At 35.6% G+C, this 281,014-nt stretch overlaps 32 protein-coding genes, 1 long non-coding RNA gene and 2 pseudogenes across 43 annotated transcripts; 15 read left to right on the top strand and 20 right to left on the bottom strand.

Annotated features, from left to right (window-relative positions):
* Nucleotides 1–14,396: 14,396 nt before the first annotated feature.
* Nucleotides 14,397–17,703, top strand: LOC113730858 (DAG protein, chloroplastic). Its single transcript, XM_027255814.2, has 5 exons — nt 14,397–14,892; nt 15,876–15,973; nt 16,884–16,949; nt 17,032–17,211; nt 17,409–17,703. Exons 1-4 carry the CDS (start codon nt 14,528–14,530, stop codon nt 17,202–17,204), a joined length of 702 nt encoding a protein of 233 aa, XP_027111615.1. The 5' UTR covers nt 14,397–14,527; the 3' UTR covers nt 17,205–17,211; nt 17,409–17,703.
* Nucleotides 17,704–18,896: 1,193 nt separating this feature from the next.
* LOC113728535 (uncharacterized) lies at nt 18,897–20,198 on the top strand. The gene has a single exon (XM_027252933.2). The coding sequence runs from the start codon at nt 19,032–19,034 to the stop codon at nt 20,061–20,063; it is 1,032 nt and encodes a 343-aa protein (XP_027108734.1). The 5' UTR covers nt 18,897–19,031; the 3' UTR covers nt 20,064–20,198.
* Nucleotides 20,199–27,620: 7,422 nt separating this feature from the next.
* LOC113728440 (uncharacterized) lies at nt 27,621–28,768 on the top strand. 2 transcript variants are annotated; one of them, XM_072078852.1, is made up of 3 exons: nt 27,621–28,160; nt 28,290–28,343; nt 28,523–28,768. In XM_072078852.1, the coding sequence occupies exons 1-2, from the start codon at nt 27,716–27,718 to the stop codon at nt 28,331–28,333; spliced, it is 489 nt and encodes a 162-aa protein (XP_071934953.1). In that variant the 5' UTR covers nt 27,621–27,715; the 3' UTR covers nt 28,334–28,343; nt 28,523–28,768. The 2 variants fall into 2 exon arrangements, with proteins under 2 accessions (XP_071934953.1, XP_027108645.1); XM_027252844.2 differs by lacking the exon at nt 28,290–28,343.
* A 5,251-nt stretch (nt 28,769–34,019) lies between these two features.
* LOC113728474 (transcription factor DYT1-like) lies at nt 34,020–35,731 on the bottom strand. Its single transcript, XM_072078851.1, has 4 exons — nt 35,382–35,731; nt 35,022–35,198; nt 34,724–34,900; nt 34,020–34,514 (listed from the first exon to the last, which is right to left on the bottom strand). Exons 1-4 carry the CDS (start codon nt 35,556–35,558, stop codon nt 34,443–34,445), a joined length of 603 nt encoding a protein of 200 aa, XP_071934952.1. The 5' UTR covers nt 35,559–35,731; the 3' UTR covers nt 34,020–34,442.
* Nucleotides 35,732–37,442: 1,711 nt separating this feature from the next.
* LOC113730857 (small ribosomal subunit protein mS78 (rPPR3a)-like) lies at nt 37,443–39,119 on the top strand. Its single transcript, XM_027255813.2, has one exon. The coding sequence runs from the start codon at nt 37,657–37,659 to the stop codon at nt 38,800–38,802; it is 1,146 nt and encodes a 381-aa protein (XP_027111614.1). The 5' UTR covers nt 37,443–37,656; the 3' UTR covers nt 38,803–39,119.
* Nucleotides 39,120–41,125: 2,006 nt separating this feature from the next.
* Nucleotides 41,126–42,619, top strand: LOC113728534 (small ribosomal subunit protein mS78 (rPPR3a)-like). Its single transcript, XM_027252932.2, has one exon. The coding sequence runs from the start codon at nt 41,237–41,239 to the stop codon at nt 42,356–42,358; it is 1,122 nt and encodes a 373-aa protein (XP_027108733.1). The 5' UTR covers nt 41,126–41,236; the 3' UTR covers nt 42,359–42,619.
* A 462-nt stretch (nt 42,620–43,081) lies between these two features.
* LOC113728533 (small ribosomal subunit protein mS86 (rPPR1)) lies at nt 43,082–44,260 on the top strand. Its single transcript, XM_027252931.1, has one exon. It carries the CDS (start codon nt 43,082–43,084, stop codon nt 44,258–44,260), a length of 1,179 nt encoding a protein of 392 aa, XP_027108732.1.
* Nucleotides 44,261–51,111: 6,851 nt separating this feature from the next.
* On the bottom strand, nt 51,112–54,708 carry LOC113730856 ((3S,6E)-nerolidol synthase 1). The gene is made up of 7 exons (XM_027255812.2): nt 54,431–54,708; nt 54,070–54,334; nt 53,522–53,900; nt 53,206–53,424; nt 52,677–52,815; nt 52,309–52,563; nt 51,112–51,505 (listed from the first exon to the last, which is right to left on the bottom strand). The coding sequence occupies exons 1-7, from the start codon at nt 54,611–54,613 to the stop codon at nt 51,227–51,229; spliced, it is 1,719 nt and encodes a 572-aa protein (XP_027111613.2). The 5' UTR covers nt 54,614–54,708; the 3' UTR covers nt 51,112–51,226.
* Nucleotides 54,709–60,174: 5,466 nt separating this feature from the next.
* LOC113730855 (uncharacterized) lies at nt 60,175–67,609 on the bottom strand. The gene is made up of 3 exons (XM_027255811.2): nt 67,310–67,609; nt 64,342–64,510; nt 60,175–63,384 (listed from the first exon to the last, which is right to left on the bottom strand). Exons 1-3 carry the CDS (start codon nt 67,421–67,423, stop codon nt 60,515–60,517), a joined length of 3,153 nt encoding a protein of 1,050 aa, XP_027111612.2. The 5' UTR covers nt 67,424–67,609; the 3' UTR covers nt 60,175–60,514.
* A 2,687-nt stretch (nt 67,610–70,296) lies between these two features.
* On the bottom strand, nt 70,297–75,291 carry LOC113728532 (BTB/POZ domain-containing protein At3g22104-like). Its single transcript, XM_027252929.1, has 4 exons — nt 75,225–75,291; nt 72,581–72,732; nt 70,967–72,070; nt 70,297–70,722 (listed from the first exon to the last, which is right to left on the bottom strand). Exons 1-4 carry the CDS (start codon nt 75,289–75,291, stop codon nt 70,297–70,299), a joined length of 1,749 nt encoding a protein of 582 aa, XP_027108730.1.
* A 5,749-nt stretch (nt 75,292–81,040) lies between these two features.
* On the bottom strand, nt 81,041–88,454 carry LOC113730853 (uncharacterized). 2 transcript variants are annotated; one of them, XM_027255809.2, is made up of 6 exons: nt 88,042–88,454; nt 86,432–87,491; nt 86,149–86,327; nt 82,525–82,561; nt 82,143–82,210; nt 81,041–82,001 (listed from the first exon to the last, which is right to left on the bottom strand). In XM_027255809.2, exons 1-6 carry the CDS (start codon nt 88,128–88,130, stop codon nt 81,503–81,505), a joined length of 1,932 nt encoding a protein of 643 aa, XP_027111610.1. In that variant the 5' UTR covers nt 88,131–88,454; the 3' UTR covers nt 81,041–81,502. The 2 variants fall into 2 exon arrangements, with proteins under 2 accessions (XP_027111610.1, XP_027111611.1); XM_027255810.2 differs by having other exon boundaries at nt 86,149–86,324.
* Nucleotides 88,455–91,874: 3,420 nt separating this feature from the next.
* On the bottom strand, nt 91,875–95,259 carry LOC113728531 ((E,E)-alpha-farnesene synthase-like). Its single transcript, XM_072077363.1, has 6 exons — nt 95,209–95,259; nt 93,645–93,906; nt 92,962–93,167; nt 92,749–92,892; nt 92,388–92,636; nt 91,875–92,210 (listed from the first exon to the last, which is right to left on the bottom strand). Exons 1-6 carry the CDS (start codon nt 95,257–95,259, stop codon nt 91,914–91,916), a joined length of 1,209 nt encoding a protein of 402 aa, XP_071933464.1. The 3' UTR covers nt 91,875–91,913.
* A 342-nt stretch (nt 95,260–95,601) lies between these two features.
* Nucleotides 95,602–99,393, bottom strand: LOC113730852 (protein HEAT-STRESS-ASSOCIATED 32-like). The gene is made up of 5 exons (XM_027255808.2): nt 99,084–99,393; nt 97,342–97,533; nt 97,048–97,258; nt 95,980–96,203; nt 95,602–95,889 (listed from the first exon to the last, which is right to left on the bottom strand). Exons 1-5 carry the CDS (start codon nt 99,204–99,206, stop codon nt 95,779–95,781), a joined length of 861 nt encoding a protein of 286 aa, XP_027111609.1. The 5' UTR covers nt 99,207–99,393; the 3' UTR covers nt 95,602–95,778.
* A 3,729-nt stretch (nt 99,394–103,122) lies between these two features.
* On the top strand, nt 103,123–107,902 carry LOC113729576 (protein DESIGUAL 2-like). The gene is made up of 3 exons (XM_027253853.2): nt 103,123–104,503; nt 104,728–104,933; nt 105,235–107,902. Exons 1-3 carry the CDS (start codon nt 104,405–104,407, stop codon nt 105,461–105,463), a joined length of 534 nt encoding a protein of 177 aa, XP_027109654.2. The 5' UTR covers nt 103,123–104,404; the 3' UTR covers nt 105,464–107,902.
* A 6,820-nt stretch (nt 107,903–114,722) lies between these two features.
* LOC113730850 (oxygen-evolving enhancer protein 3-2, chloroplastic-like) lies at nt 114,723–116,128 on the bottom strand. Its single transcript, XM_027255805.2, has 3 exons — nt 115,640–116,128; nt 114,987–115,282; nt 114,723–114,884 (listed from the first exon to the last, which is right to left on the bottom strand). The coding sequence occupies exons 1-3, from the start codon at nt 115,938–115,940 to the stop codon at nt 114,786–114,788; spliced, it is 696 nt and encodes a 231-aa protein (XP_027111606.1). The 5' UTR covers nt 115,941–116,128; the 3' UTR covers nt 114,723–114,785.
* A 1,479-nt stretch (nt 116,129–117,607) lies between these two features.
* On the top strand, nt 117,608–121,555 carry LOC113730849 (thioredoxin-like protein CXXS1). 3 transcript variants are annotated; one of them, XM_072078849.1, is made up of 4 exons: nt 117,608–118,528; nt 118,941–119,063; nt 119,831–119,874; nt 121,187–121,293. In XM_072078849.1, the coding sequence occupies exons 1-4, from the start codon at nt 118,427–118,429 to the stop codon at nt 121,209–121,211; spliced, it is 294 nt and encodes a 97-aa protein (XP_071934950.1). In that variant the 5' UTR covers nt 117,608–118,426; the 3' UTR covers nt 121,212–121,293. The 3 variants fall into 3 exon arrangements, with proteins under 3 accessions (XP_071934950.1, XP_071934951.1, XP_027111605.1); XM_072078850.1 differs by lacking the exon at nt 121,187–121,293 and adding an exon at nt 120,612–120,946; XM_027255804.2 differs by lacking the exon at nt 119,831–119,874 and having other exon boundaries at nt 117,690–118,528; nt 121,187–121,555.
* Nucleotides 121,556–124,055: 2,500 nt separating this feature from the next.
* LOC113730848 (transcription factor bHLH115) lies at nt 124,056–127,873 on the top strand. Its single transcript, XM_027255803.2, has 5 exons — nt 124,056–124,371; nt 125,860–125,922; nt 126,709–126,786; nt 126,975–127,137; nt 127,276–127,873. The coding sequence occupies exons 1-5, from the start codon at nt 124,232–124,234 to the stop codon at nt 127,540–127,542; spliced, it is 711 nt and encodes a 236-aa protein (XP_027111604.1). The 5' UTR covers nt 124,056–124,231; the 3' UTR covers nt 127,543–127,873.
* An 820-nt stretch (nt 127,874–128,693) lies between these two features.
* Nucleotides 128,694–131,771, bottom strand: LOC113730847 (sulfite exporter TauE/SafE family protein 2-like). The gene is made up of 4 exons (XM_027255801.2): nt 130,861–131,771; nt 129,987–130,118; nt 129,730–129,879; nt 128,694–129,578 (listed from the first exon to the last, which is right to left on the bottom strand). The coding sequence occupies exons 1-4, from the start codon at nt 131,662–131,664 to the stop codon at nt 129,270–129,272; spliced, it is 1,395 nt and encodes a 464-aa protein (XP_027111602.2). The 5' UTR covers nt 131,665–131,771; the 3' UTR covers nt 128,694–129,269.
* A 6,046-nt stretch (nt 131,772–137,817) lies between these two features.
* LOC113730845 (cysteine-rich receptor-like protein kinase 10) lies at nt 137,818–142,444 on the bottom strand (annotated as a pseudogene).
* Nucleotides 142,445–147,332: 4,888 nt separating this feature from the next.
* On the bottom strand, nt 147,333–150,727 carry LOC113730846 (cysteine-rich receptor-like protein kinase 25). Its single transcript, XM_027255800.2, has 7 exons — nt 149,827–150,727; nt 149,187–149,324; nt 148,942–149,063; nt 148,597–148,807; nt 148,198–148,435; nt 147,860–148,010; nt 147,333–147,722 (listed from the first exon to the last, which is right to left on the bottom strand). Exons 1-7 carry the CDS (start codon nt 150,629–150,631, stop codon nt 147,492–147,494), a joined length of 1,896 nt encoding a protein of 631 aa, XP_027111601.1. The 5' UTR covers nt 150,632–150,727; the 3' UTR covers nt 147,333–147,491.
* Nucleotides 150,728–155,457: 4,730 nt separating this feature from the next.
* LOC113730844 (cysteine-rich receptor-like protein kinase 15) lies at nt 155,458–159,194 on the bottom strand. The gene is made up of 7 exons (XM_027255799.2): nt 158,233–159,194; nt 157,758–157,901; nt 157,490–157,617; nt 157,135–157,345; nt 156,542–156,779; nt 156,100–156,250; nt 155,458–155,921 (listed from the first exon to the last, which is right to left on the bottom strand). The coding sequence occupies exons 1-7, from the start codon at nt 159,035–159,037 to the stop codon at nt 155,604–155,606; spliced, it is 1,995 nt and encodes a 664-aa protein (XP_027111600.2). The 5' UTR covers nt 159,038–159,194; the 3' UTR covers nt 155,458–155,603.
* A 4,885-nt stretch (nt 159,195–164,079) lies between these two features.
* Nucleotides 164,080–168,448, bottom strand: LOC113730843 (cysteine-rich receptor-like protein kinase 10). The gene is made up of 7 exons (XM_027255798.2): nt 167,361–168,448; nt 166,301–166,426; nt 166,056–166,177; nt 165,750–165,960; nt 165,157–165,394; nt 164,649–164,799; nt 164,080–164,555 (listed from the first exon to the last, which is right to left on the bottom strand). Exons 1-7 carry the CDS (start codon nt 168,220–168,222, stop codon nt 164,229–164,231), a joined length of 2,037 nt encoding a protein of 678 aa, XP_027111599.1. The 5' UTR covers nt 168,223–168,448; the 3' UTR covers nt 164,080–164,228.
* Nucleotides 166,861–168,251, top strand: LOC140036638 (uncharacterized). The gene is made up of 2 exons (XR_011840199.1): nt 166,861–167,128; nt 167,289–168,251. It is a non-coding gene; the product is annotated as an uncharacterized lncRNA (long non-coding RNA).
* A 12,225-nt stretch (nt 168,449–180,673) lies between the features above and the next one.
* Nucleotides 180,674–188,490, top strand: LOC113730841 (probable UDP-3-O-acylglucosamine N-acyltransferase 2, mitochondrial). Of its 3 annotated transcripts, XR_011840197.1 has the most exons (11): nt 180,674–181,100; nt 183,251–183,455; nt 184,400–184,476; nt 184,604–184,653; nt 184,882–184,946; nt 185,055–185,106; nt 185,174–185,244; nt 185,395–185,461; nt 186,715–186,786; nt 186,972–187,200; nt 188,139–188,490. XR_011840197.1 is itself a non-coding variant. In XM_027255794.2 (10 exons), exons 1-10 carry the CDS (start codon nt 180,905–180,907, stop codon nt 187,026–187,028), a joined length of 912 nt encoding a protein of 303 aa, XP_027111595.2. In that variant the 5' UTR covers nt 180,674–180,904; the 3' UTR covers nt 187,029–187,308. The 3 variants fall into 3 exon arrangements, 2 of the variants coding, with proteins under 2 accessions (XP_027111595.2, XP_071934949.1); XM_027255794.2 differs by lacking the exon at nt 188,139–188,490 and having other exon boundaries at nt 186,972–187,308; XM_072078848.1 differs by lacking the exons at nt 180,674–181,100; nt 188,139–188,490 and adding an exon at nt 181,116–181,140 and having other exon boundaries at nt 186,972–187,308.
* Nucleotides 187,988–188,539, bottom strand: LOC113730842 (protein NDR1-like; annotated as a pseudogene).
* Nucleotides 188,540–189,764: 1,225 nt separating this feature from the next.
* On the bottom strand, nt 189,765–190,702 carry LOC113730840 (NDR1/HIN1-like protein 26). The gene has a single exon (XM_027255792.2). The coding sequence runs from the start codon at nt 190,613–190,615 to the stop codon at nt 189,938–189,940; it is 678 nt and encodes a 225-aa protein (XP_027111593.2). The 5' UTR covers nt 190,616–190,702; the 3' UTR covers nt 189,765–189,937.
* Nucleotides 190,703–196,385: 5,683 nt separating this feature from the next.
* Nucleotides 196,386–198,349, bottom strand: LOC113729737 (peroxidase 27-like). Its single transcript, XM_027253983.2, has 4 exons — nt 198,096–198,349; nt 197,772–197,954; nt 197,462–197,627; nt 196,386–197,080 (listed from the first exon to the last, which is right to left on the bottom strand). The coding sequence occupies exons 1-4, from the start codon at nt 198,318–198,320 to the stop codon at nt 196,662–196,664; spliced, it is 993 nt and encodes a 330-aa protein (XP_027109784.1). The 5' UTR covers nt 198,321–198,349; the 3' UTR covers nt 196,386–196,661.
* Nucleotides 198,350–206,219: 7,870 nt separating this feature from the next.
* Nucleotides 206,220–211,508, top strand: LOC113730839 (uncharacterized). Of its 3 annotated transcripts, none has more exons than XM_072078847.1 (6): nt 206,220–206,618; nt 206,868–207,039; nt 207,349–207,558; nt 208,033–208,144; nt 209,973–210,213; nt 210,773–211,508. In XM_072078847.1, exons 2-6 carry the CDS (start codon nt 207,022–207,024, stop codon nt 210,852–210,854), a joined length of 663 nt encoding a protein of 220 aa, XP_071934948.1. In that variant the 5' UTR covers nt 206,220–206,618; nt 206,868–207,021; the 3' UTR covers nt 210,855–211,508. The 3 variants fall into 3 exon arrangements, with proteins under 3 accessions (XP_071934948.1, XP_027111592.1, XP_027111591.1); XM_027255790.2 differs by having other exon boundaries at nt 206,226–206,618; nt 207,343–207,558; XM_027255791.2 differs by lacking the exon at nt 206,868–207,039 and having other exon boundaries at nt 206,222–206,618; nt 207,343–207,558.
* Nucleotides 211,509–211,671: 163 nt separating this feature from the next.
* Nucleotides 211,672–215,145, bottom strand: LOC113730838 (probable pyruvate, phosphate dikinase regulatory protein, chloroplastic). Its single transcript, XM_027255789.2, has 3 exons — nt 214,593–215,145; nt 212,633–213,272; nt 211,672–212,417 (listed from the first exon to the last, which is right to left on the bottom strand). Exons 1-3 carry the CDS (start codon nt 215,061–215,063, stop codon nt 212,314–212,316), a joined length of 1,215 nt encoding a protein of 404 aa, XP_027111590.1. The 5' UTR covers nt 215,064–215,145; the 3' UTR covers nt 211,672–212,313.
* A 4,260-nt stretch (nt 215,146–219,405) lies between these two features.
* On the bottom strand, nt 219,406–220,325 carry LOC113728528 (uncharacterized). The gene is made up of 2 exons (XM_027252926.1): nt 220,194–220,325; nt 219,406–219,960 (listed from the first exon to the last, which is right to left on the bottom strand). Exons 1-2 carry the CDS (start codon nt 220,323–220,325, stop codon nt 219,406–219,408), a joined length of 687 nt encoding a protein of 228 aa, XP_027108727.1.
* An 11,868-nt stretch (nt 220,326–232,193) lies between these two features.
* Nucleotides 232,194–236,689, bottom strand: LOC113730837 (gibberellin 2-beta-dioxygenase 8-like). The gene is made up of 3 exons (XM_072078846.1): nt 236,240–236,689; nt 232,782–233,108; nt 232,194–232,676 (listed from the first exon to the last, which is right to left on the bottom strand). Exons 1-3 carry the CDS (start codon nt 236,687–236,689, stop codon nt 232,446–232,448), a joined length of 1,008 nt encoding a protein of 335 aa, XP_071934947.1. The 3' UTR covers nt 232,194–232,445.
* Nucleotides 236,690–256,919: 20,230 nt separating this feature from the next.
* On the top strand, nt 256,920–260,944 carry LOC113730836 (chaperone protein dnaJ 50-like). Of its 3 annotated transcripts, none has more exons than XR_003458410.2 (10): nt 256,920–257,138; nt 257,228–257,290; nt 257,402–257,468; nt 257,812–257,871; nt 258,510–258,560; nt 258,741–258,821; nt 259,304–259,416; nt 259,682–259,799; nt 259,880–260,089; nt 260,472–260,944. XR_003458410.2 is itself a non-coding variant. In XM_027255783.2 (10 exons), the coding sequence occupies exons 1-10, from the start codon at nt 257,014–257,016 to the stop codon at nt 260,573–260,575; spliced, it is 909 nt and encodes a 302-aa protein (XP_027111584.1). In that variant the 5' UTR covers nt 256,922–257,013; the 3' UTR covers nt 260,576–260,944. The 3 variants fall into 3 exon arrangements, 2 of the variants coding, with proteins under 2 accessions (XP_027111585.1, XP_027111584.1); XM_027255783.2 differs by having other exon boundaries at nt 256,922–257,138; nt 259,963–260,089; XM_027255784.2 differs by lacking the exon at nt 258,510–258,560 and having other exon boundaries at nt 256,921–257,138; nt 259,963–260,089.
* Nucleotides 260,945–262,039: 1,095 nt separating this feature from the next.
* Nucleotides 262,040–269,934, top strand: LOC113730835 (tyrosyl-DNA phosphodiesterase 1). The gene is made up of 16 exons (XM_072078844.1): nt 262,040–262,210; nt 262,338–262,517; nt 263,336–263,617; nt 263,750–263,914; nt 264,277–264,337; nt 265,094–265,170; nt 265,259–265,516; nt 266,117–266,206; nt 266,800–266,934; nt 267,592–267,741; nt 267,942–268,045; nt 268,771–268,824; nt 268,929–269,019; nt 269,246–269,323; nt 269,417–269,552; nt 269,644–269,934. The coding sequence occupies exons 1-16, from the start codon at nt 262,187–262,189 to the stop codon at nt 269,739–269,741; spliced, it is 1,983 nt and encodes a 660-aa protein (XP_071934945.1). The 5' UTR covers nt 262,040–262,186; the 3' UTR covers nt 269,742–269,934.
* Nucleotides 269,935–271,153: 1,219 nt separating this feature from the next.
* On the top strand, nt 271,154–274,276 carry LOC140036637 (protein translation factor SUI1 homolog 1). Its single transcript, XM_072078843.1, has 5 exons — nt 271,154–271,316; nt 272,261–272,306; nt 273,476–273,681; nt 273,762–273,815; nt 273,895–274,276. The coding sequence occupies exons 2-5, from the start codon at nt 272,270–272,272 to the stop codon at nt 273,937–273,939; spliced, it is 342 nt and encodes a 113-aa protein (XP_071934944.1). The 5' UTR covers nt 271,154–271,316; nt 272,261–272,269; the 3' UTR covers nt 273,940–274,276.
* A 3,897-nt stretch (nt 274,277–278,173) lies between these two features.
* Nucleotides 278,174–280,550, bottom strand: LOC140036636 (uncharacterized). The gene is made up of 4 exons (XM_072078842.1): nt 280,302–280,550; nt 280,053–280,170; nt 278,711–278,814; nt 278,174–278,616 (listed from the first exon to the last, which is right to left on the bottom strand). The coding sequence occupies exons 1-4, from the start codon at nt 280,315–280,317 to the stop codon at nt 278,552–278,554; spliced, it is 303 nt and encodes a 100-aa protein (XP_071934943.1). The 5' UTR covers nt 280,318–280,550; the 3' UTR covers nt 278,174–278,551.
* Between the last annotated feature and the right edge of the window lie 464 nt (nt 280,551–281,014).

Below are 281,014 nucleotides of genomic sequence, written 5' to 3'. Positions count from 1 at the left end.
AACAAACAATTCAAAGGCAAGTTAGGTGAGTTCCATGAATTAAATTTCTTCATCAAAAAGCAAGGACAGTGACACCCTTTGCATTTGTTTCTTGGAATTTCGCGTTTCTTTGCAAAATCTAATACACAATCTACGGGAGAATGAAATTGACTTTGACATGTTGAAAAAAAGACATCGGTCAGCGATTCATTTTCCACAGCTTCAAAAATGCATGAAATTTGGAGAGGACCTTTAACAACCATATATGCACATATATATGCAACTGTGACGTTTCTTTTTCTTTCTTGTGTACTTTAGTACATTATAGTTTTAGCAAGAATTGGTTGGAGTTTGATATTTTGTTCTGTGCCAAACAAAAAAAAAAAAAAAAAAAAGTTTAAATGTAGAAATATAAGAGTATCACCTGATGATATTTCATTTTTGACAAAAAGAAAAACTGATAATATTTTCACTCAAACCCTCTGGAATATGTATATAGATGCTATATACGCAAACCATACCCAATATTTCCCCAGGCTACACAAATAAATTTTGGCAAATAATCCTCTATCCAAACAAACCCGTATATTTCAAAAAAAAAAAAAAAAAAAAGAACTAGGTGTTGTATTTGAACAACAATCTTGATTAAAATTACAAGAGCGGAATATTCTTGTTTCTAAAATAAAGCAACTATATATTGGAGTTAACCAATAAACCTAAAAGTTTTCATCAGTTGAAGAGAGCTTATACTGATGAGGGATAAGGTAATTGTGGACCAAAAATTTTCAAGTTACCCAATTAGGCATATATAATAACTAACAGATTACGAGTTCGGATCACCAAGAAAGGACAAATGGAGAACCAGTATTGATTTTTTTTTTTTTGTTTTTAAAAAAAGAAAGAAAAGCTATTAGAGAAAGACGATTTCCACGGTCAAGATTGATAAATTTCTGACTACACAAGGGTCAACAAATAAATATTTCTACGCTGCTTTGAACAGTCCATCCGCGGCTGCTGCTGTATGTATACGGTGGCAGCTGCAAGTGCAAATTCCCAACAAGAGTTCAGATATAGATAAAATAAAACATGCATTTTAATTTCTTATTTTGGTTTATCCTTTTCGGGAAGAAAAAAGAAAAAGTTGTGGTTATTACTTATTATGACCGGCAAGGGTGTGGCTTGTAGAGTCAAAGAAAATCAACGCGTAGGGTCCAGATTGGAAGCCCGCGTGACACGACACGTGGGTCCATCCTCCGTGGGGTGAGTCAAGCGGCTGACTGTGACTTGTAACAGTATTCGATTGCCCATTGGCCATAACATATCCTTTATCCTCAACTCGCCAAGACCCGTAATCTAATTGGGCACGTAATTTGCTGGTATAATTCTAGTACTATAAGGGAGTGACCTCGTGTGATTAGGGTTAAATATAAATCAAATTACTTCATGTTCAAATTGAATTTGACTTGGTAGGAACGTGTTTAAATTATTTTCCAATTAATCAAGCCAAAGACAAATAACAATTTATGTTGGGTAAAGTTTCAATTTCGATTTGGATTTGACTCGATTAGTACAAACTTTGAAATCAATATGCAAGTTACTTGAGTTTTTTTTTTTTTTTGATAGAAAAGATCATTTAATTCAAACAAATCTGCATTAATGGTATAAAATACATCAAACAAACATGACACAGATACATATAGATCTGAAATTAATAGATATAACATATATAAGAAAATAATACAAATAAAGATAACATTGATACTCCTATATATCTTCCATTCGGATGAATCACTGATTCAAACCATATTCATTTTTCTCAGAAAAAAAAAGTGAGATCGGTCCTAGTTCATATTCATTTTTATTACTAAAAGTCTGACCATTTAATACACAAAAAAATAACTACACGTAAATCACATTGTGATTTTATGCTAAAAAATAGTCAAAAATTTAGGATGGGATCGAATTTTGTTAACTTGAATTTGTAAGGGATAAAAAGCTAACATTTTTAAAGTAAATGATGAAAAATTTCATCTGATTAAATATGAAGAAACTTTGATGATAAAAGAAGTAGGTTCTACTTATTTTGATGACTAAAATTTTTTTAAGAAAAAATATAAATCAAGAATACACTCATGAAAGAAAGGTACAAGCTTTTTTTTCTCCTTTGTCTTTTTTTTTTTTTTTTGTGTTACAAAAGCAAAACAAGTGTTGGGACTTGAAATTTATGTTTATCATGTCATTTTCTCAACATATGTCTTATGGATTGACTTCTATTATGTAAGGAATGCCTATAAATTATTTTTCAGCTTCTTATGATGTGTTCTTTCATGGTTCTTTTTAACAACGTAATAGGATTTAGAAGGCTAATAGGTTCTTTTTTCTTCTACTTTTATTATGTCATGCATTGGTTCGTGAGGGTAGTACGTTGTTAATGACTATAAGAATGTTGTACTCGCAAACTCTCAGCCGCTACTGCCTCTGGCGTGGCATTCGTTTCTTAAACCATCTTGGAAAAAATGGTCGGCCGTAAAAGGGAATAAGTGGAATGTTATATAAATAATTTGTAAGGATAAACTTGGAAGAATATAAAATGTAGGAGTTTAATATGTTTATTTTTTATATGCTTATAAAACGAGTAATTTTGACTCTTCTAGAATTACACCATTCAAGTCAACATATAACCACTTTTCTTCTTTATTTAACTATATAAAATGGGAAATAAACTTCACTTTCTTTGGAGTGCAGAACTATAGTTTTTTTTTTTTTTTTTTAGCCATGAGTAGTGGTTCGTTGTACTTGTTTGAATTAACATTTATCATTTATCAAAAAATGACACTACAATTGGTTCTAGCCCTTGGAAAGTAGTACAGTCTTTATGTCAAAATCTTTCTACACTTCTTGTTAGCTTTATTTAATTTTTCACGCATAAGAAGCTAATGCTAATTTTATTGATTAGTTTGCCTTTAAATCTGTCAGCTTAAACTTAATATCTTATCCATTTATGAACCATACTTCCACTCAACAAAGATTCTATGTATGGCACAACAAAAACTTTCCGAGGAAAGAATTAGGAGGTCATTAATTGTGGAGATCGTGTCAAATTAATGCGGGACAAGCAACATTAGGGTCAGCAGAGGGTATTCCTGTGAGGCTAGCTCTGACTAATCTTATTGTTTATCTAGCTAGGACAAAATGAGGTATTGACCCCCCAAAAAATTGCAAACTGTTCTGAGTTCAAGACAGAAATAAGGGTCACTTTCTTCTGATGCAAAAGGGAATTAGGTCACAGCCATCCACTCTTTGGATGTTTCTATTTGTCATTTTTTGCACTGCAGAATGTTCTCTCCATAGAGAAAATGACCGCTTGACCCATGACGTTCATGTCATGGTTTATGACTCCTCTTCCTACCAATTCTGTTACACCAATGAGTTGGACCGAGTTGTCATTAATGATATTTAGGAGCACAATTATGGGATTAAAATAAGTGCATCGCCTCCTACTCAGACATTCACCTGCTGGTCAATTCACAAACTTCCACGCTTGTCCCTAGCTCCAACTTGCAATTGGATAATCTATGTTTGTTTTTAAGTAAACATGATTTGATCAAAACTTGATAATCCCAAGGATTAGGCCTCATTTGGTTGTTAACTTAGGTTTGGCCATGTCCACCGGTCCTAGACGGGTGGATTTAAAAGTTAGTTAAATGGGCTAAAAATGCAATGAACCCGCAGTGCTCAAACAAAACTTAATTGCCATACAAGGACAGGATGTGAACGTAGTTGATATAAGTTTTGAGTTTTTCCTCATAAATATAGCAATGCTAGCTTTTTTTTTTTTCTTTTTCTTTTTTGGGGCAAGACAATGAAATTCTCAAAGAATTAGCTTCCTCTATTCAAAGAACTTCTAAAGAATTAATTGTCTAATTATGTATTAAATAAACCCCACCCCTTCCATCACGGGGAAGATAATTTGTTTTGTAGTAAGAATACATCCTTATTTCGTCATGATGATTGATCAAGAAGTAATGGCATTTCATGGTTGCGCGTACTAACGTATAATTCACGAATGAATTAGTAGAGTAATGCTAAACCATGACCGCCTAATTAACTTGGTGAACTATTAAATGTAGTGATTACACGGAAAACCAAACTAATCCAATTTGTAAAAACTGACAAGACCAAAAACGATGACAATCTTCAAATAGAAAAATACATGCTACTATTATTTCTTCCGCGAGGTGATATTCATGCGTAGTTAGACCACTCACTTTATGATATCATTCTGAGGTAATATTGATGTCTAAAACATAAAAAAAAAAAAAAAACGAAAGAATAGAAAAAGAAAAAGTCTGAGAAAGGACGCCAGACAAGGTTTGGACAGACCTACACAGAACCACGGCATCACGTGTCAATCAGGCGACTTGGTAAAGAATGAATACCAACTTTCAATTTTGCACTGATGATAAAGAAACCAGCAGCGTCTTAAGTTTGTTGGTACTATATTTTTGCCCTGCTCTTCAGTCTTGTGAGCGGTGATGAGTTGAACAGGTGTTACCGAGTTGCAAAATTCATTCCAAAATTTCATAACTTTATTATTGAGTTGAAGTGGTCGATATGGTCCATATGTTTTTTGAATTCAACGTGCATTCTTGGACGTCAATTTAAGGTACAAAGACAGACTGGGAAAAACATGAAAAATGGGCGCCGCCCATCATCCAATGCCATCATCATGTTACTGTGAAGCCCTTTCACACTACTTCCATAGTAGAGTAGACTCCTTTCTAAGCTCAAGAAAACAAATATAGGTTGTTTTGTTTTTTTCTAAGCTGCAGAAATCAGCCTGCTCTTAAGTAGTTGGAAGTTGCCAACACCTCCTATCACTTTTTTGGCATGGATCGCCTAGAAGCTTCATCTAATTAATGGGAGGATATATAAATTTGTCCTCAATTGACCTGCTTTATTTGCAAATCAACTTCAACTGCTGCAAAAGTGCTACCCCAAGTCCTCCTTTCTATACCAGGACTAGTTGGTTTTGCATCCTGTTTATTGTCCCCATTCGTTTGATAATTGACAAAAGTTGTTAGTTAAATTAATTTCATCCTACAAAATTCAGCCATCAATCTCATTTGATTACACAATTAATAAAAACATCAAAGGCATGACTTGAGTAAAAGCTAGGTCTTGCTAGCTACAACTTAATCTAGCTCATCTCGAGGATGTGTGTTTTTTAAAAAAAGAAGAGGGGAATGACTGTAAATAATAAAATTTTGGGTTCAAAATCTTTTTAAAAAAAAAATTTCTAATTTAGCTTGTCATTCAAAAACACTTGATCAAGATATGGAATTCAATTATTGTATACAGTATAATGTTTGTAGACGTGTGGAAATCGCACGCTCAGGCTCAGTGAATGAATCATTAAAGGGAAATCAACTCCCAAACTTCCTTTCTTTTCCTCAGCCGTCCAATCCCCATTATAAGTAGCTTTGAATACTTAATTCATGTCAGCATCAGCCACCAAAGAACGCTTGTTAAAACCCTTGTAAATTTTGTAATTGCTTACCTACTCCGAGTGTGTGTATAGTAGCCAACTCTTATCTTATTAGCCATCAGGATATGACCCCCCTGTATATTTCTATGGCCTGGATTGACTTTTATGGCACGACAAAGTTTTCAACCTGAAAATAAATAAATAGTAATATTGCCAAGTCACTCATCATTTGACTTGTAGACTTTGCAATTTTTCAGCAATTTGGTGTTCTCTCCTCGTGGGTTGACATGGATAATTGACTTGTATTTATTAGCCCTCCTTGTTTCATCTTCTTGTAGCCTACCTTGCCTTAGTTTCCACAGCTGACAAGTACAACGAGACTGAAACACAGTGCATTTCCTGTACCTAAGGTCCTAAACGGCTACATTAAGTTTGTCCAAATTTTAACAGTTGAACTTTTTTTTTCTTTTTTCAAACATGTTTGAATTGCTATTTTTAGGAGTTTTTATATAAAAAAATATATATACTGTATTGATGTATGTAAAGTAAAAAGATGATTAAAAAATATGTTCACGAAAAATGTAAAAAATTTTCTACAGAAACCCCAATCCAATCAGAAGCTATCCTTGTGGTGTAGTTAAAATTGTGAACATTCCATAATTGTAGTAACTTATGATAAAAGAATTCAGTCATTGCCTATGAACAAAGTAAATTACCAAATTCTCATACTTTAACGTCGGTTATGATACTCTTAGTTGGACTAGCTTATGCGATGCGTGGACAAGATGACTACATAATCAATTACTACATCCAGAAATCAAACAATCAAATCAATTGTGAAAAAACAAGAAGCAACAATCAACTTAGTAGTCTTTTCGCCGGAACAAAAATACTAATTTAATGGTAACCCCCATTGTACTTGCAGTATATATGCCTGAGCTTCACATCTTCTTACTTTTTTCCCTTTTCATGGAGGTGTGGGAGGGGGGGTTGGAGAAGATTTTATCCTCGTGAACGATTTGTGATGTTTGATTTACGAAAATCCCAGATTACCTATTACCATTACTTGATATTATCCTTTTCTTGGTCGGATAAATAGAGGGAGGGAGATGAAAATTCAAAAGAGGGGAAAAAAGAAAATTCTTGAACCTACAAGAGACAGGGAAGATGATCCAAAAACATCACACAAGTTTATATTCTCTTTCTTGTGGAACTAATTCACATATTCTTATTTGGTCCCTATGCATTCCTTTACTCAGAGGATGTTCTTTTTCCATGACCATGACATCCTTATTACATCATTTGGTTTGAGAAACATCTTATTTATATTATAGCTAGCTATGCCAATCCCAATAGAAGAATTGGGGGGCTGGAATCAGGAGAGGGCTTACATCATGGAGGACCATATTGTGTTTTAGTTTCCGTGGAAGAATGATGGAGTTGAGAGATGGGTTGGATGGACCTACTCTTTCTTTTCTGTTGCTTTTCTTCCTTGGTCATAAATCATGATTGCTAAATAGAACAAGTCGCCATTGCTACAAAAACTTGTAATAGCTCCGCGCATGACACATGTTTTCTCTGCTTTCTTTGAATTTTGTGGTACATTTGTTTTCACTTATGATCATGATATGATCGGTCACTTTGTCTTCAAGTCTAACTTTAAATAAAGGTTAGCGGGAATATCCATTGAGGATATAAAACTCATTTCTTTTATTAGCACTAGACATGAGATAATATATATCTCCTTTTTTGTTAACAAGTGAAAAAAAAAAGTTGATTTAATTGTTTTGAAGGAAACCGGGCCAACTTTATTCAAAGTTGATAATAATGTTTCATTGCACAGGAGTAGGGGAAGGGGAAGTAGGGACTCCAATAGTTGCGTTGCAATCTTCACCTTGCTTGCTCCTTGTGATGATCCAATAGAAGATTACAATACACACATCTTAACAGGAATCATATCAATGGTACTCTTTAAACTTTTCATTTTATTTGTTTTAGCAATAAGGTCTTTAGGGGCTACCGATACAATTGTATGGTGACAATTCATGCTAAACCAAGTGCATAAAGAAGAGTGGCCTCTAATGGTTTAAAGATTCATGCATTTACAGAACTTTCGATGTAGCCAACTCCATTTTTAGGACTTCTTAGGAAGTTTAGAAATGCATTGATAATTCATGAATTGTCACAATTTGACTTCAAAGCTTCAGCTACGTGAATTTTCTGACTTGTCCAATTCTGTCCAATTCTGACTTCAAAGTTTGCATATTAAGAAATTACTTGGAATTAATTAAAATAAGACAGGTAGACGCAACTGAAGATAAATATAAGCACGAATAAATTTGTCAATCTGGAAAAAGGTAAGTGAAGTTTTTCCAGAACCCAAATTGTTCAACGATAAAATTTCGTAGAAACAAATCCTCATGATGCATTTATTCAAAAACATTAAAAATATCACCACCAAAAAAAAAGAATATTTTGGAAAAAATTAGTATATAATTTTTGCCTATTATAAGATCTTGGCGTCTACGTTTTCACGTCCAACTCAAAGGGGCGAGGAAGGTGAAACTGCTCCTGAGAATTCTTTATGCGGTCAGTCTATGTTGAGTTTGACATATTATGTCATGTGTTCTGACTACGAAAATAGGGTAGCAGCCTTATCTACCCAACAATATATATGCAGAAGGCAGGTTTGACTTGTATCCCAATTAATTTAGAACGAAAAAAAAAAGTGTATGTGCAACAGATTACCTAACTTGAATAATTTTATCATATATATTATCCTCATAAATTAGGCCAAGATTTTGAAGCATCAACATGCATATATAACAAATGGTACGCAGATGTTTCATAGGCTGACTTTGTTGTGATGTAAGAAACGAAGAACAATTACAACAACAAAAAAAAAAAAAAAAGGGACTCAATATAAGAACATTAGGCTTGGATGGCAGAAAGAAGTATATCAAATTAGGAGCTACCAAATTCATCACCTTTTTTTTTTTGGATATCCTAAAGGAATTTAGTTGGCGTAGTTCGAAGAACAATAATAGTGCTGCAAATTAATCGAACCATGCATCTATTTTAGGAGGATACGGGAACTAAAGGCAATAATCAAATGTTGAGATAAAATCATGTCTGCCATAGTGTTGTTTATTCTATCCTCAACTATGCATATAGAAATCCATTGAAGTCCAAATAGTATCCAAAATTTCGGCATTATCAAATAGATTAGATCCTTAATTAATAGATAATTAAAGCAGTGGTTAATACATGATGCTATGCTTCTTTTTTTGTTGAAAATGAATTTTAATTCGCCAATGACTCCAATAAATCATTTAAGTAAGCAAAAGTTTTGTTGAACTGCTTATAAAACCTAGGGTCCGTTATTGCTAACTAGTGGTTAAATATGAACAGATTCATCACTTTTGAAAAGAGTACTTTGCACGCTTGGTTGGAGTCAAAATAATTGTGTGTGTTTTTGAGAGGTTGAATTATCATTGACGTATCAAGTTAGGCCTCTTTGCTTGATCTCATTCGGCTGGATTTCCACCTAATCTTGAAAGGAATCAATTTTCTTTAGGTAATTAGTCAATGGCTTAATCCTTTTTGTAGGCATTAGGCATTGCTGCAGTCTAAAACCTTTAGACTTGCGTCGTTCGTCAAAAAAAATATATGTATATAAACGAAAGATTTGCTCAAGTTTTCAACGCAGATTAGCAAGACACGCAGGAGAAAAAAATTGGTGTCAAAAGAAATGATGACAGAGATGGTTTCCGATCAGATCAGCATCACGGATCTTAATCTTTCTTTGCTTGTCAACCCATAACAAAACATATTAACTGCTAGTGCACCTTTTCCCTCTGAGTTTACGCGCACATAAACTGACATTAATCCAACATTACTATTCTAAAAGGGAAAAAACAAAATTGGACACTCCACTGTTTAGGTAATTGTGAATGAATTGAATCCACTGTAATAGTTGTTAATAATGATGATTCTAACTGTTTGGATAATTTTTGGTCTCATATGGTATAGAGATAATGTTGACTCGTACTGTAACATGCAAATAATGAGTATAGCTGTTAAAGTACTCGTCTTTACACCGTTCGTGTGTTAACATAAAAGAATATGGAGCAACAAAGAAAGTTTTGTCAACTGTGAATGATGATCAGTGACAGTAAAGGAATAATCAATGTAGGAAAAAAAATAATTAGTAGACCTCTAGTAAAAGAACCGTTAGAATTAGAGTCGAGAGATGGATCAAGCTATTCGATACCTGAATCAAGTTTGGTTTGATGAGAGCTCTTTCGAGTTTGATTTGCTAGCTAATTAAACTAAATTTAAATAGTATTTTGTGTTTAATAAAGTTTCAAATTCAACTTGAACTTGGCTCGATTAGTATAAGAGGAAAATTTACATATTAAAAGTTCAAAACTGCTCGAGTTCAATTTAAATTTAGTTTCATAAAATTGCGTTTGAGTTGGATTCGAGAAGTAAACAAATCAAATTTGAACAAAATTGAAAACTCGTCAAAATAATCAATCAAACATGAATATAAAGACATTTGGTTTGTTTAGTCTCGTTTACGCCCATAATTAAAATCACACTCCGACTAAATATTGTCCTCTTGCTGTAGTTAAAAACAAAAAGATCGTATCTTTGGTAGAAATTTCCACAGAGCCAAATTGAGTACCATTGCACTTGCTGGACTAAATTTTTGGTAGGTCCTGAAGGCTGTTACCAGTGCCTCGTTCGTTGTGGGCTCTTGGGTTTTATATGCGGCAGCCACCACCCAATTATGAAAACTTTTCCTCTTGGATCAGCAGACTTGTTTCTCTAATTGAGCCAGATCAAATGGTACTGCACCATTCCTAATTGAGCCTGGGTCATTGGTACTACAACACAACCAACATGGCGTCTGTCTTTCTGCGACCAAAAATTTATGAAGGTACGGAGGTGGAGTCCAATTCTCGATGGGGTATCTAGTTGATTTTTTTTTTTGTAGACAAGATCATTCAATTTAATAAATCTGCAGTAATGACAGAAATATATCAAAATCAAATAAAATATAACATAAATATATATAGATCTGACGACAGAAAATATCAAAATTAAATCAAATATGACGCAAATGCATCTGAAATTAGTTGAAGTCCCAAGTTGAAGAGGGGTTAATTTTTGCTTAGATATCTAAAGAATGGCTAAACTGAAGCATGCAAGTTGGGATTACACTACTGTTTGTTTTTGGATCATACTTTGGATGAAGTCCGCCAAATTTTGTGTGGTGATTTCTCATTATTAGTTTTTCTCTATGTAATTAGGGCCTCCTTTTAAAAAAAAATAAAAATAAAAAAGAGTACCATTTCCGTAAAACTTCCAGTTGCCTAAATAATTAAGTCCTCAATACACCTTTCTCTTACAAACTTCAAGGGTTGAATGGACAAACTTGTTAGATTAAATTGAAGACTCTAATTTTTGGTGGTTGGAATATCCACAATTAAGGTCAAATTATAATCCGTTCATGGATCTTTTATTGGCAAAAATGCACTTTTCATCCTCATTGTTTGGAGTGTTGAACAATTTCATCCCTAAAGTTGAAGTCAAAACACATTTCATCCTTATAGTTTTATAATTTTGACGAATTTCGTCCTTAAAGTTTCGTGCAAACACATTCCATCCTCATAAATTCATAAATTTAACTAATTAAGAACAATTGATAGATTGCCAAGTAATTTGAATAGAATATTATCACTTGACCACAACATGCACATTAGTAAAATGCAAAAAAATATTGGATCAACAAAAACCTCAAAAATTGTTTTTTAATTCACTTTCTTATTAAAAAAAAACTAAAAAATTTTCAGCCCCCATTATTCTCTTCTTAATCACAAATTGAACAAAAAGATTGAGAGGAAACGAAGTCATCGAAAGAAATAACCCCATTATAGCCAATTGGATAAATCTTTCAAACAATTCCATTGCAACCAATTGAAGAAAAATATCAACGTGAAAGAAAGAATTGTTTAGATTGTTTTTTATTTGCAAACTTTTGTTTTGTTGATCATATACATGTTTTTTTAAATTGTCTATCGATCATCTAATCTATTTTTTTTATCTCACATATATTATATCACAAATTGAAAAAAATAATCTCTTACGCAAACACACTCATTATTATTTATATAATTTAATAAACAATCAAATTAAATATTAATAATACAATTATTAACAGGGCATGCTAGTCATGTGATAATACTCTGTCCAAATTGGTTAACAATCATTCAATTTTCCTCAATCGGTCAATTTTATGAAAATATGAGGATAAAATGTGTTTGCATGAAACTTTAGGGATGAAATTAGTCGAAATTATAGAACTACGAGGATGAAATGTATTTTGATTGAAACTTTAGGAATGAAATTATCCAATACTCCAAACATTGGGGATGAAAATTGCATTTTTTCCATCTTTTATTTGCTAGCCAAAAAGATTTATTTATTAAGAAAAAGCCAATAAAAAGAAAAGGAAGAAGAAGAAGTATCACAATCCATATGGCCTCATAAGTTATGGAATTCCTTTTCTTCTTCTTCTTCTTCTTCTTTTTTTTTTTTTTTTAAAAAAAAAAAAAGCGAATTGAATTCCTCTCTATAAACCAAAGGGATTGAATTTCTCTCACCGAATAAAACGATCTAGACTATCTTTTTATCATTATGTTTGTAAAAGATCTTGGGATCATTTCCTCTTTTTCCCCCTTTTCTTCTACCTATTATATAAAAAAAAAGTGGAGTTACTATAGTAGCTCCAATGATTGCCAAGTGGATCCCTCTCAATTTGACACATGGCCCATTCCTTTTTTTTTTCTTCATTTTGCTTTGTTTTTTCTTTTGTTCACTTTATTTCCTTTCTCCTTTTTGATTAAAGATAATTAAACAAATCCTCATGTACACTGCAGGTTTGTTATTTAGTTTCCACTTTGTACTCCATTTTTTCCCCTATCATCCTAATTAATCATTTATTCTATTTTTTCTCTATTTGATTAGTTGATGCATTTTCTTTCATTTTTGTCCATAATTAACTAAATGAATGATTTCATTATCGGAGATCAAGAATGGGTTTGATATTTCCTTTCTTCCATAGTCCAATAATTATGATTCATGATCTTCTACTTTTAATGTCTCTTTTTGGTATATACTATTTGATATTTTTTTTTTGTCATTTTTTGCGTCTTGATCAGCAACCTTTGCTTATTGCTTTTCTCATCTATTTCTTCTTCATCTGACTTTCTTTTCTGTCCAAAATAGGTATGTGATGCTGTGAATATTTTTCCCCAAATCTAAAGAAACATTTTTTTTAGTTTTTTATATTTTATTTATTCTGAAACTACTTTTTGATCCTTTTATTTTTGGAAAAGGCTGACAACAAGACGGGTGGTGATTACATGAAGAATTTTTAGGCTAACAATGAAAGAATTGTAACTACTTTTCCCTCATAAAATAAATAACACCATTATGCAATTCATTCTAATTCTAATTTTTTATTTATTAAAATTGTTATTTGATAATAGGGTGATAGTACTACAGTAGAGGAGAAAAAAATCTAATAAATGAAAATCCAAGGTAAACGATGATCAGGAAGAAAAAAATGATGCCTATTAAATTAAAAATTAACCAGAATCTCTTAATTTATGGATAGGTAATTATATTTTAATTTATATAAAGTTTATTAATTGTGAAAAGTGCTTATAAATTGGATAAGGTGGATGACGGGTAAAATAAATGTTGGGGCTAGCAATTTAGAATGTGAAGATAATATTTTATATCTCTTCATTCAACATTTTGAATGACTAGCTTGTATCCATAATAGGTAGTTTATTTTCATGGTTTTAATTTTAGCAAATGATAGCTTGGAAATAAAAGAAGTGCAAAATTAGATTTCAGAATCTTTTACTTAAACTGGTTCTACATGACTTTGTACTCTTATCCCTTTTTATTGCCCATAATGATAGATAATGTAATTAGAGTTTGAGATGATTGTTAGGCATAGAACTGGACATATCATTACTATTTGGCAAAAGAAGTTAATAATATTTTGTCGATTTGACTAGCTAAAACAATTGCAGTTTTCAAAGGAATGCATTTGGTGGTGGAAATTAGTATTGAGGCTTTTAGCTTAGAGTGTCACTCTACAAAATATTATTAGAAAATTCTATTTTGATTAAGAAGACATATTTGCAATCAAACAAATTGTTGGATTTGAATTTGCATATGTAGATTTACAAATATGGCAATTCACGTTTTTATTTAAACTCGTTATACGTATTCTATAACTATTTGGTTAGATAATGTTTTCATCTATTTGTAATGCTATTAGACATGATTTAAATGGACAGATTAACTCGCTATTTCTCTCAAAAAAGAAAGAAAAATATGTAAGTTTGTATTTTTTTTTATTGATGTTGAAGATAGTGACGGGTTTTTGTGGCTTTCTATATTTTTTCTAATTATTAAAATGTTAGAAACATTATGACTACTCTTTATTTAATTACAACTAAAACTATGTTGCTATTAAACCGATAATGCACTCATAATGGATTTGCTTTCTTTTCTTTTTTGGTATCATTACATACACATAATATTGGATAAAAATTCTTTTTCCAAATCACAATGAATTGGGGTTAACTTTATATATAAAATTTCTTTTCACAGTAAATTTTAATTATTTTTATAATTAATTTTTTTCCTATATTTCTATTCAATATGTACTAAAACATTTGTTACGATGTATTTAACTAATGTTCTAGAGGGCCTGGCTGTGCTTTGTACAGCTGAGGTACCTCTAGCTTTCATGATAGGAGGGGCCTTAACTCGGCTCGAGTCGAATTGCTATACTCCTTATCTTGATATGTTTTAACCACAAAATTGGACCATTTGGCTTGTCTATTAGCGATTGAGGCACAAAAATATCTCTGCCCTTTTCGGTTCTTTATTTCCCTATTCTGCTGCTACTATTATACCTTTCCTACCTTATCCTTTTTCCCAGTCATCTTCTTCATTTCCTTGAACCCCATGGCAACTCTCAATCTCTCTAACCTGACCAAAACCCTAAACCCCAGCTTCCAATCCCACCCCAAAACCCCGACTTTTCTGCAATCTCTCCCCAACCCATTTTCTTCTGTCTCCCCATCGTTTCTCCCACTCCAGAAATCCATCCAATTGTCAAGAATCCCGCTTGTAAAAGCAGCTTCTGATAATAATGACTTCTCTGCTAGGAGAAGCAACAGCAGCAGCAATGAGCCGAGAGAGACTATTATGCTACCTGGCTGTGACTATAATCATTGGTTGATTGTCATGGAGTTCCCGAAAGACCCTGCTCCTACTAGAGAACAGATGATTGATACTTATCTTGAAACTCTTGCCAAGGTTCTTGGCAGGTAACTCTATTTTTTTTCCTCTCTCTCGAATTTTTCCACCCTTTTAGTTTGGATTAGATCCTTTTTTTGGGGCCTGATAATGTTATAGCTTGTGTTTTTTTGGCATGGCTATCTTAAAAACAGCATTTGTGTGAGTTGGTGTTGACGGTTTCACCAATTTGGATGGGGGTGTTGTTTGTGCGGTTATTTGATTTTGTCTGGATGAACGGTTGAAATTGTGTGCTTTTGTGCAAATGGGATATTTGGAATGCTGAATGACCTCTAAGAATTGATGTGAAAGATTGAATCTTTGGTGAGAAAGTTTGAAGCTTCTTTTTGGTATTAAAGGGGAGGATTTTGAATTTAAACAATAGTCTTGTATTGCCTAGCTACATAGCTGAAATTTGTTTAGAGTTAGCTTGGTCTGAAGTTTGGCAAAGATCATAAATCAAGAAAGAAACATCGTATCCGTTAGGAAATAATGTACCTCGTTGGGCTTTAATCTGTATTTGGGGAAGGTTCTGGTGAATTAATCTAGACTGACTCTGCGTAGCATGTAGGACGTTATGTTATCTACGTATGTGATTGTTGTTCATGATAAAATTTTGGGAAAGACTATGACTTTAAATATGAAACAAGGGAAGGAAGGAGATGAATACTGTCTCTGTTGATTGAAGTGCAAGTTTGTTACCGATCTTTAGTTGTAGTCCAAATTAATTTCCCTTGCAAAGAAAGAGACCTTACATCTCCTTTTCTGTCAATTGATCTTGATCTGCAACATTGGAAAGAGCAAAATGTTCCTAAGTTCCTAACATCGTTTGGGGTTACTTATGTGAATGAATCAAGAAAATGTCTTGACGCATCACATCTAGGATGTTGTGGTAAAGATGCTACAAGAATACTATAATGAACATTTAAGTAGTTTCATCAATGTGGTTTTATGTGAAAAATTATGTTTATCTTTTGAAATTTCTCATATGTTGGGTCATCTCTCTGTTTGTCAGCATGGAAGAAGCAAAGAAGAATATGTATGCCTTCAGTACGACCACATACACTGGATTCCAGTGCACTGTAGATGAAGAAACATCTGAGAAATTCAAAGGTTATTATTGTGTGAGAATGTAAAATTTGAGTTTACAATGTTATTTTGCAGTGGTCATGATTTTTTTGGGGATAATTTCGGAAACCTCCCTCGAGATTTCTAACAATTTCACCTAGTATTCTTGAACTTTTCAATATTACACTTACCTCTCTTGGCCCTACAAAATGACCATAATAGCCTTAATATATTAATTTTTTTTCATGCAATTAAACAATCCACTCCTAATCTTGTTCATATGAATACATCACACAATAAGACATTTAATGAAAACCAAAATAGAATTCCCTTGTGGAATAATCGATTATGTCCTAAACAGAATTATAACACATTAAAAATTAATTTTAACTTTGCTTGGAGGATCTGGAGATGAATAGAAAAAGATGTAAATTGGGTTTACAAAGGATAGGGATGGTATTGGTACTCCAATATTGGAGGGATAGGATGTTGTATTGATGCGGTTGTTGAAATTTTTTGAGTTTAGCTATGCAAATTTTTTAAATTTCGATCGAGGCTTTAGAATTTAGGGATTGATGGTGGTAATGGTCATGATGATAATGGTACTAATTTGAGATGTGGTAATATGAAAGGTTTAAAACAGTAGATACAAGGGTTGACAATGAGTTTGAGATTTTGTGCATGTTTAATAGTTTTTAAATAATTTTACAAGGTTAAATGAACTTCACAATTTCATGAGGCATTTTGGGTTATTCATTCAAAAATTTGACCATTAAATAGTTTTTGTTACGAAAACGGTAAACTCAGGGAGGTATATGTAATTTTTCAAACCTCAAGGGAATTAGGTGAAATTGTTAAAAATCTCAAGGGAGGTTTCTGAAATTATTCCTTTTTGGTTGGGTGAGGATTTCATCATCTTGATGTACTTGTCATCTTCTATTTTCATATTTTGTAGGAATGCCAGGGGTTCTGTGGGTCCTTCCAGACTCTTATATAGATGTGAAGAACAAGGACTATGGAGGTCTGTTTTAGGAATAGCTGTTCTGCTTTAGTGATTCATTTTATTCCGGATGCAGCCTGAAGTTTTTATATTTTTGTTTTAGGTGACAAGTATGTAAATGGAGAGATAATACCTTGCCAGTACCCTACTTATCAGCCAAAGCAGTCTAATAGATCCAAGTACAAGAGCAAAGCATATGTGAGGCAAAGAGATGGTCCTCCACCTGAACGAAGAAGACCAAGACAAGGAGCTACTCCAGAATCTGCCTCACAATGAGCTCACTGTGAGTTTCAAATCTTCATCCTGGTTCTCCGTACGGACGTTTTTTTTTTTTGGTCTTCAATCAAGACGGTTGTGAATGTGCATTTTGTGTTTCTTTGCCTTCTCTGCTGAAGAAATATTTTGTTTTCGTAGTCTTTTTTTCTGATCAACTCAGTTAAAATGCTTTTTGATTGTTGTGTTAACTCTGCCTCCTTGCAGGTTGTTTTTCATTTTAGAGTTGTCTAGGAAATATTTATCAGAGAGACGCCCATAGTCAAAGGTTAGGAGCGCCTGCGAAAACCTCAAATTCTTGTTCACTGTGTTTCTTGGAGATGCCAAACTTGTAGTCTCATCATGAGTAAGAAGAATCAAGGTTGTATGAGCGTGTAATGAGCAACCGGCTCTCAGGTTCATTGATGAAATTGTTTGAGCTGATGTCGGATGCTAGCAGTTCCAATTTACTTTACTTGCTATCAAGTTATTATACACCCAATAGACAAATCTGATGTTTGTAGATGACTTTGCAATGGTGTGCCTTTTCATCCCTTGAGCAGAATACTTGAAGTCGCAAAACCACGTTATTTATCTGTTACATTTAGGGGAAGCCATAGATGGGCTGCCTCCACAAGGATATGTGCTTTGCAGACTTGTGACTCAAGGCTCTGCCTTCTACAATTGTTGCTACTTGATGCCACCTAGCAACTTATCAGCTGTTATTGCCATATATATAATCTGATTCTTCGCGCTGCAGGACAAACCAACTGCATGATGAAACGGTTTGTGAAGCTCTTTGAAGTCAATCCATTTGATCTGAATTAAGAGTTTTATATCTAACTTCGAGATGAAATACGTAAAATATGCTCCATCTGCTGTCAACAGTCAACTGTCTCAAATTATCATCCTTCCCCACTATTTAGAAGGTCGGTAGAGATTTCGATTTGATCCCTTCTTCATGGCTGCGTTTTCTTGAGCAGATTGTCAAAAAGAAGGGGTAGTAGTTTGTGTTTATGGGATTAGGCATGTAAACAGCCGACATTTCTCTCGATTTTCATCAAGCCAAATCCAAATGCTGCACATGCCCCTGGGCAGCAAAAACGAAAGATGCAACTGCTTGGCATGCTGATCACTGAACTGGCTTCAAATCCTCGGTCCCGAAGCCTCGCTGTAGCAATTCGGTCGCTTTTCCACGTGGACTCTTCACGTTATCCGTACTAAGATTGATGAAGCTGATGCCAACTTTATGAGACAAAAGACGTGCTTTCACGTGGAAGAGTCTGGGTGAAGCGACCGAATTGTGACCGCAGGGCTTTGCAACTGAGGATTTGAAGCCGAATTGTCAAACCGTTTTGCACGTTAGGTAAATAACTTATTTTGTAGAAACGATAATATGTGACCAAATTTCCAGCCAGCATCATTAATCAACTGATGCTGAACTGTAATTCCCCAAATTTCTTTTGAATGACCAGTTTTCAACCATTTTTTCTCCGACACTATCAGTAAAGTCTGGAAATTAGCCCTTCCAGCTTAACAAGAAGGTGGAATGTCATCATCTGAAATTGACATTTTCGTTTTGTCTTACAGATTTATAATAGCCAAATGCAAGTTGTGTACGAAATAAAGCTAGCTTTTCAATAATGTGACTTCTATATTCAATTTTTCCACTATTGACATGAACAACAACTAGTCCTTTCACGTTTGCTTTCCCCCCCTCTTGCCCCCATATTGTACGTGTGGATAAGAATCCAATGGCTAACATTCTAATTCTGTTTGAGATACACATCTTCAACAGGCCTCAGTAGTTTTGCAACTACCAAGAGTTGAAGTTCCTTTCATTCTTCTCTGATGGCTTTCTATGGCTTCAAGGGAGATGTCGATGAGTGTTACTGGACTCCTTATATGAGCAGTACTTGTGATTATGATGCTCTTCTTCCACCTCCAGCTTCATTAGCATATTCTTCATATGAGGTGAATGAGCCAAGATTATATTCTTACAATTTCTTTGATTCTTATGCCACTCAACCAGTACAGAACTACTCTGTGCATAGTTTTTCTGAACCGAGGCTTATCCAATATGAGCCACCTCCCTCCTATGGTGTTGATTCCTTTTATTCTCGGACAAATTACACAGTCTCTTACTCCACCTTAGAGTTTAACGAGCCTGAGTGGGATGAATATGATCCAACACCTTATGGTGGCGGCTATGATCAAACTCAAACCTATGGCAAACCTCTTCCTCCCTCAGATGCAATCTGTTATCCTCGTTCCACCCCACAACCAAATGGTGAATTGTTGGGCGGCTTTTCATATGCATCCATTCCTTCAGCTTATGGAGAAAAAGATGACCATTCAACGAAGCCTGATGATGGACGCAAGCCTACTGACACCAAAGAGCAAGAGCAAGAATCCCTTGATGGTGATGCAGATACTGTTACCGAGGGAACTGATGACAATGTTAAGGACGACGACGATCTTGGGAAACCTCTGGAGGAAAAACTTGGTGATGTTGATGGGAAATTGCCGGAGCGAGAACCCCGGGATTTTGATGAAATTCCTTCATCTGATTATGGAAGAAACGGTGGATATGGTCATGAATGGAACAAGCAAGTACCATATATTCCGTATGGTTCTGGTTTGGAATCTCTGGACCTTTGTGAAAGTATATTCGGTTATTGGCCCTGCTTAGCCAAAATCGAACGGCAGCAGAAATGTCCAGTTTGTGATGAAGCAAACAGAAATGACCCCTGGAAAAGCACAGCAGATTATCTTTTCGGAAGTCCCTATGGATATGGTGAGCAACAGGATGGAGGTAGTGGAAATTATTATGATAGAAGCGGAAGTTATTATCAGTATCAACATCAGTACCTACAGCAATGAGCATGGCAATCACAGAAGAGCAAGCAACTTCTTTTGATGGATATTGACATGTATTTAATTCTGATTCACTTATGTTTACAGAAGATCATATCATGCATGTTTCATCTATTTAATTGGAGGGCAGATTTTAACTAATTAGTTTGAAGACTTGTACGGATACAGTGCAAACTTTGATTTGAAAACTCCGCAGATTTAATTACAGATACAGGGATGCATCCACAAACACTCTGCGAGGAATGTCTGGAAGCGAACAGGTACAAGGACAACATAATTCAAGCGTCTCTCACAAGGAAACATGGAAGATTAAAAATGAAGAAAATCAATTAGAAGACAGATGAAAATATGGGGCGGCAATTTAATGCAGCCGACGGTAAGCAAAGAAGAAAAAGACCAACTTGAACAAGAAAAAAAGAATAGAAACTAAAATGAGGATAAAAGGATAAGATATCAAACAAGAAAAGGCAGCAACGGAATACATATATGCCTGGTAGAAACAGGAAAGCCTAGGTCAACAAACTCAAAGAAGAGGATAGAAACAATCCCGATTTTGTTAAGAAATTGGTACTGGACGAAATACAGCAAGTGTATCAACAAAATTATTTTATCAGAAAAGGAAGAAGAGGATAGAAACCTGAATGCAAAATTAAGTTGCAGCTAGTTGATGATGATTCGCTTCTGGAATCTGAATGTTGGCTTCTCTTTAGTAATTTTACAGTTTGACTTTTTTCAACTCTTTCCAAGAATTTGACTATCAGTCTTAAATTCCATATCTAGAGCCTAATCTTGTCAATCCAAAGTCCAAGCCCACACCTGAATTGGGATTCGAGATGCCTACGAGGTATAAAACCTGATTTGGCAAATTTATATGTCAAAAAAAAATATAACATGCTAAGATGCTAGAAAGAAAGACTATTAAAAATTTCACATGTGTTATTGTTTGGATTAATATTTTATATACTTTTAGTGTATATACTATCACCGTTAGATTATAACAATTAATTTTAATTAAAAATTAAAAATTAAAAATTTAAATATGTGTCATACATTCAACTCAATCGTATTAGTGATTACTAATATGATGATGTATATAAAATTAACTTTTACTGATAAATGTTTGTTGCTCCTACTTGGGCCACTTTCAGAGTTCCAACTTTGCCCATGATTTTTGAAAAGTTGCCCGTTGCTAAGGCCTAAGAGTCATTGGAACCCGATTTTCAACTTGATGGGGCCGAAGCGAGTTGGAAATCGCAGGCCTACATACATGGTGCAACTTGTTGGGCTCGTTGCAATCTCATGCAAAAATCAAATTGATTCGATCAAACTTGTCATTAGTTTAAACAATTCGACTTTGATCATAGAGAATTAATAATAAAAATTTAATACCATAAATACATCACTGAAAATCCATGACGCACCCCTAATGATAGCTCTAGAAAAAAAAAAAAAAAAAAGGACAACGGTGTGGAAGTACCTTGTTCTGATACTGTGATACGACAACAATCGTTAGAAAAATATAGAGAAAATTAATTACCCGTTTATCCTGTGAACTCAACTTTTTTTTTTTTTTTTTTATCAATTGTCATCCCTACTCCTACTCCTACTCTATCTACGGGAGAGGCTCAATTGAGCTTATGGGGATTGATAGGGACAGAATCACCACTGGATCAGACGGGTGCACTACGCACCCGTCTGGATTTGAAGCAGAGCCACAAGAGTGACATTTTGGTGGGAGACAAGGTCCCCACCAAAGCCTTAAGGGTCAAACCTTGCCCCAAAACCTGCCTTAAGGGCTTGGTGGTGGCCACCAACCCAAAAGCTGATGGTTTGTGAACTCAACTTGATGAAGTGACAGTCTGTTGTTCACTTCTTCCATAGAAAAGTATTTATCTTTTGTCATTTCAAGTGCAGAATAATTTTTAAATGGTTAAAATTTGGGAAGCTGATCACGGGCAACTAATTGGGTTCCACGATATGTAGATTCTGATTTGGCGGTTGATATATAATCTGAAGTTAACAATAGGTTTATCATGCACATCACAAAACAAATGAAATTTGAGCATGGCGGCTGAATATTTGTACCCATTCTGCGTCGAAAACATTAAAATAAGATGTTTACCAAGAATATATAGTGATTTAATAGATGTTGGAAAAGGAAATAATACAGAAAATGAGATAGAAGATCTTTTACGGAAAAAATATCTCATTGGGAGTGTTACCATAATAATATCAACGGGGTTACTGGCTGGCATTTCCACGCAATCATTATGTTGCCAACGTCTACTAGACAATTGCTTGCCAAGTTACTTAAAGCAAGTATTCATTTTTCAAAAATGGCTTTTAGAATTCGTGAAACTGCATGTTTTCAAAATTGAGTTAGTCAACCAATTGACATTTTCACCTATACTAGTGTCCTGATTATCCAAAAAAGTTCTATTGATCTGGCAATTTGAACTAGCTAAACTATTGAAGGTTTGTTTGTTTTTTTTTCACAAATTCTTGCGAGATATGCCTGGACAATCAGTGAAAAACAAAGAAAGCTGTAAAAGGTAATACTGATTCTAACTGCTGAATTCGTGTACTGGAGCTTAGCCCCAAATCTGCAACCCAAAAAAAAAGGCGCATTTAAAGGCAAAAAAAAAAAAAAAAAAAAGAGCGGCGAAAAGATTTCACTGATTCTTGCGTATACTCTTTTGTTTAGATAGCAATACAGATCAGCTGGGCAGCTTTTTTTTTTGCTTTGGTTGAGTTGTAGCTCTTTTTTAGCTTCGTTTTGTCTTTTTCAATAAAACGGCTATTTTACATTAAAAAAATTTCACTAAATTAGTCTCATCTAAGATTTTACGTCGCGCTATTCTGGCATATAGTCCTGTCAACTCTCATGTGAATGTGTCTATAAATCTTTAATATTTAATTTTGGGGATAATTTTAGAAACCTCGCTCAAGATTTTTGACAATTTCATTTAGTATCTTTGAGATTTTCAATATTATACTTAGCTCCTTTAATACTATAAAATGACCATAATAATCTTAAAATATTAATATTTTTCATGCGATTAAACGATCGGCTCCCAATCTTGTGCATATGAATGCATTTCACACAATGAGACACTAAATAGAAACAAAAACAAGATTCACTCGTGAAATAACCAATTATGTCCTAAATACAATTTTAATATATTACAAATTAATTTTAGCTTTCCTTGGAGGATTTGGAGATGAATAAAAAAAGATGCGTACTAAAGGTTTAAGAAGAATGAGGCTGGTGTTAGTACTCCAACATTTCAATGATAGGGTTTTATATTAATGTAGCTCGTGATTTTTTGTTTTGTTGAGATTGATGGTGCTAATTATTTTATTTTATTATTTCTTTATTTGTTTAGATTGAGGTTTTAGAATTTAGGGATTGGTGGTGGCGGTGACCATGGAGATAGTGGTACTGATTTACGATATAGGAATATGGATGGTTTAGAACAATAGACATTAGGGTTAAAAGTGGATTTGTGATGTTGTGCATGCTTCAATTTTTTTTTAGGAGCTTTATGAGAAAGTGAGATGAATTTCACAATTTCATGAGCGTATTCATTCAAAATTTTGACCATTGAATAGTTTTTATTACCAAAATAGTGACTTCAAGAGAGTTATGTGTAATTTTTAAGACCTCAAGGGAATTAAGTGAAATTGTCAAAAACCTCAAGGGTGGTTTCTTAAATTATCCCTTAATTTTGAGATAAATTTCAAAACAGTAGTCAAACAATGGGTGGGAGAGAGGAGAACGAGTCAAAGATGGGAAAGTTGCGGACAGGTAGGTGAAGACTCAAGGTACCTCGACAAAAGCACAAGACATTCCAATCAATGGTTGTACCATAATATCATTAGCTAGGCCTGGAAAGTCATGAGGAGGAAGAAAGTGGCTGTCTAGGTGCCACTATATTAAAGACAAATATACTGCTACAAAGTTTAAAAGGCGTCATTTCATTTGTTTATTGTCCTGTTCTTAGTCAGGAAGCCCGCGATTTCAGGAGGATTGTGGCCAATATTATGACCGCCATAGCAATTTTTATGTGCATTACTTTTTATCATGACAGTTTATTGGCAAAATAATCACAAGCATGCTTGGAAACCTTCTTGTCACTTTCAAGAAGGCGAGTCTGAGTTATCGAGAGCTTTATACACGTATGTATGCATCTACATACGTATATAACAATAACAGTCGTAATAATAATAATAATAATAATAATAAATTTTTAGGCTTCGTTTTAATGGAATAATAATAAATTATCACCAGATAATAATAATAGTAGTGAGAGTGACGTAGCACATTATTTGGTGACTTCTATTGGTATTAATTAGTATGTTGTTGTGTGGCGTATATGGTGTTCCTAATATTTTTCCAAAGCATGGGTCAATGAAGTGAACAAAATGAAATTCTTGTATATTTGTGCTTTCTTTAACACTTTTTATTTGGTCTTTTGCCTTCAATAACTTGTTCACGGAATTGTATAATTAACAAAATAAAATGCAGTAAACAGAATGAAATTCTTGTATACTTGTGATTTCATTAACTTTTTTTTTTTTCCGTTTTTGAAGTGAAAATTCCCTTTTTGCATCTAAACTCCATTATCCGTCAATAACTTGTCCACCGAATTGTATAATTAACAAAATAAAAACATACTTAGACAGAACAAAAGGCAGAAGAAAGATCCAAAGCAGCTCGAACCTCGTAGTTTCCGTCGTCGGATTCGCCAAAAGGGGACAAGGGATTATTCGTCAGCTTTGATCATGAAGATTCTGCTTCTTCTTTCTTCTCCCAGATTATTCACGTGACATGATTGTCACTTTCTTGCCTGTTACCATGCAGATGCAGCTGCATCCAAGTTTAGACGCAAGCAATTTGTCTAGCTTTTTAGCTGGGCATATATGCTTCAAACTTACAAAGCCTATCCCCCGACTCAAATGTCGGTTACAATGGAAACCTAAATTAAAATTTTGCTTATTGATTCTAAAAGAAAAAGCTAATTTTGAATCTATTGAAGAATTGAAAACCTAGACAATGCTTCTTTGTTTTTTTTTTTTTTTGGTGAACATAAATGAGACAAAAATTAGTATTTTCTTTCTTTTTCTTTATACAAAGTTTCAAATACTAATGGAATCATTCAAGCCTCCAAGATGTTGTAATTAGTTAATTAAGTGCGTAATAAAGCTACATTTTTTATTGTCAATTTTTTCTTTATAGGTTTTATTCATTACTCAAATTATTAATGTTTCCCTATGTGATGCACGAGATAATTTTTTTTTTGTTTTGGGGGGGGGGGTAAATTATATCAGTTCATCACCATAAATGAATAACTCTTATTTTTAATGTCACCCTTTCTATCTTTTTTGAAACATTGATGAAGTGTGATTATATATTCTTCATAATTGAATACAAAAAATACTAAGATTAATGATTAAGTTAATTGACTAATAATTGTTAAGAATTAAATTATGCTCCTCAAAATTAATGAGAGACATAACAAAAATCTTGTCCAAAATTAAACTTTCAAAAATATTATACTCCCTCCGTCCCATTGAAAGTGTCATGCTTTCCTTTTTGGTCTGTCCCAAAATTAATGTCACTTACTATAATTGGCAATAAAACTTTCCCTCATTTCCATCTCATGCCCTTAAATATACCAGATTTTTTTTAAGTTTTTGATGGGTCCCATAAAACTACAAGAGTTGCTCTAATATGCGTGAGTCTCACCGCAAATGCAAACAATGGCCGTGCAAGCTACTTTCTCAAAAAAATGGCTGGACACATTTGTAAAGTATGGGTCCCACACATCTTGTCATCCTTGCTTTTTCTTTCTGCCACTCAATGGAGTAATGCACGGAAGGGGTAGCGCTGGAATTTAGACCAAAATGCGACACTGTTGAAAAGAAGCTCAAGACCCGAAGTGCGACATTCATTTCGGGACGGAGGGAGTATAAACTATTGATCCTTATAAAACACAAAAATGGACATTGAGAATTAAAACTCAATTTGGTCAAAAGTTGCAAAGCAAAACTAACCAATTATTAGAAGCACGAAAAAGAGTGGTTGAGAATTTAACTTCAAAATTCAATATAAAAAGTTAATTAGAATTATTAACTCCAAGAGACATGAAAAGTAAATTGCCGAGAATTGAACCTATGTCTTTATTAAAATAAGAAACTAAAACTATAAATGTTGAAGACGCGACAAACTTAGTCGACAATTAAAGTACGACAATTATAAAAAGGAAACGTGTAAAATTAATTTCAAAGATACGACAAAGAATTCATTGAGAATTAAATATGTACTATTAATTCTTAGAGACACGATAACAAAGTCGTAGAGAGTTTACTCTCAATTTTACTAAAAATAAGAAGCCAAAAATAATTAATTATAAAAGACGCGGGGAAAAATGCAATTTAAAGTTAGACCATAACATTTTTCATAAAAATGAATTATTATTGTTAATTTTCAGATATATGACAAATAAGTTGTTGAGAATTAATGTTTATATTTATTAGAAATCGGTAAATAAAACAAGTTAATTATTAGAGAAACGGCAAACAAAGTCATTGAATTAGAAATCGATAAATAAAACAAGATAATTATTAGAGATACGACAAACAAAGTCATTGAATCAGAAACCGGTAAATAAAAAAAAGTTAATTATTAGAGATATGACAAACAAAATCGTTGAAAATTAAACCATGTAATTTATTTTGTAAAAGAGACCGCCACCAATTCAATTTCCACCATAATATTTGCAAAAAATAGAAATGCATACATAAAAGTCTTATTGGAGATAACAATTAGTCGATGAAAAAACCCTTGAGGACTTAAGCAAGACACTCAATTTGATGAGGAATACAACAAAAATTTGTTAAGAAATTTACTAGACCTATGTTAATAAAAGAAACCAATACCACTGATTGATAGATACAAAGAAAAGATTAATTGAAAACTAAACAACCATTAGGAATACTATTTTAGAAAGATTTGAATAGGAGTTTATTTGGATGATTTATTTGAGATAATTACTGTAGCACTTTTTGTGATGTGATGTATGTGAGATGAAAAAGGTGATTGGGAAGATAAAAAAGTGATTGGAATTTGTGAAATAAATTATTTTATTTGAAATCATCTTAATCCAAACATGTAATAATTTTCAAGACAAGAAATTTTTTGTTTGAAAATTAAACCACAAAATTATATTCCAAGAAAGAATGCCAACTATTAATTGTGGTAGACATGACAAATAAGTAATTGAGAACTATGTCCAAATTTTTTTTGTTGGAAATAAAATTTACAACTATTAATTTGCGGAGATAGGGAACAAATCCTTGAAAATTAAATCACAACATTTATTTGAAAAAAATGAGTACCTTATTTTATTACTCACGATTCTAGCCCCAAAATAGAAATACTTTTGAAACCTTTAATAATTATGCAAATCTAACTAAGAGACTTAAAAGCTTGGCAAATATTAATATCTCAACAGTTAACGACGAAAATTAAAGAAATAAACATAGTATATAAGTGGCCCGTTCAATTCACACCGTAAACCCTGTTAGAGTCCACTCTTTTGCCTTCCTACTTCATATAGTCTAAAGCCAAGTTTTTTATCCTACTTTCCTCACCCATGGCCACATTTCGCAAAAACCACCTCACGCCATACCTGACATCTGAACTTCTTCTGCACCTCTTTCTTCTTCTTCCTCTTGCATCAGGGTCAATCCATGAGCTCCTCGTCAGCCAAGGCTTGCCGGCCGGACTTTTCCCTAAAGATGTAGTAAAATCATATGATCTTGATGAAGATGGGCTTCTTCAGGTTTACTTGGACAAGCCATGTGTGGCCAAGTTTGAGACCAGGGTTTTCTTTGACAGCGTGGTTAGAGCTAATCTTACCTACGGTGGACTTACCGGGGTGGAGGGTTTGTCTCAACAAGAGCTGTTTTTGTGGTTGCCTGTGAAAGATATCATAGTTTACGATCCTTCTTCCGGCCTCATTCTCTTTGATATTGGCTTGGCTCACAGACAGATGTCCCTTTCTCTCTTTGAAGAGCCTCCTGTTTGCAATCCTCAAAGTAATGTTTTCTCTTAATCCCATTCTTCAGTTTTTCTTACCTTCATCTATATCGTAGTAAATTTTTGTTTTTATTCTTCTGAAATTCTCTAGCCTCTCTGATTATCTTTTCTATCTTTTTTTTTTCTAGAAGCGAAAAATAAAGAAGAAGAAGAAGAAGATTGCAAATATTAGGCTGTTTATGGTTCTCTGATGAAATTGGAATTTATGCTGCATTTACGTTTAGAAAATAGATTCCAATTTCCTTTAAATTCTGATAGAGAAGCAAAATGCTTTTTTTTTTTTTTTTAATTTTGTGGAAATGAGTAGTATAATGCATCAATTTAATATTGTTTAATTTTGTAAATTTGATTTGAAATGCAGATGAGGTGCAGGAGAAGATTGATGGCGAGAAGGGATTAATTCAAGTTCAGAGATAGAGGACTAATTAATTGCTCAACTTCAGCCATAATTTTGATATGATCTGATCTTGGTGTTGCATCTGTGTTTGTGAAACTGAAGAAAAGAATGACTGGGATTGTCATGTAGATGGCTATAGAAATGTAAAAAGAACTGACTAAGAAATGACTGAAGTTTGAGCCTTGCAATGCTTTGCAACCGCTTCCCAAACTCGATATCTTGAAGGGTCTCATTAGAGCTTATCAGTTATCATATTCTGTTCTCAGAGTTTTTTTTTTATTTCTGCATTTGGATTCGATCGCCACTGAAAGCCAAAAAAAAAATGAAACAAATCGTCATTGTCATAGAAGAATGAACCCCTTAGCAGCAGGTCCCCCCTATAGGTACATTTGTCCCACATCGGGGTTGGGGTTGGGTTTGGGTTGGGATATAAGTCCCTGGGATTGCCTCAAGAGTTGCCGGCTTTTGAGGTTAATTCTGGGATTAGGTTTATAAAACAACAAAAGTCTGATTCAGGCTGTTGAAAAAAGACAAATTGCCTCAGGGTTGAAAGGGTATTGGGTGGTAGTATCCCACTTAGCAGCAGGTCCCCCCTATAGGTACATTTGTCCCACATCGGGGTTGGGGTTGGGTTTGAGTTGGGATATAAGTCCCTGGGATTGCCTCAAGAGTTGCCGGCTTTTGAGGTTAATTCTGGGATTAGGTTTATAAAACAACAAAAGTCTGATTCAGGCTCTTGAAAAATAGAAGAATGAACCCCTAAAGCAAAACAGTGACGTAAGTGTTTGTTTTAGTGTGCAACAAACTATGCCAAACGAAATATATTCAAGGTCTTAGCTCTCAAATGATTTACAGCAATTGACCATTTCAAAGAAATTAAGATAAATTGTACACCTAAAAGACATTTCTAGTTACCAATTCGGATCGAATTTTTGTAGGTCACAAGATCCAAACAATTTTAAATACTCAATGTTGAATTATGAACAGTATCTGCACCGTGAATTGTTTAACAGGCCTCAGTTGGTTGTTTGGAAACACATAACCAGTCATGTGTATGTACACATGACTGGTGGATACTGCCACCTTTGTGAGACAACCATTTTATCCGATGACAATTGCCTCGGCCGAACGAAGGACAGCTTCAAGAATTGTCAGAAAAATGATTGGTGAAGGCACAGATATAACAGTCCTGAACAAGAAACAGAGCTGTCCCAGACCACTGACACATTATAGTCTTCTCTCCTGGATGCCCTTTTGAAATGGTTGGCAAATGGTATAATTTATTTGCATGACAATATTATAGCTTTAGGAACGGCATTGTGGGTCCAAGGATTATTTTTCTTCTTAAGCTTTTGGCAGACCAACGGCTGTGAATTCATGTGTTTGTTTCTGTGCTTGGATTTTTATATCTTTATGACCTAGTGCCAGCTTTGGGTCCAGAGATGTGGTTAGAAAATTATGATTGAAAGTGAAAGTATCAGTTGAAATGTTTAATTTGGGTATTTTAGAAGGAATATTTGAATGCATGTATTAGGTGGTGAGGTCAATGTTGGTTCAGCTTTCTTAAGACTAAATGATTTCAAGTTTCTTCGACTAATTGCCAGACATGAAGGTTCACCCCCGAGTTCCTATACAAGTCCAATTGAACTCCTCCTCCCCATAATAGGGATGCAGGCAAATCAAACCTGTTGCGAGTAGCTTGTCAGGATCAAAAGTTTGGATCGAACTCGATTTGATCGAATTCGAGCTCAAGCTCGAGGTTGAGTTACTCACTTTGTGTAACGAGTCGAGTTCGAGCATCAGTAATAACTACTCGAATGCTCGACGAACTTAATCGAGTATCTATATTATTTATATATTATATATTTTAATTATGAAATGGCTATTATGAGCCCGTATTTTAATAAATTTGCATGAAGTAATGTTCAGTGAAAATAGTGATGAATGGCAAAATGGTAATCTGATAAATCTAAAATGTAAAAAATTTTTAAAAAAAAGAAAAGAAAAACTCGAGCTAGAGCTCAATAAGGCTTGCAGTTTACTCGAGTTCAAACGAGTCGAGTTTGAGCTTAATTTCTATTATGTCAAGTCAAGTTCAATCTCAAATTTATATACTTGTTCGAACTCGAGTGGCGCTGATAGTAATCGAGTTCGAGTTCGAGTTCAAGCATGGTGCTACTCAATCTCGACTCGGTTCAATAGCATCCCTACCCCATAGGATATGAGTAATGTAGATTGTTATCATTAGAAAAAAAAAAAAGAAGACTAATTAGAAGGCTCGTGATTGATTATACCCCTTACGCCTACACCCACCCCCTCTCCCCCAAAAAAAAAAAAATTGATTTCATTACTGATGGGTTAAATAAAATAAAACTTACATTGTTGATCGCTGGTCTAATCATATTGCAAAGGTTAAAAGAAAAGCAAGATATTTTAGCACAACCTGTTTACATTACTTGTGGAACTATTTGTTACGTGATGCTTCATCAACCATGAAATGCAAAGCAAGTGGTCTTTGAGTAGAAAGAGAGTGAAATCTGATGAAGGTATGATTTATGATTGTTTAAATTGGTTTGGTTGTTATTGATTTGTTTAATTTTTTTTTTTAAGGGAAGAATTGGAGAAGAGAGGGACCGGCATAGCAACCCATATGGTTCCCAATTGCAGCAAGCCCATCATTACAATCCCACTAAATCGCATTGGTCCATAACCCGTCTACAAGTACCATAGTCCAGACCTGCTTTTATTAGGAGTCGTTCCAAGGACATGGAACTAATTTATTTATTTATTTATTTTTTGAATAATCTACATTATTTCTATCCTATGGGAGAGATAGCGCGTCTGAATTATTTAGGGTGACAAAATTAAAACAAGAGACTAACCTGAAAAAAAATAATAATAAAATTGGAGATGACTGAATGAGGATTAGCTTCATTGTATTCAATTCCTAGCAGGATATATGATTAAATCTCATAATATTACGAAAGGAAACTATGTGCAAAAAATGCCAAAAAAAAAAAGAAAAGAGAAGTGATTATATCTTTTAAAGTCATGATCTGTTATTTTACTGAATCTCACTGATTATTTATTGTTCAGATCTCACAGGTAACATCAATAGATGAAATCTAATTAATGAAAGAGAAATTAATCATCGATCCTAACCTGAAAAAACAATTTAAAAAAAAAACTACAAGAATCGGGGAGGCAAAGAGAATTTAATAGACAAAATTTCTTCTGCAAATCTACTACGAGTCGACACTTTGTGAATCATCTCATCTTCTACCTTTGGTGCCTATGCTTCTAAAACCTCTACAAACTTAGTACCAATAAAGGCTTCAGTCTAGACTCTCAGCCGTGATGTTTCTGATTGTTTCTTGTTACACGGATATAACAAAAAATCGCAACAGCCAAAGAAATAGCAAATCCACCAAGGATCATGTCTCCACCAGCCACAGATTTGTCGAAAAAATGGTGTCTGCTTCTTATATGCGTGATCGCAGGATATTCATTTGATCCCGGGTTCATTCTACCACCTGATGGAGCTGGAGCTGGAGCTGGAGATGGAGAATGAGGAGGAGAAGGAATAGGAGCTGCGATGTTTGGAAAGGCTCCTACTCTTCTGGTGCCGTGCGCATATCCGATAAAGATGCATAGCTCAGATAACACAAGAGAAACAAGAAGAAGCCTAGCCATGAGAGGTCATGCATGCGCAGAAGAATGTTTTCTTAGTTCACTGAATCAATGAGTAGATTTATATGCATGGTAGACGAAACAGGAAAAAATTCCTGAGCGTGCCTTTGTTTGGAATATTTTAAGAGAAAGTAGGTGAAGCTTCAGTGACTTCGAACTTTAAAACTTACATAATGATTTCAGATTTCCATTTGGAATGGGCTGTATCTTTGGATCTTATGGTGGTAATTTACCAAGGGAGGTGTGGTTTGGGGAAGTTCGTTCTGGGATATTGAGATTCATTGGATCTTCCTTGAACACTCCTGGATGGAGGACTGGTCAGAAATAGAATAATGCGAGGTTAAACACAACTGCCTTTTGACCCGCAAGTTCCAAGATTGCCCATATAATGAAGAATTATTCTGTGCAAGGAAACTAAGAGCCCGTTTGGATTGCTATTTTCGTAGAATTTTTGTAGAAAAATGTACTGTAATGATTTGATATACATGAGGTTAAAAGTTGATTACAAAATGTGTTTACAGAAAACGTAAAAAATTTTTTGGGAAAAATAGCGATCCAATTTCATGATTTCTTCTGTGATTGTTAAACATTCTCGTGGACTTGAATTCATAGGCTCTGGCATTTGCTTTTAGCCTGGTTAGCAGTTTAGCCACGGAAATGTTGGATCAAAGACAAACTTGATTTAAGTTTCTTACCATAATTTATTGTATGGATTACGTGAATATTAGATTTGACTATGGTGAAAAAAAAAATCAGATCAAATAATGAGACAATATTTAAAATTAATCATGGTAAGACTGTATGTTCTTCCTATGCCGATGCAGAGATATATATGTTTACATATTCTCTACTTGGATTGTGGAGTTCGTGGATTTGCATGCCCAGCTTTAACTTCGTCAACCCTCTCTTCAAGAATTGCAAAGATGGTGATGTTTTGTCAACTCTTAAATTCCTTGAAATAAATCAATGTCATTCGACTTGATAAATCCTGTCACCACCACCACCACCAAAGAATTAAGGATATGAAAACTGAAAACTGAAGGTATTCACATACAATGACACCAAAAATCTTACTCTAATTTTACACTGTAGCATATGGAGAAATGCTCATGATCCATGCCAAAGCCCCCACCATCTCTATGTGGTTTTCTTTCTCCCCAAAAAATGCTCAGGAAGTGCAGGTAAAAGGGCAAATGTCATGTCCTCTATGCAGTTGACACAATCTCCAGTCCTAAATAATCAAACCAATCTTTAGAGATGACCATCAAGTGGAAGCTGGTAAATGGTAATAACCTATCATAAGCAAGAAATTTCTGCCTTGCAGGTTAGTTTTTCTTGTTTATGTCTACTGTCATATACAATTGCTCCTTCTTGGTCATGAAATCAGGGAAACCATAAGCAACCGCATTGACCAAAGATAAATGTGCAGCCATAAAATTCATGCTGCGGTCGTGGAGTACAAAGATAAATGTGCGCTGCAGCTCTGTGGCTGAAACCATCTCATGTGCGTCCAAGTCTGTCGCAGAGTCTCTAAGTCCTGCAATCCTTTCTAGGATGTAGAATTAGTGTTTTTTTTTTCACCATCAAGATAGAAAAGGAATCAATTAACTACATAGCTACACACACAATAGAACCAAGGAAAATATCATACGTCATTTAATTTGGATCAGGTTGATCCTTTCATGTTTATCCCACTTATACAGAACATTTTCTGCGGGAGTGAGAAAATGGCAAAAGAAGGGAGAAATGGGAAACCTTTTCGCAGTACCAGTTTGTTGGCATCCATTAAAGGTCTACAATCCATTGAGAGGTTCATCCCAAGCATGAGGCAGAGAAACTGAGAAACAGATGTATACAATTATCGATTTAGCCTAACCAAATCTCTTCTTGTGTTTTTGTATACTTCAAAGTTCTCTGCTTATAAAGTTTCATAATTCAATAACTATCTCGGGAAGCACTCGAATCGTTACAATTATCCATCTTTCATTTAGGTTAAAAGCAATTACATGATTTTTGGACTGAAGCTCCAATGAGCACTTAAAATATTCCAGATAGGAAGCAGAAAACAGAATTAAAACCCTGCGTTGTTTTGGAACTTCATCTTGGGATATTTGAAGATCATTCTAATTTGATATTAACTGGTTGCAAGACAAACATGCAACTGAGGGCTCACACAATGATCACTGTGACTGTATTATATGCGTCTGGTGGTCTCTAGTAAGAAATTTTTGATTTGGTCTACTTCAACACATCCATCATGAATTGCCTGAAATTCAGAAGAAAAGAATGAGATCGATACTCTGGCCATAGGTAGCTAAGAATTCCAATGCGAAAAACACTCTAAAAGACTGATGTCTTTCTTTGGTGACATTAGCACAGTAGTCCTGGTGAAGACTTAACCTGTTTGATTCGCATTCCAAATTCTAGAGGAAGAGTTTGAACTTTTAAGCGGCTGAAATGAGAATTAATATGTACCTCGACGCAAGAAGTAACACAAAGTGCTCCTTTGACCGTAGTAACACTAACATCTTTGGGATCATATCCAATGACACTAATGGCCTCCATCAATTTAGTAAATCCTCCAATTTTCTTCTGGAAAACTACTTGAATCCAGAGCTTGGCTCCATTAAGGCGAGTAACCTTAACTTCTGTCTGTTGCCGGCAAGAAATACAGCGATAAAGTAGGTAAAATACGGGAAAAAAGTTTTGCAATCTTCAAAACGATTATATTATATTGCTACTAAGATCCGTTAAGGTGTTAATAAGGTGGTACCTCAATTCCCCAGTTCTTCATTTCTTTTGCAGGATCAGTAACGTATTTATTTTGGCTTTCCAAGTCCTCTTTAAGAGTTATGTCCATCTGACAAAGTTGGTCACTAAGATCTCTCACCGTATTCTGTAGCTCCTCGATGTAATCTATTGCATCAGTTATTATCGTAGCCTTGTTCATCTGCACAAAGCATACAAGTTTGAGTCAGGTAACTGGTCAATGAATTTGCATCCAGAAAATCAATCTGGTGGAAATCATGTTCCAGCTCAAACTTCTGTACCTATCCATATATGAGATCATATCTGGATAGGTTACAGAAACAATTATATTTCAAAGAAATTAAAAGGGTTTTCGGATGATTGCATTGGTGATGTTTGGGACTAGTGAGCGTAGCTCGAGCAGCCTATCACTGAGTTTCCGCCGCCGCTTCCTTTCTGCCTCAAGGTTCTTTGATTTAAACTCCTTGTGCTCATCCTCGCACTCATTTCCTTCTTCAGATGCGCAATAATCATCGTAGGCAGAGTCGCCAAGTCCTGCCATCACTTTGAGTAAAATTATATGGACACTAATATGAATGACTTTTTAAGTTATTGAGTTACAAGGAAAAAACGCAGCTGAGAAAAGTGTGTTTATATAACTAGCAGTCACACTGGTAGGGGAGAGAGAAGGGGAAGAGGGAATCTTTTAGTTAGAGTTTGTTGGGCATCCTTCCATGGTCTAACATGATCAAATGCGATTGAGGTGTAAGAGTTGCTCATTTTAGGCATGACTGAGAGAGATTGTGCACTACTCAGAGCCAGCAGTGTAGAGTGCTTACAATTTGACTGGAAAATGTTGCAGCAATAATTGGACACCGCCAGTTTTCTGATTCCTTGTGCTATTGGACCAGGTTAACCACTTGATCAGAATGTTTAACTCTCACATTTTGTCAAGTACGGACCAAGTGCTTATCTTTTCCTATTGAATTTTTAGAGAGAAGTTAGTTTGTTACCATCTCAATTATTTGGAAAATCGACAATTATAAAGAGTTGCAAGACTAGTGCTAGCTAGATACAAGCCTATAACAGAAAATACGTAGGGAAAAGTGGACACTAAAATATTTTCGTATGCATTGCGCTGTACCGCTGCAAGATGAGCTGCAAAATCTGTTTCTCATAAAGTGCTCCTACTCACACTGCCAACATTAGTAGAGGAGAGAGAAGGGGGCAAAAAGATATAGCATATGAAATGTTTTAATAAAAGTGCCTTATTTGTCTGATGATTTAAGTTAACGGTTCCATCGACAATTTTTTCGTGTTTAAATAGTTGAATCGTTGAGTTGTTGTTTGATCAACGGGTTTATTATCTGTCCAATTTAAATTAAAAATCGGCCCAACTAAGTGTCCGATTCATCAATTTGAACGGTTGAACAGACAGGGGAACTGACAAGCGTAACAACAACGGCCAAACTCATCCCAAGGATGATAATGCTACTTAGCAGGTAAATTTGATTAAGGAAACCATTGTGAGCTATAAAAAAAAAAGAGTATTTAGTGAAATTACAGTTGAACCAAATTACAAAAACATTACACTAAACAAAATTCAACACCTCACGAATTACCAAATTGCTCTAAAATAGATGAAACTTGTAGTAAGATAGATAAAGCCTGCCACTAGCATCCAATTAATGCTACTTGCACCCAAAAGCCCTCAAATATAGGGATTGCATCCAATAAAAGTTTCAAATAAGCAGATGGATTTATTTAGAGAAAGATAGCCTAAGATCCATATACATATGCATGTAAGGAAGTAAGAAGAGCAATTTATCTGGATGACCCCTGAACTTTTGGAATCGTTAATTTTTGGCCATCGAACTATCTAAGGTTTAGATTTCGACCCTTTTCGTTAGATTTGATTGTTAACTATGCCTCTTTCTTTTGTCTCGTAAATCGTGTGAGCACTCAGATCTATCATATTTAACAATTAAATCTAACGGAGTGGTTCGAAATCCAAATTTTAGATAGTTCAGTGGTTAAAACCAGACTTTTAATAATTCAATGGTCAAACTTCACGGTTCCATCCAGATAATTTGCTCAAATAAGAAAACATATGTGCATGTACATTGAAGCAAAAATTTTACATGCATATGCAAATAAAGAGAAAAGCAAATCACTTGTACAGAAATACAAATGAGAGTGGTGAAGATATACGCTCAAGATTGTGGACTTATTTTGGCTTGTTTAAATACACCTTGGGCAAAGGATGTTAGTTTGGAACTTGATAAATGGTATAAATTAGTTTCTTTTGTTTTTTTTTTTTTGAGTATTGTGGAACATTACATTTCGTTTCCTTTCCTTTCCCTTCATCAGTTGTATTAGATAACTTTTTAGTTAAATTTAGCATACAAAATTTATTATGAGCTCCGGAGAGTTAATTTTGGAATTATAGATTCGGAGCTCCACCTTGGGAAGGTATAAGAAGTTTATTGAAATTTAGAAGATTGTGAGCTCCACTTTTCGTTCTAAAAAATGATTTGTATTTAACCCAAGCGACGGCCGTTTAGAAGTAGTTAACTCTGAGTTTCGGTAAATAGTAGGCTTCGCTTCTCTTCGCATGATTTCTCATTTCCATCCTCCAAAACCCGCCACAAAAGCCACCAATGTCGTTCCCCTTCTGCCTCCTCCGCCGTGTTTACTCCACTGCTGTGGCCAACCCCTCAAGTGCCTCCGTCAAGGCCATCTCTGAAGATCTGTTCAAAGAGCGTAACCTCAAAAGACTCGTGGAAAAGTTCAAGCAACACTCCAACTCGGACCGCTTTCGGACGAAAATCGGCGTCTATGAGAACACAGTTCGACGCTTGGCCTCTGCCAAACACTACAAGTGGATCGAAGAGATTCTCGAGTACCAGAAACAGTTCAAGATCGACCTCTCTAAAGAAGGGTTTTCGGTTCGGCTTATGTGTTTGTATGGGAAATCGGGCATGTTTGAGCATGCCCAGAAGGTGTTCGACGCAATGCCTGAATGGAATTGCGAAAGAACTGTGAGATCCGTGAATGCCCTTTTGGGAGCTTGTGTTAATTCGGGAAAGTTTGATGAAATTGATGGGTTGTTTAAGGAGTTACCAGAGAAGTTGAAAGTTAAGCCGGACACGGTTTCATATAATACAGTGATCAAAGGGTTGTCTGAGATGGGTGCGCTGGATAAGAGCATTTCGATGGTTGATGAGATGGAAAAGAATGGGTTAAAGCCTGACTTGATTACCTTTAACACGATTCTTGATGCATTGTACTCAAACAGTAAGTTTGATGATGGTGAAAAAATGTGGAGTCGAATGGTGTCAAATAATGTGGTTCCAGATATTAGGACATACAATGCACGGCTTACTGGATTGGTTAGTCAGGGTAGGATTGTAGAGGCCGTTGACTTGTTTGGCCAATTAGGAATTAAGGAAATAAAGGTAGATGTTTTTAGCTATTGTGCCTTGCTTAACGGTTACTGTAAAGAAGGCAATTTAGAGGAGGTGAAGAGGTGGTACAGGGAGCTCGTTGCTAATGAGTGTGTTCCAAATAAAGTAGTATACTGGACTGTCGTTTCATTTGCTTGTGAGAAGGGTGACTATGATTGGGCTTTTCAGCTTTGCCAGGATATTTTCAAGAGGAAGTGTATTGTTGACATAATCTTGTTGCAGAGAGTTGTGGACGGTTTGGTAAAGGAATCAAAGATAGCTAAGGCTAAGCAGGTTGTGCAAATGGGAAAGTCGAATGGTTTCAAGCAATACATGCTGAAATTGCCATCAGAGGAGTAGAGCGGTAGTGAAGGTTCGCTTGTTGGCTGTCCGTGCCTTTATTCTGTTTTGCTGGCTGAACAATGTCATGTCATGGCAGTCGAAGGAATGTTGGCAGTATTGTTTCACAAGTCTGAAGCTTTACTAATATGCTACAACCTATGTTTGTTTGCATCTGTAAAAGACTCTTAGTTCCAATAGACCAGTTTTCTTGCTTCTTTTCCTTTCTTAACGATGGACTTCTGCAGAAGGTAACAGTCGGATTGAGGACTAAAAGGAACTCATTTCTGATACAATTATCTAGAGAATTATGCAATGACTGATCTTGTCAGTTTATAGTTGCTTGATCTTTTTTAGATTCTCCATGAGGACTGATTTTACATCATGTCATGCAATCATTCAATTGATTAAAGAATTTCATGAAATAAAAAGGAAACTATGTCATGTAATCACTCAATTGATTCAAGTACTTTCAAAAGGAAAACTAACTATACATTACAATGTTGAGAAATGTGATTTTCAGATGGTTGCTATTGTTGTTAAGTTGCATGCTTATGGTGTACATTTCTGTTTACCCTTCATTGTGCTGCATTGAAGTACTATATTATGCATTTTAGAGGAAATTGTGGAATGAATAAAAGGATTTAAGTTTTTCTTATTTCACTAATTGTCGGTTTAAATCCGAGATGTATTTATTTTTGTGTTGATTGGTACTTTATACATTATAAAATCCATGGTTTTTAAGGAACTTGACACTCACGAAGTTGTGCTGTTTCAACCTGTTACTTTAGGATGCTTCTGAAGCTAATGATTTGTAGGTGCATTATATGCAACAAGGTCACAGTCACTGCTGCCTCCTTGGAGTTAATACTGTGTTCTTGACCACTTGCTTGTGTATAACTCATCAAAATTGCGGGTAATTTTTCTTGCTCAAGTTTTGTAAGGTGTGAAGAAAATGGAAGTAGGAAAGATATTGTAACACATTATTCAATTTGGGTAAATTAAATCATCAAATTTTGTGAAATGATGGTGGTGTTGTTGGAGGTACTCTTGAGTTGTTAGCACTTCCAGTTCAGATCTTGGGCAATGTTCCTGTTATTGGATGTGTTCCAAGATCTGCGTGTTTCACAAAAACAAAAGGTCTGATTAGCACAGCGAAGGAAAATGGTTCAATTTTCCAGAAGCGCAGTGGAAGAAGGGTCATTGGTGTAACCAGTCATTTCATGTTGAATATAACTACATTGGTAGGACATTAAAGCAACCAAACGATTTCTGATTCTGTGTTTGGCTGTTCAAATGTTGTGTTGAAGCTGCATAAGTGACATTTCTGAAATAATCTACAAGAAATGACCATATTCCTGGCTTTTACTTTTGACAATTTAGAATTATCCATTGTGTTAATGGCCTTGGAGCAAAGTGGAACCGGAAGCTCAGAAGTTAACCAGTGCTTCCTGCAACAGAGATACATCTCTTTGCTTTTCAGGACACAGGATTTGATATTACTGTTGTGTAGGTAAGGTATTCACAAGGTCATGATTGTGACCTTAAATATGTAATGGGTAAGAGGATTGGTCCTCGGACCAACTGGCCGCCCCGATTATACTATATATTGTTAACCATTATCTCTTCTTTGAACCATGATAAAAACAGTTAGTAATACATTAAAGAGCAAAGAGATGTGAAGGGATGGATTTCAAGTGACGTGTTTTTCAAATACTCTCTCAATTTTAACACTTGACGGATTTCAAATCCAAATCTATTCTTATTAGTTTATTAAAACAACCTCAAGGGATTTGGGTGAATTCCTCCGGCCAAACACACCATGAAATCATTGGCCTTTTGCGATCAAATTATAATAAAAATTCTAACACAGTTTATATAATTTTTGACTGATTGAGTCAAGGTAACTCTGAACTGTGAGTTATGAAAGGGAGTCAAGGTAACTCTGAACTGGGATCCTGTCTCGGGGAGTCTGGGGGGTCTTTATCTCTTAGCAGCGGGGCACCCTGTGGGGTTAAGTTCCCACATCGCTTGGGGGGGTTTGGGGGGTTTAGTAGTTAAGTGCTGCGGAGCACTTCAAAAGTTGCCGGCTTTTGAAGTGTCTTCGCAGAGTCCATTTATCGAAACACTCATACAAAAAACTGTGAGTTATGAAAGGGAGTCAAGGTAACTCTGAACTGGGACCAAAAGTCCAGCATGGTAAGTGGCCCAGTTAGTCCGTAGTTTGTATGTTTAGATGACTCAAACTTGAATTAGATAATTTGGGCCGGACGTTACAAACCGTCCCCTGGCATGACTTCCATTAGGGACCCCCCCCCCCCCCCCTTTTTTTTTTTTTCTTTTTTCGGAAGGATCTTATCTTGGGGACTTCTATAAGTTCTATCTCAGCTTTTAAAGACTTTTCGTTTGAAAAAGATTAACCGACCGACCGCCTAGCGCTTAACGGGCAGCTCGAATGTCTTCCACCGCCTTCAACCGTCTTCGCGGCTTATTCTCCAAATCACCCTCTCCCATCATCACCACCATCAAGGCTAATCGAGCTGCTGAAATCCGGGCTGCCATTTCCTCCAAGGACAAAAAGATCTTATCCTTAGTGAAAAAATTCAAGGAAACCACGGACAATCCCAGATTCCGCCGATACCGCCACTACTATGAAGCCACTGTCCTCCGCCTTGCCAGAGAGCAACATTTCTCCGCTATCCAGGATATCCTCGAACACCAAAAGAAGTACCCTGATATCATGGATCAGAAGTTTGCAGTCCGCCTGATTTGTCTATATGGTAAGGCCAAAATGGCTGACGATGCCCAGAAGCTGTTTGATGAATTGCCTAGCTTGAATTGTGAACGGACTGTTGTTTCCTTCAATGCCCTTTTGGGGGCTTGCGTGAAGTCGAAGAATTTCAATAAAGTCACTGAGTTGTTTAAGGAATTACCCGAGAAATTGTCGATAGAACCTGATGTTGTTTCATATAATACGGTTATTAAAGCCTTGTGTGACGTGGGTTCTGTAGATTCTGCCATTGTTGTGATGAATGAGATGGAGAGCAGTAATATTCAGCCTAATGTAGTCACTTTCAACACTCTTTTAGATGCATTTTATAAGAACAACAGGATTGAAGAGGCAGAAAAGTTGTGGTGTTTGATGGAGAAGAAAAATGTGTTGGCTAACGTTAGGACTTATAACTCAAGATTGCGGGGTTTGGTTGCTGATAATCGAGTTTCAGATGCCGCCGAGTTGATCAAGGAAATGGGGAAAAAGGGGGTGAAACCTGATAATTATAGTTTCAATGCTCTGATGAAAGGGTTTGTTGATGTTGGGAATCTTGAAGAGGCTAAGGTTTGGTATAAGAAGATGATGAGGAATGGATGCGGTCCAGACAGGGCAACTTTTGGCATGCTTATTCCATTTGCTTGTGACAAGGATGATTTTGATTATGCATTCGAGTTGTGCAACGCCGCGGTAAAAGCAAAGCAATCTGTTTATAATTCCGTAGTCCAGAGGGTCGCTGATGGGTTAGTTGAGAGATCCAAGAACAATGAAGCACAAAAGCTAATGAAGATGGCTAAATTGAAATAACCACTTATGTTCTATTAAAATGATAGCACCAACTCTTGAAAAGTGTGGTTTTGACCCTTCGTCTGATCCTTTTTTGATCTGTACTACGTTGCTGCAATCTTTTGCTATAGTTTTTGGTTGAGCCCGGTGTTAGATGCGTTAATATCAATTCTACGGGGATATTGGTTAACTCTTCGTGAGATGAAAGTTTCAGAAATCTTAATTGCCATTCAGTGTTTAAGATGTATAATATATATAATGATTTCAAGTTATATTCGTTTATGGAGTACGGTATTATTTGACTATGAAATAAGGTTTTTTTTTTTCCACTTGCATTCAACCCATCTAATGTTTAATTGCACATGTTAGTATTAGTAATATATAGTGAAGTAGTTGTTGATCCACTTTTATAGTTCTTAAATATTCTTTTACCAATACAAAATAGCTCGATTTAAAATCATTAAAACATGGTTTTTAGAAGATTGAACAATGAACAATTATTGAAACCTTCCTGACGAATCACCAAAGATTCGATTCAAACTTGGATCAATGCCACATACCCCAAAAGGGCCAATTACAACCTGAATTCTGTTATATATGACTGCCTTTGTTCCTTTACTCTACCCTTCTGCGGGGATCACAAAAGATGCTGAGTGGTCATAGCCGAGCTTGATTTTTCCGGCTTCCCTCATTGGAAAAAGTTTATACTAGTATTAAACATTAACCAATGAGCAGCAAGCCGGAATGTCTTCCACCAACATCAACCGTCTCCGCAGCCTGTTCTCCAGAGTCCCTTCTCCCACCTCATTTGGCCATAAACTGACCACCCCTCAAACCCCCACCAACACTAAACTGACCCCTAAAGCTGAAACCCCAGTTCCCATTTCCTCTCAAGACAAAAAAATCAATTCATTGGTGAACAAATTCAAGAAATCCACTGACAATCCCATATTCCGTCGATACCACCACGAACATTATGAAGCCACTGTCCGCCGCCTTGCTGACGGCAGACATTTCTCCGCTATCAAAGATATCCTTGAGCACCAAAAGAAGTACCCTGACATCAGGGATGAAATGTTTGCAGTCCGCCTCATCAGTCTTTACGGAATAGCCAAAATGCTTGATGAGGCCCAGAAGCTGTTCGATGAAATGACTAGCTTGAATTGTGAACGGACGCTTCGTTCGTTCAATGCCCTTTTGGAGGCTTGCGTTCATTCCAAGAATTTTGATAAAGTCAGGGAATTGTTCAAGGAATTACCTGAGAAATTGCCCTTGAAACCTGACGTTGTTTCGTATAATATTGTTGTTAGAGCTTTATGTCATATGGGTTCTCCTGATTCTGCGGTGGCGCTGATGGATGAGATGGAAAGAAATCATGTCAAGCCTAATGCAGTAACTTTCAACACGCTTTTAGATGCATTTAATAAGAAGAACAGGGTTGAGGAGGCAGAAAGGTTGTGGGGTTTGATGGAGAAGAAAAATGTGACGCCTAATGCTGGGAGTTATAACTCAAGATTGCATGGTTTGGTTGTCGATGGTCGAATTCTAGATGCTGTTCTCTTGATTGAGGAAATGAGCAAAAAGGGGGTGAAGATGAATATTTTTTGTTACAATGCTGTGATGAAAGGGTTTGTTGGTGCTGGAAACGTAAACGAGGCTAAAGTTTGGTATAAGAAGATGGCGGCAAATGAACTTAGACTTCGTCCGAACTGGGCAACATACAGCATGCTTATTCCATTTGCTTGTGACAAGGATGATTTTGATTATGCATTTGAGTTGTGCGCCGATGCAATAAGAAAGAAGCGAACGGTTGATATATTCGTAGTTCAGAGGGTCATTGATGGATTAGTCGCGAGATCAAAGAATGATGAAGCAGAAATCCTCATGGAGATGGCAAATTTCAAACAGTCACTTGTATATTAGACTCCCAAGTGAAATTCCTTGGGGATAATGATGTTTGTTCATTTTTCACTTGAAATTTTGGCACGGAGATTGGAAGAAGAGGCATTTTCAGTTTAGAACCTCCCGTAGCGTATGATGTAGCTCATGATTTGGCTACTCATCTTATTTAAGGCTTACCTCTTAGACGCATCACTTCTGGTTTTGCATAGCTGAAGATAATGTACGCATTGCTCTACAGTTCAGTCAAATGAGCAAGTATCAAAGTAAAACTCCTAATATCATGCCTGGGAATGACAAGAGAGAAGACTTAAGATTTTTCATTCGACTGTTAGGCCCGCAGCTCATTCTGTTATTATGTAGTGAAATGTGTTTACATGGTAGTTGGATTGCCAGTGACTGTGCAATTCTTGCGCCTTTTACACTGATCTCTAGAGATTTCTTAAATTGACTGTGGTTTGTGCAATTTTACGCAGTAGTTGGCTGGTTGATTTGGCTGTCATTTTGTGCACTTTGTACTTGTAGACTGTGGATGTGCATGGTTCAGGTCATGCAGCAAGTCTGGAACCCTATCATTCGGATGTAAAAGCGGGCCCTGAACTTGCATCCACCTGATGCAGAATGGAGGCGAGAGTCACTGAGTCAGTCCAATTCAACCTTGTCTGCAGGCTAATAAGAGACCCTTAAGCTAGGATTTGGAATATATAATAAGCTCTTGCTCGGACATATTTGCGAACCAGACTGTATAATCAGTTTTGTCAGCATGTAATGTAATATAGATCCATTTGGGCTTAGCCCCAAATCTCTATCTTCTGCTGAGGCCCATAGGGAAGACATACAGAGTTGGGACCTGTGCGAACATGGATGATCAGGCCTCTTTCGTCCCAGATACGGGCCATTGATTGGCTGTTCTTGGAAATGTATATTCTCAACGGCAGAAGAATTCAAAAAATTATTGAAAGGAAAAAAAATGATTTTAATATTCTTCATCAATTATTCATTTTACTTAAACATTATGATCAAAACTTATGCATTTCCACTGCATATTTTTTGAATTTCATGCATTACTTATCATGGGATCATTTGCTCGTATTTGTGTAAAAGGCTAATTTGTGAGTATATTTTTTCGTTCTTGGATAGTTTGCAAAACTAGTTTAGTTAAAATATAATAATTAACCATGCACATGTTTTTCTTTTATAATGCAAAATTTTAACTGTTCATTGAGAAGTGAAAATAAGATTAAGTAAAACATAATCTCTCTACCAATATATCCACAAAAGATAAGCTACCACCGATTCATCGAATTGTCCCAAAGAAGACTAATTCAGCCAATGACGGAGCTAAGAGGGAGCTAATGGTGGCCATACCCCCCCCCCCCCCCTCTCTCCCTTCAAGTTTTGAAAATTTTAATTCATGATGGGTAAATATATGTGTAAAACGAAGTTGGCCCACCTTCCCTAATTTTTTATAATTTTAGTTTATATTATGAGAGTTTATATAGACATGAATTAACCACATTTGAATTAATTTTTCTTCAAAAAAATTTATTTATGTTTTACATACCTTTATAATTAGAGTTAATATTTGATATTTTTAGATGTTATATATTTAAATAGAAGGAAATTATTTTAAACATAATATATTAAAATAATTTTGTTAAAAAAAATTTTGATCCCACGAAAAAAATTCCTGACTCCGTCACTGAATTCAGCTGCTAAAGAAACTTGTGTTTGATTGTGGAAACTGATTGTAAACTATTAGTGTTCTAATTCCCCCTAAAACATCCCCAATGCTGTGTGGCTGAAGGGCCTTGATTTCTAGCTACATGGAAGTGAAGATAAAGGACGTGGCAGGGTAGCGAATTTCTTCGTAAATATGGGAGGAAAACTTTTGCCATCATTTTCCTCTTTTGTAAGATGTCCCCTTATTTTAGAGTCTATTTTTTTTGGAGGATTTGAGGAAGTATGCTTCCTTAGAAATATTGTAGTGAACTCATTTACTATTTAATCTATGCCAGATCTTTGCTTTACCCAAAAATAAAATAAAATAAAATCAAACAAAATCAAACCGTCCCCTATCTTTTTTTTTATTTTTTCTTTTAAGGGAGAAAAAAACAATTGCTCATTCACGATGAGTTACTTTACTAACAGGACCACGTTTTGTAAAAATTTGGTTGGTGAATACACAAAGAGTTTCCAGTTTGCTCTGCCTTTCCAAGTTCACCAACCTGCTACATCTCTTCATGTCATCCACTGTCTTTTTCCCAAGAACAGTTCTGCTGCTGAACAGCTCATGTGCAGCGAGAAAAAAAAAAAAAAAAAAGTTCTGTGATCGCTCTTCATCCCAGAGAGGGCACAGATTTCTATAGCAAATGGCCAGTTCTTGATGAGACCGGCAAAAGAATCACACTTCAGATTCTACACCCACCGCAGACTGGAGTAGTTCAGTAGTCCATTCAGTGGTCCCTCTTCTGTATACCGTACTTAAACAATAATTTGTTGTTGCAATCTGGTACATACATTTGCTGAAAAGGCCTTTTTTTTTTTTTTTTGGTAAAAAGCATTTTTTTTATATATTTCATTTACTAGCTTGATGCCACGACTCCACAAGCTCAGTTGTACGCAAAAGATCTTTTTGTGCGCTCTCTTTGAGCTACATGCGAAAGTTTCCTTCCCAATCTACTTCTCTAACCAGTTTGACAGCAAACTTTGCTAGATTGTGGTCACATCCATTACTTAGTGTCTGTTTGATAACATAAAAAAGTGCTGAAACTGAATTCATTCAAACATTCAAATATTTTGGGTATTTAATAAATAAAAATTTTTCTGCTGAACTTATTAAGTGGTGCTGAATTTGTATGTATTTTTTTCAATACAAAAATCGTAACTGAATGCTTAATTTGATAAGAATCAAGAGATTTACTTCAACTACTTTATCTTATCTACAAAATCTATCATTGTTTATTAATTACATTCAAAATTCTTATCTAATTAAACCACATAATATTCTCTATCCAAAATCCTCATCTAATTAAACAACCTGACATTCTCTGTCTAATGGCTTTCTACTTCTATTTTCTTCCTATTTAATGATTTTTTTACAATTTCTCCATACTACTCACATCTGTCTACTCCTTATCTTTTTCCATCTTTTTACTCTTTCATAATTTTGTCATTTTTTTCCTCCCAATTTTTTTATTGCTACCATACTTACCGATCTCAAATTCATTATTTTCAAGGTAGCGTCAACATTTTTCCATTGAAGTAATTAAATTTCTATATAACTTGGTGTGAATTTAAAACTTGTTTATTGCAACTTTTTTTTGCTTATATTTGGACTTTTCTTATCAAACTCTGATTTAAAAATATATTTGCACCGATATTTGGACTTTTCCATAATATATTTCTTCTTTTATATTACTTTGGTTTAAAAATAAATATTGTCATTTTCATACCAAACAATTTTGAGTTAATTAAATCATAGGTTCTATTTTCTTTTCGGATTAAAAAATAGAAGGGCAAAATTGTACAATTTAGCTTATTAAGTATTAAGTTATAAATGTTTATCAAACAGTATAAATATGTTCAACATTAAGATTCAAATATTCAAATATCTCTTTTCAGTGCTTAATATTCAGCAAATTAATTGTTTCAGTATTCAGAATTCAGATTCAGTTTTATCAAACGGAGTCTTAGTCTATTAACAAAAGAAAAGATACATTTGTCAAACAGACTTTTCATGTTTTGTATGTCCTTTAGTAAAACGGCAACTCTGGAACCCCTGTTGCTTTCTTTCATTATCATTTCCACTACTGCTGTGCAATTTGATTGAAACTCTACTACCTTCCATTGAGCTTTCTTTGTCTTTATCATTCCCATTCTGATTGTTACAGCTTCCTCCACCAGTGGTTCACTGGTTTTCCTTGCTGCTTTTACCCATGCTTTGATTATCCCTCCTTTCCGGTCCCTTGCTACCCCTCCTAGTCCACATTTGTTCATTCCTGCTGAGAATGCGGCATCAGTGTTAATCCTTATCACTCCTTTACCAGGTGGTTTCCAAGTTGCTGAAAAGGCCATTTGAAAAACAGATAATAGTCCTTCAAAAAAAAAAAAGAGAGATAATAGAGCACGCCACTAGAGTGATCCCAACTTCCCAAGTCCTAAAAACCGTGCGCTGTATTTTGCACAGTAAACTAGAGAGGAAAACGTTGGAATTAGAAATCAATACAAAATAATGCGGGGTACATAATCAATAGGAAATCATTCTACTTTGGCTCAGTGGCCACCAAAAAGGGACTAAATCCCTCTTTAGATTGTAGGTCGGGAATTCGAATCCCATCTACAGTGAAAAAAATTCAAATGAGATGTTAGAGCACTTTTTGATCTAGTCGGATCTATATACCTATTAGCCTCCCTTTTTAGACAGTAGGTCGCAAATTCAAATCCCACATGAAGTGAAAAAAATTCAAATGAGGTACCAGAACACTTCTTTGGTCTAATCAGGTCTGTATACTTGTTAGCCCTTTACACAGTCCCTTAGGTTTCCTCTTCCTGTAGACTTGTAGAATATGATAGATTAGAAATATGATAAATTAAATTATACAAATGTTATCATTACCCAAATATATATATATATATATATATATATATAATCAATAGGGATAATTTCAGAAACCTTCCCTGAGATTTTTGACTATTTCTCTTAGCTCCCTCAAAATTTTAAAAATTACATCTATCTCCCTTGATTTGACACTTTTAGTAACTAAACCTTAAAATAGGGTCAAAAATTTAATGAATACCCTAAAATACCCTTATCTTATGAAGTTTAATTTATTATTCTAAATAATTGTAAAGTAATTTGGCACAATTATAAAGAAATGAGGGTGAAGTTTTTCATACTAATATTTGTTGTTTGATGATCAACTATAATAATAAATCTATCACTATAATAGATTACTTTTTATAGTGCTTTATAAGGGATATAAATTCTTTTTAAGTTAGAGAGTAAAGTGTCACATTGATTTTTTTAAAGTTTGTGGACTAATTGAGTGGTGAAACTACCATTGTTTGGTAGTGATTTTGTTTCTAAGTTATTGTTGATTTATTCCTAATTTTGATACAAAAAAAGAACTACAAAAAAGTTAGATGATATTAAAAATTATCAAAAAATGTTACTAATTTAATGTTTAATCAGAATAGAGATTAGGGACAACATAATAGTTCTTCAGTTTTTTCTGACAAAATATAAGAGAAATGAATAAGGAGGGAAAAGGAAAAAAAATTATAAAATCCGTCCTTTGTATAAACAAGAGTTTCAATAGAATGTTAAGGCTACACGTTGGTTTGTTTGGATAGTGTATTATTTGAAATATTATTTGGAATAATTACTATAGCACTTTTTGTGATGTGATGTATGTGAGATAAAAAGGTGATTGAAAAATATATTTATGATGCAAGCGAAATATTATTTGAGATAACAGCACTATCCAAACAAGATGTGATAATCATTTGGACGTGTTAATCTAGATGTGATAATCATCGAATACTACATGCTAAGAAGACGTAAAACTCAAATAAATCAAAATGTGGATTGTGCTACATACTGTAAAACTTTTAATCATGTCAAAGTGGTCGATTTGGCGTATCAACTCATTCAACACTTGTTCGTAAAACGCAATTAACTCTCGCTGGAAGATTACAGAAGGAAACCAAGAACTAGTCCTCCATACTACTTGTACTTGTAGTTCACTTGCATAATTTTCTCAAGGTTACCATAAATCAAAAAAGGACTATTCTAAGCAATCTAGGCAAAATATAGGTTGGAAAGTGAGTGAGGTAAAATGCATGTTTTTGACGTTGAGGAATGTATACTTTTATGTGTGACTACTTAAGCTGCATCCCACAAGACGCCATAAAAAAGGCAGATTAAATAGCAAGGTCGATGATGATCATCGGATGGCCACACATACTTGGTGCTTAGCCATGTGAAATCCCTTACAGTTCAGGCAGCAGACGGACTGCCGCAATCATGGCTTGTAAGTTTTTGCGACATGTGAGATTTAAAATGTGGTCAATGCCAGAAAAGGCCCCGCAATCCCCTAATTCATAAAGATGATTAACAAAGAAGATTGATGCAAAGTCCTTTCAGTTTCCAAGTTCTTGTCGATCAGTGGGACTAGGGAGAGCAGTTTAAGAAAAACTATCACGTTCCCTTTTTTTGTTTGGCTTTGTTGAATGAATAATGCAGAAAGGTGCAATGGCCCATGAAAAAGATATATTCCTTAGCCAGGGGAAAGCCAGATCACTTTACTAAGAACGACTTGGCGAACGAATCATAGCCGAAATGATGGGAGATATTTATTGGCTTTTAATTATTGAGGTCAAATATTTTTCAGATAAACACTTCTCAATAGAAATTATTCTGCTAATCCACATCCCAAATAGAAAACTTTTTGAGCCTCTTCTCTTTCTAACTTTTAATGTATTAGTCAAAACAAAAATATTGCAATAGTACTATAAGGTTGAACTGACAATCAGTTCTTGATTTAACGTTTAACTACAAAATTGAATTCAACAAGTTGAGGATGCATTGTTCTATTGGGTTGTAAAGATGAGATTTCGGAGCGTAAAAATTCTGGGTTTTAATCTCTCATCCTTTCCTGGTGCTTCTTAAATTACATCCCTTCTCTTCTATTTTTTTTTCTTTTTTTTTAAAACAAAACAAGTAGACCTGTGGTACTTCCCACAAAGAAAAAAAAAAGAAAAAGGTGAACGGGTTGTGCTGGGCATTGGTTGGCATTTCACTTATTTCCTACTGTTCATATTGAAGATACTAATGTAGACGAACTTACAAATTTTGCAAACAAGGCACCTGATAAGGGTAATGGATATGTTATTCCCAATCAACAATGAGGTAATTACAGTTTTCTTTTCATTTCCACTATTCAATTTCATTTCATGTCGTGGATTCGGTCTGGGACATTAAGGGAATCAGTCGTAAAGCATGGACTTGACGTACTCATCCAGATCAAGAAGGCGTTGATTATCATCGTAGCTGTACATGAGAGGGACCATTCTCGCGAGATTAAGGGAAGCCCTTTGGAAAGACGACGAAAACCGGTTTAGACGAAGACATTCCTTGTTAAGTCGCTTCCATTCTTCAGAAATTTGCTTGAAAACGTGCTCTCTAGCAATTTCTAACGTAACTCCTTGGTGTTCTTTCATGTAGTAATCAATGTAGGAGCCATCATGGCCATTTTGATCCTCATCCTGTTACAATATGTAATCACGCACAAATTAGTCTATACTCTTATACGTAGAGGATCATGCATGCAATTGAAATCAGGATCTTTTTACATATATATATATATATATATATATATAAATAATGCAATTGAATGAGGATCTATATGTTGACGTTTGACCCTCTCACTCTAATGACAAAATTTGGATGTATTCTATTTTGAAAGATCTAGTTTTTTTTTTTGTATTAATCTACTTTTCAACCAAAAGTAGGCAGAAATGGAAGAAAAAAAGGCCAAAAGTAATGAAAATTTTAAAATTTATTAAAAAAACCTAGAATTCGTTTGCAAATTATGCTTTTAAGATATGGATAAAAATGTAAGCATTACATCATAATTTCCTTTTGTTTCCTCTCCTTTTCTAATCCAAATAATATTTTTAATGTTTCCTTTCATTTGTTTTTGTATTTAATCCAAACAAGATGCACAAAATTTAATTTTTTCTACTCTCCTTTTTTTGTTTTCCGCTAGAGTCCTCTCCTTCCTTCCTTTCCCTTTGCTTCAACCCAAATGGTGGAAATTAGTTGTCTGTCTCTAACCAATGCTTATTATAGTTAGCCAATTATTAATTCCGGTGTTTATGGATGGTGATGTTACTAATAGCTAAACTGAGCAATAAAAAATTCTACCAGTGGTAACAATAGATTCGTTAGGGACATTTGTAGGAAAAATTCACTTTGGAAGCAATAATTCCAGTTCCAAACTCGAGTGCCTAGTGGTATGCAAAATATGTTTCTAATATAGACCACCCGTTCGACGAAGGTTGCTTACCTCGGCACTTCCCAAGTCGTCCCAAAGGCGTAGTATTGCTGCTACAGAAGAAATTATGGCAGATGCATCACTCAAGTCAATTGGGCCCTCGTTTGTTGCCCCAAATCCTAAGAGGAAAAATACGTGCACTAACACCACATGCACTCCTGAGCTTACTTTTCCATTTTTCAGGTATTCATCTGCCATCGGCTGGTCTCTGGAGCCTGAACGAAACCATCTTGATTCCACAAGAAATGCATTGCACAAGCTAGCCCACTGCCAGAGTTAAAAACGATCTATCATTAATTTGTAATTTAATTGCAATGAAATATTTCCTCTTCCAAACTGGAGTAGTGACTACTTTTATCATATTTCGAGAACAACATTACCGTCTTCCTTAGGAATTTAGTACGGTTGAAGCCATGTTTCTTATGGATCTTAATTCCTGCCTCGTTTGTGGTATCATAAAGTGCCCTAAAACACTTCTTCATGTAATCTGGCAATTGGTCAACTGCAGCCAAATCCCATCTGCACATTGTTCAACATCATGATTAATGATCAGCCTAAGCCTAAGAGAGTTGGAGTTTATGAGTTCAGATATTTAAAAAAAAAAAAAAAGAGGAAATACTTCAATAGACATGAATGTAATCTGCCATCTGCCCACAAACCATGTAGCTAACATTTTCCACACGATCCATGGTAGACAGTAAGTCACTGATGAGGCATTGGTTTAGTGGCTAAAATTGAGACCCTAGTATTAGAAACCCTGGGTTCAAATCCCTCTATCCCCTCCCCGCTTCTTAAGTTTCATCCCTCATCTGCTAAAAAAAAGATGGTACAACATCGGTTCTACCTAGATATTCAGATATTTTCTTCTTTGAACTACGAAGTGATCTATCATGCATTGTAGAGTCCTACCTATTGACTGCTTCTGCGAAGAGAGTTAGCTCCTCAGGCTTCCCATAGAGATCAAAGATGTCGTCGATGATGTATATGAAAGAGATGGATTTCGTTAGCTCGACTCTTTCATCAGATAAGCGGAGATCATTGAGCATAGCCATGGGCCATGTGTACCATTTCAGTGGTTGGTCCCTGGCTTGCTTCAATTCCCTGGCCAGGCCAAGATCCTTCCACCATCTAAGATAAGGAAAATGTATGCCGATTAAGACTTAAAGTTCAATTAAAGAAAGAATTGACTTCGGCATAATGAAACACATTTCATGATTCCACTAACTTGGTGATTTGCAGCAACTCTTGTCTATGAATTCCTTGTGCCATGTAAAAATCAGCATATGATAGCTCGAGCAAGCAATTCTCCCATCCATTTATACCTTCAACTTCTGATCCCATGAAGTTATTTGCCTTAAATTTATACATGCTTTTGCGGTAAGGATGCTTCAGGGTATTTTTCACAAGTGCAGCGTTATCTTCATCAAGGTATTTCAGCAATGCATTAAGGAGCTGGCTACTAAACTCCGCAGCATCATCAAGTATATCTTCGCCTTCTATACTAAGCTGAGCTGCTTCATACAATTCCATCAACGCCCTTATATTATCTTTTCCACTACTCGCCATGAACTTTCCTTTCTCATCCTTGAAATTGTTAAACACATCTGTTTAATGACACATTAGATGTCAGTTGAAGACTCAAAAATTCCTTCATTTTTTTTTCAATACTTGTGGAGAAGGACAAACGGTGCACTAATAGTAGCCAAATGGTAACTACATAATCCATTCGTGAAAGAGCAAAAGTAAATTGAGGGAGAACAATTTAAAAACCACCTGGAGGCACATAGTAACCTTCTTGTCTCAATAGCCTGAAACAGAGTGAAACTTCATGAAGACCTTCAGATTGATCGAAGCAACATTTAGCTGACACATGCTGCCTCCAAATCAGTGCTTCAATTTCCTCTTGGAAGTGGTGATCGATGCCTAGCCTTTGAATTGCATCAACCAGCCTTAAATCCTTCAAGCGATCTTCTCCTCCTGTTTTGAGCATGTGCCTCACATCCATCATTTTCTGTGTACGTCTCGCGTACAATTCATCCTGCATCCGAAAATGTTGCTTTAAAAGAAATGCAAAAATAAAAAAGCCCAAAAAAACAAAAACATGTGTACAAGGAATAGATGGTCATTTTCTTACATTAACGAGATCTTCGTGGTATATTAAGGGGTTAAAAGCTGAATTAAGACTTTGGCTGACATTCAATCTTTGTCTGCTTGCACTACATGCAACTAGAGCCGGTTTAACCTCTCTAATTGGTGCACCAATCGTTCTAGTGGTCCGATAATACGAAGAAGCTAAAATGGTACAATTTATTGCCATGATATTGATGCTACCACTTGAGAGAAATTTTTACTCAATGAGGCAAAATTAGAAGAAAGCCTGGCTGAAATCTTTCTCGTCTCTTGAAAAAATTGATCAACTCAGCTTTCGTGATCTACATATATATAGCTTGTAAAGAAGACCCCACCCGTAAGGTGCTGATGACAATCATACCCATACCACGAGGAACTGTCCTCGTATACGTGTGCATGTGCTCGTTATTGAAGTCCCAATTGAAATACATTTTGATAGGTTGTATTTTTGCCATTAATTTTATGATTATTTTTCTCTTTTATTTTACCAAATATTGTATTAATTGATAGATTCTACTTATATTTGATATTTGGTACTAATTGTAGGAAGGTGGAGTAAAAAGTGATAAAAGAAGTGATTTTTCAAGAGTTTTCTAATTCAAAATGGAGTCGACGTGAATTATTGGCGGAAGATTAGGAGGAAGTCTATTTGGTTTCAAAAAGTTAAAAATTAGGAAAAAGATAGGATGGCCAGGCCCGTGTGATTACTACTCGAAGGAGTCAACAATTACGAGAATTGGGGACTTGGTTTTCGTTTTGATTTGTAGTAGTTTTCAAAAACAATTCCTTAGCTTTTGAAAGGCGAGGCGGCAGACGAGTAGTCATATCTTTTTCCTTTCCTTCTTTTCGGCCGCAAGAGACAAACGGTTTCGGCCTTGATTGTTTGCCTATTATTATTTTTCACTTCATTTGCAAAATAAAGAGGATTGTTCATTACTTTCTTTGGGGAGTCTTTGATGATAATGGAAACAATTAATTCGCTCGGGATTACTCTAACGAGGATGAACTAATCACTCACTTCTAGTCAAGGAGACAACTGAAGATTTGATTCACCAACGCCTGTGAGATCTAAATTATTTTAACTATTTCCTTCATTTATTGATATTTGTATATTTTCTGTTTTTAATTGTTGGTATAACTATCATATATGATTGACTAGGTACGCAATATTTAATTATTCACGTAGGTTATTTGCTCGTTGGGGGTAGTCGAATCTGTAATTGTTTGATTACTTCCGCCTCGGTAGCAACTGGCATAATTGGGTTTATGTCAGGGAAACATACGATCTAATTTAAACAAACCCTCGTAGCGTGTTTGTTAGTTAGGATTGGGTCTTTCTAATTATTAATACAATCTAGAAATTAAATCCTACGGTCGTACCTAGGGTTATTTCCGGATTAGAAAAATAATTAACGGTCGTACCTTAACTATCGAAAAATTAAAAAAAGGTTGGTTGTTTATCGCGTGCATGACAACTATAACCAATCTATTAATAATGTGGAATTACCTATGCATCAATGATCAGTGCATGAACCATTTCTGAAATGTATCTTTGGTTAGAGTTCTCCCAATTATTTCTGTCAATTAATTATTTTCTGCATTTAATTTATTTAGTTAGCATTTAATCCAAAAACCCCCCATACTTTGAACTTTAGAAGAAACGAATTATCTCCAGTCCCTATAAATTCGACCCTACTCACCGCTATATACAAAATCTGTATTTTTCTCGAGTAGGTATTTATTATTGTACAGGTTCGGCACCTGTCACATTTATACTCAACAAATTCTATGTATTAGACAGTTGACATAGTCAATCAAAAACTGTTCATTTTCTACATTTCCATAGATATATATGTCTTTCATTTCACTCAATGTAGTTTTCTATACAATCGACAACTTTTTCATGCTTTTCAGTTACTTGTGAAGTAGTTCGTTATGTTGCTCTTCCTCAATTCTGGTCTTTGTAAACAATTTAGGTACTGAATTACACTAATTAGACAATTTAGCGTTTGTGCTATAACACTGTAGAAGGAACCAGCCAACTTAAGTTCCAATTTGGCATCTCAATGTAAAAAAAAAAACGATTAAAAAAAGAATAAAATGAATTTGGTTGCATTAAATTTGCAACCACCAGCCCAAGGCCTTAAGACAGTTACGTGGTTCTCTGAAAAATTTAAATAGGTTAAATTTGCCACTTTCAACTATTCTCGATTAACACTTGTCACCCTAGCACTGTATTGCAGCATTATAGTACTTTCAATAGTACTTTGGATGCCTGTAAGTCTGCCTTCTTAGGTACAAAGACATTTCCAACCACCAGCCCAAGTCCTTAAGGACATGTTATGTAGTTCTCTAAAAAATTTAGATAGGTGTGCAGTGCATTCATCTGTTCGATGGTGGTTCACTCTTCATCGGTCTCTTCATTGGCCTAGTTAAACTCTCTTAGAATAGGATAAAGTAAGTATAGAATAGATTATTGCCGACTGTCAAAAAAAAAGATACAAAGACATTTCCATAAGCATCAATGCTATAATAAATTGACCAAGTTATCCCTTTCTGAACAACTGTGCAGTTGATAATATAATGTAACTACGATATTTACCTATCAACAGAAACACAAACAGATATAATTATGAATATACTATTCCATTATTTAGACATGTACTGCATATAGAAGTTTAAAGCAACTTTATACTTTGTTGGTGATGGGTGGCTTGAGATTTAGATTTTGGAATAATTTCAAAAACCTCGCTTGAGGCTTAAAAAAATTCAGCCGTCTGGTCCGATGGTGATTCAATCCCTTTCGGATTACCCCTGAACCTCTTTAGATTCGCTCCCTCCCCCTCCTATAGGATAGATTAGGTTATACAATAATTATCGTCTCTGAAAAAAAAAAAAAAAAGTGTCGGCAACTTTAGTGACAGGTGGGTTTTTCTCTTTCTTTCTTTACCAACCGAGTACGAGCTCAGAAACGCTTCTTCTTGGACATGCATATTTCCAAATCCTGCTTTTCGTTTTCCAAATCGCTTTTCTTGTCTATGACATTTTGTGCAGTTGCATATACCATAGTAAACACGTTCATTTTTCATCATAAATAATCGTGGGGGAAGCTGAAAAATGTGGTACTCAATACATAAAGTGAGTTTTTTGAATATTTATCTAAAATTTTATTGTAATTCAGCATGAAATTTATAGAAAATTTTTTTAAGATGTATAAAACTTTTTTGTTCCTTTTCTTTTTTTTTTTCCCCTTTTCTTTCCTCTCCTCTTTTTCTCTCTCACCCCATCACTGATCTTCCTCCTTACTGCTGGCCATCAGCGCCGGTCGACCGGGCCAATACTTTTTTTTTTTTTTTGGGCATTCTTTGCCGTTCTTACTGGAGCCTAGAGGACGTCGTTGTAATGCACAGTCTCCGGTACAGTAGTACTAAGGTGTCGATGACAGGAGACAGCAGATTTCGTCACTGATAACGACTCATCAAAGTGACCTACATGTTGCCGCAATGCTCACAGTACCAAATAGTCAAAAGATATTAAAGCTAAGGATCCAATTGGCTCGACAAAATGTGTAAAACATTTACGATGATGTTAAAACATTTACGAGGATGTTAAAACAAAATGTGTAAAACATTTACGAGGATTCCGCTCCACCATTTATTTGGGCCGTCTCAAGAGTTCAGATTCGTTAGGTGATCTTGAAATTCTTCCTCTTCCACGTGACCTCTAACAGGATTTGGAATCTCCATTTGAATCAGAAAAAATAATTCAGGAACTTGATTGCTTTTCTTGCTAATTATTTCTTTGCCAAAACTCTTGAAATGCTGGTGACTAACAATAAATATGTATATTTGCAATTTTTTGGCATTAAAATGAATTCAACGTTCATCATTTATTTTGTCGTTTATAAGTTTCAAGTGTTCAATATTAACTAAATAACCATGATTTTTCTGATTTTACTTTCAAACTTTTTGTTTGCCCATTTTCCCTTACAAAATTTGGAGTCTCTCCTTTAAACAGCCAAAAAAAAAAAAAAAGTTTCAATAGATTTGTTTACTTTTTCACTAGTTGTATCTTTATCAAAACTCCACCAAAAATAAATGGGTAAATCTTTTATACACTGACAATGTGTACACTAACAAGTCTAGATGCATGCCACATATACAAAATTTGATGTTTAAACTCAAATTCAAATGATGTGGCATTCATCCAATCCCGTTAATGTATACACTGACAGTGTAAGAAAGATTAATCCAAAATAAATAGGTAGATCTGCAGGTTTTTACCTACTCTAATATAAGAAGTAGAGTAAATCTTATATACACTGATGGTGTATACACTATCACGATTGAATATACAACACATATACAAAATTTGAATTTGAGAAGTAATATATCTAATTTTTACATGTCTAAAAGGCATTTCATCTTTTCCTAATCGCAATTGACGTGCTTCTCTAGTTGACAAAACAACAGTTGCATGTGTTGCGAAACATGCGTCAGAGAAATCATTGACCAATACCAAAAGAGAACGATAATTTAGGTTACGTTGAAGCCGGAAATTTTGTTAATTGGTCGCAGCGACATATCATATCATTTATCAAATCAAATCTAAATACTCCACGTAATTTAAGATTCAGTGATGATTGGTTCTCAGTAGGCTAAGCGGCTTCGTATTTTTGAAGCTCATAGTCATGCAGAAAACGCATTGGAAACACTTGCTCTCTGTCACCACTCTTGATGTTGATATCCGATTTTCTTTTTTCTTTTTCTTTTTTTTTGTGGTTATGAGCAAATTCGGTTTCCAAACCTTTCAGAAATAACCGGGGCTAAGGCTTTTCTTGAGCGACGATGCTTGCAAGTTTCATAGCAACACGTCTGTCTAAATGATGTGCTTGCATGTTTTTTTGAGGTTCCTCTACCGCAATGTTTTTTTTTTTTTTTGGCTTTATTGGGTGTTAGAAAGATTGCACGGGCATCGGTTTAAATACAAATAACCTTTAATTCTTTTCCTGGATTACTAAAATGATGGATGAGGAACAAGCATCATTGAAAATCATTTTCAAATAGACATAAAAGAGGAATACAAATGTATGAATCTCTGTTCGTTACTGTTATGCATTGATTCTACGCTTCATGAATGAGAATTGCATGAAAATTACTTTAACAAAGGTGAGGTGATATGAAAATTACTTCACTATGCGTTGCCTTTGATTGCTTTAACAAAGGTGATCAGGTGACATGAAATTTATGAGCAAAGTCATCATCTTATGCTCAGTCAATGAAAAGTTCACTAGCATTCCAACTATAAACAACAAACTTTTAGGCCCTTAAACAAAATTATTAAGATACATAAGATAAGAGGAGCCGAGCCGGCCAAACATTTTATGCATTAATAACTTTTGCTGTTGACATTAATGATTTGTGTTGACTGTAGGCTGATGTTACCAGTTTCCAGGAAGTTATTTGAAATTTTCAGACTAATATTTGATTGGATTTGTCCAATTCAAAAAATGCTAAGTTACATTAATATTTATTATTTCTAGACATACATTAACTTTCATATATCTATTTGGATCAATCTGCCTAGAATCCATACCAAAAGCAAATAGTGAAAGTTGATCGATCCGACCTCAACGGTTTATGTTTCTTTTGTAATTTAGAATCTATTCAACAAATTTATCTATGAATTACTACATAATGTGCAAGGCACGTACTCTCATACTAGTCCAAAATAAAAGACGCACGAATCTGAAGAAAGAAAGTTCCTGCAATTACGTTTTTGCTCGTTTACTTCAACATCATTTTGTTCCCTCCAAAATATATATATATCATTTTGCTTCTCAAGGAACTGCAAAACATGAAGACTGTACATCTGCAGCATAATATTCAGCGTTTGGACATTAAAAAAAAAAAAAAATCATAGTCAGTGTAACATGTGTACAACCGATCAACCTGCAGCCAAGTGCAATCTTCTGAATTTCATCTGCACTATAACATCAGGAACCGTTTATTACCTAAGTCCTTTTGGGCTCCTGGGAGAATGCAAAAGTTTCTGAGACTTGAAACAAATATCAACCGTCTATTCCTCGTTATTTTGCAGGTAAAGAATTCAACTTCTTTTCAAGAAGTTTGGCCGTACGTAGAGCATCCAAGGCCTCAGTTTGCTTCCCCGAACGTTTAAAGTTTAGTGCCTTTACCTTCTCTGCCTTGATGCGTTCTTCCAACTCCCTTCTCTCATCATTAGAGTTGTCAGTGTCAGCAAGGTTTTTTTTGGACTCGTGGTTTTCAGTGCCCTGGGATCCAGAGCTCACATCATTTAGTCCAATTGCCTTCAAGGCAGACGCAAGCTGAGGATCAAGAAAATCCTCAACTATGACTTCATCTACTGCTTCCGCGGCATTTGCAGAAGACGACATTGAATCTTGTGCAGCAGATTCTTCTAACTCGGCTTCAATAGCTTTTGCCAATTCAAATTCCGCTTCAGCTTCTTCTGTTCTGCCTTCCCTTCGCAACTTAAGTGCCTGACGCTTGTGGTTGAGCGACTCCTGCTGCAATTTAAAGCGTTCACGGCTGGACAATGGTTTTGCACCTGAACTAGGATTTGAGTCTTTTTTCCCAACATATGAGATGTCAGAACCTGGCATATCAGTAGAACTTGTACTAGGCTGAGACTTGATCTCTTCTCTCTGTTTTTCTAAGAGCTTTGCCTGCCTTAGCTCCTCCTTGGCCTCCTCCAACTTCCCTTCTCTTTTCAAGGCAAGTGCCTTCCTCTTGTGAGCCAGGATATCCTGTTGAAGGGAATTTCCATCAGTTGAAGAAACATCAGCCTGAGCAGAGTTTACTTCTGAAACTTTTCGCTTCTCATTTGTGCTAATCGTCTCCTCCGGTCTCTCAATTGTTACCAAACCTGTGCCTCCAAAATTCAGAATTGGGCCCTCTTCTGAATTCAACTGAATAGGTTGACTATCAATTTTCAGAGAGGGATCGCTTAAATTATTTTCTCTCTGCAAAATAGATTCAGCCAGAATATTTTTATCCACTGGTGCTTCAATCTCTGCCAATTGCGCCTCTAACACTTTCGCCATTTTTAGGACTTCCTCAGCCCCTTCACCATCTCCTTGACGTCTCAGAGCAAGAGACTTTCTTTTCAAACCTAAAAGCTCCCTCTGGATCTCACTCTTACTTCTTTTAGATACATCATCTTGGAATCTAGAAGTTGCTTGAATATCAGAAAATCTATTAACATGTGCAGCAGCAGCCTCATCCTTTTTTGAAGACATGGATGGAAGATTTTCAGTATCATCATCCTTCCAACCCAAAGTCTTTAGAAATGAAAGATAAGAAGGATCATTCATGTCTTGATCTGTCACTTCCCCTTCATCTCCATCATCATGGATCATCACGTCACCAGCCTGTTTACTGCTAAAACTCATGGGTGTTGCCCTGGGAACATTTTCCATCTCTTCAAGCTGTTTCTCAAGAACCTTTCCTTTCTTCAATTCTTCTGCTGCCTCATCTAACTTCCCTTCCCTTCTCAGAGCAAGAGCTCTCTTTTTCAGGTCAAGAAGCTCTTTCTGGATCATTGTTTTACTCTTCGACGCAATATTACGGCTAAAAGTAGTCCTCTCATTGACATTTCCAGCATCTGCATGGCTAAGTTTCACGTGTTCCTCCACAGATTGGGAGGGTGAACTCTCATGAACCATCACAGAATTCAGGGCAATTGACTTAGGTCCTTGAGAATTAGAGCTCTCAAGCTCCTTTTCAAGTAGTTTTGCCTTCCTAAACAATCCCAACGCCTCTCTATTATTGCCTGCCTTTTTCTGATTAAGAGCTTCCTTCTTCAAAGATTGAATCTCATTCAACAAAGTTTCACTATGAGTAGGTGCAATACCACAGTCTGATTCCTCAAAATGAGTGGTCTCCTCAGTCCAACCTAATGATTGTAATGAAGCAACCATTTCGGGATCATCCATGTCATTCTCTGTGACTTCAAGGTTACCATCAAAACCATGATCATCACCAAGATCCCCAAGATTACCAAAATCAAAACCATGATCCAGATTATACCCAATTGACAAATCATCATTTTTGTCAACATTCACACTCCGCATCAGCGCAGCAAACTCTTCATCAGAATCCTCATCATCTCCCAGCAATTCCTGCTCTTCAATCTGCTTTTCAAGAACTTTTGCCCTCTTCAGCTCTTCTTTGGCTTCTGCAAGATTACCTTGACGCTTCAGTTCAAGAGCCTTTCTCTTATGGGCCATGACCTGAGATTTATCAGTGCCATGGGTTCTCTTTTCTGTATTAGCTCTTTGGGGCGCCTCTCCAAGGAGTGTTGATAATTCACCCTCCAAACTCAGTGTTGTTGGCTTTTTATCAGCATCACGCATATCCAAATCTGACCATCCCAGTTCTCTAAGTTCAGCAGCAAGATCATCCTTTGCATGACTCCTTTGAGGAGGGAGCTTATCATCCAAAGAAGATGCCTTAGAATCATCTTTGCTGCTTAAAAGTTCAGAACTATTGTTGAAAGACGAGGCCTTTCTGCGGTTCTTTCTTATACTTATCTCCAAAGCCCCAGCCTGCTTTTCAAGCTCTTTCCCCCTTTTAAAAGCTCTTAAGGCTTCTTCAGGTTTCCCTTCTGCTTTTAATGTTCTGTATTTCTTCTTTTCTTCAACAGCTTGTTGACGTAAATCTTCAGGAGTAGCATCAGCCAACAAACTTGAGATATCTGGAGGCTGATCATGGGACAAGCTTTTATGCATGTCTCCTCTGTCATCCTGAGAGGAGATTTCTTGAATATTTGAACATGATGCACTACTTCTTGGATGTTGAGAACTTGAAAGCATGTCCATCGTGGATGCTGATTTTGATGACATTGGTGGCTTCCCTTCATTGCCCAAAATTTGGCCCAAAACTTCATCTTCATCCTTAGCCGTATGCTTTGAGCCACCTGCAAGCACCAGTATAGAGAATAAGTAGCAAGACCTCCTATTAGTTACTATACTTTGTAATTCTGTAGTGCACTTTACCTTTTGTGCATCCAATATTGCATCAAAACAATTAGACCGGAAAAATATTACATGAAACTGTAACCCAACTGCAGCTGTACTCAATACACTTTTAATGTCGTTTTCTAAAGTAAGAGTTCAGCTGTAAAGATAAGAACCTTGAATCATCCACAAAATGAGAAAGAAGACAAGACCACTTTTTAAGCTCGTCAATTATGCAAAAACAGACGCACCAAAAGCATTTCCATCTTTCCCTCAGAATAGGAACACACACTCTTCAGGCCATTAATTTTGAGACAAGGCACCCAGAAACAAAACTATCAATAAGTATACCTTCAATACAACACCTGGAATTTAAGCAACCGCAACTTCATTTTAATGATACGCCATTTATGTGTTTCATATTCACAGGGAGCAACCAAAAAGAGCAGGTGAACTCGGAAAAGAAGCACCAAAAACAACATGCATACAAGAAGCAGCTTCAGTAGACAAATCAACATATTTCAAGTGCATTTTGTCCTAGATGGTATTTGCAATACAATGACCACATCCATCTCAAATTCAAGCATTGAAATAAATGATATCCATCTCAATTCCAGACATTAAGATAAAAAGGTCTTCACTGGTGACAGGAAAAAGTAACAGAAAGGAGGCAAGGGACTAAAAGTTAAAAGCCAAGAATATAGCATCCTGCTAACAGGCATGCAAAAGAGAAGCTGGAATGTCAACCAGCGCTTTGCCAGCATCTTAAGCTCTCAATTAACATGATATGGCAAGCAATACTAGGAGAAAAAAGTAATATCAAGAACCCAGAGGAATAGAAGTCAAGAGATTGATAATAATTTTCATTGGGGAGTGGAAACCATAAAACATTAAATCATATCTACACTTAGATATACCTCTTCCAGCTCTATTTTTGTGCCCATGTCGCATTTCAAAACGTGCTGCTTCTTCTAACTTTTTGCAGGGTTCACATATGCGCACAGGTGAATCACCTTGTCCACGCAACACCATTCTTTGCTGGGTACAGCTGTTGCAGAACAAACCCCCACACCTGCGGCAGTGATGCTGAAAGTCCGCATAGAGACCATCAAGATGTGAAGACTTTGATGGACAACAAATTAAATAAAAAATTGGTGTGCCTCTGAAAGTAAATGAGTCTGAAATTATCAGCAAAGAGAAAGAACTTAATAAAATTATAATTATGACTCCTACCATTTATCATACAAACTTCCAATAAGAATGAATTTTGAGCTTGATCACATTTAACCTTCTGAAAATTTTGGGAATCTAGATCTTGCAACCTCCTCGACCAAAACTTCGGGCAATACTTCTTTGTTTCGAGTTTAGCAATAGCTTAAGATGATTACAGTTAAATAAGTTTTCAAGAGTATTGTGATAAAAATGCCTTTGGCAACAAGCTTAGTACCGTACATTAATCACAGTCTTGCAACTTAGCCAAAATTTCACATATAAAGAAACTCTTTTCAAAGGATCACAGTGATAACTGCAAAACACACCTATTTTTATCGATGGGATACCAATTAACTTAGATTATATTTCATAGTCTGTCTTAGTACTTACGAATAGTGCTCCAAGTGCCTGTGACCCCAATTACAGACAATTTTACAAGATCAGCTCTGACTTATACTACAGATTTTCAGGTGATCCTAAGAGTCTTCCATATGCTAACAGCTACTAAAGTCTCCCATATACTATCACTTAATCTTCATGCGCATCACCTCTCTCATTTTGGTGAGCTGTCAAAAAATGTTTGTGTCTGGTAAAATTATTGTACAGTCTCCATATTCTTTGAATCTCTCTCAAGGAAAAAGCTGGAGACCTCTTCTTATCACCAATTTTCCCTAATTTTAAGATATGTCAAACCTCACAGATTATAAAGATGTTTGCATTTCTTTGTATCCAAATCTCACATCTTGGGCAGAAGTTACTTCAACAAAAATGGCTCTGTGCTCATATGCATCGTTGCATTCTTTTATGGTAACTTTTTATATGTGTTTTGTTCTTGCCCATGTTTGATAAAGACAAGAAACACTTAAATAATCATTGTCCTGCCTATAAGTGTTTTGTTTGGAAAACAAAGTACACTTGACTTATCACAAAATTAGATAAGGTGGTGTCTAGGTGATATTTTACAGTAGTAACCAAATGTGGTTCTTACAAATTGCAGTAAAAGTGGGATAAATTAAAATTCACTGCTACGAAAAATCAAGTTAATAAAGCAAAATGCAACATGGAGAATGTCTTAGGCTACAAAATATAACCCGTAGTCAATTTTCTCCTAAAATGTACAAAAAATATAAAGCTAACGAAAAAACAAGAATCAAACTTTGAAGGAATGTCAAAACCAAGGTTGAGCAACGAAGAGATCTTAGCTAGACAAATAAACATTTTCATAAACTAAGAAAGATGGCTATAAAGTTGAGTTCTTAAGAAAAACAGGGAATTCTGGAAGCTGACTTCGAAGCACAGCCAAACTCTGCTCTCAAAGCTGTGTTATGCCTAATGCCTTGGTTAGTACTATTATCACTTTAATTCCCTAAGTTGCTGCTTCATCCAGTATGAAACAGAATTAGTCTAGTTTCTGCAGAAGCATTGTGTATAAAAGGCTAGTCCAATGTACTCCAAATAGACTAAAGACCGCCCTTCCTACTTTACTCTTTCCAGAGGAAAATATTTCTTGTAAGGTAAAGGAATGGCTGTTAAATGTTGGTTAATAAATTTACATATTAAGAAATGTTCTCCTGCAGTGACTCTTTTTAGTCAACTGTTAGAGTTACTTTAATTAATCACAGCATTACTCCATCATATAAACATTGTGCCAAATTAAAGAGTCAATATCTATTTTCAGCTCAATGTCTTTAGAAATTATCAAATATACTTAGAACTCTATTCAAAAGCTTAGCTTTTTTATCAAACAAACTTCACAAAAATCAACTTATCAAGTTTGGCTGTTTCATTCCACGGTTAACAGAAAAAAGATAATCAGGACTCTTTGACAAACTATCCTACATAACTAGCCATATAAATTTATATCTCATCAAATAAAGAACCAAAGAACCATCACCTCTGCAATTAAAACAACAAAAACACCAGTTAGATGTACAATACATAGTTTCTTTAATCAGATATAGCGAGGGTTAGAAGAACTACCACCTATCAACCAGATATATTAACACATATATCTCAATGAGTGATCACTCTCAACAGTAGACACAAATATCAGCACTGTAAGGGATTATATAGTATTAAATGAAAATATACACCTTCACCGATATGACAAGATGATAACACTGTCATTCATGTCTGATTTCCATTAAAATTGATTAAAGCACATACGGTATGCAAGAAAAAACCAATTAGCACTTACTTTTTCCAAATGCAGCAGCTGATGCAATAACTGATACTACAAATGACATTGTCTGTCTAGATAACAGCAAATTTGCAACATGGACTTTGATTTTCGAAAATTACAAGACTAAGTCGATTACCAATAACACGCCAAGATTTTTTTTTTTTTTTTTGGGAGCAATCACAAGCCAAGATTATAGATTGACTCGTTATTTTAACCCGTCAAAATCATAAGCTCCAACGATAAAACACCAGAAAGAGCCAATTTCGAGACAAGGGTATTGCAACAACCTATTAAAACCAAGTTTGAAAAAAAAAACATAATACAAGAATTAAATAATAATTTCAAATAATAACAGGAAAAAGTTGCAGTACACTTGTGAGACACAAAAAGATTTACACCTGGGCTGTGGATAAAACAAGCAAATAAATCAAGAACTAAGAAAAGGAGTCGCCATATAACAAAACAGGAAACGAAAAAGAAGGAGAGTAAACCTTGCGATTGATGAAAGTGAACTGTGCAGAACATCCTTGGCAATGTGAGGCGTCAACAACCCAAATATTCCCTCTCAGTGATGGCTTTGGAGGCAATCCGATCTTCTCTAACATCTTCTTAGATTTCTTTCTTCGACTCTTGAATGGAGATTTCTGATTGAACGAACTTAAAATGAAGATCAGCTGCTCTTTTCTTGGCTTCTTTGAAGCTTCTTCGTCTTTTGGCAATACTTTTTCTTTTCTTCTTTATTAATTCCACTTCCCCGTTTTGCCTTTCTCTTTATTTAGCAATTTATTTATTTAGGATTAACTCCACTTTCCACCCTCAAACTTATATCACATTTTCACTTTAGGCCCTAAATTTTAATTTTGAACACTTTGCACTTTAAGGTCTCAAGTTTGTCTTATTAAGTCCAATCAATGATAATGTTAGCAAAATTAACAAGATAGGGGACTATGCAAACTAATGACAATGCATCATTTTGTTTTATCTAGGACTATAAATGTCTAGAAAATGATTGCATGGTAACTGCCACAAATGAAGTTGGTCTTTATTTCTTACAAATAGGCCCAATATCAGTTGGGCTTCCGGCATGTTGGGTTTCACACTTTGGATCGCTCCTGGTTTGTTTGTGCAATGATGACAATTGAGAACAACAACCACTACTAGCATCTTGGTCTTGTTTTTTTCCCCCATTGAATGCATAGTAAATGTATCTAATTATATATATCAGCACAAAAATGTATGTGACTTGAATTTGGAATTGGCAACTTGACTGTATTATCACAAGTCCTTTTCGTAAAAAGAGATGCTTGCAAACAAAATTTTATTTCATTTGTACGATGATACATTCATAAATATTTTTGTATGAACAGTTGTTTATATATGTACACTAACAACAAACATGTTCCATATTAATTTTTCATCTAGCATGGAGGGATGGAATTTAAAAAGTGGAAAAGAGGTAGAAAAATTGAATTCAAGATTTTTAAGTTTTAAAATCTCAACTTTAACGACTAATAAATTACTTTGACTTCCAATTATTGCTGCCGTCCTTGACTTAACTTCACCTAATTTGCCCTGCTAATACTTAATTTTCTAAAAAAATCGATCTGTTTAAATGTTGTACTAGCTTTTATTTAACATCACCAACCACTATTTTATTGGTTTTGTTATTTTTCTGAAAGCCAATCGAAAAGAAGTACGGAGAGAATATTCAAGTCCTTTAAAGTGAAACTATATAAATGCATTTTTTGCGAGCCAAAATTTCCAAAAGTTCTTTCTCATGGAAAGTTTAGTTGCATACATAGGTTAACCTCATGTTTCCTTGTCTCGATTAATGCAGTACAGAGCATCTTTTATATATATATATATATATATATATATATATATATATATATATATAAATTGCCAGCATCTTGAACAAAATAAAATACGTACTAGTACTACTAGAAAAGATTAAGGTCGTATTTAATTTACTCTAGAAGAAAAGATTCCTAGAGATTAACGCAAAAATGCCTAGGCATCACATTGGTTTTAAAGAAGCATCGGGAAAAGGCTGTTCACTTTGTTGACTCATTAATGCACCCAGATTTCAACAAAATTGGAAGCCTAAAAAGACAATTACTGTTCCCGAAAATGTTTGTCCTTCCTTTCTTCCTAACATATTGTACTGCAATAGACTAGTAGTTGGTTGTTTCAACCTTCGAGGTTGCTAACTAATCAGTCTACTTGAGAGTCCCTGAACTTTGCACTGCTACTAGAAATTCACTTTACAGTTTGCAGCTAACTATTAGCATCAAATCAACTTGTTAGGAAGACATCCATGCTATTCACTTACCACATTACATTAGGAAGCAAATCTAATGAAAAGTAGTAGTATCAGTTTGGACTCAATTTTAGGTGTAATTCAACTGTCTTGGTTCATCAAGATGGCTTTTCAAATACATGTTGGTTCAGAAATTGAATTAGTAATGTCTTTGTTTGTCTTCACAAATTCTGCCCTTTTTAGCAGAAATGAACTGGAGTTGAATTACCCAGATGACTAGATCAGTGCTATTATTCAAATAAAGTGCAGTATCTTTCTTTTTTTTTTTTCTCTTTTTGATGAATGATACTGATTTCTGTTCCTATGCGTCTTAGCATGGCCCTCAATGTGCAAATTGTTTGCCGCATTAATCGCTGTCATAGTGTGTTTTTTAGTGGTAGACTTGGCTCAATCTTCAGTACAAATATTCTTTAGAAACATCCATTGATTCTATTAATGCACATTTCGGATTCTTGAAAAAGACAATGGACAAAGATCATCATCTTTATTGTTGAAGCATTGGTTTTCTACTATATTTCTATGTAGTTGCGCCATTTTGAATTGCAGCTTCATTTGCCACGAATCCTCGATTTTGGTGTAGACTTTGATATTTGAAAAGTGGGTTCGATGCTTCTGTGAAGATAACAATTTTCGTGCCTTTTGTCATTACTCAAAACCACCAGCAGGTCCAGCACTTGACTTCTACAAACTGCTGAAAACCAAGTCTGAGAAGCCTAGGCATTGACATTTTCATTGGAATTTTGTGTTTGCTATAATGTAATCGAAGTAACTAGACCTACTCTAGTGGACTAATCTATACGTCTTTTTTATGGCTTTGTCTCAATTGCCATGGATTCAGTAGCTTCTTTGATAAACTGCTTAAATTCAGCAGAAATGCAGAATCAACTATGGTAAGTACTGCAACTCAAGATACAGACTGTAGAAACGTATTTTACACTGCAAGGATTATTATTATTTTTTTTTGCCAGATCCTCATCGCATTTTCTCCTAATATTTTGAATGGAAGAAACACCCAGAAAGTTTGAGCTTTCCACACTATGTTATCACAGTTTTAACCTTTGCCGGAAAAGAAAAGAACACAAAAAGAATGACTTTTCTCATCGCAATCGACATTCTGTCACAAACTATACAACATGTTCGGAGATGTTCGAGAAAACTTTAATGAAGTAGCTTCCTGTCAAGGATGGAGTCCAGATTGGTTGGAAAGATTGAACTCAATTTCTTCATGTATGTTGATCTAGTCTGTTTTTCCCTGTCAAACGTCTCTGTTGGCGTACAAGTTTTGAACCTGTTATCTATGGTTTGATATTCAAGCTTAGTCATGCGAACAACTTGATCCTCATCCTCACTAGTTCCCTTCGCACTACTATGATGCGACCTGAGATCCTCATGCACCTCAAGATGGCCTGTTTTCCGGGGGATTTCTCTAAGCTTTGAGTGCTGAGAAACAGAAGCAGTGACTGCTGCACAAGCTGGAAACTCCATGTTGTGAACTAGGTGGATCAAGGACCTTGCTGAGAGCTTATCAAAGTTCAGGACACAACAAATCTTTATCTTTTCTTCTTCTGAAAGCTTCTTGTGGACCTATGAGAAGATAAGTTCATTGTTGGCAAGATAACGTTAAAGAAGAATTTAAAACTGAACAATGTTTCTTTGTTTGTTAATTGATTTTGGAATTGCAAGAAGAAAAGCAACAGCAAACAATTGGAGAGTTTTCTGATCATCCAAAAGTAGTAGACTCTGCAATGTTTAAGATTGTGTAGAATCTGATTGGAGTCTTATATCTAAGTTCACAAAATTCACAATATGCAGTTCAGGGTCATCATACCTTGAGATATATGTCCACTGCTTCATAAATCATGTCATGAGAGTCTCTTGCATATTCAGGTAGTGCTGTAGCTAATGTGACAAACTTGGAAGGTTCCAGACGAGGATCAGGGGCAACTTCAACTAAGTAAAAATCCATCAAAGAGGCAACTTTCTTGAGTCGATACACGAGAAACTGCTCTCTACTCTCAATCAGGAATTGTTCCTGTAACCTTAGGATCAAATCCACATCATATGCATAACATTTGCAAGGTGTAGATGGAAAAAACAAATCATCCAACTTTGCTTGATCCAGCAGGGAACCAACTAGGCTTTCTAACTTCTTCTTGGAACATCTTTTCACTTTGAACGCTAAAGAAAACCGAAGATTGTCAAATAGACCTCTGACGGAGATAAGGCTCCTATCCAACAAATGAAGAAGATTGATGACAGTCTCGGTGATTCTACATTTCTCAGCTCGTAAAGCACCAGTAATTTTCACTTTCTGATAATGTAAGAGGAATGCACATACAACGTAGTTGTCCAATTTCTTCGCAATCATTGTCTCCACTGCCTTCTCAAATAAGTCAACTTTCAAGAATTCAAGGTCTTCAAACCACCAAGTCGAAGCTTGAGAGCTGGAGTTGCCTTTGCTTTGACAACTAAAGTCGCCTGAAAACTGTATACAAGAACTGTCCGTCAATGAACTATACGGGATGATAAGAGAATACAAGGAAAGCCTTTCCACCAGACAATCCAGAAGCTCCTCAAGCATATCTAAAGAGTACATGGTTTGCTGCAGATCTTGAAACTGCTTCAAACATTCAAGTAGCTCAGGCAAGGCAAATTGGTGGATTTTCTTGAAGTATTCTTTGGTTTGGCTCATCAAACTGGGTGCTCCGTGAATATCCGTATCCATTTCCATAAAAGTGCTAGCAGAATGCAATAAAATTATGTTGGAGGGAGTTATGTTAATTTTGCCTCCGTTGTAGCAAAATTTTGCAAGTAGTTCAAAACCTTCAGGTCCGCCAGGAAAATCATGGAATATCAATTTGAGACTACCATTCTTGTCTGTCAACTTTCTGAACAATTTTCTCAATCTACCGGAAAAACATGCAAGGAAGTTCTGCATTTGTAAGCAGTTGTGAGATGGTTAAAAACTTCATATATTCACTTTTGTGAACCCGTAGTTCCAAGCAAAAATAGATGAATATATTGAAAAATTTTTAAAGGAAAATCATTGACTGCTGCAAAAAACAAAAAGTGCAATAAGGCGACTGAAGTTAATGACAAAACTGTGAAATGCTGCAGGCAAAATTTTAACTCTCAGCAATTTTGCAGCTACATACTCTTTACCAATTTGTAAGCTGTAGACATGTTAAATTTGATTTTCCTGAAAAGTCAGATGACACAACTGAGGCAATGGCAAAAAAGGATTGCAAAACAAGAATGGTTAATGATAGACACAAGGATGCACAAGGACTTGATGTAACTATATTACAAAGAGTGGAAATTGGTAAACAGGGCAGCTTCAGACGCTGTCCACCAGGAAATGCTTGTATTCCGTTCCTTTGCAGGACAAAACAAATAAAAGCAGAGAGAGCAAAAGGAAGAGCTATTCAGGCACAACTTCTACCTTGTCCACGAGGAACGTCTCCTGGCTATTGACATCAATTTCAAGATCACAGCACATTTCTATTAGCTGATGCACAAGCGAATACAAGACTGCAATGCAGGATCCTCTGGAGGAATGGGTTATGTGGACTAAAGGATTGATACTGGTCAATGCTGAGAAGAGAAGCAAAGAGAATTAAAGAAGCAGACGTATAAAGTGTGTACTGCATGTAACTTCTAACGAATGCTAATGCTGCTTAGTCAATAACCATTGTGGGGGCAATGGAAGGAATAAGAAGCCTCCTAGACTAACTACTATAGAGAAACCTTTAGGCTTGGAAATCATAGACTGCCCGTTTACTAAAATAATCAGTCTACTGTTATCCCCAAGACATAGTCGCCCACACGCCCCCGCGCGCGCACACACATGCACAGTTGTACTGGTGCACCATTTTTTCTCTTTCTCTTCAAGGAGGACATGTTAGTCATCGTACATGGGCCATGGTCAATTTTGTCTACTAGAGCTAGTGATAGTTTTTTCACTTTTTGCCGTCAATTTTGGGGGATCAAAATAGTGTGATCATCAGGAGATGATAACATCCCAATTACTTGCCTTTTTTTGACTTACAAACGATGAAAATTCGGTTCACTTTTAGCCATACCAGGTTTTCAATGAAAAGGTGAAGCAATGATGTAAAAGATACAGTTGTTTCCAGTATACAAGTACAAGAAAGATAGATCCAGAAAGGTGGTGTACTATTCTACCTTTAGAGTAGGAACCGAGCAATTAAGAGGCATTTCCACACTGAAATGCTAAGGTCAACGGGTCGAGGCCATTGGATTCTAGTCCTCTAATTAAAACACCCCAAAGTTGCTCTGAGATCAGTAATTTTCATTTATTTCCACTGCAATAACGAAGCCCAACAATGAAATACGGCTTAAACAAGCCTGCAGAGCTCATCTGTAGCTTTGTAATTGGGTTATTACTTTCATAAAATAATGCATTTTACAAGTTTTAGATGCCATGGTACGATGCATCACAAAGTTGAGAAGGGCTATAGATGAACAGAACTGCGACTCAAACTCTGGCTGTGGCTGGCCTGTTTTAAAAAGATCAGATGTAATCTTGTACTTCTGAAATTCTAATCTTAAACACCTGATTGTAAAACCCAAATTTTAGGGTTGTTATAATAATCAATACGTCCAGGGTTACCGAATTGTAGGGACAAAACAAAACAGACACTCAAAATAAAGAGTTTTTTGCCCAAATAACACTCTTTCTAAAAAATATCCCCGATGTGATTCACTTTCAAATTTTATTCCCAAATCGATGTTATTGTTGTCACCTAATTACCCTGATTGCCATGTAGGATTACAAGAAAGAAAAGCTTTAATCTAGTTTATAGTTTCCAATAAAAACTAAAAATTTAAACTATTTTATTATAGAGTCACAAGAAAATTGCATAACTTTAATAATTTCCTTATAATTATTTAAAATAAATTTTACCATTATTGACCTTGCTATTATTGCTCTCTGCAATTTTTTTAAATGTATCAAACTTATTGCATATATTTTTTCAAAAATTAATTTGCAAAATACAAAAATTGCAATGAACATTATAAGCAATAACAAGAAAAAGTTACAAAAACTTCAAGGCTATCATATTTTTTTATGTTATGCTTCCTACTCCTTGAAAAGAACTTTTACAAAAAGTAATCAAACTATTGCAATTAAGATAATGCTAAAGTTTCTCAAAAGTAACACAAGCCATTAATTGATGTTGAATAAATGTGCAAAAATACTTCAAGTATACGAGATTATTTGATTATATGATAAAGAGGCACTACAAATGAACATGCTTATATTGAGCATGAATTTATGTTATTACGTAGTTTTCCTCTTAGACATTTTATCAAACACACGGTGTGAGAAATCATTTGTTAAAGCAATTAGTATTCAAAATTTTTTAAAGGCCATAGGAATGTTCCAAAAACTGCACAATAGAAAAGACAAGAGAATAATCTTCATTTACCGTGAAATTATCAATTCGAGGAGAATATTTTCATCTACAGATACAATATCAGGAATAATAATAAAGTTTTAGATGTTGTTAATATAAATATTGGCTTTTAACAATTACATTTGACAAGGAAAAATAACGAAAGGACACAAAATAATAAAGGAAAAAAAAGTGGAAAGGTTCAGAGAGAGAATCAGGGAAGATATTCGTTGGGAAAGAGAGATAGAATGTGTCTCTATCTCTATCCTATCACATATGCAACCTATATGGAAAAAAAAATTATAAAGGTAATAAATTTTAAAATTTGGTTACTTTGGGTATATGTTTCAAAAGAAGAGTTATTTTGGCAATAAACTCCAAAATAAATGTGAAAGAGAAGAAAATAATAAACTCAACTTATAATATTATTGAAATCTCAAACAATAAAGAAAGTCACACCACCATATTTCGTTAGCTCCTTCAACTCCTAGCTAAAAGACCTGTAGGACTAATAGCTCTATTGGAAGGCTGCCCTCCGTTAAGAGAAGTTCTTCTTTAACCACCCCCCGAGGGGGAGAGCGAAGCGAGGAGGGTCGCGTTCGCGTTCAGTTCGAGCTGGGCGATGAAAAGTTTGATAAACAATAGCACGAATTCTTGTTTTTTTACCTTCTTTCATGCGAAAGTTGACCAACTTCTTGATCAATTGTTTTTGTTCACGATCCAAGCCCCCCATATAGCTTATAATTTCCGAGCAATTGGAAGCCGCTTTCGATGACGAGCCCCTCAAAGAAAGAATGGAAGACTTCGGCCCGCTGCAGCCTCTTCTGAACCTCGCCTACTCTTTGGATGGATCACCCATCTCTCAAGGGAAGACTGAATCAGGCCACATATGGTGGGACATCTGCGACTGTGATGATTGTTTCCAAAATGCACAAGAAACTGATCTCGAGCCCGATGCTCATGCCCTCTTATTCTATGTCATTTGCTTTCCTTAGGACTAGGCTAAACCTTGTCTTTATCATTGGCCTACTTACTTCGACAGTTGTGATTCCGCTTTCATGTCTTGGATTGAGCTTTCACTCCTACCTTAATCCACGCAATGACATTTGAGGAAGAAGTGTCATTGGTACCCAAGCACAACCGATTCCTCTTCTGCCCTTCCCCATGGACAAGAAACAAGAAGTTGCTTGTCCGATTCTATCCCATTCAATAGCACCGGAGTCAAGGGATGGAACTTTTGCTTGCATTGTATTATTTGGTCTACGTACCGGAACAGATAACATTCGAGATTATGCAGGATTATACACGAAAGATCCTTTTTTGGCTCTCTCTTTAGCCCTATGTCTCTTATCCCTAGGAGGCCTGCCTCCACTAGCAGGTTTTTTCGGAAAACTCTATTTATTCTGGTGTGGATGGCAGGCAGGCCTATATTTCTTGGTTACGCCATCAACAGCTAAATCGATGGCACTCGCCTTCTTTCAGCATTGAATCCTCGGACTAGACTTCCTATTGGCCTGTCACCTATCATCCCCCCCTGGTTAGAGTAGTTAGATAGAGACTCGCTCCTCTCGTCCACTTTACCAGAAGAATAGTTGTCTTCCTCATATCGGCTAGGAGTCGGTTAACTACCAGGTTGCCGTGTCCGTCGCACTCACGGTCATTAGTCTGGTTAGCTCTTCCTGATAGGCTAAAAAGGATGAAAGCCCGGGTCAGGAAAGCGACCTTAAGAAGTCAATTTCCTCTCCCTTTTCATTTCCAATTCGTTCTACTTAACTTAGGTGGAGCAATCCGAACTCTCTCCTCATGTTTGTATTACCACAGGACGAAAAGAGCTCCAATCCAGTATCTACCAGTATGGAGCCAACCCCTTCGTTTTCGGCGTGCCGCACTATTCGACTGTGCATTGGCGGAACGGTACGCACCCCAGCTTTTAGTTCCTGTACGTCCGCCCCAATCAGAGCCTTCCTCTCTCTTTCCTTCCGTGTCGTTCCGGGATGAACGCTAGGCTTCAATTAATCTTTCAGTCTGATTGAAGAGCTAGAATGCACGGGATTCCTCGTAAGAAGAGGCGGAAGAGAAGACTGGAAAGCCGGAGTCTTCACCTGCTGCGTGAAAGCCGATCGCTTTTGCTTCCAAGCTTGCTCGGATGGAAGTACGAAATCTTGACGAAAAGTTCACTCCCCCTCGGGGGGGAGGGGGGGCCGGTGTCGGGTAACCGAAGAGCTAATTCGGATAGTAAGGGAAGAAAGAGAAAGAGAGTCACTCCCGCTTCGTCCATTTGACTCCCTGATAGCTGAGTAAGCAATCTCATCGTCCCTTTTCCCATCTTTCCTATTCAAGAGTTCTTATGTGTTTCCACGCCCCCGAAAAATGGACAAATTCCTTTTCTTAGGCAAGATTCGTCACTCCAAAAAGGATAATGGTAATCCCACCATTAACTACTTCATTTATTCATATTTATGAATTTCAGGGTTGAGCCCTGGGATTTGACGGCGGACTTAAAAAGCCACCTACAGACGCTTTACGCCCAATCATTCCGGACCTCCTCAAGGAATTGGGGATGGGTCAACCAACTTCATTCAAACCTGAAAGGTCTCCTTCCAGGATTTGGGGTCGTATCCTGCTCTGTGCAAATCAAAAGGGGGTGGTGATCGGAGAGGACTCTAACAAGATGCCTGACCCTCGCCTCTGGAAAGATTAGTTCCCAAAGACTATTGCAGAGTCCCCGATCCAATCTCTTCTTAACATTCGCCCTTCCCTGTCTTCGATTGTTCCAAGTTAAGGGAGGCTCGAAAGCCGGAGCGCGCGTTAGTGCCCCCGAGGGGGAGAGCGAAGCGAGGGGGGTCGCGTCACCAACTCTCTTCAAAGTAGGGTCATCACCAAAAAGATGCTGGAAAAAGGAGACAGCCTCTTGACTAACAGTTTTATGGTCTTCTAATTTCTCTCCCTCGGCATTGGCATTGTAAACACTCACCAATCTGTTCTTGGACTGCCTAGCTCTCACCACCTTGTGAAAAAAGCCCGTGTTACTTCAGCTGAATTCTGGACTTCTGTTTGAGGTGGGCCTCTGCCATAAGAGTGAAATGAGTCAAAACTTTCAAACTCTCTTTTTCTGCATTTGCTAGGTCAGAGTTGGAAGGGATCCTGCAATTGGAGTACCCTCAATCTAGTAAGGTCCTCTCTAGCTTGGGTAACCTTAGACTTTATGCTACCATACCTCGCCGGTCACCACTTCTGATTCTGCCTAAGGCGTGCAACCAAAGAGAAGAAGTTCTGCCGATGAACAAGTAAGAATTGCCTCAACCAAAATTGATGGAATTGGACCCAAAAAAGCCATTCAGGTTCGTTATCGATTAGGTATCAGTGGGAACATAAAGATAAAAGAATTAACTAAGTATCAGATCGACCAAATTTCACAAATGATAGGTCAAGATCATGTTGTTCATTGGGAATTGAAGAGGGGAGAATGACCAGACATCGAACGATTAATTTCTATTTCTTGTTATCGTGGAATTCGTCATCAATACGGATCGCCCGTACGCGGTCAAATGAGTCTACCAGGTTATCATCCACAATATGTTTAGGTTTTCTTGCATTAAAGGTGGCTTGGTCCTCTCATCATCTGATTTCGAAGGGCGGAACTGAAGAACGCACTGTTTGGGACTGGGGGCGGAATTTTTCCTATATTTCTCTCTTCCGTATGCCTTTATGAAGCATTCTTTCTAATTCCTACGATTGGTGTAAGTGGTCGAAGGCGGAACCAGACGAGATCTCATTTTTGACTCTCGGGTGAGAGGCCCGAACGAGCACACAGGTAGTTGAAGGAAGCTAAAGTGAGTGGGTTCTCCGGGCACTACGGTAGGACGTGGATCGATCATGTATGACAAATTATTCTACAGTCTCTCTCTAGAAAACATCTTGAATAATGTCTTATTTATAATCTACTAGACTTGTTGGAAAAGAAACCATTTGCATAAAAAATTATCAAATAAAACACAAGTCCTAAATTACACAACTACTAAAAACCTAACTCCAATAAAACTAATAAATACATACTTCTAGTATTGATTTAGTACGCCAACATTGATGCTCATGGGACTAGCATCTGTTGACTCTCAGCGTTTTACTCTTTCAAACATTTAGCAGTGAAAACTATCACTCTATTTTAGGATCAAACTCGCCATCTAAATTTCACGCATTTTATTCTCTTCTTAAAAGAAAAGGCACGAGCCCGGTCGAATAGCCTCAACCCCTTTTGTCTCACCGCATGCTGTGGCCTAGTGTCATTTGCTATAGATATTGCAAAAACTGGTCATGGAAAATTAGAATTAGTTGTTACTCTTTGATAGATATTGGAATTTAATTTTTTTGACTATTAAAAAAATAAATGTTTAGACGTAAAAGCAAACTAAAACGTCAAAAAAATTGATTATCTAAAATCAGAATCTAAATCAAATGAAATAATCAAACAAGAACATACCCATAAATAACCATACACCAACTCTAATGTTCAGCAAGTTACTTGTTTACAAGCTTTTATCGATTCAGAACTTCATATGTAAATGCAAGGCAACCACCTAGGACCCAAGTCCTAGAGATTTTGTTACACATGAGCAGATATCTCTACAGCTCTATTCTTTTTTCTTTTTTTTTTTAACTAAAACGATAGATTTTATTGATGAAGAGCTAAATTGTATAATTCTTGAGCAAAGGCTCAAGTTGACCTTTACAATCGTTTACTATGACACGGAGTCAGGGTGGCAATTTTCGATACGACCTGAAAAGACGACGCGAACTTAACACGAAATTAATGGATTTTGGTTGAGGCTTCCGTCGAGTCAGAATCAGGTCGAACCCGATGAACCCGGAAAAAAATGTCGAATTCATGTCATCCACGAGTTGACCCAATAACTCGTTTATGAATTAAAAATAATTTAATAAATATAAAAATATTTTATCTAACTAAACTAAATTATTCTTTTTTCCCCAAAGGTATTAACCACTTAATCCTAAATGAATTTATTTAACTTGTATGAAGTTGGAATTATTATGTTTGGACAAATGATATATTACATTATTTTCTATTTTTATAATATCTTAATTTATTTTAGATGTAGTTTGGGATAAAATATTTTTACAGTGTTTTAATTTATTTCAGACTGATTTGGGATTGTTTTATCGAAATTTTTATTACTTGATTATGTAATTAGTTTTGTACGAAATTGGTTCTGTTAGAAACTACAGTGATAAATTAGTAAATTAAAATTATGTTTCAGGTCATTCGGGTTGACCCGCCAGCCTGAAATTTTCGGAATCAGGCTAGGTATCTTAACCTGTTTCGAGTTGACGGATTGTGTTCGGGTCAACAGATTATCTATTAAACCTAGGTCTCAATTCAACTTGCCAACCCGTTTCTGACCCGATTGCCACCCCTACAAGGAGGAATCCAACATTCCTCATCTTGTGTTAAACTAGCAGCATATTTGCTAATCATTCTACTTCTTATACTACTTTCATTTGAGGACAAAACAAATGCTTTAGTTTTCTTGATCTTCAAAAGATGTAGCAGCTTGGGTGATGAGATTTCCAGTTTAACTTCCCTGCAATGCTTTACTCAGTGCCAGTTTTACAGCTTGTGCATAGTCCAGCAATATTTCACCTGTACTTCCTTCTCTCAAGGCCCAACCAACTTGTGTATTACCAGCCTTTGAAGCTAGTATACCTATTCCTAGCGCCTTGTTTTCCTTCTAATTGCTGATTTCAATACTCATGTTCATGTGATTTCCATCATCAGTGGGCCAGTGGCTGTCTGTGCTTCCTGCTCTTTTGTTCTTGTTTCCTGAATGCTCACTCGTTTATCCATTTTCTGAGCTTCTACAAATTCCATCCACTCTACAGCTCTACTGCCTATAATAACTATATATATATATATAAAACTCAGATATCTCACTCTCGTAACATTTAGCGCATTCTAACGGAAAGGACTCTTTTATGTAAGTTGCATTTGCCTTCTTTTGATCTTGTTGCCTAGTTCTGCATATCAAATATCTTCAGTGCACCTAATGCAGCAAGATTAAGCACGTACAAATCTATGTATCTTGTTGGTGTTGCAGGAAGCATAGCAACAAAACCTTTTCTTTCTTTTTTATTTTTTTTTTGGGTTTTTTTTGTTTGTTGGGGGGAGGGGTTGTTGTTGGACCACCGTGCTTGCAACTTAATTAAACGAAAAAAGAACAGATACTCGAAGAGCCTGCCCTTAAAACTGGTTGCTTGTAGGTCATAGATTACAAAGCACCCATAATAAATAACTCCCTCTTTAATTAACATTAATTCATGGAAAAGCGCTTCAATTCAAACCCCGGGGGCCGTCTGAAATGCTGTAACGGGGAAGCAAAATATTTGCACATGATGGCAGACAAGCGAAATCATTTTACCAAGGTATCATATCACATACAAGACACTGAATGGAAACAGGCAGGAACTTATCCAAGGAAACATTTGCTTCATATATTGTACGAGCAATCTCAATACAAAATGAAGCAGCATGAACCAAAAATCCAACGTATCAAAGTATAACACAAAAAACTCCCACCACCAAGACAATTTGTCTAGCGGTGACATCAGTTTTCTACCGCCAACGTTAAAAGGCAATAGTTTCACAACTGAATTTCTTTTTTTTTTTTTTTATTTCTTATCCTTTCTGGTGTTCCAAACCTTTTTTCCGCTGTCCATGGTGAATAAATGGGCGGCGGAGTCACACAGGATCTCAGAATTTGTAGGCTGATCTATTCTTGACATCATCCCGCATGGATATTTGAAGCCTCAATTCCAACCTGCGAACTGCTCGTGCAGCTTCCAGTTTCTGACAATCCTCCCTATTGAATCACAATTACCAGTAAAAATGCATCCTTTCTCAAAAGTCACATCCAGTATGTCCTAAAAGCTCAGTAGCCATTTATTTGAGGTCTCGGTGTAGGACCCGTCAGCCGAGAAAATGGCATTTGCCCCTGGCTAGGAGGGCCTTTCTGCCCTGAAAAACGATCAGGAGTTGGGGAGTCAGAGATTGACCTAGAGAAGGCCTGGGCAAGCTCAACTGCTGAAGCTGCTTTTCCATAACGCAGCCCTGGAGCATCAGCAGAAGCTGCTTTTGGATGCTCAACAGGCTTGCGCCAAGTCTCTGGTGAAGGTGGCCTCTCCTGTTGCTGTGGTTGCAGATGTTGGTGCGGCGGGTGTTGCTTCTCAAATTCCCTTTTGTTCCTCCAGTTCTCACCTCGCCAATTCCTCTTCTGAACATCTGTTTTTTCAACCTCTAATCGGTGATCTCGCCCATCAGAATTCTTCCCTGTCCGATGTTCAATGGGTATACTTCCTGGCTTATCATTGTACCGAGTAGAAGCAGCATGCACTGAGACTCTATCAGTTTTGAGCACATCTTGTTTGACCCTTCAGATAAAGATCAATTTTGATTTATAATAACTTCAGCTAAGGGTTTCGAAATTAAATTCAAGCTAAGAGACGCAGCTCCTATAATAACTAAGCCATCCACAGCTACAGAAACACAAGATAAATAAACTGAACTTTTACCTCTGAGGAGACAGAGCCAGGTCATCATCATGGACAGCAACATTATCAATGCCCCGCTCCTTTAGAACCTGGAAGCAGCAATAAGAGCATGTAATAAGATAAACATCCAGCTTGAAGGAACTATAGACTAATCTGAATAAAGGGGGGTTAGAAAAGAAATGAGGACATCCATAACTACAGATCAATTTTCCTGAACAAGTCAAAGGCAGAAACCAGAATCAAAACCAAAAGCCTCAGATCTCCAACATTGATACAAAATGACAAGTACACAGCCAAATGTGATGCAAATTCTCATTTTTCTGGGGTGAACAAAAATATGAACTGCTGTCAGACAAGCACTAATCTATGTTTGGATACAAACAATCACAAGAAAAAGAATTACCAGCTCTCTTGGGCGAGCACCCCCAAACAATGTGTTCCTGTGGCCAGTCACAAATAACAATATGGTCAGAATCATGTAGAAACGTTCCAGCAAAAACTCCCCAGTCATGAAAAAAAATCACATCAACACAAACAGTATCAAAATTTTCCACTGAACAGCTATATAGCAAGACAGTCATGAACAACTAGAAGTAATCCAGTAAAAAGCAAACAAGGTTGGCAGAAACGTAAAAATTAAAGACCTCAGCTTGCAATGTCAAGAATGACAGCTTATGTGTTCTCTCTGTATCGATTGATCAGTTAGATAAAAAAATCACGGTAGCCAAATTGCTATTCACGATTGTTACATGCTTTAGAGAGAAAATTCTGCGACATTAATATAATATCAGAATCGACGAGAAGCTCTTGTCAACATGGTAAATAAAGCAGCTTTCAAGAAGCACATATCACATGTTCTCCCACAGGGGTATGAAAAATCATTTTACCTGAACATAACAAATAATTAATACACTTATTACCACTAACGCTTTTAAGGTAGAAAAGATACTTAGAAGAGTTGCAAAGGATGGCTGCTAGGTTTAGAAAACTCCAAGAGAACATATAAACAGGTGGAATATCCAACAACAGACTTGAAAAAAAAAACCAAAAGAAAAAAAGTACTGAAGTATGCTTTCCAAATATGTGAAGCACAAGAACACTGTGAAAACAGCTAGGGCAAAAAAGAAAGATAATTACTAGCAACCAAGGCTGACCAGAGACATACTCACTTTACCAACATATCGAGTTGAAGAGGGCAAAGAAAAATACGAAAAGCTATGATTTTCAGAAACTAATAGCTGTTAAAAGTAACAAAGACTGAAAATCATAAACTAAAAGTCCAGAAAGTGGGCAAGTTATTCACTACTTTTTCTTTCAACCGGTATACTCCCACTACTACTTTCTATTCGTCTTCCACACTTCATCATCTTGATTAAAACATCTGGGACTGCAGACAGCACAAGATTCAATCACCTAACACATGAAAGAAAACCATACAGTGCATCTGTTTGAAATCATTCCGAACTGAAATATTTATGAGAAGAATCAGATGGTTGGTCCAATGTAACTTTTAATCAGAATCTGGATAAGTTTCTGAAAATAATGAGAATAATGAAGTAATTGTCTAAATCAAACAAAAGAAGAATGATGGCCAGATTCACCATAATGACATTACATTTATCCTCTGCAATATTATACATGTTGAATTTACTGATGCAATTTGCAAATTATACATTTTGCATCTTATTCTGTTTTTTGAGTAATACTGGCTCTTCTTTCTTCAAAATGAATATTTTCGGAGGTATAGGGCATAGGTGGATCTTTTTAGGTGTGTTAAGCATAACATCTTTACATGAGAACCAAACTAAAGTTCTTGATACTAATGGAAAGCCAAGATACTTAATAATACTACAAGAGTATAAAGATCTAGAATAAATAAATTAATCAAAATATAATTAAGGAAAACAAAGCAAGCAATATCAACTCAAAACTCCAAAAGATGGAGTACAATCATGCAAGCCAACAAGTGAGAGCAGAAAAGTAAAGAAACCACAATTTTTTTAAAGCAAAAATCACATGCATCATCAATACTAGTTGAAAATCACATGCATCACCAACTTTTGGGAAGCAATCGTCAATTCCCTTCCTCGTTTATTCAGGAAATATGCATCTGTTATTCTGTCATATGCAAAAGGTACTCGATTTACAGCCGTCCATGATAATACCATTAAATATGACACTTTTGTTTGTATTAGACAGAAGACACAGGACTTGAGGTTAATGTCTTCAAAGAAGAAACTAAAACTTCCGACAAAGACATCTAGTAAAGTTTTCTAGTTGCTATGAAATGCGGATATTCGACCACGCAAGAACATAGATGAAAACATTGCATTTGTAATAATATTACAACATTTTGTATGCCATGGTTGCTCCAACCTTTTTGTCAGGAAAATGTTTAAAGTAATTTCCTTCTGTAAACTGCATTTCCAATAAATGCATGTACAAACATCACATCACTTTGGATCCATGATCTATTCTCATGTTTAATAAACTCAATAAAACAATATATCCATCACAAACATGTGGACAATGGATCTGCATATTACTATAAGGTAGCTAACAATTCAGAATTATATACACCACAGTCTATCAGCAAATCATTTTTGTAGTACTTTGAGAATTAATCCAGTAGATGGAAGAATGCAATAAAAAACTAGAATGAGGCAAGAATGAAAGAAGGTTAACTGAAAAAAAGCTTTCCCTAAAAAGCATGTTCTTTAGTTGAGACGCGAAAAAATGAAGACTTCGGACTTGATATGCCCTTTCCCTTGCTAAAGCAATTGCATTAACAGTCTTAAAGCTTGATATGATATAGTAATTCACAAACAACAGCACTTATCATTTTTCTCTTGATATCTCTTGCCTAAGTGAGGACGAAAAGTGGGTATGTAAGAACTATTTTGAACCTTTTTAAGGGGACAAAGGATGGGAGAGACCTAGCTTTGGAGCTCCTCCTTGATTTTATTTCTGTTTCGAGCTGAGAGGATATTACAACATAGAACAATGTATGGATGACTTTTTGGCACGAGTTTTAGTTGGTGAAAGTGAATCTTTACAACCTCAGGCTTTGAATGCTATCAATACTTATGGAGTACACTTGTAAACGGACTCTATTTTTATGCAAAAACAATGGACCATAGTATAAGAGAAATGGAGGCCTTGGAAGAAACTTGGATCTATCCCTTTTTTTCTCTTACTCTTAAACAAAAGTCCCAAAGCAGATGCTTTTCTCTCCATCCCAATTTCATTTTTGTCTCAAAATTCTTCGTTGAACAAAGCTTAAGGGTTCGTTTGGGAGTCAGGGTTTGGATAGAAAAGAAAAGGAAAGAAGAGAGTCAGTTTTCCTTTGTTTGTTAGTTTTTAGTAGGAAAGAAGAGAAAGAAAATGGGAGGATTCAGAAGGATGAAATGCAGCACTACAGTAGCCAAAACTTTTCCACCCAATTTATGGAAGGAAACTCTGAGGAAGCTTGTTAAATTTTTTCAAAATGCCTTTTGTCCTTAAAAAGCTCTTGAACAAATATTTAATGACTTACCTATCCAAAATCATTCCACTTATTCTCAAAATTCCCAAACAACATAACAATCCCTTCTCTTCTCTCATCTCACCTCATAACTAAAGTTTTCCCTTCTTTTCTTTTCTGTCCTAAGCTCCCAAGCTAAGCCTAAAGGAGGCAGAAATTGCAAAAAAAATAAGTCACTCTAGATACCAAGATGCCATAAGATAAAAAAGATATATCAACATCACAATAAACAATCTCTAAGTTCAACTCATACACCTTGAAAGTTCTAACTTCCCCTTCAACGATCTCTAAAGCCTAGACTCATTATGACATCTCTAACGATCAATATTCAACCACATTTTAGAACTTGATTCTATATATCATCACATGGACATATTAAATGACATATCAAACGCAAGGAAAGCTCACAGCAGGGCAACTGAAATACAGTATATGCATTACAAACTGGAAAGAAAATAGAAAGATAACATAAGTCAAGCAAGCTAGTTAAAAATTTTGGTAAACCTCTTGCTTTCAGTGCCATCTTCTGCTGGATCAAGAGGCTCAGATCGGGGCTTCAGATTTAATTTTGGGCGCTCTACAAGAGGATTCCCACTCTCAGATCCCACAAGCCCAGCTTTCAGCGGAATTTGCATTTCATGTGATCGATTGTTAATTTCCACATGTAAAGGAACAGTTGGCTGCTGATAAAAGTATATTTAGAAAAGTGCGGTAATGAGATGTAGATTTCATAATAATTATTTGAAAGCTTCAAATGCATCAACAGTAATAAGTAGAGCAGCTTTACCGGCTTATACTCCAGTGGCAGTTCCTGAGTTTCTAGTGGTTTGGATCTTGGAAGTATCTTCAGCTTTCGCCTTTCTGATAATTCAGAATGCACAGCTGATTGTGACTCAGCACCACCAGATTTTCCTACATGATGAAGCGGTTGAAAATCATTAGCATTCATTAAAGGATTCCTTTCATTTGCCTCCAAGGTGACAGGAGCTCTAGCCCTCTCAAAGATTGGTATTGCTTTGCTGCCACCACGAATTCCATCATCAACAATCAAACTCTTTTCCACCTGCCTTGCCAACGCTGCCTCATGATAGTCCGTCCCACCTACCAAATGCCTAGAGCTATATGTATTCTTGCTATACACATCCTTATCCCTCAAATGAAATTCACTCTCAACTTCTGACTGCCTAATGACTTCAACATCTGGCTGAGAACTATTATGTTGCTTGGAATGCCACCTACCAGATGAAACCTTCTCCAGTGCACTAGCATGAGCTAACTTTGCTGCAGCATCTGGAGCAGACCATGTAGCAGCAGCTGGTTCTTTTACACCAGCTGCTTCTTTCCTAAGTCCCCATGCATTTGGATGCGGCCCAGAAACCATCTGCCCACCAGACCCACTAACATTCTGAAAATTCACTCCAACTCCACCACTTGGTCCAAACCCTTGAGAACCCACTCCTGCATGATTGGTCTCACTAAACCTCCCAGCATAAGAACTACTAGTTATACCACTTGCATACTGCAACCCAGGAGTTGAGGATGGTCGACTAGGGACCCTCCCAGAGGCTGAATAATCAGTCTTAGGTTCCACCACATGACTTGGGAGAGCTCTGAGGCTCTCATCACTGACAGTTCGACGAGGACCTGATACCCCATCCAATGGTTTCCGCTCATCCTCATCAAAATGCCTACCTATATTACTATTATGACTTAAAAAAGTAGTCTTGTCATCAAAGTTCCTAGCTGTCCCAGCTGACCCTGGACGCAACCGGTGGTCTGGCCGTCCCAATGGGTTCCCCCATGCTGCCTGCCGGTCGAGGGAGCCACGCTCAGATGGCCTCACCATTCTGCCAAAAATTCCAAGTTTTCTATCAGGTTTATATTTACACAGACAAAAAGCCCAAAAATCATTTGCTCTTACGCTAATACATGCCCGCGCACACACAAAACAAGTATCTCCATCCACGTTATATGCTTGTAACTACTAATTTTCTATGTTCCTAAAGTAACAAAAATTTCATCAACCTTTAATCGAGCTACATAAAACAGATCTGAATTATAACAATAACATTTGCAGAGTCAAATTTCCCTTAATCAAAATACATCCAGGAAAAAACAGAAAAAAAGATAGATTCCAGCTAGTCTTGGCCCCAAAAAAAAAAAATCTATCTTTCACCGCCTTTAAATAAACGAGCCCCAAGTCAGAAAATTAAGACAATCCATGAAACAAAAATCGAACGGGAATAAAACAGAACAATTCATAAATCTACCACCAATAATAACAGCAAGTTTCAGATGATTAAAGAAATACAACCAACAAAACGAAATCAATAAAGAGTTAAGCTTTAATCCATGACAACTAAGAAATTATGGATAGAAATAGGGAGTAATACTAACACGCCGGGTGCAGAAGGTAAAGGAAGATCGGAAGGGATGGAACCGCCATGGAAGTCCTTGAGAGTCATAGTAGCTTTCTTCTTCGACATTATTCCTTATTATTGCGAATTCTTTCTACAATTATTATTTCTCTAATGAATTTATGAAATATTAATAACCCCTCTTCCCCTTTTCTGACAATGGAGAAGGCCTAGAATAGGAGAAGAAGGAAAAAATAGTGAAAAGGGTCTCAAGATTTTGAGACCAAAAAAGATGGGAAAAGAGACCAATTCCCCTTCTTCTATTCTTACTGCTAACTGTAGAAGAAATGAGGATTGGGAAAATGGGTAAATTTGGATACATCTATTACAATCATAAGAATCAAATATTGCTAATAGCTATGGGTTTGCGTTGATTGTACTCTGTCGGGATCGGGCGGGTGGATTTCTGGGGTTCTTTTTTCCTTTTTGGGGTCAAAGTGTAAATTATGAGCAGGGATGGTGTTAAAAGGGTAAATACCAGAATATTTGGGGTCTGCAGATACAAGATTTGGACCTTTCAGGTTTTTGTTGTATGATACAGTGATCTGATCTGGGCAGTACAAACTACAAAGAGGGCTTTCATTTATTTTGAAAGGGGGCCTGGTGTTTCCTTTTATGTCGAGGAGTTTGACAATATCATTTATTTTCTAAGATGGCTTGGTGTTTTATTGAATGTTGAGGATTTTGACAAAAACTCATATAGGAAAAAAAAGTGCTTTTGACAATAAAATGTTTTAAAAGGTTTAGGAATGACAATGGATCGGGTAAATCAATACCGGATATATACAAATATAAAAAATATATATATATATAGATATATATATGCACAGGCATTTGTTGTGCCTTAATTTTATTGTCCAATAATGATTATTGATTGAATCTCAAATTCTCTTTGTTATCATCCCTCAAATTCTCAAACTCTCAATTCTTATCGTAATGTGTTGATTTAATATGATGTATATATTAAATTTAGTTTGATAATAGTTAATCACCTTTTTCTAAACTATTTAAATTAGCGGATAGAAAGTAACCGATGAATAATCTGAACCCGAGATTGAGAGGATTTAGTAATGGAATTTAAACTCGGTAGGATTACCTGATAGGGATTGGTAAAAATTTAGATACACATGTTAGGATTTAATAAAAGAGATTTTTGAGGGTATGCAACTCACTACCATCCTTAAAATGGTTTAAATGTATAATTTATAAAAACAAAAATCAAGCTTTGAATGTTATTAAATGTAATGAGATTCATGAATTTGACCAAGTATTTCGTATTCTTTTGTTGATGCATTAATAACACTTTAACGTAGATAGTAATCTCGGTTTAGTGATCAATGTTGAAGCACGTTTTAGTGTCCCACTCATTGTGGGATAGTTTGAGACTTTGAGTTGTAATTTATTTGTATTATTTACAGTGTGGAGGACTCTTTGTAATAAACATTAATGTGTCTAAAATTAAATTCAACATCTCATCATGTGCTAATACCTGTTAACAAATTGCTGTAAAATCTTTAAAATTATCTCACTAATTTGTTTAAAACACCATAACATATTCAACGGTTGAGTACCGTGAAATTATTAATCAATTGGTGCGGTAACATTTAGGATCTTTGATGAAAGTCCTGTGCACCTAACCATGGAGAACAAGCCTTGTTTTTTCTTTTTCTTTCTTTTTTTTGCCATTCTATTTTATTATATGTCCACTAACGGTAGAAAATACAACAAAATATGCAATAGATAAATGCAGATCTAAAAGATTGACAAAAATTACATCAAATTCGAAAAAAAAATTAACAAAAATTTCACTTAATTTGAAACTCCAACACATTTTCCAAAATCACACACAATACAAGGCTTTATATTTCTTAATATCAATGTTTATATGATGATTTTTTCTCAAACTTTTTAAGTATACTAAATAGGAGTATAATACTCTGTCATGTTAAAATATCAAAGATCGGACTTTTTCTGAAAAATTTACGTTGTAGCTGTTAAAGTGCAATAATACATCCTTAAAACATATTTCAATCGCCTTATGTCTACATTAAAATGGCATACTACAAACATAAATTCCACTTCAATTTGTCTTGGGAAAAATTACGGATTTCTTGCCTTTTTTTTTTTTTTAGCACACTTGTTGTTCACATAAATTCCGCGTGATTTTGTTTGGAAAATTGAGAATTTCTTGCTTGTTTTTGGGAACGTAAATACTAGAACATTTGTCTTTCAAATCTACTCTTGTTGCTTTTCATTTTCTTGATTAAAACATTTAATACCCAAAAAATGTGATAAATTTATTAAAAGTTCCTCAAAATTGTATATAATTTTTTTTTCAACACAGACGTATCTGGATTTTTGGACTGGTAATACCTAATGACCCAACTAATCCTCTACGGGTCGAAAGAGATTGCCCAACTTTTTCACCTATCGCTTTACTCGAGATTCGAACCTTCGCGGAGGAACTTCCCCAAATAGGGTACTACCACCGGCTCTAGTCCCGGGGGCCCTCAAAATTGTATAATATATTATTCATCATTCTATTCCTGACTGTTGCATGTCAAATCAACTAAAAATGAGTTGCAGTACTATACGAGTTGAAAATCCAAGGGTCGAATACTGATAAGTGATTTTGAAAAAGGGGCAATTTAAAATTCTCGATAAATAGAGGACCAAACCATAATCAGCTTCAAAATAACTAGAGGACCGGTCAAGGTGCATGTATAAACGAAATGATCAAATTGATCAGCCTCAAAGCTGGTGAATGTTTCCAGAACATGAACACACTTGTAGAGTAGAAATTTCTTCTTTTACTTTTTGTCTTTCCCCCTGAAGTCCGACTACCATTTCTGGACTGACAAGTGGAATATAAGGCTACTTGTTGACTGATCAAAACATGACTTCCATGGTTTAATATGATTTGACACTTGCCAATTATTTTCCATGTAATATTTTGGATGCACACGACTTCGATTAATTTGTGTGCTGACTGATATTGATAATATTTTAAAAACGTTGATAGAGACCACGCTTACACTAAGGCATTGACTGATACCTCAAATGCTAATTTGCTGTGTAAACCCTGCATCATACAAGAATAATCCGTTCTGGGATGCTTAATTAATTTTGCATTTAAAATTACTATTTCACTGATCTCTCTTCCAATTTTAAAAATTACACTAACATCATTTGAAATTTATTATCTTGTAACATTTATATCCAACAAACAATTTAAAAGTGATATTAGGAGGGAGAAGATAATATGATTTTACCATTATCCCTTATTTACTAAATTATTTAATTAATCTAATACCAACCCAAACATTAAAGAAAATACTAAAATTTGCTATTTATCATTAGGGATTAAATCACATATGACATAAAAAATTGGATATCATCTATATATTTCTCTTACTGTAGGATCTAAATTGCTATTTTTAGTTACATACCCATTGTCAAACATGATCAACAATAAATAATTAAAAAAATTTGCAATAAAAAAAGTACAAAGAACGAACTTTAATACCATAAAAATCTCAGTAACCAATTTTAATATGTTGATAAGAGTATTTATGATGTTAAAATTTGTTCTCTCTAATATTTTGGTTGCAAATATTTTTGATTATTGATTGGGGCTAAATGTTACGAGATAATTAACCTCAAAGGAGGTTAGTGTAATTTTCAAAACTTGAAGGGTGGCTAGTAAAATAGCCAGAAACATTAGGGGAGGCTTATGAAATTATCCCTTAATAAAACCACAAGAAAAGTCACAAGCACTAGCTAGATATATTTAACAAAATATTTAGATATATTAATTGGGCCATGCATGAACATTGAACGGCAATAGTTTGGTCATTTGATTGGAATGGGTTCAATGAAGTTGGACCGAACATGGTCTCGAGTCTCACGATCTTGGACGCCAAATCCATCTCCGTGTTGATACATAAAATGTGCTCCTCTTGCTGCATTTGTGATATATTTGGCTGGTTCTTGGAGAAATGGAGGACACGGAATACAGTATCCATTAATCCCTTTCCAGGCCTTCACCATTAGGCTTCTGATATGCTCCCTTGCCACTGCTTCTGAAACGTTTGCTTCTCTCATGAAACATAAGATTGATGAAGCAGCGTCTCCTCTCTCTAGTTCCGCCTATATCATTAGGACAATTAATTGTCAATTAATACCAACATTTGTCAATTATGATGAACACAAAAAACAAAATTAAGAGATTAAAGAAATATATGATTTGCTGTACTAAGTAAATTAAAATCTGACATTAGCTGACAATAACAAGTTATGAAAACCATAACCCAAGTAATTATGTACCGCAGATGTTCCCTGATCATTGCAAAGCCGGATTACGAGTGAGGAATGGTGGATAATCTGCTCACAATCTTTAAGATATTCTGCAACATTTTGTGTCTTCCTATCCGCTACACCCAGGATTGCAAGCACAGAAAGCAGAGGCCCAGATGAAGATATCCAACCATTGTTAAGATACTCTTCAAGTGATGGCGTGTAACCCTTGTTGTACCACTTAGCTTCCACGAGCAAGGATTTCAGAAAATCTGTCCACTGGAAAAATGGGGAAAAAGAAACTTAAATAAATACCGTTGATACATGAAAGCTCACCAAAAAACACTTTCAAAAACTGATTTGGAGTAAATTTGATCAGATAGCTAATTACCGTTTTCTGTAGATATGGTAAAACTGATGTCCAACCCTTTTCTTGCTCGATTTCAGCTGCCATTTCATTTGTAGTATTTAGCAATGTCCAGAAACATATCTGTATGCCTTCAGGTAGCTCTTTAATCTCCTTAGGGCTCCACCTAATTAAGACAATTCAAGTTATAGATCCTATGATTTGTCACGTACAACTTTATTTGTTGCCAGTAATTACAACAAACACTTGTTTGGCAAGCATGTTATCCAACGAGGCCCCAAAACCACTAAGATTTTCGATAGAGAATAATCCTGCCTCAGTCAAAAGATCTTCTCCTTCTCCACCTAGATTTGATGCTTGAAGAAGCTCAAGCAACCCTTTGATGCTTACTTTCGGGCTAGGGATGAATTTATCAGCTCCATCCACAAAATCTAGGAACATATCTGAAATCCATCCAAATTGAAAGTGAGAGGAAAAAAAGTAAATTCTTTAGGCTGTGTTTTGATTGAGGGATTCGATGAGGGATTTGAAATCCTTTTAAATATATGTAATCGTTTAAATTATTTATGAGGTATTTAAATTTGTAAATCATCAATTATGTTAGTATTTAAAATATATTCTAATATTTGGTGAATTACAAATCCAAATACATGTTAAATAATTAAGCAACTAGAGCGATTTTAATGGATTTGAAATCTTTCATCTAATTCTTCAATTCAAACGAAGCTTAAAGCGTTTCCTTCAATTGAAGTGTTACCCCTCCAAGACATATTGAATTACGTAGATTAAACGATCCAGAAGTCAATTTTTTAATTCCATATTTTGCTTTTGACATTCAATCAACTTTTGCCTGCTTTTGAGCACTCATTAATACTTTATATTTACAAGGAACTCTCTCAAGTAGTTTTTCATGTACGTACCTTGTGAAGCATGATAACCGTAATGCCTAAGAAGCCTAAAGCAGAGTGCGGTAGCGTAAACGTCTCCTTTTAAAACAGAGCTGTTGTTCCTCAAGGCTATGGCATCTAGAGCTTCTGTGATCTCCTCCATGAAGTATTTGTCGAGACCCAATTTTGATATGCTGTCTATAAGCTCCAGCTTAGACAATGTGTCACTAGCTTCCACGAACATGCATTTGACATCCTCTTTTAGTGTCTCGGCTCTAGTTTTGTATTTCTTTTCCTGAAAAGAGAAAAACAATTTCAAGTAGAATGGAAGTATTGTAGCTATGGTGCAACCACCTTATCACGTGGTTAACTAATAGTTACTATATGCCAACTAACTATATAAAGTCCTTTTATTTATTTATTAATCACACGTACAAGAAATGAAGTTAATTAACTTTTTCTTAGGCAAGAAGTTAATTAACTTAGTTACGCTAATGTTTTAACTTACTAAAAGCACTCCTAATTTTAGCCATTGGTTGTGTATTATTTGGGCATACACAAAACTTCCCCGGTTCATCTGGAGAAAATATCACTAGTCGTTATAAATTGGGAGAACTCTAATCACCATGATCAAAAAGGTGACGAGGTTCAATTTGTACCTGAAATGCTTGCTTTTATGCAAGAGAAATTTTTTTTGAAAAAAGAGGATGATAATTTAATAGGTCACTCTAGGTAGCATGGATATTTCCGTTCTTGTGGATTGGAGCTTGGCTATCACATGCGTCTGTTGATTACATGCATGGCAATCAAGAACCAGAGTTCTTACCGAAAATTGGCTAGTGAGGGATTGAAGGAGTTCATGTTTCCATATGTTTGGCTTGTAGTTGGCTGTTCTCCTTTGAACACTTTGATCTATCTTATCATTTGCTTCTGCTTCTCGTACTGGTTTGGGTACATACTGGTTTTAAATTTTAATACTGACATTCCAGACGAAAAGAGAGATGCAATCTTTTTTCTTAACAAAAAGAAAAAAAAAATTAGCTCAACACTTGCATTTGGATTGTGATTTAAAAAAAAAAAAAATTACGTTTTTTTTAACATAAATTTCAATCATATTTTTACATTCGTACACATTAAATCGTTACAGTATATTTTCCTACAAAAAAGTCTTAAAAATAGTGGCAAATGGTAGGAGATAAGATTTGAACCCCTGACTTTTCACCCCACCAAATCTAAAGGCCATAGTGATGGCTAACAGCCATTTGAGCTGTTCGTTCTCAATTTCTTCATGAGGTTTCAAAACCTAATAGTTTAAACTTTTGGATTAGAGTTGCGCTCCTAACATATATATTAAATTTTTTGGTGAGCTCTCTTGAAATGTTTTCTCCCCTAACATGCTCCATTCAATAGAAATTCTCAGTCTTGTATCAATGATTATTCCACCGCACTTCTCAACTTCTTCATTCAATTGAAATAACATGTGTATTGTCCAAGATTTTTAAAGAAAGAGCGAAATACGCAAAACCTTGGACAATACATGTGCTATTTCAATTAAGCAAAACCCCAAGGACACTAACAAGTAAGCAGATTTACAGACCTCACAATCAACATTTCTGTGCCAATGCAAGCAATGAGGTGGCTGGCTCATGCTAGTTGGCCATTATGTTAATGTCATAGCCAATACAAGGATCTAGATAACATCTCAACTCTACAAAATGCTGCAGAATGAAAAATTATGACAGAAAAATCGCCTTGATGAGGACGTCAACAATATCATATGGCTTGTTCGATTTTCTCCCATTGTTTCCGCATTTTCCCTCCCCTCTTCTTCTACCTCTGTTTTGTCATTATCAGGATACACTCACTTCCATATTCGCCTTGGACCACTGTATATTAGTTTTGGTCTTGATGGGAAACGGAAGCGCCAAGTTTGGACATGATATATTCATTGACAAAGCAGTCAAAGATGAATGTGATCTCAGGCAGCAAATTTTACACAAGGGAACCCATAGAAATTCTGCGTTGATCATTAACGACCAAATCACAATGTAAGCGAAAGGTCCATGCAAAACCAGATGCTGAAAACATAAATTACGACACCAGCAGTATCTGAAAACGTGAATAACATATTCAAGTATTTTAGTTCCCTATACACTTCCCAAGTTAATTAGAATGGAAAATGTGAAGAACCAAGAACTGATGTATGATTTTTCCCCAGGTTGCGCCCTCGAAGACACTCCAGGTCCATAACTTGAGAGTGATCCACGAAAAGGTTCACCTAAAAACAAAAGATATGACAAAAATGTGATAATATTCTGCAAAGCTTATGATAATTTCTATAGACAACACAAAAGAAAGGGCAGCTTGCCTTGGGACCATATTGCTTAATAAACCACTCAGAGGTCTTAGGATTTGAGGCTTCAAACATGGTTCTCTCAAGGCCAAGACGCCCAATTATCTTCGCAATGATATCTGCCCTAACAGAATCAGCCTGCCGGCAGACATCATCAGCATCAATCATTATCATGTCTGCCCCAGCTTCTAAGCATCTTTCGGCCCTTCTTATCAGAAGATCAACATCCTCAATGAATTCTGCAAGGTATAAGTGAAACTCACCAGTTAAAAGGCAGTAGCAGAGGAATTTCTGCTTGTAATCTTAAGCTCTGGATGCAAGACTGACAGTTTGTGATCCTACATCTCCGAACTGAGGACATGACATTCCTCATTTTTTGATTTTCTCTTTTCTAGTTTGTATTGAAGAGGAAAATTTGTTGAGGGTTGAATATACTCTGAACTGTCAAAACTTTCAGCCATCCATGCAAGCTGAACACTTAAAACTTCAAATCCCACTAGTGATCATTACTGGTACTATAGATTGGATGCCACAAATTGCTATATAGACTTTCATAAGAGCAAACTGAACTTGGTTTAAGCAACACTCAGAAATCATGATGTAATTGCAATAGCAAATTTTCCTTATACGGTGCTGGGAAAATTGAAGAAAGGGGAGAAAAAAAAAATTATAATTTCCTCCAAAGATGGATGGGGCAGAGTTTTAAAGCTCTGCAACAAAGTCATTCTCCAGAATTCTCTGTTATAACATGAGATACCAGTTCAGAAAGACGCCTAAATCTGCATTTACGTGATTAAGGTCAGCAACGATTCTAAGCCCGAGAAGGCAGGCCTCAATTTCTCATTCAGCAGTTCTGCTTCAACTGGAGAACAATTGAGATAAAATCAAAACTTATTAAGCACAGTAATCAGAAAGTTTATAATACACTTTAATCATAAGGCCAGTGCATGATCTGCACTCTCGTCATCAGGTTAACCAAATCATGTCTGCATGGGCTTTTGATTTATCAAACATGAGGATCAAAATAAAGTCCCCATTAGACCCCACAATTTGAATCACGGAGCATATAACTTGCTTGGTTACCAGAGCTTCTAGGTGCAGGTACCACATAAGATTCAAATGCTCTATCTCTGTTGACAGGTATATCAGACTTGTTAGTCTTGACTGCAAATTGAGGCTTAGCTCTAAGACCACCATTCTTTATCAACCGCACATATCTTAACAAAGTTTCTTCGGGAAACCCCATCGATCCCATGTTGAGCTCGATAGTGTCAAATCCCAACTGCTTACATTCCTGAGAGATGAATATCCACAATGAGATATCATCACCTTGGGCTGTTGAATGCAATAACTGGAAAGGAATAACAGTATGCATACCTCGAGATATTCCTTAAAGGCAGACGGTCCTTTGCGGAGCATATGTTCAGCCCAGTCTCCTGTAGTGACATAGACATTGTGTTTATGAGCCATATCAGTAACTTCTCTTATGTAAGTCTTTGGCAATAGACTATGGGAGCCTCCAGTGAACTTTAACCCATCAACAAACTCTCCCATTGATTCAAAGATGTCCTGCAAACAATAATATCAAATTAAGAGAATTAAAAACATAAGCTGTCCTCCATTATGAAATGTAAAATGGGCTTCTAGCCACCACAAAATAGGCACCACAGAAAGTTCAATAAACAAAAGCCATCCTACTTATAGGAAGATTAACTCTCACAGCTAGCAAATCACCTGTTAACACCACAAACAAAATGGAAAATGCAGATTATTAATGCTAAGATTGGACCCTCTGGGAACTTAGTTGAGTTAAAAAGGACCAGTAACCAAAATCGCCTGAACTAGGGAGCAGGTAGGATTTATAATTTTCCAATTTCATGATAACTACAAAGGAAATGCAGTTAATCAGTGCTTGTGAAAGTTTTGACAAATTAGGAACTTGCATTGCCAATCAAGTTAAGATCCATTTACAAACTTATCAAAATACTTAAGACTGAATCCATGTTCATCTTCGGTTATGGAAGATTTTCTTTGATTTTTAGTAAATGAAAGGGATCCTCTGTCTTTAGCATATCCAGAATGACCTGTTTATAGTATAGTGAGGATATATGCACACAGAACTTGCAAAACGAGAATATAAGTTTCCCTTTTTCCCTAGCTTTCTCCAACACACATCCCAGATATATTTGCCAGTTCATCAGGACCTTGAATGTATTCTAGTGCACAGATTTCATGTTGAAAATGAGCCCGCTAATCAGAATGATCAAGACGTAGTAGCCAAATATCAGAGAGAGACATTTGTTTGGCTAGTGATGCAATTTAAAAACGGATCAGACCACTATTTCAGCTACTTCTTGACCATCCGGGGTACTACTTCTAAGCCAATTATCCCATCCCTCAACCCCATTTCCATAATCTCTCTACAAGTTTGCAGAAATGATTCAACTATAGATAACCCTATTAGACGCACCAAGTGTGATATCAATCTTTAACTGCAACATTGAATCTTCCGTGGAAATTTACCATATTACCATCCAAAATATCAGTTCCATTTCCTTCACTTCCTGCAAATTTCTATTTCCTTTTGTTAAAACAAGGACAGGCACATAGCAAATCTAGTGTCCATGAAACGCGGATTTGAAACAAGCCCTAGATACAAGAAAACTTTTATCACTTTAGCTCCAGCTCTTTTAGGAGGTCAAATTCCTGGTTCCTATGATGAAAAACCTACCAAATTTAACCTATCAAACAACTTGCATTACCATATTGAAGCTCACTGCCAATCAAATTGTACCCAGAAGGGATCCCCAAAAAATCAAACAGTTCAATAAGAAATCTAAGTATACCGCTAAAGCCATTTGATCATCAATCCATCTTCCTAAACTACTTAAGAAAAACCAACACCTTTATAAAGAATTAATGGAAAAAAAGAGAATCATCTAAACTGAAAGCTCCAATTGGGAATCTTGCAACAAAAAGGAAAAAAAAATCACATGGAAGGGAATTTCGTTCCATTCCACTTCAATCCAAAGGATTACAATTAAAATAAAAAGGGGGAAAGTATCAAAACCCATGGCATTTTATTCAGTAAAAAGCTAAAAGCTTTGTTTTCAACGTACCTCAAGGAGGTTTTGAGAGAAAAGGGAGCAATGGGGTCCCCTGACTTCAGTGACACCATAAGTTCTTGGCTTCTCAGGACGATCCTCATCTTCATAGAAGCTCTTCCATGCAAATGCCGACATTTTCTTTCCCCCTTCCCTTCTCTTTTGCTCTGAAAATTGTTGGGGATAGAGCTCAAAGTTTAGAGAAGCTTCACAGACTTATAATAGGGATCTTTACTGGATGTTTTCTTTTGATTTTTTGAGCAGAACAAAAGGAAAAGCTGGAGAAGCCTTGAGTGGTTTCTAGAAATGTAAATTGGATGTCATCTGTGATAAATTATTGATTAACGTCATTATCCAGTTTCTAAATTCAATGTGGTGTCACCCCAATTTTTCAGTTACACGTGTATTTTCTAGATTTTCCTTCTCCATCTTGAAATTTGGACAGGCCATCGACCGGTTGAGATCAAGGGTCAGGTCAATGAATCCATCCAATAATCGGATGATATCATTATAATGTTATAAATATATTTAATTTTAAAAATTAAAATATTATGTAAAATTTTTAAAAACATATTAATACTAAGAAAGATAGGTTCAATGTATGTTTGATGTTTCTAAAATATTTTTCAAGAAAATACAAATAAGGTAGTATAATTAAGTAGCAATTTATGCAATTTACAATTTAATGCATATTCAACGAGTTTATAACCAAATTGGAGGGCTTATTTGAAAAATAATACAAGAATTTAGGGTTCTAGCTATATGTTCTAAAATGTTTCTAGATGTAATAATAGTTTTCTAGTACTCTAAGGGTCAAATCATAAAATTGATAAAATGTTTCTAGGTGAATTTTTTACTTTCTTTTTTTTAAAAAATGTTTTATCCCTTTTTGAACTTAGATCCTCCATTGGAGTTGTTTGAGAGAGATTTACAGTACGATATGTGAAGAGATTTAAGAGTAGTTAAAAAAAAAATAAAAAAGGAAAAGGCGGAAAAAATCCGATTCCAAGCAGCTTTTCCCATTTATGATCAAATCTGATTTTTTAACTGAATTTAACCAAGTTTTTATTTGACGGTTGTTTAGGACAACTCGGATCGGATGTCTACCCGGTTCAACCAATTGAACCGGTCAGTCTGATCTGAATTTTAAAACGCAGCAAGAAACATGGAGTGGGTAAGGTTAGATTATCGTCTTAGTTTAAGGGAGCAAAGTGTGACTTACCTGTACATTAATGACAATCTATGTGTATTGACAAAATTCTTCAAAATATTTAATCAATAGTTGGAATGAGCTTCCTTACATTGATTCTTTTTTCGTTTAAATTGATCAATGGTTCTCAAAATTCTAAGAAGCTTTTCGTTTTAAGTGGTTTTGAATTAATTACGAGCAGCTTTGTTATGCTAAAAAAACTTAAGCATTAAAGCATATTAGAAAGAGGTAACTTAGAGACTTGGGCATAAAATGGTATTTGAGTATGGATTTGTGGTAATTTTTTATTAGTTAATCATAAAAGGGTAAAATGAGCCTGGCATTAACAGTTTTTCAACATAACACGTGATTTATATAGAGATATTGTATACAGGTAATAACTTGGGATACTAGATGAGAATTAGATGCATTATCCCTAAAACTGATCAATAATGAGTGCTTCCTAGGTAAAGTATTTAATGTTACGTATCCTCAAACTTACAATTTCATGATTGTTAAGTTGAGTGCTCTCTTTTTTCTTTTTTTTTTTCATTTTTCTTTCTCATTCTTGGGGGCTTCTTCTGTCATGTTCTTTCTTATTTGTTGAGGATTTGGGACGACACCAAACGATAGAGTGCCCGAAGGGAAAGGAAATTCCTTGCAACTTATCATCTTCAAATGCGTTGAGTAGTTCTTTGTTATGACTGATAGGGCATTGTGCATTATTTAGGTCTTAGGATCAACTTTTCATGCTTGAGAGAGCGCCCAGAAATGAAAATTCCTATGATGTTAAGATAACTAATCAGGATCGCCAGAAAGCCAGAACGAACTTAAGTAACTTCTGCATGGTATCAAGGTGACCGTTTAATTTAGAAAGATGGCAGATGGATATCACCCTGAAGAGTGAAGGCTGTAGAAGAAGCAGGAAATAACGCACAATAGCCTCAAGAAATTCCACGCTGCCCGGAACGAGATTGGCCTCGAAGAGGGCCTTTGGAAGTTTTGCTTCGCCCCAGATGCATAAAACTGGACGTCTGAAAGCACTTCTGTGCTAGTGTGTTTGGATTGCTTTCTATTTCACTTTATTTACACCTTATTTACACACATCGATTTACTCTTGTATCATCAACACATTTTTCAATCACCTTTTTTATCTCACATACATCACATCAAAAAAGTGCTACAGTACTTTTTCACAAAATTATCTCAAATAATTTACAATCCAAACACACATTAGTATGTTTTAGGCTAGATTGTTTAAGAGCACTTTCTGCAGCAATTCAGCATTAACATTTTAGGCTACTGCTTCATATGTTAAGCTCAACAATTTCGGATTTAAACAGATAAATTTGAAATGTCTATTTGTTTACCAAACAATGCAGAACTACAAAATTGTCGAAGTTGTCGAGCGTTTTTTCATTTTTTTTTTCCGTGCGGGCCGGGGGGGAGGAACTGCTCATTTTTTAAAATATGTAGCACTGATGATGGTCAAATTTTGTACCTCAACCAGGTTAACTACACAAAGTAATCAACTTTTTGAACACATGCTCATACAAGCATCACTTGGGATCCTCAGTGCCACTTTTTTAATGACCATTTAATATCACTTTTATATTTATGTTAAGTATTCTGTTTATTTAATTTGTTATGTGCTATTTATTTAAATTTCTTCTACCATCACGTGATAAGTGAGATTGACACTGAATTTGGTACCGAATAGTGTCATAGAGGATTCCAACCGCCAAATCTTGAAGTTTGGGGAGAGGAAGAGATGAATGCAGCGCTAATGCCATGGTGCCGTGCTTGGCTTGTCACCAATGAAAAGAATCCAAATCTGAAAGAGCAGAGGGAATGAACGTAGAACAAAGTCATCTCTGAAGACAAAGGAATGAGATTGACACTGAATTTGGTACCGAATAGTGTCATAGAGGATTCCAACCGCCAAATCTTGAAGTTTGGGGAGAGGAAAAGATGAATGCAGCGCTAATGCCATGGTGCCGTGCTTGGCTTGTCACCAATGAAAAGAATCCAAATCTGAAAGAGCAGAGGGAATGAACGTAGAACAAAGTCATCTCTGAAGACAAAGGAAGCCTTTCTGAGCGGATTATACAGCTAGCCATTCTTATATATAAGGATTAATTGCATTTGCCTCCCTTTAGGTTTGACCAAATTACGAATCAAACCTTGAAGTTTAACTAAATTACATCTGCCTCCCTTGTCAATAACACCGTCAAGAGCAAATAAATAGAACAAATAAAATGACAAATTTACCCTCTACTCACAACAATAAATAAAGTTCACAAAAAAAATTTCCAAAAATAAAAATTGTGAGAGTTTAATAGAGAAAACATAAAGACAATTGAACAAAATAAATCTTTATCCTAACGCCTAAAGTTAACAAATTGATAGATAAAAGAAAAGATGGCAGAAAATAATAAAAAGGAAGTTCATTAGTACTAGATACGGGGTTAATTCCACTTTGTCCCCCCAAATTTTGGACGATTACCCACTTCAGTCCCTAAACTTTAAAATGGGACACTTAAATCCCTAAACTTATAAATACCTCCCACTTAAGTCCCTAAACTTATAAAATGTGACACTTAAATCCCTAAACCCTTATAAAATGGGACACTTCGACCACCAACGGCATTCAGGATTTGTTAACAATTTTCCTTAAGTGGGATGTATTTATAAGTTTAGGGACTTAAGTGTCCCATTTTGAAGTTTAGGGACTGAAGTGGGTAATCGTCCAAAGTTTGGGGGGACAAAGTGGTATTAACCCCTAGATACGGGAAAGAATACCAAAAATTAAGAAGAAAAAAGATTTCCTGTTGTCCATGGATCGTACTCCTCAAAACCGTAATTGCTTCTCTTCCCATCTTTAAGTTATCAACCATCTCTAACACACTCCCAATTCCAAACTATTGCAAAATCATTCATCTTTTAACACCATAGCTTGAGTTTTTTATCATCTCCTTTAAAAACCCACAAAAAATAGACATATAATTGCCGTATACAAAACCAAATCATGCCAACCCAATTCTTTGTACACATTCAATTGAAGCAAAGTCGGCAAAATAGAAACAAGAAAGCAGCAAAATTTGATGCTAGGAGAGCCACCAAAATCACACGCAAAACCATAACCCATCGTAGCCACAAGCAATGCTCAGAATCTCTTCTCTAGCTCCTCATAAATAAGGTTCATCATTCAAATCTCATGTTTAGAGGAGAATCGTTTGGACTAAAGATTTGGTTTTGGTAGTTAAATTGCAAGATCTATATTTTGAAAGGAATTGCAATTCGTGTTTTTTCCTTTCCTTTCTTTTCCTGCTTTTGATTGAATCTAAGGCTGACAATTTGTGAAGAAATAGTGTTTTAATGGAAGAAGAAGAAGGAAGAAAAAAAAGCAGCAAGGAGTGATTTTGACAAGCAACTAGTGAATGTGTACTCATTTGAATCCATTCTACACGAACAACGAAGAACTATTATGCAACCGACAATTGTGCAACTCCGTTGCTTTTAGTCCCCGAGAAGAAGGGTTGAAGACTTAAAGGGGTAGTCTAGGACATTCTTGTGGGTAGTCTAGGACATTCACTGACCTTTTCGTTTAACATCAAGCAGTCAACGTTTGTTGACTAATGATAGGTGGCTCTCTTTTTTTTTTTTTTTTCAACACACAGGGGGTATCCGGGCTTTTGGCCCGACTAATCCCCTGCGATCCAAGAGAGAAGGCCCTACCCCTCGGACGCAGTAGCCCTAGGCAAGACTCAAAATCTGGTAAGCGTGGCCTGAAAAGGCGCTTGCTACCAGAAGAGCTAACCCAGGAGGGCAGGTGACTTTTAGTTAAGCTTTTGTGAATTCAGAGGGCTCTCCGTAGTTTGGCCAAATCTCGGGGCTTAGTTTGTAGTTTGGCCAAACCTCAAGGGAGATAAATGTAATTAACCCTATATATAAAGGTATGATGCTGCCCAGCTGCATGCATCCTTCCACTTTATTCAGATTCTTCAAAGAAAACTCTAATTAGCCGTACCATTCACGAAAGGCAGCATAGAATGAAGTCATATATATAGTTATATGCACAAGGCTGCGCCATCTTTGCCTTCCACAGCCATCTATCTCTTTTAATTTTTGGAAGTTGCTGATTAAGATGGTTAAAGAGGTTTATTACATAGTTGGCCTTTTGATCATGGTCATGGACGTTGTAGCTGGTATTCTAGGCATCCAAGCTGAGGTTGCCCAAAACAAGGTACTGGTCAAATTTATGCATTTATATATTCATTCGCTCGTTTGGAAACACTGTAGAAGATATGGTAAACCGCATGCCATAGTAGTGGTTCAAACATGAGTCTAAAGATCGATACAGTACAGAGTTTGGGGATCACGGGAGGAAAACTTTGAATTCATCTACCACGGCTTTTTTGTTTAGGGCTATGCTTATTGTGACCATTGCAAGAGAGCTCTGTTTTGCAGGCCATAACCCTTCGGCTGTGGATATTTGAATGCAGACACCCAAGCTATGAAGCTTTCAAACTAGGCATGGTTGCAACAGTACTATTGACCTTGGCACATGTCGCTGCCGTTATGCTCAGCGGGTGCGTCTGCATTGGGTCTAGGGAAGAGTTGGATCAGTCATCTAACATTAAGCGGCTTGCAGCAGCTTCTCACGTTTTAGCATGGTACGAGATTACTTTTATTGCATTTTGTCCCCATACAAACTATAATCACAGATTAGTCAATAATAAAGAGTTGCGAAATTGTTTGGTGAGCGAAAATTAATTTTCACCAAACTTTTCATGCAGCAGCAGTTCATGTGAAATAATTCTTGCTATAATTGATTTTGCTTGAAAAGCATTTCGCTTCAGCAGATTAAAGCCACAACCACCAAAAACATGAAGCAATAGGGGCTTAATATGCTCCCACGATCTTTGAGAATCCATCTTTATCTATCATTAACAGACTACCGTGGTGATGTATCAGGGTCATAATGGTTATAGCATTCTTAATGCTAATCAGTGGGACAATATCGAACTCAAGGTCGAGGCAAAACTGCGGAATTTCAAACCATCATCATTTGTCCATAGGAGGAATTTTGTGTTTTGTCCATGGACTTTTTGCCGTCACTTATTATATTTCTGCAACAGCAGTCATTCAAGAAGGAAAGAAGTTGAAGCATCCTGCAACTGCAGGTGCAGCTGCCAATGCTTGAAAGGACCTGAAAACTATTCAGTTCGTTTTTTGTTTACAATTCAAATGCTATTGATTTGTAATTATTTTGCAAGAAGCTTGCTGCAATGTGCTTTCATCGTTCTTTCTTCTCTCTTTTCAAATAGGTTCTTGCTGATGTTTAAGGCGTGTTTGTTACAAAGTTGGAGTTCATTATCTTTCTGAAGCAAAAAAATTTAGCGGGACTATAGTGTTTTGCAGGTTTGCTTAATTACAAGAGTCTGGTGAATAAAATTCTACTGATCAATTGTTAACCAAACAAGGCATGACAGGGGGTTGGTAATTCAGTTTTATGTCATTCATAGGATCAGTAACCCATCATGTGCCATCCATGGATCAAATCGTGCCTTATTATCTGGTTTTGCCAAATGTTGTGGAAGATCATTTATCTGGTTCAGATGCTTTGAGTCTTTGACCCTGTTTCATTTTCTTTTTTTTTTTGTTACAAAAATGACTTTTGAAAAAAAAAGGGGGGGCTTTTGGAGAGTATTGAAAAATGAGTCTTGTGATCCGCAGCCCAACTTATGACCTACAATTTAACAGGACTACAGAGAGACGGGGGACCTAATCAATTAATAATTCTCAACAAAAAATGTTAGGTTCATGAGTAAAGAGTTATGTCTCACGTTAGTTCGAAAGATGGAGAAAGAACGATTAATATGTAAGTAAGGGTCCGAGACCTAATCGCTTAAACTTTTGGATCAGAGTTGGGTTCGTGACTTACATATTGAACTCTTCGGTGGGCTCTTCCAAGGTATTTTTCCCTATCAAATTGGTATCAGAGTTTTAGGTTACGAGACTGGACTACTTATGAGTAAGTGGATTCTTCTTGGAGTTGGACCAGTAAAAATTCTCTTCTTGATAGTGAACCGAAGTGCCAAAGAGTTTGGTTGGTGTTGGACCAGGTGTGCCAGAGTGAGTCCATGTTTGGGAAAAGAAATGATGACCTTAGGTGATAAGGTAAGCTTGCGTTGAGTATTAAAATGGACTCGAGACCTAATGGCTTAAGCTTTTGGATCAGAGTTGGGTCCTGACTTACATATGGGGAGGGCCCAAGGCCTAATGGCTTAAGTTTTTGGGTTAGAATTGAGTTCCTGACTTATATATTGGCCTCTTTGGTGGACTCTCTCAATATGTTTCTCCCTATAAAAAAAAAACATAATAAAATAAAAGTGTTACAAATGCTTGTGGTTATTTACTATGACAAGGAGTCCAATGCACATTTTCTTTGTTAAGGAAATGGACTCTCATAGTGTAATTGGTTGTCTTCCATGAGCACTTAAACTTGTAAACCAAGTGCATTTAAATCTTTTCCTGTTTCTTCATCAAGAATCTCAGTTTTCAATCTTCTTATCCCAAGCAAACGTATGATACGGAAGTTCAGTTAATATAAAGTTGATGATTTGGGTGTTGCAATCCAATTGTTAATGGTTAGTTCTTCCCTTTCACAATCTTAATTTTTAATGGTGCATTAGTGGCTGATTTTATTGAACAGTACAATTTGGACTTTTTATTGATAGTAAATCTTAACAAAAGGTTAGCAGCCAAGATAAATTATGTGGGTCACTCTGATTGCCTTGATGGACTAAAAAACAGTTTGTAATAAGCAGTTGGACTTTTCTGTTGTTCTGTTGCCTTTGCTTTCTCTATTGGAATTGGAATGATGAAATTCTGCATAGATACCTAGAATTTCTGTGTTTCTTGGGATCAAGTTTGCTCACTGGGAGATGTAAACGAGATTTGCAGAAGCTGATCAGAGAAGACCAAAAAACTAGTAGAAATATTACTGCAAAAAACTGATGTTCAGATCATGAAATAAAATTCTTCCAGCCCAATGAAATTATTTTTGAGATCTTAATTAGACTGACTGTGAAGTCTGTTGGCAGATGTAAATGCGTGTACAAGACGTGGGATGTCATTGTTGAGGAACGCAAATTCATCGAAGAGCAGATGAATCGATGAGACGGTTTATGAGTACAGGGGAAAGGCATATGCTATAGGAGATGAAGAATTCTTATGGCCGTTTGTCATTGACAGACTGGTTTTGAAGAGAAGTAGCTTGACCAAAAAATATCGTGTCAGGAACCCTGCAACCAAGAAAATGCTTGATCTGTCTGGTCCTTGAGACACAGTCAATGAAATGTGGATGTTGTATCCTCAGACCACGAACAAGTACAAGTTAGCATCATAGGAGGAATTTTGTGTTTTGTCCATGGACTTTTTGCCGTCACTTATTATATTTCTGCAACAGCAGTCATTCAAGAAGGAAAGAAGTTGAAGCATCCGGCAACTGCAGGTGCAGCTGCCAATGCTTGAGAGGACCTAAAAACTATTCAGTTCGTTCTTTGTTTACAATTCAAATACTATTGATTTGTAATTATTATGCAAGAAGCTTGCTGCAATGTGCTTTCATCGTTCTTTCTTCTCTCTTTTCAAATAGGTTCTTGCTGATGTTTAAGGCGTGTTTGTTACAATGTTGGAGTTCATTATCTTTCTGAAAGCAAGAAAATTTTTCAGATTCGTTCAAACGGATACATTTGTATGCAATTGAACGTAAGCACAAAGAGAGCTTAAACTTGGGGTTCAAATTCGATGAATCTTTCTGTTCTATCTTTCAGTTCCAGTCAATGAAATATTTACATTATCAGAAAGCTTGCAAGCTACTAAAGTGAAAAACATATTCAAAACAAGACATACTAGCATCAACAGAAGCAGCATTCAAAATTCTCAATAGTCAGAAATTCAAATTGCTGCTTGCCCAAAAACCTGCCAAGTCAAAGTTGATTTCAGACTTGGAGACAAGAACCAATGAGAAACTACCAGTGCAATGACACAACATAATTTTCAGATCATGAAAATAAGGGAATATAGATCATTCAAGTAACAGAATCAGTTATTACAACCAGGTATCTTTCTCCAATTGATAGATGGATTACTCCATTGCCGAATAGACCAGAGATTGAAGTATCAGATCCTCAAACTCAAGGTTTCGTTTTATTTTTCCCTTCAACTCTCTACATGAAGACTACTTGGGACCATCACAGGGATGACAAAGACTAATTACTCGAAGTTAGAGATCAAGCTCCTAAACTACGCTAACGATAATCTGCTATCATCCTCTCAGGCACAAACAATGTGTCCCTGAAGAGGAAATTGACCAAATATACCTTTTTAACTTGAAAATTAGGAATCGCCAACCTTCAATTAGTCATTGTCTTGATTTTCTATTCTAGTTACTGCAGGGAAATCTCCACTTGTCAAAGTTGTTTATTGTAGCTACCTGACTACATGAAGTTGGCAACGATATCAATATTAACCACGGTACTGCAAAGCCAACATCCTAATTCAGCATTTAGATAACGAAAATATCACCATCATACAAGTTGCAACGCTATTAGCATGCAAAATATCATCTACATAAGGCCAACTATAATCCATAATTAGCTAATTAGCAACCCTACAGCCATAAAAGTGCTAAAGATCAATTAAGCAAAACAATGCACCATGTTCCACCGCATCAATCAACACAAACCCCATTAACATAACTGACCTTTCACATTCTTCCAAAAACTCAACGCCCTGATTGTTTCAAGCCATTCAAAATCAGCTTAGTCAACTCAGCCATCAACTCCGACCTCCTAAAGGCCCTGACTTACACGCCTTTGTAGCAACCCCTAGAAGCTTGGATGGTGAGTGTTCGATGTTGGTTCCATTAAGTTGTAAATCACGTAAAAAAAAAAAAGTTGTAAATCACGTCTACTTTTAGTATGCAAAGCTACAATTCATTTGAAAGAGGATTTTAATTACGCCCAAAACATTTGATTAAAAATTATATACTTTGCTAACATTTAGCCATGTTGCCTTAAAACAATGACTAAACAACATTAGCATAAATATACCTTTTGTTTTTGGATACAAGCGAGGTAGAGAATTTTGTTGGGGATAAAACTTAGATGCTGTGGCTAAGGAGAGAGCTGGAAGAAAAGAAAATTAATTATAAGTTAATTGTTTAAATATAAGGAAACCTGATATAAGAATGGATGAAATTAGAAGGTAATTGATTGACTAATTGTAATTAACGAATCAATTTCTTAATTATTGAGTGTCCATAAACAGGGGATGGATGTGCCTATAATTTAGCAAAATAAGTAGCTTAGTTGTACTAAAATACAATGAGTAAAATGGTTTGTAACAGCCCGAATCACAATGTCTATAACGTTGCGATTTTCTTGTGATACCACAACAACGCAAAGTTCTAGAGCAACATAAGCTTTATCGATTCCTTGATCGTCTGAAGACACAAACCTAACTGGCATTAGACTGCTACTTATGCATCGAAAAATTTAAAAGTATAGAATTCGAATTCTTGATCCTTTTTTCGTTCACAGATATAAATATTAAAGTACAGCGTTTAAATTCTTGATTTTGTCTTCATGCTGATTCCATCTGATTAATAGTCGTATTAGATCTTACCCATAAAATATGGTTTTCCTTCAGTTGGAAAATATCTAGTAATATGCCTTGAAGTAATAGTCATTGAATTTCTGCAAAAAGAGCAGAGCGCGGAGACTGAAGAAATTCTTGAAATCAACTCATGTTATACCCGTGATTCATGTATGTATTTAGTTCTCTGACGATAAGTTGGTGCTCTCCTGTTTCAAATTGTTAACTTTTGAGTATCATGATGCTTTGTTTTGCTTTAAATCATTGGTGTAATCTCACATGCACTGGCTTAAGATAAAGATTGCCAGTTTTTCAGGAAATTGTAGATCCCACAACTTTTTAATACTGTTGGAAGGCTAGAAATTGATAGGATAAACCAATAGAAGTTAAATGAAGGTGGGCTGGTGATGGGTTTAAGCTTTAAGGTAGTAACTTCATGGTTAAATGGGTAATTTAATTAGGCCATTATTAGAAGTATCCAAGAAAAGAAACAATTGTTAGACTACTATCATGTGGCATCCTGTCTGTTTCTTAGCTATCATTATGTTCTGCTTCTGCTTCAGCTTATGCGTCTGATACAAACTATTGCGCTTTGCTGAGCCAATATCAATCTCCTAAGTATCAAGTCTTTGGAGCAAAATGTACGAATTTATGAAAGCATGGCGCAGTTTGAGGATATATAACAGGGTTCGGGACAAAGAAAAATTTCTTCCTGATGAATTAATTGTTGAGATCTTAATTCGATTGCCTGCGCAGTCCGTGGGAAGATGTAAATGTGGGTGTAAGTCGTGGTGTGCTCTAATTCAGGATCCCAAGTTCATCGATGAGCATTTGGCACGATCGAAAGTTGTCTACATATACGGAGAAAACACAAATGAGAATGGAGATGAAGAAATACTCGAGCATGTGGATGGTCACGATGGATTATTGCTTGAGAAGAGCAGCTAGACAGGAAAATTTCGTTTCAAGAATCCTATAACTAAGCAGATGTTAAATCTGCCTGACCCACATGGTAAAGGCGAAAACATGTGGCTGTTACGTGTTCCAGAGAGTAACACTACTAAGTTGGTTGATGTCTATTGCAAGGAAGAGACAGAACATGGAGGCTGTCAAGTCCTAACAGTTGGCACTGATCTCTCATGGAGAGCCATCGATTGTCCTAGAATTCAGAAACTCGGAGAAAAAGGGAAGTACTTTACTGCAGCTATCTGTAAAGTATTCTATGTCATAAGTTTTTTCATAATGTTGGATTTGGTGTTCCTGCAGAAGTAGTTTATTTTGAGGTTGAAACCGAGCATTTTGCTGTTGTCAAGATTCCGCATGCGCTGTTCCCAAGTTTTGAATGTGTTAATCCTCTTCCCTGGGATAGCAAATTGGGTCTCGCGAATCTTGTGGAACAAGAGCTTCACATCTGGGTTCTAGAAGACCACAAGACGCAAAAATGGACTGAAAGGAAGGTAGTTAATACATCGACATTCTTTGGCAATCATTACTATATAAAAAGTATCATGAGCCCTAGTAACTTGGAGTGGTGTATAAGCACTATTATGATCTTATTTTTTTGTCATTCCAATTACGCCTTTATTAATTTATGATTAAAGTTTCATATAATCTTAATTGTAGGTAGCTTAGAAGAAAATAATGATTGATTAGTAAAATCACTATATTACATCATACCATATTGATTTAGAAAGAAACATTTTCTTAAAGTTACTAACAGTGAAATGATTTGAGAAACATTTCTTGGATGAATTAAATAACTTGTTCACATCCAATTTAGAAGGGGAAGAAATTTTCTTGTTCTACCCAATTGAATTTCAATTTACAAAAAGGTATAACAACTTTATAACTGAAATAGTAATATTAAATTGGAAAAAAAAAATCTGAAACAGCACCATATAAACCATTATTATCATCAATAGTAACCCCTCAAAACAAGAAAAACTGAAACTATTTATAAAATGACATAAAGTGAATGACAAATGAATTAAAAAGCTGGAAATACAATTCAAATAATATCAAAGACAACATCCAAATCACTGACATTTAAGGGAAGATAAGCATTGTTATTTGTAATAATATAGTAATGCTTCATTTGTATTGGTTTGAACAAACAAGTCCATCCATCAAGCCATGCAAAAGTCATCTCCAATTATAAAATAAGAATTATAATAAGAGTAAACTTAAAATGAAGAATGATATCCAAATTATTTTTTTGTGATGCCCAAAACAACCTTATTTTTCTAATGATTACATGTGTCTATTGTACTGCAATGTTAGTGAATAATGGTAGCAGTTATGAAATGAAAAACTTTAAAATTAAGTAAATTTCATTTATGGTGACAATTGTAATTAGACAGATTTAGTGCATTCCAATAATTGAAAAATGGTAGATGTTATGGATTAAAGTTGGCAATTGAAAAAATAAAATACTACAATATACTAAAAATTAATATTAAAATTGTTAATTAGCCAGAATTCTCGTTCCAATTCCATGATTATTAAAAACACTGATATCGAAACAAAAAAAATTGTGCTCATATGAAAAAAGTAGACTTGTTGCTTTTGCTTTGCATTGGATTGTGCTAAAAAATATGATTAAAAGAAAAAAAAATGGAAAAAACTCAACTATCTCTATCTATGAAATTTCAATTGTCAGAATATACAAGCCAAAAAAAAAAATACTTTACTTGGTGGATCATTTATACTCCATTATTGACAAAAATAGCAATAAAAAGAATACAAATAATTCAAATTACATGTATGTTTATTATTTTAGCTTAATTATATTCTTCGTTTATAAAAAATTGTAACGATTGTAGTCATATGTAATAAAATCATGAATATACAACAATTTTGGTAAAACATGATATTATCAATATTTGATATGTTAGAGTTCAAGCTATAAATCAAAAAAATGTTTGGTTTATGATTCCAAATTTAATACTATGAGACATGTTAACTATATTGGAATGCTTTTTGTCTCTTTCCATTTAATAAAATTTCTAAAAGTAACTGGCTAAAGAAAATAAATAACATAAAAATACTATATTATGATGTTGATGATCAAAATTTCACAAAAAATTTTTAGTATCTAAAAAATAATATAATTTAGGATATTATAATTACGTGCAAATCACGTGAACTATTACTAGTTACCCCAAGAATCTGGACACGCTATTCCCTTACTCATTTGCCAACGATTGTTTCTGGTTTGAGCGATGTGACGACTTTCAAGTCCAGTATAACCTCCAAAAGAACCGAAATACATTTATAGTCCTCCAGCAAAAAGGAATTTGTGTAAATTTCTTCCCAGCCTGGTTAGCCGGGAAGTAAATCATGCACAAGAGAAACTTAAGCGGAAGCAAAATAGAAAGTCTAGTAAAGCTTAAAGGAAAATCGTCAAAGAAGAAATAGTAAAGCGTAGAAAAGCAATTAACAAATGTTGTGTAAGGTCAGTAATTTGTCATTCGGCTTCTTTCTTTTACCTGTGATAATTGGTTTCGTTGTTTGTTATTTTCTGCAACAAAGTAAGATGCATATTGCATAGTTTTAATAACTTTTGTGTAATTTATATGGCCCAACAGCATCTTTGTTTTGCATACTCAATCTCCCACGAGTAATATAAACATTACTTGTACAGGCTGAAATTGTTTCTACCTCTCTTTGTCCAGCTGACTTATCAATGTTATCATGCATCTGCTTCTAAAGAGGTGGTCAAGATTTGAAGTGTAGGAAAGTATCTAGATTTGCCTCTTTTTTTTTTTAACGCTTTTCTAGTATGATTATGAGATGGAAAACTTTTATCCTGAGGGTTATGTTCAAGTCTTGAATAGTTTGAGTCCTAGAAATTTGCTTCTTGATTCTCTTTGGCGTTAGCAATGAATTACTCGGCATATGGACGGAGAAAAGCTTGACTTCTAATGTCCCATGCTGGTTGTGAAGTCCTAGACAAATCTTGTCTGTAATTCTGCAAAATTCTGTAAAATGGTCCATAAACTGAGGGGATTTGTCGTGCTACTTTTGCGTTCTTAGGCACAATGCTCTATATTGCCTGTTCTGTCTTGGGCAAGTATCCCTCTGTGATGAATCAAGTTCAGAACTTTCTCATGCATGCAATTTCCAAGCAATTTAACGGAGTAAAATGTCAGACACCTTACTAATGGTTGAACTTTCTCTGTTCCAGAACATTCAATTTTGTGGCAAACATTTCCTGCTCTCTTTGTCCAGCTAACACAGCATGCGCAAAAACGTATGATTAAGATCTCAAAGCGTCAGGCTATTTCAAGATTTTACTGCTTCTTCTTGAGGCCTCACTACCATGAATATGACATGAAAAACATTTTCAATGTCAATTCATCGACTCGAGCTTATCTCTGTCTTTGGCTATCAAATTTCAAAATTCTCACAAGTTGTGAGGTGCCGCATTCTTGTTATGGTCACAGGGAAGAACTTTTGTACAATAAACATTTCTGCCCGTGAACAAATTTGTTATCTTATTCTCTTGCAGAGCCCAATATCTGTTCAGGATCCTATATTGGTTTCTGTTTACATTTGTGGTAATTGGCATCCTTGACTGAGTTAAAACAGAGTATTTATCCGATGATATTCAGTTTTAAAGGGCCACGATCCCTCATTCTCTTTGATTAGCTGGAGGTCCTGGACCTAAATCAACGTCTTGGACGAATTAATTACGGCAACTGCTACTTTACACCAGCCTAAGACTCAGGCTTGAGCACATAAAGTGAGTTTTGTGGCTCTCTATTTGCCTTTCCAGTTATGAAAGATTCCTTGAGAAATTAAATTTGAAAGTGTCATCTGATTTCTCAACAAAAGCTTACACCAAGGTACATTGATTTTGTTTAACCAAGTTTTGATAGAACATCATTTAAAGTAGATACAGTTGCTGCATAGTACTTCTCTGCTTCAGGAGTGCTCTTGATCTTCGCTGCATGATCCAACTGTTATGCCAAAAAATTGCACAGTTACATGGCTTCGGCCAATTAAAAAGTATGCAGTTCACAAAAACAAAGTTGGCATGAAGGAATATTTGGTCAACTTACATCGCTGATGGTCTGGAACAGCTTCCCGGTGAGATCTTTCAGCTGTTTCTTCTCATCTTTGGGTTTTGCTGAGATGACAGTGTTGAGATCATAGCGAAGTAATTCGGCCTTTAGACGAAGGTCATTTTGTACATAAGGCCAAGCCTTCTTGTCTATCAATCCCTTTACATTAATAATATCCTTGGCACTATCCTTCGCCCTCGCTGCTGCCCCAGCCGGTGACAGCGCCTGAATGAAGAAACGGTCCTTCAGTGGCAAATCAAGGTCTCTCGGAATGTCTGAGTTCAAAGTTCCGGCTGCCAAATGCACAAATTTTGACATAATGATTAGTAAAATCTCAATTGCAGACTAGCAATCTAACATTAGCTATCCAAAGAATCTGACTCTATGGTCAAACCTTGTGGCTCTATATATCTCAGATGATTTTTAATCAACAAAAACCAAATTCATTTCATAGATTGAAAGAGATATCTTGAGGTAAAATTTCGATAGGTTATGTGAAGTAGCTGACAGCAATGGAAGTGTGGAAATTCTTAGCTATCCAACATTGGATCACCTATTTTTAGGATAAATCAGCAAGAGCTCATGTGAAAACAACGTGGCCATGTTCTTACAAGGAAAGTCGTAGAAGATGGGAATGGAGAAGAACTTACGCAACCCGCCAGAGGGCGGTGGTGGTCCTCCAACCTTGATTGCCCTGGCTTCAGCAAGCGCTGCCTGAACAAAAGATCCTGAGGCAATCCCAGCTGCAACAAGCCCCAACATGGCTCGGCGGCTTGTTTCGGTCTCGCCTGATCCTTGCTGGGCTCTAACGCTGAATCCTGGTCTAGCCAAGGCAATTCTGGTGGTGCTGGATGTGCTCAAGCGGCCAGACCCGCTGAGCTGGAGGCTGCCATCCAGCACAGCTTGAGAGGATCCACGTAATCCTGCCATTGAAGCCATAGCTTGGGCCATTGCTTGTTTATTTCAGTTTGCAAGATTTCCAAAATTCTCAGGCAAAGTGATGGAAAGGCAATTTGCCGAATATAACTTTCGCAGCTGGATGATGATGTAGGAGTTTTGTTTTAATGTTTCTGTGATGGAGAGCGAATGCTCAAGAGCACCTTATCTGCCTTTGGATATGCCCTCGGCCAATGAATGTTCAAGTTTTTGACAAGTTGGATCAGGTTAGAATTGGTTCAATATCGTTTTGACACGTGGACTTACAAAGATTTCATATGTGCGTAGAAATGTCAAGGGATTTTTCATGAGCATCAGTTGTATGATCCATTTTGAAAGCAAATTGAAAACCAATGAAAAGTAATCATACTAACAAACAGGCTGTTTGGATTGTAAGTTATTTGGGATTATTTGGGATATTTTTACTGTAGCACTTTTTGTGATGTGATGTATGTGAGATAAAAAGATATTGGGAAGATAAAAAGGTGTATTGGAAATTGTAAAGATGATGTAAGCAAATAAAATTGGGGAAATATGAAGCAATCCAAACAAATCCGGCGGGAAAATTGGTGCTATTATTGGATGCGTTAGCTCCCAAAATGTCTATCTTAATTACCTAGTTTATGGTTACTTGTTATACGTTGTTAATGTGAAAATTTTTCAACAGAGCATGTTAACATTTTAGTAATACATAAACTCTTTATTAATCGTTGTTGGGTTAAGTGGCGAGAAACTTGATATCCCTTAAACAAGATCTCAAGTTCAAATATTGTGAATCGAAAAAACAACATTAAAAGAGTTGATCGACTTTGGATTAGTCGAGGCCCAATACGGTGACTAGTCACCAGATTAGCGTTAACACAAAAAAAAAAAAAAAAAAAAAAAGAAGACATAGAAACTATTCTAGTTCCAACCCAACAAAAAGAATATTAATAGAATATAAAAGTTCAGAAACATAATTAGCAAATTGAACTGCGAAAAATTTTAAAAATTTAAGAACACTGTTAAACAAACTCTTTTCTATATTGAGCTGAGAAAATTGAAATGCCTTTAACTTCCTCAAATTTCATATATAAGTATTGCATCTCAGCAGTTTGACAAAAACCATTAGCAGAATCCAAAGGTAAGTTTGTTTTGCCAAATTGCACGCATAGCTAAGAACAAGAGAAATTTTTAAGGCAAATGACCCAAATAGTCCTCCAACACTTTTATCGAACTACTTCTGGTCCTTCAATTTTAATTTAGGGCAATGTCATCCCTTATCCTTTTACTTGATCATTTTGCTCCTTTCACTTTAGTTTGGGATAATTTTGTCTCTTAACCTTAATTATCGAGCTAATTTAGGGCATAGCCCCAAATTAAAGTAGATGGATCAAATTGATTCGATAATAAAAATTAAAGGATGACATGATCTTAAATTAAAGTTGAAGAACCAAAAGTGATTTAATAAAGAATTGAAAGATTATTTGGGTCATTTCCCTAATTTTTGAAGAAGTAACTTGATTGTCATATCATTTCAATATGTCATATCATTTTTGAAAATTATTGAATGCGGGACAAGGACGGTCATTAGAACCACCATCCTTAAACAAAATGTCTCTTGGGCTTCAATAAGAGACGCTAGTCTTGCGACAAGAGCGGGAATAGAAGAAGAACAAAAAAATAAGAGAGAAAAAAACCACCAAGTGATGTCTGAAAAACTAAAATGTCTAGGCCAACAAACGAAGGGATTAATTTCGTGGAAATTTTTAATCTCATCAAATTTGGATATTTCTTATGCTCGCATTTTGTCCCTCTCTCTAATATTTCAACTGCACAAAAGTCTCTTTTTCTTTTTCTTTTTCTCACTCATATAGCAACTTTAAGGTGCAAGGGAAGGAAGCAGAGTGGAATTTTTGGATTGATGGGTTTTAGGACGATGATCTCAGCCCTTTTAATTTCAAATTCAGAATTGAATTTCATTCTCTAAGTCTGCCAATAAAATTTTAATTTGAGATTTGCCGTGTATCTTTAAAGGTGTTAATTTGTAGTTATATAGTGATTATACACCCATTTCACTTTTCAACTTCTCCTTGCAAATTCGAATTCGCCTTTGTCCGTCTGGAATAGAGTCCAAGAAAGAAAGATTTTAGAGACAGATGAGTGCCCTCATGATCTTGATTTCTTGAACTAGTATTTCCTAAATTGTGTGAACAAATCCACATAGGAGGATTTGCTTCAGGTCCTCGAAGAATCTTCAACCTGACCCGACAAATGTTAATCCAATCTACTAAAGAATGGGCAAATGCACTGTGGGCTGTGGGGACTACATAATTGCACAATGTATATCCACAAGTGGGGTCCGACACCGCAATTTAGCAGTGATTTGCTTTGTCATCTTCTGGAAAAAATTAGATGTGATCTTTCTTTAATGGTTTAATTACGTATAAACATGTTTCAACAGCTATGGTGATTTGATATTTCTAGCTAGCCAGGCCATCCAACTGCAAGAAGAAGAAGAAATGGAAGGGCAGGAGCATCAAAGTAAGTCAAGAGTTGTCAAGGTGGATTCGCTGGAGTCCTGGAATTTTCATGTTAATCAGGCAACAACTCGAGGCAATCCTGTATGTTGTGTTGTATCTGCTTAGCTCTTTGTACTTTAAGCTTGCATATGCCTTTAATTCTTCCGCCTGCTCACTGATTTATCTTCCTCTCTATTATTATACAAAACAAAGCATCTTATTTTCACTGTTTCTGATGTAATTGGAAAAGGGCTCTTAAGGAATAGTGTATGGGAACAACCGAGCATTTGTTTCAATTTTTCGGAATAAACCTTGAAAGATTAGTTCGTTTTTATCTCTATTTAAGCAATTCTTATATGAGGAGTCAGGCGTCCTGTTTTACCGAAATTACATGAAATCAGTGAAATCCTGGAAGTGTTTTTTAGCATTGAATTGCATTTTAATTTAATTTCCTCAATGAATTTAAGCTCTACAAATAAGTATTGATGGGTGGGGTGTTGTATTGTATGTACAGATTGTGGCACACTTTTCAGCTTCTTGGTGTATGCCATCAGTGGCAATGAATCCGTTCTTTGAGGAATTGGCTTCAGATTTTCAAGATGTTTCCTTTTTGTCCGTTGATGTGGATGAAGTCAAGGTAATACTCCACTTTGTTTCCTGCCATACAAGCACCCCCCAGAAAAACCCAACCACCCCGCCCCCCTTCGCCCCCTGGGGTTAGAGGTGATTTTCTGTTGGCATTTAATTTAAGTTTTAGTATGAACTCGGCTGACAAGTATGTAGAAGGATGTTGCATTGGTAGCAATTGTAAAGCCTGTGTGCTCCTTTCAATTTTGTACTGCATTAGTAGCTATGCATCTATGGTTTTTTTAGTTTAGCAGAAAGACTCAGGCAGTTCACTTTCATTTGCATTTGTCAAGTACAAAAATCACTAAACTGCACAAGGATGAACAGAATTAAGCTTGTTTGTTAAAATCTTAAGAAAATTAGTACTATGCTAGAAGAACCAAGGATGGATGCACCACCTGTTGTCTTGATGTACAACAAGCTTAATTATGCATGCTTTAGCTACTGAATTGTCATCTCGTCTAAGATCATGGATCAATTTAATTTCCACTTCAGTCAACCAAAGAAGGGTAATAGAGATTTTCAAATTGTATGCATATTCTTCCCCTTCCATAACTTTGTTATGCTCAAAAAGATCGAATCTGATTCCAGACATCTTTAATGTTAATTAAAACTTGCTAGTACTTGGGGAATAATGCAGGACACCGCTCAATACGTAGTGTAACCATTTCAGCTTTGCTGGCTTCTATCAGAAATAGTCTTTGTTTCATGATCCTTCCAATTGCGCTCTCTAAAAGAAATATCTTATGAATTTCATGCGTTTTTACATTTGTGCAGAATTCTCCAAACCAAAGAGTTGCCTGGATAAAAGCTGATAATACGTATGCAAATCAAATTTGTTTGTCTTTTGTCTTTGAGCAGATCTAAGTTCTAGTTTATCTGTACTCGATCAATAGACTGCAATTTAAGATTGTTAAATCTCCTCTATGTTTGGCAACACCTTAAATCCTCTTTGGTTATCATATGAACTGCTCTGGCAAGCTGCTCAGTATGACTCTCGTATTTCACCTGTCTCAAAGGTTTTTTTATCCTTTTCCTATGCTATTTTGGTGAAGATGCACTGGTAAATCCGTTTTAAGTTTTCTGTACTGTTGTCCACAAAATCATTAAGGTCTCCGGTGAAGTAATTTTTGTAGAACATGGAAATACCCAGAGCTTAACAGGAAGGTAAATACTTCCAGTCAAAATATTCAAAACTTAATTCAAGAAATTTTATCTACTACCATTGCAATAGTTGAAAGAATAATGGTATAATACAGCCTATGGCCTCTGACTACCATCAGCATTCTAAAGATCATATGAAGTACATTCCCTAGAGCATTTCAGTCATCTAAAGCACATGATAAGCTTGCATATAGAGTGTAATATAGTGGGACTTCATTATCTGTCATTTGACTCAACGAGACTGGTAGCCTTGAATCTTACTTTTTGTGACCGCACTAACGTCATCTGCTATGATTCTTGGCTTCCTATAGTTCAACTGTTCATCTCTGTAGTAGTTGCGGGTGGGAACTGTTCCATCATGAATACTTATGGTATATGTTTGTGATTGTTGTAGTTGTAGAATAGATAAATAGAAAGGAAGCCAGAAGCTAGACAGAGCATCCAGGGCTGGACTGCACAGTTGGAAGAAAATTGTGAGCTAGTGTTAGTACATTCTATTCAATAGGTAGTTCATGTTGTTTACAACAGAAGGCCATGATGAATGTGTTAGAATCTGCACAATATTTTGAAGCAATTTAAGATAGATAATGACATTCTTGGCAGATTTATTCTGCTTGCCTTGTGTGTTCTTGAGGTTTGGGATTCGACTAGCTTGTTTTCTTAGCATTTTTTTGTCTAATTACTGTTGTTTACTGGAGGCTAATCAGAGGCAATTCCTCATATGCAAAATAGCTATTAAATTTTCACATGACATCTTTACTGAGTCACTTGCTGCAAAGTTGGATAGCTGACTGTTATGGTTTATATATATCTTTACCATATCGTTTTGCAATTATGTATGATCTTATTGGAGTTAAGGCCTAGATTCACAACGACCATTTTCTTGTCTCAAGAAGATAGAAGGTAGAATTATAGATATGTGGTGATACTAAGAAATTTGTATTCCCTTTTCTTCTTTTGTTTACTTAGGAGGTTGCAACCAAGTATGAAGTAAAAGCCATGCCAACATTTCTCCTGATCAAGGAAGGAGCTTCCGTTGACAAACTGGTGGGTGCCAATCCTGATGAAATTCGGAAGAGGATAGAGAGTCTCGTTCAGTCGACTCCTGCTCCATTGGCATAAAGGAAATGTGCTTTTCTTTGTTTTCAGATTCTCGTTTGTTTGCAACTGTATGTTCTGCTGCTATTTCAGTTCCCATTGTATATAACTGTTTTGAGTAATGCTTGTGAATCAGAATATATAACTGGCCTGCAATGTGTTGTCTATTGATGATAAACCTGGAGTTGAATTTGTAGTTTACAGATTATATATATCACTCTTTTGATTTTGAAGCTGGTATATCATCAATCCTACTGTACCTTCGTATGTTGTTAGCAATACATCTTCATTCCTGGGAACTGGAAGCAACCAAAAGAAGAACTACATCTATCAAGCTGTTTTAAACGTACACTTCCCCTCTTAAATCTGTCTCGACAGTCTCAAACAATGCGAGAAAAACCAGGTTCATGTTAGCTGTTCTTTAGTCTGTGACAGAGCTTTTAGAGCATCAACTCACAAAAAGAGCTGTTCCTTTCCTTCAGAAGACTAGACTGCATCGCTTTCTGCTAATGTCATTTTTCAGCAGCCCATGATGTTGCCCCAGAGTTGATCATATACACGTGGTGAGGTTTCCCTTGTTTTAGAACTTTCCGAAAGTCGGATCAAACATCAACATCTTGAGGCATTGATCTGTCAACTTGTTATGTACAGATAATCTTGGGTGGCCTCTTCTAATGGCTACCAGCTATTTTGGTGATACAAGATATCGCATTATGAACAGGATCTGGATATTGGGAAGTGTGCTTATGGTTATTGATCATCCTGTGTGCAAAATCCTGTATGATATTTTGCATAGGATAGAAGCAGCCACGGTTCTCAAAGCTCTAGAGAAAAGGTGCATAATATAAGGGTGTGGCTTGAAATTACATTGATCATCAGTCCTTGGACCATAGTGGTCAGGAAAGAATTACACTGCATATATTCTCAATTGAATTGACTCAAAACCGAAAATAGTTCCCAAAAAGGAGAAACAGGGATCGGGGATAAAGAATTTTTTGTCTTTGGTTCTGTTTGCAATTCTGCATCAGCCGAATGTTTTCAATAGAAATCATTAAAGAGATGTAAAATAGATCAAACACTATTAATATGTGTAATCTCTATAAAACAATCTTGATTATTACTATATTACTATGAAAATGTCTTTCCTTCTTGGATTCTTTGTTTTCAACTGAGAGAAAAAAAAAAAAAACAGCTTTCTTGGGATCCAGTGCATCAATTTCATCTGGCATGCTTAGTCATCAATTTTACGAGCGTTTGGATGTCAAAATTTTTTCTAGAACTATTTCACTTGCTCGTTTATGCGTTTTTCAATAATTATTTTTAAATATCTTTTTATTTCACACACATCACGTAATTTACACGTATCTACTAAAATAGCATATGCAATTCATTATGCAAAGAAAAAAAGGACCACAAAATTGTAATGGAGGCCACCATATTCCATAAAATAATAATAATATAATGCTCTTGAGCACACCTTGGATGGCTATGTTTGAAGTCAAATATTGCCTTTAGTTTGTGTCGCATTTGTTCTTCTCTTTATTCTTATCCTTATTCACTTTTCAAGGAGTTCGATGTGTCTAGTGTACTTTGAGACACCTAGTCTAATTTTAGACCATGCATTCAACTTTTATAGTATTATACATTAATTTGTTGTACCTTTTCAAAGTTTACAAATTTTTATTTCTTTGATACGAATTTCCTATACTGCTATATATGATCTATAATTCCTTTCATATATCCAAACATTTTCCTTGAGGGATTTGGTAGATTCAACTGTCGAATCTTCGAAATTGGTTCACAATTTTCAATTAGAAAACCAAAAGTGAATGTAGTCGATTATGAAATTCTCTTGCGAGATTACGTAGTTAATTAAATCCTCAATATTTATTTGATGACCTTCTCTTGAACTCTTTTTTTTTTTTTTTTAAATAAGAGGTTTTGAATCCAAGATCTTCTACTTACAATCTCTCTCACATTACCACCTAATTCAACTCTCCCCGGATAAACTCAAATTTCTCAATTTTCAGTGGTGATTACTTATTACTAGTACTTAAAAAGGGTCATATTCAACAACTTCAGTTTTTTAAACATGAAACATTTTATGCATGTTCGCTGTTATATTGGCTATTCAGTTCATTATTTAACCGAAAGAATACCTGGGACAGTCTTAATCCATTGCAGGATGTTCATTTTCGTTCAACATTCATTTGTTTCCTAACTGAATGACTACAAAAAAAAAAAAGGGCAGTCCAAAAAAGAACTTGATATAGACATATTCTTCCTTGTTGCTGAGTTTCAGACTTGAACATCGTGAAAGAAACTGTTTTTGTAGCCCACAAAAACCCAATTATGAGCATAGGAAGAAAATTTTAGATAAAAATGACAAAGAAATATTTTTATTTCCGAAACTTTTACGATGTGATATACCATATTTGCGATATCTCATTAGTTTTTTTCTTCACACTCTTGTTCTGCAATGTGATTTACCACCACATTGTAGATTTTCCCTTTGATTTCGGTTGAATTCTTTAACTGAAATTTTTATTATTTTTATTATTAAAGAGGTTTTTTTTTTACAAGTTAAAGAGGTTCATATAACCCACTGCACCATTTTAACCCAAAAAGGATGAATAACCATGATGACCTTTCGACAAAAAAAAAATAAAAAATTCCATGTCACTTCTGTTTAGAATCACTTTTCCACAAAGATGACGTCATAACTAGCTCCCCACTAACCGTTGAGAGAGCCAACCATTTCCTCCCGCCACATAAAATTTTCTTCCCCTTCCTCATTCTCTTTCTCTATCTTTGTACTTTTCCTTTCCATTTTCTCTCTGAATTTCCTCTTCACTCTTGCACTCCCCAAAACAGCTCCACTAAAAAATTCCTTCCCAACAATACCCTTCGGAGAAAATGGCATCTCCGGAGGAAGACTCCAACTGGGTTTTCGATTTTGGATTGATTGAAGACATTCCGGTTCCTGGTGGTGACCTTCCTCCTCTTGATCCCGGTTTTCAAAATTGGTCCAACAATTCATTTTACAATCCAAACAGGTCCTCCATTTCCTTAACTTTTAGTATGTGAAATTTTTCTGTTTCCCTTCTCGACTCTTGCATTGCATTTATTGCGAAATTAGATGAAAATTCTTGATTATTTCACTTGGATGTGGATTTTATGGTATTTATTGGCCTGCGAATTTCTTAAGTGGTCTAGGCTTTTTTTTTTTTTTTTTGGTTTTCTATTGTTTCTTCCTTTGGTTTGGCCTTTTAATCTGAGCACTTGGGATGCTTAATTTTGCCAAATTTAGTAAAAAAAAAAAGGGAAAAGAGTTTCTTGAAATAATTTAGGAGCTTTTTCGACAAATAATTTTCAGAATAATGTTCGCTTCTGTTGCAATTTTGCTGATTGGGCTTCTTCACAATTTGTTTGCTTGTTTTGAGAAAAAGGAATTTGTTGCCTTTTGCTGCAGAAATTTACTTTATTAGAGAGCAAGGATCTCTTCAGATACAGTGTGGTGTGAAACGAATGCAATGTTCCTTGTTTGGAGGTTGGGCTAGCCTACTTAATAGCCCCCTTCCTATTTGCTTAACCAAAAGCGAGAAAAAAAAATAAAAAAAAAGGAAGAAGAAAAGAGGTATATGCATTGATGGACATTCAAGAGTTGAATAATATTCCTGTATCGATGCATGTGTTCCACCTAATATGAAGAAACAGTTTGAGAAAGTTAACACCTTTGGTGGCTTTACCGATAATTTAAATGCGAATATCTGCTCATCGCACATCCAGTGGCCTCAACGACAGACTAAACTGTGATCTGATTGCATTGCTTATGTTTTAAGAGTTACGTTGACGTGTTGATGATAGGAAGTTCACATGGTACAAACAATTTGGTGCTTGGCTTCATCTAGTTCCTGAATAGATTGAACATGATGTGCTAGAACGTTAGTCCCCTTAAATTCTGGCAAAAGTTGCACATTGCTTGATTCGTATCGGTTTCTGTTTGGGGTAGATGAAAGAAAACCAAAAGGAAAAAGACTCTTGCCTGCTTTTGTTGTGAGATAAACTTTCGCTGCTCTGTTCATGCAAGGAAGTGAAAATGAAAATTAACAGCTTCGGTGTTTGGGATAGGCAAGTTTATGGTTGAAAAAGTTGTGGTTTGTCAGAAAATCAGAATTTGCATTTGCAAATTGTTGACTATTAACTATTCGTCCCTGCCACTTTAACAAAAGTAGCATCATAGAAAGTATAAACGTCTATGCTCGCATTTGATGATTGCAGATAGGTACTTACTTCCATCTTTATCTGTCACAGGGAAGGACAATTTTGTTTGCCAAGTTGTGGGATCTTATTACTTGCTCAATAGGATTTCAATTTCCTGGAGAGCAACTCATGTTTTTAGCTGTCTCATTCTGTTGCTTGGGATATTATTTCTTTGATTCCTTTTGTTGTCTGTTCTATTAATCAACTTCCCGATTGATTTTAGTAAAAACCCTCTCTTTACTGTCCAATTAAAAACCTGTTTTATGATGATAACGTCACAGTGTGGAACTTGATGGTGCATTCCAAAGTTCACAGAGCAGGAAAGAAGCTTCCTCAAGAAAGAGGTGTGTACTTTCTTCAGAGTAATCAGCAAGCTCTTTCTTTTGTAACAATTAGGAAAAGTGTCAGATGGGTCAATGTACTTATGTGGAACATCTCTTTACTCTTAAAGGGGCCAGCATAATGGGTCTGCCGCAATAAACAGCCCCCTCCACCTCTTGGCATGCGGATAGCATACACAGTCTTAATCTGTTATACAGCATTACTAGATTTATATTTTTGAAAGAAAGTATTAAACCTCTTTTGCACAGTTAAGTTTTAGTGTATCTGTTATGTTATATGATTTTTTTTTAATGATGTTGAGAGGAGTAAGAATACCTATATCAGGAAGTAAGAATACCTGTATCAGGATGGAGATTGTAACTGGAAACTTGGTTTTTTCTTTAAACCCTCAGCCATTTCACCCTTGCCAATAGGATTTTGGTTGAATGTTAATTGTTTTAGCCTAAAAATCCTGGTAAGAATTGCAATTCAGCATTTTATTGGCAGAATGCTGTTCACATTTATTTCATAGAAGCTTTAAAAATTTTTTGGAATCAAACTAGGATTAAGTGTTTGGGCTCAAATTTTTTGATGACTAGTTAGTACATATATATCAGAATTTCATGCCAAAGTTTGATGCCTCTCTTTCTTGTACATTTATCTTGAATTTCTACATGTATGTGCCATAGCATTTCTGCCCAGTTGTCAGGAACTAATGCCACTCCCTTTGCCTTGTACTTCCTTCTCATCTACTTCTTATCTTCATCTTATTTCCATCTGACTCTTGAAGTTTGATGTAACTGTATTAGGGCAAGGTCTGGACCATGCAGTGCAACAGATTCCAAAGCATACAGGGAGAAAATGCGTAGGGATAAATTGAACGATAGGCAGACTCTCTCTCTCTCTCTCTCTCTCTATCTCTGTGTGTGTGTGCGCATCTGTGTATGTGTGTGTGTGTGTGTTTGCAACTCATCTATTTTAGAGTTTGTGAATGGGGTGCACATGAGATTACGCAATGTTGACTTTATTACACAAAGCGTGCATTTTGCAAAGTTGACTTTGTTTCTTTTCCAAGGTTCCAAGAATTAAGTTTTCTCCTGGATCCTGAAAGACCCCCAAAAGTGGATAAGTCTGCTATACTAGGCGATGCCACAAGGATGTTGATTCAGTTGAGAGATGAGGCCGAGAAGTTGAAGGAGTCATATGAGAGATTACAAGAGAAGGTTAATGAATTAAAGGTGTGTCAAATTTTTGTCATTCATTCCTGTAATTCAAATTCTTGTATGGAAGCAAGTTTCTATTTAGGCGTTCCGATAGTTCACCTTCACTGGGTAGATACATCCCTTCCTATTGATCCACAATAACTTATCATATAGGCTGAGAAAAATGAACTTCGTGATGAGAAGCAGAAGCAAAAGGCAGAAAAGGACAAACTTGAACACCAATTAAAAGCCTTAAGCTCTCAAACTGGCTTTTTATCCAACCCTTCTGCAATTCTAGCTCCATTTGTAGCTCCGCATCAAGTTTTCAGCAGCAAGATGACACCATTTGTTGGCTATCCTGGAACATCGATGTGGCATTTTATGCCACCTGCTGCAGTTGACACTTCGGAAGATCATGTCCTACGTCCACCAGTTGCTTAACTCATAATAGCTCAGCTCTGAGCTGTAAGTGATCAGAGAAAATATTCTCTTTCAAAATATAAATAGTTAGATTTTAATACTTTGGTTTCCAGTTTTGAAGCTAGACTAAGTTTGTATTGGTAAAACTTTTTTGAAATGGATGAGTTACTGGCGGCTTTCACAAAGGAGTAGAGTTTGCAAGAAACTCAAAGAATTCTAATGTTTTTATGGTTTAAGGATCATGCCATTGGCACGATGTCCATTAACCTACCTCTGTTTCTTACAGTTTTGAAACCTTTAGTCTTTCTATAGTTGTTAATGTGAAATAAACTATGATCTCCAATTTCTTTTACTATCATCACTCTTTCAACTGCTGCTAGAATTGTATTTTCTGAATGTTCGTAAGTGGAACTGGCATTTATCTTTTCCTTTTCTTGATAAGCTTGAGAGAGCTTTGTCGTTGATTTTTTTTTTTTTTTTGGCATTTTGAGTATAATAGTTATTACAATTTTACAATTGATATTGTTTAACATCCTCAACCTCCACTGAAATGATAGATGCATATTAAGTTAGACATGCATGCACTTGAAAACGGCTTATTCTATTATAGTGCTAGCTGCTAAAAAGCTAGAGCCCCTGCTCCAAAATTATCAGCTGTCAACTTCAATATAGAATTTTTGCACATTGTACCTGCTACAGATTCCTCCGATTAGTCATTGATTTTGAGCAATGATCGATAGTTTTTCTACAATGTATTCTGCTTCTTTTGCATGTGTAAACAGTTGGTGGGGAGAACTATTTGGAAAAAATTATGCATTTCAGGTTGCCTTGCAGTTTGGTTGCTTAAGTTCCCTCTAGTGATTGTACTTGAGTTTTCTACTTCTGTTTGATGCGTGGTGAAGGACAAACACTAGTACCTAATAAAAAGTGGGAATTCTTTGTTATAATCGCCAAGGATATCAACGTCTTATCTCTTAAAACTTTGGAAGCTATTATTCCCAGACCAGATCTTATCCAATAGCTCTTGCATAACTTTAGTTTGTATCCACATCTTATTGGAAATGCTTAGAGATGTTGACATATAGTCACGAATGGTCCACTATGTCAGAATCAGACATACAGGAATGAAGATGCTATTTTGCTTTTATGCAACTTTGACATGGATCTAATAATTGTTGGGAAAAAAAAAGGATCGAAGCATCCTTTGTCTCAATCAAATTGACAAAAAAAAATTCCACATCTAAAAGTTTATACCCACTAGATAAGTGAAGGATACAATGGTCGCATAGCCACACTTTTAACATTACAAAACAGGATTGAATCATACCATCCGTAGGGGATATTTCTGCAGGTTGGATGCAAAGAAACTTTTCTTGCTTCCTTTCATTCTTATTCACCTTTGTTGGTCGGTACTAGAAAACTGGTTACACCATTCTTTACTGCAACATAAACATTCTTAATGCCTTCAATTAGAGAGGATCAGACTGAAACTGATGCATCTTATCAGCTAATCTGGAACTGCACTTTCGTCTTGTTGTGATGTGTGCCAAAAATCACTCATCAACTGCATTTTATGTCTATAATGCAACTGCTTTCGATCTTGATGTTGCATTCATATGTAATTTTCTCGAGCTCGTTATTTATCTCTTCTGCAAAATCTAGAGCACGGTTTAGCGTTTATGGCCTTATTCTTCCTGGACCAGGTTATAAAGTTAGTAGGACCACTGATTCTCCTCTTTTCCCCCTTTTCAACAGGGCTTCTTGAATCCCATATATTTTCCAGTAATGTAGTCCCTCCAGACGTCAACAGCTCCAAAACTAGACATCAGAATAGTGCTCACAGCCATCACTATACCAACTGAAAACACAATGAGCGAGGCTCTTCCCTGCTTCGCTATAGCACCTTGTACAATAACCAGACCAATAATCGAGGCAATAAAACAAATTATTGCATATATGATGGCAGCGTAGACATGGTCCATTCCCAAGAGTAAATACTGAAAAGCTGACATTGTTGAGGAGAAGAATACCATGAATGAACAGGTAGCCGCCGTAACCTGTACCAGGAGCAAGGTTACACAGTTAAGCTAATTGATCCGGCACAATTACCCGTCAAGATTGGACAACTCTATAACGATGATTGCTGCTAACCAAAGACATGATAAAATTCTGAAATCTAAGATAAAGAGTATGTATCAAACAACTTACTTCAGGAGCTATGCCAACTTGCAGAAGAAGTGGACTTATCAGCATTCCGCCTCCAATTCCAAAAACACCACCCAACCCCCCTGCTAACAGCGCCATGATTGGGAACACGAACATGTTTGGCCCTTGATTTTTCGCGTCACTTCCTAATTCCTATACAAAGAAAAGGACCCTGTCAGTAGTCTTGCATGTTCAAGGAGAAAAGGATCAAAATCGGCATTAACTACAAAAAGAAGTACTAAAAGGAATTTTTCAAGCACCTGCTGCTGAAACTGATTTGTGTTGCTTTTTCTGCTATACAAAATCCATAAAGTGAAGATTATGCAAAGAGGAATTTGGGTCGATGAGATGATCCAGTATCCCACTCCACAAGTCTGCATAACTATAATTCCCTGCATAGAGTTCATATAGTTAGTGCATTTTTCCTTTTCAGAAAAAGCCACTGGCTAATGTACTCTTTTAGGATCAATACATTAGTCTGATCGTTAATTACACTTTCGTCCACCGTCTGGTTTTCATCGACTGGATAGTCAATTTTCTAGTGCCAGCCCAGTTCGCCCATTGGTTCTGACAAATTTAGCTGAAAGTCACAAGCTTGTTAAATCTTTACCTGACGAAGGTTTCTGAACAAAACAGAAATACAAGAAGAAGTTGAGCAAACCCCCCATTTCCCAGTTTGCTCATTGTGCATATTAATTTGTCTCTTTTCCAATTTTATTTTGTTTCTCTATCTTTCCACCAATAATCTGTCTGTCATAACTTGAGTTACTTTCTTGCTCAAAATTAAGGTAGCACGTAGTCTTTATTTCCTATCCCTACGTGGAATTAATTCAGGACTGCCTGGGTAATTGGTTCACTGAACCAGCTAATGTGTTTCAAGAAAAAAAAAAAAGAGGAGGAAAAAGCTAACTTGAGGAGTGACATCTACTACTAGATTCTACTACCGGGAGTATATCCCGTACGATCACATTTCCTATATTTATACTTCTGAACAATTCTTCCCTGTTGTCTTAATTTCCCCTTTTTATTACATTGGGGCAGAAAAGAAAACACGGACACTAACTAGCTATAGATATATCCGGTACTATCTAAATATTAAAAGGAATTGAAAAAGGAAGTCCACCGACCACACACCTGTCCATAGCGATTCCCCCGAAGAAGATAGAGAACAAAGAAGCAAAACCATATCGCGACCAACATCCCCAGCTTCTGCCATGGTATGTCGAATTTTAAACTTGTTTCTTTCTGCAATAAAGGCTCTTCCGAGCTCTGAACAGTCTCTCCACTTTTCCCATCAATTAACATCCCGCTTTCCAATTTTTGGCATCTATTTTTGCTCATCCACTCTGATTCCAATTTCCAATACGATATTCCTGATTTGAATGTCTTGAATGTGGACCAAGCAAGAAAACAAGCAAACATGATTGTAATGAGCCATTCAGGGAGCATAAGATTACAGATCACTCCAATACTGACTCCCAGGAGCATGCATGGCTCGGATAAAAGTGCTATATCGTAATCAATCAATGTCTTACCGCCATTTTTCTTTCCTTTGATGATCATATTGCACGCAACATTAGCAATTGACCCTCCTGTGACCATAAATGCTGAAAAGCTTGTGGCTGTTTTGAGGTCTAATCCAGCAACTATAGACAGAATTGGTATGAATAGCCCACCACCTCCTATCCCGCCAGCACTTGATATGGATGCTGCTACAAAGCATAAAGCTCCTGATATCATCACGGAAACTGTAGGCTTCAATTTGGAATCTTGGGATTGCAGTTGCATCTGCTGATTAGCCCTCCATTCAAGAGCTGTATTCAAGAATTGATCAAGTTTTTCTAAAATGGGCTGTGTTTCTTTTGCATGGCCTGATTTGAATGTTGTCAGGATGATAAATAGAAAAACCATCCATTTCAAATTTCTTTGCACTTGCATTTTTTATTGCAGTTCTTTCTGGGATATTGAGTTTGTGTTTCTCTGAGTAATGGATCGGTGGCATATGTGGTAGGAGTATTAGAGATGGAGGAAGAGAGGATGGGTTGCACGGCATTTTTATAAGGCAAAAGCACAAAAAGGCCAAAGCACAAATGGATGGGACAAAATTGGGTATGCAAGAAAAGGTGCAACCAGCTTAATATTATAGTCATCAGCCAATTGAAAGCCAACCTGTTTATTGACTCGAAGATTAGTGGGTCAAAAATTTAAATAATTATCGTAATTATGAAAAAAGGAATGATAAATAAAAAAAAGGCAAACAAAAAAAAGAAAATTATGTTAAGCAGCGCAACTATCACGAAGAAATATCACTGAGAGGAAATGGAGAATTTTTTTGATTTGAAAGCCCTGCAAAAAGAAAAACAAAAGAAAGACACTTACCTTTTTTCTTTTTCTTTTTCTAAATTTTGATGAAATCTAGGTGAGTTTCATTTGGTTTTAAGCATGGATTTGGCTAATCGATACCCTGGAGGCATCTATTAGAAGAGGTTTGTTAAATTTTAATAAAATTAAAGTTAATTTGAAAAAGTGTTTAAATACAAAAGATGTAACAATTATAAACGTGTATGCTCACATAATAAATTACTATGTTGTGTGTAATTTAGATGCAAATCCCTCTTTCACTTCTTTAATTTTTTTAAATCCCACCCATTTTTTACTAAAAAAATTAAAACATATATGTATAATTTAGGCGGATTGACGAGTGCTCTCAAAAAACCCATTAGAAAAATCTTTCAGTTAATGCACTACTTTGCAAAAAATTTTAAAAAAAATTAAAGTTTGAAGTACTTCAATACAAAATTGATAGATTATGGTGCAAGGTGGTAATCTTAAATAGTTAATGACTTGATGTTCAGATATTTTTGTAACTCTGTGAAAGTATTTGAACTAATCTACAATATCGACAAAAAAAAATAATAAAAACCAGTCAGATGATTGATTTCTCAAATTGCAAAATTTGGTCGTTCAATAGCGAAAGGGCAGCAAGAACAAACATGGACACCTAGATACGGACAAGCACGCACCTAAAGAAAAATGAAGATTTGTTTTTCCTTCCAAGAAGTCGCCAGCATTTTTTTATTTAAAAAGCTTTTCACACTTTTTCAATCACATTTCACTCTCAATCGTGAGATACAAAATTCGAACGCTGATAAGGATAAAATGTATTGTTATTATTTTTACACTGCAATCTTAGTCATTACTCAAATGCAAACTGGTCTGAACTGAAACTCTTGATCCCCTTCAACATTTGTCTGAAGTATTAAGGGTTACCAACAGGATCTGCTTTCTGTTTGAAATGTTTCACAATCTCCTTTACATCTATTGCAATTTATATTATGAACTTATCATGAATGCATTAAAAGTACTTCGCCTGTAGGTTTAATGTGTTCGCAAAAGTACAACTTTCTCATCCCAAAAACAATAACGAAAAAAAAAATTAAAAATATTTGATGAATCCAAGCTTTAAGAATGTTCTTGCATTTTTGTTAAGCTACTATGTACACACAGATTTGGGGCAGGAACAATTGCAAGAAGCAACCGTTCTGAAAGGTTGATGGCTAAGATTTGATTAAAAAAAATGTGAGATTCAAATTTCATCTTGTACATCGTTTTTCATACAATGCATGTGACCCACAAAATTTTATTCTATAGTTACGCATTGTGCAAAATAAATTACATTGTATGCAAATTGAGTTACAACTTGTGCAAAACGCACAAAATCGATTCAGACGGTTTTTCTATTGACTGTTGTTGCCCCAAATTCATGTACCCACACCTACAATGTATTTTTGTCTACCATACATGTTTGTCTTTCTGCTCAAAAAAGCATTGCAAATGTATGCAAAAAATTAAAGAGGGTCAAGGAATATCATTAGCATTCTCTAAAACAGACGTTTTAGAATACGTGACAAGAAGAACAAAGGAGAAATTTAAGATTAATTTAGGCATGCGCAGGGGATTAATGCCATAGACTTCATATTGTTGAAGAACAGGCAAATGATATTTGCACTTCAGACAATGTTACAGATACTCTACTTTTCTTTTTTACTTAATGAAATAAAACAAAAACCCATTAAACATTCTAAAAGACAAATTGCCCCTCTGTGTATTGGCCAATAACTTCTGTCTCTTCAATTCACTTAGATTTTCATACTCTTAAATTAGTCTTAAATTATTGTATAACTAATAATAAAGAAAGTTCTTGGTAAGGATGATTTTAAAAATGTCGTGTTTATATAAGTTCTTGAATAAAGGAATAGATTTTGTGGTATGGAGTTTGTACTATTTTTGAGTTTGTTTATTATTTTTAGGTGAATTTTACGACTTTAAACATTGTTAAATTTTTTTTTTTTAAAAAAAAAGAGTTAAAAAAAATTAAGATTTTATAGTCAACCCTGTAAAGATCTCAATAAAAGTAATGCAAAATGATCATTAAAATTAGGCCTTGAGGTTAATTTTGGCATTTAAATTATTAGAAAATCTAGATTATGGATGTAATGTCATTTTTAACGGTAATAAACAATGGTCAAGTGCCTGAAGGTTCTTACAGCGTGCCGGTGAATAGTGATTCAACACTTTGAGCAAACCGGCTAGTCTTACGTTAGCAGCATTATTAAACATTATCTTGATTATGCTACATTTCGACTGGCGTAATGGATTCCTGCTGTCTCCACATCGACAGAAAACGAGTTAATCATTTTAATCATGGAAGACACATTGAACAACTTTTCTGGGGCTCAGTTTAAATCCTGAGCCATAGGCTTTAGAACTTGTACATTGCAAAAGCTATAAATAGATGTTTACAGTGTTAATTGTTCGTTCTGCGAACCAAATCCAATTAAAAATGTGCAAAAAGGAACGTTTGGTAAGATTTGATATTCCAAGTGGGAGACTGATTGTCACAACAATTACACGTTTGATTTCTTATGATGTTTACAGCGTTAATTATTGTCCTGTGAACCAAATCCAATTAAAAATGTGTAAAAAGCTCGCTTGGTAAGATTTGATGTTCCAAGTGGGAGACTGATTGTCAGAACAATTACATGTTCGATTTCTTATGGTGCTAAACTAAAACCTGTTTGATAATCAAATTCAATATTTAAATTTAATGGGATCAGATTTTAACATGTTCAGATACGCTCGATAATTAATTGTGAAATGTTTAAATTAATTAATTGATACTAAATTTTTTAAACAAAACTCGTTTCACAAAATAAATGATAAGTTATTCACTTACCACTTAATATGATATACATTCAAATATAATATTTTACACTTCATATTTCAATATTTAGACCTCAGTTTGATAATATTAAATGCATCCCAAGTGTTTAGAGCTGCTGGTTCGCAGCTGAACTAGCTCAATTTGTTTAAGATTAAGAATAGAGGTGGAGCTACAGGTGGTGCCAACAGGGTAGCCGCCCTAAGTTTTGGCTAGTCCCCCTTCAATCTCTTAGAAACTTTGATAGTTTTAAGTTATAGCTACTCATAGCCTCTTGGGTTGGTTCGGATGGTTTCGGAGTAGCTTAATTAGGTTTCGAAATCGTATGTTCGAGTCACTTCTCTATCCCTTGTACCTCCTTAGGGCGCGGAGTGCATAGACATAGAGAGATTAGTCTGACAAAATTGAGATATTTTCTGCGTTGAAAAAAAAAAAAGAAAAAAAAAAGTTATAGCTACTCATGGAGATGGAGTTTTTTTTTTTTTTTTTGCTTTTTTGCCTCTCTTTCCTTTCTCACATGCTTGCCACTCCCGAGTCCCGACTGCTAGACTCACAAATCAAACCCCGAATTTGAAAGTTAAAAAAATTCTAAAACCTCTCTCTTCACCACCGGATCAACTCCAATGGTTAATATGGAGGAAGATTATTAGTTCAAATAAATTGTAATGCAAAATGATATAAAATGTCACCTAAACGACAGACTACTGAATCAAACGGAAAAAATTATAGCATACACGAGTTTTAATAGGGTTATGCTTGTGTAGATGATGAGTTCTCCGAAATCTCCCAAAGAGAGAGAGAGGCGATGTCATCTCATGACCTGCCATAAACTCCTGAGGACATCTGGTCTCCCTAATGGCAAAGTGCAAATGTCAAATTGACTTGATGGGAGAAATGACTCCGCAGCAATAATAACAGGTAACAGCATTACAAAATGAGTCCGCACAGGACACAGCAATGCTAACAGGTAACAGCACACAGCGACTAGGGCAATTACGTGTCTTCAACCAGTTGGGCACTGAACCATGCAAAAACAGAGTGGGGATGATGAACCAATAATGTTACCCAGCTTGAATTTCTTGATGATAAGTGAATACAGCCATTAGGGCAATTACGTGCCTTCAGCCAGTTGGGCCACTGAATCATGCAAAAACCGAAGATGATGTACTAATTATTACTAGCTTGAATTTCCAGATGATAACGATAAGTGATAACATCTCATTATGCATTACCATGAAAATCCATCAAAGCATGAAAATTAAACAGGCCTAACTTACAATAATTTTCTTTGCTTTTTGCTGTCTCTCAATATACTGTCCATTTTCAATATGGGTTCAGCCAATGAATGTTCGAGTAAATGGTTTAAGCAGTCCATTGACTTTTCGAGGTGATCAACCTGTTATTTTACCTATAACTAGTTTTTTTTCCCTAACACTACTGTTCAACTCCTCTGATTTTGTTCCTGCTCGCTTATTGGGAGCCAGTGCAAGCGTACAAAGTCATGTTGCACTAAAAGAAATTGATTATTTGGGATGTAGGCAACATTGCAAGAAAAAGCCTTCAAATTTATCCCAATCACATGCACATTCTCCCCGCCGTCTCGATTGTGCTTGCATTATTGCTTAGGGGTGCAGCTGAAAATTGAAGGCTGCTTCCTTTCGATAGAGCTTTAGATGATCATCAGTCCAAGGTCCACACTGTTAATGGAGACTAATCGATTTCATCTTAAACAGCCCGAAGGGAACTTGGGGATTGTAGCTATACTTTCAGATGCTAATAATATGCTTTGTGAAAAGCAAACATCTCTCAGACATATATGAGGTATTTGAGAACAAATAAGAAATAACTTTATCATGGCCTGGCACATAACTCTGCTTGTGTTTGCTTCAGATTGTTCAACTGAAAAGTCCTGCCTTTCCAAAATCTACAATTTTGGGGATCATATGTATATCCGGAAATACATAAGTTGATTTCTGATCGCTCGAACAATCGTACTGAGAATTTTGGTGAATATACAGTAGCCCTCTTGCACCAACCATTTTGCACATATATACTTTTTGTACCTTTTTTTTTTTTTTGGGTGTGTTTTACGTAAGTATATGTGGTCAAATGATGCACACTTTCAAATTCAGGATAACCTTGTACCAATTGAACCCATTATTATTAGCCCTTTCACATTTACACACGTTTTCTGAATTTTCCTTTTTTGTACTATTCAGCTTGGCAGGTAGAAGGTATCCGATGGGTAATCCAAATCATCGAGTAAGAGAATTTGGTAATGGGAGTTAAAACCCGTAGGATTACCAAATAGAATTTGGTAAAACTGCGAGTTAGGGCTTGGTGAGAGTAATTTTTAAGGATATCCAACCCATTGTCATCTCCAATGTAAGAGATGTTTGAAACAAGTTTTATTAGTTGAATTGAAAATTTTTGCACATTTTTCTGCAGATTAAAACTGGAAATTTTGATTGAGGCCAGGTCCATTGTCGTGTCTTTATAAGTCAATGCGAGTCTTCCTCAGAGAATCTTCCAAAATTGCCTAACGACAAGGAAAAATCTACATTTAGAAATGATGAACCTTAAAGTGGATGAGAATGCTGGAAAAGACAGGATGTTTTCTCCAATAATCTTAAATGATTTATAATGAGAATAATATGGAAACCAAAAGTGTCAGATTTGAATTCCGTATGAAGAAAAAAATGATAAATTCCATCAAAAGTATTATTTTTTATGGGAAAAAAGAAAAGAAAAGAAAAGAAAAGGACTTGACATACCATAGCCACTTGCATTCTTAGGCTTAATAGCAACATCTTCTCAAAGTATTATTGTGATTAGGACAACATTGATTTGCCATATTTGAACACGATTCATGAAATTAAACTTGTTCCACTTACCATTAGAAATGTAAACATTGCGTATTCACATCTTCATCAACAGCTTCAAAGCTCAAGAGAAGACAAAAGCATGTATTGTATACAAATACAAATGGTCGCTAGACCATTGGTGTAATAGTATTTTGAAATAACATTTATTTTGGTGAGAAAGAAAAAAGAAAAATTGCTAAGCAACGAGACTGGAAATCTATTGCCCAGGTTCATAGCCTTGCAAGTTGCAATGAGAAATATATAGATGCCCGGTTTCTTCCTCTACCTCGGAGACAATTCAGTAATTGATGCTTCATTTACAGGTCCTTCATCAGCCTCCAATTGCTCTTTCCGCCAGCCCTCTGTCCCGCTAGACACAAAAAATGCAGGTCGAGAAGGTGTTGGCATGGTGTGAGAAGAGCTATTGAGCATGAGAACTACCGTGGCCATGTTAGGGCTTTCCTCAGCGTCTTCCTGAGCACAGAGTAAGCCAATATGGATACGCCGGATGACTTCTTCTCTGGCACGAAGGTCTGCTATATTAGGATCCACCAAAGCTAGTGGTGTTCCATTCATCCATTGCTTCCAAGCCTTCAAGTTAGATCAATAAAGTTTGTGGCAATCTCAAATTAGATATTATTGTCTATTTAATGTGAAGACTAATCCAAAAATGAGTACACCGAGGCTCCAATTTTATGATATTAATTACTGTCACTTACATAGCTTAGAAGTCCATCAGCATTATTTGATTGGTTGAAGCTGATGTTCTTCTGTCTACTTACAATTTCGAGGACTAAAACACCAAAACTGAACACATCAGATTTTACAGAGAAATGGCCGTGCAACACATACTCAGGAGGCATGTAACCGCTGCAAACCAGAACCACAAATATGACCGGTTAGGGTATAAATTAACTAACTATCATATATAAGAGTAAATGACGTGACCATATATAAAAGCGTCAAATATACTAGATGATTATATGCATAATTTTCTACAAACATAATTACTACAAGATTAGGGTGAAGCATTCACAATGTCCCGGCAATTTTACTTGTAGATCCTTTAGTCTGATCCACTGCAAAAAGCCTTGCCATGCCAAAATCTGCTATCTTTGGATTCATATTTGCATCTAGTAAGACGTTGCTAGCTTTTAGATCACGATGGATAATTCTAAGGCGAGAGTCTTCGTGTAGATAAAGAAGTCCTCTTGCTATTCCTTCGATGATCTTGTGTCGTGTCGACCAATCCAATGTCTGTTGCTTTTCTGTGCCTATGTTATCACGAAGACCAAAAAAGGAAAAAAACTTGCCTGTTAATCTCATGAACTATGACAATGCTTTCCACAAGATGACTGTCTTTCATCTCGCTTTGATGTTTCAAGGGAGCATTTCTTCATATTGTGGTCATTTAATCAAAGAGAAGGCAAAAAAAAAAGTAAAAGGAGAAAAAGAGAAAGACAGAAGCACGGATTAAAACCGACCAAAAAGAAAGTAGTCAAGACTTCTGTTTGGAACAAGTTCATAGATAAGAGCCTTTTCTTCTCCTTGCAGACAATAGCCCAGCACTCGAACCAGGTTCCTGTGTTGAAGCTTTGCGACCAGTAGAATTTCATTTTTAAATTCATCTGCACCTTGAGTCGAACTTCTAGATAGCCTCTTCACAGCTATCTCTTGTCCATTACGAAGAGTACCCTTAGAATGTATGACAGGAAAAGAATTGTAAAAACAATTTACCTCTTAGAATGTGCCTTGAGAATTCAGTAAAGACCAATATATAAGCATTCTTGCAATGAATCACCGAATATTCTGGTACCTTGTAAACTGACCCGAATCCACCTTCTCCAATCCTGTTATCACGATCGAAGTTGTTTGTTGCAGCCTGAATATCACTTAGGTTATAGTGTAATGGTTCTATGGTTGAGATATCAATCCCATCTAGATATGGAAAAGAAGCAGATAGAGTCAATTAAGAAGGAAATGTAAGTATATATAGAAGTGATTTTATTCATTCTATTTTGGGTTATTTATAACTTATTCCCTTAAGATATACCTTGATTATCACTTTACTCCCCAGCCTTTATCTTTATTCTTTCTTACTTAACCCTCTAAGATACAAAAAATACCTCTCTATTACGTTGGGTTTTTTTTTTTTTTGGTCTCTCTTCTCTTTTCTAATCTAAATTAATTTTCTTTTTTCAAAATTTTTTTAAGAAAATAAAAAAAATTCTCTAACAAAAAATTTAGGATGTTCATTGTCTAATTTACAAAATTGAAGAAATTATATGTACATTTTTGCAAATCAATTTCATCTATTCTCCAACTTAAAAAATTCTAAAAAAAAATTGCATTCTATTTCCTTGTAATTAGGAATTCAAATCAATTATCCATCTTTATAATTGCACGTTTACATGTCAATTATTGGACATTTATTTTGCTATTTTTTCACTAATGCATTTTTTCTTATTAGGAGTTTTTAAAAGTATATTATTAGTGTATTCCTTAATATATGTACTAATTTCATGTGAAACTATATCACCACCAATTAGAGTAATCAAAACCAAATCACATGTTAAAATTTATTGTTTGAAGGAAGTAAAAAATTAAAAATAATAATTTAGCATAATAAAGGTGTATTTTTGTCTCATAGGGGTTTAAATAATAAAAAAATAAAGGTTAGGGGATAAAGCAAGAATCAAGATATACCTTAGGGGATAAATTGTAATTAATGCCTATATTTTCCATCCTTAAAATTACCAGCATTTTTTACTATGGTTTTGTATCTCTTCCTTGATCTACTTGCTACGAAGCAGCAGACCAAGATGAACAGCACACTGGCAATAAGGAATGCTGCAACAATACCGACTATGATCCGAGTTGAGATTTGCCGCTTTTTTCCTGCATTCACAAAAGGTGATTAATTAGCTAGAGAGTTGTGCAGTTATTGTAGGCAATTTAAATTCATGAATCACGACGGAACGTTCCAGTTGACGACGGGTGGTTTTATTTGGATAGTATCGGATTTAGTCGCAGACTCTGAAACAGAAGCTAACCTTTACTGCTTGCTGGAGGAGGACTGGAAGGAGGAGGCAGAGGCGGACTTGGTGGTGCAGGGGTAGAGATATTGTAATAGCGCCAGTTCTCAAATCTAATATTACAGCTAGGCAAGAGAATTCTAGCTCCCAGGCGACTGAGGCAGCAACTAGGCAGAACAGAAATAGCATCTCTAAGGCTTGAATGGCAATCTGCACCGGAAAGATCTGGCGTGCACTGTCCAAGTGCATATAAACTCTGAAAACTGAAAATTTGGCTTCCTGAACAGCAAAATACTTGCCTGAATCAAGAATTGAGGCCCTTCTTGCTATCTCATCCATCGTGCTCAATAATACCTGATTAAACCGATCAGTGTCACTGACATTGAGGAGGCATACTGAGTTATCACCACACTCACATCCAAAACTCACATCCAACCTGGAGAAGATGGATTCACTCGAATAACGTAACAAGCACTTGTCATACCAAAAAATGGCAGTCTTTTGATCCGGGCATAGCTCTAGCGCTTCCCTACAGGCCCTGCTCACGCATCTCTGGCACACATCACTGCTAACATCGCCTCGACATAGAAAGAGGCCGCAGGCTGTGTTAGAGATGTCTTGTGGGACGCCGCCGGAAGTCGAATTATAGAAGCCGTTAGCAGCCCTTGAGGCATTTGAAGATAGAGTGGTAAGGAGGAAATTTAGGTTGGATTGGTACGTACTGTTAGCAGCAATAATGAGATCAGTGTTATCACATCTTTTATCAAGAATCTGATCGGGGTTTCTATTATCTTGTGCTCTGGTCGTAACAATAAATAAACAAAGCACGCAACACAAATACAATAAATTTTTAGACAACATGAAGGCCGACATCTTTTCTTTTTTATGATAATAAAAGGAACTATATATTGAAAAAACTTTAAGTTATAGGTACAAAACGAGAGAAGGTGACATCTTATGCGGCGGTACCGTCGAATTTGCACTTCCAGGAGGCCTTCAGGTGTTCATCATAAATACCTGCCAGATCAGAAAAAGTGTGGTGAGGCCACTGGTACTGTACTTATGGGCTACAAAAGGTTGTGGCTTAGAAAATGGAGGCCACCATCAAGAGGTACGATAAAACTAAACACTGATGCTGCATTTTCACAAAATTTGGAGAGAACAGGCATAGGTGTTGTGGCCAGAAATGCTGAAGGAGAGCTGATGAAAGTTTGGGCAAGAGCTGAACTAAAACGTAGTGAGCCACAGGTGGAGGAAGCAGCAGCAATTAGGATGGGAATGCAAATGGCCTGGAAAGCAAACTGGAGGGCAGTTGAGCTCCAATCAGACTGCAAAGAGGTGGTGGACATGATAAACAAGAAACAAAAGCAGCAAAACAACATCGTGGTCATCCTTGAGGATATAGCAAATATGAGATGTTTGTTTGAACTTTCTCTTTTATGCATAGAGATGGGAATAGATGTGCACATAGTGTAGCAAAATTTGCTGTAAAGCTAACAACAAATGTTGAATGGGATGTATGTTTTCCCATGTGGCTCCAAGAGGAAGCCCAAAATGACTTCAGAGGAGGCGAATCTGATGTACCTAAGTCTTGTAATATCAAGTTTACAAAATGAAATGAATTTATGATGTTTCGACAAAAAAAAAAAAAAAAAAAGAAGTTTCATTTTCCAAACCCCAAAATGGACTGCCACTTAATTAGCTGTCAAAAGGCGTGGAATTCTAGAATTAGAGCAGCTAATGGTTGAATGCTTTGTTCGACGTATATTTTTGCCAGACTTTTAGTTTTTATGGAAAAAAACTCAATTTGAGCATTGTACTTGTTTTAGAATGGCAATTTCATTTTGAGTATGCGTGTGATAAGTCTATACTGGAACTTTTAATTTGTAGCTGTGGTTTATCTCGGTAGTAAGTCTAATTTCCTTCCTAGAACTCGTTGAATTTATCAGGGAAGAGTACCTGAAAACTTATTGAATCTCTCTAGAGGGAGTACCTAGAAATTATTAGACTCACCAAAAGGAGTGTATGAAAACCATTGGCTAATTTCTCAGATTATTTGTATTTAAAAAAAATAACCGCCAAATGCACCTCTGACGGGGCGTTTCTAAATGTATAGCATAACTAAAAATTCCACCGGAATCTTCTCTGCAAAAAATTCAGTGGTGATAGGTGTCAGACGGGGACGTGCTGACTGGGCACGTCCCCGTCTGACTGAAAACTGACTGGTCTGGGACGGGCGAGGGGAGCATGTGAAGTGAGGTTCAGGGACGGGCGATGATTCCCGTGGGTAGGGATAGGATTAGTGGGGTCCACTTGGGTATGGGACACTTGTAATTTTGGCGGTTTTTGTGATGAGAAGAAGAAACTATCTGGTGCGGCTCGTTGAGTTCTTTGTCAGCTACATTTGGGAAATAGGATTGGAGGTGGTTGTGCCACGTCAAAAAATTTAATTATTTAGGAGTTCCAATTTAGATTCTTTGTCCATCATTCGTTTAAGAAAGAAACTACTGTAAAAATAATAGGAGTGTTTGGATAGCACAAATATCTCAAATAATATTTCGCTTGCATTATATACATTTTTCTAACTTATCTTTTTATATTCTCAATTATTATTTTATCTCATATACATCACATCATAAAAAGTACTATAGTAATTATTTCAAATAATATTTCAAATAATACTCTATCCAAACAAAATAATAAATATCAACATTTATTGCGGATTCTATTCTCTCTTACATCATTGAAATTTTGATGCGTGGAAATTATTAAAATTTTTATTAAAAAATATAATATAATAATTTAATGTATTTTCCAACTCACCTTTTTATACTCTCAATTATTATTTTATCTCATATACATCACATCATAAAAAGTATTATAGTAATTATTTCAAATAATACTCTATCCAAACAAAATAATAAATATCAACATTTATTGCGGATTCTATTCTCTCTTACATCATTGAAATTTTGATGCGTGGAAATTTTTAAAATTTTTATTAAAAAATATAATATAATAATTTAATGTATTTTCCAACTCACCTTTTTATATTCTCAATTATTATTTTATCTCATATACATCACATCATAAAAAGTACTACAATAATTATTTCAAATAATACTCTATCCAAACAAAATAATAAATATCAACATTTATTGCGGATTCTATTCTCTCTTACATCATTGAAATTTTGATGCGGGGAAATTTTTAAAATTTTTATTTAAAAATATAATATAATAATTTAATATATATAATAAAAAAATTACTAAAAATAACATAAAAATTTGTTTTTGACAAAAAAAATGACTTTCCAAACAAAATCTAATAATCAGGCTTGTGTATGAGTTGGAGCAATAGACGTCAAACCCTAACTTGATGGAAGAAAGTCGGTTCTAGGAATAAAGAAAAAGGAATTTCACTTTTCAGACGCCATTCCATCTATTGGCAGATGTAATAACACTCTATTGAATGTATAACACCTGTCTTAGTTATCCACTTTAGCTGGCAGAAGGCCAGAGACATCTCATTTAATGCAGAAACCAATTGCCGCGGACGTTAAAACTATTTTTTTTGAGCATTTGTCAGGCGGGACGTGCCGACTCAGCACGTCCGCGTCTGACAAATGCCCACGCCAGTCAGTTTTTAGTCAGACGGGGACGTGCCCAGTCAGCACGTCGCAAAGCCGCTATATATTTAGAAACAACCCCTGTCAGAGGTGTATTTGACGGTTGTTTTTTTTAAATACAAATAATCTGAGAAATTAGCCAAAACCATTGGACCCTCATATTGAATTAATATTAGGCTGAATTGGATTTTGGACTATCTACATTATAATTTTCTAATAACTTGAATTCCAATTTTGCCAATCTTTGGTTATTTACGCAATAGTGATTTTCAGGGTTTATTCCAAAATCATGATTTAATTTGAAGGTAAATTAGTATAAAGATTATGGATTTTTAGTGAATAGTTAATATAGCTTTTTTATGTCCAATTTACCATTCAAATAACGAATAATATTTCAATTTTTTTATTAAAAATTCAATTAATATCCCTTATATTGACATAGTTATACTATATACAATAGATGGCCCTTAACCTCAATTTTAATTTGAACTTCAAGTTTTGCATATATAACCCTGCTAGTGTATACACTATTGAAAAGATTAATTTTTCAAATAATTATACACCCTCATCTATTGCCTGCATATTTTTTATTAGAATTTCAATTTTTTTTTAAGAAAGGGTGAATGTTAATATAACTTTCTAAAGTAGACCAACGTCTCTATTCAGCCCCAAAAACAAGCAATGTCCCAATTAAGTTGTTTCAAAGAAGCCATTTTATCAATTCATGTTTGGTCCATGACATTCGACGGAGCTTTAGTAGTAAATTGAAAATTTGGAGTAATTAGCCTATCGCCTAGGCGAAAAGGAATAAAGTAATTGTTTATGTAATTTGAAAGAGGTTTGCTACTTTTTAAAAATCTTCCACACTTAATTCAAGGAGAACATCTTATCTTTTTTAACTCATTTGGGTAGGAGGTTAATTTTTTTAGAGTCCCTTAAACATTTATCAGATTTAATTATAACAATTTTGAATTAAGAAAATGGCTTATTGGGAGTGCAGATTCAATTAGAACTTATTCATCATCAGGTGCTAAGCAACACTTTAATCTATTTTGGAAGGTTAAACAAAAAATTTGATCGGTCAAAAGATTAACATTTAGTTTTTTTTTTCTTAACTTTTTACAGATTTTTTAACATATCATCCAACTATCTTTTAATCTCACACATAAACATTCAAATAATTGTCGTTCAGTTATTATGTTCTTAAATCTTCTTAGACAGATTAAGATTTTCTTTTTTAGGATTAATCTTTTCTACACTGTCAGCGTTGGATGAATGACAATTATACAAAATTTAAATTTGAAATTTAACTTTTGCACATATGTCATTAATCTAACGGTAATAGTGTATGCACTGTCAGTGTATATAAGATTTACTCTTTTCTTTTAATCAGTGAAAAGTTTTAAATCCAAAATTTCACACTTAGAATAATAACTTCTCCTTTATCACTCGATTCAACCCCTCCCCTCAGGCAAGTTAAGACTTGAGACGGGAAATTCAAACAGTGGGCCACCCTTAATTCCTCCAAGTCAATCCATGTCTGCACTGGAATTCCTATAATAAGTGTAAAAATTTTCAAAGAGTTAGATACGTGAAAGCATAGAATTGTACAAATTCTCAATAGATGGAACTTATTCACCTAACTCTATATGTCACCACCACGACAGTAATGAACATGAATATGATTAAGGTTCACCATTTGGATAGCGAATTATTTACACAAATTTATTACTTGCATCATAAACACATTTTTTTAATTATTTTTTCGTCTCACATACATCATATATATATATATAAACTATGGTTTTTTTTTCAAAAAATTATCCTAAATAATCTCCTATCCAAATAGACTCATATATATCTTCAAATAAAGAAAGAAAAACCCACATGGAGAGTACTACTCTATGCAATTTGAATTGGAGCAAAAGATTTACCACAGCCTTAGCAGCCCAAGAGTCTATTTCACCATTTGGTCTCAAACGGTATTACATTTTGTGGACCATTCCAATATTGCACATTTTCTTATCTCTTTTCCGGTCAGGACACACCGAAGAGTTGAATAAAGCACATGCAAACAAATGAAAATGTAGTCACTAGTATGTTCTTTCTTTCATTACGCACAAAAAGGAAAAGTATCTTCCAAATAAAAATTGGTGGAAAAGTAGAACATATCACCCCTGAAAGAGTCGGAGTCTACAAGTAGAATATTGCTGAAGTATTAACTTGAAGGGGCAAAGTTAATACTATCATATTAACTGTATAACATCATATAAAAATCTTAAATATATGTGTGGGGGGCAAACATGTTATTTCCAAAACCATCCCTTTGAAACCTTTCAAAATTTTAAAGGGTGATATATAATTTTCTGGGTCTTGGGGGCGTTGGCACCCACCGCGACTAGTCGATTTTTTTTTTTTGGTAATCCAATCCAGGGTAAGATTTGAATCCAGGACCACAAGAGTTCTTAAGAACCCGCTTACCGCTGGACCACCCCGCTGCCTAGTCGATATTTTCTTCTTGATTGCCGAAAGTCAATTGTCAGTTCTAATGGGCCCAACGGTAAGTCTTCCTGGTTGACAAAGTCAAATTCACCTAGAAGCGTATTCGTTCACGCTTTGGTCTTAAAGACAAAAAAGATGGGGTTTTGTGGCATTTAGGCCAATATAAACACTCTATTTAAAAATAAAAAAAAAAAGACAATAAGTCTTCCTGGTTGACAAAGTCAAATTCACCTAGAAGCGTATTCGTTCACGCTTTGGTCTTAAAAGACAAAAAAGATGGGGTTTTGCGCATTTAGGCCAATATAAACACACTATTTAAAAAAAAAAAAAAAGACTACGTTCTGAAATATTGATGCTTGACAGGCAAATTTGTGGTCTTTTTATGATTAGGAAATTGTTTCTGTAGCACCCATTTCAAGCCAAAATATTGCGTGTAATTTGATGATAAACTTCAGCACTTGACAAAGCTGAAGCTCCCATGAGATTCTCCCAGTCTTTTGCTCTTTTGGCATTTTCTAGGTTCTGCTATGGCAAAGAATTGGAGGCTGATTAGGTGCTGGCATGGTCGCAGAATAACTGTTAAGCATGAGAACTACTGCAGCCATGTTAGGCCTCTGTTCTGCATCTTCTTGAACACATAGCAAGCCAATATGGATACACTGAATGACTTCATTTCTCGAGGAGGAGTCTCCTACATTGCGATCCAGCAACGCAACTGGTGTTCCATCCCTCCATTGCTTCCAAGCCTGCAAAACATTAATGCAAGCGACATTCAATTAAGAGCATCATGATATTTCCTTTCAATCTTGATTGGACGGCATGATATTGATGCATAAGCATTCTCAAATGAAGGCAGGATGACATGATGTTTATCTGCACTAACATAGCTCAGAAGATCTTCAGCACTGTCTGATTCGTGGAAGCTACCGCTCCTTTTGCCACTTATAATTTCCAGAACTAAAACACCAAAACTGAACACATCTGATTTTACGGAAAACTGACCGGGCATTGCATACTCGGGAGCCATGTAGCCACTACAAGCCAAATCAATTAATCCGTTAAACTTAGTACTAACTATCTTGAGATATTTGACATTAAGCATTAGGATATGACTCAATCTGTATGTTTCACTAATCAGACTAGCTTACTGAAGAAGAGAATCGTCCTTGAGGATTAACCGTTGGTATTTCATATGACGAGAGTTAAAGGTGAGCAGCTTACTATGTCCCGGCAATTTTGCTTGTGCTGCCTTCAGATTGGTCAACTGCACAGATCCTTGCGTAACCGAAATCTGCTATCTTGGGGTTCATACTTTCATCTAGCAGTACATTGCTAGCTTTAAGGTCGCGATGAACAATTCTAAGGCGAGAATCTTCATGAAGATAAAGAAGTCCTCTTGCTAATCCTCCTATGATATTATATCGTCTTGACCAGTCCAACACTGGTTGCCGTTCCGGGTCTTTAAAAAGATAAGGACAATTTTTGCAGATTAGTCTTGTAAATCGACATTGTGCTTAAGCACGACAAGGAAATGAAGTGTCTAGAAAAAAAAAAAAAGAAAAAAGAAAAAGAGACAGAGAGAGAGAGAGAGTAAATTGAAGTGTATAGATCGAAGCTAACCAAAGAGGAAGTAATCAAGGCTTTTGTTGGGAACAAATTCATATATGAGTAATTTTTCTTCTCCATGAAAACAATATCCCAGCAGCCGAACTAGATTCCTGTGATGGAGATTGGCAACCAGTCCTATTTCATTCCTAAATTCTTCAAAACCTTGCAATGAGCTGGTAGACAGCCGTTTCACCGCTACATCTTGTCCATTATGAAGTGTACCCTGAGTGTCCAGTTACAGTAGATAATCCATTAACACACTTACACAAAGAGTACAAAGAATGAAAGATGTTAACAACGGCAACCACGAAATGATCAAATCCGAATTGCACTCTTGAAATCTAGCTCTCACTGTACCTTGTAGACACGACCAAATCCCCCTTCCCCAATTCTGTTACAGGCAGAAAAGTTGTTTGTGGCTGCTTGTATTTCATTGAGATTATACTGTAAGGATTCAGCATCTAAGATTTCGCTTCCACCTACATGACAAGTAGTACATAAATCCGGTTTGTTTAGTTTATCATTTTATGAATAATATTGCATAGCAGAGAGTACAGAGCTCTCATCTTCTAGTGCTGAGGATACTAATGATTATGACTTACCAGTTGCTTCCACTACACGATCACTTCTCTTCCTTAATCTTCTCCTTAGGAGAAATAAGGCCACAAAAAAGAGAAACACAGATACGATGATTGGGACAACAATGGCAATAACTACTTCTCTTGAATTTTGCCCTTTTTCTGCATCAATAAACTTATTCAACTCAAAAATCTGTATTGATAGCTAATTCTTCTCTTATGCCTACAATAAAAAATTGATAGTGGCCAACCGTCACTCACACTTACTATGTTAGGTGTTGAGAGTCATAATCCTTTTTAGATTGGGATTATTAAGAGTGCCAGATTAATTTCTTATGCAATCCATTATACCATGGCATTCAAACCAAATATATTGTCAACATGCAAATGAAGAGAAAAGGGAGACTATTCCTCACTGCTTGACCTGAGACACCTGACTTATTTTCATGCAGAAGATGGAATACCTCATCAATGTAAAGTCACTAACTGTTATCATTTGTTCTCATGAATCCTGACGGTCTAAGTTAATGTAAAAAAGAACCGCCTCATGCTTTTACAAGATAAGCCGACAAAAAGAGAAATGACAGTCGAAATGAGGGTATTTGACGGGGCATATGCATGCCTACAAATGAACATGTATCATTCAGCAAGCTCTGAGGGTTACCTTTACTGCTTGAAGGAGTACTCCACGGCAGCAGAGGAGGTAAATTTGATGCAGCGGTTACAATATTGTAAAACCGGTAGAGCTCATACCTGACATTACAGCTTGGATAGACAACTCTACCTCCTTGACGGTTGTAGCAGCAACTCGGAAGATTTGAAACAGCATTACTAAGGCATGCCATGCAGTCAAAACTCGAAAGATCAGGTGTGCACTGTGCCAGGGTATATAACCTCTGAAATGAGGAAAAATTGGCTTCTTCAACAGCAAACTTCTTGCCAGAACCATCATTTGCCGCCTGATTGGTAACATTATTCATCAGATTTAGCAGTAGAGGGTTGAACAGGTCTGGTCGAGTGACATTCTGTGGGCTCCTCAAATTTATCCCAAAGCTTGCGTCCCCCCTGGAGAACATGGATTCATTTGAATACCGTAATAAGCATTCGTCATACCAAACGATTGCTGTCTTTTCATCGGAGCATAGCTTTAGAATCCTATTACTGGCATCTGCCACGCACTGTTCACAAATGTCACTGCTAAGATCACCTCGACAGAGAAAGAGACCATAGATTTTGGCAGAAATGTTATGGCCAGCAGTGGAATTATAGAACCCGTTGATGGTGTGAGAAGCATTAGAAGATAAACTGCTAAGCAGAAAGTTCAGGCTGGCGCTGTAAGCGCTATTAGCCTTCGGATTGTAGGTTGTATTTTGGCAGCTAGGTGCAAGGAAAGTCAAGCTTGTTACTCTCTTGCTGAAGGAAAGGAAGCCAAGAATGCAACATAAGCGAAAAAGGCTTCTGGGGATCATGTCCAAAACAGGCGTCAATGCAATCCTTCCAACTTAGAATCTAGGTTGGTGTATTCAGGTTTTGAACTTATACAGCATAATTGTGAACTGCTGGAGTTGAAGTAGTGGGGAGTGTTAGATAACATACTACCCCAGCTGCGAAGAATTTGGCAATATATTAACCATTCAACTTTCCGAGCAATGTTGAATTGTCTGTGCTATGAAGGGCTGAAAGCTCGTATGTTGGTATGGCATTAACGATCGGAGTGAGTATTTGGTCAAGCACGTCTATAGGAAGTCATGGTCGGAATCATTTACTAGTTGAAATAGTTGAATCATTTACTAGTTGAAATAGTTGAAACATTTACTAGTTGAAATAGTTGAATCATTCCCAGGTAAACTGGCAAGCTGCAACTTCATTTGTGTACATGGGAGATGTTCGTATCAGTCGGTCTCTTGCTTATTTTGACGCTCCTTCTAGTCGGAGGTTTCCATAGCTGGCTATATTAAGATGGACTTTTCATTTTCCCCCTTAATATATATAATCATTGCATTACGCTGACCTAATAAATAAAGACAATTGAAGTAACCCAAAAAAAAAAGTAATGAGTACTACTTTTATATAGTCATTGCATTATGCTGTCCTACCAAATAAAGAACAATTGAAGTTAAGAATAAATAAATTCTCCTCTTTCTCATTTCTTAAATTCTTATTAAAAAAAAAAGAAAAAGTAATGAGTACCATATTTACATAGTCATTGCTTTATGGTGACCTACCAAATGAAGAACAATTGAAGTCAAAACAAAAAACGGGAAGTTGATGGCAAAGATGGGACCTACCTCTCAAAATAAAAATTGAAAAACACATATGCACACCCAAAAAGAGAAAAATTTTTGTCTAATTGAGACTCCAAAATATTAAAAGGAAGATATTAAAAGGAAGGAGGAAAGAAGAGGATTTGAAAATCAAATTAAAAATCTTACAGTTATTTGATTAATATCTAATGTTTCTACTGGTTAAGTTGCGTTAACAAATTTCAAAGATGGGTTACAGCCCACTAAATGTTTTCATAAAAAATAAAAAGTAAAAAAAAAAAAATCGATTATACATGACATAAGCCAACCAATTGAACGGATGGCAGAATAAAAGGAGGCCTAGGCTAGGATTGCGGTGCCTTGCCAAGGTTGATTCATAACCCTTTCCCGAATATATGCCTTCTTAGGTACCACGTGTTTGATTTTCTCTTTTTTGTTTTATTCCTTAACCAAAGATGTAGAATAAATTTAAGAATCGTCTCTTTCACATTAGTATTGTAATTTTTTTAAAGATTAATTAATTTTTCATACACTATCAATATAGTAATTTTTTACACATAGTTTTACATGTATGCTACATGCACAAATAAAAGATTTATGTAATTAAAATTTATACACATTTAGAGTAAGAAAGATTAATGAATTTTTTTAATTAAAGGGTTTTAATACATGTTATATCATATTGGTTTGAATCTAAAATTCTCTTTTTTGCACATTGGCTCGTATTCAAACTTTTTTTAATTTTTTTTTTAGTATGACTGAGAGAAGTCGTATTTGAAATTTCTCGCTTACACTTTCTCCTTCAAATCACCCAATCCATACCTCTTCCACTTGTAAGTTGTATCCAGACTTGTAGCTGTAGAAGGCAATAAAGGTGTGTGTAGAATGAACATTAATAAAATGGCAAGCTGCAACTTAGTTTGTGTTACATGAGAGAAATTGATAGTAGCTTTCAGATGGTGGTTAAAATGATAGAATCAGCTTCGTGTACTCGTTAAATTGCTAGATTGCGCATATGATAGGATCCAAAAGGACCAAAACACAGTAGCTGACAACGACATAAAATACGAGTCAATTTCCTTAAGATCTAGCCAGCCTTCCTCAACTGTGGAATTTGTAAAAATTACTAACTGGCCTTCTTTAATCGAGCACTTCTTCCTTCTTCTTTTTTTTCCTTTTTTTGGGTTTTTCTCCCCCTACTGAGACATTTCGTGTGTAAACTTATTATGTGTCCAATAGTAAGTTTGCAGTAAGTAAAGATGGGCAACAGCCCACTAGATGCTTCCAACGATGCCCTTTCCCAAAGTCCTCCGAAGGGTTCCTTTTTTTTTTTTTTTTTGCTGACGGAGTGGGTGTCCGGGTCAATTCTTACGGGGCCCGACTAATCCCACTCCGACCCGGGAAGAGAGACCCCATCCCCTGAATACGATAACCACGGGACTCGGACCATTGTGGGCACTGGACATCAGCTCCTAAGGAGGCTTGCTGAGACCAATCGAGTTGCCCATAAGGGGCAGACAATTTGGTGGGAAGCAAGGGTTGAACCCCTGACCTCCCACCCCACCAGGAGAGGCGGTGGCCACTGAGCTCTGAGCTAGAGCTCAGTGGTTCCTCCGAAGGGTTCTGTAAGTGATATACTCAGTTCTCAATCTGAAAAATGAGGTTTCTCTATCTTTAATCAAAGATGTAGAATGAATTATTTTAAGAATTACTCTTTCACAGTAGTAGTAGTAGAAAGATTTTTTTTTTTTTTAATTAATGGGCCTAGATACATGTTACCTAATAACTTATTCAAATTTAATTTCACGTCTGGTTTGTTTTTAAACTCGATGGAAGCAATAAACATTTGAAAGTACTTGACAACATCAAAAAATTTACAATTTTCATCAAAAAAAAAATGCTAAACAATTTTCTTAAGAAAGTATTGTGAGCTCAATGGTCTAGCTCAATGTGCATAGGCATAGCGGGATTGAAAAATGTCATCTGTCCTATATACTTTTTTGGGCTAAAACCCCCAACCCTAATGTACAGATGAGGATGAGTCAGTCATGGACCCAAATAGTAACTTGGTATCATATCATATCGATCTGATTCAAGCTCCTCAAGAATGCTCCCTGATTTCGTACGCCGGGAAACCACCGGAAATTGCGGAGTTGGAAGGGTAGCAGAGTCACCACTGACCATGTAAACCACGGAAGACATCATAGGTCTTCTGTCAGCATCTTCTTCAACGCATAGCAATCCGATTTAGGGCATCATTTGCTACACACGAGTCTCGAACTGTTGGATCCAACAAGGCCAATGGCGTGCCGTGTCTCCATTGCTCCCAAGCCTGATTCAAAGAAAGGTTGGGATACCTAAGTGAAAAAAAGAAAAGAAAAAAAAAAGTATTGGAATGATCGCATAACAGCTAATAGTCAAGGACCTTGGGCAGGTTTTGTGAATTAATTAATACAAAACTTGGATGAATGATCGTTGGAGTAAGCTCCCTTTGGGCCCAAAGCCTATCCGGACCAGTGATTGCATAAAGGGGCATGAAAGCGCGTTGGACCAATTTGGGCCACTCTAAAGTCCCTTCCGAGAGAAGTGAAACAGAAGGATTTAGTTGGTTCGCCTGTAAACATTAAAAAGTGGTCTGGCAAACCAACTTTTCACCCATTACAATCACTATGAGCTCATTAACCCCAATAGGAGTATGAATTTTTTTGGAAATTTCCACTAATATGTTTGATTTAATGAATATCATTATCAAATTGGTTGTTTGGTTTCCTTATTCCAGGAATGGATTTCAAGCAAATATTTTTCTTTTTTTTTATCTGAGGATTTTTGATAAACATGTTTCTTACATGCCACAATGTTTTCATACTTTTTTTTTTTTCTAAACATTTTTTATTTTAAAAAGAAATATATCAAAGTTAACTTCCAAGCATAACAAAAAATTTTCTACTCTTTAAAAGGGGATAAGTCAAAATTAACTTATTGCAACATAACAAGAAAAAAGATATATGATTACAATGTATCAAATTTTTATACAAAATTAATCACTGGGATCGCTTCAATGATCAAGGGAGGGATCTTAGAGACTCTTTCGGTGCCATTTCAGGGTTCGGATCCTATGGGGTGAAAAGGGTGTGGAGATGGATGGGAAGTAAGAAAATTATTAAAAAAACTTAACTTTTATAGAAAATTACTTTCCACTGATGGTTAAGATATCTGAAAGGCAAAGAATAACCAGTGCCAAAGCTTGCAAAGTTCATCCAACAAATACCTAAAGTCATTTGCTAAAGTGCACTAATGCGTCCCAATCCACATATGGATATACTGCATTCCTAAGCTATAAACTCAAATTATATGCTCCAGAATAGAAGAGAATTTCCCACGATGAAACATAGCAAGTTATACTGCAATCATGTGAGTCAAAGCAAAGTTTTGTCACAAATTCAGCGGGAAATTCTACAATGTAGTATACCACATTATAGAAACAATGCCTCCACCACTGCTCCTCAAGCTAAAACATGCAAAGATCTCATAATAATGACAAGAAAAATATAAGTTGCAGAGATGGAGATAGCCCACTGAATTATTCCAACTTCATTAAAAACAGAATAAAAAAAAAGAAGAAGACTACGTAAATCCATCAATTAAGCTACGCATGGGAGAATAACAGGAGATCTAGCCTGGGAAGCAGAGAAGAATTGCAGTACCCTTCCCTCCCCTTCCATATATATGCCCTGTTGCCTGTTGGGTACCTTCTCTTGCCCCTTCCAACATCCTCGGAAGATGTACTCAATGCTCAGTGTGAAAAATAAGGTATCTCTGTCTTTAATCAAAGATGTCGAATGAATTCGAAAATTATCTCTTTTACAGTAACAGTATAAAAACTATTTAATTAACCGGTCCCGATACATGTTACCTTGTATTGTATCTGCTCAAATTTAATTTCACATCTGGCTTGTATTTAGGCTTATAGGAGGCAATAAACATTTGAAAATACTTGACCACATCAGAGAATTTACAATTTTCATCAAAAAAAAAAAAAAAAAAGCTAAAAGCTTTTACTGAAGAAAGAATTGTGTGGTTAATGGGCCGTGACCTCAATGCACATACATCGCTCAACCAATGAAAAAAATTAAAAATGTCATCAGTCCTAAACTTTTGTGCTAAAAAACACAAAAACCTAAACTGCAGATGATGATGAATCAGTCATGGAGCCAAACAATAACTTGGTATCAGATCGATCTGATTCTAGCTCTTCAGGAATGCTCTCTGTTCTTTCACGCCGGGAAATTAGTGGAAGATGCGGATCAGGAAGGGTAACAGAGTCGCCACTGAGCATGTAAACCACGGAAGACATCATAGGTCTTCTATCAGCACCTTCTTCAACGCATAGCAATCCAATTTGGATGCATTTTAGGACCTCAATTTCGACACAAGAGTCTACAATTGTTGGATCCAACATGGCCAATGGCGTGCCATGTCTCCATTGTTCCCAAGCCTGTTTTAAATCAATCCAAAGTATCGAGTTCACAATTAGTAAACGGCAAATATTAGTCAAGTGACACCTGTAAGTATGAACCCAGTTGGACTAGTACATCATGCAAAGATTTGCAGGTACAAAAACCGTAAGAGAAGGAATCGTAGAAGTGGTGCTAAGATTTGTTGTGTGCACTCACATAGCTCAAAAGGTCTCGAGAATCCTCTGATAGGTAGAAGCTGCTGTTCTTCTTGCCAGCAATAATTTCCAAAATTACGACCCCAAAACTAAAAACATCTGACTTGACCGAGAACTGCCCGGTCGTAGTGTATTCAGGAGCCATGTAACCACTGCAAGTCGCAGTAGTTACTAGTTAGCATGATTATTAGGATGAGAAGACAATGTAATATGTTCGAGGAGAAGCATATGTAGTGCATATCATGTTGTTTTTGTGTATTTCAAAAAAAAAAAAAAAACCCTCGTGGGTAATCAAATTAAAATCCGGAGGGCTATCTTCACCATAAGTGGAATTTGTAACCTAACCTATGATATTCTAGTGCTATCAGTCGGGACAGTATATAGGTTTACAACACAAATCACCATTAGTAGAGATTGATCGTTTGGATGCATGCAGAACTTACATCGTCCCGGCGATTCTATTTGTGTTTCCTTCAAATTCATCGACTCCACAAATTTTTGCCATGCCAAAATCTGCTATCTTTGGATTCATCCTTTCATCTAGTAATATATTGCCAGCTTTAAGGTCACGATGAACAATTCTAAGACGTGAATCTTCATGAAGATAAAGAAGTCCTCTTGCTATTCCTGTAATGATCTTGTAACGTTTTGACCAGTCCAACAATTGTTGCTTTTCTGGATCTTTAGAATGACATCAAAGAAAATATTCCGTCTCAGTTTTAGGAACCACGAAGTCAAGCTATACACAGGACAAAGATGTAGAATAAAATGCTCATTGACCTTCGTTGAGATATAAACTTTTTTACACTAACAATGTTTACACTAATGGATTTAGATACATGCTACATATGCAGAATTTGAAGTTTAAATTCCAGCTGAGATTAATCCAAAAAGCAAGTGTGTGTAAAGAATATTTTGCAAAATGTCAATTATGCAAACAGATCTAGAGTGCATTTCTCAATGCTTAATCATAATCGGGAAATTAGACGAAAAAAGAACAACAGAAAAGAGGAAAAGCATTTGAGGAAGAACCTACCAAATAGGAAGTAGTCAAGGCTTTTATTTGGAACAAATTCGTAGATGAGTAACTTTTCCCCTGCTTCCAAGCAAAATCCCAGAAGTCGAACCAGATTTCTATGCTGAAGCTTGGCAACTACTGCAATTTCGTTTTTAAATTCTTGTGCACCTTGCCCTGATCTTCTAGATAGTCTCTTCACAGCTATGTCTTGTCCATCTGGTAGTTTACCCTGTGAGATTATATGAACAGCAGAAATTTAGGAGTTGATTGGAAACGTTATTATCACTTATACGTCCGTTTGAGGGAATGTTTATACGTGAAGTGTGTATGTTTTTCTTCAAAGCACCTATTGCACATACTGATGTACGCGTACCTTGTACACAGGACCAAATCCACCTTGGCCGATTTTGTTATCAACTGAAAAATCGTCTGTGGCAATTCGAATTGCACTTAAACTGTACTGCAGTGATTCGGGATCAATTTGTAAGCTTTCATCTCCGTCTACACAGAAAACATAAAAATGACTGAATTTTACTTATTTAATCCAATGTTTAAGGGCAAAAAATTTCTTTAAAAAAAGCAAATAAATCAAAGATAGTTATATGTTTTGTTATGGTGCATTGCAATCCTTATAGTTTTACCATATGCCTCTTGTATTTCGGCATCACGTCGCTTTCTTGATCTTCTCTTGAGGAGGAAAACAGCGAGCACCACAAACAGCAACACACAGAAAATGGTTGAAAAAGCAATTCCAATAGCTGCTTGTTTTGATATTCCTTTTTTGCCTGAATCAAGAGAAGAACATAGGATTAAACTAGACAGAAATGTCCTCCTCGCCGATTCGACGAAGTATGTACTCTAGCATTTTAATTATTTTGACTCAAAAAATAGTTGGACCCACAAAGGTTAAAAATCTTGACTTCTAATTAAGGTTTAAAAAAAATAGTTGGAGTGTACCGTGTATCACTATTTATTCAACAACTTTATCTAACAATTTACTAACCTAATTTGCCATAGTTGATTATGATGGATTACCTAATTAAGTGCGTCACTACTATTTTTTTTTTTTTTTTTTTAAAAAAAGGGGTGTAGCTAGGCTGAGGGGCTTGAATTTACCTTTACCACTTGATGGGGATGCAATGTTGTAAAACTGGAAGAGCTCATACCAAATCATGCAGCTAGGAAAGGCAACTCTACATCCTCGGCTATTGGCGCAGCATCTGGGCAGCAGCGAAATAGCATCACTCAGGCATCTCCTGCAGTCTGTCCCGGAAAGTTCAGGTATGCACTGGGCTAGCGGGTACACACTGTTGGAGCTCGAAAACTCGGCTCCCCCGAGTCGGACAGCAAATTTCTGCAGGGGTCGAGTATCATTGGCAGCTCCATCCGCAACCTCATTTATGCTACTTCCCAAAACCTGGTTGAACTTGTCGGCCTCGTCAGAACTAACATTCATCGTGTTCCACGCACAGGAAGCCACGGCAGCATCCGCTTGGGAGAAAACAGAGAAGAATGATTGGTTCGAGTAACGTAAGAGGCAGTTATCGTACCAACCATACCCAACCATCTGACTGCAATAATTAAGGAAATCCGTGGAAGCCGTCGAGACACAGTTGGCGCAGACATCGCTGCTGACATCACCCCGGCACATGAATAAGCCGTAGACTGTATCAGATGGGTCACTGCCGGTGGCCGAGGTATTGAAGTCCTGGGTGCGAGAAGCAGCAGCGGCTGAAACTAGGAACTGGTTGAGGTTTTGTCGATAGGGGTTGACGTCCGAGAGATTGGTACCTTGGCAGCCGCGAATTAGACTGCTAGGGCCATCCGCCGCAGCCGCATGTGTGCGCAAGCTGCCGCAGCACCACAACAAAAGACATGATTGTACTACTTTATTGATCAAGAAATTGTGCTTGCTCATCATGTTCAAGTTCTTGGCTAAGCTTTTTTTTTTTTTTCTCAACTTATGCGAAACAAACCATTGCTATTAGACTAGTTGCATATGATTACCAGATTATTGACTCTGTTGATAAGTATTATAAGTATCAAAGACCATTTCAAGCCAGCCAAATAAGCGCAATTATTTATTGAGTTCTTATTTTTACTTCTAGATTGTGGCAAAGGAATGAAGTACTTAGTCAACCAAAAAAAGCTGCAGATTAATTATCGTGGAAGTTGATGATGAGACTGGTATGCTAATCGGATTTCATTGTAGATTATTACAAGTAATCTTGGCTGCCGTGACTGTTGTCCCTTCCATGAAATATCTAATTGCTCTGGTCAAACCACAGGATCTAAAAAATTGAGATAGCAATTAAAATATGAACCGGCCTTGGATCAAGCTAGTCTCAGCCCGAATAATGCCTGCCCATTTACTATTATCAAGCGAAAATATTATAGCGTAATGTTTAAACCCTGTCCATATTTAAATTTATAAATTTATACGAAATAATTGCACATTTTGTGCACCAATGGTTTAATCATTATAACTATACAATTATAGCAATGGATGTCATAGACTCTTGATATATTTCACGCAGGACAACTTTCGAATTTAGAGGGCAAACAAAATCATATCAGGTTGTTAATTTGCACTCACATAGCTTGGGAGATCATGTGCACCATCTGATTGGTAGAAGCTACTGTTTTTCTTGCCAGTTACAATTCCCAAAACTAGAGCACCAAAACTAAACACGTCTGACTTCGCTGAGAAATGGCCATGCATGGCATATTCAGGAGACATATAGCCACTACAATCAAAGCCAATTGGTTGACAAATGTAAAAAATTGCCAATGTTACGAATATGTGCAGTATTATAAGCTTTTACTAATATCGTATTAGCTATGGAAAAAACCTCATATTTTTTAAGATAAATTATACAAGATCCTCGTACGATTTAGCACTTTTTAATGTAACCCTTTTATGATTTTAAAAGCTGAACTTAATTCCCTCACAATTTGGATTTTAAGTATCAAAAATTGATGGTAGTTGCTTTGAAATTATTTGTTGACTATAGAGATTATGTATAGATTTTAAAAATCATAAGAGTGTTGTGTTGAAAAGCGTTAAACTATAGGGTGTTAAAATGAAAATCCATACTAAATTTATAAAATTTTGCCACTTCAGTTATGTTAGTTTCTAAAGGAAGATAATGTCGACATTTGAATAATTTTTATCATTTTGACACTTCAGTATAAATTGTGAAGGGGTAATGCGTAGATTTTGAAATCACATAAGAGTTTTATGAAAAAGTGCTAAATCACACGAGATCCCTGGTCATGAGTATCTAACTAAATTTGGAAGAGATCCCTGTTCATGAGTATTTAACTAAATTTACTCATATCTGCCCATGAATAGATGGATATGGATATTTTAAGTTTTTGCATATAGGTATAAATGGATTATCCAATAATATCTATTTAATAAATGGGTATTATTTGGTAACCCATCAAATCCAATTAACCTATTTAGAATTGTCCTCCCCTAAGTCTCATCTCTTCTCCCATCCATTTTTTTTTTTCAAATTCTTCATTTGTCATGATATTAACTACTTTTGTTTAATTTTCATTATTATTTGTTGGTTTTATCTTAGAGTAAATCTTATATACACTGACAGTGTATACACTATCACCATTGGATTCATGACATGTGTGCAAAAGTTGAATTTCAAATTTAAATTTTGCATAGTTGTCATTCATCTAACACTGAAAGTGTATACACTATCAGTGTAGGAAAAATTTCTTATTATTTTTATTTTCTCTTAGTTTGTCAACTTGCCCAATTTTCAATATTACCAATGTATGACAAGTTTTAACCTCTTTTCCTATCTTTTCAAAATGAAAATTTAAATTTACACACAAGAAAAATGCTAGGGGTTCAAAATTTTTGAATTAAATTTTTATGTTAGTTTTATAGTACTTAGTTCAAAATTTTATATTCTTATTGTTCAATTATTAAATAGTATGTAATTTTGCGACATAAAGTACAGATGGAAAAAAATTGGTAATTAGACTTATTGAGCATTATAAATAAGTATTCAAAACTAATGATGGGTGCAAAGGATAGTATAAATTGATAACTTAGTTTGCAAAAATGAATTTAAATGAGTTTACAAAAAGTTATAATAAATGGGTTATAAATGGGTAATTGGATTAACCAATTCATTTTTTGACTTACTCATTTATACCTATCTAATTAAATGGGTATAAATAGATTGACTCACTTATACCCATTACCTATTTTAACCAATCCAAACCCGCCCAAATTACCCATTTTGACACCTATAATTTATAGGTACCTTATATACATGACCAAAGCCACCTTCACCAATTTTGTCGTCAGCAGAGAAGTTAGTCGTGGCGGCTTGAACTGAACTCAGATTATCTTGCAGCCATTCAGGCGTTAAGACTTGAGATCCATCGGCAGAATAAATTTGTTAATTTTCATAGATTACATGGGCAGGCATTTGAAAGATTCTGAAGCACAAAAAGGATTAAAATATTTTCTTCCCTATGTAATAATACAATTTTTAACTGCTGTAATTTACCAGTTGCCTCATTTCTCTTCCTTGATCTTCTTATTAAAGATAAAGAAGGCTACCAGAAACAGCAAAAAGGAAACGGCCACTGGAAGAACAATGGTGGTAATTATTCGTGAGCCTTCATCTGTTCCTGAATTATTCAAAAGAAAGCTCTTCAGTTCGAAAATATTATGTATGCAAAACTCACAAAACGAGATGTCTAGTTTCGTTCCATAACAATCCGGTTACCCAACATAAATATTGGATCCCACATTTACAACTTGTAACTCAAATTTCTAATCTATCCCTATTGTAATGGAAATCTGCCTTTTGTCTTGACTCTGTCTAAATTTATTTCAGATTAACTCCTCAATTAAGTACAACAAACAAAAATGCCATTTTTGAGTTTTACTTTAGAAAATTAAAGCCTTCTTAAAACAAGTAAAAGTTCATCACTGCTTGATTAAAGTTGGTTTATTAACATATTTGAAAATTTTATTCTATTTATTACGAAGAAGAAAATTTTTCTAATTGAAAATTACCAAACTTCTTTTTCATCCTGAGTTTGGAGCAAGTGAATTGTCTTTCACTAAGTAGACAATTAAACTACACTAGCACCTTACCTATCCAACCAAACAAAGAAAGAGAGAAAGAAAAAGAAAGCATAATCACCATATCTTTCTTATTCTAATTAGTAATCCACACATGCAAAATTCGAATGCTAAAAGCTAATAGCAAGTCTAGAACACAATGATAAAACCTTACACGTTTAATTAAAAGTCCAATTAAGAAAGACTTCGTATACCTAAAGGTAATTATACATTTTGGAGAAGAAGAAGGACGTTATTCATAGCGTGGAAGGAAAAACCAAATTTTGTGTATGTCTCATCAGTTGAACTAATGTTTAAAGTAAACATACATGTAGTGGTATCTATATACATTACTTCTCATATTCATGTTGTAAAAATAGCTGCTATAAATATTAAATTTGGAGAAATTTAAAATTTGTACGAGCACATAACTGGTGCACAGACTTATATCTTAGTATTTGATTATTATTAGCTTAACATCCCATGTGATTTTGCACCAAATCTGGAATTGCAGTATCCTCAACAAGTGACCAAAACCTTTTCATTCGATTAATAGATTCGAACCTAAATATTTTTATTCTATCGATCCAATTAGAATAAATGGATTTTTTTCCCTCAAAAAGTCATGTATTCAATTCTCATTATTGATATGAAGTTGCGGCGAGAGATAATTTGCATATGCGACTTGTGGCCTTGGAAGTCTATTCTGATTCGTAGGAATAAATGCAGCCGAAACCATTTGCATTAATTATTTACATAAAAAATTCAAGAATTATATGTCACATAATATACTAGACTAAGATTTTGTTGTGAAATTTAAAGGCTCTTTCCCAGCTTTTAATGAGATAATTGAGTTGTAAGAAAAAGAAAAAAAAACTAATATTCTGTTTAAAAAAAAAAAAAAGGACAAGCATTATGAATGATTAAGTTGTACACGATGGAATAATTCATTTGTATTCAAGTAGCGATGTATGTTTTAAAATTGATTACATTTTGAATAATCATATGTATTTTATATTTTATTTTCGTGTAAAACTCATACATTAGCCGACCATGAACAAATTAAGACGAATGGTCTTGCAAAAATGAATCCGACAACGGCAACATCCTTAGTAAGTGTTACTTTTAAGGATATTTTTTGTCAGTTTTCTAGGCAAACCAGGAGCTCTTGGCCGTCAAGCCATGCAACAATCGACTTCCTCAATTTTTGGTCAAAATATCTTTTCATTAGATTTCAATGCATGCAATTTTGCCATGCCGTACCTCTCTATCCCCATAATGAGAATTGATTATGCTCCATATTTGAATCTCTGTGGTCTCTAATTCGGGATTGAATTTTGGTAGAGCAGGAGAAGGATGAAGCTTTTGGAATGATGGTGGGAAGTTTGGTAGAGAAGACCGGAACTAGGCGAAAGGATGGGCAGTTGGCTTTGGAGTCTTGGACTTCTGAGCGGGAAGTGATTGGAGGGAGCATTCCGATGACAAGAATAGCTTTGTCTCTAATTCGGGATTGAATTTTGGTAGAGCAGGAGAAGGATGAAGCTTTTGGAATGATGGTGGGAAGTTTGGTAGAGAAGACCGAAACTAGGCGAAAGGATGGGCAGTTTGGCTTTGGAGTCTTGGACTTCTGAGCGGGAAGTGATTGGAGAGTCAGTGATTTAATTCTGATTTCTTCTGTTGAAAGGGAAGTGATTGGAGGGAGCATTCCAATGACAAGAATAGCTTTGTCTTCACCTTTTCTTCGATGTAGCTCCCCTGATTCAACCCCATCTCGAAAATTCAGAATAGCCAGTCTCCACTCTTAAGTGCCAACACCAGGAATTAGTTATTAGCCCCCTGATTGCTGAGTTCCTCGATCCCCGAAATGCTTGATTTAGCAGCATATGGTTACTAAAATTTAACAACTAAAGTACATGGAGAAATTACAACATATGTTCCGTCTTGAAATTTTTACTCGGTACACACCTTTTACAATCTTGAAACGAGAAATGCCCAATGACTTGCTCTATCTTGGATATAATTCCGTAACGGTTGTTTCATTGACTGAAGCTGGCATTGAGTTGGATGTGGATGCATCAAACTGAAACTCTCTCGGAAAGCTCTCTGTTTTACTGCGAGCAAAAAATGCAGGTCGATCTGGAGTGGGCAGGGTGGCAGAACGACTGCTGAGCATAAGAACCACCGAGGCCATGTTAGGCCTCTCATCAACATCTTCTTGAACACATAGTAGGCCAATATGGATGCTCTGAATCACTTCGTTTCTGGCAGAGGAGTTTCCAAGAATTGGATCCAGCAATGCTAATGGCGTCCCATCCCTCCAATTTTTCCAACACTGCAACATTTATGGCAATGGATATCATAGACTCTCTGGAATTTAGAGGCGGTTAAAAAAAGAATCATAACAGGTTTGATAATATGCACTCACATGGCTTAGAAGATCTTGTGCACCATCTGACTGGTAGAAGCTGCTATTTTTCTGGCCAGTTACAATTTCCAGAACCAGAACACCAAAACTAAACACGTCTGACTTTGTTGAGAAATGGCCATGCATTGCATATTCAGGAGACATATAGCCACTACAACCAAAGCCAATTGGTAGACATGTTACAAATATATTAGAAAGTGCAAATCTTGCAAATATATGGACAGTGGAGTAGTATTAGCAGTACTAATGTGTTAGTGTTACAAAAAACTCGTATGCTTAATTGCAGCAACATAATTGAAGAGCTGTCAGGCCTTTCATAATCAATTTCGAGAAAGAATATTACTTCGCGGATAACTAACATATATCCAGGCAGCAGTTAAAGAAGACCTGTCAGTTAAAATCCTTTTTTTGGCTATTTCAAGCAGATGATTTGTGCTTCTAAAAAGGATTAGGAACATTGGATGTGTTCCACACTTTCATCAAAATTGTGCAAATTTTCAGAACTTACTATGTTCCGGCAATTGTTTTTGTAGTAGCCGCAGATTGATCAGCACCAAAAAGCCTTGCCATGCCAAAATCCGCAATCTTGGGATTCATATCTCTGTCCAGTAATATATTGCTGGCTTTAAGATCGCGATGTATAATCCTAAGCCGAGAATCTTCATGAAGATAAAGAAGTCCTCTTGCTATTCCTGCTATGATCTTATAGCGTCTAGACCAATCCAGCATAGGTTGCTTTTCAGGATCTTCATGATAATTGAAAATAATGTTTCAGGTTAGTGTTGCAATTAGCATGCATAAACAGCCAGAAACGGAATACCCATACCAAAGAAAAACGTAAGTGTTCCAAAACGCATAAAAAAGAAGTGCAATGCCTCAAAATGTCCGTAGGCAGTGGTCAAGACGTCATGTAATATTAAGACCATTGGACTCTGGTTAAATTGAGACTCTTATTCAATTTGGCTTATTTATTCTGGGTCAATGCTATAAGATCAACATTGATCATATATTTCCATATTGAGGTATGAAGTTTTAGACTTTGATTGGATGTCAAGAAAATAATATGAAAATAATACAAGTAGCTATTGAACTAAGGCCTACCAAAGAGGAAGTAGTCAAGGCTTTTGTTAGGAACAAATTCATAGACAAGTAACTTCTCTTCTCCTTCGAAGCAAAACCCAAGCAGTCGAACTAGATTTCTGTGTTGGAGATTGGCAACCAGTAAAATTTCATTCTTAAACTCTTCTAAACCTTGCATTGAGCTTCTGGACAATCTCTTCACTGCTATCTCTTGTCCATTTGGAAGAGTTCCCTAGTCAATAAATACAGCAAGGAGGAGTTGATTAGAACTATTATACAACGGGGACACATATCATTCTTGGAACCATCTAAGCTCATTTTAGGTACCTTATAGACTTGACCAAAACCACCTTCACCAATTTTGTTCTCAGCAGAGAAGTTGTTTGTGATGGCTTGAATTAAACTCAGACTATATTGCAGCGATTCAGGCGTTGAGAATTGAGATGCATCTACAGAATAAATGTGGTGAATTTCAGAGAAATCCATGGTTAGACGTCAGAAAGATTCAGAAGCACAGAAGGATTTAAATACTTTCTTCTTAATTACTAATCATTTTAACTGCTGTAAATTACCCGTTCCCTCCACGATGGCATCATATCTCTTCCTTGATCTCCTTATTAAGAAAATGAAGCCTACCAAGAACAGCAAAAAGGAAACGGCCACTGGAACAACAATGGCAATAACTGTTCGTGACGAGCCTGTATTATGAAACGGAAGATCTTCAGTTTGATAAATATGTGTATCTGTGGATGACTAGTGAACTACGAACTCTTTTGACCCCAGTCCAAACAACATAAATAAAGATGTAAAATGGATTGTTCATAGAATTTACGTCAAGAATTAACCTGTAAGCCTTCTGAAAGAGGATGCATTGCAAAAGGAAGAATCTAATATTATATATCTTAAGTTTGTGGCAGATTACCTATCATTATTTTGCCTATTTCCGCGTAGATCAAATTGGGCTATTATTGTGTGTGTGTGTGTGTGTTGTGGTGGTGGTGGGTTTGGGTTGGGCCCGGGGGGGGGGGGGGGGATGCATGCTTGCGACGACATACAAATTTAAAGCTCTCGTAAAATATGCACCCTTTTCAACAATACATACTCAGTTCCCTTCACCCCCCCCCCCCCCCTTTTTCCTCTTCCCCTCTTTTGAAAACACGCACTAAATTCTTGTTTCAGAAAAAGGGTACATATAGTTGTCCCAACATAATCCAGAGATATCTTCGAGGGAATTTAATCCCCAAAATAAAATAAGGAAAACCATGGTTTGGCCAGATTGATCTTTGAAAACTTGGACTTCCTAGCCAACAAATCAGACTGACCTAGTCCATTCTCAAAAAAACTGAACATGCATCTAGGGAGTCCGGTGCTGGTTTCAAATAAGAAGTTAAAAGAACAAAGTAAGTCTTGATGCTTTTACTTGAGAGTATTTTATTCTTTTTAATGTGATTTAATTAAATTGTACGATTGGGTTGTCAGCAAATTAGATTATGTAATATTTGCATACTTGAAAGCCAATGATCACTCAGGATATACATGTACTGAAATCCATTATGGAAGTTCTTGGAGACGTAGTCTGTATTGACAAGTTCCACCCAAGAACCTTCCTGATTCAGGAGCTCCAGAGCTTACCTTTACTGCTTGAAGTTGTCGGAACAGGAGGCAGGGGAGGTGGCGGAGGACTTGGTGGAGGCGCTGGCGCAGGTGCTACGCTATTGTTGTAGAAACGGTAGAGCTCATACCTGATGTTGCAGCTGGGATAAAGAACCCTACCTCCCACACGGTTTTGGCAGCAATTTGGAAGAACTGAGATAGCATTACTGAGGCAAGAACCACAGTCCACAGTGGAAAGATCAGGTGTGCACTGAGCCAGGGTGTACAATCTCTGGAAAGCAGAAAAATTGGCTTCCTCAACAGCAAACTTTTTCCCTGAAAGATCATTTGCAGCCCGGTTCTGAATCTTATCCATCAAATTGTCCAATAACGGGGTGAATCGTGCTGCATCAGTTACATTCTGTACGTTATACATAGCGAAAAGTGTGAGAGCATCGCCTCTGGAAAAGATGTACTGATCTGAATAGCGCAACAAGCACTCGTCGTACCAAACGATGGCACGCTTCTGATTCGGGCACTCCTGAATAATTCTCCGGGAAGCAGAGGCCACGCATTGTTGGCAGACATCAACGCTAAAGTCGCCTCGACACAGAAAGAGGCCATAGATTGTATTAGAGGGATCGTTGCCACGGCCAAGAGCGGTAGAATTGTAGAAGCCGTTAGTCCTTGAAGCATTGGAAGATAGTGTGGAAAGGAGGAAATTCAGGTTGGTTCTGAAGGGGCTGTTGGTAGTGTTTGGACTATAGGTGACATTTTCGCAGTTGGATACAAGAAAATTCAAGCTATTTGCTCTCTTGCTGAAGCCGATCAGCAAGCAGAGTAAGCAACATAAAAACACTGAAAAATCTTTGCATATGATTTCAAAACGAAGCATGATCATATGAATTGTTGAATATGGATTTATGACTATGTAGTTACTGAGAATATCTCTAGCTAGTTTGATGGCTTGGCAGTTTTTAACTAGCAGTTTGACAAACTTTTATAAGGTGGGTACAGTGGTTTTCCTTTAGAATCAATTAGATCAGGAAATGAGTGGTTGGCGGTTGCATCGTACCAGGAAATGAGCACTAATTTTTCGTACCCTACGTTTGCACTGCCTGCCAATCATGCTTTAGCAGCAACTCAGATATGTATATGATTTTTAAAATTTAAAAAGGTCTATTTAATGGGTGCTATCGGTACCCGTTAAAATACAGCATCATAATTTTTAAAATATAAAATTATTTAAAATAAAATAAATAAATATAATGGAGAATAGATAAGATTAAATAAAATATATATATAATGCAATGCAAGAGAGGATAATAATTATTAGTATGTGTACGTACATGATAGATTAAATAAATTTTAGCTGTATTAATAAGTGGCCAAACAAATCTAATTTAAAAATATACTCAAATTATTATTGCTTCTATACATTTAGAGACTTTATTGATATTTTTTTTTTCAAAAAAAAATCACAAGAACTCTCATATTCTTAGGATTTTTTTTTTTTTTTTACGAGTATTCATTAGCACTTATTTGACAAACTTTTTTTTACAATATGACTTTTACAAAGGTGACGACTGACTGACGAGTAAGGGGAAACATCCCGGATACAACAAATGGCGAGAAGTAAGAATGAATTTTGTGTTAAGTTGTTTTTTCCATTACAGAAGAATAGTGAAAAACAGGAAATTACTCCACAAATGAATTTCAACTAAATGTACATCATCGTTGATGTCACGTGACGGAAGCGACGATGACGTTTGGTACAATTAATTTGGGCAGTAGCCATGAGAATAATGAAGATCCGTCTGGGTCACGTCGTCTTTGGGTTAAAAGGGCTGCACCAGCACATGTCGAATTCATGGACTCCTCTATTTTTTTTGGTTGCAAAATTAAGCAATTTGCACAGGGAAACTGCCCTAGCTTACAGTAGCAGGATCAATACACATAAATCATAAACTCAATAGCATCACATAAATAGTGAAATAAAAAACTAACGGATGAACTCGACTAAATTTACATTTCATAAGATTTGTATAGTGAACTGATGTGTTTGGTTGCACCTGGATATATTGAATTCATTCTAAGTAATTCAGTGACTCTTTTGGATAGAGAGACTAAGGGCCTATTTGATAACTCTACGCGAGGAAAATTAATTCATTCAGAGCTTTTGGATTTAACGTGTTTGACAATAAAAATGCTTTATCAATTAATGTATTAACTACTGATCAATTCGTGTACAAAATTTTAAGTGAAAAATTTTCACTGAATCTTCTAAATTGATTACATATATTATATATCTCTCACACATAAAACACTTTCATTCTATTCTCGCATGTGGTATACGTTTGTTTTCTTTATGTTTAACACACATAGAGACACACATGCATGTACACACACTTTTTTACACACAAATATACATATTTAAATGTCATCTTTGAATTGTTTCATTATTCTCTCTCTCTCTCTCTCTCTCTTATTTTTCTTGTTCTCTAAATACACAAATAAAGGTAATTTTTAAAAAATATATATAAACACATTTTTGTGCGATATTTCAATTCAATATTATAATCTAGTTAGTTACCAAACAGATACAATGTAAACAATTCAACAACTTAGTACTTTTAACACTAACTTTAAGAATTTAGAATTCAGGCTTCAGTTTTACCAAACAGCCCCTAAGCACAGCTCCAAAAAAGCATTACCTTTAAAGTTCAAACTCGTGGCATTAGTATGGAGTTGATTGGTCTTCGAAGTTACAGCATAAATTAATCTTTCTTAATCACCAAACATTAGATAATCTTGTGAATTCTTAACTGATTCCGTAAAGATCATTATTGCAATAACTTAAAATTTGTTTGGCTGTAAAAGTTTTTTTTTAACTCCTACTAGATACGCAAAGGCAACTATTCATGTTCGAATTTTTGAAGTGCTTAATCATAGTGCAAGATCCTTTGAGTATAGTTCATGTAACACGACATTTAAATGAAAAGCTAAAGATACACCATCTGATCATGTCCAAAGGTATTTTAAAAAATATGCTCTAAATATTTTAATCAATCAAGATATTTACAAGATAGGCTAGTGTAATATTGGAACACCAGTCGAAAATGTATCTTTAGGTTGTGTTTGGATTGCATTTTCTAGGATTTTTTGTAAAAAATTATTGTAGTGATTTAATGTATGTGAGGAAAAAAGGTAATAGGGAAATATGATCAAGGAAAACGACGCAATTTTCGGCAAAAAATGGCTGTCCAAACAAGGCTACATCTAAAAATAGTTTACTTTTTTTTTTTTTGGGTCCTTTCGTAAGCATAAGTCCTGCACATGTTTTTAGTGGTTAAAATGAAACTATTTGTTTTCTTTAAAAAAAAAAAAAAGGGGGAAAAGCAGTCAGTGTAGCTGTTTTAATTGTAAATGAGTGTTTCTATTTATTTTTCTCTTGATTCGAGTAGTTCTAGAACAAAGATTAACTAATCTGACATCGCACCCACTGGCCGAAGACCTTTCTCCTTCCAACTGTTTCAAATTGGATGAAAAGAATTAATCGCCCATACACAAGTTTCAGTAGACAGGCATTTGCCGGAGGAAGCTTCGTCGAGGTTAAGGAACTGGAAAACCCTATCCTTCGGGAAATAAGAGTAAACGACGGTCCAAAAGTTGCCCGGAGAAAATGGTATTTGGGTCTTGACCACTTTCGCGGTTTCGCCTCACGTCCAGTCCAAAAGTCTTTCTTGCCTAATGCGGTGATTATCTTGAATAATCCGAAAACGATGGCTTCCAACCCCATTACGGACTCCAATGCCATTTTGGCTTCTTTTTTTTTTTTCTTCAAAACGACAGCACTTTATTAATATGCTAATCCGGGTACAAAGGCCCTTACAATCTGCTTGTGCTATCTCAATTCTCAAGCGGCCAAACTGGGAAGTCATACTTCCATTCAGCAGTCTTTTTCAAGTTTATAGCAAATTTAATGCCATTTTGGTTTCTCGGAAGAAAATTCGTGTTTACACTTCACAGGTGTTATCAGCATTCAAGACGGCCTCTAAGTCGTCAAATTCTAACTAAGATTTAATCAAGCCGGTGGGGACACGTTTGAAATCCCATTTTATTGCCCGTTTCCGATTTTCCACCCGTCATGCTCGCGCACTAGTCGTCTACTTGTCTAGTACCTCTTGGTAAAGGGCAAAAAATGGGGAAAAAAAGGGCCTTTTAGCTACTAGGATAGCCACCATGCCAAAGGGCCTGGTGGTCACTGCCAAGTATTTAAGTCTTGATAGTATTAGGAACCCTTGTTTCTCATCAAAAATTGTCACTATATGTGACGATTTTCAGTGGCTTTCTTCGATGGAGTTCTTACTTCCATCGGTTTCCTCTCCCTAAATTAAGATAGATTAAGTTATAGAAACGTTACCATTGCGACAAAAAAAAAAAAAAAACTACTGGGACACATTATTGCTATACTAAGTTGAACATGAAATTTCAAAATGAATAGTATGAGCTTAAGATTGTAGGTCATCCTTATCTTTATCTTTAGCATTTAATTCGTCTAATCATAATTATATTTTATATTTTTTTCCATACTAAAATATCATATCTCTCCAGGGGCAAAAAAGGCTAATGATTCATCGTGTGAATTAGTGTGTTTGGAGAAGTTATTATTTGAAAAAAAAAATTACTTAGATGACAAATACGTTTTTTACTTAGATGAGTTAGTATTTTTTTCTCTTTTTAACTTTTTTTTAATCTCAAGTACATTATATAGCAAAAAGCTTTGACGTCATTTTTCACCTAGATGATAATGTTGTATATAAAGAAAAGAGGCATTATTATCTTTGTGCAAAACAGTAAAATAGGCACATCTTCATCATGTTCAAGCTCTGGGATGGCGTTTGTGCTAATATCACTTGCTTGAGCGAAACAACCAATTGCTCCAGAATAGTTGGAAATCATGTTTTTATTAGTAGATTATTGACTTTATTATATCGGGATTATCGTGACAGCAGTGTGTGTGTGTGTGTGTGTTTTTTTTTTTTTGGGTAGAGATGGAGTATTTTTGAATTAAATGATGAAAATTAAATGTAGAGCATCAATCCTGATGTGTCAGTAATATTTATTATGCTTTTCATCTTATTGGTATTTATGTTTGTTATATCGCGCATTTACAGGCCCCCTGTTGTCAGTATTAACAACAGCTAAAAAAAAAACCTTTGTAAGCCAACCAAATACGCTGAAATCTTAATCGTTGGAGTTCGGCCCAAAGTCTCAGGTCTCAATAGACTTCAAAGTTCAAATCGTCGGTCCCAAGGAATTCGGTCGCATTCAGGTCGTATTCGTTTACCGCGTCTTTTAAGAAATTGGCTCAGCTTGCGATTATAAATTAGGGATAATTTCTTACACTTACATCCCCTGTGGTTTGAACAATTACACTGACCTCCCCTGAGATTACTAATCCTTTACAAATTCAGTCCAAATGATTAAAATATTATTTTAGAGAGTGAAATTAGAATTTTGTACCTGATTTGTCCTTTGTGTCACATGTCCAATGAATGGCAAAGTATTACAAATTAATTAACAATTAATAAACTTTAACGAGCGTAGTTTATAGGCAAATACGTATTGCCTATTTAAAGTACCAGTTCTTTACATGTATTTTACTTTCAAACATTTACTTTATCACAAATATTTATTCTCAAATACAGATTTGTATTTACTCTCAAATATTTAATTTTTGTTAAACACAACACCTACCCGTTTTTCTTCCGTAGAAATATTAATATAACATTTTTTCAATTTTAGTCACAAATATTTATGTATTTAACATAAATTAAATGATTCAGAATAAATACTCATAAAGAGCTAATACTTTACTCGTGTAATGGATGAAAGCCATAAAAAATTAACATTTTATAGGCCATTTCTTTTTTTAAAAAATTTTAATTTATATTAAATAGATAACCTATCGATTTTCTTTTTACAAGAATATTATTGTAACACCTTTTAATTTTTAATTACAAATATTGATATATTTATTATAAATTAAATATTTAAAAATAAAATACCTGTAAAGAACTGGTACTTTAAATAAGTTATGCGTATTTGCCTATAAACTACACTCCTTACTTAAATCAATAAATTACACTCCTTAACTTAAATCAATAAACTATACTCCTTACTTTAAATAGTGTAGTTTATAGGCAAATACGCATATCCTATTTAAAGTATCGGCTCTTTACAGATATTTTATTTTCAAATATTTAATTTATGATAAATATATTAACATTTGTAATTAAAAATTAAAAAGTGTTACAGTAATATTCTTGCAAAAAAAATCAGTAGGTTATCTATTTAATATAAATTAAATATTTTTTAAAAAATAAATGGCCTCATAAAATATTAATTTTTTATGGTTTCCTCCATTACATGTGTAACGTATTGGCTCTTTATGGATATTTTATCCTGAATCATTTAATTTATGTTAAATACATAAATATTTATAACTAAAATTGAAAAAGTGTTATATTAATATTTCTACGAAAGAAAAACTGGTAGGTTTTGTGTTTAACAAAAATTAAATATTTGAGAGTAAATACAAATCTGTATTTGAGAATAAATATTTATGATAAAGTAAATATTTGAAAGTAAAATACATGTAAAGAGCTGGTACTTTAAATAGGCAATACGTATTTGCCTATAAACTACGCTCGTTAAAGTTTATTAATTGTTAATTAATTTGTAATACTTTGCCATTCATTGGACATGTAACACAAAGGACAAATCAGGTACAAAATTCTAATTTTACTCTCTAAAATAATATTTTAATCATTTGAACTGAATTTGTAAAGGATTAGTAATCTCAGGGGAGGTCAGTGTAATTGTTTAAACCACAGGGGAGGTAAGTGTAAATGTCAGAAACCTCAGGGGAGGTTTCTGAAATTATCCCTATAAATTATTTATTAAACACTCATTTGAAATAGAAAAAAAATTAAATTTTAAATTTGAATTGTATAGAATTAGTTGTAAATCACATTATTTCAAACTTTTTAATTGAATTTATGTATTAAATAAATAAAAAATCTAAAAAAAAAGAACGAAAGATTTGAAAACCATCCCTAATGGTAGGTGAAGAGATGTGGGAAAAGATAGAAGGGAATGGAGGAAAAGGAGGAGAGAGATTATGGGTCAGTCGGACTCAGCCAATTTTTTTGATAAACAAAAGCACGTGAGGATTAGCCACGTGTTACTTTTTTTTTCTTTTTTTTATTGATGGGATCGAATGCTCTGCGACCGAGAATTTGAGGCCCCAATAGACAGTTGCGTGAACATCCCGTTACGAGTTCTTTGCTTGTAGACTGTGGCGGAGGGATTGTGAAGTTGATGGGACTGGTACGCTAGGAAATTTATTGCAACATGTCACGCGCACGTAATCGAGAGTATTATCCTCTCCATGAAATGAAATACTATCTCGAAGCTCTTAAGGATTTGGTATTGGGGGAAATGGAATCTCAAACCTCGTATTATGGAACTTATAATTGCTACTGCCTTGATTTTGAGGGACGGTAGACTTGTCCAAATCACAAAAAAAAAAAAAAAATCCTATAAGTTGACTATATTAACGTCTATCCTTGTGAGTGAATAGCATCAAGATTCTTATTAGTACAAAAATGAAATTGCAAGTAAAATATTCAGCAAACCCTTTTCCCTTTGTTTTCCTCCTTTATTACATGCTTCACAGTTCACATTCACAGTCACCAACTTACCAATAATCGCCCCACACACATAAAATGAAATTGAAAGTTCTTTCATAAATTGAAGATTAGGATTTTGTTTCTGATCTCTAATGGAGTTGAATTCGCTTTTCCCCTTTCTCATTGTAACCACCAAAAGAAGCTCCCATTAGGTTCGGCTGTAAACTTTAAAAAGTGGTCTGGCAAACAAACTTTGAGCTCATCAACCCCCTTAGGAGTATGAATTTTTTTTGGAAATTTCCTCTAATATGTTTGATTTAATGATAAAATTGGTTGTTTGGTTTCCTTGTGTCCAGTCCAGGAATGGATCTCAAGCAAATATTTTTCTTTTTTTTTCTGAGGATTTTTGATAAACATGTTTCTTACATGCCACATAATTGTTTTTTTACTAAAAAATTTTTATTTTAAAAAGAAATCAGGCGTAACAAAATCATTCATTCATGAAGAATCCGAAAACGATGATACGCTGCAGCTTGCAGCCCCATTGTAGACTCCAATGCCATTTTGGAAGAAAGTTCGTGTTTACACTTTTCAGGTGTTGTCTGTCACACGGTCAAGACGGCCTCTAAGTGGTCAAATTCTACCTCAGTTTTTGGTCAAGCCGGTGGGGACGCGATTGAAAACCCACTCGATTGCCGGTTTCCGATTTTCTTCCACCCACCCACCGGTCATGGTCGTCGCAAGCTATACTAGTCGTCTACGCCAAATTCACAATTTGTCTCTCCATCTTATCAACTCCAGGTATTGAGAATATGGCAAAATTTAGGTCACTCGATCTATACTAAGCTATTCAAATATTACGATCATATCTTCTATTCAAATTTTTGCCATCGCCTACTTGTCTAGTTCCTCTTAGTAAAGGGCAAAAAGGGTTTTTCAATTAATTTTTATTTTTTAACTATTTTTTAATCCTAAGTACATTATATCACAAAAAAGCTTTGTCGTCATTTGTCACCTAAATGATAATAGTGTAGTATATAAAGAAAAAGAGGCATTATCTTTGTGCAAAACAGTAAAATAGGCCAATCATTGTTGCTAAGGTAATTAACTTGGTTAGAAAAACAGATCATGCATTATTGGTAAATGACTTCAGTCTGTAAAGTAACCCCACATGTCATTTGTATGATATGTTAATTGACTCTAAGCGGAGAGAAGTCTTTTTTTTTTTTTTTGAAAGACAAAGAGGGTGAATTGCTCTACTCCTATAAAATATTCATTCTAGCTCTACAGGCTTGGTCCATTAAAATTTTGTCAAGAATACTTTCTGAGTTTTGCAAAGTTGCACGTCAAAAATTAACTTCACCCCTTGAACGAGTTGAAGAGAACTCGAGAGCCTTGTTTGGGTTGCATTTCTTGTAGAAATATTTTTTCAATTTCCGTCAAAATATTTCCTTATCGCATTTTTAATTATTATTTTCATTTCACGTTCATCATCTTTTGAAAAAGTACGACAATTAATTTTTTCTATAAAAACTTTTAAAATATTATAATCTAAACCGGCTCCCAGTATCCTAAAGCCTCAATCTGATGGAATGTGCCCAGGAATTTTTTTTTTTTTGGGTTTCTTTCCAATCAAAGGGAGGCCGAAGCCTAGAACTACAAGAAATTCCTTTCAGCGGATCAAATAGTACTCAAAGCGAAACCAGATTGGGCTTCTTTGGGCCTTAAACTCCTAATTGACTTACATACTTCGCCTTGACCCAGTTACCTTGCTTTTTCCTTCTTTTTTTTTTTTTCTCAATTTAAGAGGCTTTATTTGATAACCAAATTCAACACTTTTAATAGATTTAAATCTTAATATGTTCAGATGTGTTTGATACCCAAAAAAATTGAACATTTGAATTAATTAAATGACACTAAATTTTTTAGGCAAAACTTGTTTCAAAAAATAAATGATAAACTATTCACTTATTACTGAATATGATATATAGTCAAATGTATTTGATGTAGGTCCCGTTTGGGATTGCCGTGCTATTGGCCAAAAAGCACTTTTAAGTACTAAAAGTATTTTTAAATTGTTAGATGAATATCATTCCATAAAATTAGGAGTAGAGTTTTTGGTGTTAAAAGCACTTTTAGGTAAAGTTCAATTTTGGTACTTCTAGAGTAGTTTTGTGATTTAAAAAATAAAATATCAAAGTTAATCATTTTATCCTATATTATAAATCAAATAAAGAGATAAACATTTTTAAAAAATTTTAAATTACACATTATCCAATACAATAAGTACTTATTGAACTATGTTTCCAAATAATATATTTAAAAGCACTTAAACAGTTAATAAGTATTTTTATTAAAGCTCTACTATGGAAGTACTTTTCAATAAACTCCTGTAATTCCAAACGTGCCCTTAAAACTTAACAATTCAATAATTTAATACATTCATGTGACAGCCCCACTTTCCCCTAAGGCGAACCAAAGGGGTTAGCAGACTGCCTGCCCAGCTCTCGCCAGGACTAACGAGCAGTTACACGCGTTCTAAAACGTTTTGGGAAAGTAAAAGCGCGCTCGGACAAGCCACAAGTACCAAAATAACAAAATAAAAAAAGACGAAAACGATGAATACATGGAAATGCAACATTTACAACCACATTGGCATGTCAAAAGCTATTCATCATAGGTAGACAAAGTTCGGTTTGCCAATCAAAAGATGAACCCAATACACTTTAGGGTTTCATACAAAGAGCTATTCAAAATAGACATATACATGGCTCAATTTGGCAACCAACAAGTATGATCTTCCAAAAATGATCATTTTCCTGTAAGGAAAACAAATGGAACGGAGTGAGCTAAAGCTCAGTGAGCAACTATCACATAATCAACAAAGATCACTTAAGCATAACCGTTCATTTCAAGTATACAAATAAGAAGCAAAACAAATCGGTAAAAGGATACGGACGGCTCTCAAGAGCCCATTTCCACGCTTAAATTCTTGATCCAACTTCATTGACCATCCGTCAATGTTAAAAGTACCAAACCGTAGACCTCACTTCACTTCCATTCCTTCCACCCAACATACCCCAACCGGGCCCGCACTCCAAGCAGTAGCTTTAGGTGATACTCGAGTACACCGGAACCAAGGGTCTCATTACCACAAGATTCCCATTTCAGTCCCCATGGCTAGTCAATTTTCACGACCAAGCCCTCGCTGCCTCGATTCAAATGACTACCAACGGGGTCGAGCTCAGTAGTACAGTAGGGCCGTTGGATACTCGTCCAACCGACACCCAAACAATATCCCATGAATGGAATCCAATAACTCATATAGCAGTACAGTAATACAGTGAAACGGTAAACAGTCAGTCACAAGAATAAAAGGAATGAGGGCGGTCAAGTACACCCCCACCCTAATCATTTCCAATAGCCAAACAAGCCTTCAAGGCATCACAATCACACATAGCAAAGCCACATTATAAACATCCAAGTGAGTAGTATACTCACCACTCAACTACGTGATGTTTCATGCACCGATGTTAAAAAGGTCGCCGTGAACCCTCGTCACGTCCTAAATCACGTAAACAAATACCATAAGACTCGATAACGAGTCATAAAGCCATGCCAATAACAACCCCATTAGGGTTTCATATGCATATATAAGCATAAAAGCAAACCAGAAAATCAGGAAATTTAACTCATTTAACCCAACAACAAAAACAGTTTTGGCCTCCTAATGCGGTAATGGCACAAAATGCGCTACGCTTATCGGATAAGGGTGTAAGACCCACCATCTCGAAGCTAAAAGACAGGGCTACAACAATGTAGAAGGCCACTCAGTCCAAATCCTAGCACAACTAGGTCAAAAATGCAGAATACCAAACCAGAACCGTAATTGCAGGTTTACAAATCACACTATACTGTAATTCGTCTAACTCAGTCTATACAGGTCCAAATGCATTGATTCCAAAGGCATGCGGTAGCTAAGACATCAAGCTACATTTCATCAGAAGACACCAACATCCAAAGCCAAAGAAATTCCAGTCAAAACAGACAATTACAATCGCAGTTCGCACATTCTGATCACCCAGAACAGCAACAGTAAAAACGACATATCGCATTCTACACTACTCCAAATAACCTGAAATTTTACAGGCATCTCAAACACATCAATACCTACAACTTTCATGTTTTAAGCAAAGGCCAATTCGGCCTCTAACCATATGATCCAAAACCGGACAGAAAAGGGGGTTATGAAACCCTAACTTTTCACATTTCAATCCAAACCCAAAATTGGTTGCAATTATCAATCATTCACACCTACTAGAGTCATAACCCCTCATTACCAATCATCATAAATAACCACAACACCATGATCACATTAAACCAGAAAATTCCTCAAAAAATAAAAACTTCACCAATTCATTTCAAACCAAGAAATCAATCACAAATTTCAACACTTTAGCCACCACTAGGCACAAATTAAACATCATTAAGTCTAGGAGGAAGTGTAATCACCACTTACCTAGTAAACAAGAGAGAGAGAGTTGTAGAACACCTTAGTTTCTCCAAAAAACTTCACCAAAACACTCACTAGCACCAAATGGAAGAATTTTATGGAGTAGAAACAAGTTTAGGCAAGTGGTTTGGATGATTTGAGCTAGTTGGGAACTTGAAAATTGAAGAAATTTTCTTCCTTCTTGAGCTTAAGAGGGCCGGCCACCAAGGAGTAAGAAATGGTGATTTTTGTGGTAATTTTTAAGATATTTAACCAATTAGTCAAAAGGTCAAAAACAAGAATAGTAAATCATAAATCACCACCAACCATATAATGACACATGTCACTACTTTAAATGCATTCCTATCCTTCTTTCCCCCCTCTCACATCAATCACTTCACATTCTCTACTTATCTCTTAACACCCGATAAATTTTACACAGTATCCGAAACTTAACCTTATTGGCCGAATTTTTCCGAACTTTTCGCACTAGTGGGGCCCACGTCCATAATCTATCCGTAATTTTTCAAAAACTACCCAATGCTAGAAAAATCATCTAAAAACTATAATTACCCATAAAATCCACCAAGAAAATTTTCTAAGCCAGAAAATGCAGAAAACATGCAATTAAAGGGGAAAAATCCTAGGAAAATTATTAGGGAAAATACGGGTTCTCACAATTCATGCTTTAGATTTCAGATTTCAAATTTTAGTTTTCAGACTTCAGTTTTATCAAACATACACTAAATTTATAATGAAAAATTAGAAAGAAAAAGGTTTTTTTTTAAGCATAGGAAAAGGGCTTGAATGTAGAAAAAAAATATCATAGTTACTTAGGTCTTGTTTGATAACTCAATTCAGCACTTAAACTTAATGGATTCAAATCTTAATATGTTCATACGCATTTGATAACGAAAATTGAACATCGGAATTAATTATGTGACACTGAATTTCGTAGGCAAAACTTGCTCCTAAAATTAAGTGAATAGCTATTCACTTATTAATGTGATATATATTAGATTTAGAACTTAATAATTCAATAATTTAATATATTTAAATTTCAGATTTCAGTTTTCAATCTTTAGTTTTATTAAATGAACCTTTAATTAATGCCTTTATCAATTATGATAGTTCTCGCCACATTAACTAGGTTCAGCCGTGGATTAAAACGGCCTTTGTTACGCTACTCTGGAGTGAGCGGCTTTTGGGCCAAACTACCAAATTGACAACTCAGCGGAAAATTCACCTGAATTGTGTAGGAAACATAAATATACACCTTTTAGGCCTCTACCATTTCTTCAGTTGAAATTGATAGATTGGCAGCATAGTTTGCATTGCATTTGAACTGGTTGCTCCAAATTTCAAGAAAAGCTCCAAAGCATTTGCTAATCGATATGGCATTTCGGTTGAGAAAATTGTTACTGACAAATGGCTGCTCATCCTACAACATTTCAACCGTCATGGCTAACAACAAAAACAAGTATTCTACTGTATTCACCCCACTTAGACCTATCTCAAACACTTGCATGAACAACTTTCTTTCCACCGATCAAAGCACCTTCAAGCCTCAGGTTGACTCTCTTAAGTCCGGTGAGTCCACTGCCACTCTAGTTCTCCAGCATGAGTGTTGGTGAGTTTGTGGTTTTGTTCGTTTTATCATAGCACTCCATCTGCTTGTTGAAATGCCTGTTACAAATATGTATGTAGAACATGAAGATCTAGTCTTTGATTTTGGTGAATCATGCCACATGTGATCCGGGTTTTTCTCATTTTTTTCAATTTTTTTGGAATGGATCACATGTTTGGTGCTTACTCTGTGTACGTTTAGTTGAAGTTATTCTTGTCAGTCCAAGATGAATTAGCTGTTGTGAGTGTCTTGTGTTGGGTTTGGGGCTTATCTTGAAGGGACATATTAACAAACAAAGTTAGAGGAAGAATGGTTTTGGAGGATTTCTTGTCTGAAGATGAAAGAATGGTACTGAAAATTTGTCTGTGTGATGTAGTCATTGTGCTTAGGTTGTTAGAAGAAGCTAATGAACTGCCTAGATTGTAGTATAAGACTAACAATTCAGGTTGCATTTTGCGTTGCATTTGGAGCATGCTTAATCTGTCTGCTGATAATTGAGTCGTATAAAAGAGTTTCTCCTTCTGTCAATCTCCGGGCACCCACATCTGATGATTGGGCATCTGGCTATGAACTTGGAACATGCTCCATGGCATCGGCAAATTGCTCTTTTTTTAAATATACTCAAAGTTGTGATAATTGCAAAACTTTACGGGCTTAAGCTTAATGCGGAATTTTTTGGTAAGATAGTAAATATAGAATAATTTGTTTATAGACCTACAGTATAGTAGGGAAAGAAGCATGCAGTAAGCCTCTTGAAGTGCATGCTTAATTTTTCCGTGGCAGGAAAACAATGTCATTCAAGAACTCAAGTACCTGCTGTGATATAGTGTAATTTTTAACTGAAGAATTGGTTCTATTACATCTGCCAATTTCAGATAAAATAGTTTACGGGTATTATTCTCTGGGGATAAATAAGGTCGGATTGTCTACACTTGGATAGGCTTGGTACCAAACTGCTTTGAAAATTTTTTTTCCTTTTGGGAAACAGTTTGGCCATGGTTTAAGTAATACTTTTCAATTCAGGTCTTCAAAATGAGTTTGGTTTTCTATTTTGTATCTAAATTCTGACTTATATGTTTTATGATTGGATTTTATTGATTTCAGTTGGCCAAACAAAAAATGAACTCTGAGAGTATTATTCAAACTAAAATTCAGCAAACTTTTAAGTGTTCTAAAACTAACAAAACTGAAAAAAGAACTTTGAGACTTTGGAAGATGAGAATTACTTTTTTTTAGATGCTAACTAGACTAAAACTGACCATTTAGTAATTTTGTTCACTTGGTTGACCAGATAACCATACTGATCAATTGTACTTTAAAGTGTCTTGTTAGTTATTCAGCTTTTATATATTGACCATAATTCAACTATTTAATGAGCTCTTTTTTAACAGTCTAAGCCTTTTGGATAGTTAACCATTCTAATTTGGTTAGGCAGCTTTTTCAGTTTGCACCAAAGTTTTCAGTAACATCTATAAAACAAAATTAATTAGATATTTTACAGTTTCTTCATAGAAGTGGTGCAGATCATTATATTCTAGAGATATTTCATAGTTCATGTAACTGGGAGTCTCATTTCCATGTTTGAAAAGAGCAACCCCTAACTGCGATCTTCCTGCACTCAAAGGAGATAACCAATTTATGAACACATTTCCCTAAATAATTGATTTGGATTGCTTTCTTCCTTCACAGAGCTTCATTGCAGTATTGAAATGTCTGATAGTTGCTTGCAATGAATAACAGAAGGTTCTAGGTTGCTTATTTTGAAGTCCTTTTCTAACTACCATAGTTTTTTAGTTTTGATTGAGATTCCATCTTCAATGTGTTGTAATTCAAACATTGAAAGTTTTTTTAAACTGCATTTTCCTTATCGCAATTGTCTACATTCTAACTGTGTTGAGGTAACTGACATGACGCATAGGAAGTGGAAAATGTTGCCTACATAATGGGTCTCACCTACTGATAGCATTTCATTGCATACTGTCATACAGGTTTAGGAACTTCAGAGGTTTTGACCATTAAGTTAGTCATGTGTTTCTTTTCAAGAACAAGTTTTTCAGTCTGAAGTAATATAGTTCACTAAGTCAAAGTTTACATATGTTTTATTTAAGCTTAGATGATGATGCTGTGGTTGATCAAGACTTTCAGAAGTGGCATAATGGTGGTGGGACTTTTCACAAATCAGCATATATTCATCGAACAGCGGTCATAGAATTTGGTGCAGTAGTTCATTCACAGTCTCTTTTGGGTGAAAATGTTTCTATTGGGTCTGGGGTTGTCGTTGGACCAGATGTCACGATTGGTCAATCTACTAGAGTAGGGTATCATGACTTCTCTTTCTTAGATGCAGAAATCATTTAAGTTTTGTGATAAAATTTTGAGCATGATCTGTTGATTTTTCTGAAACTAAATCCTACAGGGTGTTTCTCCTCTATAGATCCATGTGTCTATAGTCATTGTTAGAGCTTTTCCGCATGGGCAGCATAATTGTTGAAAATGATAGTGTTTGAATACTTTGTCCCATTGTTTCTTCTTCTGGCTTGCGATTGAAAGTGACTGCATTTGTGTTAATCGTCTACTTTTTTGGTTTAACATGCTGTAGTTGTCTATTATTTGCTCAACCTTCATTAAGTTTGAGTTGCACATGCATAGAACTAATTCCTTCCACATGTGAAAGATGACTTGTTAATAACTTCTATGTAGCCCTTTTGACCTTCCAGATTCTAGTTAATCTTTGAGTTAGGGGAGTCGCTGAGTCAAGCTAAGTAAAGCATCTTTGCATAGACTTGAATGGACTTGGGAACAATTATTAATTGTGAATGTGGGTTCAAGTGTGCGTATACATGTCCAAGCAATGATCTATTGCTTAGGCTTATCCCATGAAGAAATCTTGTAATATTTTGAAGCCTGTTGAGTTTAGGATTTTGCTGTGTGAACATGTCCTTGTATGTACTTCAACAGCTTAATTCATTCTATTGTGCATCAAAATTCAAGTTGGAGCCTCATGCTGAGTCAAGCCTCAGGTGGTCTGCAGACACAACACAACTTGTTTGCAGCAGTAACTGTATTTGGCACAAGCATACACATTGTAAAAGGATTTTCATTGCCTAAATGACTAGACACCTAATATGAGTTAGGGTCAGATTCTATTGTTCCACCAACAGATAGTTGCAGTAATGTACTAACGTTCGTCTTTGAATAATTATAACATGTTTCAGATTCTCAGGTATCCATCTCATATTCTTTTTATCATTTTTCTTTATAGATACAATGTTGCTCTTACAAATTGCACAATTGGTGATTCCTGTGTTATCCACAATGGTGTCTGCATTGGCCAAGATGGTAAGGCTGGGTTCTCCATTATGATGCATAAAAAACTCATCAGATAGGTTAGATTTCTTGAGGCAGAATATGCACCTGATATTGTGTTGGACATGTTTTGAATCGTAATTTATGCTGTTTTCACCAGGATTTGGATTTTTGGTGGATGAACAGGGTAATATGTTGAAGAAGCCACAGGTACTGAATTTTTCTTTTTTGGTGTTCATATGACTATCTTTATAGTTGTTTCAAATCCTTCCATTGGAGATTAACATGCATGAATACAGCTGAAGGCTGTATCTAAGATTTGTTACAGGTGCTTAATGCTATTTCATGATCTCGAAAATTTCTTGGTCTTGATTCTCTATTTCCTTTTCTGGTACTCAAACACATACGATATGTCTTCTTTGCCCATCTCCTCTCCAGCATTTGAACGTGAAGATAGGTAACCACGTGGAAATTGGAGCAAACACATGTATTGATCGAGGCAGGTAACTAATCATCTGAATGCTACCTTGAGTCATTATATGTCATTCATGAATATGGACAGAAAGATGCTTTGCAGTAATTAAATTTAACAAGGATAATTTGGCTTGCAGTTGGAGAGATACTATTGTAGGAGATCACACAAAAATAGATAATTTGGTTCAGGTATATTAACAATTTTTTATTTACAACCTCCTCTGCTTTATGCACATTTGTAGTCTTTTGCTTTCAGATTGGTCACAATGTACAAATCGGGAAGAACTGCATGATTTGTGGGCAAGTTGGAATTGCAGGTTCAGTAACGTATGTTAGTTCTTCAGACCCCCATCCTCTTAAGCAAAAGGAAGAAGAAAGATCAAACTGTTGGCTTAAAGTATTAGTTTTCATTGAATTCTAACATGGAGTTGGGAACTTAGTGCCTTTGTTAATATATTTTTTGTTAAATCTGTGCAGGATGGGTGACTACGTGACACTGGGTGGAAGGGTTGCAATCCGTGATCATGTCTGCATTGCATCAAGGGTAACTAATGATCGCACCATCATGTTGACTTCATTTTGCATTTATTTCAGATGCATTTCTGTGGAAAACTAAAAATTTGTTGAGTGTAGGTTTTGTTTTTTGGCTGGTACTGAGGCATACATGAATCATATACACAGCTGACCTGTCTCTAGAAAAACTTCTCATTCATTTTATATAATCAGGGGTAGATGATTATTTAGCATTTTAAAATTGTCAAAGCAAGTATAGTTTGATTCTGAAAGTTATAGCTAAAGTAGATTGTTTGGGTTGCCTACTTTTCTTTTTGCTGCGAAGGAGGACCAAGGTCCTAGAGCAGCAGGACCAATCTGGTAGTAGCGACCCCCATATTTTGGGCTGCCTACTTCAACACTGCTCTCATAGCCATTTCAGTCGATCACTGTGTCTTGATGAAGTTGGCAAATGAGATTATTTTTTTTTTTCACCAGTGATAGTAATATATTCATTCTTTATGTTAGAATTTTTGCTTTAGACATACAATTACTCATGTTAAAAATTGCATCTTCTGGCCTTCTTTTCCCTCTTTTCCCTGGTTAACCAAGCCTTCTTGGATGCATATGGTGGAATTGAGGGCTGGGCAGTGTCCTTAGTGAATATAAGCTTCATTGAGTGATGGATAATGATGTAGTAACTGAGTCTGATGCTACTCTAGAATTTGACATCCCTTTTTCTTATTTTCAGTTGCATTACCAATTTACTATTTATGCTGGTTACAAACTGTTATATTGAATCAAATCTAAGAGCAATGCACGATGATAATGTCATATCTACTTGGGATTAGCTGTTTCTGGTACCTGATGTTTTACTTATAGTCATCATATTTATCTATTGCAACCTTAGGTGTTTGGTCAAGCCAGCTTGAGTCTAGTTTACTTGGATTTTCACTGCAAACAACTCATTTCCAGTGGAAATTGCTCTTGGTTTTAGACTACAGTCATGTTAAGTTTTGGTATTTTAAAGCACGTGGTTGATACAAGAAGATGCTCTCAGCCATATACTTGATTTGTAACATAATCTATCTGCATTTCAACTGTTATTTTTTACTTGACTCCACCTTACACTATCTTCTTACTTATGTTTAACTTTGTGAATGTTTTGATGATTGCAAGAATTACATGTGTATACTATTTTGACCATCATGACTTCAATGCGTCATGTCAGTGTTTATTTCTTTCCCATCTTTTGCCATCTCTGTATGAATGTGTCATTGACCAACAATTTATTGCTACATGCAGGTCAGATTAGCTGCTAGTAGCTGTGTCACAAAAGACATTAATCAGCCAGGGGATTATGGTGGCTTCCCTGCTGTAAGTGTCTTGATATTTTGCTACTTAGAAATCAGAATCATGTTTTATCCAAAGGAAATAAATGAAATGCTTTATCCCCCAAAAAAAGGGATAATTGGTTAATAATTCTGAATGTAGTTCCTGTAGAAGGATTTTAATATTGTTAATGTAATTGCGGAAAGATTTTCCATGGGCTTTTGCTGCAGATGCCAATTGGGAAATGGCGAAGACAAGTTGCTGCTCAACGTCAGACATTCAAGTAGGAAACCTGCGTGCGTCTTAGGGAATCACTGCTACTGTTGAGATCTTGATGGCTAACCTTGTGCGACTGCCATGATTATCCTTGGTTCTCGATGACATGGATACAAAACTGCTGAAATAGCTAGATGCTTGAAGAAACTTTTGTCTGTGCATCATTTTATGTTATGAAACTGGGTGAGACTTTTGATAGGTGTAATGTAATTGGAATTACCGTAATTTTTACTAGCATGTCTATAACTCAGTAGAAACTTTTATCCATATAATGAACTGATTTACTCAGAACATCTGCTTTAAAGGGATTTTTGAGGTTAGAAAACTGCAAAAGTTTTAAATTTGACGAGTTTGGTCTGCATCCTTCAAGTTTTTTCGAGTGCCTGCCAAAAGTATTCTTACTTGGTGTCATGTTTAGCTGAGGATAATTACTAATTAGTAATATATCATTCCTTAGGAGGCTGTAAAGCAATTAGCATGACCCGAATATTTTCTTTGTATCCGCTTGAGCTTGTTTTATATGTTAATTGGCGAAGTAATAAACTGCTTTCCTCCAAAAGATTTGTAGTAATTAAACATCTTTACTTGCATTCATCTCTTGCAGTAGGCGTTTGAAATTAGGATTATGATTTTGCACGGGGGCAGACTGAGGAAGGTTATGCCTGGGGTACCTTAATTTCAATTGGAGAAATCAATCTGAATCATTTCAGGAACCTCCATTTTCTGAAAACACGTTCAATCTCTATTCTTGGCTCATTTATCATGTCCGAATCATAGAGTAGGAGGTTTCGTGTGGGTGTGATCAAACAGACACCATTCAAGTCGAACGTTGTTTCATGTGAAATGTGCTAGTTTTGATCAGAAATGTATGATCCCTTAGCTTAAATTTACATCTGCAGTCGTACCCAACTCCTGCATGATACTCTTTTATCTGTCTACATAATCTTGAAACAATGACTAGTTAACCACCTTACATGTGATATGATATGATTCACGTGAATCTGATTCTCCATTTCTTCGAGCCATTATGCATCTTGGTCTTGCTTGGAATCTTGCCGTCTGATCCAATTGGTAACTGAGCTTTCAGGTGCACTCCGTAACGCCTGCTCTTAATTCCCCAGGTTCGATATCGAATCTTGGAAGCTAAAGCAGCCTGCAATTGAGCTTTTCGATTTGATATTTGGTCGTGCAATGCTTTCCACACCTTTGCATCCACATAGACAACTCCTATTTTTGGTGTTGTTTCCCCTTTATCTTGGGAGAAACGCGGTATGGTTGTGGAAGCTATGGAGTCCTGATTGTTGAAAAAAGTCAAGATGCAGTCGTCAAAGAAAGTGTCTGAATCCTTGTTGGGATTTTGAATCTCTAAGGCATACTCTATGTTGCCGTTCTCAACTGAGAACTTAGTAATGGTGTAGTCGGGGCTTTTCGGGCGGATGCTTAGCCACATGACGAAGGCTAGCAATCCCAGAAGGATAATGATTTGGGAAATCCAGAGTTTGAAGCTCGTGACTTCCACCATCTTATCTTTGTTTTTTGACTCCCACTGCAGATTGAGGGATTTGAAGGCGGTGACGAGAAAACAAGTTATAGCGCAAGGCTAAGTAATTAAGCATCTGGAACCGTTGTGAAGAGATGGGGTTGGTTTAGTTGATGTTGTGAAGGCATGCCTGCCAAGGCCGAAGGGATGCTTTTCTTTCACTTTTAGTTATGCACCAAGTCTTGAGTGCTTAGATAAAAGGAATCTGAGACATGACTCGCTCAAGGAAGCCATTCCAAAATCCAAATGCAGTTTGGTCATCTTCCCAAGCCCCACCCATCGAGACCAGGAATAAGAGAAGGCTCCTTCTTCTTCTTCTTTTTTCCTCCTTTTATTTTCCCTTCTTTTTTTCCCTTTTATTTCTTCATCAAAAGCAGGGAATATATATATATATATATATATATATTTATATATCCTACACACTCCCTCTATTCTAATCAGAATCTATTTAGAAGCCACCTAAATATCTGAATATTCTACTGCATTTTGTGCTGCAAGAGCATGACTATTTTACACTTGTTTTGTTAATTTCCCTGCCAAGTGGCATATTAGAATTTAGAACCTCTCATCGGAGGGATTTAATTTGCTCCCCTAAGGACACAAACCAAATACTAAAAGTTGCTGCCAAATGACCGTATGCTAGATTTCGACATCTTTCTTTCTAGGGCCAAAAAAAAATAAAATCTAATATTACCATTTTGTTTCACTGGAAATGATAGAGCTATAATTAATCTCAATTGCTTGATTTTACAACATTGAAATGGTATTAGTCACATGATGTATTTGCTTAACCATTTTGAAATCGAACTACATTAATTGTCAGAATAGAATAAATTTACCTATATAATTTAGGTTTTGTCTAATAAATGTGAGTCTGTACATTCATATGATAATATGATAAGTTTTGCATAAATTAATGTGCAAATGACTGCTAACTAAGCGCCGTTAGAAAAATCCTGTAATTTGGCATGCAATTGTGTGAGCTATTTCCAAAAAATTTTATGGTAATTAAAAAGGCTTTCCTCATCTGAATTCTGTTTAATAAATGTAATTTCCTTAATTAGTATTTTAGGTTAAGCTTGATTTGTTTCTTAAAGCATATAACTAGAAACAAACAGTGCGTCGAATCATGTACATGAACATGACCGTCATTGATTAAAACTGTCGTAGACACAGAAAATGTAAAAAGCATTAGAGAAAGTTGAGTTCTGAGAAACATGTTCCCACGAAATGCCACCTCTCCAGGTATACATCAATTTTGATCACAGTAACATCGAATCTTACATCAAATTCACAATCATTAATAATAATTTTTTAAACCAAAAAAAAAAAAAAGAAGAGAAAAAAATATCTGGGATTTCCTCTCTTAATCCAGATTAATCAGCTGAAATAAACAGGACATCTTTTATCTTTGTACTCAGGCAAGATGGTGCCATCAGGGCCAACTCCAACCGGACAATTAGCATGCAGGGTATGATGCTTACTATCCCACGAAGAAATTTTGAATCTAATGGTCGAGGTTACATCAAGCTTGAAAATTACCCTTCCTTGTGATCGATCAGCTAAAAACTGCTGCCATCTTTGATTGTTGACGGTTAATGTAGCACCACTCAAGCTACCAGCAAGAACTGTGGTATTTTTGGGCCCTTGGTAAAATGGATACAACAAAGAAATAGCCCCAATGCCTTGATCATCGTAAGTTACTGAAACGTGCATTGCATCGTAGAAGATCCCAATCGCCCGGTTTGGATTACGGGCAGTGACGTTGAAATCTATCTGGGCATTTTCAAACCCGTTTCCTTGGGCTATAGCTGGAATTGAAAATTCATGGATGTGAAATCTTGGCCTGTGCGGGCGTAAACTTAACCACAAGATGAATGTGATCACGCCAATCAAGAAAAGAAAGAACAAGAAAATGGAGCAGACGAGCTTGGAAACCCTCGTTGCTAAGCTTTCTCGCACCCTATGGGCGTAGTAACGGGCAGAGTGGTGCCGCTTGACCGGCTGGTTTTGCGGACTAGGGTTAGCATGAGTTGGTAATGGGTACGAGGAGCTCATGATACTTTCTTTTTTTTTTTAAATTTTTGTGGCAGTTGTAAGTGACAAATGTTTTGAGGAAAGATTGATGATGAACAGGATATATTTTGGATGGTTGTTTAAATATATAATGTCTTGACCAAGCCAATAGAGGATGCCCGAGGAACAAAGGAACGTGATGAGGAATGTTAAGAGTTTCTTTTGCATGGGTAAAGGAAAGAATAACAAGCTAGCTGCTCATCTCTTTTCTCTTTTTTGCTTCTACATTCGTTTTAGTACTGGCAGATGATCTTTAGTTCGAATGTGTGGCCTCATTACAATCAGTTGTCAATATCAAATACTTGATGCGTAGAATCGACTCAGGTGATTTTTTTTTTTTTTTTTTATTAATTGCGAGCATATGAATGACCTTCGAATCCAAGAAACAGAGGTCTTGAAAAAGGTATATGATACTAAATTGACTTGTGTAGGAGAGGTGTTGCATGAATTGAGTTGCGTGGTTTCTTCTTTTCTACAATTTTGTATTAAATGATTCTTTTGTTAACTTATCTTCAAGCGGAAAAGAGAAAGGGGGGGGGGGGGGGGGGAGGGTAGGCAAAATGAAAATTTGTTGAGAAATCTTAAGCACTAAGTAAGCCAGATTTAATGCTGTCTGGTACAAACAGAAAATTGAAAAATCAAATTTCATTTATTAAAAAAAGAGAGAAGAAGTTCAGAATGAAAATTGGAAGGCTCTTTAAACAGGGATGCTTTAGGTTATATATTTGCAATTGCTTCATTTGTTAAAGTTCTCAGACATTCATCACTCGATTCTTCTATGATCCTGTTTCACTCACAGTAGTGCGGCAGCACGCATGAAGCATGGAATGGAACACGGATAAACATGCGATGCTAATATATGTTTGACATGACCCAAGAATAACAGAAAATGTCTAACAGGTGCCCAATATTTCAGGTGTTAGATTTTGGAAAAATTAACTAGAAAAAGTGAAAAAATATAATGAAAGATAGTAATTGTTAGTATATATATATATATATATATATATATATATATATATATATATATATATATATATGACAGATCGAGTGGAATTCAAGCGTGTTAATGAATCCCTATTAAAATAGGCACTCGTTAAATAAACCCAGAACAAATATGATCAGTAATAAATGATTTTGAATTTTATCTTAAAAGTTTTGAGTCATATTGCACTATATGTTTTAATATGACATTGGTCCATTTACTTAAATTCTTTACATGTGTAAAGTACAAGACTCACATTAAACTAAGAGTAAATTTTGTATGCACTGTCAGTGTATACACTATCAAGGTTGAATGGATGACATATGATCAAATTTTGAATTTTAAATTCAAATTTACACGTGTCATATATCTAATGGTGATAGTGTATATACTGACAGCGTATATAAGATTAATCCATAAACTAAAGTGTAACACAAATGTAACATCCAAAGGCATATGATATAATGTGTCAAAAAAAAGGTACATGCTACAACATCGTCTTAAATGTGTTGGTAATGCTGTTGGACTCAACGCAACTCCAATAGCATGTCATGGGAGGTATAGATTCATTACATGGCCACAAAAGCCATGAAATGAGCATTACACGCATCATCAGAATAATACGTGTAAATGCTGCTGAAAAAGAGGAGATAGTGGATCTTTTTTTGCAACGAATAAATTTGATTAAACATGGACAATAGCTGAAATTTCATGGTGCAAGTTAACGTTCAATTTTTTTTAGACGGTCATTTTTTGGTTCTCTCTATATAAACACACAAGACACCTTATATATATATATATATATATATATATATATATCTCATTATCCTACTCTATTATTTCTCTTACTCTCTCATTTATTTTTCTCAACCTCTTTGCACGCGGAATTACGTGGTCGAAAACTACATCATGAACTTCGATCGGACTTGGTCGAGCATATTTGGAAACGGTTCGGAGGCAATAACAATGAAAACTGGTATTCATTAAGTTATTATATGCATTTTATTTGATTAAATTATGTAATATTATGTTATGGAGTTCAATTAATTACATAGAGAATTATTAATTAAGTATGGATTATTATGATATTTTCACATTTGAGGTATCACATATTTGTTTAATAATTACATAATTATTTTTCAAAAAATAACAATATATTATTCTTTGAGAGATAGAAAAAGATATGTTGTTCAAACTCAGAATTTAATAATATTATTTTTTAGAAAATAAAAAATCCAAAAGGGAAAAAATTTAATGAAATTTAATAAATTATTTTTAAAAAATAATGAAATTATTTTTAAAAAATTACTTTATTTATTTACGGAATATAAGTTGTGCATTATTAAAATAATATTTGATTTGATTGTGAACCCATACTATCATATATACCATGTGGAGTGTAATATATATTGAATGTGAGTATAATAAAAGAGAAGATAGTTGAATGCTGATGTGATATGTGAATTACACTCTAATGTGGATGCCCTCATGACATAATTGATCGTTCGTAGAACTAAACGAGGGAATCTTTTAAGAGTATATTATTACTATTATCCCCAAGCAGCACCCTAGGTGATTAGGTCGTGTAATAAATATCGAATATTTCCACGAGTTGATAGGGTAATATATCCCCATATCAAAGGCAACTCTGTGCTGTCCATGCCCCAATGGAATGACTCTCCCATTCATATTGCATTCTTAATTCTGTTACTTGTAGTAGAACTCTAATTGCAATCCCAGAATCCACTGGGGACAAATATAGTTGTGTACCTTCAAGGCTTCAACAAATATACGCGTTGCCTGAATAATATGTTTAATAGATTTGACCCCTCGGGGGATAGAGAATCAAGCTGTGTCTGAAATCTCGTGGTTTTCTTTTCTCTATTGATTAAATTTCATTACTATTGCTTCGAAAAAAAATTCATTACTGTTTGAACATTGAGGGGAACAGACAAAGGGCAATCCTCGGAACAATTCCAATCAAAACAAAGGAAAAAAAAAATTTGGGGAAAAACATGCCCTCCCTCAAAAATATCTAATCCGACAAACTATATACATAATTGTGCAGTCACAAAATTTCAGCTTAGCCTTGTTTAAGTTGATTCGGAACATACAAGCTTCCGTGAATTTGAGAGGTCACCCAACTTGATGGATAATTGGGAAGATTATCGTCAAACAGACTATTGAGGCTTCTAATTGTGCTGATTCACTCAAACAAAAATAAGGGAAAAGAAACAGGGCTATAAACAAAATAAGGGAAGAAAACAGAGGCATGGAAAATCCCCTCACTAGACCACAATGAAGGATAATTTCAATATTTTCAATTTGTCATGCCACGAAATACTCATCCGACCAAAAGGTTTGAGACCAATTACATGACGATTTCAGTTTTAGTTTAAGACCAAAATTACAGACAATAAAACCAAAACAAACTTTTGTGACGATATAATTAATGCAAACTCAAGCCATGTTTCCAATGTTGCGAGGCATAAGCTACTAAACTTATTTTAACATAAATCTAGGATGTCAACGATTAACATTTATTTGTCTACAGTTTCCTAACACAACGGCAAAAGCTATCGTCAATCCTTCATAGTACGGATTCTTCAATTCGTCTTATCACACGAGGATCCTTCGACGCTTGGTGGCAGGCATGTCAAATTTCGAAATTCCAGGATGGGCTATAGTGCCCTCGTCCATGGATTCCGTCTTGGAAGCTTCGATCGCAACAACAATTGGCAAAACTTCACGACCAATATTCCTTGGCTCTGTGATCTTGGCTGCTGCATAGGAAGACACTTCATCGATAGTAAGCGTGATGAAATAACGAGGAATTCCCAAGGAAGCAAGAACCTCGTATAGCACAGCAGCTCCTGCCCCATAACCATGATCATCCCGCAGCATCGAAGTCTTCGAAACCCAGAACGACCTCACCATTAATGGGCTCATTGGTTCTTCCACAAAAGGCTGCTCTAATCTTTCTTGTGGGTGTAGGTTGCTACGTAGGAGAATCTCCCGGTAACGGATCTGAATGTAAAAGATGTCTGACGGTAAATCCTTCTCGTTCTTGATGATAGCATTGTCTTGCCAAAAGTGAGAATCGTACTCAAAACCTTCCCCAGCCATCGATGAAAAAACAGGGAAAGTCAAATTGGAATATTGAGCAGGCAGAAGAAAGAACCAACTTTCGATGTGAATCGCCTGATGGAAATTAAGAAAGTAATTAATTTGGTTGATGGGTTTCTTTCTGCGGAAGTGAAAGTTATATATGTGTAATGGTATTTGAGACTTGAGATTTCCTAAGCAGTGTGGGACTAGGGTTCAAATTATGGAAAAGTCGGTTAAAAAATTGCATCAGATTTGGGAAACCTAGAATTTAATTTCATTAACGTTTTCTTCGGTTAAGAAAATTCTGGACAAAACCCAACATCACTCTGTTTTTGTTATCTTTAGAGGCTTTTTGTTGTAACGGCTGCTTTTAATTTATTTTCGTTTGTCCGCAACTTACCCTACTAGATTACTAAATCATGATATCTCAACGATTTATTTGTTAATTTAATCTTTCCTACATCATAATGTAAACAAATTTTTATTTTCACCCGTCACAGACATATAATAAATTCTTTAGTCAAATGTCAAATTTTCATTTTATACATACAACACACATCTTAGGCTACTTTTGTGAAAATCCATTACTACACTGATGGTGTAGGAAAGAGTAATTATTTTTTTTAGAGGGGACACACATCTCAATAAATTCATATACTCGCATAATTCAGAAATTTCACCAGTGTGGTACTGAATAATTTTGAATACAAAATTTTATGTCCGAACGAACAAAGTTTATATCCACCAAGGTTGAGATCATGGAATTTAAGGTATTAGCAAAATCTTTTTTTTTTTTTTTTATGTTGGCGACTGCATGTTAGTATTCATTCCACTATTTACGAGTTTTTATTTGTAATGTGTTGTAATTTCATGTATGGATCTCATCACTGTGGATTACTTGTAATTAAATAATAATTAAAGGAAAAAAAAACTACTTCAACTTCAAGCTAGCCCTCAAGGCTCCAACCAATCAAAACTAAGATACCTTTTCAATCTGAATTTTCTTTATTCTCTCCTTTAATTAAATCAAAGTTGTTTACTTGCCCAAAACCCGCTCCTCAATTTTAATAGCAACCAGGCGACGTGCATAGTTCATAGCATGTGTCCAACTGCTCCTCGGCTTACAAACGGAAAATTTTAAATACAACTTTCAGAGCAGCAAAACCTGCAAGTTTTGCACGCAACCGAATCATCTACAATAGACAAAATTTACTTGAGTTCCAAATGGACAATTTGACAATTACCATTCAACTGTGAAGAACAAATGAATCAGAATCATTCGTTTTTTTCTTCGTGCAAGAAGAATGATTAATTTCTTCTACATTGATAATATAATCATTAATAGGAGTAAATGTAAGTCATATACGCAAAATTTAGAGTTCAAATTCAAACTGAATTAAATTGTCATACATTTAGGCTCGCTCATGTTTACGCAGCCTATTGCATTAAAAAAAAAAAAAAAAAGAGCACGCACGGCCGGTATAAGAAATATTTTATTTTTCAAGAAAATAAAAATGAATGTAAATGGTGTAGTATTCAATATCATGCATTTGGGGTGGATAATGCATGTTGATTCATCCATTAGTAATAACCAATTGAAAAATATATGTATTGGTGTAGATAAATTTCCAGTAGAAGTATAATAGTAGAATTATTGCAAGCTAGCGCACAAAATTTTCTCATTCTTATTACGTACTAATGAATCCCAAACAAACATGGCTAGATGAGCACATCGATTGTGCTTCTCTGACAGGAGACTCCCCAGTCCCCACTACAAAGTCGGGAAAGATTTACTACAATTTCCAAAATGAGACATGAATCTCGAGGAAAAAAAATACTAGTAAACAGGGTAAAGAATTGAAGACCAGCACGCCAATAAAATTTCAACACCTGACTTTAACTTTGGGTATCAATGACAGAAGGTAATTGACTCCTCCATTAATTGACCTTGGTGCAGACTTTCCTGATTTCACCTTGAGTTCCAGTGAGAACGCCAATTCTACCCATCTTGATCATGGAATCGGCAAAGTCCTTGAAGAAACCGGCTTTATCTTTCAGAGCATGAAGTTTAACATAAGCTCTGGTTTCACTATCATCAAGCAGAGCTGCATCTGACTGGAAAAGGCCCCTTCTTTTAGCCACGAGAGAGAAGTAGGATAGGTCGAATGTCTTGAAACTTCCTGGATCCATCTCCACCAGTGTATTCCGGTCTCCGAATTTGCATTTACTTTTCAATTTTGGGACGTATTCATAATCCAATGTGGGATCAGCATCATCATTCTGAATACCTTTGCCAGTAAAGTTGTATAAACGATTGTTGAAGGCTGCGCAATGAGAAGTTCCAACGGTGTGTCCTCCTGATCACGTCAAAAGGCTAATATAATTAGGTAACTAAATTTATTTTTTTTTTGGTTAAAATATTTCAATTTTCGTCATGTAAAGTATTTGAGGCTAGTCCCTATTCTCCTAAAATTTGACAATTTACGTTACTAATCCAACAGTATCATTCATTGTATACAGGAAATGAAAAAAATATATTATCTAACATGACGCAGAGAAAAGGCTAAATGTGTCGAATTTGAAATTTGAGCGTGTCCAAAATATGTTATAATCAAAATATGTTTGCGAAAAATAAAGAACTAAATTTGTAACATTACGGTAACAAATGGAAATTAAGCCTCTTGCATGGGAGAAATCAGGTGATATACGCAGGGGCAGGGAAATTAAGTTGTAGGCACCTGAAAGCACCACCAGATCTTTGACACTTAAGCCTTTTGCCTGAAATCCCTGTTTTAAAGTGCTAATATTCGCAAAAGGTGACAATAAATTTGCCAAGGCTTCATTGACAGTTGAAACTCTTCCATCTCTTCGTCCAAATTCGACTTCCCATGACGGCCCATTTAACTGGTAAAGGAAAATGTACCAATCCGATATTATTAAGTAGAGCTGAAGAGAGTTAAATAAATTGATACTGCTGCCAATATATATATTTCCTTGACTTGTGCTGTACGTGCTAGAAGAAAATTAAGGATATTAAGAGAAAATTACCGCGACGGTTACGTCCCTTGCTACTGCGGCTAGCACGTCCGCACAAGAAACAATCCCTGGGCATACTTTCTCTACTGCACTCTTCACCTTATCAATGATTTGAAATCCTCTAATGCTTAAGTTTGGGATGGCATATTTTTCAGTCTTATTAGGAGTGTCCAATAGCACTGATCCGTCGCAACCCTGCATGCATGCAAGCCAATTTACATACGTTCATCGAAGGCACTGGAAGATTGAATATATATATAATAACTATATGTATGTATAATGGTAATACCATGAAAATTACACAGCGCGCAGTAATAAATAACAATCTTTACATACCCTAACAAAACAATCATGGAAGTGCATTCTCATTAAAGGACCACCGAGTGTTGGTGCCACGGACATTACTTCATCAACCACAGTTTTAATCGTGTATACAAGGTTGGGACATGTGTGTTTGTAAAAATCAGGCGTTAGGCTCCGCCCATTCGCACGATTGAAAGCAATCAAAGCTAAGAAGATCAACTGAAACAAGAAATGCTTTGAAACTCTTGAGGTAGCCATGCAGAAGACAGATTGTCTTCAATGAATTTAAGCTCTTCTTTCTTGAGATGATTAATTAGCAACCCCTCGTAGCTATTTATACTAGCCCGAGCTAGTTCTTTTGGCAACATTGATTATGTTGTGAGAGAGCTGTCATGCCACGGCTTTCTTACTTAGCTGTTTTTTTATTCATAGAATAATTTTTGGGTTTGGCAATGATTGATGGACATATTAAAAAGAAAAATTGCCGTGACAAATTTTGATTACCCTCGATCAGGGCAATAATGTTTGTACTTCTTAACAAGTGCATGACTGTTGACATTTCAGCGTGACAGTCCCTTAGTTAGTTACAGGCCCTTAAACTGAGATCCTCTGAACAAGACAACTTAGTTCTTGTAACTTAGCAATCAACTATCTTAATCTATTCGAAAGTTAATTGATGATATTAACCAAGTGGGTTGACAGAAGAATCATGTGCACGTAGGACCCGTCAACTAATCCCGGGCCATCGATTAGGTGGAGGGTTGTTTTGAGTCTGTCACAATAGCCATTGCACACAGATAAGGACCACTTCATCTCAGCATTATTAGCATTTTATATATATTTTTTTTTTCCATTGGGCACTTTGACCAGAGATAATTGGATCAACTTCAATGATTTGCAAAGTGCATCGTATGTATTGGTCTTCTCGTTGTGAAATGTTTATCAATGAATTGAGAAGTATTAATTGAAACTCAGTATGTTAGGGCATGCCTAATAATTAATAAAATGATCATTATTCATAGAGCTTGTTCCATAACAAGCCAAAAAGTCCATAGAGTTTGCTGTTCCATATTCTAAGCTTCAATCCCATACGAATCCCCTTTTCTTGTTTCACCTTCAAAAACCCCTCAAAATAGTCTTTTAAACCACAACACTATTGGAATATATGGAAGACCAATCTACCTTTTCATGAATCCTAGAGTACATTATAATGTTGAATGTAATTGTGACAAACATGGAAAATTTACAAAAATGGGCTTACATTTAACTAAATTCAAATTAATTTTTTAAAATTTTCTGCTGAGACCCTTTTAATTTGCAAGTATGCCCCTGCTTTTCATCATGAAGTGCAGAGCTCCTCTTAAATGTAAATGTATCCTTCGACAACTACAAAACCACCCAATTCTCTCCGTCACCTTTTATTCCGCCCCTAATTGCTGTGAAATGGCAGTCGGCGCAAAAGCATACAATATCAAAGCTCAGGAGGAATCGGGAGGACTTAAGATCTGTAGCACCATGCACGTTCCTGTACGTAACTAAAAGGTTAATGTTGTTGATTGACGACACATTACAAAAGTAATCTCATATGGACCATTTAGCTGACAATAGTTGATCTGTAGTTCTAAAAATGCAGGTCAAGTTTAATACGACATATTATATTATACATACGTGTAACATGTAATTTTTTTTTTTTTTTAAAAGTATGATTAAAGATTCAGTATAAAAATACGTGTTCAACAAATCTACGCATATAATATGTCAGTGAATTGTACGAATGTATTTTAACGCTACAAAACAAAGAATATGGCTAAAATTATTATATTTTTCAAGGATTATCTATATTTATACCAATTTTAACTCTTGTTCTATGTATGAGACGTTAAATGTATTAAAATTTTATCACCTTATTACTTTTACGTATATAAATCTATAGAATTATATTATATGTCGCTATTAATTTTGTATCTAACTAGGAAGGTAAGTCATTTTCCGTATTAAAATTTTTAAATTTTTTTTTCAAAAATTAAAGCATAATTAGTGAAGTATGTCAAAATTTATTTATGTATTTTATACGGTTCATTGAAAAGTACAAGTATTTTTTTAGCATATTTTTAAAATATATAAAATATGAAAGTTTTTTTTTAATTATATGTACAAACATGCATTATATAAGTATAATACTAGTATTTTCTAATTAGGGGTCTATCATCCTATATGTTCCATGCAGAATAAAGTAACAGGCCGTCTTTCAACAATTTCCTTGACTTCTAGCAGTTTTTAGAAGTGATTATATTCAGAAACCACCAAGGAAGAGCCCATATATCAGTCCTACGAATCAATTCTCCAGGCCATGCATATACCAAGGCAGAGGGCCTTAAAGCCAGATTTTCTAGTAAGACTCAAATCCTACAAAAGTTCTGCGGGTGGTTGGTGCAGCTCTCGAGTCTCGATTGATGATGACCGCTTTTGAACTTAATGTCGTGGATAAAACTTTCCGCTTTTAAACGAGTTTAAACTTTATAAGACGCCCTGCATAGGTCCGGGCTTTGTGGATCTGTTTTGGTTTGTTTGGTACTCGGACCATCAAATTTGGACTTTGGTCAAAGATATGCACTAGACGGAGTGATGGCCCAACAGACGCTTAGCATCTTGTACCTAATAAGCCTGCCTCCTTAGCTGATCATGAATCATGATTAGAAGAGTAATTGCTTAAAAAAAAGTTAAATGGACTTTGAGGACGATACAGCCAATTTAACAACAAAAAAAAAAAAAAAAAAAAAAGTTGTAACTAACAACCAAAAAAGGAAACAAATTGGAAAATTTTTTTTGTTTGGTTGGGCCAAATTGGAATATCTTAGTTCTCAATGAGTCATAACTCGCAAGAACACAGCTGAGGTTGGCAAATTAATTAGTGACCCTGGAATGATTCTGGTGATAGTGTTTGGTTGGAGCGACCGACCGACCAAGAGAACATACTTATTAATTTCCTTCTTTCAATATATTTTTAAGTAGTGTAGGTAAGAGGTTTCGAATACAGAATCTCTCACGTATTAATAATTTCCAACAAGCTAAGCTCAACTAACATAATATTTGGTGGTAATGAAGCCTTACTCTAATACTAATAGTGAAAGCATCCAATTAAGGTTGAAGTTTCCAGACTGTGGCCTGGTCCTCGTTTGCTCTAAATTTTGCAAAACCAAATTATTTAAAGTGATTATAGAAAATAATTAGAATCAATAAAAAAAATACGTTTTAATAAACTATGAATTTTAGCTCTTTTTCTAGCTATTAAAAAATTTATAAATACAAAAGCAAATGGAAACATTTAAAAAAAAATTGATATCCAAAATCAGAAACTATAATAATCCAAATTAACCAACCGAGAACAAGTCTTGATAGGTTTGTAAGTTTGGAAGAAGCGAACAATATGTTAATAATTGTGTGATTATATATTTTTCACTTCTATATAAGTTGTTATGTTGGACTCTTGCTGGCTGTAGTGCTTACTTTAAGCACCATCACCTGCTTTAGGGTCAACTAGCCTTAGGACTCCTAACCACTCTTTATCGGTTGCTAATGGCGTGGATGTAGCTATCATTACCAACAACACATTATATTCACTTTCCTTTCCTTGATTATAATGAATTTGAGCTGTTGAAATGTCAGTTCTCTGGGAGAGCCCCAATCCTGTTTATGAAGAAGGCATCGCCACCACGATTAAAATCAAAGCTTTAAAAGAGGTTTGTGCTGAACATCACTTTCATTGTTGGGCATTGTATGATTGTACTGGTAGCTTACTAATAATTCCGCCACTAATTGTTGTTCAATGCATTGTGGCTCTCATAACATTATCCTCTCTTCTTTCTGCGTAACTTGCAAGGATGTGTTTTTAAGTTTTAACCGCCCAACTAACTTTTTTCTTTTTTCTTTTTTTTTTTTTTTATTTTTTCCGACCGGACCGGACCGGAGATGGGTGAGATTTAAGAAGTAGAGTGGGGAAAGGAACATTTAAACCTAAGACTTATAAATTTTGGAGTCTCTATTTTAACTACTAGACCAAGGCTATCTCATCAACTGCCCAACTAACTTGCTTAATAAATAACAATATTATAGGGTTTTCGATTCCCCAATTCTTTTATCCAAGGGGAGGGGTTTTTTGGACCTAAACAAAAAAGATTCAAGAATATTACTGGGGGAAGAAATGAAAGGCCTTGTCCAGATTGCTAATTTTCACAACCAAAAAAAAAAAAAAAAAAATCTTTCGACACATTTTCCAATTATCATTTTATCTTATATACATCACATCGTTATAGTATATTTTTCTACAAAAACTTTGGTGTTTTGATTGTAATTTTCCACTAAAATTTTTTTACATTTTACATATTGTTCAATCACCTACTTACCTCGTATGCAGCAAATCGTTACAGTATATTTTTCTACAAAGATTTTAAAAAATAGCAATCCAACGGGGACGGTAACTCGTATTGCTAGAAAAGAGACGGTTTTGCTACAGCATATTTTTCTACAAAAATTTCAGATGAAGTCTAAGACAGTTTGTGTTGGAAAAGAAATGGTCCTGCCATCGTGTAACACGGGGCCGACTTAGAGCACCGAACAGTAACTCAAGTGCAACCTCCTTGGTTGGTCTTATATAGCAGGGAAATGATGAATCTTGCTGCACTAAAGATGATTCTTCTGCCTTAACAGGACCTACTCACGGTTCTTTTCAATCTTGCAATGATAAAGGCGATAATCAGATTACATCAATGAAGTGGACTTCACTAAAATCCAAGTTCTTGTTTAGTGGATGATAATTAATCGTCTCTCCAGATTCAAATTATTGTTTGATTTCATTCCCAACAATTCTGAACTACCAAATAATCCAAGGCCCCCTCACCTCTGCCCACTAGACAGAACCCAGTGGTTATCACTTATCTGTAGCTTTGATCAAGGCATAATTTGAATTATTTCCAGTTCAATGAGAATAGGTAACGTCAAGTATTAATGTTCGTTGATGAAGATTCGAGGAGCAAGCAAATAATCTCAAATTTTTTTCCTGATTTTGAAGTTGAGTGTGACAACATGAAAAGGTTTTCCCTAATTGAAGCCTACACGCAATCAGCAATGAATGGAAAACCCAATGACAAGATGAGGATGTCTGCCTTCTCAATCATATGGTAATCCTGCATTTGATATGTTTAGTAACATATGCTGTCAGTTGCTTTAATTTGCTGGAAATTATATCCCAGTCTCCTATTCGTTCTTCTAATTTTATCTTTTCTTTGAAAAATTTAAGTTGCAAAATTTATTTTACATTCGATTTCTGTACGTATATTCATATTTATATATATATCGCAAGGTTCAGTCTCTATATATTTTTCTTTTAAAAAAAAAAAAAAAAACAAACATGTGCATATTAATCAAAATGAATATCAACTGGAATGTCAAACCTTGTCTGTGAAGCTGGAGGGGGCCCTTTGCCTCTCCAGCAGGCTAAGGGACTTGAATCTGTCTCTACATTCATGAATCTATTGCTTCATCACTCAGAAGTAGAAAGAAATCAATTAGAGGTCCGGTTTGACTTTTGATGCTGTGCATTTCCTACATATATATATATTCTACTATAAACTTCACGAGTTTTGTGGAAGAAATTAAAAACAGATAAGAAGGTTGAAAATTATTTGTCATTTACATCTAAGCTACCAACGCTTCAAAGTCTTGATTTGTTCATTACTTTAATTCACTACCAGCCTTGATTTTGTTCTTTACCTTAACTGATCTACTTTTTTTAATTCAACGTTTTACGTGGGAGAAGAAACTCGTACTCAGTAGTAAATAATAAACTCGAAATTTCTAAGTTCTGTGGCTTCAACATGGAGGCTTTCGAAATGACTACGTAAATTATGTGGTGAAATTTTGAAAGAATGTAGACATTTGAGGCTTTCAAAATGACTACGTAAATTATATGTTTCTATTAATATAAGTTCATGTGTTGCCATCTTAGAATCCCAGAAACAATATAGTGAAATTATTCAAAATAATATTTCGCTTGCATCATAAACACATTTTCTAACCCACCTTTTTAATATTTCTAATTATCTTTTTATCTCACATACATCACATCACAAAAAGTGCTACAGTAATTATTCCAAATAATACTCTATCCAAACAACTTCTATTAATATTTTTTTGTTATATTTTGTTTGGTTTCCAGTTCTTAGTCATACCCGCCGTTTGCAAGTCAATAGTAGTCGAATATAAGAGGAGGATTCCGGAGGAGAGGGGCCAAGCGATGGAAAGGTGCAGCTAGATGCCCGGCCGGGGGGTGGGCGGGCTACAGCTGCATAGGCCAATTTGGCATGCCAGAAAGGGCCGAGCGGCGAGACGTGGTCCAATCCAACCCAACCCCAACTGGGGATTTACTAAAAAACAAGTGTTCGCACTGTCGCCGTCTCGGCGGCTACTTGTCCTCTCCCATTTCTTGCCATGTTTTCTCTTATCGGTTCTAAAATATTATTGTCTACCGCAAGATGGCACAGGAATTGTTTGAATTCGGTGTTCACATATATTTGTTCAATATTTTATTGGACTCCTCCACTTTCTATCTTTAAACTTGTATCATTTTCTCGTTTTACACTCTAAAATTTCAATATGAATACTTCACATCCTAAATTTTCGTTTTTAGACAATTTGCACCTCAAGTTTGTTCTGTTTAAATCTAATTAATAATAACTTTAGTAGAATTAACTCGATAAATCAATAAGAATGAGTTAAAGTGGTCAAAATGAACTAAGGTATTGCAAGGAGAACAAAACGTTGCATATATTATAATTAATTTATATCGTATTTTATCTCGTTAATTTTGCTAATAATATTAGTAATTGAAATAACACAAATCAATAATAACATGCTGAAAGTGATCAAAAGGAGTCAAGAAATCGCAATTCGAAGGCTTTCTTAACAATTTAATGTCTGCGCAAGAATGCATCTTCACAACAGTTTTGCACAATTTTGAATTTTTTTGACCACTATTTCAACTGCATGATAGAACCATTTTGGAGAAAATTTCGTATAGCCCTTGACAAATCAGTTTTGCGTCAATTCAGCTCGTCATCAAAGTCCATCCTTTCCCTCATTTTCTAGGCTCGAGTCTTCATGCCCGTACCAATTCACAGCAGCCGAATTTTTGCTCATCTTTTCTGGATAAACGATGACACGGGTGGCTAGAGTGGCTTATGTCCACTGGATAGATAATTTCAAAGTCATGATCATTACTTTTATTCATTCGATTCGGCCAAAACGGGAAAGTAATGAGGAAATATGGGCCAAGTATTAATGCGATTAATTGCACTATGACGTTTGGCAATTGCGTCCAAGGATGATTGAAGCCACATTATATACTATTTAAGTTGAGCATATTTTCGAAAAAGTGTGAAACTGTAAAATTTATTGAGGAAAACTGACACAACCACAAAAATTGTTGAAGCCTACTTTAAAATTAGCCTTGTGTGAAAAAATCTGTTGTCAAAGGTGCTAAATGTGTTCGAAAGTTAAAATATTTGATATCGAATTTGCTTTTGTTCAAAGTTTAGGGACTAAAATCGTTAAACACTTCATTCATATCTCGTTCCACACAATTGAGGAGAGATTCTGGGATTGTATTAGTGCAACAAAGTTCAGTCTATGAGGCCGAAAATTCACAGCCCAAAAAGTACGAAAATGAATACTAGTAGATGTTTAATGTTTTGACAATGCCCTATAATCATTGGGTTTGTTTGGATTGTGAATTATTAGAGATATTTTTACTGTAGCACTTTTTGTGATGTGATGTATGTGAGATAAAAAGATAATTGGGAAGATAAAAAGGTGCGTTGGAAATTGTAATGATGATGTAAGCAAATATATTTTGACAAATAAATCACAATCTTGACAATGCCCTATTATTTGTGGCCAAACTTGTTAACCCTTTTCAATAAGCATTATTAATGACATAGGCTGTACCATAACGAGGGTAGACCTCCACATGCATGAATAGAACTCTAAAACATTCTTTAAGTAAGTTGATTACAAGCAAACAAAAATATATATTAACAGCTAAAGATAACAAAGTCACACATGTAAAACAGATAACAGATAACAGCAAAGCCTGATATCATCAAGAACCCCAACCTGACCAAACCTTTAAAAGTCTCCACTCCCTGCACGAAAACAAGAATTTTTGTACCAAGTTTTTCTCTTCCAATCCCAACTCTCTCCCACTTTACCTCTCCTCTTCTCTCTCTAATCATCCTCGAAATTCTCTGATGCTCTCTCATCTTCTCAGATGAACCTTTCTTTCCTATCCTCCAGTGCTATATACTACTGGTAAAAGCCTTTCAGTTGCAATCAAAAACATAAACACATCGGTTAGAACCCCTGCACGTTATCACTTCCAACATCTCTTCATGCGTATCCAACTTCTTGCCGTGTGAGTTTTTGCAACTGTTTCATTGGTTGATAAGGAAAGAAAAGACAGCACGAAGTTGAAGAAGAGGAAGACTTTGCGCAAGTGTTCAGGTTTGTCAACATATTTCAACGCCATAAATGAATAACCATAGATAGCAGTTAGAAGTAGTTGAATGAAAACTGAAGCCTTTCATTTGGTTCATGAGAAGAAATTCTATTAATTAGCTCAATATTAAGTAGTACTAAGAAATTCTATTAATTACCTCAATATTAAGTAGTACTAAGTTTCTTTAGTCCTAAAGACAAAGTTGACTATCCTACTAGCTTGCTAATTGTTTTTTTGGCATCAAATGGGATCAGGTACTAGTAGATAGTGATTTTGCCCTCGGCCAACTGGGGGTACGCAAGTTGGTGTTAGTGTCACCCTCCAAATCTCTTTTTCTCTCAATCTTCTCTCTGGCCTTCTTGTTTTCACCATCTTTCCCCTCCGAAAGTCGGAAGTTGTTGGGGAATTATGGAAAATCCAAAGCTGGTAACCAGAGCTTCTTCTCGCTTGTACCTTTCTATTACTATAATTTTGTATTTTCTTCATGTCTACTCTTCTAGATTGTTTCCACAACCGCTTCGTTGGAAGTTGGAAGTTGGAACCCCCTGATAGGACTACTTCTTCAAAACCGAATCGATTTCTTTCTTCACTTCTCTCTGCCTCTCTCTCTCTCTCTCTCTCTCTCTCTCTCTCTCTCTCTCTCTCTCTCTTTAGGGTTCTCCAATTAATATGATGTTGGATAAGTAAAGTTAATTTATCTGCATGTCCTTGTCTTGGACAATTATGCAGCTGCAGGAACATATGGGGTCTGAGAATCTGAGCTCAATCAATGAAGTCAGTGAATTGGTAGACAAAGGTGCCCAGGAAATATCAGTTTCCCATCAAACAAATGGTGTGGAGGACTACACAGCCCGGAAAGCATCTGATAGCTTCATAGTGGATATAGAGCGTTTCGCATCACATCTCAGTACTGACAAAGATATCAAAGCCAACTCCAGAATTACAGTTACTTCTTCTCCTTGATTAATATACTCTACAATTCTCTTTGCAATCATTCTGCATCTTATGAAGCTTTACTTATGGCTCAAAATATGTTTATATTTTTCTTCGTATTTTCCTATTTGGTCTTGACCATCATTTCTCTTCCATTTTCTTTCTCTAAATACTACTGCCTTTTTTGCCTACCTTGAAAGCTCACTTAAATGCCTATTCATTATGGCTTCTGTTCATTTATGAAACGTTGAAAATAAAGAGGCTAGCAATATTCCCATTCCACAGAATTTTAGTCGTCATCAGTTTCAGCAAACGCCGACCAACCTCAACCTTGGAAAGTCTAGTACTTAAAATGATAAACATTTTTTTTGAGCAATTGCTACAGTAGGTTTAGAAAGACGATTGCTAGAATTTATAAAGGATGTGCTTTTTGTCCCTAATATACGCTTGTCAATTTGTGGATTAAAAAAAAAAAAAAAAAAAAAGTTACAGAGAAGCCTTTCAAGAAAAGCGTCGCAGCAGCGAGGTGGCGAAAAGAAGTCCAATCCCATTGCCAATGGTGAGAGAGACTATGGCTCCATTGCAATTTCACCAAGAGGTAAGCAAGCAACTCTCTCTCTCTCTCTCTCTCTTGATAATTGTTCTTTTACCCAAAGAGAAAAAAAAATTACTTCCTGAAAAATCAAGGAAGATTTGTTGGGATGGCTAGAATATTGTCAAAGAGCTTGGCGTCTACGTGAAGTAATTACATTGATCATCAAAACGTGACCATGTTTTGGAACCGTTTCTCTGTCATAATTACTTTCATAATTAATCTTTGATGCATTGTCAATGCACGGTTAGATGCATAATAATTAATCTTAATTTAAATTTAAAATTAAGATTTTGCATATGTATCATGTATTCAATCATGATAATATGGGCTAGGATTTTATTCAAATAAACGATTGATGGGATAAAACTCAAACCCAACAATTATACTACTATCTCGGAGTAAAATTGGGGCTGCTATTTTGGCTTCCTCAAGAATTTATCCCAAGTTATTTGAGTACGTGTGCCAAAAATTTTTGTTATCAAGGCCATTTTCTCTGTTCACTAAAATGACAAAGAGGAATTGGCAGTAACAAAACCTGTCAATTTTCCTCCATTCTGCAGGCTGTAGCTTCCAAATGAAATGGAATCAGATTCTTCACTGCATTAAAATCCTTTTGGCTCATCTCATTTCTGAAGCATCAATTCAAACATTTGTAGGATCTGTTTTTCAACCCAGACCTTGTCTGTATCCAAGTTAAAAAAAGTCCAAGAGGTCAAATCACTTGTATAACTAAATTTTCCTTATCGTCAATCCTCTTGCTTTGACATTGTAAAAAATCATATTGGTTTCTCTCTTTCTTTCTTGCTTTCTTTTTTTTTTTAATGGTTTCTTATGTACAATAATTCAAAATGAACTCTGGCATAAGATCGATCTGATATAGGCACAGAGACTGGGTTCCATGTTCATGGGACGTCTCAGAAGGAGGAGTGATTTAGACGGTTAGTTTGATAGGGGCAATAATGTAAATACAAAGGGAAACACTGACAAAAATATTAATAATTCCATAGGTACTTGTCATGCCGAAAACTGCGCCACGTACTTGCCATCAATCCATTAACAGCCAGCCTTTTAAGTAACGCAATTGGAAGCTGGATAACCCCCCGCCCCCACCCCCAGCCACCGTTTTTGTCATACCATGTGGATTTATCTTCATCGTCATTATATAAAAAGAGAATTTTAATTACCTAATAATACTTGAGGCGGCTTCCTAGGTCATTATTCCTCATAATAATTGATATGACTGGCAGTTTCTTGGATAAAATACTCCAGCAGAGAAGCTAAAGAAGGTCGGGGCTCCAGTAAGCTACTATCATTTTATCTGCAATGAATTCAGTCATAACGGTTAAAAAGTTTGAGAATTGTTCGAAAGATAGAATCCCGAGTTCAATTTCCATAACAAAAGAGAAATGATACCATACAGAACAAAACCACAAGGGCATGTGAAGCTTTTCTGAATGCTGCACGTAATCCAAAATTGCAACATATAATTAATTCTTTGCTTTCTATTCTGCTAGCAGACATACCATATCTCATTTTGGGTGACATTTAAATATTTGGGGTTGGAGTTGGAGTTGTCCACTTTCCTTGAGAAATGGGACTTTGAACATGGCTTTTTTCCAAGTCTGCTATTTTTAATATGCACCCTAAAAGACTGTCATTCCTTTTGTGGTTCCATTATTATTTTTTTTTAAGGTTTCTATTCTGTCATCAGGTCATGGCATTTCCTGCACATGCAGGTAACATTAGAAGCTAAGAGTTAGGATCACAATAGGAGATGGGAGGCTTCTTAACCACGTGCTATATTGTAATTTTCTGCATGGTTTCATTGCAGCTTCTTTATTGCAAGGGGGTAGCAGTAGCACGCCTGAAAAGCCGATGGTGGCGGTGGTGGGCGCCACCGAGCACTCCCACAGCCCACAAGTTCATAATCCCATAACTATCATGACCGGCAGCCTTGCCGGACCAACCGAAAGCAGGATCAGCACCGCCAGCAGAAGATTCAGTTTAAGACGATCATCTTCTCCCTCTTGGACTGTTGACCCCAGAAGAATCCTTTTCTTCTTTGCCACATTGTAAGTCCGTTTCACTTCCCGTTTATTTATTTTAGAGAAAAATGTTTGGGGCAAAAGAATCCAAAACCAGATGGCAGATGACTGATTTTTTCCTCTTTTTATAAGCTGGATTTAGTATATTAGTCTAAGCATGCTCGAGTCCAGCTGATATATTTATAGATCCTCTGCAATCTATTGACTGATATTCTAATAACAAAGGGAACCAAAAGTCATGGCAGGCCAGGCCACCGTTTTGTTAACCCTATCTTCCACTCAAAGGATGTCTTTTAGCATTTCCAGAGGATGACTTGGAAAATTCAAGGATCCTGGACCACTGCTCAAGGAGAGGAGTTAGGATTATCAATCTATAAATTAGAAACAAGGAGATTGATAATGATAAGTTTTGGTAATGGCCTTCACTAGATATATACGCTACACTTTATACATATGCAAGTCAAAACAAATCCCACAAGATACCATGAATTTTTATCCTGAAGCTGTACATCTCTGACTAATCTCAGTTTCTCTTTCTTGAAGGACAATTACTGACTGACATTTTCATTATCCTCAACTTTTACAGATCAAGCATGGGAACAATACTACTCATCTACTTCACACTATCAATGAACAAGTTCACTGGACGTGACAATGGCCTCAATTGATGACCGCGAAAGCAATCAGGCATTCCCACCTCTAATCTGGTAAATGGCATCAAACAAAGTGTCTGGCCAAAACTGGAAGCCAGCATAGTATATAGATGAGCACTAGAAAGTTGGTTATAGATGTTTGGGGAAAAAATTCTGCTTTTTTTTCCTGTTAAGCAGCTGGGCACAAGATGGTGGACAAGAAGAATGAATAGAAAACAGTAAAAACAGATTGAAAAGCTAATGCCTTTCGTTACAGGCGCATCATTCTCTGCAGATTTCGCTTTTCTAAGGCTACTCTTAACTATATAATATACAAGATGAAGACAACAGCAGAATGCACTATGACAAAGATGGAATCTTGAGCTCTACCATTCAAAAGTGTCAGGAAAGAGATGATGTGATGCACCTTTTTGTGTTGGATCCATCCATGACTGCCAAGCTAAATGAAGAGCTAGAAAGTAATCCTGTTTAGCCCCAATCAGGTTCCCTTAGACATTAAACTTATAGTTGCGGCTGCCATGTGGGTAGGCAATAAAGTGAATTGTAACAGTGTACAGCACCGAACATGTCTATACGTGTGCAGATTCTAGCCTTAAATGGTTCTAAAACATTTTATGGTACAAAAGCATTCGATTGATTAAAATAACTGGGGGAACTTCATATTGTTCAGACCTGAGGACTTAATTATTCACCTTACCTAGGAGAAGAACAATTAATTCATCACAAGGAGAATCCCTCATGTTTCTTGATTGATTGACATATTCTCGATGGATTAGACTATGGAAATTCTTTGGATGAAGGTCTGTAACTCATAATTTTATGTGGAGGAGAATCAAGAAAAAAAGGAACTTTTCTCATTCCAATTTGCATACACACTCAAAGCAGAGAAGTCACAAACAAAAAACAAAAAACAAAAAAAGCACATGTCCATGAATTAGCACTCAGCAGCATTTCCTGCTAAAAAACGTTCTAGCATTATGTTGGACGTGAAACCACTAAATCTTCTTACTTTTACTCTTTTTGGAGAAAGTATAATCTAGCCGAACCATAAACTGGGCATTCTTCCAGTAATTTCAACTATTTAGGCAATGGCTCATCAAATATCATGTTTGATTATAGAAGTCATTGCTAAAGCAACTAGATATGTGCAAAAACGCGAGTGGACCTCCCCAATCCCTCTTCTCCTCCATTTGCCCGACTTTCTCTTTCATTTCAAGTAAATTATATGAAGATTGACTGGTAAAAGAGAATCCCATGGCTTTACAATTATTACTTTGTTGCAATGGCATGTAAGATGATCAATCTGAAACTTCTGTACTTTAGAACTTCAGAAAGTACCTTCAGCAGCTCCCAACTTAGTAAGCAATAATTTGCTGGACTAGATGCCTAGACCCATACATTCGCTGACATCTTCTTGTTTCGGCCTCAATGTCAGATCCCTAGGATATTCAGCAGCAAATAGCTCCCAATCTATCTAATAGCGTTTGGAAATTCTTGGCATTGAGCACCTATTCTTTCTATCATGGAAAAGTCTTAGTACAATCGCTGCTGTTTCTTCAATTGCCTTCCCTGTGACTTCTGCAACCATGCCCAGAAACAATACAGTACAAAATCAGGTTAATAACAACCAACCAAGCTAAAATAAACTGTGTTAATCTTGTATCATCCTAGGTTACTTGGTTGCTAAGGATGTCCAAAAGTATCTTCATGTCCCAATTTTGATGATTGTAATGATAATTACATAATATCAGATATTTAGCCGAACATACTATGAGAAGTCTGTAAGTACTCACCAATGACTGGCCAGACAGGATTTTGGGCAAAAATTTTAGCAGCAAATTCCAGCTCTTCTTTTACATGGTCCATTTCAGAATAGTTGCTCCTTATTTCTTCAGCAAAGCCCAAGGTCCTTGATCTTGCACTTCTGATGGTATGCAGAACAACAGCATTGATAGTGAGACAAAAAACCTTTTCTGGGTCAATCTCAAAAAGAGCACTAGGCAACTTTACATTCATTACAATAGGAACATTTGCCACTTTGTATCCTTTTTGTGACAGGTATATTGAAAGTGGTGTTTTTCCAGTGCGAGACACACCAGCAAGAACAATATCTGCTTTATGCAAGTTTTCGGGTAAGGCCCCATCATCTTGCTTTATAGTGAATTCAATTGCTTCGATCCTGCGGAAGTAGTCCTCACTAAGGGAGCTGCTCCGTCCACGAGCCCAACGCGGGAGCCCTGAAGGTGAAACACCCAGGTGGGATGCAATTGATTCTGTTATTGGACCAAGGATATCAGCTGATGGTATACCCCAAAGCTGGCATGCTTGTTTGGCAGATTCAGCCATGGAGGGGTCAGCCAGAGTATAGACAAGCATTGCTCCTTCTTTGGCTGCTTGCTTGATAACCTCCATCAACCGCTCAACATCATCAATCTGGAGTTTCAAAAATATTGCAGCAAAATGACCAAAGGGAAGTGTCAGCTACAAGAAGTAACACACGATCTAGAAGTACACACTTAGAATTGATTAAAAAAAAAAGAACCATTTGCCAATTAACAATCTCACTCAGATAATGCTAGGTCAAGCCCATCTCAAGTTCAAGGTGTCGCTCAAACAGCTTCATCAATTACCAAGTCATGCTAATTACTTCATTAGAAGTCTCAAATGTCTTCACAAAGAAAAGAAGTAAAACATACCCACCTAGAAGCCAGAGTGTGTCTCCATGCTATTATTTTGCACTTTTCTAATGCCTTCATTATGGCATTGGCACAGTGCATCATTTAAGAGAACAACAAAGTACCACAAGAAACATGGATAACTATTGAGATACTTATTTCTCAATGAGGTCTTGAAACATAGACTTGAAAAGTTCCAATAAAACAAGAGCTCATACTTAAAAAGTTCAGGGTGATTGCTTGCAGTTGCAGGCAAAGAAACCGCAGAACACTTTCTCCCCTTCTAAATACAATTTTTAGTGCTTTGTGCAATTGGAAACCATAACCAGGATACGTCAAATGTTTTTGGAATCTCACAAAAGAATCAGAAGAAACATGACAGATGAGTGAATTGCAAGTGCTTTCTTAGAAAATAATGTTGGAAAGTTTATAGAAAGATTTGAACACAAAGCTTGGCATTCTATTACAAGATCATAGCTCGTATCTGCCAGTCTTTTCAGTCTACAGCCTAATATATAGAAACACAATTCTACAACCCCATTTCCCAACCGACATTACTTTTTCTTTAAAAATTCAACTGACATCAGTTAGTCAGGCAACTTCTATTGATGCCACGGAATGAAGCCATCTTATCAGTAGGTGATCACTCATTTTTTTTTTAAGCTGATCACTGATTTATCCACACACTTAAATAACCCCTACCGATTGTTACACAAGCCATGATCCATTAGTTCAAATTAAACGCATCTTCTTCCTGAAATAAGAACTCCACAAGTATGACAAACACTATGGCAACTGAAGAAATACCAATTTGCATCCCATCTAACCCGTAATCCAGCAAAAATAATAACTTTATGGAAAAATACCTGGAAGGGTATGCTTTGAAGCAAATATTAGCAAACAGGACACAAGTTTTATCTACTTAAAGTTAAGGGCTTCAATCGTGAAAATGTGCTATGAACACGTCAAAATTTCAATGTAAACTCAACCACTGAAACTGAAAACAATACAAATAAGTCAAGAAATAGTACGAGTCTATTTAAAAAGGGTAAAAGCTGTTAAATTCAGTTTAGCTTACCCCAGAGAACAAATGGGTACTAACGGGACAAACCCGATCGACCAAGCAATGTTCAAACTGCCCTAAGGCAGCATTAACGGAATGCTCCGCCGTCCAGCCGGTCCCATCAGACACCATGTAAATTGACTTCCCACCTGCCGTTACTTCCGTTTCATCCGTTCCGCTGACCCCACCACTCTCTTCACCCGACTCACTTTCCCAATTAATGGAATTAGAACTATTGTTACTGTCAGTACGAACTAGAGAACCGGCGGTGCTGGTAATTTTCTGAACCCGGCGGTCTAGTTTCCGGCCAGAACGGACTGCGCGAGCACGGGACCACCGGTTTAGTTGCGGGCTACTTCTGATTTTTCGGGAAGGTTGGTCGGATGGAGATGCAGGTTCAGACTTGGACTTCGGTTCGGAGACGGACGAGGCTGTCGTCGTCGTCGTAGTGAGGTTTGAGAAGCTTAGGGTTGTAGAAGAAATCATTTTTGCTTGATTCTTTAGATATTTTTGTGAATTTGGATAACGGCGCTTTTGATTTCGGAATTGGATATTGAACCCAGTGACACGTGGACGTCGCCTCGTTGTGTTGAGTGGAGCAGTAGACTAGGAAGAATGGTCAAGTGAATTTTGTCACGGCTCAATGAGTTCCTGGCAAAAGCCGCAAACCTCGTGAAAACATTTCTTAATTACTTTTTTACTTGACAAACATCAAAATTGTTGCAGTATATTTATTTATAAAAAAATTTTAAAAAATAGCAATTCAAACAAAGCATTACTCTTTCATCAATAAAATTAGAAAAAAGTGTTTTCAAGGTACAAAAAGGTCATTTTCTTCATCTTTAAAGTATTTTGGATGATTGTTACATCTTTCATAAATTATTCAATATTTTGTAAATTTTTAATTAATGTTGTCTAAATTGCAAAATAAAATCAGGTAAAGGATCTTTCAACCCTATTAAAAACTTGTAATTTTTCATTAAAGAACCGCATCAGACTAATTTTCAAATGTTAAAGAACTATAAATTAGTCTGTCATAACAATTAAGAGACGAGAACAAAAGGACAACTTTGGAATGAAATTATTTTTACTCTCTCAAAATTAGTTTTAAATCATATATTTTGAATTGGGTTCAAAATATTACATAAAAATTGAAAATAGGAGAGGTAAGTGATATTTTACGAATCTCCAACAATTTTTTTTTTCATTTAAACCAGCCAAGATATTTCAATTAGATGCCAATGCAACCAGACAATGACGGAGCCAAGGGGGGTGTAGACACCAAATTTATCTTCATTTATCATTTATTTATTTTTATTGATATTTATCCAGGTTTTACTTATTAATCTAATGGTTTTGTTTTTAGACATTTTTATTTTATTTATTTATATTTATTTATTATTTCATTTTATTTATTATTCTTACTTTTATAGATTAAATGATGATTATTAAATGATTTTTGTTCATTAGTCTCTTAATTTTATTAGAATTTGTCGAAAAAAAAAAAGAAAAAAGAAATTTGTTCACACAAAAAATATATATATATACCTTAATGTTGTGAAACTAATAAAATAAACTCCCAAAAGTAGGGATTAGAATAATAGAGTGAGAATAAGAGAGAGATAGAATTATATTTTACTGATCAAAGTACTTCCAGGTTTCAAGGTTACAAAAGAAGTAAGATTCAACCCTATAAATAGGTGATCCAAGATAAAAGGTACATGAACCCGATTAAGTACTAATACATGAATTTAGTACTTCAAGTACATCCATAAATGAGTTCATCCAATGTACCAATGAATCTAGGAAGAATACATGTGTCTATCAACTGGAGAATACAAACGGACATCTTCATCTTGTAATCCTTCTTGAGAATATCAACGGACATCCACATCTTATCATTATTTCATAACACTCCCCCTTGGATGTCCATTACACAAAGAATATGCCTCGTTAAAACCTTACTAGGGAAAAACCCAGTGGGACAAAAATCCTAGTGAAGGAAAAAGAGTACACTATTCTTGTGCAATAAATTCTCCCCCTGATGCAAACATTATATGAGATCTTTTGGCCGACGCATACCAATATTCTTCACCAGTTTTCGAAACGTAGCAGTCGGCAGAGCCTTAGTAAACAATTCTGCCAAATTATTATCCGATCGGATTTGTAGCACATCAATTTCACCATTCTTTTGCAAATCATGAGTAAAGAAGAATTTCGGTGAAATGTGTTTCGTCCTATCTCCCTTAATATATCCTCCTTTTAATTGAGCTATACAAGCTGCATTATCTTCATATAAAATAGTTGGAGGATTTTTCTTCTCGGAGGATAACCCACAACTCTTCCGGATGTAGTGGGTCATTGATCTTAGCCAAATGCATTCTCGACTGGCTTCATGAATTGCTATTATTTCAGCATGATTTGATGAAATGGCAGTTAAGGATTGTTTTGTAGAACGCCAAGAAATGGCTGTTCCGCCACAAGTAAAGAGATAGCCAGTTTGAGATCGTGCTTTATGTGGGTCAGACAAATACCCAGCATCAGCATATCCAAGCAACTCAGGCTTAGATTTTTTTTGAATAAAACAAACCAAGATCAATTATTCCTTGGAGATAGCGAAAAATGTGTTTAATACCATTCCAATGTCGTTTTGTAGGCGAGGAACTAAATCTTGCTAATAAATTCACAGCAAATGATATATCTGGCCTTGTACAATTAGCAAGATACATGAGCGCACCAATTGCACTGAGATATGGTACTTCAGGACAAAGTATCTCTTCATGTTCCTCTTGTGGCCCAAAGGGATCCTTATAAGGATCCAATGATCTGACGACCATTGGGGTACTTAATGTATGTGCTTTATCCATACGGAACCGCTTTAATACCTTCTGGGTATAAGCAGTTTGGTGAACAAAAATTTCACCTTTTAAATGCTCAATTTGTAAACCAAGACAGAATTTTGTCTTTCCAAAATCTTTGATCTCAAATTCTTTCTTCAAATATTCGACAGCTTTTTGGATCTCTTCAAGAGTTCCAATCAAATTGAGATCATCAACATATATCGCAATAATCACAAAATTTGATCCATTTTTCTTGATAAAAACACATGGACATATTGGGTCATTGGTATAACCTTCTTTAGTTAAACATTCATTGAGACGGTTATACCACATACGTCCAGATTGCTTGAGCCCATACAAAGACTTTTATATTCTAATAGAATACACATCTCTAGGATTTGATTTACATGCTTCAGGCATGTTGAATCCTTCAGGGATTCTCATGTAAATATTATTTTCAAGATTCCCATACAAATAAGCAGTGACAACATCCATTAGACGCATATCAAGTTTTTCATGCACTGCAATACTCACAAGATATCTAAATGTGATCGTATCCACTACAGGTGAATACGTTTCATCAAATCCAGATCTTTGAAAATTCTTGGGCTACCAATACTTATTTATATTTAACTGGCTCTACACTTTCAGGTGTTTGGACTACAGGTCCAAAAACTTTTCTTTTAGCCAGTGAATCTAATTCAGATTGTATCGGCCTTTTCATTTTGGCCAATCATTTCTATGCCGACATTCATCAACCGATCTAAATTCATGATCCTCATTAACTTCTATAATATCAAGTGCTACATATCATTAGGCTCCAATTAAATTTTCTATAATTCATTCTCTTCAGGAGTTGGCTCTTCGGGAGCGACCTCTTCAGGAGGTTAAATTTTGTCATGACAATTATTTAATCTCCGAAAATATTTGAAATCAATGTATACCTTATATAGGTAGGCCGGCCTTTATTTGTAGCATTTGTACATGTCCTTCAGGGACATCAATTTTAACAAGAGAATTTCCTGCAAGAATAGTTGATTTAATGACTCTTCTGGGTCGATAAATATAATTTTCTTCAAATGAAGAATTTCTTGAACTTCTAGTTCATTTTTTTTTTGTATGAGGATCGAGGAAATCCAATTGTTCAGATGATTTCCTTTCGGTTGATCTTTTCCTCCCCCTAATGTCGGGATAGATCACTCATTAGTAGATCATTCATCAATATTTTACGATATTTAATCGTAAAAGGTGATGCATATCCGACATCAATTTTCTTTGGAGCCATGTATAATATAAAGGGGGTATGTATAAATACTTGTCGACATTCAAATATTCTCACTTTTGCCAAATCATATATTCATGGGAATCAATAAACTTCTGGTGTACGACAGGTGATGATTATAAATCAAGTGAGAATGAAGATAACTATATCGATAACCATTACACACTCGAATGATTATTATGATATAATTAACCTTTATTTCACTTGATTTCTAAACATGATCTCTACTATTGACTCATAGAATGTCTCAATTTGATATCCATCTCGACGGATATCTTTAATAAATTTTTTCGAGACTTGGGAGAGAGTAGTGCAATATTTATGACAATTTTAGTTCCTTCAGGGAAACATAGAGTGGTTCTTCCGGAGCCCTTAATTAATTTTGCACTACCACTAATGGTATTAACATTTGTCTCTCTCATCTCCAAAGAAGAAAAATATCTTTTATTTTTCAATATAGTGTGCATAAAAGCACTACTAATGAGACAAATGTTATCATCACCATTATTTGATCCCAAACATTTGGCATTCATTTCTTCTTCAGGAAGAAAATAAATGAAACTAAATATTGATAAAAGATACGAGAATAGACATTAGCAAAGTAAATTGATAAAGCTAACAACATATCAAACAACATACTAAAGTAATTGACAATCCTGCAAGACTAACAACATATCAAACATCTAGATAAATATTAAATATATGATCATTTTGCATCTTCAGGATGCTCAAAGAAATCGACAATATCCAGGTGTGTCATGTCAGCATCATCATTATCATAAGCATCCTTTTGGTCGATAAAATTTGTCTCGACATCTTTGTCCTTCTTTTTCAATGATGCTTGATAGAGGTCAACAAGATGTTCAGCCGTACGACAGGTACGGGACCAGTGACCTTCCATACTACATCGGTAGCATTTTTCTTCATAAACTTTCTTTTCTCCTTCTTTCGGATCGTAGTCATTTTCTCTCTCTTGAGAAATATTTTGTTGCTTGCCACGGTGATAATTTTCACGGGGCATAAATCTACTACGATCACGTCCACGGCTACGGCCACGTCCTCTTCCACGGGCACCTCTACGGCCAGGTCCACGACCTCGACCAGAATTTTGAAATTGGGTTCCATACGCTTCAGGGAATGGACTTGCACCAGTTGGTCGGGACTCATGATTGTTCAGCAATAATTCATTATTTTGTTCAGCCAATAGAAGACATGCAATAAGTTCAGAATACTTCTTAAATCCTTTCTCTCTATATTGCTGCTGCAGGAGCATATTAGAGATATGAAAAGTAGAGAATGTCTTCTCTAATCTAACATATTTTCATCAGTGACTTTTTCGCCACACAATGATAATTGAGAAGTAATTCTGAACATGGCTGAATTACATTCGTTGACAGATTTGAAATCTTGTAGTTGTAAGTGAAGCCAATCATATCGGGCTTTTGGAAGAACGACCAAGTGGTCGAATCTTTCTTTCAAATCTTGCCAAAGGACAAGAGGATCTTTGACAGTAAGATACTCTACTTTTAATCCTTCATCTAAATGACGACGAAAGAAAATCATGGCCTTAGCACGGTCTTGGTTTGAGGCATCATTCTCATCAACAATAGTATTACCAAGACCCATTGCCTCAAGATGAATTTCAACATCTAAAACCCACGATAAATAATTTTTTCCAGAAATATCAAGAGGTATGAACTCTTGTTTTGTGAGATTAGCCATAAGACTATACAATAGATTCGTAGGAAAGAATTTTACCTTGATAAGTAGCCAAAAGTTATTCGGGCAGAATCTTGACACGTCTCGTGCTTCACTTTTGCTTCGTGCTTTTCCTTCACTCAAAGTAGAGACTCGTGCTCTTCCTTAGCTCAAGGTAAAGACTCGTGCTGATAACGTGTTGTGAAACTAATAAAATAAACTCCCAAAAGTTGGGATTAGAATAATAGAGTGAGAATAAGAGAGAGATAGAATTATATTTTACTGATCAAAGTACTTCCAGGTTTCAAGGTTACAAAAGAAGTAGGATTCACCCCTATAAATAGGTGATCCAAGATAAAAGGTACATGAACCCGATTAAGTACTAATACATGAATTTAGTACTTCAAGTACATCCATAAATGAGTTCATCCAATGTACCAATGAATCTAGGAAGAATACATGTGTCTATCAACTGAAGAATACAAACGGACATATTCATCTTGTAATCCTTCTTGAGAATATCAACGGACATCCACATCTTATCATTATTTCATAACACTTAATTTTTTAGATTCAATTATAGGATTTTGTTGCAATTACAAGTTAACATTGTTTGTTCACTTAAATTAAATGTTAGTTCATAAAAAAAAAAAAAAAAAAAAACTCACGCGCGCGTGCTAGGCACACTCGCTGCTTCTCCGTGATCTCATATTAGCAGAAAATAAAGTCGCAAGTTTGCAGCCGCATTTTTTCAGCTATTTTCCTTATTTTTTTAGCTCCCTTCGATCATGTTAGTACTGTTACACCTGGCTTTCATCGACAAGCCAAGAAAACAATTTAGAAGTTGAGGCCAATCCGATGGCTGAGAGAGAAACGGTGACCTGAAGCTGTTTATGAACCATCAAGATGAGGTTTTAGGGTGAGAGTCTGATATAAAAAGGGAGCGAAGGGTTTAGAGATTGGAGAGGAAGGATTGCCGGCTGCATAAGAGAAAAAAACAGAGAGACCGAAAGAACCAGAGAACTGAGAGAAAAGTGAGAGAAACCGAGAGAAAGGTGACGGAGAGTGTGAGAGAAACAGAAGCTGGGGTTCTGGGAAATTGAGAACGAAAAGGAAAATCATGAGGCAAGGGAGAAGGTAGATCAAAGGTTTCATTATCTTCTGGAGCTGTTCAAACGAAGTTTCTTTCCTATTCCATTTCTCTGTTGGAGGATACCCCACATCAGGGTCAGAATCGCAACGCAAAGGTAAACTCTTTTTCCCTTAGCTAGGTTACAAATGTGTCCAGATCTTTGGCTTTCGTTTGTCATGCTACTGAGGAGTCGAAAAATGAGTTCTTGCTGATGCATACTCCATTACTTGGTCCCCTTGTAGACGATATGGATAGCTTGTAGTGATTCCCTTGCATTTTGCTTATAAAGATGCTTCCTTTCTTTTCTGTTTTCATTTTTATTCTGGTTGTCTGATGGTTCTTCGCTGGTGGTTTTATCTAAAATTTATTTGCTCTTCCTAAAAGCAAAGAACGGGCTTGATGTTTTGGTACATGGCTGCAAAAAAAAAAAAAAATGAATGAACAATATTTACATGGGTCTGTTTCAAATAATCTTTCGGTTCTGCTTTGTTTCATGGAGTAGCAGTAGTGATTCATACAGAAACATGGAATCCATGCCATTTTGATGATTTGTTGTGTCTAAGGAAATGTCCATTCCTAGTGTTAGAAAAATAAAGTTTTGTTGGATTTTGTTCGTGAAAACTGCGTTTTGTTTGGTTGGAGTTAAGTGATTCAAAGCTGCTGCAACAAATTCAAAGCCCTCGGCTTGTTGCAGCAGCGTGGACGGACCTTGCTTCCTTCCTTTGTTTGTTAAAGTTTTTGCTTGGGTTGGTATGTGGTGTGCATCTTTGGACGAGTTTCCCTCCTTGTGTTTCTGTTGCATTTCTGTATTCATTCGCGTAAGTTGGAGCTGCGAACTTGCAACAGAAAAAATTGCAGCAGAGCATAGGTTGCCGCACCTACTTTGCTGTCTGCCTCTTCCGTGATCATTCACCAGGCTTTAGCCCCTTCTAATTTTGTTAGTTAGTCTCGTGTGGGAAGGGGGCAGTGGAAGATTGATTTGAGTTTGCATGTTTGGGTCCTTAAAACATTTGAATCATGTTCGGGTACTTGCTGAAAAGTGAATTTCAGGTTGCCAAACCATTTTACTCGAGTGTTTTGTCCAGAATTTTTGCATCAGTTCCTTTTATGCTTCTTGCTTGTTCGGATGTTGAAAGTTATGTGTCTTGTTGTTTAGTTTAAAATTATGATTTTGCTTGAAAAATTTCCGAGCAAAGCTATGTGTTTGGGTCCGAAATATGAAAAATCTTCGAGCAAAGCTGTTTGAGCAACAAGTTTCACTCTCGGTTGCAGAAGCTGGTTTCGTAGTTGTTACTTTTCATGAAATCCTTCCATGAATTGCATCTTTTAAGGAGTGTTAGCCATGTTTGGTTGGAATTAACTCAAAAGTGCTGTGCGAAATTGCCTGCCGAAAGCTTGTTTGATTGCAGAAAGTTTTCATTAGTAATGGTGCGTTGTAGAGAGTGTTTTCGGTAGTTGCATGAAGTTTGCATGGAAAGATGCTTCAAAAATTACACTTTAGCCCCCAAGTCTCTCTTTGTTTCACCATGACCCAACCAATTGAATAATTTCATCAATTTGATCCTTCGCAGCTTTAATTTTGCAACTTCATTGCTTGTTTGCTTCAATTAATTACCATATTTTGTTTAATTGCACTTAATTCATGATTTTAAGAGCTTTATGACCAAGTGAGTTTGTGTTTTGCATATTTTCTTTAACGTTCTCAATTAAATTGGTATCCTGACCTTTTTATTTGTTTTGGAGGGTAAATTAGTAATTTCACTTCGTTAGGGCATCGATTCAAGGGAGGTACACTCTATCCCTTATTTTGGCCTTATTTGACCCTATATGAGCTTATATGACTATATGTGTGCAATTGCATGCCTTTTGAATGTTTTTTTATTTACTTATTTATTTTTCGCTTTATTTGCTTAATTTCGTATATTTATTTAAGTTTCTTTTTGATCATTTGGGAAGGCACTGGAATGCCACAATTGTAATAGTTAGATTTATTTTAATTATTTATTTCATTCCGTTTCCCCTTTTAGATTGTAGTAGGCATTTCCCCCCTAAAAATGTAATAATTAGGGCCTTAGTTGCCTTGTATGTTTTGCATGCTTAGGTGCTATGTGTTTAATCGCTTTCTTAGGTTTTGGCATCTAGATATGCATGCTTATGTGTTAGGTGAATTACGTGCTCACATGTCTACTTGCTTTAATTGTGCACATTACCTATATATGTGTATGATGGATGCAAATGCACGTAACCGTGGCTAGTCCAATGCTGGTCATGGTTGTTCCCTCGAGCTCTTGCAAGTCCAATGCTTGCGAGAGAGCGTAGATGTGGGCTAGTCCAACGCTAGACCCTTAGGAGCCCTTCGCGCGTTAGATCATGATTGCATGATAAAATCACTTCATTCCATGCATATCTTTCACTTTCTAGGGCCTTTTTATCATTTTGTATGATACTCCCCTTATACGTATCTCCCTTATCCCTAAAATATCCCTTACCCCTATGTATATATAACATTTAGATTTGCATCTCATTTAGGAAATTAGGGGGTAGATTAGTGCATTTTTTGCCTGATTAGACTAGAGATAACCCCTTGGGTAAGGGAAACGAGCAAGTATGGCTACACATAGCCTTAGCACGCTAGTTTTTCCTTCTAACCAAAAGGCAAATTAAAAGTCACGACTTAAGATCTCCCCGTACCCATCTTGCTTGCATTCCTCTAGGGTTCATGCATTTCATTTACCCTCTATCATTTCACACAACTCTTATTTTGTACATTTTCGCTCTACCACTCGCACTTTATATACTATCACTTGCACACATGCACTTTATGCTATCACACATACATTTCACACTATCACTTTACATACCTCACATTGCACACTCATTTGCACACTCCCACTTATACACCATTATCTTTTATTACTTTTTTTCACTTCACACGAGCTCATGTTTTCACATTACATACATTCATTCCACTCATTTTTACGTCACTAGCATTATTCGTGATCTCTCCAAAGAGTCATTATTGGGCATCACAACTAATGTGATTGGCACCACTCAAGCTTTGAAGAGAAATTTTGCCCCCCCCGATACCCTCCTAGGTCTAGGGTTTGCATTCATATAGTATATCTAAATGTGATAAATCTCTTGGTTAAAAAATAAGAAAATTCTTGACTAAATCACGCAACTAGCCTTGGCTAGGTCGAAGGGGTGCCTTGAATTTTTATCATTGCCTTCCCCTTCGTCAAATGTGACTCCCGAACCTTTTTCTTTGATTTACGTAGACTAGGAGTCGTTTAAAAGGGGTTTTTCTACCTTTTCCTTTAAAAAATTCATTTTTAGGTGACTTGGTACACCTTAACTCTATACCAAGTGGCGACTTGATAGGGATATAATTATGCATTTTATTTGTGGTTATTTGGTCTTAATTTTGGCAGTTTAGTATACAAAGTATTGGATTTCTGCTCATAATTAGTATTTGTGTTAATTACAGGCAATTAGTGTTGAAAGTGACGAAAGGGAGACAAAATCCAGAAGACTCTTGCCTCTAAGGCGTGCCCACGCTAGACAATGCAGAGTTGCGTGAAAAAGCCGGATTGGGGGTCCTATTCCTGGGGCCACCGCCTTTCCTTGGAGCCATACTTTAAAACTTACGTGGGATTAGGAAATAGAATGGGAAGAAGACTTTTTGGCAACACTTCAATAAGGGAAATAAGAAGAAGAACTTGGGAATTCTTTTCCAACACAAATTCCACTTGGGAAAGCACGTGGGTGGCGGCGCAAGAATAAAAGAAGAAAACAGCAATAGACTAGGGATCATGTTCGTCTTGGACTTTTCTTCTCTCGGCTTTTGCTTTATCATTGTTAGTCGCTTAGCGGCCGGATTGTTTTTCACTTCGTCTTGGGTTCAGCAAAAACATCATGAAAACTATGAATTGCTTCGTCGTTGTCGTTATGTGGCAAGGCTGAATCTTTTATCTAGTTGAGGAATAAATCAAGGATTGGAGCACCATAACTGTGAGATCGTTTTAATTGTTTTATTTTTAATTTATATGTTCATGGGTATTTGATTATTCTCTATTTTTCCCTGAGTTATTATTGTTTAGATTTATTGGATAATTAGGCCTGTTATTCGATTGTCTAAATAATTGATAGCCAATTAGGATGTTGGCGCGTCGCCTTTAAGCATCTTGATTAGTGGCAAACGAGACAATTTCACCGCCTCGCAAGCGGTTTAATTTGGATCGTAGGGATAATTAATCTAGCCTAAATAAACCCGCATGTGTGTTTATCATCTAGAATTGGGTCTTTCTAATTCCTAATGCTGTGGCTACATTAAATCCTGTGAGCATTCCTGGGGTTGTCTAATCACAAGAAGGTAGTTTATAAGCGTCTCTTGACTACCATAAAATTAAGGAAAGATTGGTGGTTGGGCGCGTCGCTTGACCACTATAACCAGTTTATTCGTGAGTATATGAATTGTCCCTTGTATCTGTGATCAGTTGTGTGCTTCGGTGCCAAGATTAATTCCTTGACTAGGTTGTTTTAATTAATTGTTATTTGTGTAATTTGGTTCCTGCTATCTTATTCAACTTTAAATTTCAGTTTTTATTCCTTTTAAATTAGTTTGTACTACTGCTAAAATCCCCCCCATTTTCCTGTGTGATTTGCCTATCTGTTCCCTGAGGAGACGACCCTACTCACCACTATACTCATTCAGTTTTGGTAGTAGGTCTAATATAAATTTTATTTTTGGTGGTTTGACACCCACCACGACTCCGATTTTTATTTCGAAAACCCTTTTTAAACCATATTTTTGGGTCAAATCGTCGCATTTTCAAGTCCCATTTAGACCCATATTTTTCTTCATTCTCTTTGTAAATCAAATTCATTTTTCGAATGAAGAATTCACTTTTTAAACCATTTATTTATTTTATTTATAATTCTTATAAAAAATGGGGCGCGATAGGGGGGTTGAGGATAGTGCTGTTAATCGAACCGAGTATCTGAACGCCGAGCTCGACTCGTGACGAATTCGAGCCAGGCTCGAGCTCGCTCAACCGTGTGGACAAGCCATGATATGCACTCGAACTTGACTCGAAAAATAAAAATGTGGCTCGAACTCGAGCTCGACTCGTTTATCACAAACGAGCCAGGCTCGGAAGAGCTCGAGCTCGAAATATCTGTCCGAGCTCGAGGCTCGATTTTGAGGCTCGAGGCTCGATTTCGAAATATTTGTCCAGCAATCAGTTATTACGAAGTCCTGCTCCAGCATAGTTCCATTTAATAGATCCAAAAATTTGTCCAGAGTTAGGCTATCCAAAATCAACAAAAATTACTAGGATTGGCAACCAATGCCATTCTCATTCAAGAATATATAAACTCTAACCACATTTCATCCGAGACAACATATAAGACCATAACATCCATACAACACAAACTCTAGGAATAAAAGTCAACAAATACACAAACTACAGCCTAATTCCATACGAGACAACATCCATAAGAGCCAATATATCACAACAGGTTTTGTCCAGCTAAATAAACACACAAACTACAGCCAAACAAACTGCTACATAGCTAAAAAATTGTCCAACTTCAAAAATCACAAGAAAAAGTACAGCAACCCCTTCAGAAATCACAATAAAAAGTACATTTCACAAGTCCAGCTTTACAAATCACAAGAAACAGCATCACATATTCTAGAAAATAGCCTTCAAATGTCCGGAAGATCAATTTCTTCAATTGTAGATGATTCGGGAACATCGAGTGGTTCCTACAAAACGAAAACAAGAAAGTTACAACTCCTAACAAGATAAAATGAGCTGCCAAAATAAACAACTAGTAGAAGATATATTTTACTTACACGAGACTTGTTTTTTAACCCATGAAGATTGCGGATCCAATCATTCCCACAAAGTAGCATTTGCACCGTTTCAACAGACATAGAAGCACGCCTATCATCGATTATTCTACCACCAGCACTGAAAGTAGATTCAGACGCCACAGTTGTAACTGGAATAGCGAGTACATCACTTGCCAATCTTGACAATATAGGAAATCTCCACCTTTCCCCTTTCTACCAACCCAGGACATCAAGATTTGTATTTGCATCACAAACATACCTGCCCTCTTCCAAATAGATATCTAAATCTGATTTTTCAGGAGGAGCCTTGTCAATTTCACTAACAATCATCTGAAATTTTTCTTTCCCAGTTAGAACATTAACTCCAAGTTTTTTAGCAGCCCCTTGGGTAGATTTACTTGAAATTTCTGCATGTTTTCGTTTTCCAGCTTCTCTTTGTGGTTCCTCACTATGAGATGAGATGTGAGCATCCACATATTCATTATAGAGGTCATAAAGAATGCATCTAATCTCATCAATGTACCTAGGGGCTGCATCTTCTCCATAAATAACTGAAAAAGTATGATTAACAAGGATCATTTTGTACCTCGGATCAAGAATAGCACCCAAAGACATCAAGTCATTGCTTTCACCCCAATACTTGTCAAATTTTTGTGCCATACTCTCAGCCATAAACCTAATATGATCAGAAAAATTGAGAGCTTTTTCATTTAATAGCTCTTTAATCCTATACAACTCTACAAGAAAAAGGTTAGCTGTTGGGTAATCCCAACCTCCATAATAGGACTTGTTGACAATCCTTGGTGTGAATGAAACAGAGGACTGTACATACCTATTATTTAAAAGGGAAAATATACTTGAGTCAAATCCATAAGGAACATATGCAGGAATATATGCAGTCAAGTCCATATGATATTTAATAACAATTTTCAGCTTGCTTTTCGCCATTTCTACAAATGCATTTATCCAAATTAGCAATAAAACCTGAAGCACCATTTATGCAACAAATAACAAACAATTTCAGCAGAAAAAAAAATCTTCTTAAGCAGTAAAAGTATTTATTTTCGAGGATCACTAAAAGTATTTCTAGAGCATTTGGTGACTAATTTTTGGTAACATAAATACTTTAGGTTTGATAATTTAAAAGCACTTTTTATTAGAAGTATTTGTATTAGAAGAGTTTCTTTATAACACATCAGCTCCAAATGGGATTTAAATTAACAGGAGTTCTTCCATTATCATTCTGCTACAACTGCTAAAAAGAGTGCACTGATCCTTCCAAGTACGCTTAATTTTGACCCAATATTTGTCAGCTCAACAGAACTAAGCTAGTCATGAACTTGTGCCATCCATAACTAGTAGTATTTTTTAACCAGGCTTTTGAACCATTTTTCACTATTTTTTTAAAAAATATTTCAATGTCATCCTAATTATGTAATATTAAAATAATTAAAAAATATTATATCATTGATCCAGTTGAACCATGAACAGAAAGCTTATTGATTCAAGTTTTATCCCGAGTTTGAAAACTGTGGATTGTAGATTGGGTGCAGTTGTCTCCATAATTAAAAAAAAAAAAGGATCTATTTCTAGGAAGCTGGTAATGTTGCTCAAAACTCAAAAGCATCTCTTCCTTCTTTCTCTCACAGGGAAGCAAAAAAAAAGAAGCTCTTGCTTCTCATTGCAACATACATATCCAGCCAAAGCAACTTTCTCAACAATTTACACTTCAGGTAAAGTGTACTAAACTTCAGGTGTAAGTATATTTTGGCCTAATTTCATCTTGGTAATAGCACGTTACCTTAAATTCAGTGTTGCCAACAATATAGTATTTAAAAATTGAATAAGCTTATACATAATCTGGTTATGATCTATGAAGTGATTTATGTGATATATTCAATTAAGTACATGTTGGCTACATGCTATTTATGCAGTTTATTATAGTACATGTTGGGATAATTTACCTATGAAAAGAGACAACACTTACCAGAAATCAACGATGGATTAGAGAAACCAGTCAAATTGGACTGGTTTTGGCCGTGGCAGTGGACCGGTTGTTAATGGAAGAAAACAGAGGTGCTGGCTGTGGGTTGCGGCTGTGGGCTGCGGTGGAGAGGCAGAGGTTGCTGTGGGTTGTGGCTGTAGGCTGCGGGTTGCGGCTGTGGGCTGCGGTGGAGAGGGAGGTTACTAGCTGTGGAGTGCGGCGGAGAGTGCGGGTGTGGGTTAGAACTTGGGAGGTTGCTGAAATAAAGTGATGCAATATCGAACCCTAGTCCAAATTTCTTCTCTTTGACTGCTAAAATGACAAAAATGCCCTTCTTTGTCTAGCTCAATCGAACTACTCGATAAAGAAGGGAATTCGAGCTTACTCGGCTCGATAACTAAACAAGTATTTTTCAAGTTCGAGCTCGACTCATTAATTGAATTTAACGAGCCGAACTCGAGCCTTATCGAGCCGAGTCTTAACGAGTTTTCGAGTTACTCGTTTGGCTTAACAGCTCTAATTGAGGGGGCCATGGCCCCCCCTAAGTTTTAAAAATTTTAATTCATATATGTATAAGATAAAGTTGCCTCCCTTAATTTTTTGTAATTTTAGTTTATATTATGAGAGTTAATATATACATATATATATATATCTGTGTGTGTGTATGAATTAGCCAACCTTGATTTAATTTTTTCTTCAAAAAAAGTTATTTATTTTTTATTGTGCTAATTATTTAACGTTCAAAAAATTAAACATATAATTTGATGATCCATAGTAAATTGACCCAATTTGATATATTATAATAAAAGACTCAATTTATAATTATCAATGGGCTAAACCAAAAATAATTACTTTATTGGTCCATATACAAATATACAACTTAGCCTAATTGATAAAAAATTTAAAATTAGTGATCTATCCTCTTGTTGACTCATATACAAATATACAAATAATTACTTGAAGGCTTGGTGAAGACAAGAAATTGAGTGATCTATCCTATTGTTGACAGATTGATTATAGAACGGACATTTTCAATTATGAATATAATCAAAACAAAGCTCCAAAATAAGATAAAAGATAATTTCTTGAATGACTGTCTAACAATGTACATAAAAAAAGGAAGTTGTTCAAAAATTTACCATTGATTCAATTATAGATGAATTTAGTTCTATGAAAGAACATAAAACTCAATTTACTTTTAAGAAAGGAGGTTGAAATATCAAGATATACTAACATAACTTTTATCTTTTATTAATTGAAAATAGTTATATTTATATTGCATAGTTATATTTTTATTTTTGCATAAGTGACATATTGGAGCATTTTCTCATAATGTACAATTTGGGTAGTTTGTGATGTTATAAGATATTTAATCAAAGGTTATTTCTTGTTCTAATTTTTGTTATGACTATGCTACATATTTATGAAGTAGACATACATTTCTAATTAAAATTAATATTTGATATTTTAAGATGTCATATATTTAAATAAATGAACATTATTTTGAACATAACATATTAAGATAATTTTGTTCAGAAAAATTTTGCCCCCCCTCCCAAGGAAAAAATCCTGACTCCATTCTATAATCTATAGAATGGATGTTTTCAATTATGAAGATAATCAAAATAAAACTTCAAATACAAGATAAAAGATAATTTCTTGAATGATTGCCTAACAATGTACATAAAAAAAGGAAGTTGTTCGAAAATTTAACATTGATTCAATTATACATTTTTTTTTCTTTTTAAAGGATCCTTTTATTTATTCCAAGTTAACGTGAGAGAGTTACAATAGATATAGAGAGTGAACTGAATGAGCCCTTCCCCCTAACCAATTATACATTAATTTACTTCTATGAAAGAACGTAAAACTCAATTTACTTTTAATAAAAGAGGATAAAATTTCAAAGTATGTTAACATAACTTTTATCTTTTTTTAATTGAAAATAGTTATATTTATATTGCATAGTTATATTTTTGTTTTTGCACAAGTGACATATTGGAGCATCTTCTCATAATGTGCAACTTAGGTGGTTTGTGATGTTATAAGATATTTAATCAAAGATTATTTCTTGTCTTAAATTTAGTTGTGACTATGTTATATATTTATTAAATAGACATACCTTTATAATTAAAATTAAAATTTAATATTTTAAGATGTCATATATTTAAATAAATGAAAACTATTTTGAACATAACATATTAACGTAATTTTGTTCGAAAAAATTTTGGCCCCCAAGAAAAAATCCTGACTCCGTCACTGCAACCAGAGGCAATGGTGGATCCACAATTACCAATTACCAAACACTAGCATGGATCCAGATTTATAAACTACATTATTGCCCGAGTCTCACATCCCCCATGCAATGGAATTTGGTAGTCTTGTTGAAACGTTCGTTATTATATTGTTATGTTTACCTTATTCGCCGTAGCCTTTTCAAGTTATGAACAATTGATACCGGCAATCCTGTCCCTGTTCAACAAGTAAAAGAACTTGTCTTAAGAGCAAGGCTAAGATTGTAAACTATGAATCCATCATTTTTTAAGTGTTAGTGCACAAAGTACGGGGAATTATTCTGGTGACAGTTAGGGCGGGGATCGATGTACTTATTTAACGTTATTTTGGATTAATCTCAATTTGTGAAACTAGTTTTCTTTTTTTTTTTTCTTGATTCTCATTTGGTATTGTGCGTAAATTCAAGATTTTTAATTAGACTTTGATGCATGCATGGTGATATAGCATAAGGAAATCAGGATACGTTTATAGGGACAACAAATTAGTACATACTACCTTTTTTCTTTCCTGGCTATAGAGCATTAATTACATGCACGAAGGATATATAATGAGCAAAACTTTGTACATTTAATAGAAGAAGGCAGGAAATTAATTCCACCTCATAACACCTCCCAAACAAGGCACATAATGAAGGACTTCTTACTCACTAATATCTTACCTCACACTTTGCATATTATAAGGATTTTTTCTTCTTTTTACTTTCTTTTCTTCTTGGGCTTTCTTGAGCAAGAAAAATATAGTACTCTATGACTGGATTGACTAGATTTGTAGTTACAATCATACGAGAAATCTAGTCAGACCTACTTTGTAACCGAACTTTTTGACGTCCTCTTGAACCTGATCTCTGTACTCCCTAAAGCTAAATTTTCTGTAAACTGAAGGATCCACGCAGCTCTTGATTGTAGTTTCATAGGACGGACACAAGAAAAATGCAATGGAATACCTCTCCTTTAGCATATTGGTCACAACCCTGTGTTCAACACTTTTATACACACCATTGCTCCATGCCTGCACCATCATATCAACATAACATATGTCAAAGATCCTGTACTGCAGCAATCAGAGTTTTTTTTCTTTTTTCACTTATCTATATATACACACACACACACACACCTGAAACAAATCTCCAATGTTGATGATTAAGGCTTCAGGATTGGGTTTAACAGAAATCCACTTGCCATCCTTCACTAATTGCAATCCTCCAATCTGATCTTGGTGCAGTACTGTGATGAAATCGCTATCGGTGTGAGGCATCAAGCCGTACACTCGAGGAGATATGGGACACGGTGGATATCGATTCATTCGAAGATAGCAGGTGCTTGGCAAACATGTTTGCCTGAAGAATGTCGACTTATGACCCATATTTTCTGCCAAAATCTCTGCTAGCTTATGTGCTAGCTCAGACATTGTTTTGGCAAATTTTTCCATTGTTGAGCTGAGGTGATTAATGATGCAAGGTGGAAATGAGAGAGATTAGAATTCATTAAATAAACAAGGCATATATATATATATATAGTAAATACATATATGCCGCAGGGGGAAGGGTATAATCCAGAATATGACTAGGCCAATAAATTTGTACATGATCATCATATTATATATGCAGGGGATGTTCAAAGATTTATTATCTTACTTTCCATTGCAATGTACCCAATATATATAAGAGTAGGGCAATCCGACAATTTAAAAGTTTAATAATAATCTGTGGAAAAATAAATAGGGAGGTCGCAAGCAATACTCCACAAGTAATCCCAAAAATAGCTGGTAAGTTTGGTGGGTAGTAATTAAAGATTGGTAGGTAGCAAGTTTCGAGGACAAACAGACGCTGGAAGAAAATTTTATGTTCCTGTACCTAGCGAGATCTTCCAGCACATTGCATGTGATGATTTATGACCTTTCACTACTTCTGTTTCCTGGCTGATAATATGACGATTTTTTTTTTTCTAGGGAGGAGAAAAGCAATTGTACAGTCAATGCATGAAAAGGCACGTCGAAGCATGAATGAATTGTACAGTCGAGAATGTAGTGAAGCTGTCTCAGATTTGGCCACAGGGAAATTTGCTTCATTTGGTTCTGTCTCACTCTCAGCGTGTGCTGCTACAAAGGGACATATTTACTCATATGCCCAACTTTGCCTTTGATCTTCAAAGCATCTAATTCAGAAGATGTTCTCTTTAGTCATCAATTTATCAGATATGTATGTATGTATGTTTTTCAAAAATTGCACATTTTTTTGTTGTCTTTAAAGATATAATAACGTAGGCTTATAAGGAGAAAAAAAAAACCAAAAAATTCAATGTCATTCCTTTTAATAGAGTATTATTTTTCGAATTCATTAATTGGGCTTTTAAAAAGAAAATATTAATAGCAAAAAAAAAAAAAAGGACATAAAAGTGATTAAAAAAAAAAGGTATCCCACTTGGGAAAGACCGTGGGAAAGTGTGGCGTGGAATGACATTAATACAGAGACCAATTAATCGGCAATCAGTAGAGACACGGGGAAAAGAGGTGAGTAGTACAATAATGTTGTGTGGTCTTCAGACAATAAGTGGAATCTCCTCAAGATTCCGATCCACCTATATAGCTGACAAGGGTTCGGCAAATAAATTTATGTTTTTCTTTTGGCGGCAAACATTTATCGATTAAACATAATAATTATGTAAATCTTTTCTTTTCTATTATTTTGGGCTAGAATTTAAGATTATGTGGGCTTGGTAGAGAATTTTGGCACATTTTATGTTTTAAGAATTACTCGTTTTTAGATTTTTTTTTTTTTTGAAAAAACAAATTAGTATACGAGTAAGAGTAGAAGTAAATATTATTGTAAAAATATTAAAAAAAAAGAAGAAAGAAAAAGAATAGCCTGTTCTAAAGAAAAGTTTTAGTTTTAGCTATTGAACATGCTTAAGATAGATGCCTCATATAATAGAATGAAAATATATTTTTCACAAGCAAAACCTTCGTTTGCTTTCCACTGCCGACAATCTTAAATTCTTAAGAATACCTAATAGTGAACTAATCTCCCTCTACAAGTACAAGCGTGACTAGGAACCAATCCTTTCTCCACCACTGTTTGGTGGGGGTCTAAGAATTCGACTTTCTTGCAAATGATTAATTATGAAAAGGCTAGCTCCATTCCTTTACTTTGTCAAAGTGACAATATAGCCCCCTCCAAATTTTTTTTTTTATTTTTTTGTGTTAAAATTAAGCATGGAAACACTACTTTTTTTTAAAAAAAAACTCTCAGATAAAACGTAAGCCTAACATCAATACTTCGCAAGCCTAACAACTTGATCTTTTCTTCTGTAAAATTACATGCAGAAATCGGTTTCTCACTTAAGATCATCAAAACTACATTCACACCTATTTTCTCCCAAGCAAATGTTGCACTTCGACCCTGTAATCCAAATATCCAATGATGGTTAGCCAGTTGGGACGCCTTTACCACTCACCAAAATCAAAATGAATGAAAGCATCACATCAACGACTGATGTTGTGGATGACTTGGTTGACAAACCAAAAGCTTATCAACCATAGAGTTGACAGCACGTAGCACATAGTTTTGATTCATACATTCTTTAAGAATAATTGCTTGCTTTCCCTAATTATCAGCCGCCTCATTTTTTTATTTTTCAAAATGAACATAATTGCATCACAGATAAGCCCTCCACAACAAATCGGGATACTGACGTTATAAGTATACTGTATCGATTTAATGTATGTGAGGTAAAAAAAATATTTAAAAAAGTACAAATATTTTTTAAAGAAAAAAGTTACAATCCAAACAAGTCGATCTAAAGATAAAATTAAAATGAGACTAAGAGATTAATTTATATTAGGATACTATCAAATGCCATCGATAACTCTGTAATGTCGTCTATGGTGTTGATATTTTTTCTTTGCAAGAAAGTAACAAGTAATACTTTGGGAGAGACTTTAACAAAAAAAAAAAAAAAGACAGCTCAACATTTTTAATTCACATCTTCTGCAAGTTTGGTTAACCACAGCATAAGACATGGATTTAGTTCCTCCCAAAATCAGGTAAAATAATAAAAGTCATATTCAATGAACTAATTATTGATTGACTTCTAGTAGTTATAAATAGACTTCTTTTTGTACTAAAATATCATGTGCCAAGTGGCGCTGAGTTGGCGGATAATACATTTCCACCGTTGATCCAATAAAATTAGTGGTGCCTGTCGCTCTACTCTTGTTTGTTGGGCCTGCAGCACTGCCATGTACTACCTGTAAATATTTTTGGGTACAAATGTACTACCCCAGAGTACTAATTGTGCTTCCAATACTTACTTCTAATAATTAAGACACTATTAACAGCCAGTTCTCTGCCAATACAGCTATGCTCCTCTTTGTACTACCAAAAATATGCACAAGATTTTAGCTTCAAAATCTAAATGTGTTTTAGGTGTATCACCGGTTGTATCTAGTCATAATATGTGTGTAAGCAAATTTCATAATAACAGAAAACATATATACCAAAAATTAATTGGAAACAAAAAAAAGAAGAAGAAGCACGAAAGTCATAAAATTAAGGGGTAAAATATTTACCTGAGACTATTGCGACCACCTAAACCTGAGATAGCATTGAGAGGTACGTGAAAAGCTTCCGACCAAGCCAACTGCTTCAGGCAAGTAGCTGAAGGCGTCCCCCAACGGTAACTGCCGGCCAAGAGGCCGAAACCACTTTCGTTCATCTTCTCATGAAATGGTTTCTTGAAAGCCTTGATTTGCTCTGATCTCATTTTGTCCAATATCTCACGAGAAATCCCATGATTCAATACTTGGAAGAAACCCCATTCTTGGGATGCTCTAGCTATATCCTTCTTGCACCTCTCCCTGGCAAGCTCGCCCGAGTTTAGCTGAGCAAGATCGATCAGCGGAAGCTCGCACTCTTGTACGATGAAAAGGTCGTAGTCGTTAGCATACTTGGGACCTGTATCTGGTGATTTGTTGAACAAGCTATTGTACTGCTCTTGGAATGGTGGATCGTGCGAACCTTCCATGATCCAAATGTTAGCGAAACTCTTCCTCGTTTGCTCCTTTTATGGAGAATATTTTAACCCTACAAAAGAAGTTTACCATGCTAAGGGTTGACGTGAGAACTCGACCAGGAGAGTAGATGATGCTATGTAAAAAGAAAGAAGGTGAAATAGTAGAGGGGGAAGAGGCCAGTTCAGCACATTAATTACAGGTTAAAAGGAAAAAAAAAAAAAAGTAATTTGGGAAATGCACAGCTCAAGATTAGCTTAGCCTAGGACAAGAATTTTTGTCGATTAGTGAGCTAAGGACCTAGTAGAAGACAGGAAGTACTGGATGACAAAACCATTTTTGCCATGTTTCTTCTTAGTTCGTCGTCGATGAAAACGTTAGCCACTCTATTGGCCATTTTTGGTTTGGAGACTTTGGGGACAAAGGTTGACGTATGTAGTTTCTGTGTTAAGGTGGAGGGGCGTCGACCGGGGATGTCTGCCCCTTTTGGATAAGATCCTTGTTCTTAAGTAGAACTGAGGGACAGGAGGCCCGAAGGTCCCAAAGCCTGAAACCCTATCTTAATCCGTACTAGATTTTGAAGTAGGAAAGCGGACGAGCAATTTGGCTATATGCTTATCCCAATAAGAGAAATGTAGTTTTAGTTTTCACTGTTTGGTACTTAGCTGCTATTTTGCTTATGTATAAATTCAATTTAATGTGCACATGATTACATATGACTAAATTTTTTCAATAATTAGGAAAAAAATTTCCTAAATCTGCTTTAAATTGAATACGTTGAGAACCAACTGGTAACTGCCAAGTACTAAATATTGAGAACTGAAACTGCATTTTTCCCTATCTCAAGTCTATGAATGGGTTTGATGGAAAACAAAGAGAAATTTTGATGATTATCTAAAGGTCGAGAGCCATAAAGATTTAAAGTAGTATTTACAAAAGGGTCACTTTTTCTCAAACGACATTGGGTAAGTTTTTATTTGGATTAAGGTGGATTTTCAATAACATCCTGCTAAATGGCAAGGTGACTTGCACAATAAGGCCAACATTGTCCTTTTCTACAAAGGCTGCCAGCCTCCCACCTCTCACCTGCATACGAGCACCCGATGATGGGTATCAAATCGGGTAACTCATAAGTCATAACTACTTGCCAATTCATATAATCACTTCTCCTTACTTGCCTGCAATTTGAATTTGCCAAATTGAAGCATCCGGAATACGACCCCATTTTTCACCTTTTCAGCCTATTTGTCTGGTTTGTAGGGATTAATTTGTTCCGATTCAGGCTCAACAATTAATTCTAGGTGTTCGCGTCTTAATTCCCAAGAAACATGCATCTTGAATTATTAGTGATTAACTTTAGCTTGAGCTCTAGCTACACCACGACAAGATTATGCGACCAAATTAAAGCGGCTAAATGAATCTTGTACAGATTAAGATTTTTTTTTTTTTAAAATTGTCTTGTTTGCATCTGCATTCTTTTTTTATTATTACTTAAATATGTGGTCTTATGAGGCAAAAGCCAAATGTTCTCTGTTTCACTAGGCTGCTGAATTCTCTCGTATTAATCCCACTTGGGCATGGGACATGCAGACATGGTGGTGCTTTCAGATCATGCTTTCTAATGGGACAAGAATTGAGTCATTCTAGGTCTAGGTAAAGTGAAAATTCTTAGGTAAAGGGCCAAAAGGGAAGAAGCATCGCCTTGAAACTTAGGATTCACAACTCCCCAAGAACTATGGCTTCCTTAGGTATTCGGAACTATCCGATGCCAGTTTATTGCTCTCGTGTTTTTGTGAACTTTAAGAACAGCAGACTTTGCATAGAGATACGAGGCACCTAATTCCCTGTTACAGTACTTGGATTGGCCAAAGAATTCCTTTTGGCCGAATGTAAAGAAAATAATAGTACCACATGTATTCTTGAAAAAGAAAGGCTACCCTAACATTCATTTATACGAAATTAAAAATACACAAAGAAACGAAAAGGTTGGTGGTCCATTGACCTAAGAGAACAGTCAGAACAACGACCAAGTTTTAACCTCTAAACAAGCCACACGAGCTTGTTTATTACTCAGTAGAAAAAGTGTACAGGAGCATAATATCTAGGAAATTTTTTATTTGCTATAATCTTAAGTTAACAGCATGTTAGATTAAAAAAAAAAAAGGTAAAATATTTGGATTTGAGTTAGTAGTGATCGGAGTTGAATTCACTCAAACCTTATTTTATAAAAAAATATATATATACTAAATACCTACATAGGTACTACCCCACATAAATTAGGTATTGCATGGTTGATGGTGATAAAAGCTCCAAAAAAAAGTACAATATGGTTCAACATCGTTAGCCTTACCCGGTTCATGTCTGAGGAGACTAGGCTAGGCTACTGCTTTCCAGTTCCCCCGAGGATCACTAGGCGTTGAGCTTTGCCCGACTGTATTGGTCCTGCATTTCAAGGGAGAAATTTAACTCAAAATAACTAGAAGACTTGAGAGACTAGTCTATATGTTGCCTGGTTGTTCCTTGCATGGCAAATGCAAAAAGAGGGCCTCCATTATTTTCTTGAAAGGCCAAAAGAAAAACGAAAAAAAATATGTATAGAAAGACTAAGATCCCTCAACAAATAAAGCTGTCGCTGGACTAGAATCAGACCAAAAATAAGAATAAGAGATACATGGAGGATAAAATTCATATGTAAAAATGACTAATGAGTTGTGACGTACGTGAGAGACGCCTCAAGAAGAGAACATGGGCATTTTGAGAAGTAGAAGTGGAGCTAGTGGGGGTACTTTCTTATGTCTAAGTGCACAGTCCAGAAAGATTGGAGGGTGGAGACTTTTATAGGGAAAATTGATGAGGAGGTCATTCATCAATCATTAATGGTGTTGAATTCAATTGACAAGATAAAATGGAGAATTTATGCTCATGAAAAGAACACGCGGCTAAGGATTCAATCAGAGAAAAAGAAAAGCAAAGAATTCCCCCCAATAAAACCCTTTTTTCTTTGGAAGACTTCAGAATCTATAAATAGTACCCCCATTAAAGAAAATTCAACATTTCTAGACATATCTAACTGCGAGATCAAACTGCCTTAATGAATTTCTCCAAAATATGAATGAGGCCACCAGAACTGAACAGTATACACACCATTTGGGCCACATTTCTGATGCAGTACCGTAGCGCAATGGAAGGGTGGTCTGCCGCCGAACACACATATTGGCTTTTTTAAATCGTTTAAGAAGTTGAATTGATATACTACATATTGTTGCTAAAAAGCTCTGTAGCTGAGAGTGAAAGATTGAGAGATGGAAGACATATCCAACACAGTTAATCAAGCCATCTACCATTTAATTGGTGCATATTTCTCCTGGTCCATAACAATATCACCATTGCAAGTGCTTTAAGCAGAATCCTACCTATATCATTTGGCTCTTATTCTTCCAAGTCTTCCTTCCTTTTAGGCCTCATCTCTCTCTCTCTCTCTCTCTCTCTCTCTGAAACAGGGGCACGTGATTATTTCCGGACCCAACTTTGAATTGGAAAGCATCTCAGTCCATGTCGGCATTCCGATCGCAAGTACTTCTATCATGGGGATTAGTGTACATCACAAGGGATATAGATTAATGCATTTATGTATCAATAAATCAATAGCTAGAAACAACCGACGTGACCCTTGATTTGAATAGCAAAAAGTTGTGTGATGAACCATGCATGTGGACATATATATATTTGCACAGATATTTGCAAAAAAAAAAAAAGAATCTATAGAGTTTTGACAAATCATTTTGCACTGTTTAGGATGGCTGGAGCTATCGAAGGCCCTAGGGACGACACCATACACAAAGCATCCTCCAGTAATATTCGATGTTACTTTGTTGGATTCAGTCAAGAGTTGTAAATATAAGACCATGAGAGTCTAGGGTGAATACTAACGTATAAATCTAAAGACATAATCGGTGGTTCATTAAAGCTGTAAAGAAGTCTAAAATAAAGATAGATTTTTTCTGGGCTAGAGTGCGTACACATATAAGCCAGAGAGAAACCACGCCGCCCACGGATGAATCCGCTACTTCAGCTTTTAGAATTAGTGCAGTAAGACGAGAAATTTGAGAGGATCACGTGCTTTGCTTACATGATCAAGGACCCATGCACCGATATGATATAGTTTTTGGTGCTATACTACCATACCCTTTCGGGCATCATTAATGTAAAGAATTCATGTATGTAATTTTATGTTCATTACAACACGTGCCATGCTGTGCTTCTGCTGGGATCGGGGCCTGAACGTTTAGATACTAACTGTATTGATGGTTGGACACTTGGAATGCAACATATCCTTTCAAAAGATGTCCCTGATTGAATTTCTAATGGGGTCTACTTCGCATTTAGAAACCAGCAAGCAAGTTCCAGAAATTGGAGCTTTATAGAAATATATACTGTAGTTATGTGATTTTTTATTTGACGTAAAAAAAAAAAGAAGGTAATTGAAAATTGTGTAAAGAAATATTTCAATGATTTTTCTTGAAAAACATGCAATCCAAACGAGACTAATTATGCCCCGGATAAATCTACTGCCTCATGTTCTTAGGGTTTCCATGGTCTTAAAGATTCACCTCTAGTTGTAATTAGCTATTTCACTATGTGACAATTGTTTGGAAGGGAGCTTTTGGTGACCAAGTGTATGGTCACTCGAGAAGCAAGATTTGACTCGAGCAGGCCAGAAATGTACAAATTTTATGACTATGCATGGGGTGTGTCAATTGAAAACCCAAGCTAGTTAGATGAGGTCGGGTATTGCGTGGGACTTGATAAACTGCAAAAGAAACTTCAAGATGACTAGGGTTTAATTCCATTACTCCAATGCTCAAGTCAAATTCGAGTAGTTGATAGTATGTATGAAATTCTTGTAGAGAACGTGCATGCTACCTACTTAGTAAGCAGTGGTGTTTTTAGTGACATTAAAATCTCAATACTGACATTATTGAACTAGCTTTTAGGAGAGAGTTGAATTAGATGATCAGGTAGAAAGAATTGTAAATAGAAGATTTTAAATTTAAGACCCCTATTTACACCAAAAAAAGAAGCTTACTGTTATCTTCTGGATAATGTAGAGCTCCTTTCTTGTTAGATTTGCTGATGCTTGTTGCCGTAGATAAAAAGCATGACACATTCTCATTGGCCCAGTCATGGATGGAACTAAGGGGGCTAGGAAGGTCCATCTTTCCTAAATATTAGGGTTTTTGCCCTTAGAAAATTAAAAACTTTTAAAAAAGCCTTTTTAAATTTTAATGACACATTCTCAATGACCCGGTCATGGGCGGAACTAGAAGGCGCTAGAAAGGTCCATATTTCCTAAATATTAGAAAATTAAAAATTTTTAAAAATTACCATTTTAAATTTTAAACTTTTGACTCCGCAAAAACTTGAACATATTTTCCACTATATATTTAGATTGAAATATGGTGAACTTTATCTCCTCGGAATAAATTTTTTAGTTCCGACCACTATGTTGCACAGTTGCCAAAGAAACTTCGATCTCTACGGCCAAGCAACTCTGTTCGATGAGAAAGATTTTGTGCTCATTATGTAGACACATCACGATTAAGTTTCATGAAAGAAATTTAGCATCCATTTGAATGCTGTTTTTTTTTAAAAAATAAAATTTTGTCTAAAATTTTACTCTAGTTTATTATAAAAAATTTTGTGTATTTAATTGTTTGGAAAATATTTATAAAATTTCGTCATTCATTACGCGCCATCCACCCTTGCCACCATACTCACAAGCAACTGTCACTATCTTCATCCCTTTATCTGCCATTCCTTCCTCTTTTTCTTCCCCCCACCACTGCCTCCCTTTCTTCTCCCCCCTCTTCCTCCCTCCCCTTCCCCCCTCAAAAAAATCTAATGCACCTATCACACCCTTCCCCACCACCACCTACCGCCCTCTCCCTCTTCTTCTCTCCCCCTCCTTTTCCTACAGCCCTCTTCCTCTTCTTCTCTCCCCCTCCTTTTCCTACAGCCCTCTTCCTCTTCTTCTCTCCCCCTCCTTTTCTCTCTCCCTTCCTCCTAGACCCCTCCCTTCCATTAGATTTGCTCTAGTTTGAGGAGGGGGGGGGAGGGGCAAGGGGAAAGGAGAGGAGAGGGGGTGGCGGGTGGTAATAGGAAAGGGAGGTATTGATAGTAGAAGTGGCGGCAAGAAGTGAAAGGAAGAGGGGGATTGTAGTAGAAGCAGAGATAGTTAGGGAGGATAGTAGTAGAAGAGGGAAATGAGTATATGTTTTTCGATATTTTGAGATATGTTTTTTATAAAACTTAGGGTGTTTTAATAAATTTCTGTAGTTAAAGTTGGGGAAAAAATGTTATCTAGTAAAAACATGCCTAGAAAAAGGGTGCCAAATGGATCCTTAGATTCGGGAGGGATGAGTTCACATTCCATATTTCAAGTACATTTACTACTGCCAAATATGACCGAGACATGATTAGGGGCATTATGTTAGAAAAATTGACAATTCATCTCTGGCCGAAATTGATGGGAGATTTAAGCTTGGTCGGTTGATGACAAACTTGACAATACCGGTTAGTTCTCTGGCCGAATATTATGGGGTTGATTAGGGGTTTAAATGACATGCACTTTTGTTTTACTTTCTCAGTACAAATTAACTTCTTTAAAAAAAAAAAAACACATTTCTTAGGTGGATGCCTCAAGTTTGAAATATCTTAGGTGGATGATCCTAAATAATTTCAATTAAGTCGAAATTCAGAAGAGAGATTTTAATTCTCTCAATTCAAGTCAAGGATCATATACATCTGTACAACACTTGACAGTTAACTTCCGAGTCAAAGCTGGAGTAGTGAGAAAAAAAAGGGTACAGGAGCAGTGAAGCATAAAACGCAACAACCGTGGACAATCCTAGTACCAACCATTTCTTCTTCTCTAGAATTCAAGAAATAAAATTCCAACATTCTCCGAAATATTAATGCTAGTTTTTATACATGCGATTTTCCCAGAGAAAATGGGAAATGGTTTTGACGATTCTTGGGACTGTTGATCTTGTGCCTAACGAGATCAGGATTGACGCGGGAAGGTAACCACAGTAGCCCACATGTCCCTTGGACTCTAGTAAATTTCCGTGAAGGAAGGAAACAAGAAAGAAAGGAAAAGAAAGGTTGATGGGAGCATTCCAATTTTTCTCAACACATAAGGGAGCAGCAGTGGCAGATTTTCTTTCTGATTTGATGAGTGTACCATTCTTTGCTTGTTTGATGTTTCCACGCTAAAAATTGGAGATATCATATATATATATATATATATATATATATATATATATATATATATATATAGATGATCTTTTGTACAAGGCGTCTAAATGTCTTTCACTATGACGATAGTGGCGTATAGGATATGGGGTTTTCCCCTTCTCAACAAATTTTCTATTTTTACCAAGAGAAAAGGGGTTAGAAGAACTTTTCTAAATTTCTCATTTAGGTAACTGAACTTTTTCAAGATTTTTATTCTTTTATATGAATGATTTCAACAATGATAAAAATATAACTGGAGTATATTTTTCTTTCGTATTAGGATGGCTTCAGAAATCTCAATAAAATTATCTTTCTTCGTACAATATAGGGTTAAATGCACTAGGCCCTCCTCAACTTTACCTTTAGTTATGCTTTTCTCCCTTGAACTCATTAACTAAGTACTTTGTTCCCCTATTTAATATTCTAAGGCAAAACTACCCTCACTATTTTATTTTATTTCTTTTTTTTGTTTATTCATTACCTTGTTTTTTCTTTTTCACCATTTTCTTTTATTTTTTTTTATTTTTTTACTATTTTTTCACTTCTCTCATGTCACTATTTTGTTTCACTTTCCTATTAGTATTACTATTTTTGTATGCTAATTATACTATTGTAAAATATCTTTTACTTAAAATTTCATTCTTCTTTTATTTATTTACACTATTAGAAATTTCAATAAAAACTGTATAGTGGCAAAAATTGATATATGCCTATTATAATTAAAATGTGTATATTACTAGCAATTTAACTATTTAAAAAGATATAAGCAAACTAGAACTTTTGATTTAAAAGTATATCCCAAAAAGTAAAGTAACTAATATTTTTATTTACTTTTTTAATATATAGTAGATTAACTAGTATATTATTACGATCTAAATTTGTTACTGTTATTATTAAAAATTATTTTATTCAAAACTCTAGATGTATTGATTTAAGTAATATATAAAATAGTTTATGTGTGTAGATAACATATAATTTGTTATAGTGTGGACTTTAAGATCATTATTACTTCTGATAATAAAAGGTAAAAAATAAAAATAAATAAGTTTAACAAGATTAAAATTAATATATAGAGAATAATAGCAAAGAGAATAAAGTAGTTTATTATATGAGAGAAGAGAGAAAATTTTAAAAATATAAAGAAAAGGGACAAGTAGAAAAAGGGTTAAAAAAAGGAAAAAAATAAAATAATATTAATATGAAAGGGGCATTTTTATCTTAAAATATAAAATAGGGGCACAAAACACCTATTTATTGAGTTGAGGAGAGTAAAGTGCCATTGAGGGTAAAATTCAAGAGAATTTAGTTCTATTAACCCTATAATATATGGTTTGATTACGTAAGCGTGGTTTTATGAGGTGCATGGCAAAAACTATACACAGCCAATCAATTCAGGATTTTTACTTTTAACTTTAGAAAGGGAGAAATGGAGAATGGAGATCATGAGAGTCTAATCCTCATTGTGAGATGAGGAACGAGGCTCTTTTATCACCAGAACCTTTTTGTTAACAAATTGGGCATTATAGATGATTAAATTAAACATTTTGCACCAATGATAATTATGTCAGGCTTTTAATATTATATATTTTGTTTAGATTGTGAGTCAATATAATTAAATTATTCCCGATGACACTGACAATTGATGAATTGAGCTTATGGGAGTCTTTTACTTTGTTTGCTGAACAGATGAATAATAAATCTTCAACTAACTATGGGTTTGCTGGTCGGATTCATACATGTCATGCATAATTTTATCAACTAATTGTGGTTTTCTACACGATGTACTTTGAAACTAGGACAAAGTGCGCAGTAGGTTACCAAAAATTTTAAAATTCTTATTTCACCAGCCAAAATATTTTTCATATCAAATTGCATATTGAACTTGATTTCGGTGAATTTGATTTTAATTTGATTTCAGTTAAAACCAATTTTAATTCCAATTCTGATTTGGATGTTCAATGTCAATTTTAATTGAACCCTTTTTTCTATGTATATAATACTCATATTGTGTATTTTTAGTTTTTTATGTCTTAAAATTTTTATGTCCTATGGTATAGTTTAAAATTTATATTGGATATATAATATATAATATAGGTACACATACATATATGTATAATATATATTATTATATATAATATATGTACGTGTGTATATGTATGTATGTATGTATGTATGTGTATATATACATATACACATTGGCTTTTAGTTATTAACTATTTCATCAATATGAATGATTATATTAATACCTCTTCAATAACTAAAAAACAAAAACTTACATAAAAAGTATTATACATCAAGTAATAGTAATGTCTAACACTTAACTGCTTATTACATAATATGTGCTTAATTCATACGTATATAAAAATACATGTGGATACATTGTTCTTTTTTAGAGTTTATGAATAATTACTTTATACATTAATTTATAAAATCATATGATGTAATTTTTAGATATTAACTGCAAACTCATCTTTGTGGTTTTATAACAAAGATTAAAATGGACAAAATTATTAATAAAATTTCAAATTTAATTTCAATTTTGTGAAAACAAATTCAATTTCGATCAAGGTCCGAAGTTGAGAGAGGTAAAAAACGATTTTGATTGATTTCATTTAACTAATTAACAAATAAATTGACCGATTCTCACCCTTACGAGAGTGCAATGTTTCTCAAGTGAGAAATCCATCGATGTTATGGTCATTAATATGAATTTAATCAATCCTAAAGAATTAGCTCTTTCCTTGATTCTTCAACGTACTAAAAAAAGTCCCAGATTTTAACGAATTGGATCCAAAAGAAAACCCTTAATTCTTGATAATCAAACTAGAATATGGGAAAGATGGATTAGGTGGTATGAGAGAAAATAGTGTAAATGTGAAGTTTTAGATTCGAGGCTTCCTACTTAAAAGATCACGATCAGGGCGTGGAAAGGACGAGGAATGTAAGAGTAAATACCTATCCAAAAAAAAAAAAAGAGATTCACTAAATTGGGCCTCAAAAGGTTTATGGTTTAATGTGAAATGTCTAAATTATCCATTCACATAAATGTGCTCGTCACGCGGGCTAACTTCCGTCTATTAACTGTGAGAATTATAAGCTAAAGTTAATACGTATAAGCTGAGGTTGGAAGGTTAAAATTGTGTAGAGAAGTGAAATATAAATAACATTAATATAAGCATAATAACTTTTATGTCTCAACTCGTGAACCTAATTATCCTCTTCTATATTTCTTGAATATTGTAACTTCTTACTCAACACGATCAATTCATATATATTGCACATTTACACTGAGTGCTAAGTCAACCAAAGTGTGTGGAACTTCTTTTTTATAAACTCCCAAGGAAGATTAGATGATCTAACTCTAACCACATAAGGGTTGTTACTTAATTCTTTCATCTACTCGCGAAATATTCCAGAGAAAAAGAGAATCCAAAAAAAAAGTGTAATGTACGAAATCAAAAAATTCAAGCAAGAGAATCTTCATCTATTCTTGTTCAGACGGGGAGGCATGGAGGGAAGAATCAGAGAAAGAACAATCATGACGGGGTGAATCAAAGCCTGGTCAATTCTTGTGCTTCCTGCATCAACTTGAAATTAAAAATCAAAACTATTGATTAAAGAAAGAAATACAGGGAAGAGTAGGGTATAGCAACAATCCGATCATGGTGGGCCTCATCAATTAATTAATTTGTGTGTATGGAAATACCACCATTATGCATTATGTTTCACTTTTCTGAATTGACAAAAATTGAATAAAATATTAAAGAAAGTAAAACAAAAAGTAAAATAAAATAATTAAACGTCCTGTGGCCTGTGGGGTGGCTGTGTTAAGGAATCAAGGCACCGCTTAGGGTTGCAGTGTTTTTGGTAAAAAAATACTTTTAGGTAATAAAAATACTTACGTTTGGCAGAACATCATCCCATAAAATTAAGAGCAGAGATCTTGGTGTTAAAAGCACTTTTATCAAACACTCAAATTTGGTGATTTTAGAGTAGCTTTTGTGATTTAAAAATAAAATATCAAATTTAATCATTTTATCCTATATTAGGAACCAAATAAAGAGATAAACACTTTTAAAAATTTTCAAATTACACATTATCCGATGCAATAAGTATTTATTGAATTATGTCTCTAAATAATATATTTAAAATCACTAAAGCAATTGATAAGTATTTTTTATTAAAATCTCAACTAAAATTTTTTTTTAATAAGTTACCGTAACCTAGAGGTGTCAAAATGGGTGACTTGGGCGGGTTTGAGTTAGGTAAAATGGGTAATGGGTATAAGTGAGTCAGCCCATTTATACTTATTTAATTAGATGGGTATAAATGGGTAAGTCAAAAAATGAATTGGGTAACCCAATTATCCATTTATAACCCATTTATTTTAATTTTTTGTAAATTCATTTTCGCAAACTAAGTTATCAATTTATACCGCTCTTTGTACCCATCATTAGTTTTAAATATTTACTTATAATGTTCAATAAGCCTAATTACCAATTTTTTTCATTTATACTCTATTTCACAAAATTACATATTATTTAATAATTGAATAGTAAGAATATAAAAATTTGAACTAAGTACTATAAAAGTTAATATAAAAATTTAATCCAAAAATTTTGAACCCCTAACATTTTTTTCATATATAAATTTAAAATTTCATTTTCGAAAGATAAGAAAAGAGGCTCAAATTTATCATAAATTGGTAATGCCGAAAAATGAGCAAGTTAACAAACTAAGAGAAAATAAAATAATAAAATAAAACCAACAAATAATAATAATAATGAAACAAAAGTAGTTAACATCATGACAAAATGAAAAATTTGAAAAAAAAAATGGGTGGGGAAAAAGAAGAGATTTAGAGGAAGAGAATTCTAAATGGGTTAATTGGTTTTGATGGGTTACCCAATAATACCCATTTAATAAATGAGTATTATTGGGTAACTCATTTATACCCATATACAAAAATTTAAGATACCCATACTCATCTATTCATGGGCGGGTATGGGTAAATTTAATTAACTGGGTTGATTTGCCACCTCTACCGTAACCCTAAACGGGCCTAATTAAGATATAATAAGCATGCGTATAAATACATCTGGGACATAAGGCCCAATTAAAATATCCAGATCATGTGGAACATTACCATCATAGGAAGCAGCACTTTTCGTTGTAATGGATCAATATAATATGGGCCACTTTACTGAACTGTCGACGTACGTCATTCCGAATCGCTCGCGTATAATAAATAATTCGTGTATAATATAATATAATAATAATCCGCTGGATGCCCACAGGTCCCCTAAAAGCTGGACACAGAGACCGTCCCAAATTGAAATTCTCCGCTGCATTATGCAATTCGCTATGCTCTAATCCCAAGAAAACGGTCCAAGCATACCCTGTGGTTTTGTTCTACGGCTGTCAGTATTTGGTTCAATTGTTTGAAAATTTTATATTTATTTTTATTAAGTAACACGCGACAGGACCACACAACATAGGGCCTGTTTGGAACATTGGTTTTTTACCAAATTTGTATAAAACTAGTTTTTTAATAACTTTTACTACAAGAATCCCAAAAACCTTCACAAAAGTTTTTTACCTACACACTTCAAAATACCCAAAACACACAAAAAAAATTCCCTTCCCTTTTTCTTCTTCTTCCTCCCCCACCCCAACCCACCACCACCTCTATCGCCAGCGACCACCTCCGTTGCCGGTTCCGGCGCCGATCACCTCTTCCGGCGTCGGTCTTCTTGTTTTTTTTCCCCTTTTCTCCCTTTCCCCCTCTTCCTCCCCCTTTACCCTATCTGACCCTCCCCGTTTTTTTCTTCCCCTCTCTCTCCCCCACCACCCTTCCCCTCTGGGCGATCTAGTCGTGAGACCAGATTGCACCGAGGGAGGATGAGGGTGGCGGGGAAAGGGGAGGAGGGGGGGGAGAGGGAAAATTGAAAAAAAAAAAAAAATCTGTTGCTGCTTTGTCCGGCAAGAGAGGGAGAGAAAAAAATGCAAATCGAAGGTGGGAATTTCTGTTGCTGCTTTGTCCTTGTGTGCTAATCCTCTCAGCGAGCTCAGGCATAACCGGAGCTCCAGCGAAGGTGGGAATTCAAGCAATTGGGTGCTGCACCTAAGAGGGACTGAAATTGGGTGCTGCACCTAAGAGGGAAAATTCAAGCTTCTGTAAAGGGATTCGGCTAGACCCTGGGTAAGGGAAGGGGAGAGGGAGAAGAGGGGTGGCGGGGGAGGGAGAGATAAAGAGTTGGAGATGAGGATAGAAAAAATACAAAAAAAAAAAAAGAAAAAAAAAGTTCTCTGTTTGCTGCTTCATTGGTAGTTTCGGGAGAGGGAACATGCGAGGGAAGAGAAAGGGGGAGGCGGAAGGGGGAGAGAGAAGAAGCAGGAAGGGAGGGAGGAAAAGAAAAAAGAAAGAAAGGAAAAAAAATAAAAAATAAAAGGAAATCTGTTGAAAATGAAAAGGAAAAAAGTTTTTCTATCTTATAAAAGTTTTTTTTACAACTTCTACAGTAATCTACAGTAAAATTTTAGACAAACTCCCAAAAAACTCAGGTTCCAAACGGGATCATAGTTATAAAATCCGGTCTGAATTTTGACACGGAGAGGTGATCTGTTCAACGATTTTTCGATTGAACCATGATTGGACAATAGCTATATTTTATAATATAATAACATATTAAAATAGTAAAATTTTTAAGTTGGCAGTGATGTTTTTGAATTCACCAATTCAATTGCTGGATCGTTGGCTGATTTGTGACCCAACTCTATCCTAATGGCCAGTTCACTAGTTTGAACGGTTCGACCGTCGAGTCAAGCTAGATTTTATAACCTTACCACGTAAATAAGATGTCGATTTAATCTAACTTTGTCTACTAAAGTTCCAAATTTAACTTAGTCCACAAAAAGAATATTCACTGTCAAAAAAGTATCCTCAAATTGGGATGTGAATAACAATATGTTAGAATTTTATTATTTGGTTCACCCCTCTTTTTTATTTTCGTGCATATGCGGTGTCCTGAAATATAGAGACATCATTATATACAAGAAGAAGAATTCACCTTGAAAATTAACTTTAAAAACACAATAATAAAATCGGCGTATAAACATCATTATGTTAAATGATAGACGCAAGCGTATAAATTCCTCAATGGATAAAGATTATATACTCTTCCCAAGTGCTTTCACCATTCTATAACCTTCAAATCGGCGGTACTTCAATACCCACTTTCCATCTTGCATCTCACACCCATTTTGATTCTGCCAACGTGTAAAACAAAACATATTAAGCATTATAGCTCATTCTTTGCTCTAAATTCTGGCTTTGAATCTGGGCTCCCCTTCTTAAATTCTGCCTCCGGTCGCGTGTCAGGAACACTAGCATGCATAAAGCACGGGCAAGGTATGCATAAAAAAAATTAAATAAAAATTATTTGAATATAATCCAACATAATGAACAAATATAACTAAAGTAGTCAAGTTTTCACTTATGAAATAAATACAATCACTAAGTCATTATTGTATTTTTTGACAAAAAAAGTATTATTATGTTAAGTGTAATTACGAATTTAGTATAAATGTATTAGTAAATTTAGTATAACTAATTAATAATTTTTATTAGTAGACATGTATAATTATTAGTATAATTGATAATATCAATTATATTATATATACTACTATACATTATATAATACTTACAACTAATAATATCACTATTACAAGGTTGTAACTAATTAAATTAAAAATTATATATATACATACATATATAAATATATATATATTAGCAGGTGGCGGGGAGAGGGATGGAGCGGGGGTATACTCCCTTGCCCCCACCCGCCCCATTAGCCCTCGGTGGGGCGGGGGTTGGGAAATGACGCAAGTGTAAAATGTGGAAATAACCCAATGGTTATGTCCAATTGCCATCCCTACCCAAATGGTGCTAATAATTCCATTGTTAGTGTAAAATGTGGAAAATGACACAAGTGCTCATCTTATTATAGCTTTGCACAACAAATAATAGACCAGCAAATGGACATAACGATCAACTTATCTTTTTCACTGTTTTCTTTAGAAAAGATTATAACTTGATAGGATGCACTTGAATTTCAACACCTGTTACATAGAGGTATGTGCATCTATCGGTCCCTTCGTAATTTGGTTTGCTCTAACCATTTTTATCTCTTTTACTAAATTACTATCCATACGCAGTCATCTTCAACGGGTTATCGGTTGAAGAGGGTCAGGTATACAAGAGAATCCAATACTGCCAATACTGCAAGATTTGGATTTAAAAAAAAAAAAAGCAAAAAAAAAGAAAAAAAAGTAGAGGAGAAGAAGAAGGTTTGAAATCTTATTGTCTCTAGAAAATAAATTCCAAAGTATAACAAGTAGAGCATTAACAACATTCAAGAGAAGAAGTATCCAATACTGACAGAACCATTGAATGTTTGAAATCTTATTGTCTCCACTAGAAAAAGGTTTGAAATCTGCTTTTGTCATTATTTCTACTTGTAACTACCAATTTATAAATAAACAAAATCCATCCTTGTATGTACGTAACAAAATAAAAAAATTCGAAATGAAAGAACCAGTAGATTCCTTTCTGCAGCTTTCTATTTCTTAAAACCACTGAATGTTATTATCCAATATTGATGATAATTAGATCAACTACGTTAATATAGAAAAAAAAAGCCCAGAAACTAACGTGGAAAAGAAAAGTAAACTTTACTGAAATAACCAAAAAAACCCAACATCCGATGAAGAAAAATTAGGAATCACATTTTAAGAAGTTCAAATCTTTGTTTCATACAAAGCGGCGTACGTACACTTTATTTCAACCCAAATGACAAAACATACGATGAAAGGTAAAACAATAATAATTAATAAGCAACATCAATATACTTAATATACATTGCCGCCAATCCCAAGATATAGCGTGCATACTTAGGTAAACCTTTTTTAAGTAGTATTATATCTTCTGGAGTCGCTCATATGAATCATCCTGTGAAGAATCAAGACAGTGTCCGTGCACATCTTTGGATTGTGACAACTTCCATAAAAAATGTGGCACAGAATTCATGGAGATCACAGAATTTGATAAGCGTGGCCGCCAAATTGGATTTTGATTCGAAGCAGCATGCCTGTCAGTTAAAATGGCAATCTCAAGGTGAGTGTGATTAGCACGATCACAAGGGTTTATATCATGGCCATGGTGGCTCACTGAAAACTTGATGGTGGCACCAATGAGGAGGAGGATATTTGATTCCTATCTCCCCAGTTGAGGGGACTAGCTTTGGGAGCGGAGTGGAGGGTTATCATTTCATGGTTCAGGGCCCGTTGGTGGTGCAGTCAATTTTGTGTGTGAACTTCTTAAAAATGAGCACCTTTTCTCTAAATCACAGATTTTCTTTCATGAATCCGGTCCGGAGATGTCACTTTCGCAGGTCATGTCGGTGGAACTCGTGAGCTGAGCAAGTTGGCGGTCAATCATTTGGAGGCCGAAAATTCCACCTTTTCAATTATTTGCATCATTGCTAAATGCTGCTGATATGGCGGCCAAATCTTGCAAGTAAAACTTTCTTGGACATGATTCCTCCTCTATTTTAACATGTCTATTGTTCCATTTCCATTCCTTAAGGTGTACGAACCATGAGAAGCTGTGGGAGTGTCTTTTCTGCTCCTTTGAATGGAATTCTCTCTCTCTCTCTCCCCTCCCCCCCCCCCCCCCCCCCCCTCTCTATCTTTTGAGCAAAAATCCTTTTCCATTGATAGACAAATCAGTTTTGCACAAGAGAGATGGTTCTCAAATTTACATCATGGGCTACCTATCATCACTATACATTTCAAGCAAAAGTACCCCAAAAAAAATAAATGAAGAATGAGATATTAAGCAAAACATTTGCGCGACAATCATAAGTCCTAACTGTACAGTTAGATTCTAACAAGGTCAGTGTATAAGTGTCATATCATCTAAATTTAAAATTGAACATCAAATTCTGTACATTTGACATTCATCTAAATCAATTAATACATATACAGTTAGTGCATAAAAGATTTATCCATTTTTTTATTGCAAGTAACGACACAATTTCTTGTGTACTATGAATACCGACTTCAAAATCTAGAGGTACTTGGTATAAGACGAAGTCAGCTATCAAGCATTGTTTCATTAATTTTAAAAAAAATTAACTGCCAAAAAATAGTTATCTCTAATCCTGGCAAACATCATAGGAAATCGTGTAGTAGTGATCAATATAAAGCCTTTTTGAGCTGTTAAGGAACACGATAAAGGTTCTCCAGCTGCTAAACAGTTCTCTTTTTGGTTGGAAAAGATGTTATAAATTTTACTCGGGTAAAGTTTTTAAAACTGAAATAGGTAAATTACAAAATAATTTGTTGATATTTCATAACAAACATTTTAGCGTGGATATTTCATAACAAATACTAGTAGTCATCTCTATGATTTAACCGACATGGGGTGATTGATTTCGGTTGGCTTTGTATACACTAAAAGAAAAGACATCAAATTTGTCAAAAAAAAGAAGAAGAAAAGACATCAAAGATATAGTATAATAATTTCAGAAAAATGTCTTTTCATAGGGAAACATAACAAAAATGTAGAACATGCTGTTACGTGAGAAGATGCCATTATCTTTATCACGATTCACGAGGCATTATCCACAAATTAATAATGATTAGTCTTTTTCCAATTCTGAGAGAACTCAGATTTTTAGCAAATAAACCTAATTCCCCGGACAACCTTCAAAAACCAGCAACTTGTGAAGGCGTCCAGGGGACTTATCTACCCAAACTCCAACCCTCCCATTGTCGATGTGGGATAGAACACCCCACAGGGACCCGCTACTATAATAATGATTAGTCGATACTCCTAATCGCAAACAAGAAGGTTTTAGACCACCCGTGTTCTTGTGATAGATAGCCAGCCACGGTTTCTTGTTTTATCTCTTTCCATTCGGCGATACCTTAGATGTACGTCGAGAACTGAGAATGAAAGTTTCACAATGAACTTTAAAATTGCATTTCTTTCAACTTAAATACTATCAGCAAATCTTATACAAATTGATAGTGTATATATTGTTATTATTGGATGTATAACACATGAGTAAAATTTGAATTTTAAATTTAAATTCAGATGAATTATTATGCATCAATTGGTGATAGTGTATATATTGTCAATATATAAAAGATTAATCCAAATACTATATCCTTTAAATGCTTTTAAATGACATGAGAGAGTAGCGGATCAAATTGTAGGTGTAAATGTCATAGTTTTCATTTCACAACACGAAAGATAAAGTCTCGTTTGGATTTTTGGATTGTTGTTGTTTTTTAAAAAATTATTTTTTGTGAATACATTTTTCAATCAATTTTTTTAATACATCAAATCATTATAGTATCCTTTTATATAAAAAAATTCTAAAAGAAAATTCATATGGGGCCTAAAAAGTTTGAATAATAGGAGAAAATGGAAAGAACTAAATTCAGTGTCAAACGTGTTGATGAAGGTCGTATAATTTATTGCAAAAAAAAAAAAAAAAGAAAAGGAACACGAAGAAGGATAAAAAAATTTTGGATATAAGTTTTGAACTCGGGCTCAGAAGGTAATGGGCAGCAAAAAAATTTAAGAGTTGAATAATGGACCATCTGAAAAGAAGTCTACCTACACTGCAGTTGATCTAACCTCACAACAAATGGGCTTTATGTTCTAGTTTTCTAAATGGTCCTTACAAAGTAACCTGGATGTTAATGTTTGGAAACCCGTTTGTGAAAGGATAGACCTCTTGAGGCAAGCCTCATTGGATTGGGCCAATAATAGGGAAGCCTTGAAAGAGTTTTTTTTCTTTTTTTTTACCATTATTCGCCGTATATGGACTCATTTGTCCAGTAATTGGCTTAAGTTTGGATGTTTTCAATACAAGTAAACTTTTTATACACTGAATTTGTATATACTAGCAAATCTAAGTACACATCTCTCATTTGCAAAATTTGATGTCCAAATTCAACTTGAAGTGATGTCGCATTCATCTAGACGTCGATGTATGTTAAATAAAGTGATGATCCCACATTGAAAAGTTTTGTAAAAGATGAAAAAGTTTATCGAAGTTTACACATCAATTCAAATAAATTGGAATGGTGGAAAATTATGGAGGGGAACTTCAAAATTTTCACTTGCATTTGTGAGAGTTTCTTTATATTGTTGTGCAGAAATTCTAATTCGACATTGTAATCTCTAAAGGGAATTGTCACAAACCTTCTAATAAAATAGTGCGGACAATTTTTTTTTTTTAAGAAAAATAAATCTATTCAAGCCAAAATCATAGTTGAAGTTAATTTTTTTCCCTTAACAATGTATATAATGTGGGTAGAAAAGATTAATTTCTTTAAATAGTCTAAAACTAACACCTCCCATGCTCCTTGGAACACCTCTTGTTTTCCTTTTGAGTGTTGGGCCTTGGGACAAATAGGAACAAATATTTGTATTGGAGGAGTTTCACTCGTACACTAATCCCCCTATTTATACATCTTTTGTATTGACCATGGTAGAGTGGACAAGTTCCCCAAAATGATTATTGTATCTCACTAAAATTCATTTATCTACTACTCCATTTTTCACTTACCGAGAAAAAAAAATACTTATTGGTTCACAAAAAGGTCAAAAAGAATAAAAGAGAAGAAAATAAAAAGTCATATGCAATTACTTCTAATTTTTTTCCATTTATGTGATAAAAATTTAGCCATGAAAACCACAAGATTTTATTTTAAATTTTTTTTGGGACAAGTGAAGTGACTAATTGAAAATCCAAATGCGTGAAATAAATCTTGAAATGGACATGGGAGTTGGGAGTAAAAGAAAGGGATTTAGGCGGACAAAATGGTAATTTGAACTTACAGTTAAATCTTGCCCTCTGCTCTCCAATCTCCAATCTCCAATCTCCAATGCTGAGCTACAAAGTAAAAAGTAACACTCCTAACGTAGTGACGACAGAAGACTTTGGAGACGAGGATTGAAGCCATGGCGCCAGCGGCAACAGCTCCGATCAGCCGCTGCGTGCTCATCGTAATTCTCATATTCTCCCTGCTGATCCAGCCGTCGATCTCCATATACTGCGACGAGGACGACTGCTACGATCTCCTCGGGTAACTATTATGATTTTCCCCAAGGTTCTTTCCTCTAAATTTCCCTGCATTTTTTAACTTAACTTTTGTAAACTTCGTGTGATTGCTAGGGTTCCTCAAAATGCCAATGCCTCCGAAATAAAGAAGGCTTACTATAGGCTCTCACTCAAACAGTAAGTTCTTCTTCTTCTTCTTCTTCTATTGTCTTGTAATATGTATTTATTTCTGCACTTTTAATCTGAAGTCGTTAATTAATTGGTTTTTTTTTGGTGTTTTGTATTTAGTCATCCGGATAAAAATCCTGATCCGGAATCAAGGAAAATTTTTGTGAAAATAGCAAATGCGTATGAGGTAATTCTTTTACATAATTAGCTTTTAAAGTTTGATGAAGATTAATTGGTTACTTAATTATGTGTAATGTATTGTACTCAATACCGAGTTATATGTATCTAATTTTCAGTTAGTGAGTTCTAATTCAGCTTAAGTTTGTCGAACTTCTAAGTCCATGCTTAAAAGAAATTATTTTCAATATCTAAGGAATAAAGAAACAAAAAAAAAATTGTTATTAAGGTTGCTGTGGCTTGTGGCTTGTGGCTATTTTGATGAGAACAATAAATAAGTGTACACATATATAATTGTGGATGATTGCGATAAGACTTTTTGTAGACATTGATAATGATCGTTTTATGTGCAGATTTTGAAAGATGAAGCAACAAGGGAACAGTATGATTATGCAATTGCACATCCAGAGGAGGTTTGTTTTGTTTTCTTAGACCTCTGTTTTTTGCTGTGAATTCTGTATTTGTCAGTGATTCTGCTTGTAAATTTGTGCTCTTTTATCATTTCAAATTAGAGGCTTATGATTTACATCTCAAAGTATCAACTTAAACTTGTTCCCTGTGTACATATTTTAGAATGAGAAGTTAAAATGTGCCTAGGAGGCGAGATGTAAACTTTAGCTTTCTGATGCATATTATGTCAATTTCAGGATGTGATTATCATTTGCATCTCTCCCACATGTCTCTCAGGCGTTCAATCACCTCTAGCCCAGTATGCTTTGTTTACCTTCCCTGTGTCCCCCATCTTTGAGAAATAGGCTTGACATGTTCTTTGTATTTAACATGACATGGCATCAAATTGTTTGGTCGTTAAGTGTACTACACGGCCATGTATGGTTGAGTTACTTCTTGGTAAATTTGTTACTTCCCCTGGCCAGTTGGTTACTGTAAACCACACTTCCAAACATAGTTAATTTGCTTGTTTTTGTGGACAATTCTTTTTATCATATGCCAGCTATTTGATTCACTGGTCCTGACATGTTGTTTACCAACATTTGATTCATTCATCCAAACATGTTGTTAACTAGTTCAATGCTTGGTATTCCTTCCTTAGGTCTTTTATAATACAGCTAGGTACTACCGGGCTTATTACGGTCACAAAACAGTGAGACCCTTCTCCATTTTTTCCCTCTTATTTTTAATGTTTTACTTAAATAAATTTGATTTTTTCCTAACAGATAACTATAATTTCCGTCATCACACATTTCACGTGGCCAATCAGTAAATCATTTTACTCGAGTCTTTCTTGTATATATGTTGACTGTTCCTCCTTCCTCTATTATAGGATCCTCGTGCTGTCATTGTGGGTCTTCTATTGGTGCTTTCTGCATTTCAATATCTAAACCAGTGGACAAGGTATAAGCAGGTAAGTGGATGTATCAAATGTTGCATCCATCTGATACTATTGAGGTTAAAGACTCAGTGTTTTCTTATTTAATTTTCAGAGAAAAAAAATGCTAAGCTTGATTCCGGAAGGTGTATGTTTCGAGATGTTTTTATCCTATGATCTGTTTTATTATGGCTTATATACCTGTAAACCACTTGGTTTCTTCAGGTCTTGTAATTAAAATCAACTGTTAGTGAGATGACACTGCAATAGATACAAACAATATCATACATATGTCTGCTTACATCAGATCACCACCGATTAACTATAGAATATTTTATGCTTTTTTCCACAGAATTTCTACTTTGGAGGTTATTTTTCCCCTTGTGTTGCCTTTGTCGTTTTTGTCTAGTGCTTTATAATGCTGATCTACCTACTGGAACATTGGTTCTTCTACGACCCTGATAATTGTGGTTCCATTGACTTTCCTATGACATTTTCACTTGGTTGTTCTCCTGCAGGCTGTTGACATGGTCAAGAGAACACCAGCTTTCAAAAATAAGCTGAAGGCTTTGGAACTTGAACGCACAGGTGGAATGACAATTAGAAAGAAGAGTAACAAGCAAATAAACAAGTATGAAATTAGTTCAATTTTTATTACTATTATATTTCTTCCCTCTGGTCCTTTTATTTGAGCCTTTTCTTTGGGGGGAGAGTGGTTTGGTGTCCAACAGAGGAGCGGAGAGAAAATGGGATGGAAGTACACTGGGTCCATAATGTACTGTTCTTTGGCTTTGGCTTCTTAATTGTTGTATTGATTTATATGATTACTTCTTTTATTCTGGAACCAATATTCAAAATCTTGCAGTTCATTTAGTGTAATTATGCTTATGTGGCAGGAAAATGGAAGAAGACCTCAGCAACGAGCTTGAACTGCAGATTAAAGGGGCTGAAAAGCCATCTGTCTGGGGACTTCTTGGCATTCGTTTCATTCTTCTTCCATATACTATTGGGAAAGTATGCATATCCAGAAACTATTTTCCGTTCAAATTTAATACCAATGTATGAGATTTTGATTAGCCCAAGTTATTTTTCAGAAGCTAGTGTCATGCAGGCTTGAACCTAGAATCTTGAATTTGGCTATGTACAAGAAAACTACTGATTAGCTTTACGTCCACAGCTGCTGTTGTGGCATGGATGTTGGTTTTGGAGGTACAACGTCAAACGATCTCCTTATTCATGGGAAGATGCCTCCTATTTGACACAAAGATCCTTGGGCGTGCCGCCCGATTCATGGACATTCATTGGTAACTACATATCATCTCACTGACAGTTATAGGAAGACTTTATTATTTGGATATATCTTGCACCAGACCCACTGTTATATACCCTTTTTTCTTTTTCTTTTTTAATTTTTTGAGCTACTGTTATAGATGTAGAGAGTTGAGATGTTTCAGCACCAATGGTGATTACTGTTGCCCGCATAGAATGACCTTGGAAATGCTTCTGTATTTCAAATGCTTGTTTGAAACATTTTCTGTTGTGCCGAGATTTTTGTAACATTTTTGGGCAGAATGCCAATCAAAGAATTTGGGAATGTAACTAGGGGCCAATTTTTACAGTAACACTTCTTTGTGAATTTCATAATTCTTGGGTAATCCTAAAGTAGTTTGTTGGTGTGGTATACAGATGAATCAACAAAGGAAGATCTTGTACAGCGACGTCTATGGGAGAAATCCAATTTGCAAAGCTACCTTGCTGAGATGCGGAAAGAATCAAAGCGCAGAAGATGACAAATCTCAGATTGCATCCACGATGGAAGGCAGCAGGCAGTAGGCAGGACTATTTCACGCTGACAATTTTGGAGGAGTTTTTCCCATCAATCGGGGAAATATCTAATAGTACAAGAATACCATACTCAAGTTAACACTTTTATTGGTCAAACCATAGAAGAGGATTCTTTTCGACGGTGGGATACATTTTGTTGTAGAAAATAGGCCAGGTTCCTGTTGATGTTTCGCGGTGTCATTAGTGTAATTGTGAGCAACTTCTGCTTAATGCTGGAACCTGTTGTGGTGATGTGACACTACGCAGTTCATAATAACCTGTTGTGTTTAACAATTCGATTTGGCACTTAAAATTTAATGGTTCAGATTTTAATATATTCAGAGAGAGAGGTGCATGATTACAAAGATATAGAATGTCTTAATTGAGTGATTCTGAATTGTTTAGATAAAATTTATTTAAAATAATAAGTGATAAGTTGTTCACTTATTATTTAATGCGAAATAACAGTAAATTGGCAGACATGCACCCGACGCACCCTAACTCTTACCATCCGGCACTTTTAAGCCTAAAGACTTCTTTTTTTCTTTTTTTGTCGCAACGGTAGAATTCCTTCTAATCTAACCTAATCTATAGAGAAGGGGATCTTCCATCTCACTAAGACTGGTGGTGACTATCGGGCCAAAGGCTTAGTGGCTAAGTCTAAGGGTTCGTTTGGGAGTGGAGGATTTGGACAGAAGAGAAAGGTAAAGAAGAGAAAGTTAAGTTTTTCTTCATTTTTTAGTTTTTAGTAGAAAAGAAAAGAAGGGAAATGGTAGGATTTAAGAGGATGAATAGTAGGCAAAATTTTTCCTCCAAATTGGAGAGAAATGGAGAGAAAGTTGGAGGAAATTTGTGAAAATTTTTTAAAATCTCTATTTTATCCTTAAAAATGTGTTGAACAAATATTTAATGACTTTCATATCCAAAATCATTCCACTAATTCCCAAACAACATAACAATCCCTTCTCTTCTCTTCTCTTATAACTTTAGTTTTCCCTTCTTCTCTTTTCTATCCTAAACTCCCAAACTTAGCCTAAAGGCTTCCTTGACTCAGCATAATTTATGCTTTCAAAATTGCATACATCCTGCTCCAACTTTTTTCACCTTTGGATCATTTGAAGGGTTAGAGGCCCATTACACACTTAACTAAAAGTAGGGGTTTACTAAAACATGGCAGCATAGATTTGCATATGCCAGCGGTGAGCATCCCACACCACAGAGGTTTTTGGTTCGATTCATTTCTTGAGTCCTCCCATTTTTCCTTTGAAGAAAAAATGAAAAAAGGTCTGAATTTTTTTTCCTTTGTTTTTAATTAAAAAAAAAAAAGAAAATCTCTTACGTGGGTTGTCAACTAAACTAACTCCTCGCGCGAAGTTGTCTTGGCGGCGGCGACGACCACCACCACCAGCGAACGCTTCCTTCAACCTTAAAACCCACCAACAAAAACCTTCCACATTTGCTGCACTTTCACTTTTTTCTCTCCAGAGTAAAACAAATTAAGACTATCCTATCACACCTCAGTGACAAACCCGGCTCTGATTCCAGATTTCTCTCATCCTCTGGACGTTAATTCAAGAATGAGTATATCCAACTCTCCTCGGGTAAAATTTCCTTGAACATTTGCAAAGATGATTTCTTTCTTAAGTAACATGTTGCCAATTCTCTGCTGTATTGGGTTGACTATGATAATGTACTTGTTTGTCTTTCCACGTTTTTGGGTTATGGAAGGTGGGATTTCTGCAGCCATTGAACAAAGTAGGGCAAGAAGAGAGCTCAATTCCCAAAATATTACTATCTAAAGGGCTCAATGTTGTTGGCCGGAATTGCATTCCAGTCACTGATAAACGCCTCAGCCGGAAGCATCTCAGCATTAATGTTGCCTCCGATGGCTCTAGCGAAGTCTCTGTGGTAAACCTACTTACACGTTCTCATTCATACACACATGGTTGTTATTTCTTTGATTTTTGGACTATGTATGATGACTATTGACGTTTTTGCTATGCTATGAAACTAAGCACATTATGCATTTTTCTGGCAATGTACATCGATAAGAAATCACCTAATGTTATCTACTAAGAGCCTCGAGGTTTTTATGATGAATGTTGCTAAGTTGGGGAAAAAAAAGTAGAGTTTAAAGTTAAGGAATAAATGAAGTAAAAAGTAGAATAAAAGCTGGAGAACCTGTTGCTGGAATGACAGCCAGGATTATTGCTCTCAATTTCTGAAATAAACAGTTGGGTGGACCATTCAGGCCTAGAAAGAGTTTTGCAAGAGGGAAGATGTGGTTTTATTTCTTTACATTTTGAAAATAAATGGATGACAGAGTTAAAGGATGATAGATTGTTGACCAGATAAGTAATGAAAAGTTTTACAAGTTATAATTTTTTTTCAGTTGTTTATATTTCAATTTACTATATTGACTTTTGCAAATAAATTTAAACTTGAAATATTGTTAGCAGAAGGTTACACTAAAGAAGCTTTAAGATTTTGATGGGGTTTTGGTTGTAAGGGCAACAATAGAAAAAAAAAAACTGTTGGAACAAAATCAAATTTTGGGGAACTTGGAGGGTAACATTTTTGAACTCGCAAGACTATGTTGTTCCACCCAGGGACATACACGTTCATAAGTCTCTCTACGATATGAAATTTGTTCATCTAACCTATGATGTCTTGTTTTCTTCAACTTTTGTATTCTTTTTCTTCCATTCTGAGTAACTAAATTGTAGGAAGGAACAAACCCTGTTGTTCTAAGAACTAAGGGTGAAAGGAAGAAGCTTTTATCTGGAGAGAAATGGAAAATTGAGGATGGTGATATTATAGAGTTGATACCTGGCCACTACTTTTTTAAGTATGTAGCTTCTGGTGGTGAGAAAAATGAAAAGTTAATGAGTAATAAGCAGAAAAGGTGTTGGGATGAAGAAAGTAGTTATAGCAAAGACAGGGTTCGTAATAAGAAGAGAATCAACGGTGAATCTGAATTGGAACCTCTGGCTGAACAATCAAAAAAGGTACTTTTTGTCCTCCATTTCAGGTTGGTTTTGCATTTTTATATATAATGTATGCAATGTTATTTAGTAGAAAATATTACTTGCGGAGAAACTTTCAGTTTTTATGCCTCAATTGTTTTTCTTTCTCGTCAGAAACGGTTTGAGAATAATGGCAAGGAAACAGATAAATCTTCGGAGGGTATTCGTCAATTTAATGTTCCTAATTCTAAGTTACCGTCAACTTTTCGATTATTACGGGTGCAAGGGCTGCCAGCATGGGCTAATACTAACACGGTCTCAATCAATGACGTGATTCAGGTAAGTGAAAACCAGTTATGTTTAGAATTTTGATATTTGAGGGCATGTGCCTGTTAGTAAGCTCTGCTAGGTAATTAACCGCACGCTGCTAAGAGCAATATAGGATATGAGATGTGGTTTATTGCTTTGTTTTTTAGAATCATGTAGCCTTTTGCTTTCCCTTCAATCTGAAACAAGAAGACAGGGAGGGAGTGGAAAATATGGATGAAGACTACTTAGAGAGATCCTTCAGGCTGAATAACAATGCTTTTAGGTTAGAAAATTGTAAGAGCAGATCTAAGTTTGCTGAAGTAATAGTAAGCTTGGAAGCTGATGGGCATTCTTTCTCAAATAAGCACCTTACACATTGTTCTGTTTTGCAGGGAAATGTTATTCTTGCTATACTTTCTAATTACATGGTGGACATCGATTGGCTACTTTCTGGCAAGTTCTATTTGCACTAGTTGTAAATCTCACTCCGTTAGTGGCGTTTTAACTGACTTGCTTTCTCGTTCAAGGGATCTTTGATATTTCTGGGAACTCTTTTAATTCTACCAAGAGTGTGCATCAAAAAGAGCAAAGAGATGATAAAGTCTTGGAGTTTAATGCAAATTTGTTTTGCTTTGTAACGGACAATGTTGTACCTTAAATTGTTCCAAGTCATTGCAACATTGCTTTTTGTTTTATTTGTTTCCATAATTCTGCTTCTCTCCACCAATTCATCTGTTGCAAAGTTCTCATGCAGGAAATGATTGGTTGAATTCTCTAACATTCCATTGCTTTATGATTCTGCTTATTTATGTCATTAGTACCACTGTGCATAAACAACTTCTGTTTCTCAACTATGCTCAGATATTGCAGTCATTTACTGGGGTTGTTTCTGGAGAGATTGTAGTTTTCAATATTTCTTGGTGGTTACTGGCTGGTCTTGATTTGACACTGATTGAATCTTTCGTTGTTTCTCTTGAATAGTAAAATATCATTTTTGTAAGTTATTATGAGCATGTCCACACTATACGGATGGTTTTTTTCCTATTGACTTGTGGTAATTATCCAGATCCTTTATTAGGTCATCTGTAACATTATGCTTCTAAGGACTGTCAAAGTGTCAAAAAGTATCATATTTGGTTTCATTTCATCTAATCAAGGTCTGTACTATTCCTTGAGTGCTTGCTGATATTTTTTTTCCTTTTGGTGTAGCATGTCCTCTGCTTAAAAAAGTGCCTAATGTTTTGGTCATCCATGGAGAGAGTGATGGCATACTGGAGTACATGAAGGTTTACGAAATTGGCAGTTTCACCATTTTCTGCTCTTGAATCGTCTTGCATGCAAGCCTTCAATTTTATTTGCTGATCATTTTTTCAGAGAAAAAAGCCTGCAAGTTGGATCCTTCACAAACCTCCATTACCAATTTCATTTGGAACACATCATTCCAAAGCTATGCTTCTTGTCTATCCTCAAGGAGTAAGGGTTGTTGTGCATACGGCAAATTTGATACACGTTGATTGGAATAACAAGAGCCAAGGCCTGTGGATGCAAGATTTTCCGTGGAAGGATAATAACGGTGCAAGCAAAGGATGTGGTTTTGAAAGCGATTTAATTGATTATCTGACCATGTTAAAGGTAATAGTGTATGTCTCATACTCCTTCCATACTGAAACTTGATCATCAGAAGATCTCATTTTATTGATCTAGCATCTGATGATTTTATAGAAAGAAACATTACTCTGAAACTTGTCATGGTCGTCTTATTTGTCACTCATGATAGTTGTTTCTCTCCACCTATTCATTCTAATGACAAGCTTGCATATTCTTGTTTACCGTTTGTCTTAGAAGATTCATTTGTTTATCTTGGGCCTTATTGAATATTAAGTTGGAGATTTAAAAATTTTACTGAAAATTCACACTCGACACATATTTTAGTTTTGCAGAATCTCGAGATCAGGTGAGTTGCTCTGGTTTCATATATCCTAAGCTAGTATGATTTTCTGGACATCACGAGACTGGTTTTTTTTAATTGAAGATTGTCACTTCTGATTTTAGAATGTATTACAAAAGTACTCTCGAATCTATATTAACTGCTTTTTGAATTTGCTTTAAGAGTAAAACCTATGAATGCTGTTGTTGTTAAAGGACATTCTCTTTCTTACTTTTCTCCTTTACAAGTTTCATTAGACTATTATTCTTCTCATAATTGTTTCATTTTTGTCCTGTTGTTTTCAGTGGCCAGAATTCAATGTTGATTTACCTGCTCTTGGCAGTTACAGTATTAAGCCTTCATTCTTCAAAAAGTTTGATTACACCAGTGCAGTGGTACTATTTGATACTCAAGTCTTTTGAATTGTTCAATTCCCCCAGTGTACATTGCTTTGCTTGGTATGAAATGATGTTAAGGATTAATATCATGTATACTGGATACCTGAGACTACTCATTTTGAGATGATCATAATTTTGTAAGATGATGTCACCTATTGGTTTCATGTTCTAGTTTAGATGCCATTCACATCAAAGTTTTGTTGTAACTTTGATAATCTATTTGCTGTTGATATAAGGCTGTGAAAAAACTTTTTTGCATGGTCGCATGCTTTTGAAGTAGGAAAATGTTCTTTCTTGAATGTTTCTGCACCCAAAATTCTTTTTCTGCCTATCACCACTCCAGGGACCAAAATGGTTTCTGTAAATACATTATGAAGAACCCATAGAAACTGTATCAAATGATCAATTGAAGAGCATCTGAACAATTAATATTTTCTAGTTACTGTCTAAGCTCATATTACATGATCTTCTTAAGTGTTGCCTTCTGGTGTTTCCCTTTCTCTTTTTGTTTTTTCCGGAATGTCTTAAATCATCTTTATCCTTGATTATGATAGCTTATGCTGAATATCTAAGAGTTGTATAATTTCCAGGTTAGGCTAATTGCATCAGTCCCTGGATATCATTCAGGTTCCAATTTAAAAAAGTGGGGACATATGAAGTTACGTACTGTGCTTCAGGAGTGTACTTTCAGTGAGGAGTTCCAAAAATCTCCTCTTGTTTACCAGGTAATTTGGGATCCCAAATCCTCCTTTTGTCTATCAAGTATTTTTGGTCCTTGCTTGGGCTCTCTTTGATATCTGCATGTGTAAGAATGAATTCTTCTCTGCATTTCCATCATTTGATTCTATGTAGTATCCAGCATAATGGGAGAAATCTTGGCATGTAGGGAAATACACTGTTTCAGAAAATGATGACCTAGTTATTTGTTTTAGTAGTAATACTTGTTTTCACTGGTCTACTTTCTTTGGACTTTGCTAAGCACATATTATATTTATATCCAGGAAAGCAATTTTCAATGCTGGAATAGGTAAGATATCAATTCTTTACATTCACAAGTGTTCCAGGAAAATATACTAAGTCTTACCTTTATGAATTTCATCTCAGTTCAAAAAACTACTTGTAGTAGCTTGATGACTGTCAGCAATCTTTTGAATACATATAGCTATCTTTTGGGGTTTTGGCATGTACTTCAGGCAATAGTTTTTGCTGATACATGAAACATATAACCTGTTTCTTTCCTACCATAAAATATTTTTCACAAAGGATTTTACCCTGCATAATATTTCCTGCCATTTAACCTGTATCTTTCCTATCAGTTCTTTTGTAGCATGACAAAGTTTGCAAGATCTTCTCAATCGTTTCCTGTAATGTTATTGTTGCAGTTTTCTTCCCTAGGTTCTTTGGATGAGAAGTGGATGTTGGAATTTGCATCATCTATGAGTGCTGGAGTTACAAGAGATAAAAAGCCCCTTGGGGTAGGGGAGCCATTAATAATATGGCCAACAGTGGAAGATGTCAGAAATTCTTTAGAGGTACTCTTGAATAGGAGAGCATTTATGTATTAAGATGGATTGCTATAATACATGAGTTTTAGCTTTGCATGGGGCTTGAACATGGATGAACTATTTTTGTGCTTTCTTACTTTTATCTGAAATCTTCAGAGCTTTTATTTGATTTGTGCTCTGTACTCAGTTATTTTTTCCCGTTCTTTCTGCTCTCGCTCTCCTTGCAGGGATATGCAGCTGGAAATGCCATTCCAAGTCCACTAAAGAATGTGGAGAAAGCATTTCTGAAAAAATATTGGGCAAAATGGAAGGCTAACCATAGTGGTCGCTGGTATATGAGTTCCTATCTGCGGTTGTTTACATTTTGCTGTATTGAAACATGGAGAAAAAAAATATTGCTGAATGTCTGCTGCCATTTTTATCGTGGTCTCCTTGGACAGAAAAAGCTTACAAATGTTCACACTGTTATCCTGCTTTTTGCTTGTGCTGTAGCTTAAATCTGATTATGTTGTATGAGCAATAACCCCTTTTCTTCTCTAGTCATCAAAATTTACATGTTAGTCCTATTTGATAATATTTCTTGACACCTGGGCATTTTGATCACACAGACGAAAAACTTTCCACTCCTACTCTTTCATTGTGTCAAGATTTGTTTTGGTCCTTTTGGAAAATGAAAAAAATTATAATTAAAACATCTTTGCTTGATGGAGATGCCTAAATAAGAACAAAGACTTTTCAGGATTCTTACCAATTTCTGTTTTGTGGATCTTTGAGCTGTTTTTTACATTTTTTTTATGCATTTTATTCCAAGTAGTTACTATGATCTCAAAAGTGTAGAAGCATTATGAATCATGACATTAACCAAACTATAGACAGTCAGATGCTCTTTTCCAAATAACTGCATGAAGCATCAATGCATTTTCTGACTCAAACCAACATAGTAGTAGTATAGTTCGAGTACAAAAACTCTTGGCTCTAATGCTTCTAGGTACTTACATCCAGCCATACTTTTTTTTTAAGGGGTACTTATGTTTGGTGTTTTTATAATTATTCCAGTCGTGCAATGCCTCACATAAAGACATTCACGCGGTATAATGGCCAAAATCTTGCGTAAGAGTCCATCTCACATTTTCTTTCTGGATTTTAGGTCACCTCATAAATCATGCTTTTACCTATTGAACTCTTGTTCTCTTCCATACTGTTACCATCAACAGGTGGTTCTTGCTCACTTCAGCCAACCTCAGCAAAGCTGCCTGGGGGGCTCTTCAGAAAGGCAATTCCCAGCTGATGATCCGTTCCTACGAGGTATCTTTATTCTTTGGAGATACGTCATCGAGGTTATGTGCAATGATGAAATGCAATATAGTTTATCATACTTTTTATTGCCCTTTTCTATCTCATGACTATCAATTGAGCATAACATCTCTAGATGTCTCTTTAGATTAGAAAACTTATACTCATATTTCCCATGCTTGCCTCTTCTATTCCTTAATGCAACTAACACACACTTATTTTTCCTAACTATTTCCAGCTTGGAGTGCTCTTTTTGCCTTCTTCCATTAAACCCGGTTGTGGATTTTCTTGTACAGATATTGCGAAGTCCTCTGATGTAAAGCTTTACAGGCCTGTTAATTCTTTTTCAAGTTCTTTATATATACTGGATGTTAAATGGCTGATAAGGAATATTCCACATCAATATCAGGATAATGGTGGACTGCAGAAGAGTTCTGAAACGAAGAGAATGAAGCTGGTGACTCTAAATTGGCAAGGAGACCAAACTGAAGTGATACAGTTGCCTGTTCCTTATGAGCTTCCACCAAAACCCTATTCCCGGGAAGGTTAATCACTTGTGTTCCTGTTGCTTCCTTTGAACTGCTGTTGAACCATGCTGCTTGCAGATAACATCTTTTCTTTTCTTCTCAAATGCAGACGTTCCTTGGTCTTGGGATCGTCATTATGCAGAGAAGGATGTTTATGGTCAAGTATGGCCTAGACAAGTAAAGTTGTATGCCTGCCAAGATTCCTAGTGTACATAAGTTCAACCATTCTTCTAGAATGCTTGACTTTTTCAAAAAAAATTTGACATCATCCACACTTCAGCAAAAAGAATTTTGATCCATGTGTAAGGAAAGGTCTCGGTTGATTTGAGTACTTGCTTCAAGTATATGTTCTGATTCTTGATCGCTTTTCCCATTGTTTAACCTATAGCTGTTTCCTCAAGTCTCTGCAGATTTGGGCATATTTTACAGAGCCTCCTCAATTGCATTTTTGGGGCAGATTGTACGAGAAGTTTTTTCTCTGTAGTGGGGTCACTATAGAGAGATATCTCTAAGTCTTTCTTTCGGCCTTTAATGCGCCCGAAAAAGAAGGAAGAATTAATTCTCAAGCCATGCAAAAGTTCTAAAATTTATTTAACAAAAAAGGAAACAACGAATGCTTCAAAAGATGTAGGGCAGATAAACGGAATTGGTTCCTTCCGATCTATTGAAGTTTCTACTTTGTAGGAGGGCAGATAGGCTTTTGATTGGGAACATATAATAATTTATTCGCCGGTCTTGTCAGCGATGAACATTCAGTGCTAAAGGGAGAACGAAGATAAAAAAGGGATAGAATGTTCTCCATGGGCGGAACAAGCTCAATTATCGCACGCAAAGGGCTCTGTTTAGATTGGATTTTGTTTTTCAAAAACTTACTAATGGTACAGTAATATAATTTAAAAATAATTTCAAAAAACATTTAATCTATACGTACAAATTCCTACCGCACATCACCACCACCAACCGTCGCTACCACCTCCCTCTTTCTGTTGATTCTCCTCCTCCCTCTTCTTCCCCTCCCCTCGGCAATAAAAACACCCTTGTTTTCATATTTTAAGTAGACAATTTTGTGCAATTTACATTTTAAATAATGTTATTTATGGGAAGGTAATAGCCGTTTAAAACTTAGTAAGTTCATTTTTTTGAATTATCAAAATCTATTGACTTAAAATTCTCCACAACTACAAGGATGTTTATTTGATGTACTACCATAAATCTTACCTCAGAAACCTGAGATAAATGTATTAATTATTTCATTGCTATAAAAAAATTTAAAAAACTTCACATATATAGTAGTTATAAAATTTAATCAAATACCCTAAGACTGAGATTTTTGTCAAAAAAGAAAAAAGAATTTCTAAAATTATGCTAGTATCATTCAGTAACAAGAAAACATGGGACGAAACGAAGAAAGACAATAATAATTAATATTTTCAAAAAAGAGAAGAAAGAGAATCCAGAAAAGTAAAAGAAGAAAAAAGAAAAAGTAGAGTAGAACGGAAGTCCAAGTGTTTGGTCAAATCTAAATCCATATCCAAAATTCCCAACGACACCCATCCAATGCGTACGGCATAATTTATCATCTCTCTGACTCCTCTCACTATAAAACACGACAAATCCTGGATTCAGATTTCAGACACAACAAAACAAACGGCACATCTGAGTCTTCTGCTTCCTCCAATCCTAACCCGTTCCCCTTTTGTCCTTTAGCTGGTAATCTTTCTTTGAGGACTCCAACCATCTTCTCCGCGCGAGCCCAGTTGCACAATCCTTTTTCCGGATCAGGTAATCCCCTCTCTTTCCTCCCTCCCTAGATTTTGTTTTCTTGATTCTACAGCTTTATTGTTGAATACAATTAAAATAGATTGTGGGTTTTGATTGCCTCGTCTTGGAAAGCATGATATGTGATTATTCTTATTTAAATCTAATGAGTAATGAATTGGATTGGGTTCTGCTGTTCAGTAGGTATCGAGTTATTGATTTTTGTTATTTTTGTGTTCTTCTGTGTTCAGAACTGATGCCTATGCAAAAGTTTATGCTTGAATCACTAATTCTTGTTTTATATTAAATTTCTTGGTGCAATTGAAATTTTCTATCTGTTTGTTGAGTAGAGAATTGTGATTATGTCAAATGTTAGGATAAGTTTTTTCTTTTATTCAGAGAGAAAGACAGAAGGGGGTTGTGGGGGTGGGTGGGTTGGGGTGGGGGGGGGGAGGCGAGAGACATTAAAGACGAAAAGAATCAATAAAGATTTCAAAATTAGGTCACTTTTTTGAATTTTCGAGGATTGCTTAGATATGTTAAGACACTAATCTGAGCTTATTTTTCAGCATGTTTACTTGAATATCAATTTCTGCGGCGTTCTTGCTAACATGTCCTTCCTTTCAATTATCATGAAGTAAACTAGATGTGTTTGGGTAAAAGGTCTTGGACATTTACTGACATGGTAGAAAGGCAGTATCTTTTTTGGCCTTTTGGAGATTTTATGTCATATGATGCTCATTCTTTGTCAAGGGTACGTTAATAATTGTATGACACACAGAAATGTATGCCAAGTTGGCATCTCCTTCTACCGAATAGGTTTAAATATTGAAAGTTTCTTAACATCCATACCCCCGGATAAATGTTTGAATCCTCATATTTTTTTGTAAAACTCTTGAGAAGTACTCTGATGTAAAAAGTGAATATGCCTTTTTGGAATGTTTACTTATTATCTTGAACTCTTGCAGCCAAGGTTCATGTCTGAGCTCGACAGCCAGATTCCTACCACCTTTGGTATGTCGTGTGAATTACTTATTCTGCAATTATTATTTATGTAGTCATGTATCAAGTTGTATCTGTCTTTGGGTTGCAGCATCGCTTCTCCTTGATTTCCCTGCACTGTCTTTTCTATGAAGAGTTTTGTTACATATTTCTACTCAAAAGCATTTGAATTAGATGGGGAATTCTGTTTTGTGTATTTTACTGTTCAAGATCCTGTATTCTCCATGTTTTTTACTGTTTCAAGATCGTGTATTCTCTAATCATTGTATTTCCTTGTGTCTGTTTCTTTGGTCTTTTGGATATAGTTGTTTGTTGTCCGAATGATTTGCTACCAGAATCTAAGATTTTGTTTATGAAAACTTCGAGCAGGTGGTTAAGCAGAGCCTGATTGCTTGCTTGCTTCAGGAGCAGATAGAATAGGGAAATCTCTCTGCTTAGAAACTTGAAAGATAGTTTTCATTGTACACTTTTGGGCTTGGTGGTTTAACCACAGTTTTTCAGGCCCAAAAAGTTCATCTCTTTAGATTTACAATAGGATTGAACTCAAATATGCAGATCGCTTCAGATCTTCCCTTGAAAGAGCATGTCTATCAGTACATTCTGCAGGTCAGGAGCAGGAACATCCGAACATGTGAAGCCAGTTATCTGGTTTTTGCTCTTTGTCACACCAAAAGTCCTCTTCCTCTTTTATGCATGCCAATTGTTATGCAGTTTAGGGGAGATTTGAAGTTAAAACAGTGTCAACGAAGATAGTAGGATGTCTTCTTAATTCAGGTCTTGATCATAACTACTGCATGATATCCTTGGCAGGCCTATTGATTAGAAAAAGATCGACTGTTGTGCCTGTCATGTATGAACTGCTTTTTGCAAGTTAAAGTTGGGTTACCTTATTCTTCAAAACGAGGATATTGCTGCCTCTCATTTATCTGTCACTCTTGTCATAATTGGTGGTGTAAATAAATATGGGTATAACCACGAAATCCAATTTAACTAGTCTTAAGCAGTTTGACAACATACTACTATTTCATGCTTCACTGTTTAGTCATTTGCAATTTGCTTGATGATTGGACCACATTATATCCTGTCAACTCCCGATTGAAGCTCATTAGATCCTGTAGGATTTATGGTTCATTTAATGGCATAGTTTCTCATTGCAAGGCAATTTATTATTATGTTGACAGATCCTTTCGCTGATGCAAATGCTGATAACTCAAGTGCGGGGTCAAAAGAGTATGTGCATATCCGCATACAGCAGCGCAATGGTAGAAAAAGCCTGACTACAGTCCAGGGTTTGAAGAAGGAGTTTAGTTATAACAAAATACTCAAGGACCTAAAGAAGGATTTTTGCTGCAATGGTACTGTTGTCCAGGATCCAGAACTGGGCCAGGTAAACAATTTGTAGATATTGTTAGTCTCTCTGTGTGTGTGTGTGTGTGTGTGTTTTCTAATTATTCTGATTGGAAACAGGTCATCCAACTTCAAGGTGATCAGCGGAAGAATGTATCTACATTTCTTATTCAGGTATTCTCACTTCATGCAGACCCTATGCTATAGTATCTGCTACTTTGTTATTCCTGAGATTCGGTTTGTTATTGATCAGGCTGGCATTGTGAAGAAGGAAAACATCAAGATTCATGGTTTCTAAAACCCCTCAGTTGCACAAGTCAATTGAAAGCATCTTTGGCTGCATCTGCTGCGAGGGTGAAGTTTAATGAATTACTTGTGCCTCTTGTTATAGTCCTGTCACATGTACTGTTAATGAATTAAAAAGTGAAGTTCCAAAGTGTTTGTTAACGTTGCATTCTCATATGTCCGTTAGTGATGGTCTCTGTTAGGAGCCTCTTTATGCAAATTTGTGATGGCTGCAGAAAATTCATCTCTTTCTGCACCAAAGCTGGACAATATAATCAACTGGATGATTCTCTTTTCTTCACCTATCTCGTGAAGTTTTATATTCGTTATAAACGCAAGAGTTCGGGCAATTTGATGAAGGATTCTGGATAATGTTTGTCAAGAAAATTTGACAAACTTGTAGTCCTTTTGATTGAGCTTTCTAAATTCTTTCTCCGCTCTGTTCTACCCTCTGGTTGTTAACCGCCATTGCTATAAGGGCCTACTCCCAATTTGATGCGTAAATACGCCTGTTACTCATGGCTTCCGTTTCCCAAGTAAACGTGAAAAACATGCTGGAAAGTGGTATCTTTAATGTATAAGTCACTGGATGTATCCAAGATGTTAAAAGCTTAACAGTGAAAAAGTTTCTAACAGGTGCTCACGCTCATTTCACGTGAACAATTGTCCTTTTTTTTTTATTGTCGACATGATAGATTTTATATTACAACTATTTCTATTCTACGCTAGGAAGAGGAGGGGGATTTAAATAAGTCAAGGGGAATCCGGTGAACCGCTATTGGCAAAATCTTTTTAGAAAAGTTTGGATATTAGAATGCAGATTAAGGAATTTGATTTTTTGACTTTTACCTAAGTAGAATTTTAAAACTTGCTCGGTGATCAATTATTTTAGGAATTTGATTCCTTGACCTAAGAGTAATTGATTTGTCCTTTGATGGCCCCGGTGATTTTACATTTTACTTCTGTGAATCGTGAATCTCGAGAGCCTACTTGTATTCTTTCCCTTGATCACCTCCGGTCATGCCATCATTTTCTCATCATGTGGTTGTGGTATGAGCGTAGAAAAGTCACCAAATCACCAGTATAAATTACTAGTGACAATATCAAATTAAAGTTTCTCTTGGGCATAATGTTGTAATGCATATGGTTGGTGGTAAAACGCTTTACCTGTACAATGTCGATAAGACGTTTACTTGTAATCGAAAAATTTCAAATTAATAAAAGAGTTTGATAAGACGTTTTACCTATAAATGAAAAGTTTCAAATCAATAAGACGTTTTACCTATAAATGAAAAGTTTCGAATCAATAAAGGAGTAAGTGAAAAATGACAACCTCTAAAAAAAAAAAAAAAAAGGAATTGTGGGCAAAGCAAACCTGTTTCTTTGTACAAATTTGTGATGCATGTAATTATTCCGTATGCTTCTACTTCCCCGAGTTATTGCCTTAGCATGCTTGCATGATACTAGCAGTCGCGACACATATTTTTCTGGGCAGTATATACTATATACGAGGGCAAGCAGACATTAGTTGATGAAGCGATTTGCAGTGGTACCATATTTCTGAGCGATTTGTCTGTGCAGACTGATTTCTGTCCAGAATCCCAACTGCTTTCACTTTTATCATTCACGGCAATGGATGATAGTGATCTATCAACTGCCTCATAAAGGTAAGGTCAAATCTCATCTTCTTTTCCGGCTAACAGACAAAAGCATTACAATCCATTTATGGGTGAACTTATCATCAAAGGATCATTTCACACTCAGTCTATTAGATGAGTGAACGAGCGGCTTCTAGCCTTCCACCACTGCAGGTGGAACCAGAGCTTAGATTGACTGTTTTCGAGATTCAGCTGACAGAATTGAATTTGATGGATTAACTTCCAAATTTGAGACTAAAAATTAACTCCAAAACCATGCAAAATATTTTGCACAGTGCTGCTTTAGTGTAATATATTTATTTTGAAGTGTGTAAATTTTTGAATATTTTGGAATGTATAGTTTAAAAACTTTGAGATATTTTTTTGAGATTACTGTAGATAAAAGTTTCTAAAAAACTTTGTAACAGACAAATTTGACAAAAGACTCAAGTGCCAAATCAGGCCGAAATTTTGGATGTGACACCATTTGGACTTTATGTAATGGACACTGGGCCAACCAATTCACAACTTCTAGCATGTAATAAGGCTCTCTTCAGCTACCATTCACCACCTCGGAGTTGAATTCGTCCACAGCTGTGGCAGTAAAATACATTCCCCATCTATCCTCGTACCCTTGACTCCACATTCCCCAATTTGTTTTAATTGCTTTTCCAACAGGTAAAATTCAGTTCTTCGCTTATTTGGCTTGTGGTAACAATCAAATGGCTGAAGCTGAACACTCTTCTGATGAAACTTGTACTCATAACTTACCAGGTCAACACATGTAATGTTTCTCTCCCCCTCCCTTACATTGATGCTTTTTTTAAATTTTTTTTTTTTTGGTCTCTCTAAAACAAGATTTCACTTGATTATTTCCATATTTATTGTTTTTCTTTTGAGTAGTAATACACGTTGGTAGGGACTAAAGGGGGTGAGGATCGAACGCCATGTCAATCTATTTGTTTGGCAGGTGACTGCCCTTGGTGTGGGGGGGTTTGAGAGAGAGAGAGAGGGGGGGGTGGATTTTTCTTCCACTAGTCTTGATTAATAATCAGACTAAAACTTTGATGAATTAGTTTTATATTTGCTACATTAACAAGTTTATATGTAGGTTAGTTTAAATGGTTTAATTTTGTTTATATTTTAAACATAAAACATCAAACGTTAGAGAAACTAAGAAATTTATTAACATTCAATCTAACCCTCTTCCACTCTCTCTTTGTCTATTTCATTTCTTTCTCTGCCACATACCTTTTTCCATTTTTAGCCACCACTCACTCACTCACTCTCAGTTTGATGAAATTGTGTCAGTTGAAAGAATTTGTTAAGGCCTAGCAGAGGCTTCCCTACTAACCTTCCCGTTGTCCCACATCCTTTCTAAGGGGTTTGAGAGTTGGGTAGTTAAGTCCCCAAGGTTGCCTCAAGAGTTGCCGGCTTTTGAGGTTAACTTTGGGATTAGGTTTAATTACTAACTTGAAAAGGTCTGACAAAAAAAAAAAAAAGAAAGAATTTGTAACTATTTTGCTTACCTTTTCTTTGCAATTTATTAGCACCGGCTTGCCTTGTCCACCAACAAACAAATCTTACTTTTGAGGAAAAACAGTTTGAATGTAATGTTGTCTTGGACTATTAAATTCAAATTTGAATTATGTGTCATGCATCTAATGATGAAAGTGTATACGCTATTAGTGTATAGAAAATTAATCATATATATATATATATATATATATATATATATATATATATATATTGCGAAGATAGGTTTACTTAAAAATGTTCAAACCCTCTCAGTAACAGTATAAAAAAAAAGTGTACTTAAAAATGAAATATTCCTCTTCAATACCAAAAAAAAAAAAAAAAAAGTCACCTATGGGTACAGGTGGGGGGAGAGGGGTGGAGTTTTTGACAATTTACCCGCCCCTGCCCCATTTGTCACCTGTGGGTAAACCCGCCCCATTGCCAATATCCTCTTTGATGTTTGTACAAGTTTGCCCCCGCTCTGTTTTGTTCTTCTCGATTAAGTAGTATTCATTTAATTCCTGTCTATTCTCCAATTCGTTTTGGTTCATTGTGATAAACAAAAGAATCGATTCCCTGATTTTTGGTAATGAGTTTGGCTCAGAGAAAAAGAGCGGAGAGTCCAAGGTTGAATTCTCGGAGGAAGAAGAAGACTTGATAATTAGGATGTTTAACTTGGTTGGCGAGAGGTAAATCACACTTTGTCACCGTCTTATTTCCGTTGTTACTTAAAATAGTGGTTTTCTTTTGACTGATCATGAGAAATCCACCCTTTCATTGCTAGGTGGTCTCTAATAGCAGGGAGGATACCTGGAAGATCAGCAGAAGAAATTGAGAAATACTGGAATTCTCGACATTCAACTAGTCAATGTAGTCGCAATAATTAGTATAGCAGTTAATGCTTGCTTCTAATAAAATTTTAAGGCAATTAAGATTTCGTGAAAATGGATACCATAAGCTTTATGGTGACATGCTGCAAAAACCTTTGATGCCGGTTTGCAAAGCACAGTCACTTGCTTTGCTCACCTCAGAATATTAGGCTTGGAATATGTATTAACTGGGCGTCCCCTCGTGGAGGATACAGATCTGTAATAATCCGAATCAGCAAGAGAGTTTCTCATTGTCAATGTCTTGATTTCCAGTCTTCAACTCCCTCCTCAATGTAATGAGAATTGAGAACCAAACCTATTCAAATTATCTCATCTGCTACATCAGAAAACACGTACTAATATCAGAGATTCAAGTGCAGCAAAACAGAGCGAGACGTTGCACAGTTTGAACTAATCACGTTCCTCATAACATTACAAGGCCAAAACAGAAAAACAGAATCATAAGCTGATTGAGGACTATACAGGACAGGATTGAGCAGATTCCACAAACACTTGCGCTGATAACATCCACAGATGATTCCAAGACCAATTAGGCCAAGAAATACAATGCTACGGTCCACAAGAGAAACACTTGTGTGGACTATACATTGCTTTGCTTGTAAAACTTTGTGTCCAGTACTTGTTTCCCGCACATTGCACATACTCCTGCAATTTAGAAAGTGCTAAGAAACAGGGAAAGCAAATAATAAAAACACGCGTGAGAAGATGGCATAAAGAATGGTTTCAACAATGTTTGTACCTTTACTGTAGGCACAGGTATGACAGTACTTAGCGTCTTGATGCACCTGCTGCTTGCAAATAATGCATTTCGTTGTTGCACTATTTGTTCCATAAGGCGTCCATCTGAAAGACAATAAAGGTTCCACAAATCACAACTGGTAGCATATCAAAAGCATCTAAAAGTTAAACATACAAGCAATCTATGTACAATGCACACAGAAAATACAAACTTCTTTGTCGACAGCAATGACATGACTGAGATACAAAGACACTAAAACATAAGTATGTAGCAAACCAAACATAAATATTTCAACAATTAAAACTGATGCAACCCGATGACAGCCTTTAACAAAAATGCTCAAAAGGGAAATCAGGTCCAATTAATCTCTGATGTAAACAAAAACAGCGACAAAATGCTGAAGTGACCCTCCCACCCTTGGAAAAAGCAGTCATTAGCAAAGTTGTTTTGACAAAACTACTCATAGATCTTCTATTTTCGCAAACCTCACTAGCATAACTTCATTAAAAGTAAAAAGAAGGCAGTTTTGAAGAAATATTGTGTACACATTCTCTCTCTCTCTCTCTCTCTCTCTCTCTCTCTCTCGTGGAGGTGGGCGCGCAAGACACATTTGCATCATCTCATCCGTTAAGTTTTAGCAAAAGGAAAGCTGTAGCCCATGCACTGAGTGGGATTTCTTGTAATTGTGTAACCAATCAGAAGCATTCGATTCAGAGTGTATTACGTCAATGAAAATATATTTTCTAAAGCACTGCAGCATCCAGCAACCTCATCAACAGACAGCGAAGTTACACTTCCATACTTCAACCACATGTTGATATATTCCAAAAGGGGGAAATAAAAAGAACATAAGTATAGTACACGATACAACTATTAATCACATCCCATAAAAGCATTTAGAATCAAGCACTACCAGCAAAAACAAAGGACAAGATTATCTCACAGACTTCTAAGAACTACTAATCAGGATTTCAGAACTACATTGCCACATCAATACTTCAGAGTAGTCTTCATCAACAAAACAAGGCTACTTTTTTATAAAATCCCAGAAATCGCAACTGCACAGCAATAATCCATGATGGTTGAATTTACCCCAGCTAGTAAAAGTTTTTAATTCCACTACATTGGTGAATCAAGCAACTGAAATCAACTTCAATTTTAAAAAATTAAATTAAATCATGCTACAAAATTCGTTGTAAAACAAACAAAAAGAAATCAATCTTTTCAATCAAAACAGCCACTTCAATTAAGAAATACATAATCTAACAACTGTAAATTGAGACATATGAGTAAAACTGAATTAAATGGTAACCCTAAGTGAGTAAAGTAAGTAAAGGGGTACCGGTGTTTCTTGGAGAGGAGCTTGTTCTCGTTAATCTTCCGGCCGCCTCCTTCGGTGGTATTGTGGGCTCCCTCCTTCCACTTGTCCGGCACTATCACCTTCGACAGCTTTTTCTCACCTATACATGTAGATTTAGATAATCCATTTCTATTATGTTAAACAGAAATTAAAAAGAAAAACTAAAGCCAAATCCAACTTCAGAACCCTAATCATACAAGGTAAGTAAATAGCTATAGGTCTAATACATACACTTTTCGCAGACCATTCTCGTGAACCGTGAATTACAGTGATCGGAGGACCGGGGGGGGGGGGCAAAATTCACCGGACACTTCTCAGACGACGAAAAGGGCTTTTTCCCAGCTTCAAGTTTAATTTGCTGGTATTTATCTTGGTCGGCGAAAAGAAAGGGCGGTGAGCTATTTGGCCGAAATACCCTTTGACCCAATTCATCAAAACGACGGAGCCTGTGTTATAGACTGAAGAGCCAAGTACTTACTTTTGATTCTCCTAGGACCGGAAAGAACTCCGTCCGATTCAAATTGATTCGCATAATTTTAAATATTTGTCGAAACTCGGATAATTTTAGTCTAATGTTTAACTTAATTGCACCTGTTAGGAGAATGTCTCGCATTGAAATTTTAAAATTTTGCAATTACATTATAAGGTGTTGAGCCACTCCACTCAATATCAATTAATTTTGAAATGGAAACCAAAATCAGTTTCTAATATGATATATTTAAATCAGACAAAACTCAACTTTAACTTGTATTTCAACTTTCAATAGGAAATGTTATTGAAAATTTTTAAATATATTCTTGCATTACTCTTTTTATCTCATATGCATATTTCAAACATGTTGAAGTTTTTGGAATTACATGGCCTCCTTCACTACCTTTTTTTTCAGTAGCTCTCTTGCAATTCTTTCCTATTATTTGATTTCGAATACCATCATCCCTCTCTGT

This window comes from Coffea arabica, chromosome 2e (assembly GCF_036785885.1).
Source record: "Coffea arabica cultivar ET-39 chromosome 2e, Coffea Arabica ET-39 HiFi, whole genome shotgun sequence".
NCBI lineage: Eukaryota > Viridiplantae > Streptophyta > Magnoliopsida > Gentianales > Rubiaceae > Coffea > Coffea arabica.
The sequence above is the reverse complement of the archived record's forward strand: the minus strand, read 5'-3'. Positions and strand labels throughout refer to the sequence as shown.

Excerpts from the sequence above, each read along its gene's own strand:
- LOC113730858 (XM_027255814.2), top strand. The coding sequence starts at position 14,528 with ATGGCAACTCTCAATCTCTCTAACCTGACCAAAACCCTAAACCCCAGC. Across the intron at positions 14,893-15,875 it reads CTTGCCAAGGTTCTTGGCAG|CATGGAAGAAGCAAAGAAGA; the intron begins GTAACTCTATTT and ends TCTGTTTGTCAG. Across the intron at positions 15,974-16,883 it reads AACATCTGAGAAATTCAAAG|GAATGCCAGGGGTTCTGTGG; the intron begins GTTATTATTGTG and ends CATATTTTGTAG.
- LOC113728535 (XM_027252933.2), top strand. The coding sequence starts at position 19,032 with ATGGCTTTCTATGGCTTCAAGGGAGATGTCGATGAGTGTTACTGGACT.
- LOC113728440 (XM_027252844.2), top strand. The coding sequence starts at position 27,716 with ATGGCCACATTTCGCAAAAACCACCTCACGCCATACCTGACATCTGAA. Across the intron at positions 28,161-28,522 it reads TCCTGTTTGCAATCCTCAAA|ATGAGGTGCAGGAGAAGATT; the intron begins GTAATGTTTTCT and ends TTTGAAATGCAG.
- LOC113728474 (XM_072078851.1), bottom strand. The coding sequence starts at position 35,558 with ATGGCAGGACTTGGCGACTCTGCCTACGATGATTATTGCGCATCTGAA. Across the intron at positions 35,199-35,381 it reads TAGTCCCAAACATCACCAAT|ATGAACAAGGCTACGATAAT; the intron begins GCAATCATCCGA and ends TGCTTTGTGCAG. Across the intron at positions 34,901-35,021 it reads TGAAGAACTGGGGAATTGAG|ACAGAAGTTAAGGTTACTCG; the intron begins GTACCACCTTAT and ends TGCCGGCAACAG.
- LOC113730857 (XM_027255813.2), top strand. The coding sequence starts at position 37,657 with ATGTCGTTCCCCTTCTGCCTCCTCCGCCGTGTTTACTCCACTGCTGTG.
- LOC113728534 (XM_027252932.2), top strand. The coding sequence starts at position 41,237 with ATGTCTTCCACCGCCTTCAACCGTCTTCGCGGCTTATTCTCCAAATCA.
- LOC113728533 (XM_027252931.1), top strand. The coding sequence starts at position 43,082 with ATGTCTTCCACCAACATCAACCGTCTCCGCAGCCTGTTCTCCAGAGTC.
- LOC113730856 (XM_027255812.2), bottom strand. The coding sequence starts at position 54,613 with ATGGCAATAAATTGTACCATTTTAGCTTCTTCGTATTATCGGACCACT. Across the intron at positions 53,425-53,521 it reads GAGTTGCTGCAAATCACCAA|ATGGTGGAAGGATCTTGGCC; the intron begins GTTAGTGGAATC and ends TCCTTATCTTAG. Across the intron at positions 52,564-52,676 it reads CTAAATTCCTAAGGAAGACG|TGGGCTAGCTTGTGCAATGC; the intron begins GTAATGTTGTTC and ends TAACTCTGGCAG.
- LOC113730855 (XM_027255811.2), bottom strand. The coding sequence starts at position 67,423 with ATGTTAGAGAAGATCGGATTGCCTCCAAAGCCATCACTGAGAGGGAAT. Across the intron at positions 64,511-67,309 it reads TCACTTTCATCAATCGCAAG|CATCACTGCCGCAGGTGTGG; the intron begins GTTTACTCTCCT and ends GCGGACTTTCAG. Across the intron at positions 63,385-64,341 it reads CAAAAATAGAGCTGGAAGAG|GTGGCTCAAAGCATACGGCT; the intron begins GTATATCTAAGT and ends TGGTGCTTGCAG.
- LOC113728532 (XM_027252929.1), bottom strand. The coding sequence starts at position 75,291 with ATGGGGGGCTTGGATCGTGAACAAAAACAATTGATCAAGAAGTTGGTC. Across the intron at positions 72,733-75,224 it reads CAACTTTCGCATGAAAGAAG|CATTGACCAGTATCAATCCT; the intron begins GTAAAAAAACAA and ends TTCTCTTCTCAG. Across the intron at positions 70,723-70,966 it reads CAGTGGACATATATCTCAAG|GTCCACAAGAAGCTTTCAGA; the intron begins GTATGATGACCC and ends ATCTTCTCATAG.
- LOC113730853 (XM_027255809.2), bottom strand. The coding sequence starts at position 88,130 with ATGTCGAAGAAGAAAGCTACTATGACTCTCAAGGACTTCCATGGCGGT. Across the intron at positions 86,328-86,431 it reads TGCCACTGGAGTATAAGCCG|CAGCCAACTGTTCCTTTACA; the intron begins GTAAAGCTGCTC and ends TACTTTTATCAG. Across the intron at positions 82,562-86,148 it reads GATGGCACTGAAAGCAAGAG|GAACACATTGTTTGGGGGTG; the intron begins GTTTACCAAAAT and ends GACTGGCCACAG.
- LOC113728531 (XM_072077363.1), bottom strand. The coding sequence starts at position 95,259 with ATGAGCCAGCCACCTCATTGCTTGCATTGGCACAGAAATGTTGATTGT. Across the intron at positions 93,168-93,644 it reads CGGTTATCATGCTTCACAAG|ATATGTTCCTAGATTTTGTG; the intron begins GTACGTACATGA and ends GATGGATTTCAG. Across the intron at positions 92,211-92,387 it reads ATGATCAGGGAACATCTGCG|GCGGAACTAGAGAGAGGAGA; the intron begins GTACATAATTAC and ends CTAATGATATAG.
- LOC113730852 (XM_027255808.2), bottom strand. The coding sequence starts at position 99,206 with ATGTCGGCATTTGCATGGAAGAGCTTCTATGAAGATGAGGATCGTCCT. Across the intron at positions 97,534-99,083 it reads TCTCTCAAAACCTCCTTGAG|GACATCTTTGAATCAATGGG; the intron begins GTACGTTGAAAA and ends TATTGTTTGCAG. Across the intron at positions 95,890-95,979 it reads TTAAGCAATATGGTCCCAAG|GTGAACCTTTTCGTGGATCA; the intron begins GCAAGCTGCCCT and ends TTTTGTTTTTAG.
- LOC113729576 (XM_027253853.2), top strand. The coding sequence starts at position 104,405 with ATGGTTAAAGAGGTTTATTACATAGTTGGCCTTTTGATCATGGTCATG. Across the intron at positions 104,504-104,727 it reads CTGAGGTTGCCCAAAACAAG|GCCATAACCCTTCGGCTGTG; the intron begins GTACTGGTCAAA and ends TCTGTTTTGCAG. Across the intron at positions 104,934-105,234 it reads GCTTCTCACGTTTTAGCATG|GGTCATAATGGTTATAGCAT; the intron begins GTACGAGATTAC and ends GTGATGTATCAG.
- LOC113730850 (XM_027255805.2), bottom strand. The coding sequence starts at position 115,940 with ATGGCCCAAGCTATGGCTTCAATGGCAGGATTACGTGGATCCTCTCAA. Across the intron at positions 115,283-115,639 it reads ACCGCCCTCTGGCGGGTTGC|CCGGAACTTTGAACTCAGAC; the intron begins GTAAGTTCTTCT and ends TGCATTTGGCAG. Across the intron at positions 114,885-114,986 it reads TGTTCCAGACCATCAGCGAT|TTGGATCATGCAGCGAAGAT; the intron begins GTAAGTTGACCA and ends TTGGCATAACAG.
- LOC113730849 (XM_027255804.2), top strand. The coding sequence starts at position 118,427 with ATGGAAGGGCAGGAGCATCAAAGTAAGTCAAGAGTTGTCAAGGTGGAT. Across the intron at positions 118,529-118,940 it reads CAACAACTCGAGGCAATCCT|ATTGTGGCACACTTTTCAGC; the intron begins GTATGTTGTGTT and ends TTGTATGTACAG. Across the intron at positions 119,064-121,186 it reads TTGATGTGGATGAAGTCAAG|GAGGTTGCAACCAAGTATGA; the intron begins GTAATACTCCAC and ends TTGTTTACTTAG.
- LOC113730848 (XM_027255803.2), top strand. The coding sequence starts at position 124,232 with ATGGCATCTCCGGAGGAAGACTCCAACTGGGTTTTCGATTTTGGATTG. Across the intron at positions 124,372-125,859 it reads TCATTTTACAATCCAAACAG|TGTGGAACTTGATGGTGCAT; the intron begins GTCCTCCATTTC and ends ATAACGTCACAG. Across the intron at positions 125,923-126,708 it reads GAAGCTTCCTCAAGAAAGAG|GGCAAGGTCTGGACCATGCA; the intron begins GTGTGTACTTTC and ends TAACTGTATTAG.
- LOC113730847 (XM_027255801.2), bottom strand. The coding sequence starts at position 131,664 with ATGCAAGTGCAAAGAAATTTGAAATGGATGGTTTTTCTATTTATCATC. Across the intron at positions 129,880-129,986 it reads CAAATCAGTTTCAGCAGCAG|GAATTAGGAAGTGACGCGAA; the intron begins GTGCTTGAAAAA and ends TTCTTTGTATAG. Across the intron at positions 129,579-129,729 it reads AAGTTGGCATAGCTCCTGAA|GTTACGGCGGCTACCTGTTC; the intron begins GTAAGTTGTTTG and ends CTCCTGGTACAG.
- LOC113730846 (XM_027255800.2), bottom strand. The coding sequence starts at position 150,631 with ATGATCCCCAGAAGCCTTTTTCGCTTATGTTGCATTCTTGGCTTCCTT. Across the intron at positions 149,064-149,186 it reads TCGTGTAGTGGAAGCAACTG|GTGGAAGCGAAATCTTAGAT; the intron begins GTAAGTCATAAT and ends CTTGTCATGTAG. Across the intron at positions 148,011-148,197 it reads AGCAAAATTGCCGGGACATA|TGGCTACATGGCTCCCGAGT; the intron begins GTAAGCTGCTCA and ends TTTGGCTTGTAG.
- LOC113730844 (XM_027255799.2), bottom strand. The coding sequence starts at position 159,037 with ATGATGAGCAAGCACAATTTCTTGATCAATAAAGTAGTACAATCATGT. Across the intron at positions 157,346-157,489 it reads GATTTGGTCCTGTGTACAAG|GGTAAACTACCAGATGGACA; the intron begins GTACGCGTACAT and ends ATAATCTCACAG. Across the intron at positions 156,780-157,134 it reads CCTTGACTACTTCCTATTTG|ATCCAGAAAAGCAACAATTG; the intron begins GTAGGTTCTTCC and ends GTCATTCTAAAG.
- LOC113730843 (XM_027255798.2), bottom strand. The coding sequence starts at position 168,222 with ATGATCATGCTTCGTTTTGAAATCATATGCAAAGATTTTTCAGTGTTT. Across the intron at positions 166,178-166,300 it reads TGCCATCGTGGAGGGAACGG|ATGCATCTCAATTCTCAACG; the intron begins GTAATTTACAGC and ends TTTATTCTGTAG. Across the intron at positions 165,961-166,055 it reads GTTTTGGTCAAGTCTATAAG|GGAACTCTTCCAAATGGACA; the intron begins GTACCTAAAATG and ends TTTATTGACTAG.
- LOC113730841 (XM_027255794.2), top strand. The coding sequence starts at position 180,905 with ATGGCATTTCGGTTGAGAAAATTGTTACTGACAAATGGCTGCTCATCC. Across the intron at positions 183,456-184,399 it reads GGTCAATCTACTAGAGTAGG|ATACAATGTTGCTCTTACAA; the intron begins GTATCATGACTT and ends TTTTCTTTATAG. Across the intron at positions 185,462-186,714 it reads ATGTCTGCATTGCATCAAGG|GTCAGATTAGCTGCTAGTAG; the intron begins GTAACTAATGAT and ends TGCTACATGCAG.
- LOC113730840 (XM_027255792.2), bottom strand. The coding sequence starts at position 190,615 with ATGAGCTCCTCGTACCCATTACCAACTCATGCTAACCCTAGTCCGCAA.
- LOC113729737 (XM_027253983.2), bottom strand. The coding sequence starts at position 198,320 with ATGGCTACCTCAAGAGTTTCAAAGCATTTCTTGTTTCAGTTGATCTTC. Across the intron at positions 197,955-198,095 it reads TCCATGATTGTTTTGTTAGG|GGTTGCGACGGATCAGTGCT; the intron begins GTATGTAAAGAT and ends GCATGCATGCAG. Across the intron at positions 197,628-197,771 it reads CAAGGGACGTAACCGTCGCG|TTAAATGGGCCGTCATGGGA; the intron begins GTAATTTTCTCT and ends TTCCTTTACCAG.
- LOC113730839 (XM_027255790.2), top strand. Across the intron at positions 208,145-209,972 it reads CATTGCAATTTCACCAAGAG|CTTCTTTATTGCAAGGGGGT; the intron begins GTAAGCAAGCAA and ends GTTTCATTGCAG. Across the intron at positions 210,214-210,772 it reads CTTTTCTTCTTTGCCACATT|ATCAAGCATGGGAACAATAC; the intron begins GTAAGTCCGTTT and ends CAACTTTTACAG.
- LOC113730838 (XM_027255789.2), bottom strand. The coding sequence starts at position 215,063 with ATGATTTCTTCTACAACCCTAAGCTTCTCAAACCTCACTACGACGACG. Across the intron at positions 213,273-214,592 it reads GTACCCATTTGTTCTCTGGG|ATTGATGATGTTGAGCGGTT; the intron begins GTAAGCTAAACT and ends TTGAAACTCCAG. Across the intron at positions 212,418-212,632 it reads TCCTGTCTGGCCAGTCATTG|AAGTCACAGGGAAGGCAATT; the intron begins GTGAGTACTTAC and ends GCATGGTTGCAG.
- LOC113728528 (XM_027252926.1), bottom strand. The coding sequence starts at position 220,325 with ATGGGTCTTGGTAATACTATTGTTGATGAGAATGATGCCTCAAACCAA. Across the intron at positions 219,961-220,193 it reads TTACTGTCAAAGATCCTCTT|CAGCAATATAGAGAGAAAGG; the intron begins GTCCTTTGGCAA and ends ATGCTCCTGCAG.
- LOC113730837 (XM_072078846.1), bottom strand. The coding sequence starts at position 236,689 with ATGGAAGGTTCGCACGATCCACCATTCCAAGAGCAGTACAATAGCTTG. Across the intron at positions 233,109-236,239 it reads GTTTAGGTGGTCGCAATAGT|CTCAGCTCAACAATGGAAAA; the intron begins CTCAGGTAAATA and ends ATCATTAATCAC. Across the intron at positions 232,677-232,781 it reads ACATTGGAGATTTGTTTCAG|GCATGGAGCAATGGTGTGTA; the intron begins GTGTGTGTGTGT and ends ATGATGGTGCAG.
- LOC113730836 (XM_027255783.2), top strand. The coding sequence starts at position 257,014 with ATGGCGCCAGCGGCAACAGCTCCGATCAGCCGCTGCGTGCTCATCGTA. Across the intron at positions 258,561-258,740 it reads CTTATTACGGTCACAAAACA|GATCCTCGTGCTGTCATTGT; the intron begins GTGAGACCCTTC and ends CCTCTATTATAG. Across the intron at positions 258,822-259,303 it reads AGTGGACAAGGTATAAGCAG|GCTGTTGACATGGTCAAGAG; the intron begins GTAAGTGGATGT and ends GTTCTCCTGCAG.
- LOC113730835 (XM_072078844.1), top strand. The coding sequence starts at position 262,187 with ATGAGTATATCCAACTCTCCTCGG. Across the intron at positions 263,618-263,749 it reads TGGCTGAACAATCAAAAAAG|AAACGGTTTGAGAATAATGG; the intron begins GTACTTTTTGTC and ends CTTTCTCGTCAG. Across the intron at positions 269,324-269,416 it reads ATATTGCGAAGTCCTCTGAT|GATAATGGTGGACTGCAGAA; the intron begins GTAAAGCTTTAC and ends CATCAATATCAG.
- LOC140036637 (XM_072078843.1), top strand. The coding sequence starts at position 272,270 with ATGTCTGAGCTCGACAGCCAGATTCCTACCACCTTTG. Across the intron at positions 273,682-273,761 it reads AGGATCCAGAACTGGGCCAG|GTCATCCAACTTCAAGGTGA; the intron begins GTAAACAATTTG and ends GATTGGAAACAG. Across the intron at positions 273,816-273,894 it reads TATCTACATTTCTTATTCAG|GCTGGCATTGTGAAGAAGGA; the intron begins GTATTCTCACTT and ends GTTATTGATCAG.
- LOC140036636 (XM_072078842.1), bottom strand. Across the intron at positions 278,815-280,052 it reads CTCCTCTCCAAGAAACACCG|ATGGACGCCTTATGGAACAA; the intron begins GTACCCCTTTAC and ends ATTGTCTTTCAG. Across the intron at positions 278,617-278,710 it reads TACCTGTGCCTACAGTAAAG|GAGTATGTGCAATGTGCGGG; the intron begins GTACAAACATTG and ends TCTAAATTGCAG.